The sequence below is a fragment of the Talpa europaea genome (genome assembly GCF_964194135.1).
Source record: "Talpa europaea genome assembly, chromosome: 10".
NCBI classification, from domain to species: domain Eukaryota; kingdom Metazoa; phylum Chordata; class Mammalia; order Eulipotyphla; family Talpidae; genus Talpa; species Talpa europaea.
The window spans coordinates 105,266,801-105,555,158 of NC_140077.1; the positions used below are offsets into that span (position 1 = coordinate 105,266,801).

Here is a 288,358-nt window from a genome sequence, read left to right on the forward strand (position 1 = left end):
CTCCCCATAGAGTGTCTCTGGTTCATAGCTTTTTGTTGATTTTGATTTTCACTTTCTTATAGTTATTCATTTTCCTGGTCCCTTATTTAAGTTTTCTAGATTTCTGCTATGAGTGAGACTATCCGGTATTTTTCTTAGAAAAACCCAAACTTAATCACATACATCTGAGGCATCTACATGAATATATGATCTTAAGGAAATGGGACAAAATGAATGTATTCAATCCTGAGCTGAGGATGGGACAGGGGTCTGGAGCTCCAAGGAACAGGAGGTGGCCTCTCATGATTAGGAGAGACTCATGAAGAAGTCCAGAAGCTCTGTAATCACACATTTACCCTGCTGTAGAGTTAAGTTTCTCTGAAAGAAGGGCAATTTCTGGTAAAAATCCTAATTCTGGGTAATACCTCAAATTTTGATACCTCATGGCAGAAGTTCCTCATGAGCCTGCAGGGCCTTGGCTGACCTCAGCTCGAAATAATCCACCGACTAAAGTGAGAGAGTGAGTTGGGAAGACCTGCTCTGGACATCTTGGGAAGGCCTGTTCTTCAATTACCGTTATGAGCCATTTTAAGATGCTTTTTTTCAGAGATGGAAGGGTGGGAAACCAAAAGGTGAACCTCTCAGTGGAGCCAAGAACCCCTGCACTAGGCAAAGCCCCACTTCTCTATCCTTCTATCTCAAGTACAGAGAGGAGCTGGAATTAAAGGCCAATGCATGGTTGACAGTGAGGGCCTGTCTAGGCAAGGCAGAAGTCAGTGTGTCTGTGTGAAGGAGCCATAACAGATAAGCAAAATCCATCCAAGTGGGGCAGTGGGGCAGGCAGGAGGAGAAAAGAATGCTGGGCAGGGCTGGGACAGAAAAGTTCAAGAAAATGGTAGCGAGAACAGGAGAGAGGTAATAGGAAATTCTCAAGCCCAACTCTGGGAGCAGATGTGAGGTTTGTAGCAGCCCTATAAAGTTGTAGGCCCAATCAGTCATAAAATTATATTATGAAATTATAACGATGTGGCTGCAGAATGCATCAGTGACAATGTGTTGCCTGTGGACAGTTTCCATGTTAATTCAGTGATGATGTGACTGAAATGAGAAGTGTGCCATGGGGCCACAGACAGTGGCCTGGGTGCTTTTCTTAAAGTAAACATAGCAATTTCCTGATTCAAAAGAAATTCAAACATAAGAAGATCGGGGTAGAGGCAAGGGAACATTCACTTGGGTAGATGAGCTCGTAGAACAGGAAATCACAGAGAGGTGGGGAGAAGCCAGGCTACCTCCTGCAAAGAGAGCTCTCAGGATTTAGATACTGGAGTCATCTGACCCAGAAATCTGCCCTTGAGGCGGTGGCCTTTCCTTTTTCTTCTCTCTGACACCCTTCCTCTGTAGCATTTTCAGTGCAACTCGAGCCAAGTCAGTTATTTATAGAGAAGAACAATTTTACCACAGGGTGTGGTGTTTAATTTGAAGCGACGTCAAAGAGTGAGGGGCAGATGGCTAAGCAGGCGGTGCCTCGCAGTGACCTTGAGGGGCCCCGGACCACTGACTCATCCAGCATTCTGCAGATCCAGAAATGTGATCTCATAATTATATCCTGAGTTGATCAAGCTCTAGGGAAGAAAGAATAAATTGATAAGCCAAGTGCCTGCTTATTAATTTCTAGTAGATCGAGGGAGTGAAATGAGACCAGGTCAGATGATCCTTTCTGGAAAGTTGTTCCGTTCAAGAAACTCAATTACATATCACACAACCGGTTGGATTTGAATATCCCAAACAGCAAAGCTTTTTTAAAAATGAAAAAGTAAACAGAAAATAAGGAATTCTCAAGAAACTCTCTGCTTAAGCCTTACTGAAGGACCAGTTGCTTACTTCACTCTTTGTTCCCATAAATTTAATGTAGAACATTCTCCTGTTAACATAGCTTTTCTTTAACTGACTTCTAGGGCTATGTGAGATAATAGGAATATTCATATACACACAGATGTATATGGGTCTCTGCCTGGTTCCTGGCACAAGGTTCCTCGTAATTTCCTGGAGGGTCTTCTGTTCTAATGAGGTGGCTCCGAGTGCCTGGAAGGAGGCCTTTCACTGCAAAGTCCAAGCCATGATTATCACAGAAGCTTGGACTTCACAACCACAGCCCAAATCCTCCAAAGAAGGAAGAGGGCAGAATGCAGTTCATAACTGCTCATGCCTGTGTGAGCAAGCCTCCCCAAAATCCCCGAAGCAGGGTTCAGGAGCTTCCAGGTGGGTGGGAGAGGGATGCACCCCAACTCCATAGGGACAGAAGCTCCTGCATGTGGGACCCTCCCAGATCTCCCCCATGGATCTCTTTATCTGGCTGTTCCTTTGCACTCTCACGCATGTTCTTTAGTAAACCGGTAAACATAAGTGTTTCCCTGAGTTCTGTCAGTCACTCTAGCAAATTAATCGAATCCAAGGAGGAGGCTTGAAACCTCCCATCTACCGCCAGCTGCTCGGAAGCCCAGGCGATAACAGGAATTGTCGCTGTATCTGAAGGGGGAGGGGTAGTCTTGTGGGACTGGGCCCTTCACCTCCAGGTAGATCGTGTCAGGATTGTGTTAAGTTTTAAGACTGCTGACTAGCTAGCGTCAGGGGAAATTGCTTGGTGGATGGAGAAGAGCAGAGACAGAACACACAACCACATGGGATGAAGAGCAGAGCGCCATCTAACTGTTGTGACAAGGTACCACAAACTGGGTGACTTAAAGGCAGAAATTTGTTGTCGCAGTTTTAGAAGCTAGAAATCAGAAAGCAAGGTGCCAGCACGACCACGCTTCCTCTGAAACCTGGAGGCAACGCCTCTCTTGCCTCTTCCTAGCTGCTTCGTGTTGGTTTTCTGGCATGTTCAGCATTCCTTGGCTGGTGTCCTTCCAATCTCTGTCTCTCCTCATGTGGCCTTCTCCCTGTGTGTCTGTCTGTGTCTCCTCTGCTCTTTGAGGACACCAACCATGCTGCATTAGCAGACCCTATCTTAACTAATTACATCTACAATGACCCTAAAGCCAAATAAGGTCACATTCTAAGGCGCTGGGGTTTTAGACTACAATAGACCTTGTGGGAGGACAGAATTGAGTCCCTTACTACATTTGTGTGATTCGATTAAGCACTAAGCACCAAGACAGCAGCTGCTGCTAGCTACTATGAGGCACGTGTTGAGGAAATGGGGGGAGGGAGGCAAGAGGGGAGGTGGTGGCTTTGGCCTGCCCTCAGGATCCCTCAGTCCTCTGGAGAAGACACACAGATGCGGCCCAGCAGGACTAGCAGATTTTAATGGTTCCCAGGTGTGGTAGGTAATTTTACATGCCAACTTGAATGAGCCATGAGGTGTCCCGCTATTTGGTCAAACATTATTCTGGGTGTTTCTGTGAACTTTGGGTCTCATCTAATCAGCTGAAGATCTAACTGGAACAAGAAGACTGCCCTTCCCCCAAAGAAGAGTCTCATACTGGACTGTCTTCCTGCTGGGACATCTTTTTTCCCCCTGCTTCCAAGTGAAATGGAAACATTGGCTCTTCTGGGTCTCCAGCCTGCTGCCCGTCAAATTGAAACTATACTAGCAGTCATCGTGGGGATCCAGCTAGCAGACACTGGGACTTGTCAGCCTCCATCACTGCATGAGCCAGTTCCTTATTATGCGTGTGTATATGTTCTGCTTCTCTGGAAAACCCTGACAAATACACTAGGTTATTCTAATAGGCCAGAAGCAGTAAGAACCACTGACCTCCAATTCCCAGACAAGGGGATGATTGATTCTACCTGGGGAGGAGACTTCACAAAAGCATCACACTTGAGCTGAGCCAGAAAAAATGGAGCAGCATTTGCCAAGCAGATTAGGGCAGAGGAAAGAATGTTAGCAAGGGAAGAAGGGAGGGTGGATAGAAGGAAGGAGATGAAGCTGAAATGGAAGGGCTGGACCCGGATTCTGACCTGCTGCAAAGGCCATAGCTATACTATAGGAGCGACTGAAGGTTCACAGGAGAGAGTAATATGTCATTTTTGCAAATCTGAATGCTGTATAAAGCGGGGGCTGAACATGAGAAAGCCCAATCAGGACATGCGTGTGACCACCTGTGATGGACCAAATGTCTGTATTCTGTCCGTTTTCCCATCTTAAAACCTCACCCTATAAAGAGGTAATATTAGGAGGCAGGGACTTTGAGAGGTAATCAGATTTAGATGAGGGCATGAGGGAGGAGTCCCTCTGATGGGATTGGTGCCCTTATAGAAAGGGACACCAGAGCTTGCTCTCTCCAGCCACAGGCGAACACAGCGAGAAGGCGGAATTCTGCAAGCCAGGAAGGGGCTCTCACCAGGACCCATATCTGCTGACACCTTGATCTTGGACTTCAGCCTGTAGAACTATGAGAAATGATGTCTCTTGTTTAAGCCTCCCAGTCGAAGGCATTTTGCTGTAACAGCCGAAGCTAAGAGAAAGCCTAAGCAAGAGATGGTGTGGTCTGTAGAAGGGGAAAAACAGACACTTTTTCATTTTAGATTTAGAAGCAACAGGACTTTGGTGACTTGGGAAATGAGGAGGAGGCAGCAAATATAACTTCAAAGTTCCTAACTCAGGTGACAGAGCCAACAGGCGTATTAAGATTGGGAGCACAGGAGGACAAACAGGTTTTGTGGGGACAGATGCCATGGGGCTATTCAGTGAATTGATAAAAGCAGATTTCTGACCCTCAAAACAGGGGCTGTGCTCTTTATTGATAACCAAAATGTAATAACAGAATTCATGGAAGGGAATACGATGAAACAGGAAAAATATAAGGAGAACTAAAAACCTAAAATTTAACAGTTTAAGATGAGTGAGGTGGGGAGATTTAGCAAAGGGACTAAGGATGAGCAGTCAGGTAAAAGCAAAACATGTGAGACTGGGGTAGGGAAAGTCTCCTAAGTCTGGACCCAATCAGTGGACAGAAACCACACATTCAATACAAGAAAGGCTCAACATAAAGAAGTATTAAGCAATGATAATAGAGTAACCATAAGGATAGAGAATCGCAAAGCTTACCTTAAAAATGATGGAGAGGGTCCAAGGAGGAATACATTTGCAAGAGGAATTCAGAACCCATTGGAAAAATGGTAGGGAAGAAAATATATTCCTTCCCAGGAAGGTCACAGGGAGCAGCTTAAGGGATGACTGATATGGTACAAAGATGTACTATAATTAGAAGGAGACTAAAGAAGTCTTGGTTATTCCTGGGGTAAGAACTAAATAATCTAAAGCATTATCTTTTGTTTTAAAACAACTGTGAATATATCACAGAGTAGAAGGAAAATGGATCCTAAATTTTAAAGATTAAAAGGAGAATCAAGGAAATGTGTTTGCAGGTTTAACTAGATCTACCAGGAGCCCAGGGGCATGCATTCCTCTCTTCTGCCCATAGGGGCGCTGTGCTGGGAGAGTGAGCAGCCTGGTTCCATGCTCTCCAGAAGAAACAAAATCCATTTAGGATGAGAATGGATACAGAAACTGCAGCTGAGCAAATTCATCCCTTGAGTCTAATTCCAACCTAGGAATTTAGAGTCATCGAGGCAGTCCAGTGACTTCTTTTTTTGAGGAAAAGTAATATCTCGGAGGAAACTTGGTTTTTGGCAAGAATCATGAATCTTACAGCTTCCCAGGATTTCTTTTATTTCTTTAGAGGGAAATGATTCAGTTCCACAAAGTTCCTTTTTTCTATTAAAAGCTGTAATGCAGGGCCTCCCTGGTGGCGCAGCGGTTGAGCGCTGGGTTGCAAAGCTGCCCGCAGCCTCTACAGCACTGGTTCGATCCCCGGCTGCTCCCTGGCCACCAGAGGAGGGTCCCACGTGGCACACAAGACCTCTCCTGCCGCCCGCTGCTCCCCTCAGCAGTGTACTTCGGTCCTTCTGCCTGCTCTGCTCCCTGCTCTGGCTCTGGTGAATTCTCTCGTCCTCCCGCGCTTCTGACTGTACCCAGTGCTTGTATAAATAAATAAATAAATCTTAAAAAAAAAAAAAAAAAAGCTGTAATGCAAAAGAAACATCCTTCCATTAGCTAGCTATGAATTCCCACATGGGAACTAGGCTCTTCTCAGGAAACCATTCCAGTGACTCATCAGTGGAGACTCAGTACATTTGTCTGAAAATGGAACAATCTCATTCTCTGAGGCCTGCTCATTGGAAATGGGCTCCTTTTTTTCTCTACAAGTATGGTTCCGTAACTTTTCACTTCTTTAAGAGAAAGCCAGAACATTCCCACAGCCCTGAGGGATGGCAGTCAGTTTCCTCACTGTTATGGGCTACAGGGTCTCTAAGGTTCTATCTCAAAGAGGCTCAGAGTGTTGAAAAGGATTACTAGAATAACGGCTCTGCCTCACCCATTAGGGCAGTTCACTACCTGGAGGGCCCCACTAAGTCACACCTCTTGATACACACACGCCCCTGGTTGCTCCCTACCAAGTCTGTGACTTGCTTTAACCCAGCACATGTGGCAGCAGTGATACTATGCCTGTTTCAGGAAAAAGCCACAAGAAGGCCTGGCAACTTCTACTTCTGCATTCCTGTGAGCTCCAGAGTACTATGTTGGATACCCCGGCTTCTGTGCTAGAGATATCATTTGGAGGACAGAGAGAGGAGAAGGAGCAAGAGAGACCCAGTTATCCCAGCATCCCAGCAAGCCCAGACCAGAGCTGTCCAGCCAACTAAATGCATCTCATGAGTAACCATTGGTAAGGTCAGCCAAAGAGCCACCCAGTTGAGCTCAGCCCTAATTGTAGAATCATGAGCAAATAAAGTGTTGGCTGTTTAAAACTACTATGTTTGGGGTTAGTTTGTTACACAGATACAGGTAGGAAAAAACAAATACAAGTAAGATTCTCTAAAATGGAGGATGGCAAGATTGTGTGATATACCAAGGGACTAACCCATTCCCTACAGAGGTGATAAAAAGGAGAATCATCAATTTGTCCCAACTTATAACTTATGTCTTTTTATCCTGTATTTTTGATGGCTTGATATTTTGGGGACTTGCAGACCCCAGAGGGACTTCCTCTCCCTGGGATAGCCAATTCTAGCTTTAATAAAGGATTCCACACCTATCATATGCAGATCAACCACCCCAGAGCCTACACCCCCACGCCCCCACACCTCCAAACCCCCACCCAGTTCCCTTACGTTTTCACACTCTAGGGCACTACCCACCTGCCATAATCACCCTAGGCCAGGGGGTGATGACTAGGGACAGTCTCTATGTTCCAGAGCCCACAAAATAATGCAGACTGGCCAATCCTAAATCCACTCGCCCAGCTTCACCCATGCCTTCTCACAGAAACCACAATAAAGGCTCTCGCCCAGGGTTTCTCCTTATTCCCTCTGCCCGGGAATGAACGACCCCAGTGCTTCTTGTGCTCCATCACAGGCACGCCCCTCTTCTTAGGACCTGTGAGTGTTACAACCGCCTTGTCACCGGCTGTCGTCTCCTGAATGTTAGCCTCACTCCACCTAGCCTATCACGAAATAGGGGTTCATGAGCACAAATGAGTGGCCTCTGTGACTCCTCAAGATAAAACTCCAGCACTACGGGCACATCGTCCAGAGGTAAAAATTAAGATTTAGACTAAATAATATGCTGCTAGCAGGTCGCAGGACTAGGGCTGGAACCCAGTGTGGCTGGAATCCAAACCAATTCCCTGTCACCAACAGAACCTCCACAGTCTTTGCTGAGCTTGCCATGGCTGGCCTGACCTCCCCACATGTCCTACGACACCTACAGGGGCTCTCCATGTTGACTTTTTGAACAAATGAATTTAGTAACTTTTTTTTAACTATAAAATGTAGTAACTCATTAAGAATTTGATACATAAAGAAGAAATTTATAATTACTCATACAAGAACTCAAAAAATTACTCCGGTTAACATTTTGCTGTGTCCTCCTATTGTGTGTCTTATATAAAACTTAGATTATTAAACTCATTCTCCTATAACCTATTTTTTACCCAAAATAATATTGTGTGCATTTTGTCCTACCCTTAAATATTTTCCTAAAATAAAATTTTAATAGATGAAACTTTTAGTTTCCTCGTTTATATTCTGGAACCATTTATTAATCCTCCATTGAAATAATTATCGTGAATTATCTCAAATATTTTGCTACTCAAAGTATTCTGATTGATATTTTCATATGTCCTATACATTATTCTTTGTGCATATCTCTGATTCATATCTTAGGATAAGATCCTAGATTTTGAATTGGTGAGTCAAAGAATATGCACATTGGTAAGACTTCTAATACTTACTTATCAAATTTCTCTCCAAAACTATTGAATTGAACTTTACTTATCCCAGAGTCCTTTGTTTTTAACACAAAATGACTTAATACTAGATACTCTTCTGTGGGTGTGTACCTGTGCATGCATGTGTGTGCACACACTTATGTGTAACTAAAACACACACAGGGTCCTTTCCACGCAAAGTACTAGAAAATTTTAGCTTTCAGTTAATATCTATAGTGGATAGAGAAAGTCCCCAGACTTGAAATCCCTTCTCCATAGAGCAACTCCATGTCTGAAAGAGACTCATCAACCTATAATGAATGACTATTGTCTACCTATTTGTATAAATCTCAGGTTTCCGTACATCCCTGAAAATACTCGGATTGTGGAGCATGTGTAGTCAGTGCAGAAGACTAGCAGTGATGTATACTACTTCTATAAAGGAAGGGTGCCTGGAAGAGGGGGGCTTTTATCTGATTCCAGAGAACCAGAGAGATGCAGAGTTCCAGGAAGCAAACACAAGACTCCACCACCCTCTGCACTCACAGGCAAAGGACTAGTGCTTCCATGGTGTGATCTAAAGTGTCCCGCAAACAGACTCATGCTCCCAAATGTCATGCCCCTTCCAGACTTCTGCTGTGTGCCCTAAATTCTAAGTAGTAACACCTTTGGCTTCCAACTGAAAGGTCCCTGTTAAGATGTAAATAGTGGAGCTAGAAGGGCTGACACCTTAAACCATTAGCAGCATTAACAACTTAGCTCAAATGAGCTTATCAAATAGCTGGAGACACCTAAATAGGCCCCCAGATAAGGAGACAGTGGGGTGTAATATTGTACAGAGCCCAAAGTCAAGGTAGGGCCAAAACCTCCACGCGTCCTTAATTATCTGGGGACAGAAGGACAGCCCCAGTGGCAAAAGTTGTTTCTGAGGACCCTGAGATTAAGGGGATTCAGGCCATTAATTGGACTTGATGGACTGACACCCAAGAGTCCATTCCCTGCTGGGTCAGAGCAGAGAACACATCTGTAGCTTGTATTCCCTGTCACCAACAGCAAACAGATCACTCCAGGTAGGCAAACCTCTTCCTGCCCCAGGTGTAAGAATCTGAGGTGGGCCCTGCACCGACCAGGTCACATTCATTAACAAGGTGCTGAATTACATCAGTGGCAACCCTGAGATTTCTCTGTGCTGAAGCAAGGCCCTAACTATAATAGCCCTCTTAAAGGGCACATTGTTATCAGTATTATTATGACTTTCTCTTCATGCCTGTCACTGGATTATGGTAATTTTTTGTCGTCATGGGTTTTAATCAGAGTTGAAGTCTCTGAGTTACTGACAGCTCAGGAGAGCTGTAACTGCTCTGAGATTGACTTCACACTGTCACAAAATCATAACACAAGCAGAAAACTAGAGGCTTTCACATGCCTCCTCCCACCAATTAAAAACAAAGCAACTTTCTAAACAGCAGGCTCCTTTTCCTGGCTTCACACGAGAAGGAGGGACACAGAGGGCACCTACTTCTCCTTCTCCTTCTTCCCCCAGAGTTCAAAGCAAGAAACAATGATCCTGGCAAAGGCAGTACTAGAAGCAGATACTGCAATTTAGCTAATGGTGTCGACAGGAAGCTAGAAATCATCCCTTTGACACACGCGGGTACTTAGGCAGCATCAGGCTTTGCTGGGTCCTCCTGACCTTGCAGTACCTCCCCACAGACCACCTATGATCACTCTCTTGCCTAATCATGGTACCTGGGCATGTGGGTGGGTCACGCTAACTAGCCATGGGAGGTTATGAGCCAAGACTCCTATCTCTGCCTGCACCTTCTGGTCATCATATGTGATGGATGCTCCCTCCAGACCAAACGGTACCCTGGCTGGAAGGCATTAGCAGTCGGCCATGTTTTTGGCAGCAAACACTAAAACCTTTTCTGTCCTCTTGGAGAAGCTATAGGAGATACAGGACCAACCTTAGACAAACCCTAGCTATTTCTCCACTTTACCTTCAGACTACATACTTCCCCCATATGCAGCGCTGTTCCTCTTTCTAACACCATCATCCTCAGGAATCTGTTTGCTGGAATCTAACTGAGGCTTGTTCTTTATGTCCATTCAAACTCTCAGGTCCATTCTCAGATATCACAGAGAGATGACCTGAATCTATCCTGCAGGACTGGCCAAGTTACACTGCCATGAACAACCTGGAAGTCACAATGACCAAAACAAGGGTCTCCCCCTCGTGTTGTGTCACCATCCCAGGTTACCAAGGAGCTCTGCTTCATCGAGTCACTCAGTGACCTAGGCTGCCATCGATGACCAGGCCGCCATCCTAGAAGTTGCCATCATCATCCCAAGAGAAAGGAGGCTGGAGAGTCTTCTCTCCTGGTAATTAAATGCATTCACTCAGAAATTATATTACTTCTACTCTCAAGTCATTGGCCAGAATAAGTCACATTGCCCCAGCCAAAAATGAGGCCAGAAAGCATAATCCTGTTTTGTACATCAGAAGAATAAAAATATTTGGTGAGTGACATAAATGACTAACACACCAATTAATTACTTTACACTAATAAGGAAAATGAAGCTTCACAGAGTATGAAGTTACCCCTCCCAGCGGTATTCGCAAGCACAATGAGGTTTATTATGTTCAATTCTCTACGGGATGAGCAGATAACAGAAACAACAAAAACCTTGCCCCACTTCAGATCCTGTGTTTGCTTTAATTGCTAGCAGTTCTCAAAGTGATTTGCCAGAGTGAATCCAAACTTACATAAATATGTGCTGAAGATGAAAGGGATGTGGTGAGAATGTTTGCCAAAGAAAATGTTAAACAATGTAAGTGGAGGCAGAGGGGAATCTGGGAGAGAATGAATTGGAAACCAAGACAGGAATCTAGAGGGGGCTGTGGGCTGATGAAAATGAAGCTGGACAAGGATAATTCTAGCTGCTAGCTGCTGGCTTTCTGGAAGCAGGAAGACAAAAGAAGCAGTATGAAAAGGATTACAATGTCTGACGTGATGCAGTTAAAACTTGGAGCAGAGTTTGAAGGAAAGAGACACCTGAGGTTCTGGTGAAGGAATAATTGATGCGCCAAGTTGACGGTGCAGGGAAGATGCAGACACTGATTGTTCTTGGATCCTGTGAGCTGCTGAATATTAGCGTGAACTCTTTGCAATGGCAGAAAGAAGTTGAATTTCAGAAAAGAGAAGGGCAGCAGAATAAAGTTCTATGCCCTGGCAAATGCCATATATGTGAACAGAGCAAAAACTGGCAAAGGAAACAGCAGACCCCAAATGTGATCGATGGTGTTGTGTAGGGAACTCAACATCAGAGCCCAAGTAGGAGGGAGGACAAATCTCAAAATCGCTGTGTACCCTGGCAGCAATTCCAGGGAAATGAGCCCATGGGGAGATACGACATCTCATCTGTCAGCAAATTCTGTTGACTTTACCTTCAATGTACAAGCAAAGTAGAGAGGGATATCTCTGCTCAGAGGCTGGCTGAAAGCTTGGCACTGGACCCAGCACTCGGGGGGGACCCTGCCTTCTTTTGGGTGCTGAGATACCTAAGAAAGAGGGTGCCACAAGCAAGGCCAGTGGAAAGGGTAAAAGCCCAGTAAGGAACCAGAGAGACCACATCAGTCCCAAGGCACTGCGGCAGGCGATCCTAGAGGTGGTGTCACCAGAGCCTTCCACAGTAAAACCAGGCTCCGAACCAAATACTGAGACAGATTTGACCGCTGAGCACAAGTGTAGCCTGGGTGGCATCTCCATGGGAAGCAGAGACTAACAGGAGCCCCGTCGTCATCTTCCCAAGGTCACACTTAGAATTCCGGAAGAGGAATGTGGCTTGGGATAGGGTGGTAAATCTCGTGAAAAAGTGGTTGAGCTTCGGCCTCCACAATTCCAGAAGGGACCTTGGAGGAACTGAAAAAGCAAGTTGAAAAAGAATTACAGCAAGAGATAAAAAATACATCCTTGTGAAACTTTTTTATTGCTAAGGATGAAGAGACTGTTTACTAGGAAAATTAAATGCCAAAAGAATATGGGGGAAAATCAACAAAAACAAAGAGAACAATCCAGTCAAAAAATAGGCAGGAGAGCTAAAAAGAAACTTCTCCAAAGAGGAAATACAAATGGCGAAAAGGCATATGAAAAAATGTTCAACATCACTTGCAATCAGGGAAATGCAAGTCAAAACTACCATGAGATACCACCTCACACCAGTGAGAATGGCACATATTAAAAAAACTAGCAACAACAAATGTTGGCGAGGGTGTGGAGAAAAAGGAACTCTTCTGCACTGTTGGTGGGAGTGCAAACTGGTCCAACCACTGTGGAGAGCTGTGTGGAGATTTCTGGACCTACTAAACATAGAGCTTCCATATGATCCAGCAATTCCACTCCTAGGTAGTTACCCAAAGGACACAGAAACATCAATTCCAAAGAACACCTGCACCCCTATGTTTATAGCAGCACTGTTTACAATAGCTAAGCTTTGGAAACAACCCAAATGCCCAAAAATAGATGACTGGATCAAGAAGATGTGGTCCATATACACCATGGAATATTACTCAGCATTCAAAAAAGATAAAAACATGCAGTTTGCAGCAACATGGATGGCACTGGAAGGGATCAAGCTCAGCAAAAAAAGCCAGAAAAAAAAAGAAAAATACTGGATGGTCTCACTCATAGCAGGAATCTAGAAAACCTAAATAAGGGACCAGGAAAAAGAACAACTATAAGAAAGAAAAAATCAAAATCAACAAACAACTATGAACCAGAGACACACTATGGGGGGTGGGGAGAAGGGATTGGGGTCAAAATAAGGAGGTTGCAATTGTATGGGGAATATAAAAATAAAATTAAAAAAAAGAAAGTGGGGAAAATATACATGTTTAAATAAGAAAAGGACTAAAAAAACTAGAAACTTTAAATGCATTAGACATTAAATATAGGTTCCAAAGTTTCTGCCCCCAAACAACTTGGAACACGTTAGTCTGACTTCATGGAATTACAGAGTAAGAAGCCAGAAAGGATATTCAAGATGACCTGATTTCTCCCCCCTTATTCTGTGATGGAGCTTCTCATTTCCAGAGGTTGAGAGACTCACTCAGGGTCACACAGTGCAAGCCAGCGACTAGAACCCTACCCCTGGGCCTCTAGTTTATGCCATTTGTCCTGATTGTACATGAAAATGTTGCTATACCCACACTCCAGGAACTCAGGGACTGCCTCCTCATCTGGTTTACAAGTGACAGAGGAAAACCTGCCACATTGCTTTGTAGCCTTCCTTTATTTTTTAAAATGCTTACCTAAATGCAAAAATATTTTCTGCATCTTTTTGAAACTCTGTTGAGCTTTTCATGAGAAAGTACATAAGAACAATCAATACTTGTCATTTAATGTTCATTTTTGAGAAGTCACTGAATTTTTTTTCTCCCTGGATGGTAACTGCAATTATCAAATATGGTGGGTTTTATGACTCTCCAAAGATCCTTAAAAGAAGAAAGAATACCTGGAAGCTATTTTAGTATTTGTAAAAGCCTACCAGAAATAATATCTATGTTAAAAGCTTCTACAGCTGGTAACAAATACCTTGTTTTTACAATGCAAACTTTGATAAATTGGTACGGTTAATAAATTTGCTGATCAGAAGAGCTGATTTGCAGTTGTGTGCTTTCCCTAAATACATGAAAAATGTACTGAAAGCACAATCCTTAAAAATACAAAATCCACAGGAGGACCAATAATAAAGATTCTTGATGGTAAAATAGCTCCGGGAAAAACAGTAGACTTCATCTTGCCACTTGCACCTGCCACCGTCTGCCAAAGCCCTCTGATCTCTTGCCTGAATCTTTGTAGCAGCCTCCTAGCTGATCTCTTATTTAAAACACTGCCTCTTGATCATGTTTTTTCTATGAAGCAACCAAAATGACCCTCTTGAAATGTTATCATTTCCGGTTCTACTAAGAGGCTCCAGGACCTTTCCTTGACCTAGAAAGCTCCTTTGGTCCTCCGAGTCTCCAGGGACCTCACCCCCCCATCACTCCCTTCCTCACCCACTTGGCTGCAGTAACACTGGCATGGCTGCTCTTTCTGCCAAGCCTTCTATCTTAAGGCCTTGGCACAGACTGTCTGCTCTGCCTGCAAAGCTATTCCTCCAGAGATCTGTATCGGGCTTTGGTCCCATGTCTCCTGCTCAAATACTACAATATTAGTGAGATCTTTTCTATCCTTTCTATTTAAAAGATCACCCCCAGCCTCAGCCCTGAAAGTCCTATTCCCCACCCCAACCCCCAGCTACCTTTTCTTAATCAATTTTGCGTCAAATGGGTTGCCACATGTAACCTTTTATATTTTACTTGTTTATTTGTTGTATAACTAAGTTCCAAGAGGGCAGGAGGTGTTCTGACCTGATTTATTCACTGCTGTCACCCCAACATCTAGAATGACCCCTGTTATAGAGAATGAGCTCAATAAAGCTGTATAAACTGATGAGATTGAAATTTACCCCAAGCTTTCCACACCCATTTAACATCAAAGAGATACTGAAGGGACAAAAACATTTCTTTTGCTTGAAACGCCCTATGCAGATTCAGGGTTTCCTCCTCCTCCACCCGCTCCTCCTCCTACCTGTACCAGCTGCCATGGATACAGGTTTCTTAAAGGGGGTCAAGGATGCGACAGATGCTTTACATTAGCTTTTATGTCCTCCATAAAATTAACAACAAGCAAACCTTGAGTAACGGAGCTATAATTCTGTCTTGCAATTCTGATCCGACACAAACTATGAGAGCTCGGCTCTTGAGGCTAAAAGCTGTTTCCAGAAACCTCAATAGAATTATACCTCTGTAATGCATTTACTGTCATTTATTTTATATATGTTTACAGATAGCACCCCAAAAAATCACACAGCCAGCAAAATCAAAACAGAAAAGATAACCTAGTGGTTTTCATTTTAAAATTACAATCATTATATAAGATACAATGTTTTCCAACACTACAGCACTTCAAGGCTAAATAAGAAATACACTTAACAGCAAGGTAAACATTATAAGATGGCTTTTTTAAAATAATGAGTATTACTTTGCTGTGACTTCAGGGATGTTATTTTCAATAGCACTATCAATTCACAAAGAAATGTCAAGAGAATAATTATGGATTTTTAGCCAATAGGGCTGATACATGTAAACAAGATCAGCAAAAACACTGTTAATATCCTTGAATGGTCTCTAAAGTCATTGTCTCAACCCTACTATTTTCAATTGCATGACCAAAAACTATTCAGTAAGCTTTCATCATTTATGTCCAAGTTTTTAATGAGACAGACCTCATGAAAAATAAACAAGTATACAGATGGGCTTGGAGAGATCTGGCATCAAATCTACCTTTTATATTTCTTTATTTCATTTTAAAACCATTTCGGGTAACCAAAAGTGATTTGTTAGAAAGAGACATTGGGGGAAAATGGCATTTTCCACGCAGCAGACGCAACCTAGAGAAAGATGTTTATGCACCTCCTTTGCCAATGAGCTACAACTTCACTTAAGAAGGAACACAGAGAACCTAGAAGGTTCTCTCAGTGTTAATTTCTGTCCACAGGACATTTGGCTGCCACTTACAACCCACTTCATATGTAGCCTGAATAGCCTCCAGATGGTATGAGTAAGACTTTACAAATGTTTTTCTTGTTCCAATCAGCCATGACCTTTCAAATGTATAAAACTGTACATAAGAAAACTGCCCACATGACTATTAGAAAAATTCAGCAAATTCAGTTCACAACTATTTTTTACCACCTTCTCTGTGTGAGACACCATTCAAGGTACTGAGAATACAGTCAGCTTGAAATCCCTGTCTTCATAAAGCTCCTATTCTAGTGTATGTGGCAGGGAGTGGGGAGTATGTGAGGGACCACAGACAGTAAGCTAAATAAATAAATTGTATGCATTTATGGTGATAACTGCCTGTGCTACAGAGGAAAAACAAGAGGGGAAGTGCCAGCAAGGTAGGGTAACTGTGTAATTCTAAATAGAATCAAGTCACTTTCATTGGAAAGGAGTTATTTAAACAAAGACTTGGTGGATGCCAATATCTAGAAGAACCTTGGAGAGAAACTGTAAGATCCTGAGATGGACATGTGCCTGGCACATGATCAGGGCAGAGTGAATGGGGGAAAAGCAGCAGCTGAGGTCAGGAAAGTAGTGGGGGCCATATTCTACAATGACAGGCTTTCCCCCTACTAGAAAGAAACATGGAGCGGGACAATAACTTGAGATGGCCAATGTTTTCAAAGCATTGTTCTAACTGCCTTGTTGAGAACAACTGTTGTGGGTAGGGGAACGCAAGAGTAAAAGCAGAGAGACCAGTTAGAAAGCTATAGCACTATGCAGGCAGGAGAGGAAGGCTTCCTCCCATGGACCAAAGTAGTAGCCGTGTGGATGATACGACATGGTCAGATTGTGGACATATTCTGAAGATACATAATGTAGGATGGGGACAAGGTTCTTACAGTCACTTTAAGTATGTATAATACTCCCCCAAGTAGGTCCAGGTCAAGTAGTCAAAGTAACATTAGACGAGTAGGAGAAAAAACAAATTTAATTACACACACATGGAGAATCTACATGGAGATCAATTCTAAAGTCAATGGGGGCAAAATGAGGGTGTTTATATTCTGAGCTAAGGACAGGATGGGCCCTGGGGCTTCGGGAGGAGAAGGACTCACATGATGAGGAGAGGATGAGTCAATGACGAAGACCAGATGCTCTGTAGATATCTGCCTTGCCATATAGATAGGTTTCTCCACTAGAGAGGTTATTTCTGGTGAAAGCTCTAATTCTGGGTAATATCCCCAATTTTCATTCTTCTAGGTAGTTAAGAGAGTGATAAAAGTTTCTCAGGACCATGCACGATCTCAACTGACAGCAAACTGAAATAATCTACATGTCTTCGGAAGGTCTGTTTTGGACTGCCTAAGGAGGCCTATCTTCCAAAGGGTAGTTCAGGAATGTGGATTCTCTTAGAGATTAAGAACCTACTCAGGGCCCTCCTTGGTGGCGCGAGGGGTTAAGACATAGCACTATGAAGCTATCCACAGCCTCTGCAGCACGAGTTCTATCCCTGGCCAGGGAGCTGACCCACATGGCACAGCAGACCTCTCCTGTCTCCCCCGCTGCTCCCCTCACCAGTGTATTTCAGTCAATCTGCCTGTTCTGCTCCCCACTCTGTCTCTGGTGAATCCTCTCAACCCTACCCCCACACCTCTGGCCTACACTCTAGCTCTTGTATGCATAAATAAAATAAAATCTTTAAAAAAAAGAACCTACTCAGACTGAAGGGGTTCCTGAGTGAACAGAAAGTGTTATGTCTCTACTGTTGATATGCACAAGTTGGGGGGTGGATGGGGTGTCACTGTCTCTCCTTTAGTCACCAGTCCCATCACCACACTGAGAACCAAGAGCAACAGAACCACCGTTTCCATGTTCAACGATTCCTAACCAGGAAGCATACGAAGATACCTCTTCCTTCTGTTGTTCTTCCTTGCCTCTAGCTCTCTCCTCTCCTTCCCCTTTACCCTCACCTCTCGGGGTCTTCTGGACCCTCAAGGCACCAAGCACCAAAGAGGTGCTGACTCCTGCTTCTGAAACAGTGAACTCCATGGTTACTGTTCTTATTTCTCCCTCTGTTCTTGTCTGCTGTCCACTGCCTGTTAACGCACAAATCCTCCCTCAGGGTTGCTGTGACCCTTTCCTTGACTTTCTTCTTTGCCTTCTTCTAGCTCCTTGTCCCAAACCAAACAGGATCCAGCCCTACAAAGTCCAGGATCAACCTAAGATGATTGACAGTGTGACATTTCATGAGGATTTTCACTTACATGCTCATAGATCTGCTCTAACCAGAGAGCAGGAGGTGCAGTCTTCTTCTCTGAGCAGCTGTGCTCCATCTTCCATGTTACCTGGACCTTTTATAAATGAGCTCTCCCAGCACTGAAGACCCGGAGAAGGTCATGACTGTCTTGGTTCCTGATGCCTTGGCAAATACAGCTAAGTTTTGAATTGGAGTTCATGTGGGTCTAGGAAATCAGAGTTTTACCATCTATTTAGTTTGTAAACCATGTCTTATCAGCATATGCTGTGGCAGATGGCAGGTGATACCATGGTGTGTTTAGTTAGATGGGCTCCTTGCTGAGTTCACTCATCCCACCTGCGTTCTCTAGAGGCCGGGTATTCTGGTACCTGTACTATGAAATCCATCAAAACCAAGAAGTCTTTTTAAATGGCAAGTAACAGTAATGTGTCTGTGCTAATGACAATGCAGAGCTTCCTCAACCAGAGTGGAAAAAAACCAAGCTGCACCCAGTATCAGCGATTTTCCAGCAAGGCTGTCACTGTGATCTGTGATGCGCTATCAAGATGAAATTGGTACCAAGTGTACTTTATTCAGGACATCTGTGAGATAAAAAATATAATGCTCCTTTTCTATCTTTGTGACATTGCTCGCAAAGATGTGATTTGGCTGTTAAAACCACTTGCGCTGTATCTCAAGGCTAAGGCTGACAATTCAAATAAAAGCCTCTCTCTCTCTTTGGTTTGTTATCTGAACCGCAGTTAGCTGTCAAGGCCATTCTATATACTGAGGCACTTGGGGAGGGGACAAGTCATTTGACTGGCCTGCTAGAGCTTTCCATCTGACCGTGCTTCTGATCCCCATTTAATTTCCGGGATTTTGGGAAGGTTATCATTTTTCCTTTTATAATGACCTCAATACAGGTGCAGTGTTATGAGACAAACAATGTTGTTTAACTGTTAATAATTGTATTGTATGCACTTTGTAGAACATGTAGAATACTCACATTAGTACAAAAAAGAAAAAAGATGCCACTATTTAGATGAGCTGTGTGATCATGTCATGTATTTCCTTCAGATCTGTTTTCTTTGTATGTCTGTGTTGTTGTTTGCTAGGTTTTGTTCCCAGAATAAAAGGGGGGAGGGAGGGAAAGACTGGATGAAGAATTTGATGAACTCCTCATTAACAATTTATAACAAACATTATTCCAACAACCTTAATTCTCAACAGATGTGGGCATACTATTTTGGGCCATCATTATTAATCTGCAAAGAACACCACTCCAGACGAATGTCTCTCTGAATTGTCATAAATCACTTTAGAGTCTTCATCAAAAGAAACCACGTGCAATGTCTCTCTACAGAGATGCAATGTTGCAAACACAGAATTGTACCCAAAACACTAAAACTGCTGGCCCTCCTGACTATAGCTCAACCGAGTGCTTTACTCTTGTTTGTTCAACTTCTAATTCCCCAGAACCTCAAGTCTGTCTGGTATGAGGGACCAGCCTGGCCTGCAAATGACCCCCCAAGATGCCCTAACTACTACTCATCTCCCAGGAATGCCTCTTTATCTTTGGCAAAATAAGTCATTCTTATAATTTAAAAGGTTTGTTCCCCATTAGAAGGCCATACCCAGATAAATCTATCCATATATTTCAACTAGAGACATGAGGTTATTGAAATGGCACTGAAAGTCTGTTAAGGGCGTCTGATGCTAAGTAGGGGAGAGATGGGCAGCTTCTACAGCTGAGAAAGGGAGCACTATAAAGTCACCCAGTGGGCTCTAGAGTTCGCTGACATCTATTTGGTCAGCCCCAGCATTAGACATTCACCGGTCTGTGACACTGTCTTACATGGAGACCAGCTCCCAGGAAGGAGCCCTCAGGGAAACCATAGTTGTCTGAGGAGAAGCAGTGCAGGATCCTTGCAAGAAAGGTCACTTTCAGAACAAGAAAATGGTGTGTAATATGAGGAAGTCAGATTCGCTGGATCTTCTCTGCGGTCCTTGCTTCCAAAGATGATGAAGAGAAAGCGGCTAACGATCATGTCGCAAAGGGCCATGGCCACGTGCAGCCCGCTTGCTGCCCCAGCTGCGCCCAGTGCATGCCGGAGGGCAAAGCTGTTCAGAAGTCCATTGTGAAACATCACAGACATTTTGCAACAAGCGTCTTCGAGGTCTGTGTGCTTCCCACGCTGTATGTGCAATTACATGGCTGCATGAGTGGATCCATTCACAGCAAGGTGCTCAGGAACTGTTCTCCTGATGCCAGGAAGGAAGCCGCACCCTGATTTAGACCTGAGGTGCCACCCCACAACCTCCGCCAAAGCCCAAATAAGGGAGTTAAGTCCTTAATTTACAGGCTGAAGAGAAACTGTCCTCTGGGAAAAAGTACATGGAAATTATACTTTTAAAATAAAAGAAAATGGTGAGCAGTGTACTTGCTTATCTTTTGTCCTCTCAGCTAACTGTATGTCAAGTTCAGGCCACCAGGAGTTTGGCCAAGGCTCCCACATGGGAGGTGGGGCTGTGAGAACGGCCAGGAGCTCTCCCGTCCACTGCAGGTGCCCGGGACCAGTGTTGTCAACAGAACTTAAGGTGGAGTTGCTTGGACCTTTCCTTTTCCATAGTCCATGCAGACAGCCATTTGCAATCACAGAAGAACTTTTTTTACATTTTGAGAGGTGGCGGCAAAAGAAATGAAGACACATCGTTGTTTGTTTCTTGTGAGCTGGAATGACAGCCACACAGCACATGCTGCTACACAGTAGATCTGACGCCCTATCCATGTCAGCAGGAGATAAAGAAAATCTGGTGTATTAAATTGTTATTAATTCCCCTTTCCTGGGTTGGGGAAGGCAAAGAAAAGTGTGGGGTGCTCAAACAGCACTGGTACTTTTTTTTGCATAGAAGAAATGGGGTGTAGACCAGAGGTGCAGGGGTTGAGAGGATTCACCAGAGAAAGAGTGGGGAGCAAAACAGGCAGATCCACTGAAATACACTGCTGAGGGGAGCAGCGGGTGAGACTGGAGAGGCAAACTGTGGGTGAGCTCCCTGGCCGGGGATCAAACTCAAGTAGAAGTGGTGACAGTGCTGAAACTTAACCCCTAGGCCACCAGGAGGTCCAGAACTGGCATGTTTAGAAAAATCTGGCAAAGGTGGTGTAAAGGGCAGGAATGGCCACTGAGCAGGTTTTCTAAGATCCAGCAGACCAGGTAAAGGAGGAGTCAGAGTCCTCAGTGGTTTTGCAGGTCTTTTATTGGGGTTCAGCAGGTACGTGCAAGGCAGGGGTGCTGGCTGGAGGGGGCTGGGAGGCTAGCAGGCCTCCCAGCCCCCAGCAAGTCTTCACTCTATCTGGGCTCTCCAGCCTTCTCTGCTTCTCTCTCGGCTTCTGTTCATCCTCGGCTTCTGCTGGTGTCCCCATGACGCCACCCTTAAAAGCCCAGTCTCAGCCCAGGTGAATCCTATCTCCCTCTGCCCATGCCCTACTCCAGGTGCCCACCATCAGGGATGCATTCAGGACCGCAAGGATCCATCATCTGGCCTGACGGCGGGAGGGCAGAAAAGCCTGACATTTTTCCTTACCCTACAGGTGGGCTCAGTGATTCCTTCTGTTGGAAGTTGCATGTATGTTCAAGTCTGTGACCATCTTCTGGTTCAAGGACAAACACGAGCTACCATAGTTTTTCCACCTCCACCCCTGATGAGTTCCCCGTGTCCTCTCACCACTTCATCCTATCTATACGTAACCACTGCTGCCAACCAAAGGGTAGAGTTCAGGCTCTAAACAATAAGAGTTAAAATTTTACATTAGAAAGACAACCTGGAGTAAACTCCTTGATTGCATGGTTAAAAGTCCACAGGCACCAGGGGCAATCTCTTAGCTAAATGATCACACTTTGTTATGCTAGTTTTCATGCTAATATTAACTGAAGATCCAAATAAAAGCTGTCGATATGAGTCAGAAGAGGGGGAAAAAGCTAGAAAACACAGCTTTCCAATATAAAAACATTAGGTTCAAGACCCAGGACCAAAAAATGAGAGAAAATAAAACAAAATTTCATTTTTGCAGAACCGGTAGGGTCAAAAGCACTTCCATTAAAAATAATATTCTATAAATATGGAAATCAGCCAGGTGTTCTCAGGAAATGTTGCAAGACCTGAAAAGAAACTTGCCGGTGTGACATTTTCACTGTGTAGCAAATTCTGACCAGCACAGAAATACATCAAAAATGCCTGTGCCAGAAAGGAAGAAAAGGAGAATATGGAAGGGAAGACCCTTCTCCAGAGAGGTGTAAGAGCAGTTCTTGGAGCCGGAGAAAGGGGGTGTCTGGGAAACTTAGTGGACAAGCAAACAGCAGGGTCAGCGCACCCCTGTCAGTGTGAGGGGGAGACAGAGAGGAGGCCAGGAAGCCTATACAGAGGACAAACAGAAGTCCCGACCGCCGCATGGAATGGGAGTGTGGGAAGAATGATTCACTGAAGCTAATCGCCTGGGACGTCAATGCGGCGCCTCCACCATCACCTGGCATGGGAGGCAGATCTTACACTGCAGGTTGGACCCTTGTTCTCATTTCATAAAGCCAACATCTCTGGAAAATTGGGTTCCATAAATTGAGGGTTTTGGTTACATTAAGCTTTCCTATTAACTTTGCAGTAGTTGTAGAGGGGAAATTTATTCGAACCATGCAAAGCATAGAACAAGCCTGTGAGATAAAAATGAGTCGAAAGTTTGAAAGTTATTTGAATAAGTCAATTTGATTAGCCAGACAACACTGATTTTTTCCAAATATATTGCGTACCTATTAATAAATTTCAAATTAAATTCAGTCAATTTTCAATTATCAATGCTAATTTAGAGAAGGCAGAAAGGAGCAATATAATCCACGGAGAACTCTGAAATCTCGTTTGCATTTCAATCTTTCCCCCGATTTCCATTTCAACATTTTTATTGGACTAATTTGAGATTTTAAAGCCTCTCTGTCTCCTTTGCAGTGATTAAATAAGCATTTATTAATGGCCTCCTCTAGGCTAAGCCTTCGACCTGGCATCCAGGAGAGAGAGGCCCAGGTCACTCGGCTGGCCAGCAGGCTAGTTCCTTTCATCAGTTGCTTCCTTTCATCATCTCAGTAAAATGCATCACATCAATTAGAATGAAAATAAATAAAATCAGAATAAAGTAAAGAGTTAACACAGGGGAGAGAAGTACACAAGAAGCGGTGGAGAGGGATAACCACTGCTATGTTAGAGGGAGAACGAGGGGCCTACATTGGAGGGCAGAAATCAAATACTGTCCAAAACTTAACCACAATGTAAAAAAAAATAAATAAATTTAATTAAAAAAAGAAAAATCAGCTCTTAGTAAATAAGCACATTCTTATCTCAATTCCTCTCTAAAATAGTTTTTCACTAGCTCTCATTCTTAATCCTGATCTATATATGAAAAAAAATTGCAGCTGGGGGGAAATGGAGAAAGAATAGAAAGTAGGTGAAAAGCAAAAGGAAGGTATACAGAAAACTAAGCCACAAAGAGAAAAGCAGACTGTAAAACATTTATGGCCAATATTGGCATTAACCCTAATATTTACTGGTCGATGAAAAGCTATACTTTTATATATGTGGATTTATAAACATAAATGTTATCGTTGACAAGTCAAATGCTAATATAGAAAAGATGTTGGAAAGAGACAGAAATTATGTACATGCCAAGAAGTAGCCAGAAGGAAAAGCCACCTGGAGAAATCAGGAAGCAGGAACATTTGACCCACATTCATGACAAAAGTGACAGGTCAGGAGGTCTAGGCCACAAAGCAGGTCAGGGTCGTTTGAGAGGATCTCCTTCTATACAGCATTTTCTTTTTTATTCATCTCACAAATAATCGAGGTGCACCTAGTATAAACCAGGCAACCAGGGAGCCTATCCAACTGAGTGGTGGGCAATACATGTTTTTTTGAGCCAGTAAATAAAAGAAGAAAATAATGAATGATTAAGCCAAAGCTTCAGGAAGTCGCATGTCATTTCATGCCCACAGCCCGCTACTTTGTCCTTGGCTCCTGATGGGCTCTTTCTCAACTACCCATTCATAAGGAATCTGGAATCCAGATGCCTGACTTCAAACTCTCATGGGGAACACCACCCAAGTGAGCCCCAAGTGAATCTGGTCTATTAATTCTGAGGAATCTGAATAAAGCAGCTATAGGCCTCCAAGAAGTAACAGTAACCATCTCAATCTTAATTCTACCATTCATGGGCAAACTGGAAATGTTAAGCATTATGTTGCCAAATACCACAGAGGTAGCAAATATCTTCCTTAGACAGTTCTAGTTTCTCATAAGGATAAGTAAACCCAACCGGCCCTCGTGCTCAACGTGACACCTTTCTCTATAATGAGATCTGCACGATCCATGATGTGCTCTTGGCACCCATGGCACATGGGTGACATGACAGGTCTAGACATGGCTGTCCCCAGCTGTCTCACAATGTAGCGCGGGCTCAGGCTAACACTGAATATGTGATGCCAGGGGCTGAGGAGAGATGCTGGGGAGAAGCACAGACAGAAGGATGTCACCTGAACACAGGCCAATCACAACGTTGGGAACAGAAGCAGCCTAGGCCCAACTTTATGACAGAAATCCAAAAGAAATTCTTCCAGAATTCAGTACCCGATCAATGCTGTTCCAAAAGCCAGGCTTTAAGTAAAAATAACTTACACACTGACTTGTCAAAGCTTTCCAGATGATTCCGATGAGCACTTGAGGTTGAGAACCACTGCTACAACATCACTAAAGCTTCTAGTTCTTCCTCTCCCTCCTCCAGACTCCATCATGATAATGACAGGCTCTGAAAACATTTTCAAAACATCACTAGATAAGGGTCTCTGAGAGTGTTACAGGATCTGCCCAAGACTGGGTCCTCGGGAACACACTTCTTGATCTGAAGTAAATGAGGCTATTGCAGGTAAAATTAAGTGTCTGAGTGGCCAAGGTGGAGGTGAAATATGGTCTATGTCGTAATGACAGGAGCAAGAAAAAAAAGGGTCTCTTTAGGATCATTTTCCTAAGTTTGTTTTTTTTTTTTTTCAATCCTATAGGGAGAGGGAAAAAATTTCCCTTTATCCATCTTAGGTTTATTAGCTGGGAACCCTGCAAATTAAAATGACAAAAAATAGGTAAACAAGAGATAAATTTGGTGTTCATGAACACATGCATTGCACGTACACATGGAGTACTCAGTGGTCAGTAACTCAAAGGGGTGGTTAGAACTTGGGCTTCTTCTATAGGATCTTTTTTTAAAAAAGATTTATTTATTTATGCATATAAGAACTGGGGTACAGGCCAGAGACGCAAGGAGTGAGAGGATTCATCAGACACTGAGTGGGGAACAGAACAGGCAGATTGACTGAAATACACTGCTGAGGGGAGCAGTGGGTGAGACATGAGAGGTCTGCTGTGCCATGTGTGTTGCTCCCTGGCTGGAGATCAGACTTGTGCTGCAGTGGCTGCGGAGAGCTTCATAGGTTGCATCTTAATCCCTTGCACCACCAGGGAGGCCCTTGTATAGCATCTTAACAAAAGAACAACACATTTTTTAGGGGTGGCAGACACATGGGAAAAACTGATGGGAGTTAAGGGTGTTTCTGACAAGGTTTGTTAGGTAGAGTCATCTGCTGCCCACCCTCCCCGGGCTGATAAGGTTCTTGAGTTGCCTCTGGTGATCGAGTCACCTCACCCATCCTGGTTGAGAGAGGGCGGGAAGAGTTTCCCTTGTGCTGGCTTTTATTTTTTTTTTCAATTGCCTTTAGCTCAAAATGGTCCTGATACAGGGTGGCATATTTGGGGTTGCATATTCTGAACTCCTACACCCTTCAAGGCTGTCCGATGGGCTGCAAAGCTCTCGGAACTCCCCACCATATTACCCTCTCTATCTTATCATCCAGTTGCCTTCCTTGCCATTTGTCACTAAGTAACTTGTAATTAATATATTAGAGTGAAATTCTGAAAATTATGTAATGAGCCTTTGCTGTTTGTTTTTGCACTAGCAGGCCCACGGTGTCCATCTGCCATGGGAGAGATTAGAATTTGTTGTAGAAATTACAAAGAAAAAGGATGAGGGTGGTATTCACTTCTGACATACAAAATAGGATTAGGCAGCAAAACAAGAGCTTTACTAGTTGGGCATTTGTATTGAGGGGATTTTTCTGAAGTCCTCTAATATCCACTTCATTAAGGACCAGCAACGGAGCTCCTCTGTTAGGCTGAGAAGCCAGCCCCTTCCCCCCTGAGGTAGGAAAGCTAAGGAGGCTTATTGCTTATTGGGGGGATGATATCATGCTGGGGGAGTTAAAGAACAACAACAACAGAAATGAAGTCTGGGGAAGACCAGCAGTGAAGGAAAGGGAGAGAATCTGTGTACTTGCTTTGAAGCAGAGAAGCAGAGTTGCTGTAGATAAATGAGGATAGTGAGAGTAACACCAGGGGCAAATGTGGGCTCTTGCTTCTACTGTGTGCTTAGGGCTCTCGAAGAGACCACCCTGCTTAGAAACCGGCTCCTGTAAATTGACCCTGCAGGGACACCGCACAGAGAAGGCTGAGATTTAGCTTTTCTGAGCCACGCTCAGCTCCCATCTAAAATGGACTCTGGGTTAAGAGCAAAGAAACTTGACATTTTGGTTAGCCTGTGCAGCCTTTCTGTGGACACACATACCACTTCTGTCAGGTTTATTGAAATATTGAAACTAGTTTTGCAAAGTGAAACTGCTGTGCTTATACCTACTCCATCAATATTCCAAAGGAGGATGGACTGTAGCCGCCCAAGCAGGGGTGAGGGGCTCTTCTCTCTAATGGACCAACATTTCCCTGACTTGTAGCCCAGTAATTATGAACACACCAGGGCTTTTTCACTAATCAGCCATTACTGATGAGCATGCCAGCAGGTGCTAGAATATATTCAGTTGACACAGAACTGGCCTCAAGGCACTCACAATGTGGTGAGTAAGGTTGACAATATGAACGAAATCTAAAATACTGTTGGGCTTGAACTGTGTCCCCAGAAAGGTGTAATGAAGTTCTAAGAACCAGTACCTCAGAATGTGACCTGTTTTGCAAATAAGATCTGTGCAGCTGTCATGAAGTCAAGGGTCACAGAACATGCTACTCCAAACTATGAGTGTAGGCATCAGGACAGGCCACCTTGAAACAGGCCATTTTTGTACGTTGATGCTTTAACTACAGGCACCTGAAAAACAGCAGGGAGAAATTTACTCTAACTTGCCCCTATCTGCCTAAGGACACCCTCCAAAAGTGTATCAATTGTCATAATCCCCTCTCTGGGGTTTCCTTAACCAGGGGAGATGGACCGTGATCACAGGAGAAGACACTAGAAGTAGATACCACACCCAGACAAACTTTGCCACAAGCTATCATACCTCCCATCTATTCTTCAGGGACTCATTCATCTTCCTTAAAAATCATTTAATCTCCACTAAGAGCTGACATACTCTCTTCTTAATCCCTCTAAAATGGTATTTACTCTTGAATTCCAAGCCACCCCCAGGAGTTAATCACTTCACTCTGGGGCTCTCGCATTCATCTGTGAGCTATACTTGTTACTAAACTTCTGGTTGGGTTTTTTTTGTTTGTTTTTTTTGCTAATCTATCATTTTATTACAGGAGTCTCAGCTAAGGACTCAGAAGGGTAGAGGAAAAATTATTTTTCTGTCATTTACCTCCACCCAAATTAAGAAGATGTCATACTGGAATAGGATGGGTCCAAAGTGACTGGTGTTCTTATAAGAAGAGGAGACACAGGCACACCCTGGGGAGGAGACACCATATGAAGATGTGGACAGAGAGTGAGGTTATGCTGCCATGAGCCAAGGAAAACCAGAAACCACTAGAACCTCTAAGGAACATTGGCACCCGTCCCCCCTCAGAACCCCTGGTAGGAACCAACCTGCCCATACCTGGGACTTCCAGCTTTAAGAACTGTCCATGAAAAAAATGCTGTTATTTTGAACCCCTCCCCACCCCCACTTTGTGGTGATTTTTTACAGCAACCTGAGGAAACTGGCACATGGAGCATATGCGGTGTGCTTCAACAGGGCATTCCCTTCTAACTCAGGAGCACATGGAAGGTACAAAGACTCACCCAGGAAGTGGGGTGCTCCACCCCAGGAGAGTGCTGCAGAAGTGGTCTGAGGCAGCAGCTGCATGGAGGCTGCAAGCTCAACAGAGCAGTGCAGAGACCTAGAAAAAAAGGAAGTGTTTAGTGGGTCTGAGTAAAAAACTAGGCCTCAGTGGACCAAAATGAAATTCAAAGTTTTGGGCAAGAAGTTTTCCAATTGTCCAGAAAAGGAAATGAAGAATCTATGGCTACTCTTGACAGTGGGAGATGGTCCAACAGTTCCAAGTATGTGAGAGTCGCTTTGGGACATTAAATAAAGGAGACCTAGCAAATGAGGCATCAGGGAGTCATGTAAAGCCATAATCCGTAGATGCACTAGAGCTAGCCACTGGTGCTCTGGAAAAAAATGGGAAGAAATGCTGCTGGATCTGTTTCTCAATGAGATATTATCATCTTTATTATTATTACTTTCACCAAGCTGACACTTTATCTACCAGGCTGATATTTAAAGAAAGGCATTCTTAGTTGAAACGGAGTCCTTTTTTTTTTTTCCTACCAGATTCTGAAAATTAATGCATACCCCAAGGAATGTGTATTTAGAATTCCAAGGGGTTTTCTAGGTAAAATCTACTCTGCCATCTTTTAAAACAAATGAGTTCAGTTGCACAAATACATTCATGCCAAATAATTTCTAAAAGAAATATACTTCCAGCCCCATAGATCATATTTGAGTTTTTATTCCAATACTATACGTCATTGTAAATCACAGAAAGAGTAGAGGTGAAAAAGCTTGAGCAATTGTTTCACATTGCAGGAAATGCTGCTTTTTTTTCCACTTCCAGTTTAACCAAAATTATTTACTGTCGTATATATATTTACCTTGCAGGGAAGTGGTTTAAGATACAGGTCAGAGAAACCTTATGTATTTTTTTCAATTTTTCAAGACTATTGAGCAGGACCGTTGGCAAATCTTTCAGAAAAAAAAAAAAACACAATAGTAACCTTCTATTTCACAGAGACTGATTCCCGAGGTCTGTCTCTATCTCCTACTATTGACCGATCAAAGTCAGCAGAGTAGCTGGGTGAGTCAGGAGCTTCCCAGGTACTTCCCAGCCGTTGTTCCTGGTATATTTGCATTTTAGGCTTTACCTCTATTAAATGACATCTCTTTTGGGAGTTATTATTTTTTTTTTGCGGCAGAACCTAAAACCTCAGCACCTAGTAAGCTACATTCTCTTCCTCTTATGGGTAAGGCCAGCTCTGTAACTCCATAAATGATATTAGAAAGAAAGAAGCAAAACAGAAAATTTACATGCAATTAAGGACCTGAAGTCCAAATGGCTGGCTTTGATTAACATGTACCCTTTTCCTAATGCTAATTCATTTGTTCATTTATTGGATTTCAAAATTGCACCCTATGCCCTCCAGCCTCAGCAAACAAAGACATAATTTAAAATACCAAGACACAAATGCGCTATTTATTACTGTGTAAAAGAGCCATTATTACAGTTACTTATTTTTTTCTTCATGAAACTAGCTCTATTCAAGTTATTTACCATGTTGTCAATTATTACCATCGTTAATAATGATAATGATAATCATTGAGAACCAGCAATGTGTTGAGGAATAAATAGAGCACAGAGTAAGGCAGAGTCCCAACTCAGTGAAACAAAGGTGACTTTGTGTCACCCCAGATTTCACAGCGAGTGTAGCAGATATCAGGGAAGTCTTTACCCTTTACTCTTCCTCATCATTTTAGCTTCAAAACTCTCTTTTTGGCAATTCCTTGTGCACATAAAGGGTGTGAATTCACAGTCGCCCTCTCATGCGTGACCTGGCACATGAGTACTCCAAGCTTTGCTGTCCTTCAGGCTGGGACTAATTGCCAGATTCACCCCAGCTGAGAGGGACTGGAAGTTAGTGCTGCTGGATGCACTATTAATGGAATCTGTTATCAAGTCACAAGACAAGATGCCAGTCTGGCACCGCTCTGCAAACTGGAAGTGCATGGGGAGACACAGACACCCTGTCTGACGATGAATAGCTAAGCTGTGAAACCAATTCACTGGGCACCTACTAGAAATCAGCCTGTCAAAATGATTGCACTGTAGGAGATAGAGCATTGTGGAGGGGTGGGGGGTGTCTTTCTGTCTTTCTATCTCTCTGTCCATTTGCATGCATGTGCTTCCTTCCACTTCATAAATGCATGTGTAAGTATATAAGGAAAGCAAATAATAACTGAAATTCTTAGACAGCCTCTTGCTTGGATGAATGTGTTCTGATAACATTCTGAATATAAATCTAAGTGAAACTTTAAGGGCAAGAATAGAAATTGTATAATAGCTCTTTTCTGAGAAGTAATCTCTTTGGAATAATTTAATCTCACTATTTTCATGGATGCCTAGAATGAATTATGTAATTTATTTATATCACATGATAGCATTTGCCTTAACACAAAGTTAAAGGTGCATCCCTCCCCGCAAATGTCAATGCTTTTCACTTCAAGATTCTGAATCAATTTTACACATGAGGAATATAGTTACAGAAGAAGAGTAAGTAGCCTTTTCTCTTTTCCTTCTGCTCCCAACTTGGCTCAGCTGTCTACGGAATTAAGGATTAAGGATCAGGAAGAAAACCCAGCAGCGCTGGTGAGGGAAGCAGCATTAGCATGAACCCTGGTTGGTGACATTCTGTCTCATGGCACTATTTTCCATTTATACCATTTCTTGGCCACCTGCAGATTATTAATTAATCACAAAAATCAGAAGGGGATCTTCACCAAAACACACAAACACTAACACAAACTTTTCTGAAAGCTACAAGTAGATCATTTAACAAGAAGGCAGGTGAGTACTTAAGCTCTTACCTCTGATTTCTACCCCATCATTCAGTTCTCAAATCCTTCTCTTCATTGGCAGTGAAGAGACACAGGAACACTACACACACACACACACACACACACACACTGTACAAACACAAAGACACACAGAACACATGCTTGCATGCTAAAAATCAACTCCTGCTCTTGAAAAATACACATTGTTCTGAGATCCAAACAGTTCTGGCTTTTGTATAATTATCTCAGCGGGAGTTATCTCTGTGTATCAAATGGTGAAATTTGGCCCAGGCTAATTAAGTTTGTTTTCCTTTGATCATGTAGACATGCCGAGTAGTATTTCCAAAACATGTTTATCATGTTTTTAAGATACACTTATAAGTTAGAAGTGCTGTGGGTATCTGGAGAAAGGACCTAGTTGTCAATAGCTGTCCATTTTTTCGTCACTGAGAATTACGGACCTATATCAGATTATTTCTGACAGATGTTTTCTTCCAATTTCTAGAAGAGGGAGAAGGTGAAAGGAATTTTGAGCTTTTTATTTAAATGACCTGAGATTTGTGCCTTTAAACTTCCAATTACAGAGCACAGATTTGCTGCTGAACCTTCTGTAAACCTATCAGTTAAAAGCTTGTGTAGTTTTATGGCATGTCACCTCCAACCTCTGATTAGCAAATTGCAGGCCAAGCTAAAACACTTAAGCAGTGCTGCTGCTTGTCTCATTTTGGAGGACTAGATCATTACAGTTTAGTAATTTAGATAAATCCTTGCAGGCTATACTTTTTTCCCACTGCAAAGATCTGGTGCACAGAGAAGGCACTCAGGGCCAAATTACACACTACATTTTCCTTATTAGAAAATGCCAAGGAAATTTGCATTCATGGGATTTATGAGGGGGTTACTGCTTTCCCTATCTAAAATTACCTTGTTCATTTACTTATTTATGGGTTGTCTCCTCTTCTAAAATGTAAGCTCCATGAGATCACATAACTCATCTGTCTTTTGCACTGCGGTATCTCCAGATCATTGATCAGAGCTAGCAGATATTTGTTGAATGGACAGATTCATTCACTCATTCCTCAAATATTATAGATGGAAAAAAACAAGTTTCCTGCCTTTGAAAGGTTCACAGTCTTTTAGAGAAGCTATAAATACCCTGCCACAAGTAAGTGTGTAAGAGCTTAGGAAGGGGGCAATTTATGATGGAGTGAACTCCAATAAACCCATCACAAGCTGAAAATATCATGAAATTGAAATTCATTTCATACACCTAATCTACCAAACATCATGGCTTAGCCCAACCAGCCTCACTTGTGCTCAGAACAAGCTTACAGTTGGGCAAAATCTTCTAATACAAAGCCTATTTTATAGGCTCCTGTAGGCTTATACAAAGACTTTGTGCAACTTATTAAATACTACACTAAAAGTGAAAAACAATCTGTAGAGAATGGGTCCTTTACCCTTAGGGCAAGTTTAACTGGGAGCTGGGACTACCTCCAATGTCCAGCATCATGAGAGAACATTGTATTGCAAATCACTAGTCTGGGAAAATATTAATATTCAAAATCTAAGCATGATTTCTACTGAATGCATATCACTCTGACACTATCATAAAGTTGAAAATTGTAAGGGGTCATCTGTCTATGTATGATATAAACACAGACATGGTCCCTTTGTTAGCCCCCCCACTGGTTATTAGTTGTCCATGTAAAAAACTCAGTGAATACTTGGTCAGCACTGCCAGCCTTATAACTTGGAACCATACCGGAGCATGAAGGCAGCGGTCCCATGCAGAGGTGACTTAGAGTCAAAGGGAAGCTGGGCTTGGGGCTAGTGAGGGACTTAAGAGGTCTCTTCAGTCATTGGCTGGGGTGGGCAACTAGTATGGGACATTTGAAGCCAGAAAGATGAGGTTCAGTCAGTTCTGTAAGTTCTCACTTTGCCATCATATAAGGAGGCTATCATGTCTGAAACTCTTCAGAGATGCTTACAAAGTCAGAAAGGCTGATTCGAAGAAAATTCATCCTTCTCCCTTTTATTGTTTCCCAGCTTAGGACTTCTACTTTTTAGGACTTGGCCCAGAGCCCTGACTTCAGAATGTCTTCAAATGTTCTCCCTCCAGCCACCCTGATGTGAGGAAGCATGGGACACAGAAATGGCGGCCTGTAGTTAATGAGCCACCTGGTGTCAAGACAAGTCATCTCTATTTATTTATTATGTGCAAATTTATTTTAGCACACAAATTAAATTACATCTGTGACTTTATTTGAACTCTGAATGATGACTCAATGCATGGTTGAAAAGTTGCTTTGTGGTTCGATAGCTAATAAAAATAATAATAGCTAATATTTATTGAGTAATGACTATGTGCCTGGGCTCCATCTAAACTACTCCATTAACGAGCCTATTTAATATTCATAACCATTTTAAAAGGTAGCTACTGTTATTATTCTATCTTAAATATAATGAAATAGGCTCAAGGTGATTGAGGAATTTGCCCCAAATCACATAACTTATAAATGGTAAGGTGAGACAGAACCCAGTCAACCTGGTTCCAGAGCCAGTAAACTAACCACTGATAATTGCTACTATTTACTGACTATACCGGGGTCTTTATATTTATTTTTATTTCTGTCTGTTTCTCAATACTGCAAGGCAGGCATTATCTTACTCCTTTTGTGAAGACATGGATGACCCAATAAGTTCTGAAATCAGGGTATGCACTGTGTCTGCCTATCTATCTGCCTGTCTCAAAGGCCTCTGCTCCATGGGCTGCCCAGAACTTCCTGTGACTTTCCTTTCCACTGACCTTAACTTTTACCTGCTTCTTGCTCTTTTTCTTCTTGCTTTATTCAGTTTGCCTAGTTAAAAACAGCAACAAGTGCTGCGTGTTCATTCAGAGTTCAGTGCTCCTTTCTGAGAGTTAAAATTGTCCACTTTTATATACCACTATGTGTCTTTCCAAAAATGCTCATTTACATTCCCTTGTGGATTACTAAAACAACCCTATGCTATAGACAGTGAATACTCTTGCCTCCCATTTCTGCAATGAATAAACCTTACAAGGGAGGATGAATAACATGCTCAAGGGGCTTGCACCTGGTCCTGCCCTACTTTCACTTACTTGCCCTTGTTTCTGTTTTGGGTAAACATCCTGAAGGGAAGTTTGATAAGTGGGAGAAATCAGATCAACAAAAGGAAATCTGGCTCTCATCTCAGGGAGACCATATGGATTTTAACAACAGCTTTCCTACCTGCAAGAATAAACATCTGGACAGATCAGAGGACTCCAGTTTAAAAAGAGAGAGAGAGAGAACTGGGCATGTGTATTTATTATCACTCCTTCTTAAAATTAGATAAAACTGACAGAAGACACAGAAATAGAGCATAAACCCACCATAACAAAGATATTGAGAGGGCAGAAGATCAATTCAGGAGTCCCCAGATCTGAAGAGCAGGAGACCTGGGAAGAGGGTACACGTAGAAGGGAATTATCTAAAGAGAATTCAAAAGTTTTCCCAGAACTGAAAGGCATAATTTCAGATTGAGATGGTCAATGGAATGCTTGGCTTGATAGATAAAAAAGACCCACATAAAGAGACATTGTTATGAAGTTTCAGAACTTTTTGAATAAAGAGAAGATCCTAAAAGCACCCAAAGAGATAGACAGAATGGGAGACATGAAAGCACTGGGAAGCAGTGCGTCATCACACTTCTCAACCAGAACACTCAAAACTGGAATGGAAGAATGTCTTAAAAAGTCTGGGAGGAAAAGAAAAACAGCCTGGTGGAAATTATTTCCTACCTATAATTTAAAACCGATCCAAATTATCAACCAACGATGAAGTTAGAATAAAAGATGCTGTCAATATACATCTCAAAAATATTTGTTATCACCATGTTCCTTCACAGGAAGCTATTAGGATGTGCCTCATCAAAACAAGGAAATAAACCAAGAAAAAAGCTGTAGGATGAGAACCAGGAGATAGGAGCCCCAATACATTCATGAAGCGCAGGGAACCCCCAGGATGACGACAACAGGATTGCTCAGGACCAGGAGCAAGCAGCCGAGAGGGTCACAAGAAACAAGGCTCCAGAAGCACGTCCCTAAAATCATGATGAAACTGACAGATAAATACATGTTTAGTTGCCCTGAGATGCAATTTGGACTTATAGTAAAAGCTGAGGAGTACATTAAGGATATACTAAGCTAAGCAAAGGAAAAAATAATTCCGTGGAAATTAAAAATCAATAAAGGATATTTAACTAAAATATACCATATAATATGGTTTTGAAAAACATGCATGTGATCATAATCATGTGAACACTGAGTACTGAGTGACCAGATATGACATAATTACTTTGGAAGAATGGGTGAAGAGAAGTGGAGGAGGTATAGGCATCAGCGTACAAGAGAAGTAGATTCATTTTCCTCAGTATAATAGATAATATTTAAGGCAAGAAAATAATTAGTAGCACAGTGTTGCCGTTTTTATCGGATATGCAGTTAAGCGCTTGGGGCAATGGACAAGGATGGAAAATAGTTGCCTCTGGAGTGCAGGAACACAGGTGAGGGGAAGGTGGTCCAGAGGACAGAGTTTCTGAGAAAAATATTGTTGCCTACCATTCTTCCTCTTTCCCTTGAAAACAGAACCCCAATGTTATTCAGGAGAGCAGTGCCACAGATAAAATGTTATGCTTCTCAGTCACTCTCACGGATGACTTTGGCTAATCAGTGTCAACAGAAGTTTTTGGGTAGAACGTGCCTTTTGTCCTTCCCTTTTCTTTCTGCTGTAGGGCATGTGGGTGTGAGTAGCTGGAGTTTATGTGACAAAGGCCAGAGAAGGAGAAGCTAGAAAAAGCCTGTATTTCTGATGACTTCACAAGTGCCAAACAAGCCCAGGACTATCTAGCATGAAACAGATTTTTTTGTGACAGAATAGGTTTTCATATTAACTGTCATTTAAGTTTCTGTTAGATGCAGCTGAAACGACATTCTAACTAATACATACACCTCAAATACCTATATAGCTTATCATGTATGTGCAGTTTGGATAAACATTAAAATTGAAAAAGAGAGTATCAGCAAAGAAAAGAAGCATTACCAAATACTTACTTTGGAACATTTCCTTAGGACTTTGAATGCCCACCTGATGAATGACATCCTTCCTTCACCGATCTCATTGCTACAAGCATGTCTGAGATGAAAGATACACAAGACAGAACTTCTGCAGATGAGACATTGTAGAAAAAGAGGTTGGTGATTTGAAGCTATTGTAAAAGAAGTTATCTACTAATGCACAGAGCAAAAGGAAAATTTTAGTAAGCTATGGGATATTTTTAAAAATCTAATATCTGTGAAATTGGAACCCCTGAGGAAAGCAGGATGAAGTGGGGGATGAATTGTTAAAATTTGAAGAAACAATGACAGGAAATTTTACATATTTGGTGAAATATATATTCCACACATCTAAAAAATTAAACAAATCTCAAGAGCAAGGCACATTGAATAAGATTGTCCAAAGTAAGTGACAAAGAGAAAATCTTAAAATCAGTCAGAGGAAAAAGACTTGTTATCAGACCTATCATAGGAAACTATGGAAGTGAGAACATAGTAGAACAATTTCTTTAAAGAGGGGAAAAGAGCAATTGTCAACCTAAATTTCTGCACTTAGGGAAAAAAATTAATAATGGAGATAAAGACCTTTTGTTTACATACAAATAATATAGCAGCAGAGCTAGGCAAAAAATGTTGAAGGAAGTCCTTTACGCAGAAGGAAAATAATAATGGAAAATGAAAATATATATCTACACAAAGGTTAACAAATACTGGAACTAGTAACTACAGAGATAAATATATAGAGAGATAATTTCCCCTTACGATTAAAAACAAAGTAAGGATGTACACTTACAACTTCTGTTCACCTTATTCTAGCGTTCTAATCAGTGCATTAAACTAAGAAAAAAATGCATCCATATTTAAAATGAGAAAGTAAAACCTATTTTATTTGCAGACAACATGACTGTGTAGAAAATCTAATGGAATGCACCAAAAAGCTAATAGAACAAATGATTTTAGCAAGATTGCAGAATGCAAAATAACTATGCAAAAAATCAGTTGTATTTCTATATACTAGTGATAAGCTATAATCAAACTAAACAATACTATTGATAATGACACCAAGAATATAACATTTTTAGGGATATATCTGACAGCATTGTCCCAGACACATACACTGAAAACTCCACAACACTTTTGAGTGAAAATTTTAAGGCGAAACAAAAAAGGATAAGTTAAACAGGGCTCGACATGGTTAGGATGTCCATTCTCCACAAATTAATCTATAGGTTCAATGCAATCTAATCAAATCCCAGCAAGGTGTTTTATAAAAACTGGCAAACTGACTCTACAAACTATATGTAAAGGCAAAGGACCTACAACAGCCAAACAACTTTGAAAAAGAACAAACTTGGGGAACTACTACTAACCAATTTCAAGATTTATTATAAAGTTACAGTATTAAACACAGTGGCATTCTGATGTAAAGACAGACACATGAATCAGTAAAACAAAAATTGAGACTCTAGAAATAGAGTCTCAGCCGATTTTATTTTTACAAGGATGCACAGACAATTCAACAGAGAAACAATGGTTTTTTCTACAAATGATGCCGAAACAACTGAATAGTCATAAAAAACAGAACTTCATTCATACTTCATATATGCAAAAATTAACTCAAAATGTAATCATAGACCTAAATGTAAAACCTAAAACTATGAAATATCTAAAGGAAAACATATGAGGAAATTGTTGTGATGGGTTCCCAAATTCACAATCTTGGCGTTCCCTTTCTTTAATGCAAAAATCTTTTTTTGCACATGTGGAGTGACATCTGCCTTTCATCACATCATTTTGAAAGGGGACAACTGGGATGTGAGGAACCCATAGCAGTTATAATAACTGCCTCTAATCCATAAAGCTCATGTCTTGTCTCAGAACAAATATATAAATATATTTAAACTTTTTAAATCGTAACTGAACACCCCCTCCCCACCTTATCTTGGGTAACTCTATCAATCCTAAGGTCTGAACAACATTTATTTCCTTAGATATCCCAATATTATATTTCCAGTCTAGAAATCTTGGCTTTCAGACTGGGATTTTCCACTGGTTCTACATACATCCACTTAGCTGTCTCTCTGACATCTCAACCTCTATATGTCCATAGCTGCACTTAGGACCCTCTCCCATACAATGGCTTATTTTTCTAAGGTGGCATCAACTCTCCACCTAGTCACCGATACCACACACCTGGCGATTACCAAACACAGGGAGGCAAAGTAAAATCTCAGTGTTTCTAGCCAGAATGAAGGAGAGTGTTTTATTAAGAGAAAAGCATCCAGGGAAAGAACATGCCATTCGGGAGGGAGGATGTCTGGCTATGGACATGTTGATTTCAAGGCGTTGGCAGGGCATCCAGGTGGAGATTTCCAGCAGTCGGCTGGAAATGCCACTGTACATGACAGATTGCTGATCTTGGTTACAGAAATGAAAGCTCAAGAGCTTTCCTGAAAAGTTTAAGCTGTGGCTTGACAGGACTCATACTGTGAAAACACTCAGAAGCATTCGGCTGTGGAGGACAGACCAGAGAGAAGAACACGGAGAAGGCGGGTGGGTGGCATTCAGAGGTTGCTTTTCTGGTCAGTTAAAGAACAGGCAGAACTAGTCAAAAATGTTATGGTAGGTCCTTTACAAGAGAGTTCTAGTAAAATATGAACTCTAAAATATCTAGATTCTTTTCCTTCTCTGCCTGGAAAGTCTCTTCCACCTATTTCCTGCTCCCTCTCTTACCCTACCTTTCTCTAGTCTGGGTGTGCCTGCACAGGGATGGGAAGCAGTGAAGGACAGGTCCTCCATGTGGGTTTTCACTCCACTGCATTAGGAAGGCAAACAGCAAGGATAAGCTAGCAGGAAAAGTCTTAAGGCTCCGGCTGCCCTTTCTGATTTGTGCATTAAAGCTGCAGAGTTGACAGCCTGCCTGAGAGAGGCTGAAGGGATGTGTGTTCTGCATGTCTGGAATTTATTCCTTTGGCTCTGCAAGATGCGACACTGCATAATGGCCATGAAGAAGTAATTTTGATCCTGTGACTATGTTGGCAAAAGTTCCAGAAAGACATATGGACATAATCTTCTGGACATTTGTAGAGAAGCCTTCCCTTAGGGACTGTCCTTGCAGGCTTGCTCTCACTCCCAGCCCTGTGGCTCTCACCTCCACTTGATTCTGTTTTTACATAAGAGATAAAAAGTGAAATTGTACTCAATTGAAAGAACTAAAAATATTAATGTAAGAGCAAGTCATCATTATGACACATATCAATTTCTCACCTCTGAGGCAGACACAGAAGCAAGGCTCAGGATCTAACCCAGCCACGATGAGGGAAAAAGAGGTCTGGGTGCCTTGGAGCAAGCTGTGGAAACAGGAGTTTCCACCCTGCTGTGGTTCAGCTTCTCTGTCCACCCATTTACAAAGAGGCGGCATAAACAGAAACATCTTCCTAGGAATGACAGCTTGTTTAAATTTCATTCCGCAACAAGCTGCTCTGTATCTAGGAGCCTACATTTCAGCTATATTTGAGGAATTACTCATTTCTCACTGGAACAGATTCCAGTCTATATACATTTTTGTTTTAGAATAGTTGAGATAGTACAGTAAGTCCAGCTAAGTTCCTATGTCTGTTTGGGAAGTAATCACTTGTTCAATGTAAACTTTAAGGCCTTAATTTAATCCTGACCATTGTTTGTTTCCTTGAAGAGCCCAATGGGGTGACAAAAAATGCCCAGAAAGTACCAAAGCCCAGACCCCTGTCCATGGAAAATGATTGTGTGCTACCCCTAAAGTTGCCCTTTAAGCTGGCTCCCTTAAGAATGCCAGTCAAGAGATCTGCCAAGAGCCAATTTTTATTTATTTATTAGTGTTTCTCTGAGAAAAATCTTTGGAGTTGTACTACTGGGAAAAAGAAAGAGACTGAAAGTGGAGACAGAGGTTCCCTGGGGTATGAGGTCTTCCTTGCCTGGACCTCAGTGATTTTTCCCTAAGGAATCACTGGCTAAAAAATTGCCTTGGCTGATGGCCAGCCATAAAGGAGGAGGTTTTTATCACAGTGGTCACTATACTATCAAGGTCTAAGTAAATGACTGTTCTATGCACCTTGGTTGAGAAAAATGACTCATCACAGACTCCTGAATTTCTACACATTAAGATTATAGCTGAAGTCAGTGTTATAGAATCTGATTACAGACTCAGGGAATTATAGATCTTGAAAATGTTCCAGAGGTCTCTGATCCTGCCTCATAAACCTCAAGGATAGAGGGAGCAGGGATACCAGCAGGCTATCAGAATCTTAGTTGGTATTTGGGACATGAACAAAATTCCTGCTCAGGTATGAGATGGAATGGAGGGATGTGTGTTTGGCACATCAATGGCCTTCTACATATGACTGGAAACAAGATTACTGAGAGGTCCTCAGTTTCACCCAACTGGACAAACTTCTCTGCAGAGTTCTGGAAGAAACAAACTAGGAAAGAGTTCTGATTGGTCTCGCTTTTGGTAGGTTTCCCCCCAGGACCAAATAAACCTGCATTTACTGTAGGGCTCGCTTCATGGGTAAGTGCTCTCTGCTTACAAGGGTCCCGTGTTTGGTGTAGGGCTCTGCTGTTGCCATCCAGAAATTCTTAATAATTTTTGAATACAGGATTCTGCATTTTAGTTTTGTACTAGATCCCATAAATTATGTAGCCAGTCTTGGCTTGGACTCCTAGCTCAGCCTGGCAATTTCTAACATAATCATGTGGATAGCTTGGGGGAAGAAGAAATAACTCCCAGGAGCAGTGGTAGATGGTGGCCAGTACAGCTAATGTAGTCCTGAGAAATGACAGGACATGAAACATGAAGATATGGTTCTAGTCCTCAAAAATCTCAGTCTAGTAGGACATAGTCTAAAATGGTCTTTTAGAAATACCTGCATAACCAAATGAATATATTTGAGTACAAATGGCAACATCCAACTGCTTAGGAAAATGGAAGCTTCTCAAGAAATTAAAAAGAGGACTACCTTATGATCCAGCAAGCCCACTTCTGTGTATTTATTCAAAGAAAATGATATACCTGTACCTTCATGATCATTCCATCAATATTCACAATAGGCAAGGTATGGAAACAACCTAAGTATGCATTGATGAATGACTAGATAAAGAAAATGTTTACACACACACACTCACAGAGCAATGATATTCAGTCCTTTTTTGAGGAAATTCTGTCATCTGGGACAAAATGGGTGAATCTGAAATGTATTAGGCTAAGTGAAATAAGCCAGACAGGGCAAGACAAACACTGCACGGTATCGCTTATATGTGAAATTAAAAAAAAAAAAGAGTAGAACTCATAGAAACAAAGAGTAGAGAAGTGGTTGTTGGGTTGGAGCCTAGGGGGCATTAGGAGAGGTTGAGTGCAAACTTTCAGTTATAAGATGAATAAATTCTGAAGATCTAATGTAATAACCTGGTGACCACAGTTGACAATAGTGTCTTGAATAATTGAAATTTACTGAGACAGTAGAGCTTAAATGTGCTCTCCTCCACCCAAAGGTAAGTAAGTGAGGCGATGAATGTGTTCATTAACTGGAAAGTGGAAATCTTTTCACAATGTACACATATATCATGCTGTACTTTAAATACCCATATAATTTGTCAATGTTCCCTCAATAAAGCTAAGTTTTCTTAAAAGAAAATAGGAAATGTCCACTTTTGTTTTCTGCATCACAAAGACTGGTTTTTATAAAGCTATAAACTAGTCTATGATTGCAGATGGAATTAAGATCGTGTATAGGGCCTCCCCGGTGGTGTAGTGGTTGAGCGCTGGGTTGCGAAGCTGCCCACAGCCTCTACAGGACAGGTTCGCTCCCCAGCCGCCAGGCGAGGGTCCCACATGGTGCACAGACCTCTCCTGCCGCCCGCTGCTCCCCTCAGGAGTGTCCTTCGTCACTCTGCTTGTTCTACTCTCCCCTCTGGCTCTGGTGAATTCTCTCACTGTCCCGCACTTCTGACTGTACCCAGTGCTTGTATAAATAAATAAATCTTTGGGGAAAAAAAAAAAAAGATCATGTACAGCAAGAAGACACTCTTCCAGCGCCAGTGACTTATATATCACAGACTGTTAAAAATATTCTTTCTAGCAAGATCCATAAAGGGTCAGACAAAGGAAGTCCTGCCTATAATCTAGAAAGAACTCAATGAACACATGGAACATAAATAGCAGAAGGAAGCTGAGTAAAGAAAAGAGTAAAGGAATGGAAGGAGAACGGTGAGTTGCCATGCTCAGCTTTTCAAGGTAGTCAGGTTGTCCAGGAAGACAGTGGATGAAGCCATAAAAATAAAGAGTAAGCCACATCTACAGCAATAAATTTTATGAAATGTTACTTGGGTTTACTATCAGAATGCTTCCTTTCATTATTATGTTTAATATCAAACACTAAAAAATTAATCAGGAAATTCCATCTGGCCAACCATTTTAATTTATGAAATTCCTTTTGCTTCAGAAGATTAAAAGCAATCCTCTGAGTGAATTGAGCATTCTGAGAGAGCCCCAAACCGCCCTGAACAGAGACTCTGGAGTGTCATTTCCTTTTATATTGTAACATCTTTGAGTCACTTGCAATCTATAAATAATCTTGAATTTTAAGAAATGGCTCCACAAAAAGCAACACCATGCTGGAATCCAATACACAAGACTATTTTTAAAAGTTTTTTTTTTTTTACTTTAAAAATTCATTATAGGTCCTAGATGACACAGGAGTTATAACTTGGCTTACTGTCAGTTTTATGTTGCTTAATAACTCCCTGAAACAATTCTCCTACACCAATACTCTAAGTGCAGGTCAATGTTAATTAGATATTTTGTTGATTATGGCTGCTCTGTTCTATAGTAGGGAAATAGAATCACTAATCATTAATAAGTGTGGTTTATTTTTAAATATATTGATATGTATCTGTTTTCCGATCTCTTAGGTTTCCTTAGGTATAATATAAACGTTACGTAACACCAAAATGAATCTTTAAAACAAGACCTCTTCCCTTAAAAACATAGAAAAGCAAGGGATATTTTATGAGAAATGTTGGCAAAAAGGATGTTCGACTATAAGCCTGTGGAAAAAATGACATGAAATAATTAAAACTTTAGGCTTTCATGTATTTGTGCAATTGAACTTGTTAGTTGGTTTATAGCAAGGGATAATAGAGAAGAATTCCTGACGTACATGAGACTTAATATGAAACCACAAATACATAGGAAACATTACAGCCATAGACAGTGGCTATATCTATCAAAAGGCATAGTAGTATGAAACAGAAATTGTAGTTTGGGAAATTTGAGGCCTCAGAAAGTAAATGTTAACAGCTTTTTTAAGACTATAGGAAAAAAAGCGATTATTTCTGCTTTCATCTTCATTTTACCTAAGATTACGTTTCTAGGTCTTATCTAGTTTTGCTCCAATAAAACTATCTTTGAAGGGTTTTCTCCTAAGAATTCCTTTGGAAAGGAGCAGACATTAGCTATTATAACCAGAGACAGAGTAGGACCTTGGCTACCTGACTCTTATAACAAAAACTAATTGATTTTCTGTAATTTGGCCTGTCTTGCCACCTTAGAGTTTAGACAGTGTAAAAATAATCGCTTATACTTGCTGTTTCTTGGAAATTATCAATGATAACATTTTTGAAAGAAAGAGTAAGCATAACATTTGATTCAGTGGTGCTAAAGAAACCCAACAAAAACTACATACTCAGTTTTATTTTTCAACTCCACAGACAACTATTAACTTACATAGTGAGAAGTACAGTTCATGTGATCAATTGCATAACAGAACCAATGCAAAAGAAGAGTATCACTTTGAAACAAGTGACACCTTAGATCTCTGCTGAGTAAAGAGAACACAAGGGCATAAGGGTAAGTCTAGCTGAAGTTTCTGGAAAGAGATAATAAACAATATAGGCTAACAGCAAAATATTCTTGGTCTTCCTTGGAGAAGTGAGCTACTATTCCAATAAACAATTGCTATAAGGAAGGTTGTTACAGAGCAGTTCACGTCCTCCTTTTGGAGATGCCAAGAGAAAAGCCCCAGGCACCTGAAATAGTTGTTGGTCTGGAGAACTAAGCAAGACAATTATTTTTTCTCCTGAACTCAAGATTCTTCATTTTGACATCTGCTAAACGCCAAGAGACTGAAATGTCAAACTGACTCTCATAAATTGTGATAATATTTCATGAGATTATATGTGTTTCAGTGTGGCAAGTAGAAGATAATGCATTTATTTAATACATCTATGTAAAAAATTTAAAATATGGGCCCTGAATCATTGCAAAATGTTTCCCAAAAAAGACTGTACCCATGTACTATGACAGTCCAAATAAAGATACTAGCTTTAGAGAATGAACACAGATGGAATATTAGATTAAATGGCCCTTGTTATTTGCTAGAGTGGCATTTTATAAATTCCTACTTTCTTTTGCCATTTGAAAAACACACTCTCCAGTTCCATTTTTAACATCATCTCTTTTCATTTTTGCTCTATGTGAGAGGAGTGAAAAAGGCTTTCAGTAGCAAAACTGGTCTAAGTGTGGAATCAACATCAACTTGAAATCACTGGTGGGTCAAGTAATTCTTACTGGTGAATTAGAATCCAAGGAGACAAGAATTATGTCTGTGCTGGTCTTTTGCTCCCTACTTAGCATTCATGAATAGCTGAGATCTTTTCCCCTCTCTGTCTTTGCATTTATCTCAGTAGTTGTATCATTTGATTGCTAATGTGTTTGAATTGAGCTGCTTGATTTTAATTCAATCTGGCACCTCTTCTTGGAGTCCTAAATTTTCTCTCAACAGCTAACATTAAACTGTGTTGAGCTCTGAAGGCCATGCCACCGGCAAGATTTCAGCCTTTATGGCTTTGTGCAGCCCATCCATTCTGGGCTCAAGGGCAGTGTAGATACAGAGATAAGAATTCAGATACTTGCAGGTAATGACACCAATTACCTGACAGGATATGTAAGATAAGCCCTTTTGTTCTCTTCCTTACCACCCAGTGGGCTCTGACATATCTTCCCTTCAATTATCAAATAGTTCATTCTCTAAGGGAAAGGTGTCTTTAAAGTTCATGTGTCTTGGTGGCATAGATCTTTAATATCATATTCCTCAATATCTGTAGCCTTAAAATCAGTCTAAATACACAAACATTACCTGTTTTGCACCTAAAAGCTCTTCATCATTATTTGTGCATAATCGTGAAATAAGATACTGCTTGCAAATGTGTGTGCAGGTGTCAGTGACTATGTACAAGCTCTATAACTTTGAAAGCCAAATACCCAAATCTAAAACAAAAAGGGGAGAGTATCTTAGCACATAGTGGTGACTTATCCACATGTAAACACAGTTTACAGGGACAGAGAGTCTCATGGTTCTACCACCCATCACTTACAGCTCAGAACTATCTTCTAAGTGGTGAGTCAAGGGAATGTGTAGAAAGTGGAGCTTCTTTCTTAAACAATTCCTGTTTGCTATTAGGATTAGTCTAGATTCTAGAAAAGAATAGCAGGGAAAACAGCAAATACTCCCTTAAGACAAGATAGAAGAAGGAAGAACACAGAGAGATTAGTTTATGGTCCAGCAGGCCTAACAGCTGCAGTGAACTGGCCTCATCTTCCCCAGACGGCAGTTCGTCACCACAAAGACATTGAATAGGGTGTTTTTTCCCGTACTGGAAAGGAAGAAAAAGTTATAGATTTTTTTTTTGCCTCAAAACAATCTTCTCAGGAAGCAACTGTTCCCTCCACATTCATACTTTATCAGAATCAAGATGTAATGGTAAAATAAAAGGAAATGAAGCCTGATCTCCACTGCCCCCATGCATGTATTCTTCCTGCCGTCTTCCTCCTCCATAGTGACACGGAACTAGATCATTTTAAAAAATGTGGTTCTTGTAATAGGAATTTCATCTTTTTGAAACATTTTTTCAGAAACAGGACTTCCTCTAGTACCAATGTTCTTGCATGAAAATAAGGCTGTGATATTTGTCACATGTACATCATTTTAAATGATTTATTTTATTTCTTAGTGAATATATACTGACTAAGCTATCCTCCCTCCCTCTGGAAAAGGCATAAAATTCAAAATAGAAGTCTGGGTACTATAGTGATAAAACAGCTTACTGGAGGGACCAAACTCCCCATCACATTGAGATATTCTAAGAACTGTAGCCACATCCAGTTCTGTCAGACTGGAAGGAGCATTGTGCTTATTAGGACACTGAATGTCATGAAGGATTGCCTTGGTTTCCACAAGACAAAGGTGGTTCATTTAAGAACAGGCTGTTAACAAAGTTTTAAGGTTCAAAATTGTATTAGATTTTGAGATACACTGCCATGATACACTATTAAAATAAAGCAGAACTATTTCCTTTTCATTTCAATTGAAATCTTACTGTTTCCATTAAAAATGTTCACTTCATTTAAAAATAAAAATGAAAATTTAGAACCACTTGTATCATTCCTGCACGTTGTGCCCATGTTACTAAAGAAGTTATAAATTCGGGCCTCCCCTGGTGGCGCAGCAGTTGAGCCCTGGGCTACAAAGCTGCCTGCAGCCTCTGCAGCACTGGTTTGATTCAGGGCCACAGGCGAGGGTCCCACATGGCGCGACAGACCTCTCCTGCTGCGCGCCCACTGCTCCCCTCGGCAGTGTATTTGGTCAGTCTGCCTGCTCTGTTCCCCGCTCTGGCTCTGGTGAATTCTCTCACCTTCCCGCACTTCTGATTGTACCCAGTGCTTGTATAAATAAATAAATAAATCTTTAAAAAAAAAAAAGAAGAAGTTATAAATTCTAGCACATCCCATTTTCACACTATTTCCCCCATCCCAAACTAATGAAAAATGAGAGTGTTTATAATGAGACATTACTCAGATTTGCAGGTAAAGATGAGCTCTGTTCAGAAATTACGGTGTTTATATAAATATCTGGGGAGTTTTTTAGTCTTATACACAGAGGTAAGCCTCTATTCACACTCTACCATTCAAAGATTTCTCTGAATAAAAAACAAAACCAAATAGGGTTCTTTAGCCGCTTGTCTTAACTATTGTCATCTATAAGTAACAACTTGAAATTCTGTTCTGGCTTACCTACCTTTTTAAAAGTGTGTTCTAAAAATTTATTTGTACTGTATCAAATATGTAAATAAAAACAAGAGCTAAGAAACTCTCCCTATGATCATGTTTTTGCCAGAAACCCTGTCCTGCTACCTCCTGAGTGCCTTGAAAATGAAAATCTCTGTGTCTTTCAGATGACAGCCACCTTTCTACAGAACCAAAATAGCTCTTCCAGCTAGAGAGCTGTCTGTCAGGGAGAGTTCTGACAGGTAGCACACTTGGCATGCAGCAGGAAGGTGAGAAATGGTTCCAGGGTAGGCTCAGTGAGGGCACCTGACTAAGGAGAAGCACACTTGGAAACAGTGTGCTTCTAGACACCAGGCCAAGCGCAAAAGCAACAGGAATTTCTGAAAATGACATCATCCTGGGGGAAACGGAGCCTGTTAGTGCTTGTAGGATTCTGAAGGACTATATAAGATCCATTGAACTATGTTTCCCATGTGTGAAAGGAATCAAATACACATACAAGCGTGGGATTTTTTCTCCCTCTAGTGGTGGGGTAGGAGCCTATGATGTGATAGCCTATCACTGCAAAATACTGCTTCAAAAACAAAGTTGAGTTTCCATTTTAGTCCATTTTGCCCATAAAATTGTAATTCTCATTAGGACTGCTACTGTTGCTTCTGGTAGTTTTCAAAACATCCCATTACCCTTCCAGTTAGGAGTGAATTCCTCCTAAGTAAGATAATTACCAGTGGTAAGGGAGCAGGATCTTCCTCTCCTTTTGCTAGAAGATGTCCATGCTTACTTCCCCGACACAGGACTGCTCTTCTTTGTAGTCCTATCAAAGGTGGAGCCATGCTGTGATAAGAGGCAACTCCCCTGACCCCGAGTCTGGGGAAAAAAAAAAAAAACCTGAGGAGAGAAATGAGAAAGAGAAAGCAAGCTTACCTATAGGAAACGTGAGAAATACGATTTTTGTTTCAAAGATTGATTTCAGTATCAGATAACTTCTTATACTACACCCAGGGAAACTAAAGAGATACTTACAAAGGATCTAAAGAGTGCTCTAAATCTTATTTTTAAATAAAAGGGGAAACAACTAGAGATATATTTTGGATTATGTCTCCAAGTCTACTTTGCAGTCTCTGTCATTTCTCTTCATTTTTGGTTATGTAACAATACTTTTGCTGTAGCAATTTCAGTCAGTGATAGCACATGAAAACACAGAAAAGACAGAGACTAAGTAAATAATGACAATTTTAAGGATGAGTAACTAAAATTGCATAATATAACTGTACGAAAGTATTACTGGAAATATATCGTAAGTGACAGATGTGTAGTCAACAGGTTACTGATCAATAACTGAAAATCTACCCATGTGAAGCATGCAGTCTGTAGCTTTTCCCCTGCCCCAGACTCAGAATTAGGCATCCATGATGCCTACTTAATTTCTCCTCTTGTATTTCTCCAAGGCAACCAAGTTCATAAAGAAACATGCAAAGCTGTTTCTTTTCCAGATTCCTTATCTCAGTGAATAATTCTATTAGCCATCAGCTATACAAAACAGAAATCCAGGAGGTACTTGTCCTCCCCCTATCCATCTTCCACCATCATATCCAATCCATCACCAAGTCCTTCAATCTTACCTCCTAAATCGAGGTCACATAAGTCAATTTCTCTTTGCCTCCACCGCCACACTATTTCATTATTCCTCTCCTAAACAACTACAACTCTAAAAGACATCCACTTCACCCATTGTCAAATGCATTCTCCACACTGCCCTACTTCATTCAATAAATATTTTTGAGGAGTTTTGTACTCTGGTAATAAGACAGATAAATTTCCCATTCTCAAGAGGCTTGTGGAGACAGAAGATAAACATTAGAGTGTAGAGAATTAAAATAGGATGAAAGATTAGCTGAATTGCTACTCTAGATTGTATGTTCAAATACAGGTTTCCCTCACTGCCGAAAAGCAGAGTATTCCTATGAAACAGCACTTTTAAGCACACGAAAATATCCTAGCTTTGTTACCTTTTCTGTGTGCTTCCTATGTAAGCAAAGTCAGCAAAGGAGCCTGTTTTTGCTCATTGCTGTCTTCCCACTGCCTACAAATTGTGCCTGGCCTCTACATAACAGGCTTCCAAGTATCTGTTGTATTCATGCATGTATTGCTGTGTTGAGTGGAAAAGGCAATAGAGAAAAATAACTGAGTGGATGGCAGGAAGGGGGAGTTTAAGAAGTCTTCTGGGAGTTGTCAAAGTCATTTACTTCGGCTGGAAAGAGTAACCAAGGTATAAAACCCCTGCCAAATTTTTCTGCGTTGGATCTTAGTCACTAACAGCTCTCAGTCAAATTCAGACACACACACACACACACACACACACACACACACTTGCTGCCACTGACCTCTCCAACTCTCCGCTAGGAGGAGACACGCCTTCCAACCCGGAAGCCCTGCCACCTCGGCTTTTTTTTTTCTCCTTCCCTCCCCTCCGGGCCCGGGTGCCGCAGTCCTCCAGTCGAGGTGCTCACCGGGAATAGTAGTCTTCCTGTCCCGGCCTGTAGAGCTTTTATACATTTCCAGAACTACGCTTCCCAGGGAGCCCCGCGGCAGGCAGCGTCGCATCACGTGATCAGGACTCTGGCGAAGCAATGGCGGCGCCCATGCTGCGCCGGTGCTGTCTTGGAAGGCGTTGGGCGTTAGCCCGCCTTGACAGCGGTTCTCGCCAGGGAAGAGGGTCTCCGACAGGGTCCACGCCCAACGGGAAAAGGGGACGGTGCTCAGTAGCTCATCAGCCCCTCATCACGGCCCAGAAGCCGAGGAAAGGGTATATTATTTCATGCCATTACCGTCCCATTAAGTGTGAGGTGCAACTGGGGAGCTGGGGAGACGATGACCACTACAGTCCGACTTTATTTGTACACGTTTTGTTGGGTGGCAGGATGTTGGGCTGAAACCTAAATGAGATCATAAAACAGGCCCCCTGCATATAAACCACATGTTCAGATAGATAGGCAAATTTGGGGGACTCGCGAATGTAAATTGCAAATATATATTTTATTAATTAAATTGAAGGCTCCACAAAGAGTGAACGTGGTTACCTTACTAGTCTGTGACACTAAAAGCAGGATGTTAAGCTGACAATTATTTAGCGCAACTGTACGCCAGTAGTGTTGTAAAGGTAGAAAAGGAATCTTTACCTACAGACTGGATAGTGATGACTAATGTCATTAGTTCAGAAAATACCACCTGTCTGTGAAGGATGGAAGCAGTACAAGTTATCTTCCCTCTGGTTATGTAGAGAGTTTTGCTTATTTTGCTAAATTTTCTTTTAACAGCTGTTTATACTTCACTTTATAAGACTTAAGTGGTTTATTTTTAAAAACAGAAACATAAGGCATGTGTCTAATATTCTGTTTATCCTTTGAGATTGTTAGGTTGGCATTATTTTTGCTTTTCAGTTGGAGGAACAGAGGGAAATTGTCCAGAATCATTCCGTTTTTATTCTTTCCACAAATTAGATCAACTATGAATGGAAAGTGTATTTTTCTCTCATGTAATGAAACTGCAAAAATGCTTTGAGTAATGTTTTAGTGAATGTGGAATTTCTAATGAGTTCTTCATTTAATTCTTTTCAATTACAGGCTGTGCTTCCAAGTTTAAAAAAGAAAATACCTTGCAATATTATAGATCCCATATAGAACTTCATGTGTTGAAATAACTAAAACAAAACCCAAAATGTATAAACATTATAGTACAGAAAATTGCTTAGAAGACCAGGGTAAGAACAGACAAAAATACAGAAACAATATGTGTGAATAGGTCAGCTGTAGTGTGTCCAGCATATATGGGTTTTAGATGAAATTAGCATACTTACAAGATCTTGGCGAGAACTATATATATAATGTATATACAGACCCAACAAAATAAGAGTAGCCAAATAAGAGGGATTATTTATAGCATTTAATTCTGAATTTGATTCCAATCAAGCATGAACAATAAGCAAAAGAATCTGAAGTTAGATCTCTGGAATTGCAAGTGCTTTGGAGAACAAAAAAAAAAAAAAATACCCCATCTGATGGTTTAATGTTTTCCTTTGCATGAAATTCCAGGAAAAATATCACTTATGGTGATCTGTTATGTCTCTATCACTCTGGTCATTGTATTTTCAAGCTGGTGTTACTAAATGCATTAAAAACTGATAATTTCCTTTTTTAATGAGATATGCAACTATTTATTTACAATTATTTCTCTACTAGCCAAATCCTGATGTTTATGTTAATTCTAAATAATGTTCACAAGATCAGCTTTCTTCATTTACTGAAAAGTTAATTCAATAAACTCTGCTTTTCACTGAAGTCAGCCAGTCGCCACATAATACCCAGTTCAGTTATTTTGAGATGCCAGTGAAATTTATTTTGCTATTCTTGTAGGTGTGCTTTATGAATTAGTTTTGATTTTGTCATCACTACAATATGACACTTTTTTTAGTGTAAGGATGTAAAATTTTAGTAAGTTAAAAAACACAAGTATGAAATTAACATTTGTGGTTTAGGCTTATAGAAATTCATGCATGGTGGCAGGTCAAACTACATCTTAACAGTTCTATCTTTCTTCTTAGTGAACAGAGATGGGCAGCTGTGGTAGGTTTGGAAATTCATGCTCAGATTTCCTCCAACTCTAAACTCTTCTCTGGATCTCAAGTCTACTTCTCAGCACCTCCAAATTCTTTGGTGTCTTTCTTTGATGCATCCCTGCCTGGAACTTTGCCGGTAAGTTTGTTCGTTGTTTTTTTTTTTTTATCTTACTTTCATAAGAAAATGTTAATATTTTATTTAACCTAGATAATGATTTCCTTGTTTTAATATCTTGGTGTAACTCTTAGGAAATTCTTATTTAGGGAATCTTGGGCAAAATGGAATGGACTAAATAAAATATTTTATAAAGAACTATTTATAAGGCTCTAAGTTTCAAGTCATCTGTTTATTCATGCATTTATCCATTTATTTCGCAAATGTTTTAGAATGTATACTAAATACCAGACACTGTGCTGTGAACTAGAACATTAAGATGAACAATGATCCTTGCCTTGGAGGAGTTTAAAGAGTAGTTGGAGAAATGTGTTTTATAAACAAATAATGTACTATGTGATTAGTCTGGTGAAGGTAATATGCAGAGGATGGTTTTGGAATCAGAGGAGGAACACCTAATTCAGTAAAAGGAGTACTGTGAGAAATTGGGTTGGAGGTTTGGCTCAGAGTTGTTAAGGAAGGGTTGTTAGAAGAGGTAGTGTCAAGCCATCTGAGAAGCCAGGTTGGAGCCAAGCAAATAAATAAATCAAGAGTCTGATAAAAGGAAGCAGCATATGTCACATGCTGTTACAATGTAAGGTCGATGATGATTATGGTTATTAAAAGCTAAGAAATGATCAATAATGGAGAAAATTGTCAACCACAATGTGCATTGATTTAACTACACATTTCCACTTAAACTCAAGGAATGACTGGGTCCAGTGTACCCATCAGCAAAATTTTTAGCATGTGTTTTCATGTAGTTGGCTGAATTTTGAAGAAAAAGATGAAAGGAACACTGAATATTTGGGCTTAAAAAACAGCTAATAATGTATCCAGGAATACAGTGTCATCAGGGTTTCCTGCCATCCTTGTAGGGAATGTTATATATGACAGTAGGGAGGGGGTGAATTCCATACTCTCTGACATTTAAATACAGTGGAGGTTGGTTGAACTGAGCACTGGCAGACTTGCAGGGGCAGAAACAGGCATTGCCTCCCATGTGCCTGCCATATCTGGGGCCTTGGTAGTATTGGGGTAGTATTTCTATCTTGGAACATTGTCCTTTTTTGTGGTTTTTGTCATAGAGGTCTCCCGTCTCTGCAAATGATTCTAAGGTCACCTTTGATTTGCTGTTGGGTCTCTCTTCCTTCCCACTCTCCCTGCTGTGGCTTTGAGTATCTGTCTATGGAAAGATTTTTTTTATTTGTTTGAAAAGAACCAGTTTTTCAGTTATAAATGTTTAAGTTCTTAATTGGGCAGAGATTCATAGTAGAAATAATGTCTTATTCAGACAAGTGAAATGCAAAGTATTTATCAAAACCCTTCTCTTTTTTCTTCCTCGAGACCAAAACCTTTTTTTTTTTTTTTGCCAAACATGGTAGTTCATTTCCAACAGACTAGCCATAACCTCTGTGTTCTTTCTAGGTTTTTCCTAGTATCTAGCTATTCATTATTTCACATTTAGAAACATTCTATTAGCAGAAAGGTATGTTATCTCTAAATAGGCTCTTTGGTTATGGCTGAATGTGTTCAAATATTAGAGACAATTCAGAATAACCAAAATGCTAACATGCTTTGTACCACTTCCTGTCATGTGCCTGAGAAGGTACTTAGTGATAACATATCAGTAAAACAGTGAAGGCGTTTGGAACATTGGAGCATTGAGAGGACAGTACATTAATTAAATGACAGTCAAAGGCTAAGTTGGGATTTCTTTTTTCCTCTTCAGAGCATGTAACGCTTGTGGTTTGAATAACCCAATGGATTATTCTCTCAACAGAGCTAATCGCCTTCTTTTTATAGAAATATTTGTTGTAAGCTGACCACAGATCTCAGGCATACAGTAGGGGAGAAAGGAGGTGGATAGGGGAGGGAGAGGGGCCAAAACAGGGGAGGGAAGAGCATAAGAGACAGGGGACTGGATCACTGGTGCTGTGGTGGTGGGAGAACCACGGGGACTACACCTCAGGGGAGAAGTTACTGTCCCAAAATTAGCAATGTAATAAATCAATTCATTTAAAAAAGCTTTGTATTTATAAGACCTGTTTTTAGTATGTGAGCAAAATTATACCAAAAGAAGTCAATGAAGAGGCAGGCAGTTAAAGAGACATTCGATTAATATGGCAAGCTGAATATACACGTTTAACCTGTCTGCCACTCCACCCCCAAAACACCCCTAAAGGATGATGAAAGAATTAAAAAGATAAAAAGGAGACTTAGGGAGGAGGCCAGAGTGCACCAGAGATGGCTGGCAGAGGAGGGTCTGACCTGCAGAGCGGAGTTGACTCTAACCTAGCAAGAGACAACCCACAGCAAGGGGAGCTCGCGAGAAAGCAGCCCCAGGGAGGGCCAGGCTGTTGGAGTATTGCCGAAGACTCCATGGGGTGGACATAGCGGATTTAACTCTGAATCTGAGCAGAGAGCAGCTAAACATTAGACCTGAGGTCTTCTCCCTGATCCTCCACAGCTGCCTACCCCACAACAGTCTCTCATCTTGGGAGAAATTCAGCAAGTGACACACTTCCTGGGGGACTGCAGCCGAGCAGAAGCTAAGGTGTCAATGTTTGCTCTCTGAACTCCAGGGCCGCCCCGCCTCTCCTCTGTCCTGTTTGAGGAACTGAAGTGACCTGGTATGGCCCTCTCCTCTGCCTCTACCCCCAAACAGGAATCTGCAGGAACTTGTTTGGAGATTATTTGTTCCTGAAGGAAAGAACTTCAGATATCAACATTTGGGGATCTCTCAGGAAAAAAGCTACCTCCCACCTGACTGTCCTGGACTGAGGATGTTTACACGGACCTGCAGTCAGCATCTTAATCCTCACTTTAAAATATAAATTGACAGCCAAAAATCACCAAACATTTGAGGAAATTCTCCAGCTTTATAGAGCCAAAAATAAAAAGAAAACTAAAACAAGAGGTAACAGATATTGCACAGGGTTAATACTTTTAAAAATGAATAGTTTTTATAAATATCCTTAGACGGTAGCTGCATCTTTGAAACGAGAACATGATATTACCTTTTAAAAATGATCACAAAAAATAAATAAATAAAAATGATCACAACAAAAATGAATATTCAGAAATTAAAACCAATAAACAAGAAAAAAATCCAGAAGAATTAGAGGATAAAGTCAAGAATATCTTCCAGAAAGTACAACACATACAGTGAATTGGACAGTTGAGGGAAAATAAGAGAATCCAAGACGTCTAACTCTGAGTTATAGGCGCTTGACAAGAGGAACTTACCGGCAGATACAACAGGTGAATTTCCCAGAAGTGAAGACGTGAGTCTCCCAATGAGAAGGGCCTGCCAGTACCCAGCACAAGGAATAAAAATAGTCTCCCAGGCAGGCATGTCATCATGAAGGGTGGGAAGCCAGGGCTGCAGAGACGATATGAGAACTCACAGGGAAGAAAAGAAAGGTCACAAGTAAAAGCATTGGATTTCTTAAAAGCAGCATGTACAGCTAGAGGAGAAGGAAACAGCGCCTTAGAAATCTTGGGGGGAACATCATTTTAACCTGGAGTGCTGTACCCAGCTCTGTAAATCAAGTGTGGCAGTAGAATAATTATGTTTTCAGACAGGCACGTTCTGGAAAATTCACCTTCTGTCATCACAGGAAGCTACTAGATTCCTGACTATGAACACTGTCACAGGCTCAGAGGATCTGATGGGAGAGGAGGTTGATGACTCCAGAACAGAGGTTTCCAGAAAAAAGGAGGTGGGTGGGAATAAGATATGGGTGTGGGTATGGGGGGGTGTGTGTGTACATGTGCACACACATGCTTGCACAAAAGAGATTATTCGTATAAACTGGAGTTTTTAGAATAATAAGCAATAAGTCATAAAAAAATGAAGCAAGGGACAAAAGGGAGACCTATCAACTCCAGGAAAAACAAACCATGTAAGTAATCATAGTATACTTAACAGCTCAGCAGAGAAAAATATTTACATAACAAGAACAATAATAAACAGAAGTATCAACTACTAAATACCAACTACTTAACCAAAACAGTGATATAACTGGGATATTGGGAAGAAAATGAACTAAATTCTTATCTTCCAACATTGAAAATCCTGTTCTAATTGACAAAACAAGGAAAAGTAAGAATATGCTTTGAGAGGGTCTCTTTTTCAGGGCCTAAGTTAGCTGATTGGTTATAGATTCTGTTTGTTTTATTTTTAAAGTAAAACAATGAAAGTATTAGAACTCTGGAGACAGATGATTATCTAAAAGAGTTTTTCAATAGTTTTTAAAATGTGTATATAAAAATAACATTAAATACACATTACCACTACTGACTTCTCGGCTTTTTATTGGTGATATATTTTTTTTTTTTTTTTTTTTGCAAAGTCCAAAAGTGACAGAGTAGTCCCAACACCCCCTCCGGCCTGTCACTCCCATCCACTGTTCTTAGAAATAAGTGTACCCACATTCTAGAGTCGTCCACACTCAAGCTCCAGCATGATGAGTTCCCTGCTTCCTCTGCGGGTGGGGAACTGACCTCCGCACCTGTTTTCCACTTGACTTTTTGCCCTTTAATGCTCCTGAGTTTATCATGGGGTTGCACTTGGGCCTATATTACTTTTGAATAGACAGAAAAATAGTGAGCGTGGGTCAGTTCTTCTGAGATAGAGTATGATAGAAAAAATATGGCAGAACATCTCACCTTGTTACTTACATAAATTATCTCTTGGGAATGAACTGGGCCACTTCTGTAGCTCCATGTCCTAAAAGTAAGAACACTGTGTCGCTGGGACAGTCTGGCAGGTCTGCCTGTTTCCCAGGTTAGGGGAGGATTGTCACCTGGCAAATAGCCTAGTGCCTTGGCCAGCAGGTGATGGATTTTCCAGAGGTCCCCTGGCACAGCACATTATTTTAAATTAGGAAGATATAAATCCAACAAGACAGCTCAGCGATCTGAAGGTGGTTGTTGCCAGGGAACAGGACTGGCGTGGGGGAGGGTAGCAAGGACAACCACTTCTCCATCAGTCATTTCCAAATACCTGCCTATAATACATTGTTAACAATTAAAAGTTAGGCTTCAAGGAGTGCACCAGAGAGGAGAGGAAATGATTGATAGACCAAGTGCCCAAGACCAAAGGAGGTGTCCCCAGAGCACAGGGGGAAGTGCCACTCAGCAACTGTCATCTTAAGAAGGTGGACCCCTCCCCCAGGTTCAGGCAGCATCTTAGGCAGAAACTGAAGATGCTTCCGCCTGCAAACACTTTTCTTCTATCTCACTCACCTCTGTGCTGGTCCTTGCTGCCTATGTCTTATCGCTGCTTTCTGGGACTGTGGGTGATGCACACTTAGTTTTTCTGTGCCTCCAACCATTTCTGTTTCTCCTTAGGTCTTGAAAGATGGCATAGAATGCTAGGTTGACAGTTCTTTCCCCTGAGCATTCAGAAGACATGATTCCATTGTCCCAGGTTTCAGTTACTGCTGACGAGATGGCTGCCTCCTATGTAGGGACTCTGGTTTTTCCTCCGCTGGCTTCGGCCAGGGTATGGCCACGTGTTGACTTGTTTTTGTTTATCCTGCTTGGTGTTCAGTGTGGTTTTTCCACCTGAGGACTCAACCCTTGTTATGGAGGATCTCTGATGGATGCCGTCCTGGCGGCCTCTGCCAGTGCCTGCCGGCTTTATGGAACCAACAGTTTCTACGTTAGTTTCTCTCACAGCTTGGATAGTGCCAGCATCCAAGCCCCATTCCTACACCGGTTCAAGGCCAAGGGCTCTGATTTCTCCAGACTCCTCTCAGCCTTGAACTGTGGTGGGTAGTCTCCAGCTCAGCTTCTCCAGTTGGAGGCTGAAGATCGTCTGACAGGACCAGCAGCTTTTGGCTCTGAGCTCCCCACCCCAGAGGGCCCACAGCCTTGACTTCTATTCCTGAAGTGTTTTAAATTGCCAACATCTGGTCTCTTCAGCCCAGTTAACAGTGATAGTGAAGCAACTAACACAGAGCACTTGGCAGGCCCTGTCCTAGGTGCTGTGTGTTAGCTTGTTTCCACTTCATAACTCAATACAGCAGTTGCTCTCAGTGTCACCACTGGAAAGTAGATGGAGAAACCAAGGTTCAAATCCAGCAGTCAGGCTTCCAAGTCCATACACTTAACTGCTTGACCATTCCACCTCTTGCAGTTACCCCTGGGTGCTACATAGTTTTAAACTCCCTCTGCTGTGGGGCCCCAGGAGATTCCCTGTCTTGCTTTTAAGCTTAGCTCTCTGTATATGTTTATAAATTTATTTGTGTTTGTATGAATTTCTACGGGTATAGATATTATATTCATTCTTCCCCATCTTCACCTCCCTGGCCTTTCCCGTCCCACCGTGATCACACACTCACCAACCTCATCACTTGGGCAGCAGGGGTCACAATCCACCACCCTGTTCTGATTAGGGACCTTCTGTATGAATTTTTCTTAGGACCACAGGCATTTCATCTGCTTATTTTACCTGTTGTTTTCAAGTTATACGGAATCCTATCGTAAATCTTCAGACTGAAAAGGTCACTCGGTCTATTTTCCTGCTTATAGGCAGGATTACAGCTAAACTAAGGGCAACATTCTTTATTTTTATTAGCAGGGATTGAGCTCCACTCATTACTTTGACCAAGTAAAACTTGTTACCCAGTACAGAATCTTCCTTGATGTGTTAAATAATTATTTGTCAGCAGAATTAGAGAGAATCCTGGATTATTTGCTTCAAGTTATTTTCTATTTATCAATATCATTCCAATTTCCCTACTGGTAATAATTTATATATGGATGTGAAATGGGAAGAAAAAAAGGAAAGACAATATATTTGTTTGATAAAATGTCAGGGGGTTTACAAGTCTCTCTGTTTTGTAATTTACTAATGTTTCCAGTAATAGTAAAACTAAGCATGTTCTAAATTTGCAATGTATGTATGTTCAAATCCTTTAGCTCACGAATGTACAGAGTGGGTGCTCATGTGCGTGCGCGCACGCACACACACACACACACACACTCTTTGTTATTTGAAATGCTCACCCCTCCCACAACCCACCTCTACAAAAGAGAGCAACAGGAATGTTGTTGCTTGTGCTCAGCTGTGGCTGGGAGATGACGTCTCCTGATAATCAGACTGTGCCACAATTAGATTAATTAGAAACCACTGACTCTGCTCTCGCTTTGCTTGTTTGAAAGCTCTTATCTCCACATAGTGCAGACACCCCCCCTCACCACCCCCGTCGTCGTGAATGCCTCATCTCTTGTTTTCAGGACTTTAGGCGGAAGGGCTGTAAAAGCTGCTTTCCACACATGTATGCAAGATTAACTCCTCTCTTCTCAGGAATGGCCTGTTTAAAACAGTGTGTGGTGCTCCCCAGATCAAAGCCCTGGCAGCTATGGGATGAAAAGTGGAACATTGTCTATAACGTTTGACAAAACTTCCTCTTATTCACAAGAGTGGACACATGCACCTTGAACAGTTAACTGTCCATGGGCACCGGCCTCCGAGCAGTTGAAAATCCTCCTGGAACCCCACTGTCTGCACTGACTGGAAGCTCCCTTAAGTCATCTGTCAACTCCTCGAGTGGGTGTGTATCTGCCTAGAGGTGGACCCATGCTGTTCAAGGGGAGCTGTGTATCTCTCAGGAAAATGAGGGGAGACGTAGGATGGGAGCAAATCTGATGTGATGCCTGCTCTTGGAATTAACAAGCAGTGCAGATAGCGTGCTTCTGCTGGATGCCTTCAACATGTGTGTGCAGGTGGCAGCGGAGGGAACGTGATCCTCAAAGAGATGATAATGTGAATACCTTTGTAAAGGACTATGATTAATTTATTATTAATTTATTCTGTCACTCTTGTGACATCTATGTACGAGGTAATCTACAGTATACTGGTTCTCTGAACAGAGCAGATGTTAGTGATAACTTTTAATTTGAAGAACCTAACAGGTTAGAAATACTTGACTAATTCTAGAGAACAGCAGGTTAAAATGTTTTCCTGACCCTTTATTTTAAGTGTTTTAAAAGAAAGTTGTTTTTAACTCTCATTTTCTGAACGAAATAGAAATTCGGGAAAATGGCATTAGTGTAAAGTGTTTCAATGCATAGATTTATAATCAGATCTATATTTACCTCTGTCCATTCAGTTGGATGATGTTTAGTTATTTGACTAAGAAGACAAAATGTGACAGTGTTCTATTAATTTTTTTCCATTTCAATGACTTACTTTAATGTAATCTGTAAAACTTATAATTACATTGTGTTCTCAGACTTTATAATCTTTCCACTCACTGTCCAAGTCCTATTTATATGCTGTCGTGTTCCTTGATTCCATTGTAGCGTGGGGTGCTCTAAGGAACACTTTGCCCCCTAACCCCGGGGAGCATGTATGTTAATACATTTAATAAATACTTCCCTGTGTAATTACATGCATTCAACGTATATGTACATAGGGAGTCTATGTGAAAGCATTTTCTGGGTGTGTTTTGATATTATTTAACATCTTTATGGAAATCTTTCTAAAATGCTTTTCCTGCTTTTATACAGGGTATGTTGAAAAGAAGCTAACCTTTTGTTGATTACTCAAGGTTATGAGCAAAGTCAGTTATTGCTCAGCGTTGTAATATATTAGTGCCTTCAAGGGCTATTGAGCTGTGGACAACTATCTGAACCTACCATAAACTGCTAAAGATAGCCATTCTTTTTAAGTTTTATATTGTAATCTTTTTCCTGATATTATAGTTACTTACCTCTTGCTTCCTTTTATAATATACTATCAGTCTGTTTGACTTTAGGGTCCCCTTCTTGCTCATTTTCCACTTTTCAGTTATTATTTCTGATCTGCTCTAGTCCAGAAAGCACGGTTATCGCATTTGTTATTGTAAATAAAAACAAGGCTCAAGGTAGAGGCCTGGCCTACAAAGTAAAATACATGCATTGCATGAAAGCTGGCTAGCTTCTTCAGGTTATAAGCCACCTAAGGGTAGAGTGCGAAGAGATCCTGGATATCCCTGCCTTCAGTTCACAGGTGAAAAACTGCTGTTGTCACTTCCCACAGTCATGCATTTCAACCGTGTCCCACTCACATTGGGACTCTGTTTTCTCAGTCCCAGTTTAGTGCCCAGGTCCCAACTCAGTCTTCACTGTAGTTGGACTTGCTGGAATTTATGTACATGCAGTCACTTTGCAGGTATGTGCATGTATATATGTCTCAAACACGAAGGCACTACAAATGTGTATTAATGTGATTATAGATGTACGCCCTCGCACTTGTACACACAGACCTTGACTCTGCAGCACTGATGAGCAGCGCTCACTGTTACAGAGTCCACCCTGAGAGATCTCAACCTGGGAGAGAGACTAGAGAAAAGAGTGCAGGTGATTCAGAAAAAGAAAGGAGAAAAAAAAATTCTAATCAGCCACCAGTTCAGTGCCCCTGGGACCTAGGTTTCTCCAGACCCACCTTTAAGAGAGTGGGCCTGCCCTGTGGGCTGCTCAGTGTACTGACACCGTGCAAATAGTCATCTTCATGGAAAATTCTTTTAGGATCTTGTTTGCTTCATTCTGGGAAATTTTCTCTCCACATTTCTTCCAGCTCGCCAATTCTCTCTTCATTGTATCTACTCTGTTTTTTAACATAGCCAAAATTTATTTCCCTGAGAATACCTTTTATTTATAGAAATTTATTTATAGAAATTTTATTTATAGAAATTTATTTATAGAAATTTATTTATAGAAATAATTTATAGAAATTATTTATTTATAAATACCTTTTATTTATAGAAATTATAGAAATTTGACTCTTTTAACTCTCCCCTGTCTTTTAAAATATATATTGTTCTTTTTTATGTATTCAAATTCTTTAATAATTATAAATCTATTTTATAGTCTGGTCATCAGCTGTACTATCTGAAGTTCTCAGGTGATCTTGTTCTGCTTTTTGTATGTCTGCTGATTCTGACTTACTTGTGGAGTTTGTAATTTTGGATTATGAGGTCATTTTTGCCAGGGTTTTGTTAGTAAGAATCTTGTGGCAAGGTTAATAGCCAGTCTCTCCAAAGCGCTTTGCAGACATTTACCAGAACCTCCGAGTCTAAGCAGTGCCGTTTTTCATGTTTACCTCTTTGTTTGAGGTTCCTGGGCCACAGAGTTAGTACATTTGAATCCCAAGCCCGCCTGAGAGCAGATGTGTGACAATTCTGAGGACAGGCTTTTTAGTTTTGTTTTAATCTGAAGTCTGAACTGAGACTTTCCTGAAGCTGAAGCTGTGCAGGAAGGAACAGAGGGCCATGTAGCTGGGGCTTCAGCCAACGCTGTGAGCAGTGACTCAGCAGTGGAGGCAGGGCAGAGAGGCATCAACCCTCTGGCTTCCTTCCTCTGCCGCAGACCCTGCCTTCAGGTGTTTGTGTGCATTGCAGTGTTCACTCTGGTGAGGTCGAGCTCTCTGTACAGCTCCCAACTCATCTTACCTGTGCTCCTGTCACAGACACAGAGCTGGTGTTTGACCCTTCCTCCCCTGGTTTTGCAAGCACCTGCACTCTCACCCATTGCCTTTAAAGGTTATCACTCTCTCAAAAAATTTCATCTTTCTTGTTATTAACCTCAGTATACGTAACCTCACCCACCACCAAAGTTCTAATGCCATTTCCACTCCCAAACTACCCCTTCTTCCCTTTTCTCCCACCCCCTCCCTTCTCCTTCCCCTCTGGTAAGCACCATGTATTTTACCCAAAAATTTCAGCCTTAGCAAATCAATCCCTTCACCTGTATGTGGAAAGGATGCCATCTTGTTCTCTCCAAGGAACAACAAAAAGCAATACAATAGAATTAGAGCCACTGACTCTGGTGGGAAGTTGAAGAGGAAGTGGAGCGTCTGGTTTCCCCTCCCTCCCAGCCTTGGAGAACCTGAGGGACCCCATCCGCTATCTCCTGGTGTGACTGTCCTGGGCCTCTGAGCATCTCTGGCCCGGAGGAGAATGGAGAGAATGTCTCCAGGTAGCACATTCATCTCCTTGGGGATTCGTCCCTTCACTATTGTGTTTGAAACAAACTTCTCTCCCTTTCCCACATCCCCTTCTGCTGATTTGTTTGCCCCTCAAAATCTGCCCTTGGATGAGTGATTGAAGACAGTAACAGGAAGATGCATTAAAGGAGATTGTGCTATACTTAGAACTCGTAACTGTGTAAAATGAGTTTGCACAACACTACTACACAAAAAAAGTCTGTAATACTAGAAAATGAGGTGGGAATGTGTGGAAAGTAAAATATAAACCCATTACCAAAGATGCCCAGGAGTATGAGAGCTTAGGGGTCTTTGTTGATATAAATATGTATTAGTTTTAAAAATTACCTAACAGTATTCTGTGACAGTATTTTTGTCTCTGACATTCAGGCAGCTCATACAAGCTTTGTTCTGGTGATTTATACTGGAAGCCTATAATAAAAATGCAACCTGAAATCATACAGCTGGGCACCATTCATTTTTCTTACATGGACAGTTCCAGAACTTAAAAAATGGCAGCAGACCTGAAAAAAGCTCTTTCCTCACAGGAAACGCATGCCTGGCTACAGCAGCTGACCCTCTCAGATTTTTTTTTGTTGTTGTTTTATGGAATATTGGTGATGCTATGTGGGCTTATAGATTTTGTTTTATGTGTAGTAGAAAAGTGTTTCCAGAAAGATATTGTGCGGTTTTAGGGAGTCAATAAAAATAATAACCCCTTCTCTTCTTGAATCAGAACCAATTGAGGATCAGCATAGAAATCAGGCAGATGAAGATGAACATACTACTTTCTTGCCAATAATAGCTTGACTGGAAAGTGCAACTTGATATATATCCTATATATATATGGCTTCTAGTACTTTCTGCCTAAGTTGAACTCACCTCCCTAAAACATTTCGCCTTCCACAGGCAGAAAACTTATGTGGTCAGATTAGACCAGAGCATGGCGTCTCTGTGGGCATGCCACTCAGAAAGAGTTCATCCTGGCTCTGTTGTGAATTTTTTGTACAAGAAGCCATGCTCAGCCAGAAGGGACCAGCCCACATGAACCATTTTCCCATTTCTCCAAGCCATTGGTCAGGAAAGTCAGTCCTCTTTTGGGGGATGAATGTATGAAGTAGATAGCAAAATTCTGCCGCTTGGCAACATGGGGCCAGGAAACACGGAAGGTGCCCAGTTCTGCCCTTGAAAGCTTCGGCCAGTTTTACTTTCAGGAATAAGAGTGAGGTGTTCCTTGGGCAGATTCTGTGGAAATTTCTCTCCACCCCACAAGTGTATACACGTGTCATCTGAGGCCACTATTACTTGGTCATTTTAGTATGTACTTTCTGCTTCACATTAAGTGTAGGGAGGAATTGGCTATTCTCTACTCTGCAGCATCTTGGGGAAGTTTTTCTTTAGCTCTTATTAAAATCTTGGCAAATTTCGGAAGTCATTTTGCCATTGGCATCCCAGACTTGACAGGCGTAGGCTTGGTGATATTGGCATAGTTAGTGTAGTCAGGCTGGGCGCCTCCAAAGAACATTCTGCTCCTCATGGCAGAGTTTCGCTCATGAGCCATTGTGTTCCCTGACCTTCCACCTCTGGTTGTAGTCTTAGAATAAGAACTACAGCCAAGGCAGGGAGAATAAGAGAGACACCAAAATTATTAGTGTGCCTAGTTTTCCAAATTTTGATGCGTGATGCATTTTCACAATATAAAAGCAAGAAGTGTAATCAATCAAGGGTCTTTGTCATGCCCTACAGCTTTCTTAGGAGATGCAGGCTGGCAGTAATATATGATTGTCAATTGTGCCTTGAATTTGCAGTGATATTTGCCAACTCGTAGGCCACCCCAGTAAGCAGGGTCAGGGGCTTTAACCCCAATTGATAGAAAGACCTGAGAGCCTTATTTGGCTTGCCCAAGGACACAGGGAGGTCAGGAACCTAGTTAAAAATAGAAGTGAGGGGGGCCTCCCCAGTGGCGCAGCGGTTGAGCGCTGGGTTGCGAAGCTGCCTGCAGCCTCTGCAGCCGGTTCGATCCCCGGCTGCTCCCCGGCCACCGGAGGAGGGTCCCACATGGCGAGCAGACCTCTCCTGCCGCCCGCTGCTCCCCTCAGCAGTGTACTTCGGTCCTTCTGCCTGCTCTGCTCCCCGCTCTGGCTCTGGTGAATTCTCTCACCCTCCCGCGCTTCTGACTGTACCCAGTGCATGTATAAACCAAACAAACAAACAAATAATAAATAAATAAATAAATAAGACATGCCTCTAGAAAATTAAAAAATAAATAAATAAATAAATAAATAAATAAATAAATAAATAAATAAATAAATAAATAGAAGTGAGAATTGCCTGGTTCCCATTCTTAGCCTCAAGCACCAAAGTGTTCCTGTCTACATTATCTGCTAATTGTTCTTTCCCAACAAAACATAACAGAATTTTTCCTTATAGCTGGTTATAAACATTTAAGATGCCTACAGTCTCTCATAACCTTTACTTAACACAACTAGCTGGTTAGCTAGCTTATTTCTTGTTCTCTTCCATTTTTATATCTATGTAGAAAACTTAACGTGTAAGAAAGCACTTCATAAACTTTCAAGTGGCATGTAAATGTTATTTGGTATTATTATGGTACTCATTCTTTTAACTTTGCACCTTTAAAATACAGATATTTCTATTTCCTATTAGCCAGTGGGGGGTGGGAGGTGGAAAGCTCTGTAACAGTCATCTGAAATAACCGAAGCCGCCGCATATGCCCACAGCGTGAGTGCCTATTGTTCTGATGTTATAGATGTCTTTCAGAGAAGCACAGATTGAGAAATTGCAGATGTATTTACACAGTCCAGGTAATAGAATGGAAGCTTCAAAAGAAAATTAGGTAGACATGCAACTTTGGGGGAAGCAAAGAGCATTTTCAACTAGAAAATATATAATTGGTGAAAATTATTTTCCTATTAGGTGAAAGAACAAATCTTCTTTCATATTCTTGATTACATATATGTTGTCTGTACGTGGGACTAACATGCTTTATGTGTTGACAGCGCCGAATTCCTGTGAACAGATTTTGCACATGCTGCTAAGAAAGTTGTACCTAACTTCGTTACCTATGCAGAGGCCTTAATAGATCCCATCACTAAATGATGGCATAGGAAAGCTTCAGACAGATACGGTATCTGGAATGTTTTCTACAGCAGATTTTTAGCAACAGTGAATGGAAGCTTAATTAGCCCAGGTTTAAATAACTCCTGCCTCCTCCAGGCTCCCCAGGTAACATCTCACCATCCTCTCCGGTAGAATGAGCTACAGTCTTGCATTGCTTAGCTGTGGGGGGGTGTGCCAAGGCAGGTGATTTCTTTGTTGTGCGCATGTCAGAGAGTGTGATTACACAGAGCTGGCGGGGAACAGCCCTTCACCATGCTACACACCCCGACTCCAGGTACAGCCAGTGGGAACCACTGTCACTGTGTACTCAGTCTGTTGACCGAGGCATCATTAAGTGACACGTGACTGTACTTCTTTCTCCACCCCACCCCCCAACTTTTTATTAAAAACAACTTCAGACCTGTAGCGAGGTAGAAGGACTATTACAGTGAACATCCATGCTGCGCCGGTGTTGTTTTTTTTCCCTTTAGATTAAGCCTCTGAGAGTAAGTTGAACACATTGTGGCACTTCATCTCTAAATAGTTCAGCATCTAGCTCCTGAGAACAACACATGTTCTTGTCTGATCACTATATATAATTCTCACTCCCAACAGAACGAGCTTTAGTATGTTATCATCATCGAAGACACAGTGCATACGCACATTTCACGGTTGTCTGGTATCATCCTTTATTTTCTTTTCCCCAATCCAGGATCTGATTAAAGATCACTTGCTGCATTTAGTTATCATTTCTTGTTTTCTTTCCTTTTCTTTTCTTCCCCACTTTCCCTGCTACACACCAGTTCAGTCCAGCTATATTATCTACTTTTAAAGCAAACATAATGAAGGAAATAGAGATTTTGCCCCTTGAAAGTTTGGCCTTCTTTCTCCTTTTAGCCTCCATGATTTCACAACTTGCCATGAAACCCCAACAACATGTTGTATCCCAACTGAAGGAATAAAATTAAAGATAGTTTTCTCTACCCCGAAGTCCATGACTTGGTAGATTCTTGTAAAGGCTTACTGCTCAGGACTTTCCTGGGACGGATGCTTGTGACAGGAACACTTGATCGAATGGCACATGTCTCTGTGAATTTGCTTTTGATATTCTCAGGCTTTGTTCCAGCAGTTCTATGTCCATGTCAATAGTGAATGCTTACCTGGCATTTCTTAGGGTTCTCTTCATTCAAACCAGTTGTTTTGTTTCTCAAAACAACTCAAATCACTCAACTTAATCCTTTATGTAAATATGGAAGTAGATCTCATCCTGGATCATTAGAGCTTCTCACTCATGAAAATAATGTTTCTTGTCTCTATCATTGATTACTCTTGAGATTTCAGTGATATGAAATAGTTTGTCATACCACTGAATCTCTGCAGGTGTAGAGTCTCGTGAGTGCATTTGAGGAACAGATAGAAAAGACTTGGCAGTTTCCGTCAGAGGGCAATCTGAAATGAACGGATTGGTATGTTTCCACATTTTTACTACTCATGTTAATTAATTCTCAAAATTTATAAACAAGAAAAACTCATATTCAGAACTAAAGTATGGGAAATCATTCTCCATTAAAGAACTTTGTCCCATCCCAAAGTTTCATTTTAAAAGAATAGTCATTTATTTTTTTACGTGATTACTGTCTACTTCAGGACTTCTATTCTTTGTAGACATTCTTTGAATTTCAAAAGTAACTACTATCTTAGCAGATAGGAAATTACAGATAAGTTGTGGGCAACAACAAAATAGGGGTGAAAATTGGCTCAGCTAGCTGGGTTATAATTTCAACTTGATAGCAAGAAGTTTCTTTCACTTGAGAGTGGGAGCTTTCTCCAGCCAAAGGCAAGCATCCAGTGTAATCCAGGAAAAATTTGCCTTACTATAAAACAGAGAAAGTGAGGTAATATAAATGTCCTAAGACATCAAGAAATATGATCTCTGCTCCACTGGAGATAAAACAGTAATTATCACAAAAGGTGTTGATTATCATTGAAGGGAGAAATATGATGTTGACATAATGCATAATCCCAGCATCTGTTGTGTCTTACTTTGGAAGTAAATTCAGACTAATGGATCTGTGGAGCTGTCTAAACCTGTTCTCATTAGATTCCCTTGCCTTCTAGAAAAGCTTATAGATGAAAGATTAAATCAAGTTGGGCATTTTGCCCTTAATAACATTGCCATTCTGAAGCTAGTATGTACTGAAATGTCTGCCATTTGTCGAGTTATTTTATTTTAATTCACAGAAGAGTCCTACAAAATAACTATTCTTCCCCTAACACATCAAGAAGCAGAAACTGAGAGAGGTTAGATAATTTGCATAAGGTCACACAACTTATCAGTACTAGGGGTGAGATTTGGACTCAGGTCTTTCTGACTCAGTCATGCCCCAGTTTGTCCATTGGTACAAGTCTTCTCCACATCAGGTTAATGGCCAATGAGTAATGCCAGATGAGTACTGTGGGGAAAGATGAGTAGAAACCAGCTAACCTGCACACTCAGTATTGGTTTTGACTGGCTTCCAACCACTCTCAAACCTTCCCATCTATCTTGGTTAACTGGCTGAGTATGAGGCTCCGCAAACAGACATGCTAGTAGTTGGACCGTTGACCTTCAAACCCAACACGAAATCCATGCAATCCGGGCTGTCGTGTGGGAGCTCTTTTCACCTGACATAGAGCCAGGCCCAGAGCTGCCAAGGCCAAGGGCTTTTCCTTCTTTTCCCTACAAGCCCAGAAGTGAGTGTCAGATCTTGGTATTCCAGTGGCCCAGAGAAAAGCAAGAGGTATTACTCTAGGGCCAAAGCCTAAGATAGTTGGGCTGCTCTCTCCAGCCCTGTCTGGTGGTGACAATGCCACCTGCTTTAGCCATCTGATCTTTCATGTCAGCAAAAGCGTAAGGAGAATGGGCCTTCTGACACTTTGAACCAGTGAAATGTCCTAGCCCGTCCTGGGGAGTGGAATCAGAGCAAGTGGGCAGCGAATAGAGAAAAGCCTCAGTGTGAAAGGCACTTGAAACTGACAAGCCACACCCCTCTTCTTTGAACAAGAGTTGTTTCCTGTCAAGGAGGTATTTGATTTTGTGGAAGAGGAATGTAAACAGAAGGCAAAAGGTAGCATTTACTCTCCCCTTTTCCCTTGGCAATGCCCATGTTTAGGCATAAAGAACACATGTATTTATATGGGTATATCTATGTAAATATTTAATATCTGCATCAGGCTGGTAACTTTTGATGGTAAATTCCACTTCAAAAAATATCTTAACTAACTGACCAGATTTAGCAAACTTCATCATCATAGCTTAAGAGTTTTTGCATTTATTTCAGGTGATAATAAAAGAAGTCAATGATGAGAAGGAATGTGGGGGTCAGAAAATGGGGGAGCAATTTTCTCTTCCATAATGAAAATTTATCTGTGTGCTAACTTTTGCCTTGAATATGAATCAGAGGGAGTTCACACTTTGAGACAAATTTATGGTTAGTAGTAAGATAAAGGCCCATTTTATTGCTTCATTTTTACTTAATAAATCTTAATTACTTTCTCTCCATAAATTACAGCATTTACCTTACTATTTCTTAATCATCTGATTTGTCATATGTGGCATTAGTTTCACAGAATAATTGCCATTTGGGCTTTTTGGAAAACATCACCTCAGAGTTTTTGTCTTAGTGTTCCAGAGGATTTGCTAACTAGACTTTTAGTGACTACACTAGTCTTGTCATTTTTCCTTAAAGTTTTAAGGCGATGCTGATACCCCTCAGATTGATTGTTGAGGTTCTCACCAGCTGAGGATGCAGTAAGTCAGGGAGAAAAATGGTATAAATTATAGACTTTTTTGAAAGACAATACAGCCTTATTCCTTTTTTTTTTTTTTTTTTGAGTACAACTTTTTTTTTTTTAAAGTAGATCACAATATTTCATTGTGTAGGTCCTCAAACCGACTCTAGTGAGTATTGTAATTAGCAGAATTTCACATACACATGTTAAAATCCTAGGAAGTATTCTATTGACTAAAGTAAGGTATGCAACCTTCTTCATTCTGTTAATTTGCTTAGCAAATCCTTTCCTAATAGTTCATGTAGACTTAGAGTTCAGTGGGGTTACCGCACAGTTTGTCTCCCAGTATATGAAGAGTCCATAGAACTTTCAATTTTATGTTGATTGGACAAACTTGAGATGGCGTCAACTCACTGATGAACTGTTCATCAAAAGAATGAGTCACATGGGCCTCCCCGGTGGCGCAGCAGTTGAGCGCTGGGTTGCGAAGCTGCCCGCGGCCTCTGCAGCGCCGGTTCGATCCCCGGCTGCTCCCAGGCCACCAGAGGAGGGTCCCACATGGCACGCAGACCTCTCCTGCCGCCCGCTGCTCCCCTCAGCAGTGTACTTCGGTCCTTCTGCCTGCTCTGCTCCCCGCTTTCGCTCTGGTGAATTCTCCCACCCTCCCGCGCTTCTGACTGTACCCAGTGCTTGTATAAATAAATAAATAAATCTTAAAAAAAAGAAAGAATGAGTCACAGGAATAAATATAAAAATATATGTATCTTCTGTGCTCACAGTCTTTGCTTATCATACCTTACTTATGTCCTTCTTAGGTAAAAGAATTAATCTCTCATTTGATAATTCATTTTATAGGTACTTGTGTATCAGGGTTTCAGAAATCTAGTGATAAAACATCCCTTGCTAATCAAAAATACCCACGGGGTCACTCATTTTCAAACCCACTACATGCCAGAGACTGTGTGTGCACTGAGTATTTTACAATATTGAAAGAGCACCGCGCTTGCCGTCTAGAAGCTCAACATCTGAAAACGAACCTGTAGAGACGGAAAGTGACAAGAAGATGTTAGAAACAATAACTGCTTTAAATTATCTGCAGTAGGATTTGGTTGAGTAGCTTCTCCTGAGTTATGGGCAGGTGTTAGTTTTGAGAGCTAACTCGAAGGCCCTTTATTCTTAGAAGATTTAAGATAGAATGTAGCAGTTGAGAGCCCAGCTCCTCAGGGCTTGACTTTCTGTCTCTGCCACTTACTCTCTGTGTCACTCTAGCCAAATTGCTTCATCTTTCTGGTTGCCTTCGTTATCCATCAAGTGAGGATCATTACAGCATCTGCTCCAGCATCACTGAGAGGGTTAAATGGCAAATGCACGTTAAATGGCGCCCCTCCTGCCATGTGCAATGAGCATTAAGCACTGGCTGTTACCCTTCCTAAACCCAACCTACAGCCTCCTGACTCAGTTGGGAAAGGGTGCTGCTTGAGTTCCGAGGAGCATTGTTTTCTTTCCACATGAAAGCTGTTGTTGTCAGCCCTGAGATCTTTGTAGTCACTTTATGTTAATTGTAAAGAAAATTTTGGAATTTTCTTTCTTCAGGATAAGTTCATCTTCTGAGTTTTCATGTTTCCTCTTTGATCACATCATACATGATTGGCTGTTGCTTCAGGGCAAAAAGAAATTGGAGGCCAGCAGGTGGACATAACACCTTATAGCAAAGAGTCCCAGCTCCTCCCTGAAGCCTTCCCTAGACATCCATCACCTCCCTCCTTGTTTGGGTTCAACACACATTAATCGAGCATCACTATTTTTCACTTCTATAGTGGGCTGCAGGGATACAAGAATGAACAAACATTCCCAGCCTTATAAAAGTCTAATGGAAATAGATGTCAACAAATCCAGTCTGCTATGACACAAGCACAAGTGGCAGTGTGTGCAAGGTCAGAGGTCAATAGGAAGCATGTGAGGAAGGCTACAAAGGTGGTGACATCTTGGTAGATTTTGAGTGGAATCAAATAGGGAGAGTCAGCAGGTCAGCATGGTTTGAGCAAGAGAACAGGGGGGAGGTGGCAGGAGAGGAAATAAAGATGTAGATGGCAGCTGGGTCGTGTCAGAGCTTTGTCTTAATCATATGGACGTTGGGGCCCATTAAGGGATTTGGGGTGATAGAATGATGCAAGATTTGCATTTTTAGTAGGATCACTCTTGTCTTGAATATGCGCTTGAAAAGAATATTGGACGCAGTTCCATTCAGTGCTATCCCCAGAAGCCTAGTCCTTTATAGACATTGAAGAAATTCTTGGAATGAAGACAGCCCAAGTTAAAGTTTCCGATTCGGCATTCTTTCTTCAGCACACGCTGACCTGGACCTCCATCTGTCACCAGCAGCTTGCTAAGATCATCATCAGCTCTCTTTTCTTGGCAACCTTTTAACTGGCACTCTGTTTACCAGCCCCTCTGGGCAACCATGGTGTGGGGATGATGGATGCTTATAATTCTGACCCTGAAGTACGTCAAGCCCACTAAATCATTTAAAAAAAGATTAAAGTATATTCAATATCACTGTAATGTTTGTGTGTGTTACTGCATTCTTAGTCTTTGAAAATTGATGACTTATCAAATGCTGTGTACTCGTGTGCACGCAGGTACAGTGAGAGTCTGTGATCATTCACAACCCTTCACTCCCCGCCAGCGCCTGGCACAGGCACACTCAGCACTGTACACCCAGGAATAAGCAAGCAAACAGATTGTCTTTATGTCAAGGAGGAGGAAACAGGTGGGCTTCAAAGGCGCAGCTTGGACAGGGAAGGAGAGGGGGTGTTCAGGAAGACAGTGGGAGTGATAAAGCGAGAACTAGCGAGACCAGTGTGTCAGGCAGTTTAAAAGTGAACCCATGCCGTGGTCCTGCAAGGTTGGGGCCCCGGGCTGTGTGCCTTGACCTGAGGCATTGACTTGGACCTGGCATCAGCACTCTCCCTCAGCTCTATTTGTCTTGTAGTAACAACTGTTCAGTAAAATGCCAAACACTAGCAAGAGAAATCAACAATAATTAGAGTACCCTTCCCCCACACACACATCTTCTCATGAAAACCATTATTATATAGAGCTGACAATATTTCTCAGCCCAGAATGAAGAATTTCCAATAGAAGCTGTGAGATGGTCCCGTCCTGTTAACTGGACTTCCAAAAAAAGGCATGCTGTGCTGGTCCTCTGGGTTTTCCTGAGGGATTGTAGATTGCAGATTGTAGATTACATTGTCTTGTACAGATACGTCCTTAAAATCAACAAGTTTTCACACCTGTCACACATGCTCATGTCGGGGATGTGCCCCTATCATTGCAGCCCAGAGAGCCAGGACTCAGATTTCTCTTTGCCACCCTCTGGGTGGTTCTTGCTAGCGTATGATTTGGGCAAGTATCTTAGTGTCTCGGGTCTTAGTTTTTTCTTTTTCTGACATTGAAATAATACAAATTCCTTCTGTGCAGCATGGCTGTAAGGCTGAAATAAAATGGTGGGTGTGAAAAATGCTTAAAGAATGGAAAGCTCTGTGTAACTAATAGTGTACTAAAAATGACAAAGAACATCATCAATATCTTAATCAAAAATAGAAATTTGTTTCATCAACAGGCAAAACATCCTCGGAAATCTCCCCAAGGTAGAATAAGGAAAATGAGCAATTGATTCACTTCCTCCTCTAGAGTGGGGATTCTGCCTGCTACTTTATCTGCTCCGCAAGGCAGATATTAAATCCCCATTTCAGAGATGAGGAAACTGGGGCACAGAGCTGGAGTGGGATTTGGGCCTTGTAACTCCACAACCTACTGCCCGTTCTCCTTTCAGGTTCTCTGATTCCAGATCCTTCAAAGTTGTTAAGAGCTGTTCACACCCTTTGGACTAGGAAATGGGGCAGGATGGGATCCAAAAGGTGCTCTGGGAGCCCCCAGAGAAACCAGCAGATCCGAGACAGTCTTGGGGCAGGCAGGTTCAAGCTCCTCTTTTACCGAGTAGCCTCACCTGAACAGAAGCTACAGGCAGGCCTACCTCACAGCCCCAAGGCCGTGGCCAGCGCCCTGTACATCCAGAGGTCCGCCCTTCTGTCAAGGTGAAGTGGCCCCCACCAGCCTTTTGGGTCCTGCCTGTGACTTGCATTGCCCACCTCAGGAATCAGCGCTCCTACCCCAATCCTCACCCCTGTGTGCTAAATGGCTCTTGTTCTGCTTGCAGAGAAAGACTAAATTTATTCCATATAGAAGCCACTTTACTGAGCTTTTCTGGGACCCTCCCTGTTCACTTTGATGTCAGATGTTGGGGGGTAGAGAGTCCCTGATGGGGCAGTTCATTAAATGCCAGTGGGATACCTTCTTTATAGAAACTGTCCAGACAAACAGTCAGCTTGTGAACTGGGGCTGCCCATGCAGAGAACCAGAGATAAGGACCAAATTGAATATTCAAGGAGGATGTCAGTGCGTGGGAGAAGCATTTGTTGAGCCTGTGGATCTAAGAGGAGCTGTGTGTGGTGTTTCCATAGGTTCTCAACAGGAGGTGCGTGGAAGCTGCGGTGATGACAGGCCTGGCTCTGAACTGCCGCATAAACAAGAAGTCCTTGTTTGACAGGAAGCACTACTTCTATGCAGACCTCCCCGTAAGTGTGCTTTATGATCTGCCTCTGGACGTTCTCAGAGCTGCGGGGTTTGGTGCAAGGGGATGGGGGTGCCACTCATGTTGGAGTCCTAGTTCAGTCCAGCTTAGCCGATGTTCTGCCCAACACTGATGAAGGCAGATCCCCACCCCAACCTACCCCCACCCCCAACCCCGTGTGATTACCCTGATTGCCAACTCCTTGCTCAGCTTCCTGCTTCTGGAGGCTTGCACGTAATTGAATGGGAGGTAGAAGCGGTGTTCACAGACCTGGCCCAGCCATGGTATCTGGTGCTAATTGTCTGTTAGGACAAAAGCTGACGCTGCAGCTGGCCTCATAGTAAATGCAGGCAGGGGCTCTGCAGACGCAGGGAGAGCTTGCCTCTTAAGTTCCCAGTAATAGGACTGTCTCCTTTGGAGACATTTCTGTCATCTCATAAGGACCAAGTCCACAGACAACATCAGCAGAAACATGGCCCAGAAACCCGGACTAATCACAAACATTGTGCAATAAACCTATGCTAACCAGCTTTTGCCTTAAAATTAGAAACTTTTTCTTTAAAAGAAGCCAGTGTGAGCCAGAGCCAGTTTTTCCTAATGCTGAACTCAACCAAAACTGAAATGTTTAGTGGATTTCCCAAAATAATATTTCCTTTGATCTGAGCCTCTGATAGTAAGTACATTGAGTCCTCTCAGCATCATCAGAGGTTCCTGGAACCTTCGACTTGAAGTGAAATGACCTTTAATGAAACGAGGTTGGAAATAACATCTTTTTCTTATTGCTTTTTGTTATGTGTCTGGGATTTCTCTCTTCTTGTGAATGTTACAATGAAATGACATTGAATGAGACAACATTATCCAAGGGCCTGCTCTACGGCCCTCCTTCAGATCTAGAAAACAGCCATGATGAAGCTGCTTCACACTATTCTCCTTGAGATAAAGATTGGGGTGAGCTATTTTCTAGTGGATGAGGTAGAGGATAGTATTAAATAAAAAGGACAGCCAGAGCCAGAATTCTCCAATTGCTGATTCTTTCCCCCTCTAGATGCCAGCCTTCTAGAAAATTCTACCATGTGGTAGGGTGCAGAGGGATAAACTGCATTTTTTAATCCTTTGGGGGTGACAACCAGTTTAGTTAAAGTGGGAGACTTAGCAGTATATGACTAAAGTCAGATGCTTTGTCTGTCTGTGGCTTTTGTTCTTTCTGGCCCAGGTAGCTCAGATAATCCAGAGTTAGTGTTGCCAAATATGACACGGGGCACAGTTACACTAGAAGGATATTCATTGTGTATCTAAATTAACAATTTATTCAAATTGTTCAAATTCATATTTAACTGAGCCTCTCCTCTTCTATTTGGGCACTCTACCCAGAATGTAATTTTTATGAATTCTGACATCCTGTTTCAGCACAGAGAATGAGTTGGCCCAGTGCATCAGTTCTCCAAGTGTATTCCCAGGTCACTGGCTTCAGCATCTCCTGGGAACTTGTTAGAAATACAAGTATCTCAGATGACTGCCCAGACCTGCACAGTCAGAAACCCTTGCAGGGAGGGGGCGGGGAGTGCATGGAAAATGTCTTGCATGACGATTCCGATGCAGCTAAAGGATGAAAACCTCTGGCCTGGCCAGGCAGCTAAGAGCACAGACACTGGATCCAGACCCTCGAGTCCACATCCTGACATTGCTACAAACTCACCCCCTGCGCCCTGTACCTAAGGTACTGAGAAAAGACACTGGGACCCGCAAGCATTGCAGACACTTGAGCTCTGTATTCTCCACGCCTCAATATTGACCTGTGTCTCCTTAGCGTGTGCTGATGCGCGGGTGCATTTGAAAGTAATTCCTCCTCTCCACACAGAAGGAGGTGAGGGAGCCCTCAGAGCACCCATCAGTGTTTCAGCACTCTTTGCTTCCCGTTAGCCGAATGTGAGCATCACCGCACGTTCTGGCTTTCGGAGCAAGGAAGTGGGGTCAGGGAAAGCAGCTGGCATGGGGACGAAACAGACACAAAACAGGCTCAGACACACTAGCAACTGTGGTCGCTGTGCTGAGAGCCCACGGCCAAATGCTCAGCCAGCACTTCCCAATAAGGAGGGTCTGTCAGGAGCCCTGTAATCAGATGCAGGGTTTAGGCTAATGAGCTAAGGGAAAACAACAAATTCTTTTCTTGGGGACCTCTGACTATCAGATCATTATTCCCCAAATGGTTCTTCAGTAGGGAGGATGGGATTCGTGTTGGGGGTGAGGCAGAGGTAAGGGGGGAGGGGACAGGACAAGCCACAAGAGTCCAAGCTACATTATGACTGCAGTGTTGACTCTGATTTTTCTCCTTTCTTTTTCTGTTTGTGTTTTGTTGTATGTATTTTTAAGAAAGCTGATCGTTTTATGACAATGAGAAGATTGGTAAACTGGACCGCAGCTTTTGTGAGTGGACAAGTGACCTTATAACATGTTTGTGTGCAGGCCGGCTACCAGATTACCCAGCAGAGGGTTCCAATCGCTGTGGATGGGAGCTTGGCCTACAGCGTCTGTGTGGGGGCTAAGCAGAATGAGGTGATCACCAAGACAGTGAAGATCAAGCAGATCCAGCTGGAGCAAGACAGTGGCAAAAGCCTCCATGATGACCTGCGGGCTCAGACGCTCATTGATTTGAACAGAGCAGGTAGGCTCAGAGATTTTTCATTACTTTTCTTCCAGCCACCTGTCTTCCTCTCTAGAACTTTCGAAAACTAACTGAGGAAGCAGGTCCGAGAGCCTGACACATGGAACTCAGATTATCAGCTCTGGCACTGGCATCGCTGATTAGAACTCAAGGCTTGCCTGGGATGACTGTTGTGTTTGCTAACCTACCACTAAAATGAGACCAGTGGAGCTACCTAGTTGTGGACCCAACAGTCTAATAGCTTCCGTTGCCACTAAAAGAAAAGAACCAAAGTTAAACATCCAAAAGTGGGAGGAAAGGAAGAAACGAGTCAGGCCCGAACCCACCTTGAGAATCTTTGGGTGATTCAGGGTTTTCCTAAGACTTCAGCCTCATGTGTCTGATGATCAAATTGGGTAGCTCAGTCAGACTGCCTCTGCCTCTCTCTGGCAGGAGTCGGCCTTCTGGAAGTGGTCCTGGAGCCCGACATGTCCTGTGGAGAAGAGGCGGCTGCCGCAGTCCGGGAGCTACAGCTGATACTTCAAGCCCTGGGGACCAGCCAGGCAAATATGGCAGGTGAATCAGCCCAGAAGCTGTCTCTCCTTTCCTGTCTCTCTTTCCACTTCCTAGGTCTCTTCTCACTTGAGTTCTGCATCAGCTACTTTGGAGCTGTTTACATCCTTTTTTTCCCGCCTTCTGTATCTCTAGGGGTTTTTTCCCTTAGAATTTTCTCTGGATTCTTTTCTGAACCCCCAACCAAAAATAAGCATTAGACAACAACAGAGCAGAAGCCCTGAGCCCAGGAATGGGAATTCAAGGACTCTATGCTTTCTCCTGGGTTCTTGCATCAAGTCATTGTGAGCATCAGAAGAATGTCTTTCCACACTTTCCCCTTTCTCACCTAAGAGACACGGTATTTATCCAGAACTCTGTGAACTTTGTGTAGGTGGCACCTAGTTGCCAGTTTTAGCTATTCCTCTTTAGTGTTTCCTTCTTTCCCTTCTTTTGGAGACCATTTGTCATGTACAGCTGAAGCTATACACCTAACCAGCCATCTGGGCACCCAGTAGCCAGTCATGTTTACACATCTTACAAGCAACAAATTGTAACATCAGGGCTCTGGTACAAGTTGAACCTGAAGACAGAACTTACCAATGAATTATATTTTGCAGCTACAGGCTGGAAAAACACAGCCCCTGAGTTTGAATGGAGTAAAGGTTAGCTGCCTAAAAGTTTGCTTGATGGACATGAGGCTCTATCTCAGAATAAGAGAGAGTTTTCCATTTTCGATTTGTCTCATGCTGTGTTTCTACCCACGGAACATAAATATGGGCAGATTGGATGGCTCTCCATTTTTGCACTAAGTGTTGCTTCTCTGTTGCTTTAAAAAAGTTTTTATTTTTCTGTCCTTCCTCAAAATCACTGTGATTCTTACCAAACCTATGGAATAATAAACAGGCCACCTGTTAACTGAGAAATAGCCCCATCTGGGTCCTTGCCAAGAGATAAACTGTAACGGCCGGAACTTATCCACAAGTAACAGCTGAGAGAGTTCATTAAATCTCATTTGTTGTGACATTTTCTGTTGCTTTTAAATACAAATCCAATAGCTTTGTGCCTCGCCCAGTGCGACAGCAGTGGTTTGAAGTACTTTGGGAGCAGAGGTCTGCCTGGTGTCTTTAGGGTCCTGGCTCCTGTGTCCTTACCATGTCATCAGGCCAGACCCCTCTGCTCGCTCATTCTCTGTCCCACACCAACAGGACCACTGTGCAGAGCCTGGAGTCTGCAGCCTGGGGACTGAGGGTACCCTGGGGAGAGCAAGTGGACCCCCAGGTGCTTTTGGAATGAAGCTTAAATTACTATGGCTGTAATTCAGTGAGTTCCTGGTCACTTTGTTAATGACCGACCTGCTCAGCTGAGTTCCAAATGTCATTTCCTTCTCAGTGGACATTCACTGACGTTGAGATCCTCAAAGCTGGCTATTGAGCTGAACAGCCACTGCAATAGATGTCCTGAACATGTCAGTGCTAGTCCTGTCTGCCAGCTTGGACACTTAGCAGGTGTTCTTTGGTTCATTAAGCATTTTTTAAATTAATCTATCTCATTTAAACTTGACATTCCTGAGAGCATCCTGTGGTACAGGTGAGGAAACAGGCTTAGAGAGGTTGAGTGACTTGCCCAAGGCTCAGAGAGCCCAGTGTCTGACTCTGAGCCATCGCTCTAAGCTCTGCTCCATGCTGCTTCCAGGGCAGCCATGGCGTGTCGTGACTGTCACAGACAGACAGCTTAGTGGGCCCTCTGCACACGTGGCTTCCGCACCCTCCAACTCAACAGGCACGCATTGAAAATCCATACTACATCGTTAGGCCAGTGATGGTGCCTCTCCACTGAACACGCACAGCTTTCTTCTCACCCTTATCCCCTGAACAATAGTGTATAGTGACTATTTATGCAGCATTTATATTGTATTAGGTATCATAAGTAGTTTAGAAATAATTTCAGTCCACAGGAAGATATGCAGATTATATGCAGGTACTCAGCCATTTTGTATAAGGAGCTAACACATCCTTGGATTTTGGTATCCAAGGGGTCCAGAATCAGTCCCCATGGATACCGAGGGATGAGCAGTGTAGGAGAGTGTGGGTGCTGAGGGCCCAGACCTGGGTTGGAATCCTGTTCTCCTGTTTCTGGGTACAACAGCTGGGCAAGGTGTGTGACTTCTCTAAGCTTTCCACACTTTTTAAATGAGCCCCCAAATGTTGTGTACAGAAGGGAAGAAAGACGCAGAAGAAGAGAGGGAGTCATCCAAGTCTCACATAGAGCTGGGGTGGCTGGGCGCTGTCACTGGACTCCGACAGGGAAGACTAGCAGAGGAGCAGCTTTGTGGGAGAGAATCTGAAGTCCCTTTTGGATATGTTAAGTCTGAAATGCCTGAAGGTCATCTACATGGTTTTGTCATTAAAGCTATATTACAGGGAACGCACGTCATGGTGCACATAAAACGTGTCACAGGTCCTGACAAATAGCCTCTGCTCAGCAAACGGCGCGTGCTTTTGTTAACAATAAGTCATTTTAAATGTGGTCAATAAAATTTTGTCTCTTTTTTCCCCATCAGCCTTGTTATTTAAGTTCTGGAGAGTATTCAGTGATCAGAATAAGATAGCTCAACAGACTTTCTCATTAAATCTGCAGGCCTCTGCTGTTTACAGAAAGCTTTTGGTCCTAATGTTATATTTCTGGTGTGAATGCTTTATATTTATATATATATATATATATATATATATATATATATATATATGAGTGCTGCACTGCATCACTGTGCTCGGTGGTGCTGGTTTTTAGTGAGGCTGTTATAAATCTACTTCTAGAAGGTAGAAATTGAGCTTGAAAACATTCTCGTGATATGTGAGTGAAGGCCTCCCTCAGTGTTGCAGAATGCACTGAAGTAAACCTGACTGGTAAGGCTTTTGTGTACCTGAGGCAATTTAACTTAATTTGTTTAAAAGGTATTTTGTCTTCACTGGATAGAATGTCTTTTGTTCATGTTTGATACTATATTTGAATCCAGGCTAGTGAACACTCTTTTAACACCACGGGATACTAAATGATTCTCGCAGACATTTATGAAGTATGGTCTTCTCTGGGAGAGACTGAAATACATGCTTTTATTCCTTCTTCAAATTTGTGTTCTAAATTATGAAAGATGGTTTTGTTTTGAAAAGCAGGTGAGGTCCAGTTCACAGTTCCCTGAGTTCAATAGAAAGTTGTCTCTCAAGTATTGAGATTTGGCCCAGCCATATTTTAGAAGTTTTCCTTTGACCAGAGTGCACCTTCCAGATGACTCCAGCAAGATTTGTCCCTTTCAAATACAATGTTAGCCTTCATCAGGAACTCATTGTGAGACAGTAACCAGTTTGCTTACTCATTGCTCAGAAAACACCAGATTTTTGGCTCATTCAACAAGGTATTGATTTATTGAGCAATTACTGTGTGCCAGACCCAGCTCTGCATTGTGAATGGAGCAATGAAAAAGACATTCCTCCTGTGGTAGCTCATATTCATGAGGGAGATAAATGCATAAAAACAAAAACAGTTGCAGTGGAAAACTAGGGTGCTGTGTTAGCGGAGACCGCTAGAAGGTGAAGGCCTCTCAGAGTGGGCCAGATTTATTTGAGAATGAAGAATGACTTCAGGTCGCAGCCAGCAGGGCAGGATTGGCAGTGATCCTTCCAGGGAGCAGCTGAGGCAAAATCCCTGATCTGAGAAGAAGGTTCAAATATACTCAGGTCACATAGGTAACAAGAAGCATGTAGGAAAAATGGAATGTGGCATCAGATAAGCCTGGAAAGGTCGGTGAGGGCTCGATCACTGAGAATGGGGAGAGCGCAGTGGGAGGTCATTGAAGGCCTTTTAGAGAAAGGAATGATACAGTTAGGTTAATATTTTAGAAAACTCCTCTGGCCACTCTTTGGAAAATGGATTTCAGAGAGTAAGGTGAGATCCTGAAGACAATATGTGCAACAAACAAACAAAACTTGAGAGGATTTGCTTTAAAAAGAAGCAGAGAAACAATGGCTGAATAGCTGATGGAGAGAGTGTTGGGGTTTTGGTTTTTTAATGAAAAAACAGCCTCACTAAAGGCTGTAGTGGGGAAGTATCGGGGTATAGGTCAGGGGCTCAGGAGTGAAAGAATTCACCAGAGACAAGAGGAGAACAGAAAGGGGGGAGTTATTGAAATACACCCCTGAGAGGAGCAGTGGGCAAGCCAGGAAAGGTCTTCTGAGCTGAGAGAGGACCCAAGGCGCTGTGTATACTCCAGGCATCACAGATTGGCTGGGATAGCTAGCCTTGGGCGTGTCCTGACTCGTGATCTGAATTAATGGCTTCGTTCCCTAGGCAGTGCCATGCACTCCCCTTATCCATTTGAACCTTCCAAACTTGTCTGCTGGCCAAGGAGCGCAGGCTTCATTTTTAACCTTAGTAATGATACCCAAATACTACTGTGTCTGTACCTATCAAAGGGAATGCTGAGAGAGAGAGAGAGAGATCAATGACTTTGGTAGGAAAGAAAAGATAACTGGAAGAGCAACATCCCTAGAGTAGGGCCTCCCTGTTTGTCTTGGGATTATGCTTCTCTTTCCTCCGCCAGAGCCTCTGCATCTGCTCCTCTGACACCTTCTGCCTTGCAAGCTGCAGCTTCCAGTCTGCGGGGGCTCTTAGGGTCAGTGCAGGTCTTCCCAGGATGGGACAGCTCCCTCAAAGCCCCACCACGACTCTCCCCTTCGTGTCAGCTCCACCGCTGCAGCAAATCCTTACATCAGTCAGGAGGGTTCAGCATCATGTTTGTGGAAGGAAAAGATTATCACAGAACCTGGAGGAGGGAGGAGGGAAAATGCCCACATTTCTGGCTCTTGCCCTTGAGCTGTAAATTCTCAAGGACTCTCTTATAAATCTCTTAGAATCACTGTGGGAAATCCACATCCCATTGGAGAGCAGTGTAGGGTTATCAGATAATCATTTCCGAGACCTTCCCCAACTCAGCGCTGACACTGAAAAAAAACTTCAGCATGAAACTGCAGAGTAAATCTCCATTTTAACAATGTTGTTTTTCTTATTTGGCACAAAAGAAGTTAGTTTTCCGCAGCTGGCATATGCAGAATGTCTCCTCTCTTCAGCATGTGCACAAGCGCACACAGCAGCTCTATACACCCACATACATACACACACCTCGGTTGCCTCAGGACCATGATTCTCTTCAGTGGGAGGAAGTACCAGCCATGTGCTTCAGGACCTACTGTGCCTGCTCTGAGTTAGGTTGCTGGAGCTACATTGCAAGGCGTGTATGCTCTCGCGCCTTCCATGTTGCCTCAAAGAGTGTCTATGGAGTCATCGTTTTTCTCTCCTTCCAGAGGGCCAGTTGAGAGTGGACGCCAATATATCTGTGCATCACCCTGGGGAGCCTTTGGGTGTTCGAACTGAAGTGAAGAATCTCAACAGCGCCAAGTTCTTGGCCAAAGCTATAGGTGAATGTCAGCTGTTACTCCTCGTGTACTTCTTTCTATCAGTTGCCTCTTGCTGTGTAACAAGCCACCCCAAATCTTGGTGGCTACATAATAACCATTTGAGTTTTCATGGTTCTGAATCCATAAATGGGTGGGTCACAAATAACCCTTATAACCCAAATTGGTGAGGGGACGCTTAGCATGAAGAACAACAAATACCTTCTAGATAATTTTTTTGACTTAAAGATTGAAAAAGATTTCTAATTATTGCCTGATTGTATAAAAGAAATCAAAACATAATGCTCAGTTACTATGTTGGGGTTTTTTTTTTGTTTGTTTAGATTATGAGATCCAAAGGCAAATCAATGAACTTATGAATGGAGGTGAAATTCTGAATGAAACTCGATCCTTTGATTACAAACTGGGGTGAGTTTGCTTTGACAAATACCCTGAATGCAGTGGGATGGGCTTTACTGGCCTCAGCCACAGACCAGCTGTGTGACCTAAAAGAAGGTCCTTAGGTTCTCTGCACTTCAGTTTCCTCATTGGTAAAGTCAGGAACACACCACACTCTCCATTGATCCTATACAATCTGTAGAGCTGGTACGAGGGCGAATTTACCCACATGTGCACCTCAACACTTAGGTGTACCTCAACACTTAGGTCCCAGCCCTTCCCTGGCTTCTACCTCCCCCTGCTCTGCAACCAGAATTTTCACTTCCTGAAATTCTACCAGATTAAGCTTTACCAGCTTAAGGTAGAGGTCAAAGAAAGCTTAGAGCTGGTTGTAGAGACGCCTTTTTATGTTGTTAAGATAACTAATTTTCCAACTCTGAAATTTGAGGAGTTTATGCTTTTAGTGGAAAAAAAGCTTAAAAGTCAAAGCTGGTAAAAGCTGGAAACATTAAAGCAATTTCTTTTTTTTTTTTTTAAATTACCATTCCAAACATTTCTCCTTCAGTATTTTTTAAATATTCATAAAAGTATTCCCCAAGGAGAGCTTGAATTTGCCTATGTCCTTTGGTGGCAACATATAGGATATAGTATGTAGCATGTCACCCACATTTGCTAGTTGTTTGCAGTATTTGCTTTATGTTTTCTCTCTGTCACAGGTGTACCGTGTCGATGAGAGACAAAGAAGGAAAGCAAGACTACAGGTGGTTACTCCTCTTGTCAAAATACTTTTACATATTTTGGTGTTGGGGCAGCTTTCAAATCCCCTTTCAGATCAACATAATGAGCCTGGGTAGTTTTTATGAACTACTTTTAATTATTGTTGTTCTCACATGGTAGGAAATCTGGGCTTCCTATTTTATCTATGTCGAAAGGAAGAATAGTTTCTTTCAAATCTCACGTGATGCTATGTAATTAATAAACAAGTGGGACTTCCTGGGAGACCCATAAATAAACCAAGTAATAAGAATTGGCTTAATATAAACTGAGCCTGTCCTATTTTCCCCATTATGTTTAGCAGATCGCAAAGATGAGGCATTGACATACAAAGCTGGTGAGCGTAGCCCACCCTGCCTTTGTGAAGTCAGGAAGGTGTCAGTGTAGCTGTTGCTGTCCATCCCACTGTGGCATCAGCCTTTTTCACTCATCACTGGTTCACAAGCAGGGAGAGTAGCAGGCTTGGTGGCTTGCACCTGAAATTTACACTTGTCATGACCAGTTCCTGGGAAATGGGGGGGGGGGGGGGCGATTGACATGACAGGACATCAGAAAATATTTGCTAGTAACCTGGCCTTGAAACACAGAAACTTGCATATTGGTGATAGGTTGTTTTGGGGTTTTTTCCTATTAAACTAAATGCTTCAGAATCTGGCCCCATGTCCTCTCTTTACCAGGTTTATGCCCGAACCCAACCTGCCCCCACTGCAGTTGTACGACTCTGCATCCCTGCCCGCCGGTGCCGACCCGCAGCAGGTGATCAACATCGACCAGATTCGGGAGCAGCTCCCTGAGCTCCCCAGAGTGACCCGAGAGAAGCTCGTTCAGCAGTACGGGATGCTGCCGGAACACAGCTTCGCCTTACTGGTAGGATGGATCGGAGGCTAAAGAGACTGCTGGGCAGTCTGGGCACCACCCCACAGGGTTTTGGGTAGGGCGGGCAGATTTCCTCCATGGAAGCACAGACACTTCTGTGATGACCTTTGCTTGTCATCCTTTGTGGTCACACCCAAGTTCGGCGGCATCTCGTGTCAGTCATTTCTTCTATAGAAATGAGCTTCTGCTCAGAGCAGTCGTAGAGACCTGAAAGAGTCTAAATGTCACGAATGGCGTTTTCCATGTGTCTGCAGGACAAAGGGAAATCAATCTAAGGGTTTCTAGATGACTGGTAATATTGAACCATGATGGGTCTGGCAGGAAGTTAGGTTCTCAGAAGCCAATGGTGGTTCTACGAGTTGTTAGGAAAACTTGTATTCCACATGAACGCTGAAAACTCTAACAGGTGGGGCCTCTGAGGCTTGGGGATGCGACTAAAATGCCGTTAGAGAATCTGACACCACTGAGATCTACTTAGGGATTTTCCGTCTTTCTCAGAGCTGCCAGGAGCTATGCAATTTCCTGTATCATGGCAACATCCAAGGGCCAGGGCTTCAGAAAAGTGTTTGTTACAGTTTTCTTTTACTTGTCTGTTGGGGAGAAAATGGAGGTTTTGCTACTGCATCTTTCAAGGACTAGATATTTGGCACACTCACCTTTTGGGGCAGCAGGACCTATGGAAACTCTGGACTTCTGCATTTTAATTGACCGATAATAAATATATAGGGCTGTTAGAATGTACGTGTTTCTGTGTTGATTTATAGCAACGGCAACGCAGCCAGTACTGGCACAGGGTAGGCAGTAGAATATTTTAGATGTCATCTGTAAATCAGCTAATTTGAGAACTATCCAGAGAGCCTCATGTGAAAACTCCCGCTCCTACCAGTAATGATTGGGGACCATCAGCTAGTTTCTTTCTCATACTTGGGCTGAGCTGCTCCCTGCCTCCCTTTGAGCTGCCGTCTCTCTCGCCCTTGCTCTGCAGCAGTTCGCTCTGTATTTTACGTATTGGTGTATCTTGTTCAGCGCCTCGAAGACGAGGGCTGTTTCACCCTCTTACTCTCCGTGACTCAGCACAGACGACCTCATCAACAGTGCTTGATGCCAAATCGCTGTGTGAATCAGTCAGTCAGCATCTCATACAGGATGCCCTTGAACTTGAAACTGAAACCTCTTCACAGCTCATGTCTTTCCTAGGTTGATGTAACAAAACTGAGTTTTAGTGTTATGTAGCTTCCCTACCATTTTGATCACTTGCGTTTCCAATCCACTTTGAAATAAATTTCAGACTAAATAGTGAATGCTAAATTTTAGTCCCCGATACTGTAACATATATGCCAATTTACATAGGGGACGGAAGGACAGGGGCCAAGGCCGTCAGCCTCAAAGACGCGCACTGCCTCTCTCCATTTGGTCTTCAATAGCTACGCAAAGACCACCCTTGGAGGTAACGATGAACATCAGTTTAAGGCCATTTCTTTGCTCAAAACAGTGATTTCAGAGAATAATTCACTAAATATAACGTTAAAAATTCTTTGGTCTGTCAACATTCCTCATAGAGAGGTGCAGGCACTTTCCAGAGTTGCCTCTCAAACAGACGGTCCTTCCTCATCAAGGCGAGCATGGAAACTCGCTCTCTCCGGAGCTTCCCGGTGCGCCTGTGGTGGCGCGTGTGCCCCCTCCCTGAGCACACGTTCTCTGGGGACGGGGCATTTTGCACTCATGTTTGTTTCCCAGGCTCCACCTGCATGTCCTCCCTGTTGCCAAAACCGGGGTGCCTGGGACAAATGTTTGCTGACACATGCCCAAGACTGAACACACAGGTTAGGGCCTTTGATCTACTCAGTTCCACATTTTATTAGCACCTTGGATGGAGCAGTTACTGAGACAGGGACAAAGATTTTTTTAAAAGATGTTTCTCTATTTTCCAGAACATAGCACCACAATTAACCAGCCCCCAGCACAGATCACGACAGACAGATGAGTAATGTAGGGTGGAGCCCAGAAAAGGCAGGGAGTGCCTGAATTGGAATCAGAGGGGGAAACTTCAAGCAGGAGGTGATTTTTGAACCAGTTTTTGAGGGAACTTAATTGTTGAGGTCTTAAAAATATGTTTATTTTTCAAAAAGATTTATTTATTTATGCAGGCTGGAGATGCGGGGGCTGAGAGGATTCACCAGAGACAGAGTGGGGAACAGAACAGGCAGACTGACTGAAATACACTGCTGAGGGGAGCAGCGGGCGAGATAGGAGAGGTCTGCTGCACCACGTGGGTTGCTCCCTGGATGGCAAGGGATTGAACTCATGCTGCAGAGGCTGCGGATTGCTTTATAGTGCTGTGCTTAACCCCTTGCACCAACAGGGAGGCCCAAAATATGCTTATTTTTGTACCTTACAGATAATATATTAGGTGATTTGTTGTTGTTGTTGTTGTTTAAGCATTGGTGCTTGAAATTTCCAAGATGAGTGAGAAGAGAACTCAATAGGAATGGGAAAAGAATGATTTAGACAAATTGTTTTCCTGAAATTAGGCATCCTGAGCTCTTTATGACTTGGTAATCATTGGAAGCTGAGTTACTCATAACATACCGGAAAATGATATGTTCATGTTTTTTCTGCCTTCATCAGAAACACAACAGATTGCTGAGAAGGGCAGATGCACAAATCTAATGAACCATCTTTCAATTTAAAGAGTGCCCAGGAGTATTCATTAAATAAATAGCAGTGGTGGAGGTGTGCCTTGCAGAGCTTCAACTCCATGCTCTGTGCCTTTGGATTGCTTATTAAATTAAACATTAAGCACATACCCACCCCCACACACATGCCCGTACCCACAATAACAAAAACTTCAGAATTTAACTCTAGTCCTTAATCTATTGTGTCATCTTACTGGGCAGTAAGCACTGAATTATGTATTGTTAATTTCTCTTTGACATTTAGAGTTCTAACGTACCGTATTCTCTGTTGCAATGTCTGGCACATAGTAGGCACTCAGTGCATTTTTGTTCAGTGAATGGCTGAGCACATGGGATACTGTGACAATATTCGTGGAAGTCCTGGGAGAAGTGGTGTTTCTGACGAAAGTGTCTGTTTCTGAAGGTCAGATACATAAATCACTCTTTTGACAACCCAGCAAATCAGAAGGTGATATACATGTCCTTGAACTCTAAGGGAGCAGACCTGGATACCTGCTTCAACCATGCCCTGTACCACGACCAGATGCAAGTCACTTGGTCTCCCTGACTCTTGGATTCCCTACTGGTCTCATTAGACATTAAAGAAAATCTACCTTCTCATTTTCTCTCTGAAATCCTCTGGATAATCCCCTCCCAAAAGAAAGCCTGTTTCCTTATTTTTTTCCTCTGGCCACATGAAAGGCACCTTGCCCAGCTGAAACTTCAACCTATGTAGCTAACTTCACTTCCCAATCTTGTGTCTGGTTCCCAATCTTGTGTCCGGTTGATTTCTAACTTCATATGTGGAGATTAAGAACTAGAAATGTGGAAGCTAAGATCAGATATTAGGATTCTGATAAGTGACAGTGTAGCAGCAGAGCAAGTCTTCAGAGTCAGTACATCCAAGAGTTATTATTAGCACAATCAGGATGACAGGCAAGTGCATTTCCTCAGCTCAGAATCACAGCGCAATGCCCGTGGGGTCCTCCCCTGGGTGGAGAAACTCTAGAGAACTCGTGGTGGATTCTGTTCTCCCCATTTTAGCAGGTGAGAAACAATCACTAGTTGAGTAGCAGATGCAAGGAACTTCCCCAAACCTATAGGGGAGCCAGCTTCAGTCCTAGGATAATGTTTCAAGTTCCTTGCCTTTCGGGCTCACTAACAAAATAGAATTTTTATTTTTTTAATATTAATGCTTTATACAGTCCCACTAGTACTTCATGAAGCACCATCATAGAACATCCGTACATTTAAAACTCTTGACCACCCCCTCTTGGTTTTTAAGATGCCAGACTGTCCTATAAATAAACATCAGGTGCTGTCTACCAAATTTAGTGAAAATCAGTCAACTCCAATGAAAAGCAGAAATTATGTTCATTTTCCAAGTAGAAATGTAAGTCAGAAAAGAAATTTTGCTTCCCTTTGCAGCTGTCTTTGGTTGTCCCCCTTCAACTTTCTGTGTTGATCTCACGCCTCCTTCTGACTGAATGGTCGAGGAGAGTCTTTGCACAGGGCGAGCGTGCAGTGCCTGGTGTCAAGCAGCCTGGCACACGCGTCACTCGGTAAAGAACAGAGATGAGCTCACTGGGCAGCAGCTGCGCATGAAGTCAGGAGATGCAGAGATGTCAGTCTGGGGAGAGCTGTGGAGGAAAGGCGCAGCATCCCCTTCAGCGCTTCCTGACGGCTGTGGAGCCCACCACATGCCCTGTGCAGCTTTCAAGTGGAAGAGCTTCATCTTCTCCATGTTGCATGAACTCTCCTGCGTGGCCCGAGTGGGCAGCGGGTTAAAACACTAAGAGATAGACAGTCCCGAATCCAGATCTCAGCCTTGGCCCTTAGGAGCTGTTACCCTTCCACTGAAGGGGAAGGAGGATGGTTCTCTTACTCCAGAGACGATAGACACAGCAGAAGCTTCGCTGAATCTAAAAAAAAAAATCTAAATACAGCCAAGCAGACTCCCAAGAATACTCAGCCAGGGAAGGAGCACGGGCGCCCACAGCTGCTCGCACCTCGAGGGCCACGTGAGGGAGAATTTCCAGAAGAGCCTCACTCGGCCCCAGTGAGAGGTCGGCGACCCCCCTGGGCATGGCTGGGGCTGCCACATGTGTCTGTTTTTCTTCGTGTTTAGTTAGCCTCAAGATGTGCAGTCTTGAACAACTTCATCTTCCCTGGCTGGTTATACCCCACCTGAGCTTGTAATCCTTTGTTTTCTGACATCATGGAAAGGGTTAGGGTGTCTCCAAGGAACAAAGAAGCAGAAAAGACACCATGACTGAGGAGGGTGGTCAAGTACATTATTTTCCAGGAGTTTTGCGTTGAGTTTCTAATAAGCAGAAAATGGCCTTCTTTTCTTTCTGGATGAGTGGCCGATAAAATAATTTCCCATGATAAATAGCTGTGTGTCCCCTAGGCAGCACTGCTTTAAGGCTGATAGCTGGAGAAAGCACTGAGGCCACAATGACTGGCTTTCGACTGCCCAGACTTACTGAGGAGCAAAGCACTCACCTCCTAACTACTGCTGCAGGAAAATTCATTTGGTCAACATCATTGCTCACCATATTTCGGCTCCATGCAATTTTCGAAATTGATTTTATTCTTCGTTTTATAAAATTGCACCCAGTGCTTGCCAGCTTAAAGGTGTTTTCAGTTACTCTATGCACTGAAAAAATAACCAATATTTTGTTCTGGTAAAGTTAAATCAAAAGATACAGCTTCTCATTCTATCCCTGCAAAACCAACAGTTCATTTATTTCATATGCAAGCAACAAGGAGCTTTTGGAGGTGCGGCATCTCTGGGCTTACCCCTCAGGGGCCCACCTGAGCAAAAGCGCAGAAGCGGTCACGTCCTGAGTGTCCAGCCCTGGCTTCTGTCCCTATCCCACCCTCAAGCCTGAACCTCCTGTTTGTGGAATGATTCCTTCATGGGACAATGAGAACATATTCGGTTTCAGTCTGATGTTGGAGATGAACAACACGGCCTTTTTGTGACTGTGAGCTCCAGCCAGAAGCCTGCTCTGCGTAAATCAGTTTCCTCCACGTTGAGCCTACTGGACAACAGAGACTGTGGACACACTGAAGTGGGGCTGTAATCAGAATTTCTGGACAACATGCTTCTTGCATCCCATTCTTGCAGATGGAATCTTCTAATGATGCCTGTCTGCTGTCAACTTTTATTACCTGAATTATTTGAATTTTGATTATCTAAGGGAAAGTCTTATTCCCAAATTGGTTTCCCTCAACATCTCTCCTAGAGTTACTGCATCTCGGAGAATATAAGCTCATTTTCACTCTAGTCTAAACCCCCATTGGTGAGAACAATCCCTGAATTGAACCCGTACCCTGAGTTGAACTCAGATCTGTGTACTTCCTGCCTCTGCCAGGAACGATGTCGTACTTAGGTAGTAGCACAAGTGAAATTGTTGCAACAGGATTTCTGTTCAGATTCTAGCAGCTCCCAAACCCTGCTGGGAAGAACATGACCCAGCTGAGGAAATCGTGGGTCCCAAAATAGGACTGCAGACCTCTGGCGCTGTGTATCCCTTGAGACCGGCTAGAGCACATTCCCTGTTGTTTCTGCGCTTCTGCAGGTCCCCGCGTTCTTGAAAGTGGGCGTTGTTGGGTCAGGATTCTGCCTTCCCCACTGAAGATGAGTTAACACGTGTGCGTGTGTGCGTGCGTGCGTGCGTGTGTGTGTCCACGTTACTGCTGCCCTCTGGGGCCTCCTGACTGAATTTCTACCTCCATCCCAGCACTAGCACATCCTGTTATTTCCAGGGCCATTTTTCACGAAGTTTTGATTATTCTTTCTGTCTCACTTAGTGAGAAGGACCAGACTCACAGGAACAGTGAGGGAACAACACAGCCACCATCGACAAGCAGATGTGGCCTCCTCCTATGTCTGCAGAAATACTCAGTGGCTGCTAGGCCTAGACACTCTGGCTAATGGCTGCCGACCCCATTTGCACCTCCATCAAGTGCCTTATAACTGGGGAGCCTCACCCCACACACCTCCGTTGAAGCAGCTGTCGTCAAGTCTACTGGCACAGAGTCTTCTGTCCAGTCAGCCACTCCCACCATGTGCCTGTCCTGCCCAGTTTGGTCTAAACCCCCACATGAGTTCCCCATATTAAAGAAGTTAAAATGCACTGCCACCTTGTATGCTCAATATCAAAGCTGTGAGTGATTTGGGATTTATCTGTAATGTCAGAAGCTACTGCTGATAGTATTGGGCGGTGTCTTGGTCTGCACATGCTCAGTGTAACTTCTCTGCGGAGAGGGCAGGAAGGAGATGCTGCAGAGCAGCAACAGCCCCGCCTTCCCAGCCCCGGAAGCCCTGTCAGCATAGGGCAGTGTGTGCCCCTGTCCTCTGATCTGCAAACAGGTGTGTGGCCTGCCACAATGGAGGGTGGCACGTGGTCTAGGCATACCTTGGCAAAGGCAGAAAGTGAACTTGCCATTTTTCTCCTAATTTCCAAGCTAATTGCTGAGGGCCTTTGCAACATTTTTTAATATGTTAAGAACTTTGAACAGCTGGCAGCTATCAAATAAAATAATGGCAGTGGTGGGGAAGTGCAGTCTTTGGATGAGCTAGTTGTTTCATGCCATGCCTGGCACCAGTAGCTGCTCAGCTTCAGTCCCCAAGAAGCAGGTATAGAGATTTCCTTCATCCAAGGCAGCAAGGCCCGGTGGTAAAGAGCGTACTGCAGAGGTTCAAGTCCCAGCCCTGCTTTTCTTGCTGTGTGACCTCAAGCAAGCTTGTGCATCAGTGTCTTCTGTAGAAGAAAGGTCTGCTTGATGGAGAGAAAGTCCTTAGACCAGTGCCTGGTACCTTCCGTTGTTGCTGAAAACCTATCATCATCATCATTATTATTAGCAGCAGCAGCCACATGTGGCTCCGCCAGGGCTGGCTGCTGGTCTCCATGTCCAGCAGGCACCCTAAATAGTCTCGAGAGCCTTTACCAACCCCAGGTTGCTGAGCCAAGGTCCCTGCAGCTGCTAGCGCATGCCCCGCACATACAGTTGCTCCTCGGCTTGCGCTTTGTGGGCCTTTTCTGAGTCTGCCACCAGCTGTCTCTCTCGGGTTTCATTCTGCTGCTAAAGATAGTCCTGCCACATTTCTGCCCTATCATCAGGTTCCCAGGATGTGTGGCTTAGAAAAAGAATGGCAGTTGAGAAAGCAGTTTTCATCCTCTTCCAACTGCATAGTGTTCCGACCTTTTACCTGCTCTGAAGGTAGAAAGCAGGAGACCACTTTGGGGCAAGCATCGGGGTTTCTTTCCAGAGCAGGTGGTGGAGACAAGGTGACCCCTCTGATTCATCTCACACCTGCATTGACCAACTGACAAACCCTTTAGCAGTGGTGCTTCCTGTCTGTGCCTAAGACGTTACCTGGCATCGGCCCTGGGTGTATTTGAATGCTTTGGGAAATCTGATTAGAATGTGAAAACAGTGCTTCCTGGCCAAAGAGCTGTAAAGACTGTCTGCTGTTAACACGAAAGACAGAACCTGTTGGCCCCCCTGTTTTAGCTGTCTCTGAAGGCACGCTCAGAGCCACAGTCGGCCAGGGCACCTGCCGCACCGGGCGGCTGAAGTTTCAGTGGTCTGATGTCGGGGACGTGGGTACTGAGGCCAGCATTTGCTTATTGCCTGTGACAAGGATGTGAAGGGTCCCTTCATGCGTGACCTTTCTGTGTGGCTCTTAATAGGGGTTGTTTTTATTTAAGGGAATTACTGTTCCACTGTTTCCCTGAGAAATCAGATGACTGCACTGCTGCGTTCACCAGGGACTTGTGGGCCTTACGCCAGGCGCATGAGCCTGTGCCAATCTCGCAGGAAAACTAAAACGACCTTCCCCTGAATGCTGTGTGGGTTTGCTCCTGAAAGAGGGCTCCTGATCTGAAGAGCCAGCACAGGCCGTCCCTGAGTGACTTTTCATTGATTCATCATCGTCAGCTTCCCGCAGCCCCCGCTCCTCATCGCTCACCCCCTCACCGGCGCCGACCATCACATCCACTTCCCATTACGTCCTGAAGCCCGGCTCCCCAGTGAAGTACAGTCCCAGCCCAGGAGGCTCCATCACAGCGCTGACACGAGAAGACAAACAGAAATCTGACTGGCCGTGTTATCCATCCAATAAAAAAACCACCCAAGGGTAGAGGAGTGGATATTCATCACATCGCGGCCACTCAGCCAAGCCTGCGAGTTCAAGTGCAATATTTCTAGGTGGAGTGAGAAAAACCTTTTCCTTGGCAAAGCAGAGAGTTCTGACAGCTCTTTTCGCCAGCCGGCCAGCTTGTCTAGGGTAGAACAAAGGGAATTCTGCCCGTCTGATTTGGGCCAGATAGTGGCTTTCTGCCTCCCCAGTGGTTCGTGTGTTGTCGCCAAAGTTTGCATACTTTTCCATAAGTTAGGCAGAACCGCCTCTGCCTGCGTCTGGATTTGCCTTTATCTGCAGTCAAGCTTGGGCTGCCAAGGTGGCCTTTGCCCTGGTTTAGCATGAGCAGAATAATAGCAGGGGCTTGAAAAGAGATTCGGGAGATGATTGTGGGATTATTCAGTAGGCTTGTCACCAGAGAATTTAGCTGTTACAAAGGGCATGCAGATTTTGTTATTATGGAATTTCTACGTTAGCACCGCTGTGCCTGTGTGTCTACGGTACAGCTAAACTCTCAGAGCATGTTTGTTAGTATGTCTCACATCTTTCCAGTATCTTACTTTTTCCAGAAAGTTCTTTTAGGTTAGTGAACGCTTTCTGCAAGGAAGCAAGGGTGAGAGCCTTGCCTGCAGTAAGAACTTATAAAGGAATATTTCAAGGAAGATGGTTTGAATTTCGACAGGCAGAGGAAATCTACTACTTAAAATATTTTCTCCCGGTGTTTGGAAATTTGAGGCCCCTATGTGAGCAGAACATGTTTTTCTATTTTTACCAAAAAAACAAGGGCAGACTTGGCTAAAGTTCTTGGTTCTGCCATACCGACCTGAACTGGCAGGTAGCTATGGTGTGTGATGCGACGGTGCCTTGAGGTGACTCTTGTGCTGCCGGCAGATCTCATTCTTAAGGGGGAACATGGCAATGATGGGAATGAGTGCTCGTATGTGATTTTTAAGACACAGGTGGGGAGAGCCGTGGAATCCCCCACTGACAGCCACCAGGCTGCCGCCACTGGTGCCCATGACTTAGCTCTGGTGGTAAAAAGACAAGGTGGCCCGTGACACCCAGAGCTGACTGTCCAGTGGGGGGAATCAGTTGTCTTCTTCAAAGTCTCCTGGATGAGCCACCCACGGGTTGTTATCACAGGACTGGGTGAGAGACAGGGTCAGGTGTGCCTGGCTGGGCTGCAGAGGCCAGGAAAGCTGCTGTGACTCCCCCAGTCATATGAAGTAAGTGGGTCACTGTGCCTGTCCATGTCCATCTTCATTCTGAAAACCATTTCTGTCACCTCTCAGGGTGATGCAAAGGTGAACACAGTGATGATCCATTGTTGGTTTTCCAGAGTACTCTGTTCCTTCTTGATTGGCTGCTTTTCTTGCTGCCTTATTCTCGCCATCGCTAGCCCCCCAGCAGAGGACAGGCCCAGAAAGAGTAAGGCCAGTTAAACCCAGCCCACATCACGAGCCCCAGCAGGAAGCTGAGGCAGCCAGTTTGGGGGACGGTGAATTTGCCCCCCTGGGGCCCACACAGTCAGTGCTCTCTGCACTCAGTTCATTCCTTTAAGCAAATGCTCTGGAAACACACAGTGATAGTGGTAGATGTGGGATACTTGCCACAGGCCGAGAGCAATCTGAGTTTTCCGGTGTCATGTCTGCATTTAGGAAAGAGTAAGTCAGTGTCTCAGAGGAGGCAGGGGCGACAGTTTCAGATCTGCCTGCAGAATGCTGATCTTCCATTTTAGGGAAGGCTTTATACTGTTTCTTTTCTTTACAGAATGAAGTTGGCCTACTGGAGTTCTTCCAAAATGTGATAAAAGAAACTAGGGCAGAGCCCAAAACGGTGACCAGTTGGGTCCTCAACACTTTCCTGGGTTCTTTAAAGCAACGGAACCTTGCTGTTAGTGAGAGGTGAGTGGGGTCTGAGCTGTCTTTCCTCCTTTATGATGAATGTTTTGCCCAGAGTGGATGAAATAGGACAGGGCTCATTTTCTATTTCCCCTGTGCCCCCTTAGGCTGTTCTGGTGAGACACAAGCAACCCTTGTGAATTCCTGATTCTAAGGCTGTCCTCCATCATGTCTGGTGAAGAACTGGAGGGTTTTAGCTCAGGGAGGAGCACAGCTGGTAGGAGCAGAGGGTGGACAGAGCAGAAAAATGCACTGACTATGTGAGTGGAGCTGGAAAGTGGAGGGTGAACAGGAGAGCTCTAGGGGTGAACAAGCCTGTCCTCAGAGGTCCTCTGTCTCCTGGGGAGGACTCTATTTGTGTATCAGTGTATTCATGCGCCATCTTTATTGGTAAAACTAAGAATCCAGGCAGAAGCAAGTGACTGCAAAATTGGTTGAAGGTTTTTGGACTGCGGGAGACCTGAGTGTTCGTGAAGGTGTGATGTTAATGCCACAGGAGGCGGGAGGTAGATCTGAGTGGGATCCCAGGAGTGGAAAGTGATGGGATTAAGAGTGAGGCACCATAGAAAATTCTGAATCTTGCACCAGCTGATGTCCTGATGAAGTAGGAGGTGCAGGTGTGAGCTGAGAAGGGGCATGGACAGTAGCTTGGGGGTGGGTAGGAGTGCTAAGAAATTATTGAGATAAGCAAAATGTTTATTGAGCAGCAAGAGCCGCCAGGAAGTCCGAGTCCTTGTGTCTTCCTCCAGGAATTTCTGGTGTCCCATTTTAACAAAAGCAGTGAAAGTGGGCTTTGGGCCCCTGATGACCTTGGGGGTTAAGATAGGCAGCATTTTTCACAGAGGGGGGCAGGGACATGGTTGCAGATGTCAGGGTATCTGCTCCTGGAATCCAAGCCAGAGCTGGGGCTATAATCTTGAAAGACAATAAAAGCCCAAATGAAATTCAGAGAATAAGTGACCCATCCCCCTCCTGTAAGCTTAGAGACACACATAAAAGTTACACCGTGGGTGTCAGATTCTTCTTTAGTAGAGACACAGTCACTGTCCATAAGCCAGTGTTACCTGGTAGCAAAAAAATTAGTGGCTTGTGCTTCTGCTGTCATTCTATTTCCCAATCCTATGGTTTATTTAACTGATGAGTGGGGCCTTCCGGGGTCATTGTGACAGATACTGATCTCGATGACCATCTTCTTGGAGGTCAGCACTGGCCTATCCGGAAGCAGTGTAGACACTATACCAGATAGCCCTCCTTGGTGGTGGGAGGAATTCTGTAATGCAATTATTGGCCTCCTGTGCGTCAAACGTTGTGGCTACGAGCAAGATTGAGAAATCCCAAATGCTAGTAGGTCAGTGGAGATCATTTATAGTATATATTTATGACCTGACTAACAAATTAAGGTCAATTAGGTGAAAAAGTCTTTTTAGTTATGTGTTTCTGTCTCCTGTGTCCTCACGTCCCTCCTGTCACCCACTGTATGGGAGCAGGGCTCCCCTCTTTTGCTCTAGAAATGTAGTTCAACTTCAGTATAATGGGTCTTACACACAGTCCACACTCTAGTTGGCCTGGTGCTTTCTAGAGTTGCAGAGCAGCCACAAAACCTGCAATTTTAAGAAATCCACTTCCTTTTGATTTGTCAGTCTGGGTGGGAAGTTGGGAAAAGGTTACCTCTTTTATTTCCCAGCCCTCTGCCCCTTTCCTGTTGCAATGTCGTCAGGGTGGTTCCCAGGTACTCTGGATGGGACCTTAATAGCACAGATATTCTCCAAACCTAATTCGCACTCAGAACTGCCTGTCTCTATACTTTGGAATAAACAAACACCCTGGACCATGGGCCGCCTCGGTGTGTCACCTGTTTTGAATTAATAGCCCTAATGAGGTTTCACTGTACTTGAATCTGAGTGCAGTAACTCAGGCCTGGTAAACTTACACTCTCTGTTGGTTTGGAATTCATGGAAATTGGCATAGGGACTAAATGGTAGTTTCTTTTTTATTATCTAAGAGCTTGCAAGGAAATTAATAGTGAATGATCAGCACTGAGATTTAAACAGAAGGTGTTTTCCAGTGGCATTAAACATTTCAAAAGCTTTCATTTACAGACACACTAACGTGCTATTTTTAAGTCATTCCTATCTATTTAAAACTAGTCCCCCAGTGACCTCAGACAGACAGCGTTTCATTAGCCTCGTTGCTGTATGTCTTTAAGAGCAGCAAAACCACCTATTTTAAAAGAGAGAGTCTGTAATTCAGTCTTGACTTTCCACTAATCTAGTTGCTCCCCCCACAGTCCCTGCCCCTGAGTGTGAATTAATGACTCTTCATGTGTCTGGTTGCACCTTGGCATTTACTATCATGGGATCTTGGCAAATGAGTCACATCCTAGAAGTTGAGATGTAATGCATCCTGGGCTCCTGTGTGTCCAGAAAGGACTCGTGAGCCTGCAGGAATGAACAGTGTGGAGATGCCCACGAGCACGCTGAAGACGTGGCTGATAGTCATTAAAGACAAGCTTGAACAATTGAAAAGAGTTTATATTTGCACAGAAGCACTCAGAAAAGTGACTTTGTTAGCAATTTTGCTTGGAGTGATTTCAGGCTGATCTTTCCGTGGGAAGTATTTAATTACTGGCTTGGTTTTTCCCCTTTTTTCCCATCATGGCTCATGAATTTTGCAGCTACCTCCTTTTTTTTTTTTTTGACTAATTAAACTGAGCAGTTGTGTGTTGCTACAACTTCTGCCAAACACCTGCTCTTGTTGGGTGGTAAAATAAAGAAAAACAACAGTAGTCACAAAAACGTGAGAACCTAAAAACAAAATACATAAATCGAGCCCAGTTGGCCTATTACCTTCACTTGTGGGTATGGGTTTAAGTTTGTAAATCCACGACTCAAGTGCTCTGAATGACCATCGAGGATCTGCTGACAGTATGAAACGTGATTTCTTTTCTCTCCCTCTCGGGGCTGCTAGTCCCATCATGCCTTCCACACTGGCCGAGCTGCTCGACCTGCTGGACAGGAAAGCCATCTCTTCAGCCGCCGCCAGACAGGTATGTCTACGCTTCCTGAAGCTTCTGACTGCTCCACTCTCAGCCCAGAGCTTCTGTGTGACACAAGTGCCATCCCTCAGTGGATCTCATAATTGAAGTATTAAATGCTTGTAAGTGCCACTTTTATTCTGAAAGGTAGGAACATTTCATTTAGCAAATGAAATAAAGCCAGTAGGTGCAGTGCAGGTATCTGCTTCTCATCTCGGCTAGCCAGGGGGAATGCTTTCTGTTTGGCTTTTGTCAGAAATGTTTCCCGAGCATTTGTTTATGTAAAAGACAGGGGCACTGCAGCCCATGGGGGCTTCGGTCTCCTTGTGCTTCCCTACCCTCTGGCGCCTCTCTCCGCAGCCCCAGCCAGTGCCAGGCGCCTGTTTGTCCTTGTGGAGTGCTGGCAAGGAGGGTGAGGCAGCTTAGCAGATGACATTTCACACACGTGCCCAGTGAAAACTCAGAAAAGTAGGGTCATCATCAGAGGTGGCCTCTGCCTCAGCTCCACCTCCACCTCCCAATCTTAGGGGACTGAAAGATTCCTGGAACTCGGTAAACTCTTACAAACCAGTTTCCAGAAAGATGAGGAACGCCAAGGCACCACCTGATCTCAGCTTCAGCTACTGGGGCTGTCAAGGCTTCAGCCAGAAACTTAATGTTATTTTAATGGTGCCTTTTGCATTTAATATTTATACACATCGACAGCAGTGGCAGGTTACAAAGTGAGGCTTTGGAAAAGCGAGTGCTGGTGGCTAATTATGAGACAACATGGAGCAAACGCTGCTCTGTGCAGTGAGACTGGAGACAGGAAGTAATAAGGGCTCTGTTTACCCGCCACCAAGTGAGGCTGTCACCTACAGGGATCACGCCACATTTAGGAAAGGATTTTGGTTGCCTGCATGTCAGAAGAATACAAATGTTTATGACAATGCTCAGCAATAGCAGAAAGATTGGCTGGCCTGAGGGCAGGAAAAACTATATGTGTACATAAAAGCAGATGAACTGTAGCAGTTGAAATGAAAGGGAAAAAAATCTTCCTCCTTCCTACTCATCCTGCCCCACCAGAAAGAGGAAAAAAAAAATCCTAATGCAGTGAATATGAAAGTTTCAGTGGCAGGAAGGGATGAAAACTGCTGGGGGCTGCTGGCAGCTGGTTCAGATACAGATGGAGACACCTTTGGATTCTATCACCTGCCGGGTGCATCCCAGCTTCTGGGGGGCCACCCAACTAACATAACAGTCTGATTAGAAAGGAGACGAAGGTCCGTAGCTACATAAGGGAACCTTGGTTCCGCCACTGCTGGGGGGCGCCTGCCTCTCTATTTTTCTACTTTTTTTAAGAAAATCACTTACTGATTTTCTGGTTAAAAAAAATTACATTTGTTCATTATAAAGAATTTAAGCAGTACAGAAAAATATAGAGATTTCTGAATTCCACCACCTTGACAAAACCACCATTCATATTGGATGAAAATTCCAGGCATGTCATATGTTTATGCCACTAGAAAGATGATTTGATGGGACGATGTGACGACAGAGAAATACTTCCGTTAGAGTGTCCTTTTGTTTTTGACCAAATGTACAGTTCATTGGTTTTTAATATATTTACAGTGTTGTACGGCCATCATCACTATCTAATTGCAGAACATTTTCAGCACCCCAAAAAACAAACTCCCCACCCATTAGCAGTCACTCCCCATTAACTCTGTGCCCTAGGCAACCACAATTCTACTCTCTCTGGATTTGCCCGCTCTGGACATTTCACCTAAATGGACTCATACAGCTTTGTGGCCTTTGCGTCTGCCTAAGGTTTTCAAAGTCTCAGCATAAGGTTTTCAAAGTCCATCCCTGATGGGACACGTGTTGGTATTCCATTGCTTTTAATGGCTGAAGAATATTCCATTGTATGGATACACACCACCTTTTGTCTATCCATTCATCAATAAATGGACATCTGAGATGTTTCCAAATTTGGGCTATTAGGAATAATGCTGCTTTGCACATTTGTGCACAAGTTTTTGAGTGAGCGTATGTTTTCAAATTTCCTGGATGTAAAAATGGAGCTACTGGATCATATGGTAATTTTAATTTAATATTTCGAGGAACCGCCAGACGGCACCATTTTACAATCCCTGAGTGACAAATGAGGGTTCCACCCCCCCACACACCCTCACAGCACTTGTCTTGTTCATGTTTTTTATTGTCAGCGTCTTTGTAGGTATAAAGTGATATCTCACTGTGGATTTTATTTGCATTTTCCTAATGACTAATTACATCGAGCATCTGCGTCTTAATTTTTATAGTGTATTTTTTTCAAGAAAAAATGTGTTACAATTCATCACTACTGAATTTAACAGAAGTATCCAGTACTGCTGTTACTTCTGCTACTTCAGTAGCCCTTGGGTTTAGACCCCCTGCAAGCGAGAGTGGCCCAGGCAGAACAGAGACTCCAGGGCACTGATGCTTCCTCTGACAGAAGCATCACCACAGTGATGGAGGACCAAGGGGTGGGGAGGAAAGTCAGCCAGTAACTGTCCCTCAGGGTAACAGGTACGCAGAAAGAATCGTCCTGTCCTGAGAACATTCAGAATTCCAAAGACTCTCCCACTTTATTCTAATTCGTCCTTGATCCATCTCCACCGTGTCGCCCTCACATCATCACCTATGATGTTCATTCATTATGCATCTCCCTGCACCTTCCTCCCAGGTGTCCCCAAGGCTTCTGAGAGGGACAGCCTCCTCCCTTTAACACCCCTGGGTCTGGGCCTCCCTGGTGGCGCAGGCGGTTGAGCGCAGCACTGCGAAGCTGTCCGCAGCCTCTGCAGCACGGGTTCAATCCCTGCCAGCCGCAGAGCAACCCACATGGCGCAGCAGACCTCTCCTGTCTCGCCCGCTGTTCCCCTCAGCAGTGTACTTCGGTCAGTCTGCCTGTTCTGCTCCCCACTCTGTCTCTGGTGAATCCGCTCACCCTCCCGCATGTCTGGCCTGTACCCCGGTTCTTGTATAAACAAACAAAATCTTTAAAAAAAAACAAAAAACCCTGGGTCCAGAAGAATGAAGAGGTGGCTGCCATGAAGCAGCGCTGTTTTTCAGAAACACGAAAAGAAATTCAAAGATTCTGTGTTATTAGGACAACAGGAGACAGAGCATCAGCGTTGCTCGCACAAGGCCAGTTCTGTTTGTGGAAGCAGAGGTGGCAGCCTGCCTCCTCCCCTCCCCAAGGACCAGCAGACTCCCAGCGTCAAGGGCACAGCTCCCCGGTAGCTAACATCCTGGGAGCCCCTGTGACTGAGGGGAAAACCGTGCAGGGCGTGAGTGGTTCCCCTTGTGCGGAGATGGTGGGCAGACCCGCTCTTCAGGGATTGTCTGGTGAGTGTTTTCCTTTGGAACGGGGCCAGATTGGGGCTCCGGAAAGATGGAAATCACATTTCCACATGCAATGTGCCATCTAACCAATTTCCTCTTGTCGACTTTGGAGTCTGCTTCAAACAGAAATCACCCAAAACCATTTAATGTGGAAAACATTCTATGTCGTACAGTAAAACTGTGTCGCGAATGATACTTGATGCCTTTTACTCCATTCTACTGCTTCTGCTCCTCGCACATTTACCGTGCCCTGTTTTGTGTGTCCATGTTTTGTGCTTTCTAGAATGATCTCACACAGTAATTTGCCTTTGACCAGAGGGGGCGCCCCTCTCTGAAACTGCCACAGCTCCCGCCTGCCATCTCCTGTGAACTGGTCTTTCCTCCACACTCTCCCCCTGAACATGCCAGCTCAGGCAGCGACAGGGTAGGGACCTGCCTGCTCTTCTCCCTCCCCGTCACCCTTCTTTCCAGATGTTTTAAAAATAGCTTTAGCTAGAGAAAGGTTGGGTAGCAGTGGAAGGGGCCCGTGACTTGGGTCCCCTGTGTCAGAACTGGCAGTCGGGGTGGTTGGGGGTTCCCATCATACCGTATGAGTGGCTCTGAGGAACTCGGAGGACCAGCCCGGCACAGAATCCCGCTACGTGTGCGTGTGGGATGGGGGACAGCAGGGCCTAGCAGCATCACCCCGCCCAGCCAGGAATAGTCGCACCAGGATAGCACTTGCTAGGGTGGCAGGTAAACACAGAGAAAAGCCGAGAATTTGTACCGCAAGGAGACTGCCGCCACAGAGGCCACGATGTTTGCAGTGAGAGGGCCACAGGAACCCCCGGAGCCCGCCTGGAGTTGGCTCTCCCCCCTCAGCAGCAGCCACCCTGCTGGCATGGAGCTGAGAGGCACCGTCTGTGTCCTAAATAGTGGGGGGCGGAGGGCTGGACAGCTGGAGCCCAGTGCTGCCCCGGTTGCTGGGTCTGGGCTAATGGCTTCTAACTCGGAGAACAGAGAACCCTGCAGCCACCGGCTTCCCGTCTGTTGCTTGAGGCCGCAGGAATGTTTCTCTGACCTTGCAGCTGTGCACCCCTAATGCTCTGCCCCACTTTCTCAGGGAGCATCCAGCCTCCTCTCCCTCCGCATTTCAAAGCATCCCCCCTAGCTCTGTGTTGAGTCTCTTGAGCAATGTGGTTTGGCGGGAATCCCCGCCTGCCCGACATGGCCAACGTTCAGGCATCTGGACAAACGAAGGCGAACCCAGCCAGCCTTGTGCCTGCGGGTTCCAGCTGCCGGGGGCCAGGGACAGACCACCCAGGTGTGCCCTGTGCTTGCAGCCCAGCCCCGGCCGTGCGCCCCGTAGTTCCTGTGGAGAGTTACTATGTGGATGCTTTATGAACAAGACCTTTCTGTTCTGAGCCAGAGATCGGATTTCTTGAGAGCTCCACTCTGGTCCCGAATGTTCGACATGTTCAGCCAGCACTTCTGCAGACGACGCCGACCAGCAAACACTGGTCAAAGTCAAAATACCTACCAGTGAGGGAAGCTGAATTAAATTCCTATTAATATAGCTGATGGGTATTAGGGGTAATTCCTGTAAGAAGCTGCCTGTGCAGTAAGTGGAACAAAAGCCGGAACAAATCATTTCTAGGTCATGATCGCAAATGTTACAAAACAAGAAGATGGAAAATGACTCACCCTGGTTGTCTTGAGATGGGCCTACGGGTGCCTTCTTTTTATCTTGTCTGTAGTTCCTTATTTGCTCAGTGAGCAAAGTTTTGTAAAATTTTCAGCGTAAATTCAGAGAAACATCAGCCTCGCTCTGGCAGCCCCCCAAGTTCCATGCGCATTGCAGATGGGTCTGTCCTACAGTTTCTGCGCAGCTGACACCCCACTGATGTTTGTTGCGGGCAGGAAAGTTCTTACCTGCCTCTGTGCCCCTCCCGTGAGGCCTTACTCACTGTCAGGCAGAATAAGGATTTGAGTTGCTGAGGTGGAGGCATGTGGGTTCAGTCTTTTTCTAAGAGCAGAGGGACAGGTTTTCCCCAAGCAGCCAGGGGCTGTGCGGTGGCAGCCAGGGGGCTCCCCCACAGGGGAATCAACGGAAGCTCCTGCCAAATCCGCCTGCGTCCCGTCGAGGCATGGTCTGGTGGTGATCACGGGGTGGAGCTGAAGGCACACTGCCGCTGGGGGCCACGACACCTGCTTGGTGGATCCAGACTAGGAAAGACTGCCCTGCGCAAGCTCCCGGCAGCCGCCCCTTCCTTAGCTTTGCTGTGTGCTCGCCATTGCCCGGCTGTTTCTCCCAGAGGAGTGGCGCCTGGCCGGCCCTCAGGGGGTGGCCATCGCGAGAGTTCAGGGCCCAGGCCCAGGCAGACTGAGCTGAGGAGGGGTCCAGGGGGCTGAGTGATGGAAGCCCCTCCTAACTTATGCTAGAATGATGGGGAGCAGGAACAACCCCCAGGAAACACCTTCTTTGAAAATGTTTTCTTTTTTCCAAGTTTGTTAAGTTTGGCGCATTGTTATCATTTTTTAAGTAGAAACACACCATTAACTGTTAGTTATCCCAACCGGGCGCAGGTCCAGCTTCCTACCCAGCTGTAGGGGATACAGGTGGTGGCCAGGGACCCTGGGGATTGGGATTTGCATTTTTAAGTGTTTTCCTTTTGGTATTTTCACCACAGTCACTTTCTTGCCTCCCTGAAGCCATGTTCCCCTGCAGGACCCGTTTTCTGGACTTCAGCTAAGAGCAGTGGCCACCTCCTGCGGGCTGTGTGGCCCTGTCCTTCACCAAAATGTCACCTCACTTCATGAATTCACCAGCTCCCAGATAGAGCCCTGCCTGGCCATGACTCCCCTCAGCAGGGGCCTGTGAGGTTCCAGCCTCCCCAGTGCCCCGGGCCTTGCAGAGTTTGGGTGAGCAGGGAGGCCCCTCCATCTTACAAGACAAGAGTTATGCTGTGAGGGAGCAGCTCAGCATGGGGAGACTCTGGGTGTGTCCGGAACCCTCCGGAACAGCTTATTCTGAATGCTTCCAGAGAGGTGGGGCTCTGGGCAGGCCCACCCAGCTAGGAGCTCATTTGCTGTTCTCACAGGAGCACGTGGAGCTGGCTGAAGAGCCCACCGCTGGCTTCTCTCTCCCTCTCCCCCTCTGACTGCAGGTGTTTGAGGAACTGTGGCAGAGTGAAGGGAAGACGCCGGCGCAGATTGTTTCAGAGAAGCAGCTTGAGCTGATGCAGGATCGAGAGGCCCTGGAGCAGCTCTGCCGTGCCACGCTGGAGAGCCATCCTCAAATGGTGACTGTCACAGGCCAGTGGTAGGCGAGCATGCCCGGGGCAGGATCACTGTCGATCGGGCAGAGAGAGTCCAGGCGCCCTCAGTAGATTTTTCAGGCTTTCATGCTCTCAGGGAACCAGGCACACCAGGCAGGGAAGCTGGCGTGCAAGGAGGCAGGCACGGGTTGGGCAGGGGTGCTGGGAGGCAGGCAGGCAGCTGAGCATCCCAGCCCTCCACGAGTCGGTACGCTTTCTCTAGGCGCCCTGTTGTTCTCTCATAGTCTCGCCTCTTGTACTCACACTTCCTCTCGTAGCGGTCCTCTGCCTCTGTGATGCCGCCCTTATATCCCGCTGGCCTCTAGGCTCAGGTGTGCACCCTTACGCATGCCCCCACCATACTTCAGGTGGCCACAATCAGCTCACGTGCCCGGTGCCACACTCCCAAGTGCCTTCTGCGTTAGCACAGTCAAGGCCGAAGGCGACAGCCACAGAGGCTAGTGGCGCCACAGCCTGATGAATCACTTACCCTACAGCCGGGGACGAGGGACTTCAGGGCAGCCAGAGTCAGGGGCTGCCTGCAGGCCGGCCGAGGACCTCCCGGAGCCGCCGCTATTCCCCGCTCACCTCGGAGGCCCTTTCTAATAATGGCTGGCCCCCTTTTATCAGCAATATCCTAATTATTTCTGTCAGTTTTCAGGTAAGGTTGGGAAGGAAACTGGTGAATGTTGACAAGTACAGCTTTCCCCAGAACCCTGCCCTGGCGCTGCCATCATGAGGGCCATCCTCAAGGCCCCCCGCATCCGGGTTCCGACCCCAGGCAGGGCCCCTCTCCCGGGGCCAGCGTGTTCTGCCTTGGGGGGAGCCCTACTCTGTAAGGAGGATCTTGGTAAAAAGCCAACAGGCGTGACTGCATCGGGGGAAAAGGGAAGCAGACACTTTAGCTTCGTGTCTTTAGAGGTGAGAAGAAAAGCAGAAAGGAAAATTATTTGTAAATTACGGAGAAACTCCTTGACAGCACAGCTGAAAACCACTGGCATTCTGTGCTCCGAACATGGAGCAAAACAGAAAAGCTGAAGTCAGTCTCCCCCCAAGTCTCATCATACTGTCTAGAGAGATTTTTCAGCGGGGGAAAAAACGGCTGGCATCTCTTTCAGAGGAACACCCACCCACCCCGCAGCTCGCCGGGGCACTCACAGCTGTGACGCGCTCCCGATGAGGAGAGCGAGGGGCAATGCGGTCGTGCAGGCGCCGTACGCGGCTTCACCCGTGTGCCTGACCAGGACACGCTTAGCTCCGACTTTTCTGTGCTCCTGAGCACGGCCCCTCATGGCGGTTACTGCGATCACAACACTGCAGCGGCTGTTTGCAGGGCACCCCCCGCCGCCTGCCTCTGCAGTCCCCACCCAGCACGGGCAGCTCGGGCCCCGCACGCCCGCCCACGTGCTCGGAGTCGCCGTCCTGCTGACTGGTTTTCTAGTAAAGGGCTCTTCTGGGCAGGAGTGGGGCAGGAAGTCACCGGGATTCAGGCCTGCTGAGCACCCCTTCGCTGAGCACAGGCCTGACTAGTCCTGGGAGGGAGGAGGCGCCCCTCATTCGAGGCCGGGGAAGCGCCGTGTCCTCCTGTCACTGTCACTGTGGTGCCAGCTTCGCTGCAGCGCTCAGGCCTGACGTAGCACCAGCATCAGCGCCCCTTGTCCATTTTAATCAGGTGGCAGAGCAGACACAGCTCCTCCGACAGGAGCCTCGAAACCTCCTCCGAAGCCCACCGCTTCCCCTTTTTTTCTTTTCTCACTTTATTTCTAATAGAAAAAAAAATGTTAAGTCCATGTAAACCCTCATTTAGGATCTTGAGGTTTGACTCTCTTTGTTTTCTCCTCTAAAACATCGTTAAAGGTAATGGATGTGAAGAAGGGAAACCCTCGAGCTATAAACAAACTGATCGGGTTGGCCCGAAAAGCCACTCTCAACCGAGCAGACCCGCGGGCCATCAAGGAGATCTTGGAGCAGCAGCTGTTGTCAGGAGACGCGCCGGGTCCTCGCAGGACAGCGCAGCAGCACGGGAGTGGAGCCGGAGCCCCTACCCCGAGCCCTCGGCCGCACTGAACCCTTGCATCTGATTCCCCTTCCACCCCCTGCCGTCCACATGGCTCCTCGATGAGGGCAGGAGATGGCTGTGGCCGGTGGCTAGGAGACGGCACCTTTGGGGCTTAGTGGCTCTGAACAGACCACCGGGCATACCCTTCCCCTGCCTACGCAAGCTCTGCAGCCCGGCTTCCTTCCACAAATAATGTGAGCACGTCCAAGGAACCGGCTTTGTTCTAGATGCTGGGGCTGAGCCGTGATGAAGAGACAGCAGTGCCTTAGACCCGAACACAGGTTCATCCGGATCTGATGAAAGAGCGAGGAGAGCGCGTGAGCACGCTCGTTAGGGGTCTCGTGAGGGTGGGAGGGGCTGATATTTGCCCACCCCTGTGAGGAGGCCCTTCAGCGCCCTTGGGATCCCACAGCAGACGTCTGATAATTTTGTGTGTGTGAAAAAAGATGACAAAGTTTTCAAATAAATTTAATGAATAAAATATATACTGAATATCACATAAAAAATTAACTTACACTTCAAAGATTGTGCAGTTGACAACTCCCCCGCCCCATCCTGGGGTCAAAAAAAGATAAAAAGAGAAAAAGCTGTAACATTAAATTGATTTGTTTTGCCCGGAAAAAAATGAGATGATAAACTAGTAAATCAAAGTGTTGACCTTTAACAGTAGTTGTGGTGCCGTCAACAGTCTCCGTGATGGCTGGGTGGCCGTCACCCCGTTCTCATGACAGTAATACTGCTCCTCTGTCACACGGGTGCCCTTGCTGCTCACACCCTTTGTGACCTCTGACTCCCAATGCTTAAGGACCGATTTTACAGAGATAGTTTTTTAAAAAAAGCACATCTCGAATAAATGGTGCATAAGCAAGGAAACCAAGTCATTGGCGGCCCTGATTTTACACTGAATCCTCCAGACAAAGTGGAGGCAGCTCCATCATGAATGGTGTTCCCTGGCAGCTGGGAAACATGAGGAAATGGGGCTCCCCCGTCGCCCGTCCAGCAACCGCTGAGTCCCGGGCTGTAGGCAATTGCTGGGAACGTCCTTAAGACAGTAACAGAAGTGTTCCCTGTCCCCGCCAGAACCAGAAAAGAAGCCAGTTGGGTGAGAAGTAAGGCTTAAAGAAAGATGAATTTTGCGAAATTAGTGACTGAATTCTAAGAGAATAAGTTACATCACCCAGGAAAGCATGTGCCCTGGAATCCGCTGCAATACTAAAAACGACTGGGCCTAAAATTAAAATATTTCCATTTTTTCTCTCCTCACTCTGAAAGTCTGTGAATTACATACAGGCAAAGGCCGTCTCAGATTGGAACCTGGGGGGGAACATTATTTTGTAAGAAATAATAATGTTTAATTTTACAAAGCCCATTTTCACCAAAGATCTGGCTTCTTACTCATTCAACTTTACAGAAAGCATGCAAGGACCTTACTAGAGCATTTCAAATCAAGGATATACCTAAAATGGGGGTAGGGGAAGACCAGGGGGACAGCCAGATAAAGAGTCAATAAGACTATTATGTCAAGTGTAAACTGTACTATGGAGTGAGCATTTTGGGAGGAAAATGCCGTTGTCGAAAGACTTGATCTCTACAATGCTGATGTCCAGCTACACCAATTGCCTGTTGTCTTGAAGGCCCATTTCCAAAATCACAAAAATCAGACAGTTAGGTTGTTAAAACTGCTAACAGGACCAAAAAGTAAAAAAACAAACCACAGATAAGGTACTTTACTTGGAACCTGACTAGATTTTTTGGAAAAATGTTTACATAACACCCTAGGAAATTCACAAAGTAGGGCTCTGCTTGGTGAAATACAATTTTAAATACATCTTTGCATGCATGTGGACTTAGCCTGGTTCTTTGCCATTCGGGGGAAATCTCATTAAAAGACCACACCATAGGTGAGGCGACTGCGGTGGGGAGTGTGAGGGTGGGATTTGCTGGAAAGCTGGCTCCCCCCAGGTCAGCCTGAACCCACTCTGCTCTGTTGCTAAGGGTGTCGGCTGGTTCTGGCTGCAGAGCAGGACATCCCCCTCAGCAAGCCACCTGGTACAGCGTGAGTATTCAGTAAAAGTTAAATTTCTAAAGCAAAATTAAGGGCAGCCTTTTGCTTGCATGTGAGGCTGGTGTTGCCAGGTTCTGGGTGTCTGGGTCTCGGAAGGAGCTTCTTAGGCTTACACATCAAGGCAAACTTGCGTGCCTACATTTCAAGGTGTAGCTGGCCCAGGAAAAAGAACATGGACCATTATTCATACCAAATTACAGATATTTTAGCTGAGCTCCCTCCCTTTTTTTGTGCTTACTGCTAATCTGGAAGAAGGCTATAGAATTTTGAATATGGACACACTCCTAGAACTTGGAATTGGCTAATTCAATTATATAGTTCATGGCTATGACCCACAATTTACATTTTTTCATTTCAGTTGAATTTAGCTGCACCGTTTCCAGGATTCTACATAATGAGTATTACCAACAGCAGCGTGCAAGGGCTGCTGGCCTTCTTCAGCAGATTTTAGACAAATGCACTTTCAGATTATTTGTGAACAGAGCTGGCCCTACACTGTGATCATTTAAGTAAAATCATCACCAAGTTCCTTCTTTTAAAATACCTCCAGGGCGAAAAAAGGGCCTTGTTATAGAGGGTAGGCTGTTTGTACACTTTGCCCAATAAAAAGCCAGCAGATGAGCTGAAAAGCAGAGATGTCTGCAGTTGCAGCTCCATGAAATTTATATCAAGCCTAGGAGCTTCCAACTCCCCCGTCAGGTGCTGAAATGACATGGTAATTTGAAGCTCCCCAAAAGATGCCTGGAATTCCTATCAATTTCATGCTGACAGTCTTGTTATTCATGTGGGTGACAGTGAGTCAGGTTTACTCATAAGATAGGGAACAAAACTCACAGTGACCTGTGGGACAGAAAGGGTCAGTTCTAGCAAAACCACCCTCCTCTTGAGCACAAAAGGCAAAGAACAGCAGGCTCCCCTGACCTGGCTGCTGACCTCCTTTCCCCTAGAAAATGCCCCTCCCCCCAAATCTTTCACTGTCTCTCCAGTTCATCAGCCACCAGGATGATCTGTCCTCCAAAAGAAGTAATGGCTAGTAAACGCCTGAACGTAGAGGGTTTTCAGAGGCAAAATTATCCTAAAAACAATTCTTAATCTCTCAAGAGCTCTTTGTAAAGCATTAGGTTTATGATGGTCATTCAGAAAACGAGGAGGGTGAGGAAGCCAACTCCTCAAGGATAGGATTTCAGTAATGAAGTTAAACTGGCTTGACGGCGTTCAGTTTTAAGCTGTTCCTTGATGGAAAATTAGTGTCCTGTGATTTACACTCTGCCAGTGGAGGCAAGAAGGGACCCGAAACTGTCTTCTTAATGGCTTAGAGCGGGTGGGGCCTCAGCTCCCAGAGGACCCCGTTTCCAGGAAGAGTAGACTGCAGAGCTGGCCAGGAGTCACACCAAGTCACAAATCACAGCAGCCTGGGTCCGCGACGGAGCAGCACATGCACTAGCAGCCGCCCTACCAGAGAGGGCTCCATAACAATGGCCAGAGGACAGCCATGCCGTAAACAGGGGGCGGGTAATTAGCAGCTAAACTGAACTGCCCTGGAACGAGAACCAGAGTGAATGCTGCCCAATGTAACTTCACCCCCACCCCCAGCCCCACCCCCGAGAGAGCAGCACGTCCCCACAAAAGCCACTAGGGCACACTGATCCGGGGTCAGCGGGGCAGCCCCTCCACAACCCCAATACTCTAAAGGGGTCTGGTAATCGACTGTCAAGCTGGTCCGGGACATCTTCCAACCCTGAGAAACGGGAGGCCCAAATGGAACAGGCAACCCAAATATTAACGTCTCCCCTTCTTGTCCCAAGAGGATGCTTTCCCGGACAACACCCTGGCCTCGTGATGTCTTCTTGGGCTGAAAATCACTACATCTGACCTAAATAAAAGCCACCTGCTAAGGATCCATTCTTCAGGACCCATAAAGAACTGAAGGCATCCTCCCGACGCGTGATGGAGATGCCAGTTCCAACCTGGTGCTCCGCGGTGTTTCCCGGAGAATTCCAAGTAAAGTGGGGCATGTGCCATGAGTCCTGTAAACCCCGGGAGGAGAGTACCTGTTGCTAAAATCACATTTCTACTTAACTGCGCCACCATCCCCGTGTCATGGCAGGAAAATTGTTCATTTACCCCCATGAAATGTATTTGAGGCTAAACTCAACCTAAAATTTCTTTAACATTTTAAAAACATTTACTTAGCCATTTCCAAAAGCCAGTATTAACTATCCCGGGGCTGTGAGCCACAAACTCAGTCTTATGAATGGAGGTTGATGCTGTGACATTCCAGGAGCCCCTGACTCGCCTTCCTGCCCGGACCATCAGTCAAGCCACGGCAGTGCCACCCTCAGGGACAGAGCCAAAGGGCTATGCCCACTGTTGTCCAGCAAGCCTGGACTTGTCCCCTGAACTCTTCCACACGTATCTACAAGCAGGCCAGCTAGTTTTAATCGTCCTCCCCAACACACTGCAACAAATGGTATTTATAAGGGCCTCGCCTGTTACCTTCTGGCCGGAATATTCTACTTCATTACCAGGATCTGTTTTCCCACTGAGGAGCTCCTGTGTCAGTCACCTGCTGTACGGCCCCTTCCTATCTGCCTAGATCAGTGCCCCCCCAGCCCCTCAAGGCCTGTCTTCTCCTCCTGGAGCCTCAGATCTCTGCTGACGTACCGCTGGCATGTCCACCCCCTGCCCTGAGCCACCCTCACCTAACCCACCTGCCGATTATTCAGCCACGAGGGTTTTCTGATTCTCTGTAATGTATTTCCAGGTCAGTTTTCTGATTTCATATTGAAAAACCCTGGACCTGAGGCTCAGTAGGAGGCAGCTGAGATGGATTCAGAACATGAGCCATTTCCACTTCCTAACAGGACATTAGGGAAGGCGATGAGTCATGTGGGATTGTTCCCAGCACCCCACCCTGGGAGTGAAACTTCCCTGCCTCTCACCCCGAACCTTGGACATCTCGGTCTCCTGTAAAGTCAGTCTACCTCCGCACCTATTTCAAAAACACTTAAGTGTCTTCCTCAAATCAATCTCTTTCCCCGGGTACCTTCCACAGAGGACCGTGGCGCTCTGTCATAAAGCAACACGGACTCAGGAAGACTCGACACCGTCACCAGACCATGGAGAGAAGAGCAAATCACACCGCAAAGCTAAAGAATACCTTTTCCAGATGGGACTTCAGCATTTTACATTCTTGGTTAAGTCAAAACTGGAAGACAAATACTTGTGCAAAACAACGCTAGGGATAATAAATTACAGCCTACCTCCCAGCTCTCTGCTCCCCTTTCTCTCTTTTTACCTGAAGCCACCTGCTTGTCTAACGGAGACTGGCGGGTGGTGCCAATCCAGGTGAAGCCAGGCCTGCTGCTGCAACGCAGCTGGGCAAACCGGTTTTCTAGAACCCACGAATGTGAAGCGAGAAGTGTGGAAAGAATCAGTATCTTTGGCTTCTTGCTTAGACTCAGGCACCATGAGGCTGGCTCCTGAGAGTCACGCAGCCCAGGCACGTCTCCGGGGGTCTTCACGCCACGGCCGGCTGTTTCTCTCCACGCACAGCTGCTCCAAGATCCCTGGGACACAAAGGGTCAGCCTCTGCCCTGCAGGGTCTCCCAGATGCAGACCCTTCTGCCACGCCCCACCTGTGCTGGGAACACGACTGTGGCCACCCCGGTCAGCGCTCCAGAGGCACAGCTGCACCCGCGGACGCAGCTAGGCTCTGCGGGATGCCCCCCCACAGAATAGCTGGCTGGGGCTTCCAACTTCCCTCCAAGTAAAGAGGCCCCTGCTTTCCACCTGCCCCCAGGGAAAAGAACTGAAAATCCTCCGCTGTCAGTTGTCTGGGGCCTCCCTCTTCACCCGCAGTGATGCTGGGTGCTCCCCGTCTGGGTGGCGGACTGAGATCACCACTTTCGGCGTGACTGCATCTCTCGGAGAAGGCTGAAAAGCAGCCGAGAGGGGCTAACACATCATATGGGGCCTTCTCATGAACCCCATTACTCAGAAGGTAGGGTTTCTGTGCGCAGTGAGTCACCAGCAGGCGCTGGGCTGTGCAGGGCCCGCTCCCCGTGGCCTGTCTGCACCCACCCCAGCGCCCAGAGGGACGGACACCTCCTGTTTCTCTACAAAGTGCAACAGATTAGACGAAGCAAACACAAGTTAAAGTAATTACCAGTGTTTTTACAGGTTGCATTTAGTTTGCTTTCATCCTGTCCCCCCACACTCCATACTTACCCCCCCCCAAAAAACCCACTATGAAATAGCTTCACAAATTAATGTGTTTGTTTTCCATAAAACAAAAAATAATGATGGCTGTCTTCTTCCACAAGTTACACGACACCACACTCTCTTCATCTGATCAAATTAAAAATACCGAAGTAACTGTGTGCATAGGTGTATTTCAGGTGCGGGCAAGTCTTACTAAAATAAGGCAATGTGCAGCGTGTAGGCAGTGATACACTGATTAAAGAAAGCTCTCAGGCAACCAGAAAAACTCCCCGCGTTCCAGATTCTGTCGGGCTCTATGGGACTTACAGGCGGCAGCTGGGACCGATGGACTTGCCTGCGCAGAAGGCCGCAGAACGCAAGTCTGCAGGAGACAACCCAAAGGAACGTACGACTTGGGCCCCACGCGCGTCGCCACGCTCCCCTCTGTGCAGGGAAGCCAACATGCAGAAGGCAGCAGGAGCAGACACGTGTCCTTCACGTGCTGCTGAAGAGCCAGCCTCTGAGGGGGACACTCCCAGGAGCCGCTAAAGCCCAATATTCACATGGTGTGATCTAAGCTGCAAGGGCGAGTGACTCAGGCGGGGGAGTAACAACCAGAAAACAGGAGGAGGGGAAACTGAGCAAAGGAGCCACCAGCTTATGAGACTTACATTCTGTACAACGTACGGTGGAAAGACCCGGCCAGAGAAGAGAGAGGAGGGAGGCAGAGAAGTCCCTCTCCACAAATCAAGTATTTTCAGGAAATATCAAAGTAGAAATTGTCATAAGCAGCTTTGCATTAACATTCAGTCAAGATACTAAAACCTTAAAAAACAGGACCCTCTATTAAAAAAAAAAAAAAAACCAACAGCTAGCAACAATCCTCCAAGTCTCCCAGGATCTTGCAGCACAGAATGGAGTGCTCCTGGGCCAGGGCGGCCAGCTCCTTCAGGAACTCCGGGAAGAGGGCAGCGGCCAGCATGGTGTTCCTCACAGGCAGGGGCAGGCTGGGGGGTGCCCCGATCACTTTGGCTCTGTTTGTCAGGAAGGGCTGGAGCACTCTTGGGGGACCATCCAGAAGGTTCTTGCTGCTTCCAGTCCTGGAAGCCTCCTGAGTGGAATCTGGAACCAGAACGAAGACCGTCATGTGACCCCTCCAGGGCCGTGAAATTCACCCCACCTCTTGGGCGAAGTGCTGCTGGTGACACATTGGGTCAGGGGTTCAGGCCCTGTAAAGCCTGGTCTCAGGCACAGCCCTGAGCACACAGATCTGCCCGGCAGACACCCTCCAGCGTAGGACGGGGTTTCATCTGAAAGCCTGTGTAAGGCTGTTTGTGCAGAAGTTGTGGCGAGAATCTAGGGTTATGAGACTCTTCCAGGCTCTGCTCCCTCCCTAGTTACTTAGGGATGTGTCCACTGTCTCAGCCTCCAGGGTTGGGGTGACAGTGACACCATGCTCACACCGTGAGCTCCTGCTCCAGCCTCTGGGGCTCCCTGGTGACTGAATCGGCTAGCCAGGACCTCCCACTCTTTGCAGGAAACTGAGTGGGAGAAGACTTTGAAAGGTTGGGGAGAATGAGAGGAAGTCACCACACTGGGCCTCCCCACAACTGTGGGCCTCTAGAGTCAGCACCAGGCATCTCGAGTCCTTCCATAATTCAAGGAAGGATTCCTGGGGGTTCAATGTCAGCTTCAGTGACATCGGTCTATGAGCCCAAAATTTAACACATTCAAGAGATTTGCATGTTCATATCAAATCAGCTTTATTAATTTAAAGGTGCGACGTCCCTATTTAACTCTTGGACATCTCTAACCTTCATGTATTTATAAGAATTATGCATGCCTGCTATCCCCTACTCAAACTGCCTCATTACTCCTTATAAATCATTCTATTCAAGCCCTTCGTTATTTTGGCTGCTTTTTAGAATTCAATCCCATTTTTCAACGCTCTTCTCAGAGTGTTGCTTAACTACGGTACTAAAAATTCTTGACATTTATAGTACTTTCCACATCTCACTACTATAGTCTTCAGTGTTAAAAAAAAATCCTCCACTTTACTGCTTTAAATATCCTAGATGAAAGCTTATCACAGCTCGTGCCATAAAGAACTAGAAAAGTTGGGACTCTAACTGTTGCTACCTTTCAGAGGAAATTCACACATGTGACGACAGGGTGTGGACCACAGAACTGACATCGCTGAGCCTATGCCAACTTGGAGCCCATCCCTCGCACCCCACCCGAACTCTGCAGCCCTGCCGCTCACAAAGGAAGCTGGCCTGGATGCCAGTGGGGACCGGGCACAAATCCCAGACCAAGTGCCACGCTGTTCCCGCTGTTCCCGCTGCTCCCTCACTGGGGTGCCTTGGCCCATCTCTGCACACCGGGCCTTATTAGGCCTAAGAGGCACCGGGGTGAAGAGCCCAGACTCTGCCACTCATTGGCTGGTGAGATGGGGCACGTCACTGTACCTCTCTGGACTGTTATGTCCTCGTCTGTCAAAAGCTCTGAGAGCTCTTGTAAGGATTAAATGCTTCAGTAGGTGTAATGCACACAGGGACCGTTTGATAAGTGTGAGCCACCACAGCTTATCAATTCAGCCTGCTGCACGGAGCACTTCCTGCTTCCTGCCTCTAGAAGTAACCCCTAGTCCAGCCTTCCACCCCACTTTAATTACCAACTAAGGCCTGCTCTGCCCTTTAGCCTTGCTATTTATGCTTTTTCCCTCCTACTAGCTTTGAGGTTTCTAAGAGCTGGGCCTTCCAACTACCCCCCTCTTACCCCCCCAACAACATACTCCCCGTAGTCACAGAACATAATCAACATTTGCTGAATGAAGGCAGGAAGGCAGGAACTGGCCAACATCAGGTCTTGCCTCCACCAGAGCTCCCTGGAGCCACTTCAGTTCCTTCTTTCCATCTTTCTCTTTCAAATTCACTCCTCTGTCCCCCCTCAAAGGGCTTTTGTGCCTCATTTATCTAGCTCGATCCATGAATTTAAAGTGTCATTGCTGAGGCTCATTTACCCAGCTGGAATCCAACAATCAAAGCTGTTTTCACTAATAAAGGCAGGACCGCACTGAGGGAGGGAGACAAGGCCTGCTGGAGCATCCTTCAGTGTCTACTCTGCCCAGGGCTGGCCTGTTGGGTCACAAAGCACCACTGTGCTCCCAACTCCAAAGTGAGGAGACCAAGCGGTGGTCCTCACTGGCAGCCAGCTAACAATGCCTCAGTTTCCTTTTCTGTAAGTGTCCTCCCTACTAGAGAGCAGTGAAAGGAAGGACTCTGAAAATAAATATAAAGAAATGCAATCTTTGGTTTAAAAAGTATTCCAGGGGAAAATGAAAAGCTTGGTAAGTGGCTGAGCCTCAGAGACCAATAGCCACAAGGATTTGAAGATGGCGGCTGGCAAGAAGCCCACTGCTCGGCACAGCAGCCACCGAGACTTCTGCTTCTGTCTGAAGCCTTAGAGGGGAGACTCGTTTTTCAGCGGGGCTGCCAGGAGCCCAGGGAACACAGGTACCTGCATGACTGAGCAGGTGGCTCTGGTGCCTGAGTTTGGGGTCCTGTAAAAGGGCTCAGCAAGTGCACAGAAGTGCTGGAGAGGACAGCAGGCAGTATGCGGGGCGGGGGAGATAAACGTCCCACTCAGGAGCGGCTCTCTCAAAAGCTGCCACTGAAGCTTTTCAAGACTAGCGCTGGGAAGATTTCAGAAGGTAGCAGAGAAATCCACGGCCCACTGATCACCTTGTCAGACTGTGAACCAAAGTGAGCAAAGTGAATGGCACACAGAAAATGGAGGCCCCAATATTTGGCCAAGCACCCGGGTTCCTATTTCCAAATCGCCACGTCCAGGGGAGAGCAACTCATGATGGGCTACCACGTTGCACGTGTGGCTTCTCAGCGCTTGCATGGCACGAACCCTTCTCACTCAGCGAGTTTAGAGCTGCTTGAAGTAGAGGGAGGGTGTCATTTTGCTACCCAAGGAGAAGTCAGAACCTCAATCTGAAAAACGCTGTTAAAAGAAAGTCTTGTGGGCCTCCCCGGTGGCGCAGCAGTTGAGCGCTGGGTTGCGAAGATGCCTGTGGCCTCTAAACCGCCGGTTCGATCCCCGGCTGCTCCCCGGCCACCGGTGGAGGGTCCCACATGGCGCGCAGACCTCTCCTGCCGCCCGCTGCTCCCCTCAGCAGTGTACTTCGGTCCTTCTGCCTGCTCTGCTCCCCGCTCTGGCTCTGGTGAATTCTCTCACCCTCCCGCACTTCTGACTGTACCCAGTGCTTGTATAAACAAAACAAACAAATAAATAAATAAAACATGCCTCTGTTAAAAAATAAATAAATAAATAAAGACAACTGTTGAAAAAAAAAGAAAGTCTTGTATCCTGAGACACTTCCTACAAGTCAGCGTCCCCTGAGTGCCACAGACGTCTGAAAGCACCAACCACAGCTGAGTAACTGGACCAACTTGCACAGTGGGAACCAAGTCCCCACGGCACATACCTGGCAGCCAGGACACAGCACAAGGCCAGAGGGGCCCCCGCACCTCTACTCCACCACTCTCACCCCTGTGGGTTAAGGGGCCCCTCGTCAAGGAGAGCATCAGAAGCCGGTCGGGGTGAGTGCACTTGTCCCGCGAGCGAGTCAGGGAAGGCTCTTGAGCTCCGTGATCCTGGCTGACTCAAGCCTCTAATTCCTTACATGAAAATGAAGTTGACGGTGCCTACTGTGCCCACTTCACTGCTTGAAAATAAAACCTGGCTGCCTGGGAGAGCACTTTGCAAACTATGAAATATAAACAAAGACAGATTCACAGTGCCACCCTGGGAGGCTGAAGTCACCTCTGGAGGACTGCAGAAATGGCCATTGCTCTTTGCAAGAGGGAGGCTTGCTCCGTTGCAGACTTCTCTAACCAGTGACCGTCTCTGGCCAATGGATGCGGCAGAATTGGCTTTCCAAGCTGGAGCCTCAACAGAAGACTGTGGATGCTCCTGCTGTCACATATGCAAGCCTGCAGCTGTGATGTTGAAGGCCAAGGCTGAGACACACAAACCCCTTCATCCCCACTAACACGAGGAGGGCACCCCAGACATCCAACCACTGGCTGACGGCAACTCACTCACGAGTCCAGCCAAGACCAGTTGGCCTAGCCCAGCTCAGCAAACACCAGACAGCACACGACTCCCGAGCTCTCCTAAATGGCTTCCAGTGATGGAGTTTTGCACTGGCTGGTTCTGCTAACTGACACCCTCCCTTACAGCACACTCCTGGTCAGGAGGAGCCCGCCACAGCCCACATGCCTGCGGTGGCAGCCCTGTGGGCCCACAGTCCACCTTCTTCCACAAAAGGTTTTGACTGCACTTTCCAAGGGCCAGGCTTAAACCCCGCCCCTCATTTGCCAGCAAAGCAGGCGCACCTGTGTTTTCAAAAGCTGCCTTGCAGTGGTAAGGGCTCTTCACACCCACAGTCCTATGGCTAGAAAGGACTGAGAGATGAAAAACAAAGCCTTCATTTAAGAGTTGGGGAACATGAGGCCCAGTGAGGCCTCGTGACCAAGATCAAGTAGCCACACAGCGGCAAGGGCAGGCCTTGGCGGTTCTGGGGTCTTTGCAGCTTCCTTTAAAGGTTTAAAAATTGCCCTGAGTCATATTTCTGCCTCTGGCTGTCAGTCCTGTCTCTGATCACAGGCCTTTATTAGCTGAGGACTCAGAGCCCCACTCTCCACACTGCTTACCTGTCACAAAGAAGCCTCATTGTCAGTGAGGAGATAAGGAAAAGCCAGAGTAGCACCGGCATTTCCTAAGTTGGCACCCACCAAAGACAAAGTCACAGCTCAGAAGACAGCTGGTCCTCAAGTTCACCCAACCTGAGCTTAAAGCAGGCAAGGCAGGCCCACTCAGCTTCCTGCTCAGCACCCACCTGCCACCTGCCACCCCCCACCCCCCAGACCCCCAGCCTAACGCCTCCAGAGCTGATAAAAAGGCAGCCTCAGGAATCTACAGCTAAGCATAAAGCTTACTTCTTCCAGTCTCAATGAGTAATTTTTCCTTCTGAAGTACTAAAACACACTCATTATTGGCCCGAGAGTCTCTGAAAACATAATAAAGAGAACGGATGCTTTCCTCGAGGTAGGGCAGGCCGAAAATTGGCTCAAGGTGTGCACACAAAGCTCCTTCTGCTTCCATGTCGCAGGTACCTAGGCAGCCCTGGCACGGACCTCACCTCGCTCCTTACTGAGCTGCTCTCAGCGAGGCAAAGAAATGCCCCTAAAACCTTCAAACCGGGGCCAGGTCAGGCGTGAGTGGGGCAGTCTCTCTTTAGGTTTAAGGACACTTAAGAAGTTCGTCTCTGTTGGGTCGAAATGAAACTATATTTAGATGTTTTTAGGGCCCAGGAGCCAGTGCAGCATCTGTGAAGCCAAATAAGTAGGCTGGGGAAATGCAGGTGCTGCCGAGGAGACACGGGGGGGACTTGGCTGACCTTTGGTGAGTGACTCAGGGGTCATGTCGGACATGTCCACACGAAAGAGCAGGTACTGCTGGGCTTGTATGAGGAGTCCTGGGAAGTCTCTCTCCACAGACGCAAACTGTTCTATCTTGTTTTTCACAGATGCAAGGACCTGTCAAAAACCACATTAATGAAGTTAATGCTTCACAACAGAATCCCACCCTCGGTTTTCAATGTCTCTCAGGTGCGGCCCTCGTTGCAGGAACTTCTATGATACCAGGCATGTGCTCATTTTTAACTGCCTGGGCGTTCTTGGTAGGGCACCCTCGAAACATCAAACTAAATGAAGCTTTGCATTTTCTCTAGAATAATCGAAACAACCAGCGCCATAGGACAGGGCAGGGAAGCAAATGAATTAGAACAGAGAGATTTGTTAAAAAGAACAAAACAAAAAGGGGAAGGAGAAAAGGGGCCAAGAGGTGTGGCCGTGGGCTGGGTGCACATACCTGATAGAGCGAGCGGACGCTCGGTTGGAAGACCATGTTGGTGTTGAGCAGAAAGGAACGCAGGAGGGGCTGGGGGTAGCTGGCCAGCTGGGTAATGATGCCAATAAGCAGCAAGTTAACATGCAGAGAGTTCTCCAGCATGTTCTCCAGCTTGGACAGAACCACGCTGATGAAGGGGCCTGCAGGAAGAACACAAGGCTTCAGAGCTGGCGGGGCACAAGAGCCTGACTTCCTTGACTAAGGGGACCCTGGAGTCACAGCCCCCAAACCAGGACAGGCCTGCCAGGGGCAAGACGCACACAGACATGGCTTCAAAACCAGAACAGAACATGAACGGGTACCATAACCAGCAGAAAAATGTGTATGAGAGCTAATACTTTGACTCCATGGGCAGTTTCAATACTTTGTAGATGATCACAGGCCTTGAAAAGAACAATCAGATGACAAATTAATTTTTTAAATAAAGATATATTTTTCCATAGTTGCTGTATTTCTTGGGGCTGCCGAGGTTGAAAGCATGACACTTGTCATCTCCTGAAACAGGGTTTTGTACAAATGTTTCAAGCCACAAAAACTTTTGGTAGCTATCCAGGGCTATCAAACACAAACCAACCATGTTTATCGAATAGCAACAGTATGAAAAAGGCCTGTTTACCCCTAAGAAACAAATGACAATGATTCTGTCTTGCCAAATGGCACAGCAAATAGAAGTGAGAGAGATGAGACAGGATGAGGCCAGGGCAACTCGGTGACCACACCGAGATGAGAGACAATTTACAGATGAGAGACAAAGAGGAAAAAGGAAGTCTAGTTTCGGAGATATAATTTGCTGTGTCACAGGTCCCTCTAAAGAGAAAAGCCATATGAGGACAACAGCAGGGCATCTTAGGCTAAAAGGAGCTTTGACTAATCTGGGTCACTAGAAAGTTATTATCTTTATGTTTGAGTTCATTAAAGTGGAGGGAAAGCAAGAACATAAATCTGGCATTAATAAAATTACTTGAAGATGTTTTCCATTTTTACGATAAAAGCAGTCCATTAAGCAAAACCGATGAGAATTTTGTATTTCCCCCAGTAGAGCTATTGGTGGTGCCACTAAGCCACAGCGTGTTTGCAACAATAGCTCCTGGCTCTGGATGACTAAACATGGCTTGTGAAGATTTCACCGCAACTAATGAGTTTGACAAAACATACTTCATCACAAGATGCTTCATTGAGAAGCTGCAGTCATGTGAGAGCGTGAAGCCCTTTGCAAGAAAACAAGTCATCTGTGAGAAATGGGGAAACCAGCCTAAATCTTTTACCCACAGGCAAGTAACAGGGTGATGGCAGCGTTCCTGTCCCTGGGAACACAGAAGATTCCCAAGGAACACCCTCCAAGGGGTCTCTGCGCACAGAAAAGGCACCATGCCCTCACTCTCCACCTGTGGGTCACTTTCCGGGACCCTGGAGGTCAAGGAAATCTTCAAATGCAGAACTGTGGAGAGTCCTTGCTTACAAAACACAACTGAAGAGCTATCCTGAGACATTGAGAAACTGGACCGAAACCCCATTTGGAAAGCAGCTTTATGGCAGAAATGTCACAAGTCACTTTTAAGGCATCACGACACAATTCTAGCTTTCTAGGAGAAGGCTGCTGTCCTCACCGCCCCAGCCAGTCCTTCCTAGCCCTCTCCCCTGCAGTCCCTGGTTGGGCATCTACGTCCTCCCAGAGGGAGCACACGCAGGTGAATCAGCTCATATTTAGGAGGGTCAAGACTCCTGTGAAACATGTGTCCTTAACGTGTTCCTGTGAGCCAACAACTGCCTTCATTGCTTGGATCCAGGCTGGACTTGGCTTCATCCACCATCCTGTAACCACGAAAGTTACTGACCAGGCAGAGGCCAGGGCGGCACTGGCAGTCTATTACTACAAAGGAGGGAAAAACAGCGTGAACCCTACATCCTGCGGAGAGCAAGTATCATCACCTCACTTGAGTAGCAAAATATTAGATCAAGGCCAGTAGACCGTCATTATAATCCACTACTGACTTTCATTATAACTTGTTAGGCATAGGCAATAAAAAATATATATATTAAACCTTAAACCTTTTCAAATTCTTGTTGCCTAGCACTTAAAAAAAAAAAAAAACTGCTTAGCAAAATGCAGTTGCTAGGGAAACTGGTAAACAGCTGAAAATCAGAAAACTCAGCTGCAATCCGAAAGCCACAGGTGCAGAGAGGGCTGGAGGGGTATTTTTTTTCCCTTCTTCTAGGAAGATAAATTCCCCACCCATAAAATAATTAATTGTCAGCATGATGAAGACTATCTCCACGGCCTCCCCGTCACTTCCATCCGCTCAAGGGCTCTCCTCCAGCCTGGCTCTCCCCTCCCCTCCTGCTCCGGGACTCCAGCTTCAGTTCAGCCACTTTCACCTTGGAAATACCCTGAGTGTGACCTTCACCTCACCTGCCCTCCCCTGCCCTCCCCCGCCAGCACTCCTGAAGTCAGACTCGTCATCATTCCCTTGTCAGAAATCCAGTTAGTTTTTTCTATTTTAATAGAGAATAAAATGATTTGAACATTTCTCCCCTCCAAACAGTACAGCACTATCTCCTATAGGAGTATGAAATACAGAAGTGGCCTCCCGCTGCAGGCGGGCCCTATTGGCAGATGCTAGAGTATTCTTCCAGAAATGTTTTATGTGTATAATAAAATATAATTGAATTGTTATTAAAAACACTCATTAATCACTTACAATGTATCAAGAAGGGTTCTAAGCACATTTTCCACCCATGCATTGACTTACTTAAATTCTCAAAACCACCTTATGAAGCATGTTTATTATTTATGCCCAGTTAAAGATGAGGCAAAATGCTAGGTACACATAGATAGTCAATGAGAGTCACAATTTTAATACAGACCATCTTTTCCCAGGACCTCTGTGCTTAACCAACATAATGTCTTGCTTTCCAGGTCAGTGTGTGCGCGTGTGTGTGTGTGTGTGTGAGAGAGAGAGAGAGAGAGAGAGAGAGAGAGAGAGAGAGAGAGAGAGAGAGAGAGAGAGAGAGAGAGAGAGAGAGAGTAGGGTAAAGAAAATATCGGGCTTTTCTGCCCTTCCACCATCAGGATAGATGACGGATCCTTGTCCTGAATGCATGCCTGATGGCGGGCACCTGGAACAGGGTGTGGGCATAGGTAGGTGGGATTCAGCTGAGCTAAGACTGTGCTTTTAAGGGCGGTGTCACGGGGACGCCAGCAGCAGCAGCAGTAGAAGCCGAAGCCGAAAGAGAAGCCGAGAAGCAGCAGAACGAACTCCAGAGAGCTCAGACAAGAGTGACGGCTTGCCTGCCAGCCTCCCAGCCCCCCACCCAGCACCCCTGCCTGCCATATGCCTGGTGAACCCCAATAAAAGACCTGCAAAAAACCCACTAAGGACTCTGACTCCTCCTTTACCCGGTCTGCATGGGATCAGAAAACCTGCACTGTGGCCAGTCCTGCCTTTACAGAGAGGTTTCCTTAAAAAAAAAAAAGATGACATACTCTACCTTGCTTTTCCACTTAATAATATACAGTCATGTGTCACTAAACTTTAGGGCTACATTCTGCGAAAAGCAGCATGAGGTGATTTTGCCTTTGTGAGAACTTGGCACAGCACAGTTCCCCGCTGGCAGAGACCCCTGCACAGGTGGGCTCTGCAGAAGGACCACCCCGTGGCATTGTCTGCCCGTGGCTGGAAGTTCATCAGGCAGAGCATGACTATATGCTGCAGATGGCCCCACACGAACGCACAGAGAACTCTCTCCTTCATATCAGGGCTGCACAAGACTCCGTCGCCATGGATGTTGTATGAAACAGTCTCTCGATGCAGATGCTTGGCTTGTTTAGTCTATTATAAACAATGCCGCGATGGACATCTTTGCATACACCTCTTCGTGTGAGTACAGCTGTGAAAACACCCCTAGGAACAGAAGGCGCTGACTCTCTGCCTCAAGCAAGGTGCTGTGGGCTGGGTTACTGCTGTCCTGGTCCCTCTGCACCTCCTTCAGTCCCCAGGATCCTCCTGATCCCCCTCCACCCCTTGCTTCATCAACTAGGAAGAGCAAGATTATCTAATCTTTTTACTTGTGATTGACTGATTGGATTTTAATTAAAGCCAATTCACACTGAAATGTTATCGCAGCTAGAACCTCAACTCTTAATTGTGGGATTAAAAGTTTTCTCCCTCTTTAAATAAATGTTTGGGCATCAGCAAGTAAATGAAAAAAATAGTGGAGGAGGGTAGGAGAGCGCCCCGAAATCTCATTAAGTCTACCTGGCTGGATGGAACGCTAAAACATCTTCTGCTTCGGTGACCCAAGCAGGTGGCAGCGTGGTTTTTCCTCACCACGCTGCTTCCTGCTTGCGAGGGAAGGACAGGCCTCCCTGGGTTGCTGGGAGCTCCCTGAAATCATTAATAACAAGCCCCAGCCCCACCCTCAGTGTCTCATCCATCCTCAGAGGGACAAAAGGAAGGTCAGGAAGGCCAAGGTCACATGACTGGAAGTAGCAGAGCCAGGGTTTCCCCACTGGCCTGACTTCAAGGCCACCATCTGACCCTCTGCGGAACCAGCTTCTTGCCACCCCTTCCCTGAGCTTGCCAAATCCTCTGTGCCACTTCCCTCTGCACCAGAATTTGCAGATTGAGATTGCAGATGGGTAATATTTAATAGAGTTTTCTATCACGATTCTTACCCAACCCATTTGTCTGATAATGCTGCCCTAGCCCATCCTTTGCCACCCTCATGATTTCTACCTGGCCCAGGGGGTATCGCTGGAACACACCCACTCTTCAGTGGAGTCTGAAGTTCATGTGTGTCTACTCTACTGACATTTGGGTGAAGATACTGTGATTATCTGAAATGAGCTTCCAGGCAAAGGCACAACTCGCCCCAGTAGCCTCTGATGTATGAGCACAACTCTATTTACTCAGAGAGTATTCTGAGCACCTGCTTGATCGGGGGTCAGGGGCCGGGGAGAGAGCAGAGAACAAGCCAACATCTGTGCCCTCGTACAGCATCCATTCAGGGTGGGAGGGGGGACTAATCTGCTCTCAAAATATATCAAAATAAAATGCTAAGGAGAAAGATCAATCAGACTAAAGAAACTGAGGCTTTTAAATTAAATGAGATTGGATTTAGTCTGTCCTCTTATTTTATCAAAGACATACCAAGTTACTAAACAGTAAAATTTAACTTCTAATCTGCCGGGGAGGAAAACTGACGCCATTGGGAAAGTCAGCAGTGCCCCTTACCCTCACCTACCTGACTTCCTCTTGCACAAGGTACAAGCGCTTTCACAAGCAGAAATCACAAAGCAACTTAAGAGGGTCACCTGTGAAGGGGGTGCTCTGAGTCCTCACGGGCTGGTGACTGGCAAAGGCAGTCTCGTCTCGCACCCCAAAGGGGGACAGCATGGTCTCCACAGCAGGAGTCTCCACTAAGAAAGAGTCAAAGTCGTCCTCGTCCTCCTCTGGCTCCGCCTGCTCCTCGCCTTGGCTCTCTTCAACCTCCCCCTCCGGCTCCTCTGCGAAAAGCAAGGGATCGGCAGAAGAGAAATTCTGTTCTGTCAAGCCCTCCGTGCCAGAATCCAGCTCCCTAATGATCTGGTCATACTGAGCAATGAAATCTTCTCCCTCCGGGTCCGTGACCGTGGGGTCTGGCCTGTGCTCTGCCTCGGCGGCGGGGGCGGCCACCTCTGAGGTCCACTCTGGGCCTGCTTCGGGCTCGTCCTCTTGTGTCGGCTCCTCGGACACCTCTGCGAGCAGGTCAGACGTGCCCCTACCGGCTCCCTCCCCTGGATCTGTGTCTGGCGGAGGGCCGGGCAGGGGCCCGTTGTTGGTGGGGGGATGCTCAGGCCCAGTCTGGGCCGGGGAGGCGGGCCTGGCGGCCTCCTCTGGCGGCTTCGGCGTGTCCTCGGCATCCTTCTCGGCACACAGCCTGTACACCATCACGTCGTCCTGAAAGTCAGACTCTTCGATGTAGGAGCCTTTGAAGAGCAGGATGGCGTTCTTCTTCATCTCCTGGATGTGTTTTGGGGGGTCGATGGGCGCGGGCGGGCCGGAGCGCTCCAGGTCATCGTCAGGCCCGGGGGAGCCCACATCCGCCTCCGAGGAGATGCCCGTGTCGTAGCTGTCATCCCACTCCAGCTCGGTCGGGCCCTTCTCCTTCCTGGGAGCCGGCGGAGGCCCTGTCTTCCCAGGTTGCTGCTGCGGGAGCCTGAACACAGGGTGGGGGGCAGGGGGTGCACTCTCCTCTGTCAGGCTCTGGAGAAATGTCTCGGGGTCGGGGGCTTCTCCGTCATACAGGGCGGACCAGACGCGGCAGTCCTGCATGCAGCGCAGGATGTTGGTGTGCGCCTCCCAGAGGTACTGCAGGTAGCTGATGTCCAGGGCCCTCCCGTACTCCACGATGCAGGCCGAGGGAGAGAAGGCCTCGGGGAGCAGCTCCTCCGCAGCCCCTGCCACAGGAGAGACACGTCAGCAGAAGGAAGGTATGGGGGCAAATGGAGGAGAGGGATGGGACTCACCTGCGTCCCGAAGACTCTGGTTAGAGCCAGCTACTTTGGCTCTAATTATATTATTAATTTAATGTAATTATAATATGTTTTTAATTATTTTTAAAAATTATATAGAATTTATTAATAATATAATGTGAGCCTATAAATTATACATAATAATAAATTATTTGTGGGTGCCTGTTATAAATATGAATGTAAATATTAATATTAATGAATTATTTCTGAATAATTTTTTGAATGGGTAGATTTTAAGAAGGAAAGATTAGAACAGAAGTCTACCCTCACAGAAGATACAGAGCCAGGCCCAGCTAGAGTCGACAGAAACAGTCATTAGAGAAAGAAGGCGTAATAAAAGTAGCCTCTCAAGTTGCTGAGAGGATTAAATCAGGGAAAGTAACTAGCATAGTACCTGCCACACAGTTGGTAATAATTATAAAATTTTCTATGAACACTAAAGAAAAAGGTGTGTGACCCATGAATTGGGGAGCGAAATTTTCTCGAGAAAACTCTGGAATTTTAGAAAAGCCTGTTAGCTCATTCTGTCTTATATAAAGATCACAGTCACCACCAAAATGATCTTTTGAACCAAAGAATGCTCCCCTAGGGTACCAGGAGCCGGCCTCTGACATTAGCGGTTGTTGCAACCATGTAACTGAAGTAGCTGTGAAAACACCTGCACGGAAGTTTACATTTTCTTTCAGGAAGAGAAAAATAACCTAGACTAGGAAAAATAGCTGTCTATCACCTCTTGGGCATCTGCTAAGTAGCAGTCGAGATCTAATTTGAACACAGCATGGCAGGTATTTTTTCTCCATCTACAGGAGAAGAAATCAGAGCTAGAAGGTAGGCGACCCACGCGGCTCCTGCCGACCCCGCCCTTAGTGCCACACCATCTCGACTTTCTGGTCTCGTCACGAAGTCTCTACCAGACGGGGCCAGAATTGAACCTTTAAGAATACACATTTTCAGGTCCTACGAACAAACATAATCCATTTTTTATTTCCACTACGAAAAGGTTAGTCTTCTTATCCACTTTAAATAAAAAGACATCCAAACTACTACTAGCGATATTTATTTACCTCTTATTACATGCCAAGCTGTCTTAAGAGCTTTGTTTGTTTTAACTCATCCTTGGAACAAGCCTTTGTGGTAGGTACTGTTTTACAGACTAGGGGCAAATGTTTAGAAAGGTTACAAAATTTGCCTAAGAAAGTAACAAACTCCAGATTCTGAATCCAAGCTCATAACCACTGCACAATAAGTGCATTATCTGCCCACCTACCTACCTTCACAGTAATTGTTTACACATTAGGATTCATCAACTGTAAGCCAACTTCAGAGGCTCAGAACATGGATCAGAGGCTCTACATGCTACATAACCTTGAACACGTCAATCCCTCTCTTACAGTCTGTTTCTTTAACTGTAAGATGGGAATACTGCCTTCTTAAAAGGATTGAATGTGACAGCACAGGGAAAGAACATGGCAATTTATAGACATTCAACAATGGCATTTTTTAGCTTGACTTTTGAATTCTGTGGCAAGATCAGCCACAGAATCATTCTTGAAACAACTTTGAGTTTTTTTTAAAGATTTATTTATTCATGCATACAAGAACCAGGGTACAGAGGATTCACCAGAGACAGAGCGGGGAACAGAACAGGCAGACTGACAAAATACACTGCTGAGGGGAGCAGCGGGCGAGACAGGAGAGGTCTGCCTCGCCATGTGGGATTCTCGCCGGCCAGCAGGGATCGAACCCACGCTACAGAGGCTGCGGACAGCTTCACAGCACTGTGCTCAACCGCCTGCACCACCAGGGGAGGCTCCCAAATTTTATAATAAATAAAAAAGACAAACTTTCAAATGTTTAAGAAAAAAAACAGTATACCTAACTGGAAAATATATTTAAAACACAGCTTGCTATAAAAAAAAAAATGTGGCACACAAATTATTAATTTCCAAAACCAAGAATCAGTAAGGCAACTTTCATTTCTGAAAATTACACTTACACCAAATGTGCTATATTTCTTAATCTAGTACCCTGGCTCTTAAATATACTTTATCTAAGAGGACCATAGCTGGGTGGACAGAATGACGATGTAGGGGTCTAGGGGGCTAGCAGGTGACAGATTGGACATGCCTGTGTTGGCACCAGGTCTGGCCACTTCCTAGTGCTCCCAGGGCAGCAGAAGTTCTTAAACTGAAATAGCTTCTGACCATCAATAACACACAAATGCCCCCGGTGTCGGCTGCCTGCAGAGGGCCAAGGTTGACACAGGGGGTTGTTTAAATTCTACTTGTACCTGGCAGACTGCAGCTGGCAAACAGCACATATGTTTTAAAATGCTGTGAATACACAATACATGAAAACTCCCTCATTGGCTCAATCAAATGTATCGAATACTATTGTCTTATCACCAGTTTTAAGGGTTTATTTTTTTTGGATTTATTTAATCAAGAACTGGGGTACAGTCAGAGGCGCGGAAGAGTGAGAGAATTCACCAGAGACTGAGCAGGGAGCAGAACAGGCAGACGGATCAAAATACACAGCTGACGGTAGCAGCAGGAGAGGTCTGCCACACCATGTGGGAATCTCCCTGGCCGGCCGGGAATTGAACCCACGCTGCAGAAGCAGCGGACAGCTTCATAGTGTCGTGCTCAACCCGCTGCACCTCCGGGGAGGCCTGCCAATTTTAAGTTTTATAATGACATCTTACTCACAGGCCAGCATCTACACCTGGGCCATTGAAGATTAAAATAAAGGCCAATTCTATCTCAGCTACAGGCATTGCCACACCCGACAGGAGACATGCTGGTGTGGAGGCCACTAGAGAGACTAGTTAAAGGTCTGGTGGAGCTTCAATGATCACTGATCACAAGTGCCCCTAACTCCTTACCAAACAGGAAAGGATCCCCAACTAGTCATTCACCTAAGAAACAGGCCTCAGTACATTCTTCCCTGTCTTCCTGCAGGGACACAAGCCCCAAGGAGAGACGGGGTTTGGCAGCCCTTGGTTTCAAGGTCACTCCTAGCGAGCTCCTACCTGAACCATCATGCTCACACTTGGACCAGAGGATATAATCCCTCTCTTGGTTCCCGAGCGTCAGAGTGATCCCGCTGGAGCAGCAGACAGGGGTCAGGGCGAGCAGCTTGGCTGCGGAAACAGAGTAACAGTCTCTCTCCTTCACAGCCCACCTCTGACTCAGCATCATGTGATTACAGGGGATCAGGTACCTGGAAGGATGAAAAGAGCCGGCATTCAGTCTCCGCAATGGCCGTCCCCACCCGCCACCCCCCTAAGCCTAATCAGGACCAGTTGTGGCCAGCAGTGGACACATCCTTTTTGGCCAAGGGCTTCTTTCTTCTGACAGCACAAGCCCTCTGCAAAGCATTTACAGATGCTCACAATTTAATCTCCTTCTGCACCTCACTCTCAAACCACCCATCCCACCAAATTCCTTTCTTTTGACCCTATTTAGTTATAGTCCTCTACTTATGCCCATTTATTAGAAAACATGTGTTCCTGTGACGATGCTGGTAGAATTGAATATGAACAGTGTCTGTTATTGAAACAAGTCAACCTTGTCAGCAAAAGTTTTCACTATTGTTCTGAAATAAACTTAAGCATCTTTTAAGCACCTGCAACTGCCCTCTCTGCCTCTGTGCCTTTGCACATACTGTAACCTTCACCAGGAATGTGCTTTCCCCTGTCCCTTCCTGACGGTGTCTTGTCATCCTACAGAGTCCACTTCAGTGTCACCTTCTCTGGACAGCTTCCCGCCATTTCACCCCCACTCTGCTTTCCAGGAAAGCTCCGTTTCCTGGAATCACAAGCAATCAGTGTTGGTCTCCTCCATATAATGTGCTCCCAGAGCAAGAACTTCCTACAGTAGTTTTGTCTCACTGTCCCGTCAGTAGGTACGAAATGCTGGCAGTTGTGCAAAAGGGCAAAGAACCATTCAGTCCACAGTGCAGACCGTCTCTGGTGTTCTCATGGGTCACCATGAGGAAATATGGCAGCCAGGGACTCAGGGAGGAGCTACCAGGCCCCATTTCACATGAAACACTGGCTGATGATCAAAAGCATCTTAGTATCATCTTGAGCCTGGAGACAAGAAACTGGCCCACCTTTTCTGACACACTGAGGCACATTCGTGGGCTCCACTGAGAGAATACAGTCTTTCCATGGTTTACTTTCTGTATGGAAAGACTAAGCTGAGTATCCAAACAAAGATGTGACAAAAGCAATGGAGGTGTCATCGCCAGAGTCAAGTGTCACCTGTGGGTACAGAAGCCATTTCCAAAAGAGCCAGAGAGCCCATAGGTGAGCAACCACAGAATGTTTTTGTTCTATATTTGACTTTTGGGAAAGAGGCAAGCAGAGGAAAACAGCTATGATTAAGGATTCAGTGAAAAAGATAAAAGCACAATTTTCAGGATATGTCTTAAGGTCTATAAGGTCGTGTTGATCCAAATGAGGAAAATCTGTGATTCTATTCACACCTGATCTGTAGCAAGAGCCAAGTCAGGGAAGAAAAAAGATTTAATTCTCTTCATGGTACTTCACACTAAGGTCTTCATAACTTTCAAGGTATGAAATGACAACCTTGCACTTAACTTCCTGTACTCAAAAAAAAATTAAACCATTCTTCAAGCGGACTAAGTATCTGGGAAGGAGGTCCTGGTCTCCTCCCACCACCCCCCTCCCCAAATCATAGGCCAGCACATACTCGAAGCCCAAGCTGCTGTTACTCAGATAGGGCACAGCACGCATATCTAGTGGTGGTGTCTATTTTCATAATTTGAGTTGCATGAAAGCCAAAGGTCACAAAAACAAAAAGGAAGGGATGGTGGGGGAAGCAGAAGAGAGGGGCATGTCTGTTCTAATTCTTGGTCCAGGGTGGGAGGCTGTATTGGACTGGAGTAGACACGGATGCTATAGGCAGAAAATGAAAGGGCCCATTCATGACTGTCTCTGTGGGCAGAGATACTTTGGTGACTAAGAATGATGCAGGGGAGAGGCTTTCTCCTCCTGACAGAACACAAAGAAAAGGAGTGGTACTCCAGCACCTCAGTACCCCTGCATTCTCAGGAGGGTTGGGGCCCAGCAGGGAGAGAGAGAGGGTTGGGGCCCAGCAGGGAGAGAGAGAGAGACCGGGCAGCACCAACCAAGGGGTTCAGCAGGCAAGGAGGCTCTGTGGAGTCTGCTGCGGCAGATGTACTGGGGGACTAGCTGTACTAGTTGCTGTTTACGAGCTGTACTATAGCAACTAGCAGTACTAGTTGCTAATGAACACATGTAAGACCCCTCCTGTTGGGCATCCCAGATATAATAGCTGATGCTTTGTAGGGGTCAAGGTCTTGGGTTTGCTGGGTGGAGGGAGGAAGCTAGCAAACCTATCCTATGGCTGTTGATGGGAACCCTTCTGTCCTCGAAGGCTAGGGATTGAGATTACACAAAATTTATTGTATCTTTATTTTGACCACAAGTTTTAAAAATACTTTAAATGCTTCCATGCTTTTATATACATGGGAACTCTACGACTACTTACAGCTCAAACCACGCATATTTCGTGGTTTAAGTTGGTATACACATTTTTCTACTGTTTGAAGTGTTAAAAAAAAAAAAAACAATGGGACATGCTTTCAGTAGAACTAAGAATTTTCTTCTGAGAAAAACAAATAAAGGGAGATCCCCTACAGGTTGTGGAGCGGGTCTATGAATTGAAAATGGAGGAGTCAGTTCTCATAAATAACCCCCCTTGTATTCAAAGCAGCACTTCTACTGTGCCTTGAAAATGAAGGATGACCCCAGAGGGAAGAACAGGAAAACCACACAGTGACCCTCAGTCATTCCATCATTTACAGGGAAAGATTAGGATCAGCAGGAATGTCAGAAGCTTTCCAGATGTCAAATATCAAAAGGAAAGGCTGTCAATAGTAGAAAATCACTTAGGAATTTAGTATAGGTATTTGTCATCAAACTATCTTTTAATTTATATTATGTTTATCCTGTTCAAGAATTTTATTTAAATTATGGAAGCACTACAAATAGAGACCAATAAATATCTGATTTAGGAATCCAGATTGCTTAAAGCCATCCCACAACAGAGCAGGAAAAAAATATATCACCTGTATCATCCTCCCTTTTTTCATTATTTCCCCAACCCTCTGAAAATCTGGGTCTATTTTCTATCTTCCTGGATACCACTCATTAAAATAAATCATCTTCACTTCTAAAACAATCCAGTGACAACCAATCGATAACAAAGCAAATATATGGCTGACTGTTACACTGACAATAAAAACAAGCAGAAAACAAAACAGGAAAGCACAGTGGAGTAGGCAAAGTGCCTCCTGTGAGATGCTGAGAACCTCAATGGTCACCATGGGCAAAACCCTACAAATAACATCAGTAAATTTCAAAAAGCTCATTTGCTTCTCAAAGAACTTCTGGCCATATTTCTCCTGTTCATTCTATCCTGGATTTGCTGGGTTTTTTGTTTGTTTTTGCTCTCCTCCTGACACCTAACCCCCACTCAAGATGGAAATAAATGTTCCTGAAGTGTACTTTTGGAGTAAAACCACCTGACTCTGAGCACAACAGGCAGTTCATTAACCTGACAATGGACCAGCACTTCTGGAAAAAACAAAGAACAATAACAACAACAACAAAAAAAAAAACAGCCTAACCAGAATTTTCAGAAGTGGCATTCAGGGTATTAAAATTTGCCTAAACTGGGAAGTGCCAGCAACAAGAGGGTGATTTGTCACTGCTCATCAGCATGTCAAGCCAGCCTTTGGCCTATCTGGTATGTGACATCCCTAGAAGTGAAGAATTTCTCCTTGGTTTTCTGCTCACCAAAATAGCTCCCTGTGGGGTCTACCCTATGTCAGCTACTCTTCTGATATTTTGCTAAATAAACATATCAGATACAAATGGATTATGACTTAGAAATGTCGAAGTTTAAAGAGTATTTGGGTTGCAATAAAAATTGACGTAATTATTTATTTATCACATAACAAATAACTTCATTAAAAGGGCTCACATAATCCTCATTGCTCTATTGCCTCTGAGATTTACAAGTTGATCATGTACATCTGAATGATTATAGTGGCAACAACTAAAAGGATGGACAATAAATTACATTTACGTCCTTTAAAATAAAGCTTAAATGACTAGAAGAGTAAGAATTTTTCACTGTCCTTGCCTTGGGTACAAATTCTAAGTCAGAGAAGACATTGTTTTCAGTTGTTTAAAATATATTCTCCTTCTTTCCATTGGTGTAATGTAATATTTTACAGTGTTTCAAAACATGTTCACAACTATCATCACAGCTAATCCTCCCCCAAACCCTATGAGGTAACAAATTCCAAAACCAGAACATGTCAAGTGAAATCCGTGGTCCACTCTCCACTGGGGCTCTCACAGAACATGTTCCCTTGTTGTTCTAGCATCACTGTTCATGGCCTTGTTTTCACAATTGCTATCCCCTTCTCTCTCTCTGCTGCAAATTTAGTAACTTCTTCAGTCTATCTTCGAGTTCATTCATCCTATCTTCATCTGTGTCTTCAACACTATCTACCCCCTACTCATAGTTTTTCATTCTAACAATCACCTATTTTTATTTCTAAGAGCTCTAGTTGGTTCTTTTTCAAGCCTGCCTCCCATTTTTGCTTGATTATTAAATTACCCATTTTGTTAACACAAAATAAGTTATTGGTGAGGATGTAGAGAAATGAGTGCTCTTGGGCACTGTCACTTGGCATGTAAATGGTGTAGCTGTTACAAAAAAAAACAATTTAAACATAAAATAGAATTACCATATGATCCAGTGATTGCACTTCTGGGTAGACACCAAAAGAACTGAAAGCAGAATCTTAGAGAGGTATTTGTACACCCTTGTTCACAGCAGCCCTATTCACAGTAGCCAAAAAGTGGAGTCAGCCCAAAAGGCCCATGGATAGACAAACACAGCAGGGTATAAGCAATGGGAAATTATTCAGTGTTGAAAAGAAAGGAGACTCTGACACACGCTACAACACGGAGAAACCCTGAAGACACTGCTAAGTGAAATAAACTAGGCACAAAAAGGTAAACACTGTCTGATTCCACTTACATGGGGTCACTAGAGCAGTTAAGATTCATAGAGACAGAAAGTAGAAGGGCAGCTGTCAGGAGCTGGAGGAAGAAGAAACGTGGTTTCTGTTGTGTGGGTTCAGGGGGTGGGCTCAGGGCGTTAGTGATAAACGGTGAAACTGTTCTGGAGATGAAAGGCTACATGACGGTGTGGATGTATTTAACACCACTGAAGGGTCGATGTAGCAAATTTATGCCAATTTTAAAAATACTTTCAAAAGCTGGGAAAGAAAGTCAGTACAGGACAGAGACCAGAAAGTGCTGTCACCTGCACGGCTTCCTGAGCGTCTACCACCTGTCCGACTTCTGCATGAGTTTTCTTCTTTGCTATCGATCTGGCTTAACCCAGGCATTTCAGTGGAATTAGAAACTAAGAATTCAGTAAAGGGCAACTATTCTTATTCCAGTTTCACTGTCACTCATTAAAGAAACTTGGGCTCAGAGAGCCTGGGGCCAGGTGGTCAGGTGGCATTCCCATCGCTCAGCTCAGCACCCGTGACAGCATGTGCTTCAGGCCTTTCCTATGGAAATTACTAGCGCCCACCCCCCACCCTGGAAGTGACCAGCTCCAACTTGTGCATGTAAGTATTTCAATCATAAGCTAGTTTCTTCACCTTCATAAGGTCACAAAGAGGCCTTAACTAACACCATCTCTGAGACCGGTTTTCCACAGATTAAAGATTAAAAGCAACAAGCGCTCACCTGGTAAAGGTCACTGACCAGCCAGCTCCCCTACCTGGGCTAAAGGGCCCTGGTTCCCCAGGGATGGGACGCTCTGTCCCTCCTGAGCTGGGCCACTGAGCAAGGTGGCTGCTTTTCATGCCATCCCAGAAGCAGTGTTCAAGAATTTAAATATAATCAGGTTTTACCCTTGGTGGAGGAAAAGGCTGGCGTTTGGCAATAAAAAAAGCTTTACCAAGTTGTTCTGAGGGATTTCACTCAGGCCTGGCTAACACATTCTGTCATATCAGTAGAGACACAGGGAGCTGAAGTAATCCTTTTAGGACAGATAACTAATGCTCTACCCCTGCTACCCAGGGTATTTCTTTATGATCGGATTTGTTCTTTGCTAATGCCTGAAGATTAGTTACTGATGACCTGATCTAAACCCTTAAAAAGTTCAAACACTTTTTAAACTTAAAAATTAATAGGTGATACTCTATAAGATGGTAACTCTGTGAGACCTCCACCTTTATGCCACCAACAGCTTTTTCAGTCTGGTTTTCTTTTTAATCACTTCTTTCTGCAGGATGCTGCACTATTCCTAAAGCCAGTGGTTCTCAAATTCAGCTATGCATGTCTGCAACGTGCAGTCTACATCAGCAGAACCCGAGAGTCTGTTAAGACACAAATGCTGCCCATCTTCCCCAAGTCTCTGATCATCACACCTGGGAAAAGCCGAGAATTTGCATTTCTAGCCCATTCCTGGTTGCTGCTGCTGTTCCCAGGTCCCTCGTTTGCCATCCCCTTCCTAGACCACAGCTACCACTCCAGAAATGCCATCTCCACAGCAACTCTGCTCAGGTCATGTTAAGACCCCCATGTGGACTGGGGGCATCCCAAATCTCTGCCCTCTCCCCAGCTCGCTGCTTCTTCCACCCTGTTCCCAAGGACAAGTCCAAGAAAGGGTCAGAAAGCCCACGAGGAGAGCAGGAGGGGGCATGTGAGCCGGAAGACCCCTCGTATTTTTCCTTCTTGTTTCCATGATACCAGAGAGGAGTGTCGGAGCACAAACCCTGGCCAATTCCCACCTCTTTCTTTATAGAAGTTGAGTCTTCCTTGAGGGACCCCTCCAGAAGGAGACTCAGAGCAGGGCCAAGGCAGGACTAGACACTCCTGAGTCCCCTTCCAAGTCACCAAATTAACGTCTTAAGAGTAGTTCACCTCCACTCCCAACACCTGTCTTCAAACTCCAGCCACGCTGAACTTTTCCCAGCTTCCGCTGGACATACATGTGTGCCCTGTCTGTAAATCCTTTCAATTCACCCGCTCTATCCCATACTCCCTTCTGAACTGTAGACACAAAGTACTCATTAAATATTTACTGAGCTTAATTGAAACCTACTCAGGGCAGAGAGTGCACACGGCATGTGCACCGTCACCACAGCAAGGGCCTCGACACTAACCATCAACGGCATTTTATATTTGGAGCAGCTGTTTTCAATAACATAGACCTGTGTTGCTGCAAAAATGTGCTTCAGGAGAAAAACATTCAGCCGTGGACGCAAAGAGCTTTCATAATACTGCTCAAGATTTCTCTATCTATTGCTTCCAGGAGTATATTTATAATGCATCTGGCTTCTAAAAAACCTGTAATAGTACAACTAAAATTAACCTTGGGAAATAATGCAGAAATTAAATTGATTTTCCTGATGATTTTCTTTAGAAGCATGACCCCTACTTAGCTTATATTACCAAAGAAAAGCTACAACAGCAATAGCAGAGAGAGTTTTTCTTTAATGGGAATGAGAGATAGCAACTTACCTTAGAATCAGCTGTAACATCACATCTTCACAGTGTAAACCGATGAGAGTTCTAAATAATGCCAGGGACACCACGCAAAGCTGGGAAGCAATAAACACATTCGATTTCAGATTTTGGAAGGATAGCTCTGTTCCCTACAGATGGTCAATAAATCAGAATTACAAAGTAAAATGCCTCTTTTTTTTTTAAACGGTTTTGATAAAAATATGCCACTTTCAGAGAGAATGCACACCCAGGCTCCTGGTTTCCCTGCAGGGTTCCATTAAAAGGCTATGCCTGGAATTATGCCATTACATGGAATTAGCCCCCCACAAGTCTCCCAAGCTCCCATTTACAACTTTTAAAGATGCAGATAAACATCTCTTACAACTTTCCAGTAGACACACACACACACACACACACACACACAATCTCCTACTATTGTCACTTATTTTCCTATTTTCAAATAAGACAGGGCTAACAGAACACCACAGAAACTCTACCCAGTTCTCCCTCTAGGGTTCTTAGTCCCAGGCTTTGGAGCAAGTTTGGCTTTGCTTCCATTTCCCAGAGTGCTGAGAGTGTGATAATATACTTTACTGAGAAGCTCATTAAAAAACAAGAATTCCTTCCATCTCTGATGGGAAAGATAAGCAGTCAAACAGGGAAGATTCCCAACAGTGTGTTATATAATAATGGTGCCCTTTTAGGAGCAGGCTTTTATCATTCTCTCAAGTCACATAAGTCATTTAGGTCTCATTCTTTGTACGGAATGGGCTTAAAATCCAGTCAATGAAATCCTTAACAGGTCTTAAGAAATAGCTTTCCTTGACCTGCCCCAAACACAGCTTGTGCTCAGGTCACCCAGCTGTTAGCCATCACTTCCATTGCACTGCACATGCTGTTCCTTGCCTGGGAGGGCATACCCTGCCTCCTCCACAGGCTCACCCCCACAGCCTCGAACCCCAACCAGGGCCCTCACGTCCCCTTTGCTCCCAGTGTTACCACTCAACACCTCCTTCTTCCAGTTTCAGGAGTCCTTGTGATAGTCTATCTACTTGTTCTACTCATTATGGAAAGTAAGGTATTAAATGCCCATTCAGTTACTGCTGACATTTCTTTTTCTCCCGTAAATGCCAGAAATTTCTAATTCATGTGTTTTGCTCTGATTTGAAATGCATGTATACTTACAGTTGCTGTATCTTCCTGAGGGGTTGACCCTGTCATTATAGACTGCCCCCATCTTCTGTCTAGTAACATTTCTTATTGTATTTTTTATGCACACAGAAGAAGTGGGGTGTAGGCCAGAGATGTGGGGGGTGAGAGGATTCAACAGAGACAGAGTGGGGAGGAGAACAGGCAGATTGACTGAAATACACTGCTGAGGGGAGCAGCGAGCGAGATAGGAGAGGTCTGCTGCGCCATGTGGGTCGGCTCCATGGTTGGGGATCGAACTCAGGCCTGAGACTTAGCCCCTAGCCCACATTACTTATTTTAAAGTCTCCTTTAAAGTCTGTCCCACCTGTGATTTGGTTACTATTCCCATGAAATCGCTTCCCATTCTTTAACATCCTATTGGTATCTCTGCATCTTGTTTTTCTATTCAGTCAGACAATCTCTGCCTTTTGATTGAAGTTATTAATCTATTCATATTTAATATCATTATTGACTTATCCTGCCATTTTACTTTTTGTTTTCTGTGTATCCTGCATGGTTTTTTTGCTCCCTACTCCTCCTTAACTGTCTTCTTTTGCATGAGCATAACACTGATTCCTTTAATGATTTTTTTCACTATATTTCTTAAGCTCTAGGCCTTACTATGTACATCTTAAATAATCAAACTCTACTTCAGATTTACACTAAACTAGTGCCAGTGAAATAGAGAAACAGTACTCCTGCATGGCTTTATTCCTTCTTACCCCATCTGTGCTATTATTATTACACATAGTACATCTGCATGTACTACAAACTCAACGATGTATTATTAAACTGTTATTCTCTTGCTTTCAAATAATGATTGCAATCAGATATGGCCTTTGGGGAGGAGGTTGGAAAGGGTGGCACTCCGTGTTTAAGAGAATTTTCAAAGTTAATCAGTTCCAAACTAAAGAACAAATGACCACCCAAATTCACAACTTCCCGGATTTCCATTTCAAAACAACTGCAGATGGAAACAGAATCTCTAATACCAGATTTGCTGTACCCTGGTTCCCTAGCTTTACTTGCACTTAAGCCCATATATTCCACTGCATTCAGCCTCCTCGGAAACACATTCTGCTGGTCTAAGAAGAAAGTGCCAACCCAGATAAATTGAGAAAAATGTCCTGTAAAAGGCAGTAAGTGCCACATCCCTGGCAGAAGAGCTCCTGAAACCAAAACACATTAGCTAGTTCCCTTCATCCAAAACAGAAAAAGTAATGGCTGTAAGGGGGGAAAAAAGGGAAAGAGAAGAAAAAAATATATTCATAATTTATTCCCAAAACAAACTCTTGAAATTGGTGCTGAGTTACAAGTTCCTTTTTTCTTGGGGTGCTCCTTACCCGAAATGGGGTGTTGATTCGGCTCGTGAGAGTATCTAGGATGTGGACATTCTCATGTTGGTGCAGCAGGATAAAACGGAGGAAGATCTCAAGCAGAGCTGGCTCGGAGATGCTGCGCAGGAAGAGATCTAGGTAGGCAGTGGTGGTCATGACCTCCTCCACAGTCACCTGGGCCAACGACAGAGCAAGCACAGGTGAGCATCCTCCGGTGCTGTGAGACATGCCTCCCCAGTGACCCCTGGCCTCACCGCTGTAACCCCATCAAGGTAAGAACACACCCGCCACGAGGACACACTTCAGAGCTTGCAGTGAAGCCTCTAACCTCTCCACACTCCATGTACCTCATGCTGCTTCCGCCCTTTAATTCAGTAAGGGAAAGCAAAGGCAGAAAGAAGCAATGCAAGTATTCCGATGCCTCTAATCATCAAATGCAGTTCAAATATCATCAAGATTTTAATGTGCAATCGCAAAGGGGGAAAAAAAAGATAATGGCAAGTATTTACACGGTCAATAAAAGATTAATTAGAAAGCACAGTGCAACTTGTTTCATTTAACAAATATTTACTGGGACCTGCTATGTATAAGGAGCTGAAATGTAAGAACATATTTCTTGTTCAGGAAGATGGCGTGTATATATATATATGATCTCACAAATAAAATAATAATATAATAAATGGAAAATGAGAGGTAAAGACACAAAGTACTGTGATGTTCAAATGTTTCTACAAGGTTGCAAGTCAAATTTATACACCACAATAAAATACATTAAGTGTTATTTATTTTTTTATTTATTTATTTTTAATAGAGGCATGTTTTATTTTATTTATTTGTTTGTTTGTTTGTTTTGTTTATACAAGCACTGGGTACAGTCAGAAGCGTGGGAGGGTGAGAGAATTCACCAGAGCCAGAGCGGGGAGCAGAGCAGGCAGAAGGACCGAAGTACACTGCTGAGGGGAGCAGCGGGCGGCAGGAGAGGTCTGCGCACCATGTGGGACCCTCCTCCAGTGGCTGGGGAGCAGCCGGGGATTGAACCGGCGCTGCAGAAGCTGCGGGCAGCTTCGCAACCCAGCGCTCAACCGCTGCGCCACCGGGGAGGCCCGGATTTATTTATTTTTATGCAAGAACCAGGGTACAGGTCAGATGTGCAGGAGGGTGAGAAGATTCACCAGAGACAGAGCAGGGAACAGAAGAGGCAGACTGACGAAATACACTGCTGAGGGGAGCTGCAGGCGAGAGAGGAGAGGGTCTGCTGCGCCATGTGGGACCCTCGCCGGCCGGCTGGGATCGAACCCACGCTGCAGAGGCTGCCCACAGCTTCTCAGTGTGGCGCTCAACTGCCTGTGCCACCAGGGAGGCCCAAGTGTTATTTATAAAGTACTATAACAGGTTATGGTTTATAAAGTAAGTGTGACTTTTTTTAATAATCCAAATTAATATATTCTATGTGGAATGATTTGCCATGCAGTAAAATGTCTTTCAGGGAACAAAAAACTCTGAAAAGTCTCGTTGTTCACAGGGCTGAAGATTTGATGCTTACAGATTCAGAACTTCAGTGTTAAACCTTTTGATTGGGAATATTTTAAGAACTAGCATAAATGTTTTTGTCTGAAAGCACGATGTAATGTCACGTGATGAACAGGCTTATTGTCTGTAGTATAGAAATACTCAAACCACATGCACGAAAATCATCAGGGAAACAGCTTGAAATTTCAGATTCCAACATTAGATCCCAGAAATCTTAGAAATCTCCCCTGCCACTAGTCTAATGCACTTGATGTAAAAGAAACAGAGGGTGATACTTTTTGAGTAATCACATCTCCTTTCCAGTTTTTCTTTCCTTTCTTCTTCCTTTTAAAAGTGCTGTCTCTTCACCATACTATACTGGGTCATTCCTTTTCTAATACGTCCCATCCCCCTTATAATTTTCTGCTTCCAAATTCCACAAACCAGATGCGAAACCAGCTCTAGATCTGCTGTGCAAGGGTAGACAGGACTTGTGTGGATGCATCTGTGCATAAAGACTGAAATTACTTTTATAAATGTCTTGGTTCTCAGCCATGTTCTAGATAGATGAGTCCAGGTGGCTATTAAAAAAATCAGTTTTGTTTTCTTTATTTTAAACAAGGTGTGCACAGTGTCAGACCTGTCACCTCCAACTCAGAGACAGAGCCGTGAGCACTCAGACACACGGCACACCCTGTGCCACCTGAGAACTTCAGAGAGCTTGTGTGGCCCATGAACAGCAAAGGGGGAAAATGAGCATCAACCATTCGGCAAATAAAAAACATTGAGATGAGCACCACTCCCCAGCTGCCCTGTGTCTGAAACTGCTGCTCTCCTTGTGTTTGCTGGTATTCTCTGGTCCCAAGGTCATGGCAATCTCAATGCTGTCCTGGGATACACACACACACACACACACACACACATACACTCTTTTCTTTACCACTTTCAGTGCAGTGCACAGAGTCTGGCCCACAGAAGACCCTTGATAAACATGTTCTGAATCAATCACAGCCCTCAAGGACCTCGTCACTTACATTTGCACAGTTGAGCTTAATTTTTAATTTTTCCCTCTTCTCTGCATGTGTTTTGGAAGACCCCAGAGAGCCGGGACAATTTTTCTAAAGGCCTACAAAATAACCGTTGTTGTCTACAGCAGAACTAAGGGGGAAACGATTCCCAACACCCCCAAACAAATGGTTGAACAAGCTCAAACCCATCCCACAACTGCAATCTCAGGGCCCTTCAGCAGAAACTTAATCCAAAAGCATTTAGGTAATGCTCTGACTCCCTAACAGTCTTGATCATTAATAAAAAAATAGTAGCACAAATCACTCCAAATGGGCGATGCGTGCAGTTTCTGCAGTAACGTACTTCCAACCCGCCTACTGAGCACACCGAGCAGGTGTGTCGTAGAGAATCCCAGGAGCCACCTCTGCACCAAGAATGCAGCATCAGCTCCTCCCGCCTTCAGTTACACATGAACTCAATAAGCTCAAAAGCACAGCAATAAACTCTTTCGAATGTAACTCTCAGTCTTCAGGGGGCTGACATGAAAGGAGGGCATTAAGTATCTATTGTTTACTACTCACAGGCTGGATAAATGAAAGGATTTTTTTAAAAAAAAATCAAAGCTGTCATTTATAAGCTAAGCGGATTTAAAAAAGCACTTGGAGGGGCAGCATTTATATAACATGCTATAAATATTAAAAACCCTATTCTATTAAGCATCCAGTTGCAAACTCTATAAATCGAGGTCACATTCCCCTTAAAATAGTACCCAAGCCAGGAACATCTGGTTCCTTTCTCTTACCCTCTCATGCTGCCACCATATCCTCACAGCCTTTAGAAGCCTTTTATCCCAGAAAATCTTTTCCTGCCTCATTATCTTACCTTTTAGAACCTTCTTCTAATCCCCCAAATAGGCACCCTCCTTAAGGAGGATGAGACTAGGGCCTAAGTGTGATCACTTGAAAGCTAAGGATGAACCTCAAGGGGAGGCCACTCTGCTGTGCGGAATGTAAAAATAAAGCTTCCGCTAATGCCCCGAAGAAGAGGAGGGATTAACCGAACAGGAAAGCAGCCTCCTTTTCATGCTCCAATTACCACGGACAATCAGTTGTTGATGCAAATAATAACTCAGCCTTATAGATGATTGTCAATATTTATTTGCCATGTTTGATTAAAGAATTGCAGATAAGGACAAAATTACACAGACATTCCAGTTGGAATAGCAAATGTGATTCTACCTTACTACCTATAATACACAATAATAATAAAGTTTAAGGTTACTAAAGCTTGAGAAGGTTATTTCACAGTAAAAGTAGCTCAACATGACAGCAATCACTTAAGGAAAACTCAGTTCCCACAAATATCCTTGACAAGGTAAGTCAGCTGTGAATCCAAACAATGTGTCTGCTTAGGCACCCTATGTGCTTACTTTTCAGTAAGTTCTGCAAGTTCAGTCAGTTCTAGAATGGAGGCCTGACTCTGGTACTTAATCACACAGCTCTTAAGTCCCATTTAGTCTACCCTTTGAAATCCCTTTCCCCACATTCTACACCCTCCACTTGCAATTACCTGAGCCCTCCTTTATGCCAAGCGTCCTTTACCAACCTCTTAAACTGATGTTTTCAAATTATAGTTTGAAACCCCAAAGTGGACAGTGAGATCAATGCATTGATTTGATAACAGTTTAGGCCAGATTTAAAACTGAAAATATTATTGTGCAGTGTATGAAGTAGGGTTAATAAGTACTGCGTCATGGGGCCTCCCCTGGTGGCGCAGTGGTTGAGCGCTGGGCTGTGAAGCTGCCCGCAGCCTCTGCAGCGCTGGTTCAATCCCTGGCTGATCCCCGGCCGATCTCCGGCCGCCGGGCGAGGGTCCCACAGGGTGCGCAGACCCCTCCTGCCGCCCGCTGCTCCCCTCAGCAGTGTATTTCATCTGCCTGTTCTGTTTCCCACTCTGGCTCTGGTGAATTTTCTCTCCCTCCCGCGCTTCTGACTGTACCCAGTGCATGTATAAATAAATAAATAAATCTTTAAAAAAAAATAAATAAGTCCTACGTCATGAAATTTTTGTATCGATATTTTGTTCAAACTCAATGTAATACAACTTATATATAATTGCTTTGCCAACTATCCAGTAAGATGTATACAGGTTTGAACAACACAGGCCCACATGCAGGCGGGTTTTTCTTTTCTATCTGCAGTTTTGGGTTCATGGTTTCAACCAACTGGAACGTCAGTCAGATAAGGACGCAGAGCCCTAGTCCACATACAGAGGACCGACTTGGAAGTTACAGGCAGATCTTTCACTGCCTGGGGGTGAGCACCCCTACCCCCAAGTTGTTCAAGGGTCTACTGTACATATAGGCACGTGTCACTTACCGACAGAGATGCTTCCTGAGAAATGTGTCACAGGTCGTTCATTGTTGGGCAAAGGCAACATTAGCATTGGATTTTGTATACTCAGTGGCAGGAGGATCAAATCAACAGATTTAACCAAGCATGGAGGAACCTGATGCTGTCTAGAGCTGGGGTAAACCAGACATGCTCAACGTACCCCACCCAGCTGACAGTGCTCCCTGCCAGTCCCTGCCCACCAGCACCCACACCCCGGGCTGCAGCCCAGTGAGGGCAGCTCTGGAAGAAGTGGGCACTAGCTGTCACCAGCTCCCTGAACAGGCTGGCAACTGACTTTACAGTCAATCGACTGCTTTTTATCTTCACTGAGAGCTCCCATGGTTCATTTTTTTAATTATTAAAATGTCAAGCTTCTCTGAAATGGACAAAATAGTTTAAGATGAGGGTGAATGGAAGGAAGGAGCTGACCCCATGTGTCACGTCCTACTTCTCTAAAGTCAAAACTGTCCAAAGTGAAGACCAGGGTCAAGTCCAGCTCCCACACCCACACAGCAGAAGCCCCTGACCTCACAACAGAAAGTAGGAGTGAAAATGGGCGGACAGACACGTCCCGACCTTTCTGTAATCAGCTCGAGCGGGGCAGTTCCATCTGCATCTAAATGAGCACCACGATCCTCCTGTAGTGGCAAGTTTATGAGCGTCCTGAAAAATAAATTTCCCACCTGCTAATTGTTTTTTCTTGTGATCCAGTCACACTGGAAGAAACAGATGGGTCCTGCCTTCTGTCACTCAGGCGGGTGCCAGGCAGCGGGGTCAGGTGACTGTGCACCCTCTCCAAGTTAGAAGCCACCCTTCCTTGACTTTCCCGTTGGCACACAGGAGAAAACCAGCTACCTAAGCACTGGTTCTCGGAGGTCACCTGGGAGCCCTCGGGTGCCAGCAGTTCCAACAATTCAGGGAACCAGGAAGCCAGGTGAGGCCTGCCCGCTGGAAGCAGCTGCAGGGACAGGACGATGAGGCTGGATGGCAGGAAACAGGAATGAAAGGGTCTGGACCGACAAGGAACACCGGCTAAGAGCTGCTTGTGGCTGCGGGGAGAGACGGGCAGGTGGCGGCCCGCCCGAGCGCAGCCTGGATGGACTCCTCACTGCCCTCGTCTTCCCTGGAAGGACACAAGGCTCAAGAAAGAACATTCTCCTACAGAAGGGAAGACAAGACACCCTGTACGCCGCGAAACGTCCCACTGTTTCAGCCAGAAATTCAGGACAGAAAACGTTCAGTTATTCTATGTGTGTGAGCCTGCAGTGAAAGGTTCAGGCCCCCTCCCTCCCAGCCCTTCAATCCAGGGGCACTGGCTTCATCACATCACGGCTGGGCAGGCTGGAGGCACAAATGGAGGGGACACCCAAATTCAGCACGTTTGGTTCTTTCTTTCTGAAATATCTGAGGTAGGAAGAAATCAAAACGATGTCGACAATGAGGAATTCAGAGACATATTTTGAGGAAAAGACAATAAAGAGAAGGCAGGCTCTCTGTCCTTTTGCCAGATATATTTCCTCACTGCCTGTAGCACACTAAATATAATAATTAATATAATAAACTTCCTCTTGCCTAGCATAACCCTCTCCTTGGAGGAGTCAGCAGTGATTATTTCTGAAGCCTCCGTTCTCGTGCTGTGTGTGTCTAATTCCTGCCCTACTGCTTCTTTATAATATAACTTAGGGTGTAACTCAATACGTGATCCATTATATTTGATTGTCTCTAATAGATTGTAGTTATTGAAATACTCCAAATGTCACACAAGAAAGGTATTTCCTCTGTGGCTCTGTGGTCAGAATTAACAGGGAAATGCTGTGATGTTTCAGCTCAGAAGCAAAGATCTGAAGAGTACTCCCAAGACCACTTGATCCACCACTTCCCCGTGTATTAATTGTTCCAGATTCTTCCCAGTCACAAGACGAAGGCCCATACCCACAGCAACAATATCATTGCTCAGTTTTGGGGCACATACTGTGTAATGACGGGCTGCTGGCAGCAAATTGTTTCATGTTTCAGTTCTCTGAGTCCACCTAATCTTAGACTTAACCTAAGCAGAAAAGGCACTTAGCGAAAGGAACTGGAGTAAGCTCCCAAGTCACCAGAAGACGGAATGAGCAGGCTTAGGAAGGAAGGGAAGGCTGATGCTGGGCAGCTGGCACACAACCCCCCCAACACGACTCAGCAGACCTCTCTGAGCAGAAAACATAAAGGAGGATTCCACTGACTGGAATTCAAAGTGTGCCTCACGCTAAGAAGTGGTGATGGAGAAATATGTGGTCTGAAACTGACTTTCTTTCCTGCTCTGGAATTCTTTTTTTTTTTTAAAGGTTTATTTATTTTTATACAAGAACCGGGGTACAGGCCAGATGCGCGGGAGGGTGAGAGGATTTACTGGAGACAGAGCAGGGAACAGAACAGGCAGACTGACTGAAATACGCTGCTGAGGGGAGCAGCAGGCAAGACAGGTGAGGTCTGCCGCACCATGTGGGATTCTCACCGGCCACCAGGATCGAACCCACACTGCAGAGGCCATGGACAGTTTCACAGTGCAGCACTCAACTGCCTGCACCACCAGGAAGGCCCTGCTCTGGAATTCTTGATAAAGTCCTCAGCTTCCTCTTTTCTAGGCTGAATCCATTCCTTTTCTCCGTTTTCTTAGTGCATCTATCCATCCTCTAAGATCGCAAATATACTTGTGTAGTTATTGAAATACTCCTGTGTCTGACCTACGCTGTGAATTCTCTAGCACCTGGTGCACCGGTGGGTACTCGGAGGTAATCAATACGTGTGTCAAGGTGGAAGTCAGCAGCCCTGCTACTAAGGAAAAACACTCGGTTTTCACAGCCCACTTTGGGGTTGCCTTCATTAGCAAGGCCATTCGATTAATTTGACAGTACGTGAACCGCAGAGAAAATTTTCCTTTTACATGAGTAACGTTTCATTGTGAACAAAGAGCCTAACTCACACCGTAACCTTGAATTACAGCAACCTAGAGGAGTGATCCACTGGGGCAAAAGAAGTGCTTCCTCAGGCTTCCCCCTAATTTCTCTTCTTGATTAAGAAGACAACACTATTGAATTCTGATGAGACTGAATTTAAACCCAACAGTGGAGGAGAAATGATTGCCAGTCTCAACCCACAGCTTTTGAGAATAAGGAGCCTAAGAACAATATAAGAAGGTGGTATCTGTTGCCACCCCTCACCCCCTCCGCCTGTTCCATCTACCTTCTGGGTTATATGCACAATTTGGGGGGTGGGATTTTATACACAGACCCACGGTCCTAGAATCCTCCCCAAAACTGCAACCATGGCAATCTCTGATGAGAGAAGACAGATTTCACTCCTGGCTTATTTTCCACAAAAGACAGAAAGACCCCAACACACTGGAAGTCTAAGAAAACACACAGGGGTCTGCCCGAACAAATCCCCTGATTCTAGTCTTTCTGGCCATGTCGTCATCCCACACGCCTGCTCAGTGTCTGGCAGTGCATGGTCACAGGTAAGGCACGCAGTGGAGCATCCTGTCCGGGTTTTCTCTATCTTGCCTGAAATGCAAGTCAGACATAACAGTGAGGGGAGAGCAGGGCCTTCAGAAAAAAAAATCATGCTGCAAAGGTGAAAGGAACAGACCACAGACTTCTCATTTTCCTTGATTGGAGGGTTTCTTCCAACTACTTGAAGAAAAACTTGCAGGGCATTTGTTGCTGATTAATTTTAATGTTTCTCAGAAGCGTGCAGGGCAAGAGAAAAAGATTCTCACCAACTTTCAGACTGGATTCTTTCTCCTCTCGCCACAGTTGCTCCTGAGACAATTAGCACCTGGCTGCCACAGATAGGGTGGGGTTTTGTGTGAGTTGTTTGTTACATTTTTAATTTCTCTGTGCAGGAAGGGTGGGATCCTTCCTATTTTTTCATAATTCAAAATCTTTTTTTTTTTAAGATTTATTTATTTATACAAGCGCTGGGTACAGTCAGAAGCGCGGGAGGGTGAGAGAATTCACCAGAGCCAGAGCGGGGAACAGAGCAGGCAGAAGGACCGAAGTACACTGCTGAGGGGAGCAGCGGGCGGCAGGAGAGGTCTGCGCGCCATGTGGGACCCTCCTCCGGTGGCTGGGGAGCAGCCGGGGATCGAACCGGCGCTGCAGAGGCTGCGGGCAGCTTCGCCACCCAGCGCTCAACTGCTGCGCCACCAGGGAGGCCCAACATAATTCAAAATCTTAAGAACGGAATCCTTTGGTACAGTATTATCTTCCTCTTGCACTTGTTGAAATTAGAAAAAAAGGAACCTAATTTTCCATTTCAAATCAAAAGTAAAAGTAAGTCTAATTTCCAGGCCCAATTCTCTCCTATGACAGGAGAGAGTGACCTGGGTTACTACAGAGTCAGAGAGAGGTGGCTTCACAGGACCTTGGGCTGGTTCACACTCTAAAACTTACAGTGCGTGAGGGGGTGTGTGAGGGGGTGTGTATGTGTGTGTGTTAACACAATGAATATAGTTTGGTTTCCTGACTAGGAAGGTGGGAAAACTAGGTGCAGCTAGAAGGGGCAGAACCAGGAATGTGTAGGGTCAAATGCTTACAGCCATAGCTAGGCTACCTGGGACTCAGCCTGGATTCAAAACCATCCCAGATGGGCATTTTTGCATATTAGTAAAAGAGTCCCCCTGGGTGGAGTAGCCTCCCCTGGGCCCAAATTTTGATAAGCAGATGGCTTGGCTAGAGCAGAAGGTGCCCTGTGCCGATGTCCACCCTTCCTAAGGGCGGACACAGTCCCGCTCAGGGCACACGGGTCTGGCAAGCAGAATGTAAACTTCGTCTCTCCCATTTGCCCGCTCTGCAGGGCACTCCTGTGCAGTGGACAACCTGTTCTGCCCAATGTCTGTCCAGCCTGGACTTTCCTAGCACACAGAACAACAGAAACTTCCAGCTTCCCATCAAAACAAAATTTCATTAATATCTAAGAAGCTCTGAGGTATATGGTCGACACTACTAGTCTCCCCAATATTCATTCTCTCTCTCTTCTCTGGGAAGAAACTAACTTTAAAACTTGTCATTTCCTGTCTTCCTCTGCATCCAAGTGAAGCTATATTTGTCCCAGCTGTGGAGCAGGAAAGGACCTCTAAAGGGAGTTCGCTATCATCTGCAGCGAAAGCCTATTCAACCTGATACAGTGACTTCTCTCAAGATGAGATGATGCACTCTTTAAATAACTTGCTTTATAGATCTCATTCCCCACATTTACAACAGTGACTGTCATTACAATGGATGAGCAAAAGGTATCTGGTAAGTGAATGAATTCATAAATGAATTCAAAAGAAAACTAACATTTCAACCCATGATTAAGCAGAAATGTAGTGTCAAAATTAATCTCATAACCTGTCCTTCCAAATAGTCTTCTAAAGTATGCGAGTAGTGTTTTTTCAAACTTTTCAAAACCATGACCCATCACAAAAATCACATTCCATGATAATGTATATTTACCATTACAACACACTGATTTTCTCCATTGTGTGATGTTTTTATGTGCTTACTGCAACTTACCAAATGGACTTTGAGACTCATTAATGTGACAAAACTCAGTGTTTGAAAACTTTTAAAAAATGGACTTACTCATCTGTTAACTAATAAACAAACTAGGAGCCAATGCTCAAGTTAAATTTTTTTAATTAAAAGCCTGAAGTATTTAACATTCAATGGAAAGAAATAACCAAAACACTGTGTTTATTTGCTATTTTGGTCCAAGAGTTAAATGTGATCACTGATGTCTCAGGCTTCTCCACAACCTAAGACCAATATGGACGCTGCACCAGGAGACCTGCCTGGAACCAGGAGGAGCTGAGCACCAATGCCCTGCTGCCATATCCACTGCTGCCTCTGGCTCAGGGCGGGCCGCACCTCTGCCCCAGCCCTCGTCAAGCCAGGCTGTCTCATCTCCAAGCTTCACGCCTCGCTTTTTCCCCTGGTGCTTATGCAGTTAGGCTAACTGTTCTCTTTGTTGATAAGGGGTATTGCAAATATGCTTTCCTTCTAAACTGGAATTCCTAGAGTGTACAGACTATAATTTAAGGAAGAAAAAAGTATCACAGAGTCGTAGGAAATGGCCTGCAGTGGGGATACAAAATGCTTGCACATTATTTTAATCCTTACTATCTGGTGACCTTGGGTGACTCTGCACATCTTCTGCTGCCTCCACGGCTGTGGCTGTAAGAGGAGGGGGTGCCTCTGACCGGCACCCACCCTAGCTCAGTAAGTTCAATGTCAATGAAGGCTAATGATGAGATTTGGTGAAAGCATCGGTGAAAGTGCCTTCCGCCACAGAATGTGGTGAGAGGATAAAGGAGCGAGGCTCTGCGAGATAATAGAAAAGCAGTTGAGAACACTTAGAGGACTCCCGAATGCAAATAGAAAGCGCAAATAGAAAGCCGCCACATAAACCTTCTGGGGACAGTCTAATGTTAAGGAATTGAAAAACCCATCTATTTCACATCTTCTGTTTCGCTCACAAATATTAAGCTCACAGAATGAATATTTCTTTTCAAGTCAGGAGTCTAGTGTTCTCAGCTGTAACACGATGGTGCTGAACTAGCTGATCCATCCTCTCAGTTCCAAAAATACAAGATTCTTTGATCCTGTGTCAGTGACATGAAATAAGAGCTAATTTCAGCTCTTTGCCTTGGTAATTTTATCTTCCAGCAGAAGTAACACAGAGCTCTATTCTAATGCAGCGCTAAGAGTGCTGGCCACTTCCTTCTGATGCACTTACTCAACCGATCGCATATTTATCGAGTGCTTTTTTCATGTGTACAATATACTAGCAGCTGATGATACAGAGAAGTATGAGAACACCCTGTCCCTCTGGGCAATCAGCTGTTTGAGTCACATGATGAGACAAGGGCAGGACTGCAGGGCCCCAGTGAAAGCTCAGGGGCAGTTTCAAGATGAGAGAAATCATGGGCACTCAAGTGCAAGGCTTTAGCCAAAAGAGGGGACTGTAGTGGGACTTCACAGATGACTATATTTTGCATAAACGGGAAGTTGAAAGAATAATCCAACAGGAACGTGAACATGACAACAAGGGGACAGGACGATGAGGACACTGCTCTCACTTCAGGTTTGCACTTGAAATTCATGGGTAAAGCAGGTTAATAGGCAGGATGGATCCAGCTTAGGAGGGATTTTTACAAACAAGTGAAGAGGTCTGCATTACCTCAGAGACCCACCTGACACTCCTGAGCATGGAAATGATATTAAACCACCACCTCTATTTTTTAATATGAATTACTACTTGCAAATTTGCTAAAATTTAAGAAGGCTAGCTAACTGAAGACCTGATGGAGATATCCCAATGCTGGCTGGTTCCCACACGCAGGTTCTCCTAGCAGAGGGTTCCTGGCCTCTCCCTGCCTCCCTCCATCACTCTTCCCAAGGGAGGAGGAGGAACCTGTCACTTAGGGAAGCCTGGCCCCTCCTCTCTCTTGAGGCCAGGCTGCCAGCAGGAGGCACACCTTCTTCTCTGCTCCTCCCATCACAGCTTCCGTACTGGGTCCAGGTGAGTCTGTTCAATTCTGGGTTTCAATATTGGGCAACCTTGCCCACAGGTGCAAACCCATACTCCAGTTATTTCTTCCATCTGCCTCACTCTTTGTTCATAATTCCCAACATTGTCAGAACTCAGATGGGGAAGGGACCCTCCATCTGAAAGTTGTTGCATTTTCTGAAAGTGCATTACAGGTGCCTCAGCCGTGCAGTTTCGTTTACACTGACTCATAGACATGCTCTAGACTCTAGGCCCAGCACTTCAATAAATAGGTATTATACTCCAGACCCGGCCAATGGATGGCAAAGGACAAAGATGACACCAAGACAACTTTATGGCAACCCATAGGCAGTCCTCAAAAGGAACTCTGCAGAGCAATTCAAAACCAAGGGCATTTGTGGGGAGCCTCACCACCTTCCAGTCTCCCACCCCATCTTCTCCTCTTCTCAGCTTCAATGATCCAACCCCTCTGGATGTGCACAGCCCATACCACCCCATGGCACCATGGATGACTTATACCAAAGTAATCCCCCCAAATGCTTATCCCTTATTCCCCACTAATCCACTTTTGACACTGTTTAAATAAAAATCTGTATTCTATACCCTTAGGAAAACTCAAGATGAATGATCGATGAAATCAGCTCTTCCAAGGATCAGTTACATATTAAAGGATTAGTATGATATGTGATAAGCCCAGAGTAAAACATGTTGATTATGTGAGGATGGAAATTCCTAGTACCAATTTTCATGCTGGGATCTCTGCCAATGCCCATTCCCTTTGCCATGCCCATACTTCACCCATCAGATGGGCAACTGGACATGTAGGCCATGAAGCCATCCTGCATCTTAGGCACCATTTCCAAAGGAAGAAAATCATTGTTTAAGATTCCTGTTAAGGCATATGAAAAAATGTTCAACATCACTTGTAATCAGGGAAATGCAAATCAAAACTACCATGAGATACCATCTTACACCAGTGAGAATGGCACATATTAAAAAAACTAGCAACAACAAATGTTGGCGAGGGTGTGGAGAAAAAGGAACTCTCCTGCACTACTGGTGGGAGTGCAAACTGGTCCAACCACTGTGGAGAGCTGTGTGGAGATTTCTGGACCTACTAAACATAGAGCTTCCATATGATCCAGCAATTCCACTCCTAGGTATTTACCCAAAGGACACAGAAACATCAATTCCAAAGAGCACCTGCACCCCTATGTTTATAGCAGCACTATTTACAATAGCTAAGCTTTGGAAACAACCCAAATGCCCAAAAATAGATGACTGGATCAAGAAGATGTGGTACATACATACCATGGAACATTACTCAGCATTCAAAAAAGATAAACACATGCAATTTGCAGCAACATGGATGGCGCTGGAAGGGATCATGCTCAGCGAAATAAGCCAGAAAGAAAAAGAAAAATACCGGATGGTCTCACTCATAGCAGGAATCTAGAAAACTTAAATAAGGGACCAGGAAAATGAATAACTGTAAGAAAGTGAAAATCAAAATCAACAAAAAACTATGAACCAGAGACAGTTTTTGGGGAGTGGGGGGCAGGAGGGGAGGGATTGGGGTTGCAATTGTATGGGGAATATAAAAATAAAATTTATAAAAAAAAAAGAAAAAAAAAGATTCCTGTTAATCATTACCACTATTTGAAGTATTTCCAGAAACAGCTAGCCTGTACGGAGTTACAGCTCTGTGCCAAGCATTGTCAGGTGCTCCTTACACATGACACGAATTAAATTATCTTGGCCATGTAAGGCCAGCATCAGACCTTTCATCTTTCAGAGGCTCAAAAAAACTTACTGCAGGAGTACACAAGAAGTGGCAGAGACAAGATGCACCAGAGACCATGTCTGCCTGATACCAAATTTCATGGTTCTTACACTGTTTTGAGGAAAAGCCAAGACATGAATGCTAACAATTCCTTGATACTCGTCCCCTACTCCCTGAGTAGAAATACTTTGAAATTGAACAGTTGTATCATCCATGCTGACTGATGAAGGTCAAAGATGTAGTCTCCCATTACAAGAGTTCAGGGATGGCATTTTGGAGGACTCACACCCACCCCTCCTCCACCAGCACAGCTACATTGAACAGAAGTAAGCTGCTCCCAGCAACAGATCAGGACGGACTCCTGCAAATATTTCCTCCGAACAACTCCCTGAGCATCTTACACCTAGAAACCACAAAAGCAGGTGAAATTCATCAGAGTCGATACAAGAGAGCAGTGGTTCTCAACTCTGGCTCCACGTCAGAATCACCTGGGGAACTGTTAAAAAAAAATGCACAAGGCCCACCCAGCTCCAGGTAAATCAGAATTTCCAGGAGTGGGGCCAAACTTCCCTCTGATTCTGACCTGCACCATGGGGGAACCACAAAGACAAGCGCACTACACAGGTTCTGAGCTGCCATTTAAGTTAGATCAGCCGATGGAGTAACAAGGGTAAAAAAGTAAAATAAAACAAACACCGCTGGGTTTTAATGAGTAGTACTTTGTAAATGTAAAGGTGGACCAATAGCTTTCTTTCAAAGAAGCAGGCAGGGAGGTGAGCAAGCATCACGGGTCATGGCATAGTCGGCAGGATCCCAGCCCTGTGCCACTCCTGTCAATCAAGTCACCCTGTGGGACAGACACCAGCTCCTGCCACACAGGAAAAGTCTCCTTTAGAGCTTGTGAAAAGATTTTAAACCTCTATTGAAGGAAAACAAAAGTGATCTGGAAGCTTCCAAAAATTCATTTATCCTCAGGGAGGAAGACTATTCACTGCTAAGTAAGGTAACTGCCCAGATGAGTACGAGAGGACATCTCAGGAGTGGTGGGTGGACTGGACTCATTCCCAACCATGATGGAAAGGCCAGGAGAGAAGAGTTAATGAGTGAGAGAATTAACCACTAAGAGAACCAAGCGCTGGTGGAAAAAAATAAGGTTGAGGTACCTACTTCATTACCTTCCTTCTACCGTTAGAATGAAAGAGATTGGTTAGTAGGAGCCTTGTTCACCCCGTGAGGTATGAAATGACCCTCCCGTCATCCTGGGCTGCTAACTCACCCTCATGACAGGAACAAAGGAGTCCACGTGAGAGTCTACTGAGTAGTTAAGCCAAAATAGGGTCCCTTTCTTCTTTTTAGAGTAGGGCTACCAAAAAATTAACCTGAAAGCCTCTTCGTAGATCCACTAGATGGTGCAAGCTCTCCTTTTCGAGCAGACTTACAAGGAGGAGAAACTCAAGGACATCAAAAAATGATTATGGGTGCACCCAAAGTGCCCCTGCACCCACAGGAGCCTTAAAAGGAAGGAGGTTTGCACTCTAATTAAAGTCTTTCTATTGTGCAATTAACAAAAGCAGGGGGAAATTTTGTCTAATTCTAACTGGAAGATCAGGAGTTAATTTAGGCATGGAAGGAAGCATGCAACGAAGATTTTCTTCAGAGGAGGGAAGTAGAAAGAGGATATTGAAGCCTCAAGACATGGAGATCGGGCTTTGATGCAGTCTCAACCCATAATTAGCTGTGTGAGCTTTAGCTAGTCACTTAACCTCTCTGGTCTTCATTGTCTTTACCTGGAGTGAAGAGCTGGGACCGGATAAGCTCTGGAATAATGTCTAATGCTAAAATTCTTTGCATATATATTCTATGTATAATGTACTATGCTTCTCACTCTAATTTAGTCTATTTATTTATATCTGGCAAAAATGTTAAACACAAAGTATATGTTCCCATGAAATCCATCTAGTCTATGAGGCTTCTGAAAACTGCTGAAATTTATTAATTTGCTGAAAATCATTGGTAAAGTTGTAAACAAAAAAGAAAAACGTGGAGGATTGGGAACTAGCTGAACGTTACTGGGACTCCTGGGACACCCTGTACCCTTCATCCATGCAATTAACTTTGTCAATAATGCAGAGTATTCTACAATCCCTGTGGAGAGTGTTTGTGGAAGCTTCCAAATTACTCCTTTCTTCTCCGGCAACAGAGATTTAAATTTTTTTCATAAGCTCTGCAAAACATACAGTCCCTATTTTGGGGGGGTTCCAGGCACTGGTGAACACTGTGCATGGAAATAAGGATATGAAGACCAATGAGAGAGTCCGTCACCTTTGCTCCACACATAGCTACTCTATGAAATTGAAATTTAATGGATTTCAAAGTTTGAGACGCCTAAATTTTTGCAGACAGAATGTTATCTTCAAAGAAAGAAATTGGACAGCTAAATCCAGTTTTACTTGTTACAAATATAAATATCACACATGCTTATCCAGAGAGTTTGATGTCATGATAAACAACCAGGCTAGTGATATACTGCCAATTATTTTTAACTTGATATGTCATAGGCAACTCATACCAAACACAGTCAAGTTTGCCTACTTGGTAATTTCATTTCTACAAGTAGAGAGCACCTTTCAAACATGAATCTTAGAGCCATCACTGATTCTTGAGTAGTTTTGTTTTTGTTGTTCATTGTCCTTTATTTCTTTCTACAAAATATTTACATTTTCCTTTATATACAGACAGCAATGTCTGTCTCAAACATGATCTTTTCCCTTTTGGACTTCTACAACAATTAGGAGTCGTCCATCTTTCAGCAACAACCATCTCTAGTCAATCCCACACACCTCCGCTCAAGTGACTCACTTCTCTCCCACCCCCCTGCCACCCCAGAGGGCCAGCATCAGCCAAACCTCCATTTATCAACCTGACCTGATCCACTGCAACTCTATTAAATCTCCCCTTAGCTTTGCCTCTCACTCCCTCACATTCACTACACACACACACACACACACACACACACACACACACACACACCACTACCTAGTCCCTGTATCCCTAGTCACACATCCACTTATTTATTCAGGAAACATCAAAATATCTATTATGTACAAGGCAATGTGCTAGATATGCTGGGACAGTAGTTGATCAACGAATGAAATAAAAACACCCGGCGTCTCTTCTTCTGGTGTTTACTTCCTGGTCCTCTCTGACTAAATCCAGATGTACTAAATCCCTAATGACCAGACAAGGTAGCCTCTCAGGGCCACATGCGCGACACCAGCCAAAGTCTAGAAAGAACATGAGTGTCCAGGCCTGACTTGATCAAGACTTCCAGAAGGAGGTGGCATGTGGCTGGACATTGGAGGATGAAAAAAGTTTGGATGAGTACAGTCAGAGGGGAAAGGCATGAGCACGGGCCTTCCACCGGATGGCCAATTCACACGGGGGTGAAGGCAAGGGTCTGGCTGGGGGAAGGGCCCTCCAGAGGCAGGAGTAGGAAGCAGCTGGTAACAGTGGAGGGAAGTACCAAACAGCTGGGCTCTCCCAAGTCTATGTCTCTGAATTATTGCTCCTAGTCCCTTGATGTCTACCATTTTCTACCTATTTCCTCCTGGCAATGTGCCAAATTTTATAATTTACCCATAAATGGAAATGCTTGCTCAATCATCTAAAGCTATGATTTTCCAACAAGCATATAACGAGAACATAAGCAATAATAATAGAGTGGACATCATGGCACTGACTCTGTACCAGGCACCATTTTTTGAAACACCCGGTTCACTTAATGCTTACAAATCCAACTAAATGCAAAGTCCACACACTGTGAAATCCTTTATAAAGCATTTATTCACCAGATGCCACTCTATCTAGGTCTATGTCACTGAATTTGCCTCCCTCTTTGCTCTCAATTTTTGTTCATTAGGCCAGCAGTTTTGTTTTGTCTTGGCACCACATTACAGTGTTAGAAGTATCCCCAAGACACCACGAAGCTGGCTTTGGGCCAAAGTGGGATCATGGATCCTTTCAGTTCACTGTTTGTTCCACAAATAACCAAAATGAAAGGAAGAGTTGGGTTTCCATTCACATACAATGTGCCCAGGCCTCAGCTGGAAGCCAGAGGCTTTTCCTAAGGCCTCCATACCAACGGGAGCATGAAAGACTGGGTTTGAGAGGCTGGAACAACACAGGTCCTTAGATATTAATGACAAGATGACTTCCTTTAGGAAAAAAAAGTGAATGTTCCCATAACTTCTATTATAAACTATTTCTACATCCCCAGAGTCTTTCCACAATAAATACTAGTTATTTCATTATGTTCCAGAGTTGCCATCCTCAGTGAAACTCTAGGCTACATAATGGACTCGCTTAGACTTTTCTATATACTGATTCATTTGTATATGAATCTAAATGCCCACATGCATCTTCTCTTCCACTTCAGCTAGAATAGAGGAAGTGGAAGAAATAAAACAATGGTTAGAGTCAACTGAAGAAAATCTCCCAAACTTCACAGCGGAACCTCCAGTTACAGAGAACACTTCTTCCCCCTCTGCCCACAGCATGGAGGCACCTGGGAGGACCTGTCGGTGGTGGACAGAGATTCCTTACAACATTCTGGGATACACATGACCTCAGAGAGTGGCCAAGCTGGTAACGTTTCCATTTGGAAGGAGTTTTATGTACCGACATCACCATCCACGTGTCTGAACAGCATCACGCACAGGACAGAAGAGCTGATTTCACAGCAATAAACAATGACACTCATTCAGCATCCTGAGCCATGGCGGATAGTTCTTCAAACATTAGACTCACATCAGGGGCAGAGACACATTCTCGAACTGACTTAAGACCCCTACAACCTCCTTTCACTACTCATCTACTAAGTGAATTTACAAAGTATTTTGACCTGTGTTATCTGCTTTCATGGCCAAAACTGTCCCAGAAGGAGACAGGGCAGATCTTATCCCTATTTTAACACCTTGTTCATTTGAAAAGACCACCTCTTTCCAAAGGGTTGTTATCTCCCATCCTCATCTGATGTCACCACAGCCTGGGAGGCTGAGAGGGTGGGGATTATGCAGATCCTCAATTAAGATCCTTGAGATCACACATAAAACTAGAAGCCAGGTCTTCTGAACGCTAGGCCAGTGAGGGAACACCAACAGCCAGTGGCCAGCACGCGCCCTGAGCTCACACGTCCTCCATGCGTGTCCATGAATCCCCTGGGTGCTGTCTGCAAGTGCTGATTCCCATTGCTCAGGCCTATATTACATCTGGTCCTGGGAGTTTGCATGTAAGAAGGTCCTGGGTCACTGTCTCTGAGTTTGAGAGCCTCTGGCATGGAGACCGAGAATAAACAGGAAAATAACTCTAGGAACACATGAGCTGCCATCACATTCTGGAAGAAATAAGGAAAGCGTAAATCCAAACTCATGCTATGGATGAGATCATATAAAAATGTGTTAAGGGACAATAAGCATATTATCTAAAATCAAAACATCAGAGTGATGAAAAATGGCATCTATTACTATCCAGTAATATACAGTGTCATGTGAAGGAAGTCTTGTTGTAAACATTCAGCTGGCTAAGTTAATAGGTCACATGTACTTAGAACTAAGTACCAGATACAATAAGCACTTTAGGTGTAGTTTCTCATTTATTCTTCACAAGAACCCAACATGGTAGGTATTATTATCCAGCATAATAGAGTACGCGGATGAAGGTCCTTCTTGCCACAGTCACATTGCTAAATAAATAGCAAAGAGCCAGAATTCCAGCCAAGTTCTGTCCAACCTCAAAAACCCATTTTTTCAAATGTTCAGCTAGACTGCTTCCCAAGATTGTATTAAGCAAATATAATGGCATTAATTGAATGTATTAGATGGCACATACTAACTTTCGGTTTTCAATTAACAGTTAAGTTACTTCCTAGTCAAAGCCTCTTATAACTGTCACTAAAATCGTCGAGGTCTATTTAATAACTGGCTCTCTCATTGGGTAGAGCAACTGTTAATTTAGGCTGTCTAGAGCTGGCCTGTTTAATATGATTTCTTCAATCTGAGTTTAATAGTGCTAAGGCTGATCCATGTTACAGAGCTGCAGGCCCGAGACAGAACTGGACCTTCTCATTACCGGATCCAGCTGCCTTTACTGATGAGCTACAGTGATCGTTGCATCTGGCCACTCTGCCTCCATAGTCATCTTCTGCTTAAGTCCAGGGTAACCGAGGAGACAGAATGACTATCTGGGTCCTCCCACTGCCATCCCAGCTCCTTGGTCACAACTGCATTTCCAGCAGTGGACAAGGGTCACAGCCGAAAACAGGCTTGAAGGGGTGCTGGGTACACCAAGCTTTCCTACTGAGCTCAAGCCCCAGCAGCCAGATGGCCCTCATGGAACACCTCCCTACCCAGGCTGTGGACCCAGGTGGGCGCACAGGTATGCTTCAGCTCACAGCCTGAATCACCTCTGATTCAGTGCAGGGGAGGGCAGAGTTACTTTACATGACTAGCTTATTGCTCCAGGCATGGAAAGAAACAAAGTTCATCTGAGCAACTACCACTCAACATCAACACAAGAGAAAGAGTAAGGAGGGCCTCCCCAGTGGCGCAGCGGTAGAGCGCTGGGTTGCGAAGCTGCCCGCGGCCTCTGCGGCGCCGGTTTGATCCCCGGCTGCTCCCCGGCCACCGGAGGAGGGTCCCACATGGCGTGCAGACCTCTCCTGCAGCCCGCTGCTCCTCTCAGCAGTGTACTTCGGTCCTTCTGCCTGCTCTGCTCCCTGCTCTGGCTCTGGTGAATTCTCTCACCCTCCCGCGCTTCTGACTGTACCCAGTGCATGTATAAAAACAAAAAACAAACAAACAAATAAATAAATAAATAAACCTGCCTCTAAAAAAAAAAAAAAAAAAAGAAAGAGTAAGGAGCTAGCAAGAAAGGCAGGGGGCTCTAGTGACTGGACTTTGAGTCAATAACGTAGAAACTGTGTTGTAAAAAAACAAATGACTGAAATGTATAACCAGAACTACGAAATGGAGAAACCAAAATATTATCCCACTACAGTTTTTAGTAATGGCTCACTCCAGAGTGGGAGTTTAGTTTGAAACCCCATAACTAAAGGGAAGTGAGAAAAATTTAGCGAAGAACACCAAATTTGAAAATTAAAATTTTAAAATTCCAGGGCCAAGATGGCATCTCAATCAAGCTTTTGACTCCTTCTTTCTTGCAGTTTCCCACTGCAAGGAACCCCCTGACCAATGACATTTTGCAGCACTAGAGGAAACAAGAGATGAAACTTGCAGGTGTTTTTCATCAGGAAGTGAAGCAGATGACAGCAGAGTGACACTGAGCATCCAGAAAGGCAGTGGGAAGTCAACCAGTAGGGCAAGGCAGGGGCTCACTGCTACCCTTTTGCCCCCCTCCCCAAAGCCCCTCCACCATCTCCCAGACTTGAGCCTCATGAGGGAGGATGGACAGGAGACACTGAGCTGAGGGATGGTTAAGAGACCTGTTGTGTCCACTCCCCACTGGAGACTAAAACCAGCAGGACATGAGGGGCCAGTGTATTTATTCCTCCCGTAAACACAGAGCCCAATTACAGCTCATTAACATTTATTAATGGTGATCATTTGAGATGCTATTAACTGCTTTTAAAATCTTTAGTCACTAGTTTCACAAGGCATAAAAGTCAGAAACATCCCTGGCTGGTGAAAGCCCAGCTGAGCCCCAGAGGGTCTCAGTACCTCCCACTAACGGGGTCAAAGCGTGGCTGCTCTGAGCAGCTCAGAACAGCCATTCTTCTCTCCGCCCCCAAAACATCCATCCATCAGCCTAAGTCAATAAGCCATGAATTATTGAGCACCTAGGCTGCAGATCATGAATATGTATGTGCGTGCTCAGAAGACAAGATTGTAAAACAAATGGGCTCCACAGTGGCTTATAGGAACCCCACACACGGCTCCAAGGAAATGGCCAGAATTATTCTACTGGGGTGTATGGTTCAAGCGAGATTTTACCACACAAGAGGTGGTGGAAAATTGGTTTTTCTGGAGGATATTTTACTTCTGTTTTCCCAAGCACATTCATATGGAATAACGTGCGGAATGAAACACAGCTGGCTTCTCTGCAGAAGCCAAAGGACAGGCTTCTCTGAGGCCACAGTTATGGCTGTTAATGCCTGAGAGCTGTGTGCAGAGAAGGACGGTATGTTATTATTTTTCCTTCCATCCCTCCCTTTGGTGCACTCCCCTCAAGGTCGCCAACTCCAACAAACATTCCCAAACTTCTTGGCCCTGTTTTTAAACAGTCTCCAAATAAAGGGGCCCAAATAACCCCCAAAACAGAAGCTTCTGATTTCCAGCCCACTTGACAAAATTCCTACACCTGAGCCCAGGTGTGTTCAGGTCACCTGCCTTCCCAGTCCAGGCACCCTGCCCGGCCTGTGTCTGGCCTGCCGGGGCTGGGGCAGCACCGAGCCAGTGTCAGTGCCACCACCAGCTGTCAGTTGGCACGCTAAACATCACACCCAACAAGCTAATGGCAAAGCTCACAGCCCGAATCACCTCTGGTTAGGGTGCCTCAGTCTGATCACAGCATTCAAAAAATAGTGCCTAGCAACCCTTTTACCAGACCATGAGCTCTACCTGGGGACTTTGCTCCAGTAGCATCATCATCTTCAGATATGTAATGAGTCCCCAAAATATACAGGAATGTGTCAAGCAACAGAAATCAGGGCTAACTGGCTGACCCACACACTGACAGGTACACATTCTAGAAGAAAGAAATCCAGGACCCTCACACCAACTCCCTGAGTCAGGGATGGTCGCAGGAGGGAGCGGGTCCTTGAAGACAGAGACAGAGTAAGACCTGACAAGAGAAGAGCCCAGAAGGGGGCGTTCCAAGCAAAGGACAAGGACCAAGTGCAGGGACACCCTAAGCCAGACTGAGGCCGGCCTGCAGGGGGCCTGGGCCAAGCAGTAAGACCCAGCCGAGGTTTTCAAGAAGGGGTTATGTGTTTAAACATCTGTCTAGAAAACTCACTCCACCAGTTACAGGTCAGCGGACCTGAAGAAGGAAGAGGCAGCAACGAGAACCTTTAGCAAAACTAACCTGAGTGGAGGTATGTGGAGATGATGACCAGACGTGACACTGTTGGGGTTAGAAATAAGAAGGCTCAGACTCAAGAATCGCATGAAAAAAGCCGGGCACCATGTGAGGGGAGAGCACAGAGAGCCAACTCTGTGGGGGAGCAGTCAGGCCCAGTGGATTTTCAGGCCACCTGTGCAGGGTCTAACTAACTTCTAAATCACCTCTTTTAACATGGCACCATTTTTTAATATGACTTTAATTTATATTCAAAATGTATCCTTTCCTAAGTGTGCCAAATAGGTTTCCAATCTCCTCTCCCAAATCCTAGAGAGCAAGAGTATTCTGGAATTCAAACCTTTTTGTATTTAGGAAAGCAATATGAACAGTCACACATCTGCCATAGCAACAAAGCAGGACCGGGGCAGCATCCTAAAGCCAAACATAGACAAATACTAACACAAGCAGGATTCAAACAAATAGCCTCAAGACAGTTCAGGCAGGGGTTCATCATCAGATGAGTTCAGCAAAGGTTAGAGCATACTGTCATATGAATTATTTTTTTAAAAAAGTGTTTTTAGGGTTTTTTGAATTGTTGAAACAAAGACAAGGGATTGTGAACCTGTATATTCACACCACAGAAAACTATGCAGTCCTTGAAAAGAAATCAGCTGTGCCTTTGTACTAACACAGAAGAGTAAGAGGCTGCCCACGGCGTTGCATGAAGAAAGCACAGGGCAGAGCAACTCGACTCGCAGGGTAGGATTATCACACACACCTGTGCGGAGGTACAGTGGAGACAATCCTCACCTGTCCCCAGCCACCACGGAGTACCCATAGCTCTTGGTTATGACTTCACCTCTGATTAAGAAATGCTGTGGGAATATTGTTTGCGTGTGTTGGTTGTAACGTGGGAAAATGCTTAAGTATGAATTTATTTAAATTATTTGTGAGCCAGAGAAGAGCAAGGTCACTCTTGCACACTGGGTGGCCAGTGACTGCATTGTTATGCAAGAACTGGGGGCTGAGATGGTAACAAAGGAAATGGCCTTGGGGTACTAACTAAGGCTCCTCTGTCAAAGCAAGGACACAGAAGGTGAAAAAGAGCTAGTAGCCCCTGAAGTAGACCAGAGACTGCAGGGATCCCTCCCCAAATCAAAGGAGGGGAGGGATACAAACTGTAGGATGTGACTGTTCCCTCCAGAAACACCCAATTCTCAGCTTCTTTCCTCCATCCCGCCACCCACGAAAGCTCTTCTTTAATCAGCCAAGAGCCATAAGAGAAGTTGTTCACTCTCCCCACCCCCTGTCTCTGCTTCCTTCCCAGACCTCTTCATTCTAAAAGATAAAAACACAAACAAAAGAAGATAGAGAGAAGGGAGAAAAGTAAATTAGGGGGGGAAATATTTTCCCTAGTCACTAAATAGCCCTGGGAGAAACTCTCTGCCCTGGATAAAAGTTAAGGAATTTTAATTCAGGACCAGAAATTCAAATCTTATATAGTAACGTTCATTTTGCATTTTACATTTTCAGGAGGGGCTCTATCTTTTTTTTTTTTTTCAGAACAAGTTGTATTAATAATGTCATGATTTTTTAAATATAGTGTTTTAATTTGGATATAACTCAGAACATTAGTTAATATATGTAAGATGCTACTGCATAGTCTATGAACTACTGTCTGGGGCTGTGCTAAGTGCCAGAATCCTGCTTGGTACTGTAACAAACACCCTTCCTTCCATGTCTGTTTGTTCAACCTCCTACATCTATGGTACTGGGCAAGGCACTGGGGATACCAGAGTGAATTAAACAGGAATGAGCCTTATTCCCATGAAGCATAGCATCACGGAGACAGACATAAACAAGTGACACACATTTCATGATTCAGTTCCACGGTGGTGAATGCTAGAAAGGAGGAGTATAGAGACCCTTGCCGAGAGCTCTCCGAGGTGGCTCGCACCCTCAGTTATGGCTAAAGCGTTATCACTGATATTTGAAACAATTGGCATATAACATAAAATATTCTGAACAAACAATAATTACAGTTATCATTATTATAATAATGACTTGGGAAATTATTTTATATCAACCCATCAATGAGGGCAAGCATGAGGAGGGAAGTGGACGCAGACAAGAGCCTGTATGGATAACCACGACCTTGGGGTCTGTATCCTACATGAGGAAAACCCCTCTGTCCAGAGGCCTGGAGACCTTCAATATAAACACCTGCCCCATCTCCTCAACAGTTAAGATACTAAAGAAGGGCAACCTGTCTGTATTTTCCAAAAATATGCTCCACATTTTTCAGGACAGATTTAATTTCAAAGACTTGGTGCCTTTGAGCCCATAACCACCAAAGTAACCTGGAAACCTTAATGTTTTAATATTTGAACCATATCCAAGATTACTTCTGGAAACGAGAAGTAACACAAAAATCCTAGCCAGCCAAGTATCTTGTTCACCTTGGAAATATTGCCACTATGCTCAAAAGGCACTGGATGATAAGAGATAAACATCTTCCCCAAGACCAGCTGCTCTAAACTAGAGACGCCATCAGCATCTTCTTTGGGGCTTCACAGTTGCCCATGGAGATGCAACTTCTGGATGTAGGAAGCGGGTGTTCATCAGAACAACACATGAAAAGCTCTTCTTTGTTTCTCTTCCCACCAGGGCTGGCAATTCCAATAACTTGACAAAGATTCTCTGAAAGCAACCCTGTGCCTCTTAACTTAGTGAAGAAAAAAACAAACTCCTTAAAATTAGAATTCAAGGTCCCTGGGTGTCTCCTGACAGCTCACAATAAGGTGTTATCAGTTGATCTATTACATGAAACAACAGCATCACAAGGAATTCAGTGAGGTACTAATGAGAGAGCAAGTCTCTGATGGGACCTTAACTTGACTTCCCTTTAACCTCTGTTGTCATAAAACTTAAATTGTTATAATAAAAAATTATGTTCTATTACAAAGATGGCAAATCCATGGCATTTGGCTACCACTGTCTTCATTTTCATGGTCAACCTCACCATCTCCTGGCAGACATGGCTCAGTGGACAGCTTCACAGACAGTTCCCAGTAGCCACTAGCATGCACAAGAATCAGCCTGTCAGCCAGCCCTCGTTTAGACCACCTGACTGGACATTCACAATGAAATATTCCGTGGCAACAAATGGGTTCCATCAGACTTCAAGTGTTAGAGTTAAGACCTGTGTTTGAGGTTGTTAAGAGAATATGGATGGAATGAGAAGAAAAATAAAGCTAAGGTCACAGCTGAATGGACCACATGTTTACCCTCCTCAATTGTACTACAGATGAAGATCACACTAGCCCATCACTGACCTTATGGAGAGCAGGAGCCAGGACTGGTACCAAGAATCCATTGTAGATGTAATTGACAAGCTGATTGCGAATCAAGGGGTGAGCCACCTAAGAGAGTAAAAAAAAAAAAGTACGATGATTTCACTCTTTGGCTCTTCTTAAAATCAAACATTTCTGTGTATTTGGCCATTTATTCCAGGGATAAAAGACAATTCAGACTTCACTGCTATGTAATTTTTTCAGGTGTCTTACTCCAATATAAACAGCTTGGGCTTTCAAATAAAGAAAAAGTGGGTAATTTTAAGCCTCTATTTGGAAAAAAAAAACAAACAAACAATAAACAGATTGGATATGTGCAAGGACTCCTAAGTGAAAATTAACAAATTGGAAAGTATAATTTTTGCCCCATAACTTTGTCTATGTCACATTCTCATCTTGCAGCTGACTTTTTACAAAAGAATATAACTGTCAAAATAGACTACTCATTTTGCTAGCAGAAAGAATTTTCTCATTTTGAAGATTCATGTTCTATAATAATCACTTTTATTGGGGAGGAAGGCATTTACAAAATTTTTTGTTAAAAAAACAGATACCATAAAAAAAAAAAACAGAAGACATTATTAGAGGCAGAACACTTCTCACACTTTATTTTTAAAATATATTTATACTGTGGATAACCCTTTACTAATATCTTTTGTAAGTAATTTTTCTAGTGCTATCTCCAAACAAAAAATCTTAAAAGTATATGGCCTCAATTTCAAGAGAGTATGAAATATATCATTTCTCTGTCCTTAACATGCAGTTGGCGCTACTTCTCTTTCTTTAAAAAAAATAAATAAATAAAATCAGACAATAAAGTAAAAAGCAATTTCTAGGGAAGTGAGGCAAGATCTTTAAATTACTGATAATCTCTCTCTGTGTGTACATTTGGGGAGGAACTAATAGTTTCATCTTTTTTATTTCCACACACTTCTGCAAGAAAATGTTGATAGGCCATAATATTAAAGGAAAAAAAATAACTTAAGATGTAATTCATTCATCTTATATATAAATAAAACTTCCTCTGATTTAGCAATAAAAATGAGATGAGAACTAAAGTAATTTACTTGCATTTTCTTCCAGAAGCTGTTTCTTTATTTGGTAGATAAACAAATTATAACTAACATTTTTCACCTTACAATCACCATAAAGAAAATTTGATTTCTTAATAAATCCAATATTAAGGCAATTTTATGCTATAAGAAATAAAACATTTTTGATGAAAACCCACTACACCCTTAAATATATATAAAATCTGATTTTTATTGAAAACGGTAACGAGAAATCTGAAGGTAAAAATCTAATCAAGAAGCAAATATACTAGAGTTCAGTGCCTGTTTTTTCCTGAAGCAGGCCAATTTCAAAGCAAATTTAATTTGTGTTGCTAAGAAGATGCTTAACTTCCTCCAAATTCAATTGGGATAACAATATTCTTTATGTTGTATGCACCATTAAGCAAAATAAAGTGTTTTCCTTTGTAGACTTCCAAGAAGACCTTGAAGTAAAAGTGGTATAATCTGAAGTACTTAGAAGCCTAAAAATATCTATTTAATGAGTCAGGCATTGAACTTATTTTTGATGGTTAAGTGGATAATCAAAACAAAATTAACACTTTTTATAAGGAAGATAAAATCTACTAATTTTTTTCTCAATCGAAACTTCCAGAAACCTATAAACTAACCATTTTATTCATGCAAGGACATTCAGTATATTTAAAGCATCAACGTTCCATAAATGCTGATCAAAACTAAAAGAAGGACTGTTTGGACGAAACCCTGCCCCATGGTTGCACTCAGCGGGGACCATTACAAAGGGCTCCTTTATCGTGCTCGGGTACCTGGATCACCGCATTGCAAAACTCCAGGGAGTTCATGAACTGGACGAGGGCAGGGAGGAGCAGCCAGTCGTCTTTCAGAAGGCAGTGCCATTCCTCACCTTTCTCTTCCAGCTTTGTAGGCAGGGAAGAGTAGAGACCGCTGAGCCCAGTGGCGAGTACCTGCAACGAGAAATAAAAACGTCATGAACTATCTTGTGAAGTTCTTCACCTGGTGAAGGCCGGTGCCGCTGTTCCGAGGCCTGCGCTTTGGGCAGTCAGGGGTTAAAGGCACTGCACAACGCAGCTGGAGGCAGATGGGAGGGCAACTCAAGCAGAGGGCAAGAGGGCTCCAGAGGTATTTGGTTGACACGTGTATATTTGACAGGGCTTGCTTGGGGCTCCGTGTCAGGCCTCCGCTGGGCTGGGGGTGTAGGGAGCAAGGGAGACACGTGCAAAGATGAAAGAAACATGATTTCTATCCCCAGAACGTTCAGGAGAGGAGGAAGCTCCCATACTATGTCGAGTACCAGCGCTGAGAAGGCACAAACCCACCGTCCTTCTCAGGAAGTCCTGGACGGAGGGCGCCAGGACAGAGGGTCTCACAGGCAGGAACCACAAGGAGCTTTATGAGAAAAGTTGAAGGTCATGACTGACAAGTTCAAGTTTACCATTTAGAAAGCACTTTCTTGGATATTCTCTCAACTGCTCTTCACAAATGACAGCAAGGAGAAAGAACTGGGGGTCATGGGTCAAGCGGAGGTGATAACAATTCAAACAGCTCTACCCCAAAGTATCAGTAGTAGGAAGAGGTGGGAATAAATTGGGGTATAACCCCCAGGGTGGCACCTATGACTCCAGCATGACGCCGAAGCTCCTGGGTTGGACTTGCTCCCTCAGACCAATGTTCCTGCAATGAAACTGACAGCTCCTAGGTTCTGAAGGTAAAGAACTCAAACCGTCCAGCTACCCAGCTTAGGTCATTAAGAAAGGGGCGATATTTTAATAGAGGCAGAAATGTTGAAGAACACATTTTGCTGAGTGCCTGTTGATTTTTAACTTGCAGATAGATATAAGACAAAGGAAAGCGGATTTCACAGCACACCCAACTGGGAAGTGGGGCTGGCCGGGGGCACCCCTGAGCTGGGAGGTGGCAGGTGTAGGAGGCGTGGAACACAGTAGAAACAGGGAAGTTATCTGTAAAGGCGTCGCTCTGGCGTGAATCCTGAGCTGTTGAGGTTACTCAGACATGAGGTAAACATTCAAGAAAACATTCGATTCTGAGTTAGGTCCAGAAAACAAATGGCAAAGTTTTACTGATTTCACCATCGAATAAGAGACAAAGAGGCAATTATAACAGTGTTATAAATGCTCAGAATCCATCATGGGAAACACAGGCTGTAATGAATGTACAAAAGGACTTTAACGCATGCTTGGCAGACCGGGAGAAGGGATGTTCTCAAAAGAACTAATGTCAAAGGTGCCAAAGAATAAAGAGCAGGTGGCCAGGAAGAATCCTGAAAGGAGGCGCGTTCCAAGCAGAGGAAACAGCATGTATGAAAGCTAGGAGGACTGAGAAAAGATGGCATCTTCTTGGAACTATGAGAAACACAGTGACCCAGAGTGCCGAGTCAGAGGTGGAGAGAGCCTAGGCAGGTTCCAGCAGGAGGCAGGTCCTGCCAGGCAGTGGAGGCCAGGATAGAGAGCTGGGGTGCCTCCAAGCAGAGAGCCAGGAGATGGATCTGTGTGAGGGGTCTGATGCTTAGGGGAGGATCTGGGCAAGAGAAAGACACGTGGACCCATTCATATGAAGTTGGCACCTCAAGCCATACAGAACAGAGATCTAGAGATGAGATATGACAAATTAACCCATAGAGCCAAACATCGGAAACCAAGGCAGGAACGACACTGAACAAAAAAAATAATCTCCAGGCTCACATCCTTCCCCTTGACCTGTTCCCACAGCACCTGCTGTTTCCCTCAGTGGCAATCAACTTTCTCACACAGAGAACTCTAGGGCCAATCTTCTCCATCTGCCTGGTGTGACCGACTCACTCCAGCCCTCACTGGGGGTGTGGATGACTTGTCGAGTCAGGTATGCTGAGTTTCGGGTGCTAGCAGCTACGCCCACGAGCAGCACACCCAACACCACGACAGAGCCCAGGCTGGAGGGTGAACCGTGAGCTCTGAGTACAGAGAAAGCCGAGGGAGCCAAGCGGGAGTGGGGTTGTTAATACGGTAGGAATCCGCCGTGGGGTGTGATGGCAGGGAGACAAACGGAGGAGCTGTTTCAGTGCTGGAGAAATCAAAAGACTACATTTCTCTGTTCTGGTTCCTAGTGGTCTTTATTCACCCACTCATTCAGTTAAAACACACAGACACACACACACACACACACACACACACACACACAATTACTGGGCACCTAGGTACTACGGTAAGCCCAGGAAATACAAGAGTAGACAAGACTGTGCATTCACCTCTTTTTCAAAATCAGGGTATTTGTGGTCCCAAAGGAGAATGTCCCCTATTGAAAGCCTTTAACAACTTGTCAGCATACCCCAAACAAATCATTTTAATTCCAGCTTTGAATATGACCCGAGCGAGTTGCCTGTTATAAATTAGAAACCTCTGGCAAGAGAGAACAGAGACCAAAAGTTCTCCTTGAAGGGAAATCTAATCTTGATGCCACATTTTTAAAATCAATTATATTTGCTAACTCATGCTAAATTAACCACAGAACAAAAGCTTTAATTCTGCACACTCTCAATTCCTTAACCACTCGGAGGCTTTGAAGATGAATTCATAAAGACAGGCTTAATTTGTCTGACTAAAAAGCTGGGAATAAGTATTCAGTATATCAATATAATTACAGCAACATTAATTTTCAAATTACATACATCAGTGACAGTAATTAAAAATAACACATACCTAATATTCAGTTTTTTAAGAGCATTGTGAGAAAGGGGTGGCTGAGACGGGAACAGGGCCTGCCTTACAGGGCCCCGCAGCCCGCAGCCCACAGCCGGGCGGAGCCCAAGCCTGTGCGGCCACTAGACAGTAGCGCTGGGGGATGTCTCCAGAATTCAGAACAGGAGAGCGATGGGGGGGAACAAGGAACATGACACCATCTTAAGAACAAGATTCCAATGCTTTATTGCTTAATATTTAGATGCCCCCTTCCATGGCTTCCCCTCAGAGCTCAGATTCATTCACCGAGGCCACATCTATGTCTAGGACAGACTAGCCAGGCACTATGTAAGGCTGGTACAGAAGCAAGCACAGCAACAAGTCAGGCCAGGGGGATTGGAGGAGACAGCAAAGAAACTGCCACAGCTGACCCTCGAGCAACACAGGGTGAGCTGTGGGAGATACTCACATTCAGGTTTATTCCTACCTGCAGTCCCTGTATTTACCGATTGAACTAACCACAGTTGTAGGTGGCTGAATCCGTGGGTGTGGAGCCCACAGGTCCAGCCAACTATAAAGGGATTTTCAACTGCGCGCATGGTCTCCCTCATCGTACCAGGGTCAACTACAAAAGTAGGGAAGGCGACTGTAACACTAAGGGGGCCAGAGGGTGATGTTAGAACAGGACGGGTGAAAAGCAGAGGCAACAACAGGTTAGTAGAAAACTTTTCCAGGTTCAAGATTTGAATGGCACGATATATTAGCTTCAAAATTTCTTTAATTTAAAAATTTAGAAACCAGATAGACATAAAACCGCTGATTCAAAATGAAATGAAGGCCTCCCTGGTGGCGCAAGGGGTTAAGCACCGCACTATGAAGCAATCTGCTGCCTCTGCAGCACAAGTTCGATTCCTGGCCAGCCAGGGAGCAACCCACATCGTGCAGCAGACCTCTGCTGACTCGCCCGCTGCTCCCCTCAGCAGTGTACTTTGGTCAATCTGCCTGTTCTGTTTCCCACTGTCTCTGGTGAATCCTCTCACTCCCCACAAGCCTGTGTACCCCAGCTCTTGTATGCATAAATAAATAAATCTTTAAAAAAAATGAAATTCAGGTCCATGATTTTAGTTTTCACTGATTATGACACCAAAAAAATCATAAAACACTATATTTTTCCCAAGTATTAACCCAATATTTTTGATTTATCTTCCCATAAGAATGTCCTTAAGTGTATATAGATATTATGTTTCCTACCTGAAACTAAAAGAGTGCTGTATGTCAATTATATCAAAATTTAAAAAAAAAGTATTCTTAAAAGAAACTTAATCACCATATGAAGCTGTAAGGACAACAGACAACTTAATAAGCAAACGCCTTGCCTGACAGCAGCATGGCATGGTCAGTGCTGACACTATGACTTGAGTAACAGATACACGTGATTTTGAACCAGACTCTGCCATTCATATGTTGTAATGACAGGAGCAGAGTACTGAACAAATCAGGGAAGGTCCATCTTTAGCTTTAAACATCTAATGGTACCAGTTAATTTGAGCAAAAACAAAAGGAATTTTAGCAGATGGCTTTAGTCTGAAGCTAGCAGCAAAACACCTGGTGGGGACCATTTGCTACAACCTGCCAAAATAAAAAGCCTCATAAATTTTGGACATGGGATAAATAACTCTCTACTTGCGGCTGTGTACCTAAAGGTTGCTGTAATTCGATTTGCATTTTTGGATTTATGTATAAGCTGTGTTCTACTTTGCTAATAGGTGACATGCAACAAGGAGTTGATCATCAGCATTGGGTTAAAAAAAAGCATCAAAAGAACAACGGGCCATATAACCACAACCATTTTTTGGCACTGAACTGTTCCCCAGGGAGGCCTCATTCTCCTCCTTTTCTTGGGAAGAAACATCTTGAGATAACAGGCAGTGGAACCAGCAAGCTCTTCCTTAACTACAACAAAAGTTCCCCAAAGTGGTCCAGTTGCTGAAGCAGCCATTACTCTTCCAAAAGCCTGATGCTAACATACTCTGACAATCACACTAATTAGAGAAAGCTTTTTGTCAATCGTGGTCCTTAGCCGGATGGTTAATAGAGTATGCTTTTATCTTCAACGTAAAAAAGGCCTTTTTTTTTTAATTATGTTGTCAGATGTAATTATAGAAAACTGGGTACAAATGAGATTATGAGATCTATCCTGAGGGGCAACTTAACACAAGGAAGGTCTGTGTTCCATTCTAGCAAATAAGGTCAGCTGGAGACGTTGCTTTTCCTCTCATTTTAATGAACTCTGTAGTGTTTTAAAGCATGTTTAGTAAAAGGAACAATTACTCAGTGAAATCTGCTTATAACATAATAATTGGAAATCTAAACAATAAAAATATGCTCGTCTTGTCCTAATATACTTAGCTTTAAGTAGGAAATGTTACAAACATATAAAATGGTATAGAAAGCCATTCCCCCCAGTTTAAAAGATTTTAATATTTGGTCTTAATCTCGTCAGACTGCTCTTCAGTTTTTCAAAAACTGAAACTTTACAAACAGAGCTAAACCCTATTCCAATTCCAGGACCTTACTTCATGTTGTTTCTGTGCTTGTTTTTATCCTTTTACTGCGTACACGTGTATCCCAAAAACAGCATGCACAAAGATTCTGTGTTTAAAAACTTTATGTAAATTTCAAATTTTATGCAAATACTTACATAGTGTATGTAACCTTGTGTTACTTTTTTATACAGACATTTAGATTTATTGGTGCTCACACAGGTGGATGTAATTACTTGCTAACACATGGAATTTATTCCATTTTGAATGCTGAGTAGTATTCCATCCATGTGCAAATAAAACTTTTATTTTTCTTTCCTTAAAAATTTTTCTCTTCCTCAACTCACTGTTCTATTGAACACCTTTGTGCTGTGTATTCTTGTAAACACGTGCCAGACTCCTAAAGGCAGATATCTAGAAGTGAAGTTGCAGGCTCTCATAGTATGCAAATACTCAATGTTTAAATGTTTCTAGACTGTTTTTCTGAATTACAATACCAATTTATACTCTCAAGAGTTCCTGTTTCTCCACACGTGTGACAATATTGATGTTATCAAATATCTAAATGGTGGTCATGCTGATGAGTATAACATAGTATCTCACCGTGAGTTCCATTTGCATTTCCCTGATGCTAGCAAGATATTTTATGTTTATTGGCCTTGGAGGTCTGCTGGGAACTGTCCCATTCATATCCTTGCTATTTTGTTTCTTCACTGTTTTCTTAATAATTTGTAGCACTACATGTTTTTGTATTTGGAGTCCCAATCATTTATGGTTTTGTGTGTTGCAAATATCTTCTCTCAATCTGTGTTTTTGTTCTTAATTCCAGTCTCTTCTTTATGGCTGGTGCTTAAAAGGAAGTCCGGATATATTATTAGTGCTGGTCAGTGAGTAGTTAAGCACATGAGTCCCTGCATGAGACTGTCCAGGTTCAAATCCTGACTCTCTTACTAGTCACATGGTCTTGTACACATTTACTTGCTGTCAATATGCCTCCATTTCTTCATCTCTAAAATGGGAATGATACTGACACTGACAGTGGTGAGAACTAGATGAATTAAAACATGGAAAGCACTAAGAACAGTGCCTGGCATGTAGTAAGCACTCAAAAAATACATTACTATTCCTATTATTAACAATTATCTCAGCTCTTTCTGGTCTTTCACACACTTTTTTTTTTGAAGGTTGCATTTTATTTTATTTAAGGTTTTGACATTTTTTTTTTTAGATTTATTTATTTATTATTTATACAAGCACTAGGTACAGTCAGAAGCGCGGGAGGGTGAGAGAATTCACCAGAGCCAGAGCAGGGAGCAGAGCAGGCAGAAGGACCGAAGTACACTGCTGAGGGGAGCAGCGGGCGGCAGGAGAGGTCTGCGCACCATGTGGGACCCTCCTCCGGTGGCCGGGGAGCAGCCGGGGATCGAACCGGCACTGAAGAGGCTTCGGGCAGCTTCGCAGCCCAGCGCTCAACCACTGCGCCACCGGGGAGGCCCTTTCACACACTTTTATGTGCAAGGGATAGGGGCAAGTCAAAGACACAAGGAACACTCCCAGAATGTGGGGTGTTCAACAAAACAATGCTCATCTCCTAAAAAGTCAATCTCATGGGGAAAAGCTGCAGGTTGTTACAGTTCATTAATAGAGACTAAAGAGGTGTACCTTACTGGACTCTGGCTGGGAAAAAAATCTATAAAAGTCATTTTGGAAACAACTGGAGAAGTGGATATAAGATTATAGAGTGTAGTTACTATATAATTTTTCTAGGTAATAATGGTATTGTGATTATGTAGAAGAGTGCCCTTAGTCATAGGAAGAATATACTAAAGTATTTGGTATCTATAGCTTAGTGTCAAATGGTATAGCTAAAACAAAAAGCATAGATGATAAACATTCCAAATCGTGGCAAAATATTAACAATTTTAAATTTGCTTGGCTCATGGTGTTCATTTCAGTTTTCTTTCAAGTTTCCTGTATTTTACTACTTATATAACAAAAAATAGTGAAATATAGTTACATTAACTTTATGGACTGATTTGTGGAAACATGTCATTTACATAATATCTAAAAACTGCAGAGCTTGTCATTTATTAAAATCTTCCTTTATGACCTTCAATAAAGTTTTATAATTTTCTCTGTAAAGGTCTTTCACAATTTGTTAGATTCCTTCACCATGTCTGAGGATTGTGCTGCTTTTGTAAATGGTGTCTCTTTTTAGTTGTCTTTTTACATAACCCTTGCACACTAAATACCAGTGGGCCTCCCTCCCTGGCCACCTGTCAAGCCAAACACACCCCACATCATTTCTAAATGCCCTCCAAATGCCCTTGCCCCAGATCAAGAACTAACAAGGTAGTGTTAACTAACAGTGGATCTGAACCTACTAATGGCAACTTGCCTGGCCTTTCCCCAAAAAAACTCTCTAGTGAAGATCAAGAACTAACAAGGTAGTGTTAACTAACAGTGGATCTGAACCTACTAATGGCAACTTGCCTGGCCTTTCCCCAAAAAAACTCTCTAGTGAAGACCTACACACTCTTCCAGCAGAATCAGGCATATTTAAGACAATAAAGTTTATAAAGAAACAGGTGACTAAAGAGAAGAGGCAATGGAAACAAACTGGAAATGTTCACTGAATTGGGCAAATACAAATAGCTGTTGCCCAAGCTGCCTAATAAGCCAGAAGATATAAACCTATAAAAATTGTCATTTAAATACCCTTTCCAAAGACGCTACTACCACCAAGAAATAATCAGAGCCCTAAGGCATTTTTGGAGACCCTGCACACTCCCTATTCTTCCCTGGAGCTGCATCTGGGTCTGGGCTGCTCATCTGCAAAGGACCTTCCACTGTATGTCTCATGATACCAATAATTAAGAAATTGACAGAGTAGAAGATTTCTTGCTTCCTCAAATTGTAAATATGTATTTTCTAAATAAAATCACTGCTTTTGATCTACAATTATGGTCATTATCTTGCTGAGAAACAAATTAATTTGTGAAGCCAGCTGTGAGGGGTCTTCCCACATGCCAAGATTCACTGGCACAAAACCCACCTGAAGAGCTAAAGAACATGAAAGTGCAGGTTTTACCAATCACTCAGGATATGCTTTTAGAAAAAACTAAAAAAGTCCCTAAACCAACAGAAATGTAGCAAGAATTAGCAGCACATACAGTTTCCCATGCTGGCTGATTCTGAGTTGACACTGTTCAGCCAAATAGCACCTCGACTGAGATTTCTCTGCTCCCTTCCAAAAGGTTTGCACTAAACATCTTTCCATAAAAGGTACCAACTACAGTTTGCTGAAAAGAAAGGCATAAACAAGTGTTTAGCCTAAGTTTAGGAGCAGAAAGAAGAAGCAGATGAAAACATGCCAATGGGAGCGACTTACTGGACAAAAGTAGGTGTTCTCCACGATGTGATGGGCCACCACGCTGTTCTCAGCAGAGAGAGACATGATGAAGAGCAAAGCATCCCGGGCTTGCTGGCCAACAGTCCCCTCTCGGTGAATGAAGGGAATGAGAAGGGAGAAGATGAGGAAGTTGGCAGCCCCTTGGTCCTCACTAGTGTGAAAGAAGAGTTCCAAAATGGATGGATCTTTGGCAAGGATGGAACAGAGCTGATTGAGCAGGACAACCAGCTTCCCCTCCACAGTGGGGGTGGTTGTTCCGGAACAAGAGCTCAGCAACATCATCAGGGGCTTCAGGATGGGCTTGTGGTGCAGCAGAGGCTGGTGGGACTGGGTGACCAACATTTCATACATCTTTAGCTGCTCGATTTTAGTCTCATCAGTAAATTCCCGCCTTAGGCTCCAAAGGAAGAGTTTCTCCATGATGTTCTCACAGACCACAAATTCCAGAATAGGTCCCATCGCAGCATCTTTGGCTTGCTCTTCAATCAGCAAGAAGAGCATGTGTTCTACGTAATTCTGCACCGCACTGGCCTCATCTGGAGGGATGGCTCCATATTTCGCCTGGGTGTTCTTCAAGGGGTCATGCTTCTCTAAGATTTTCACAACCTGTAACCAAGTTAAACATCTGTCATCCATTGGATGTTAATCATATTACAAAAACACACCACTGCTGATTGTACCACATCTTTGCAGAAAATGCGGGGGTCATGACTCATAAGAAGATATATCTCTCACGAGAATAAAATGAAGGGTTAAACTACAGAAAGAAGATGTTTGAAAACATTCCTTATAGTACTCATATGAGTTTTCACAACTTAAATGTCAAAGAAAGTAGTATGGTTGTGTAAATTATGCTACATGCATTCATGGGTCTATTGTAATGAGACTACTGAACAAAATGACAGAAAAAATTAATACATCCCTACAAACAAACGCAATACAACTTAAACACCAACCCCTTGATTCTTACAACAAAATAGTGGTTACCAGAGGGAAGGCATAGGAAGATGGAAGGAATAGGAAGAGAGGGTCAGTTTGATAGTGACGATTAATACAAGTATTTTGGTGATAGGTAAGGTAGGCTACATACATCTATCAAGGTGTGAAGCTGTACACCTGAAACTTACAGAGTAGTGTAAAAACAATGGTCCATCAATCCCTAATTAGGTCATATGAGAGCTCTGACATGTCTCTCTCTTACCTTGCTGGCATGTGAATGCTTCCTACCTCTTTCTACCTCTCTCTGCCCATAAACGCTTACTTTCACTTTGGAGCCTGGAAATTAAAACCATTTTATATCTCAACCTTCATTTAACTGTATGACTCGGAATGTCTATAATACTATTCATTCAACTGACTTCCTTTGTTCCTTGTTGCCTTTGTTCATCTTTGTTCCTTGTTGCCTTCCTGAGCTGCATGATATATGGTATATGTTTGTCTTGTGCAGTAAGTACACGCTTAGACCAGTTTACAATATGCTGTTACATGTTCTGGATTTAGATTATACAATTTTGCAAGTCACTGGGGAAGCTGGCAAAGGTATAATGCTATGTCAGCATACATGAGCAATGAGGGAAATTTATTTCTCAGAGAAAGGCCTAAGTTTTTCCCCCTGTCAGAAGTAGGGCAAAAGAACCTTTATAGATTAGGCAAGTAAATTCTTATACAATGAACAGATTTCTACAGAATCTATAATTTCAATCAACTTCCATTACAAAATTCATAATGCTGTCATGGGCGGGGGGGAGGGGAATCACCCCAACACCCTTGAGATGGTATTTTCAATGAGGAAGGCCTTCAGTTAGCAGCTGCTCACGAGGTGAAAGGTTCAGTAACGGGTGGCCCCAGTGAACCCTTTCCTTCCCTGCATGCTGGAATCCAGAGTGCACCTTACCCTCCCCCCAACCTCCAAGAAACCCTCCAAAAATTCCTCGCCTAGCTGCAGACCATTCGGACAGAAATGGATGAAAATGTGGGGACCCTTCCCCTTTGCTCTGGCCTTGACACCTCACAGAACGGCAGCACAGCACCACACTTCTCCAAAAGGGGGCTCCACCTCAACACAGCATGTTTTCCGTCCCAAAGTCCTAACTTTCAGCTCTACATTCTAAAGAACAAATTAGCTACAGACTTTATCAGTTCCATAATTTCAAAGTCCACATATTGAGTTTACTTATGAGAGCTATCTTTATAGCTAGGCTTCGGGGTAGAAATGTAATTATACTTCTCATGTGTGCTCAGACTCTAAAACTGGGACTGTGCCTTATACATTGATAGTCGTAAAGCAAATTAGTTCAATCTTTCTAGAAAACAACTGGCAATATGTAACAGAAGCTATAAAGAGGTTCCTGCCCTTTGACTTGTTAATCTCACTTTAGGGAAAATGCTCCAAAGAAACAACCCAAAACAATTTGTTAAAAAATTTTCACACCACAGTATTTTCAATAATTAAAAATAAAAATATCATATCATTGACCCAGAAAGTCACAAATTAGAGAATTACAATCAAAATATGGTACATCACCATATAATGTTACTAAGAATAAATGCCAAGTAGATTATATCACTAATGTAAGTGTACACATGAAATAATTTAAGTTAAATAGCAAACATATTGACAAAGAGATGCACGATTAGAAGTGAGTCTAATGAAATATGAGATTTTTAAGGTTAGTTCTTTGCCGTAATTGATCTAATTTCATAATACAAATTAAAAGTAGACAAAGTAATTTTATACTCATGTCTAAATAAGAAACCAAAGCTCCAAGTTAAAAACAATAATTGGAAATCTCATTCTCAGAAATTTCTAAGCCATATAAACTTACATATTTGCATATATATTTATAGTACATACATGCATAAAATATTACATATCTAGATTTATTGTTTACTTAATTAAACAAGCAGGTCATTAGACTCAGGTGGCTCTAATGCATAAGTAAACCCAAATCACAATCTATAAATCCTCAAGGTTACAAAATCGAAAGCTAGGACGACCAATCACAAACCAGCAAAAGCCAATCAATCATTTTCTTGCTTTACTTCAGTCTTTGTAAAATCTCTCCAAGCTCCTGTAGGTGAAAAATCCCTAACCACGTCCAGTTTGGCACTGCCTGATTTGAATAGAATTTTTTGCTCAAATAAACTCTTAGAATTTTCTGTATGCCTGTTTGAACAGTGCATAGGCAATATACAGCAAAACTCTATGACCACAGTTACATTTTTCTCATGAACTAACCGTCATTTATATTATTTGCGCCAATACATCCCTTTACAAACAAAATACTTTCTTTTCACTATGAAAAAAATCAGAAAAAGAGTTGCCATGTTTATACAGAATACAAACTATTTAGCAGCTTTTCCATTTAAGCATCTCCACCGCCTTTCAGTAGTTCCTTTACATGCCTCTGGGCTAAGGGACAGAGCAACATGACAACAGAGCTCTGACCCCACAGAGACACAGGCTGTTGATCCTCTGAGATGGAGCAGAATTAGCGCGCTTTCCTCACTGTGGGCAGGTAGATGGGTGTGCTGCAGCCAAGGCCTGTGAGTCACACAACGCGCTGCTCGGAAAAGTGCTGACTACGCCTGTGTTGCCACATGCCTTAACCTCGCTCTTCAGGTGTCAGGACACTCCCAGGTCACCTCCCTTTCCCTTCTGGCAGACACACCCATGACCTGCTTTTTTGCAAGTGGACACTGGGAGCCCACACCCTGGTCCCTCCTGACAGGGAAAGCCTATGAAGCTTCTTGGCCAGAGCACAGCATGCGTTGAAATGCCAAAGAATTTCCATTCTGATGTCCTAAGTTTGCTGCCCAGACGGTGTCATAGTTCTTTCGGTTTCCACAAACTGGTTCCTGGTATGACCTGGACTTTTCCTTGTCTCCCTGTTGGGCCCTTTTCTCACATTTCTCCAAACTCCAATACTCCCACATTCCTGCTTCTGCTCCCTGCCCATTCTCACCTTCTACCAGCTCTGACCTTCCTGTCCTATGGATCCCTGACCCACAGTGCTCACAGTGGCTTCCCCAGGCCTGAGAACACCTCTGTCTTAGTCTCTCAACCTTGCCTCAGTTTTCTACCCCCTGCTTCTTCTCAGTTATACACTCTCTGTCTCAGGAGTGCAGTTCAGGAAAACACACACACACACACACACTCACTCACTCACTCACAACAAAGGAAGATTAGAGAGGTCCAAGTAGGGAAAAGACTAAAAGCAAGAAAAATATACTTTGCAAATATTTCCTCTACTAAACAAGTTCACTTTGTTAGGCAAAAAATATCATTTACTGATCTAATCCATCCTGATAAAGCCCACACTAAGTAAACCAGTTGAAATCAGAAACAACACTGTGAATGTTTGGCTGACCTCAGCATTTGGTGACCTACAAACTTTAATAAATACAGGTGTGTGTGTGTGAGAGAGAGAGAGAATCCTGAGCCCAGAGCACATATAGATCCACATGTAAATTATCAGAATTCTAAAAAGAAACAAATACATTAAAAATCAATAGTACGAAAGCCGTATACAAATTAGTATGTTATCAATACAGCTAAATTTTAACCTAACTTCCAAGTCACATGACCTAAAAACATGAGGATAATAGGGGACAAATCAATGAACCAACAGTATGTGTCTCTCACTAAGACACTATCCTTAGGGACCCTGTCCTTCCATGAACTATGGTGACCATCAGCCAGTGATAATTGGCCTGCAATTCAAACATACACAAATGCTAAAGAAGCATAATGCTTTCAGAAGGAAAAATTCTACATAAATCACATAATCACAACTCAAGGTAACAAATAACTCTTCATGGTAAGCACAAGTATTTCTCCGTCAGGAGACTAGCTTCAACTCCACCTTAAAAAAAAAAAAATTCTATGTCTTAAGTACATGTGTGCAACAATAGATGATCATTTGTGCTCCCTTGGCGAGAGCCTAGTTACTTTAAGAGTCACATGAGTTCATCCATAATTCCAAATACCTTAGAATACTAATTTAAAGTGGCCTCGTGGAGAAAAAAAAAAAAAAGTAACTAAGCAACGGTTTTCCATCACACAGAAAAAGGAGAGGATTTAGCAATCTTCAGCCAAATTCCACTTAATGTACAAAAAAACTACAGCAAGAGTCTCCATGCAATGCTTGCTCATTACCTAACAGGCCTATGTCTTTCAACTTGGGATGTCCTTGCACACCATTCCTAAGGGAGACTTAGTTACTGAGTCCTGTCTTCTTACATTAAGATAACAGCCTAGGGGGCCTCACTGGTGGTGCAGGGGGTTAAAACACAACCTATGAAGCTGTCCGCAGCCTCTGCAGCACGAGTTCAATCCCTGGCTGGCCAGGGAGCAACCCACATGGCGCAGCAGACCTCTCCTGACTAGTCCGCTGCTCCCCTCAGCAGTGTACTTCAGTCGATCTGCCTGTTCTGTGTTCCCCACTCTGTCTCTGGTGAATCCTCTCACCCCCCACACTGCTGATCTGTACCCCAGTTCTTGTATGCATAAATAAATAAATCTTTAAAAAAAAAAGATAACAGCCTAATCATATATGTGCACTTGCACAAGTGGGTTGATGCCAGCCCTAGTTCTGAACTCCAGAGACTTATCTAAGTCTGGGATAAAACAAGATAAAGTAGGAGCTGTGTCTACATGCCACACTTCCTTGGGACCAAAGAGTCTGGTAATTACTGCAAAACAGAAATGTGGTAGAACATCAGTCTGGAAAATAACCTAATAAACTAACCCTTAAACTAGATTAATTATTTTTAATCTAGGAATATATGGAAAGGATTTAGGAATAATGATTATGTAATAATGCTCCAGAGGACAGAACAATTTCGTCCACAGCAAAAACAAACTTATCACCAAGCACATGGCTGGAGAGCTGCTGACACTTCAGCATGTTCAACCACTTTGGACTCGAAGAGCAGCATCATTAGACTAACGCAGCAGAGCTTTCTTTCTGCTTTATTTTCTACCATCAAGGGCTACTTAAAAAGCTGAAAAGACAAAAAAATTCTAATGTTAACAAACATCACGTTACTAAGATATTAAGAAGATTAATTGGAGTTCTCCAATACTTGCCAAGTTTTCCTCTCAAAGGCTTTTCTTAATTTTTCTCATCATTGAGTCTTTGACTTAAGCCCAGACCAAAAGAGTAAAGATGAACAGAGCAAGAGATTGGGTTGCCAGGGAGCTTGAAGGTATGTTCAAGTCTCTCTGTGTATCACAGTCCGGCCAGTGGAGGCTGCACAAGACACTGCACTGAAAATATCTACTTATCATTATCGTGGGAAGACATTTGACGTAATTAACTAACCTGGATGATTCAGTTTTTTTCATCCTACCTCCTCCAAGAAGAAAAAGGTTACTAAACCCGCTAGCTTTTCCTCATCCACTATTACTGTGTGAGCTCTGAAATTTTCTTGTATTTGAAGATTGAGAGAGAGAGAGAGAGAGAGAGAGAGAGAGAATCCTGAGCCCAGCTTATTTTTGGGAGGCTGAGGGTGGTAAGGAGAAGCTCTGGGCTACTACTTAACTGAAAAAGGACAGAAATGTGCGTTTCCAATTGATTGTTATTTTAACCTACCACCTCTGGTTTCCTGGCTGTAAGAGCAGATGTCTCCTAGTATATAACTAATCCTGACTCAATGCTTAAAAGGACAGAGAAAGAATACAGCAAGGTCCATGAAACTTCACGCATGCCTAAGGCAGGGAATCGTGAATCAGCATGATGGACGCTGGCCGGGTGGGGGTGCCATTAAGAACAACTGGTGGGGGGGAGGGGGAGAGATTTATATGGCAATTTAGTTGAATAGTTTATTATCTGGGGGACCAGAAAGAAGCACTTGCTTCCATTCAGAAAAAGTAAAGGCAGGAGATATAAACAGTCTACTAAATTATACACTGTTCTTATAGACTGCTATAAAAATTAAACACACACATTTCTCCAAATCATTAATCATTAACATCAAAAAATATTACTAGTAGCAAATTATAGAATGCTTTAAAGTTAGTGTCTCTTCAAAGATGTTCTAAGTTGCCAGCTCTGGTTAGGTTGCACTTCATACCTCCTGTCTCTCAGTTCAGCAATTTATTGAACATCTACAATATGCCCACAACACACCAGGTCCTGGAAATACAGGTAAATTACCTATCAGAGACAAATGCGCTCTGATCATGAGATGCTTGTAATAAGATTGGGAAGAAGACACTGTACATGTCATTTTAATATAAGGGGTTGGAGTTAAGGTGGTAACAGGACACACAAGGTGCTGTTGGAGCAGAATGAGGGAACATGAATGAGTTCAGGGAAGGTTTCCAAGAGGAAATGATGCCCCAAATGAGCCCTAAAGGAGAAGAGGTATTTTACCAGGGAAGGGACATTCCAGAAGGAAGAGGAAGTACCTAAAGTGGAGAAGCATGAAACATCAGAATGGACGCTGCCCATGGTGGAGGTGGCTGGTAGTCTTGCATTTCTGGAGACTAAGTGAGAGATGGGAGTGACAGAAGCCAGGACACAAAGAACTCCCATGTACCATCCTGGTCTGTAGCTGGCCAGATGCTACTGAAATGTCCTACTTAGAGGAATGACCCAGTCAGACCTGGGTTGCAGATTCACTGCTCTGGTAACTTAAGGAGCAAGATGGAATCTCAGAAGGTGAGAGAAGAAGGGGCGGGTGACTTCTCACAACCTGGGTACTCCAGAGTCACTATCAGGAAGCAGCTACATGTGGATGTCCTGGAGAGAACACGGGAATGCCATGGAATCACTGTGTCTAAGGAATAGCTTGGAAACTCAGTGCCCCACTCAAGGTCTCTGCCTGGCGGCCTGCCGGGATCACATGCTGCCTCGTGTGAGCAGCTGCTTGCATAACCAGCTGTCCCTGGCAGGGTGCAAGGTGGAGCTGGGCAGGTGGATCTCCTCCTCCATCAAAGTTTGTTTTTGACTCGAGGTCTGGCATGGAGGCTACTAGTAAACAGGAGAACCGAGCCTGTCAACTCTGTTCATTATAGCTACGCTGACGTCTCCTTGCAAAGAGAACAACTCTGGACACCCAGCTTCTCCTTTCCTTTCCTCTCTCTAAGTTAATGTGTGAAAAGGCATTGTGCTTGCCAGCTCATGGAACACTCTAGTAAGTAAATGTTGTCACCTACTCCTGTAGACCCCATATTTCTTACCAGCCCTACAGGACTGCTTGGGAGAACCCGGGGCTACCATCACACGAGTCACAGCAGTGACTACCACTGCTGTGGGGCTACCATCACACATCACACAGAGATCTCAGCTCATGTCCTATCCTCTGCAACTGCTCTGCCTCCACCCGAGCCTAAACAACTCGCAGCAAAGTGCTAACCTCAGAAAACCTAAGAAATGAATAAATTGCATTCATTCCTATCAACTGAAGGTGTCATTCCTTGCCTCACCTTTAGTCCCACATCTCTGACTTCCTCATCTTTTCTTAAACCATCCAAAAAAGTCAAAGCCGAATGTTTGTTCCCAATACTCTTGCTCTAAAGTATCCTTTTCTTCTGTGACCAAAACTTTCTTTTCCCACAATCATGCAAAATCTCACTCCCTGCCTTTCCCAGACCATCTCTATCCATATAATTGCCTCTTCTCTTGACATAACTCCTGTAGTCATCATTAATCATTGTGTAACCGTGCATCTCTCCTGGTCATTCAAATGAGTTTATCCATTCTCTAAAAGCCCAGACCAAAGCCTATACATACTGTTTTCCTCACAGGACTGTGATATATTTGAAGTTTGGGCTCAGTAAATCTGCATTTTACAACAATTACACTGACATCCATTTGAATTTTTTCAACTAGTATTTTTATTCATAAAGGGAACAAAGGTCCTCATGAATCTCTGAAAGTAGACAGCGTTTAGTTAGAAGTAAAAGTCAAGACTAAAGATGTAGAAACACACCCAAAGTTTAAGGCATGATTGAATCCACAGTAAGATCCAGAGTGTCTCCACCTTACAAAAGGACATTTTAAAGATAAACACCATTCCCTTGGAGAAAGTCATCCTCAAACTCAAATTTTTCTACACTAAACCAAGGGTGCTATGTTTGAACCAGCACTTTAGGAGGTGCTGTGTTTCCCAAAGCCCAAAAGGTCTGCTAATACAGAAGTCACTCCAGCTGGCTATGGAAATGGATAACATGAATGATTCTGGAACCAATATTTATTCCCTCACCAACGTGAAAGAGTAGTTCCACATTCCTGAATTAGAACACCCCACCACCTATGGAGAAAGCTGGCAGGGGACAGAATTTGACAGAATTTATGAAGATGACCCATCTACATCAAACCAAGAGGCTGAAACAGAACATTAAATGGGCCACATCAGTTACCCCAGCAGCAATGATTACAATCTAAGGCATTTACACAAAAAAATAAACAAAATGGGGCCTGGAGCAAAGACTTCATATTAGAGTGATGGACTTCTACTGCCGCATGTGATGAGTGAAGCTGAAAATAATCTCAGTACAAAATGCCTTATTGTGTATTCCTACCAGCTGCAATACTGAGCACAAATAATTAAATACGTTAATATAATACATGTGCTAATCTGCTAATATTTTATACACATAAGCACAAACTAGAAATTTGTAAGAGATCAAGATGGGAATAGGCATTCTAAAACATCTTTCCCACATGCAATGGACTCTTAGGCACAACACTAAGGATTCACCAGCTCACACTGGATCTACTGCTACAAAATACTTATAAAAGTGCAGAGTGAAAGGTAATTACTGTAATTATCTGGAAAACTCCTGAATTACTTTTTTCCCTTTGCTAACGCACATGTGTCCTTAATACAGGCTACAGCAAACCCATTAAGATTCTAATAGTAAAAAGTCAGAGAATGGGAAATGGATAAAATATCTTAGAAGCTTCGCCCTGAAGAGTGACAAGAAGCTACAAGGTGTAAATGACCCAGAGCAGAATTGGTTTTGCTTTTGATCTAAACCATGTTCCCTATAATTGTGATTTACAGGCTCTGTGCTTTAACTCCCGCTCCGTTTCCGGCCACAGGAAGGAACCGCGTAGTCATTAAAACACTGTCACATAAATAGCCACTTACCAGCTCACCTGGGAAGCGCGATGTTGGGTGAGTAGTAAAGAATACCAATTTTATTTTTCTTACTTCTTGTAAATTCCTGAGGAAAGGGATAAATGTTCTGAACATTCACCCTTTAATTATCCACACAAGCAGATCAGAGAAGAGTTGTAGAGAAGTCCAATGACTAATTAAAAAACTTTTATATCAGCCTTGTGGTGAGTTCATAAACCCATAGGCATCTACAATACAGAGGGCAGCAGCCAGAAAAATGGTGGAGCACAGAAGTCAAGAACATGGGCCCAAAGTGAAGGGAGTGAGCTCTAAGCACTGGCTTGGATGGAAACTGACTAGTTGAATGACTTTCAGCAAGTTATTTAACCTCAAAATGTCCCATCCCCTCATCTGAGAAATGAAGAAAAAGGAAGCTAGACTAAGTAGCGAGGTGGAAAGGATTACATGACACAGGGCATTTGAAGGACTCCACAGAGTGCTTGGTAAATACTTAATAAATGCATATGACGGTATTGTTAGACTTGCAGGACTGGATAGAAATCAGCGAAGAAGAGAGAAAGAAGATGTAATTGTAGTCAAGGAAATTGCAAAGTAACGAAAGTCACTTTTAGGTTGCTTTGTGAACACCATGATTTTAAACCAGATGCCTATTCTAGGAAATCAAGAGAAAGCTGCTTTCCTTCCTACCTGAAGGAATTTTTCCTCCCTCTGTTTATTGGAGCCTAGTTACCTGTCATGGAGATAAGGAAACCTAGTGCGATGGAGGTGAACAGGGCTACCTGGAGCAGCTGAGAAGCTGGAACTCATACGTTACCTGTGCCCAGTGGTTTTTAAATACGATCATGCATGTTTCTGGATCAACTCCCTGCAGGCTCACAGCCTGCTGGAGTTTGCTTTCTGTCGCAACCGTTGACATCATAAACCTTCATAGATCAAGGCTTCTAAGTCATATTTCACATTCACAAAAATTTGGCAAGCAGTCACTAACATTCAAGTTTCACATTAGAGATGTAACTTCCTTGCATTTCATTGTCACCTTCCAGAACCTGCAATGACAGTAACAAAGAATGTGTCTCATTAGGTTCAGATATTAAACGGGACACGACATTAAAATCAAAATATAGATAGACTCAAAGTCCAACACAGAAGAACATACATACAAAATAGATGTTTCATCTCAATCTAAAGGCTTTCCTGTTTTCTCTCACCATGCTACTAAATATTTAAAATAATAATGCTACCAACGTTACGGTCACAAATTAAACAATTACTGGGCTTATTCTCTATTCTATTGCTGACCACAAACTCCCTAGACTAAATTATAAATCATTCCAATCTATTTTCTATAGACACGCAAGAAACTGATGCCAATGTCTGTGAAATGTAAAAACATAGAAAAACCTTACTTAATAGTGACAGAATTAAATGTCTTGATGCAACTTGGGATAGTTATGAAACAAACACCCAGGCTCCTGGGTCCAGTATTATTGGATTTTTTTTTTTTAATCAATGACTGTCATAATGGAATTGAAAGCATTCTCAGTCATTTTGTGGCTACAAACTAAGTTAAGCTTTCTAGCTTTTCTGAAAAATAATAGAATTCCAAGTAACCTTGACAAATCAGAGATAGAAATGATCCATCAAAAACAAGATAGCACTTACTAGGTGTGAGTACAGGCAGCACACTTACAAATGAAAAATGAATTATGTGGATAATATATGAAGAAAGCCTGGCTGCAACAGAGGCAGTTGGGAGAAAAGAGCTATTGAGGTCGCAGCCACACAGTGAATGTCGCCCAGTGGCACGGTGCCAGCTCTGGGCTGATGCTGTGAGATTGTGGCATTATCTTATCAGCATGATCAACCCAAAAAAAGGACTGGGTACAGTTCCAAATAGTATGTTTTAGTGTTAGATTGGAGAGAGTTCAGAGAAAAGCTATACATTATAATTATCAGCAGACCGAAAAATAAAACCCATGATAAAAGTTAAGGAAAAAGAATAGCAGTTTCCAACTGTGATGTTAAGGGCATTAAAGGGGGACACCGGGTAGCTGTTTCTCCCAAAAACAATAAAGGGGGAGCTCGGGGGCTGAGGTGATGACTCACATTAGATTTATGCATCTATTCTTTGTGGGGAGAGGAATTAAACCCTGCAAAAAGGCTAAGGAATATTCGAAAAAGTACTCCTGTGAGGCCAACCATGAAACATTAAAGGATCTTTAAAAAAATAAAACCTAACACATAAGAACAAAAAACTTGCAAGAAATAGTCATTCTGAGGAGAGAAACATTTTTTAAGGTGAACAAAGGTGGGTGTGCATGTGGCGGTTGAGTATGGAGAGTGCACAGAAAGAGGAAGGTCTGTCAGGGCTGCACAAAGACATGCCTGTGGGAAATAGCTTGGAAGTACTTCCTCTATTGTATTATTTAAAAGGGTGGGTTACCCAATATATAATCCCCATCAGGAAGGAAAGGCCCCCCCTGCCCCCACAGCCTCCACCACACCATGTCACCCTCCTGCCAGCCTCGTCATCTCATTTTGGTCACCAGGCTGGCCCTTGGGGACAGTTCATTGTGCGGCCCTGTTTTGAGTGATAAGAGATAAATTAAGTTCTCGTTGCCCTAAACTTTCTCTGGAAATGACGTGGCCTATTATCTAGATGCTAAAATGATAATGAGGAGGAAAAGAGGAAAACCAAAGTGCTTTTGCTTTACCCTAGAGGTTGAAAAGTCACAGACTCCGTGAGATTCCTCCCCATTCCGAGATTGTCAGGTTCTTCTTCCAAGGCACCAGAAAACATATATTATGCCAATTCCTTCTCCCTCAAAACTAGAAACATGCTGTCTGAGACCTAGTTAGTTAGTTCTCATGGGAACTATACATTCAATCTTAGACAGTGAGAATGCACTGCAGACAGGAGAGATTCCTCAGCCGAGGTCAAAAACTTACAAGTTAGTTTTTATGGAAACAGAAAGTAAATCTCTTGATTCCCAGGCCAGTGTTCTTTCCAGAAGACTTTGTTCTCCTTTCTCCTGGCTACAATCCCTGGCCCTATTCCCTTCAAGAGTCTGTATCCTTCCCAAGAAAACAGCACCTCACTTGGTAGACACTTCTCCAGTCTTACTTCTGTGGCACTCGCCTGAAGAATCTCAATTTGCCACCAACACAGAAACGACCACAGCAAGAAAACTTGGGAGAGGAAGGAGTGTCAGACAAGTCAAGCCAGCCAGGTCTGAGGAGGGAAAGGCTATGGCAGAAGATCCTATAAGTGAAAACACCACCCAACACACCCGAGACCAAAATGCTGCCTATGCCACCCCCTCTTAATCTCACGCTAGAGTCCCCAAGCACTGGCACACCCAGGGCCACGTGACACTTTCAATTTCAGATTTGCTCCAGATTTGTGAGAGGCGTAAAGGGATGTAGTTTCTCAAGCAACAGGTTTTCCACATACTTCTGCATTCTCCTGTGAGCAGTCTTTACTTTTTCCCTATTTTAGGCTTCTGAGAGATCTAATATCAGGTCACAGCCAGAAGTACCAGGTGAAGAGCAGAGAAGGACAACGCTAGCCAGCGGCAGTGAGCAGTGCGCTGCTGCTCTTCCCCTCTGCTGCCCTCTGCTCTCTTCGGCCCCAGGAGTCTGAGGCTGGGGTGCAGGGAGCAAGCCACTCATGCCACATCTTCACCGGCTCTTCCCGTAAAGAAGCACATGCCCAGCAACTGGAATGTCAAGCCCCATAGAAAGTTCCCTAAATGGTTCAGACCTTAATGAGAATGTGTTTTCCTTCTCCAAACAAACCCCTGCCAACAAAATATTCCCAACAGATTCTTCTTCCAAAAGTAGTTGCATGTGGTATTGTGGTGTGGCTGTTGAGATTTTGGGGGAATATGTGGCTAGCATGCTGGTGCTTTTGCACAGATTCTATACTACAAAGATAGAACTCACTGTATTATTTCCAAAAACATTACTCAGCAATGGAATTTCTGTAGCACATTAATACTGACTATAACGTGTTTTTCATCAAGAAGGAAAAAAAACTCAATTAATATTGTTGGAGACTGATAACTGAACTAAGAATTATCTGGTTTGTTTTAGAATTAAATGCATTTTATTTGCTTTTGAAAGTGTATTTTTTATTTGACCAAGAAAAAATTATAAGCATATGCCTGCATATCACACAACTATACAATAATTATGTAATCATAAAAATTAGATTCTCTAATCCTCTCACACCTCTTCCCAATGTGAAAACTCTTTCAATTTCATTCCCAAATTGATAGTAGTCTTACCTAATTTCAGACTCTTTTGAAAGCTATAATACTTATAAATGTGTCAAAATCACATTCTTTTCATGAACTATCAATGACTTACATCTTTATCGATATACTTTAATATATCCATCTTTCACTATCCAACTGAACTTACATTGTAAACATTCTGGCATTTAGCTGCATTTTATCTGATACCACCCTTTAACTCTTCTGTCTATTTAAACATAATCATCTCTAACAATGGATTATAAAAAAAATTCCTGAAGGGAAAGAAATGGATGGTCACTTTAAGGGGATACGGAGCCAAAGGAATATTTTTATTAAGGAAAATGTGATCATATGGGCAGACCTAATGAACAGGGAAAATCTGAAGAGTCAAAAAAAAAAAGAACTTGGATGCAGCAACAGGAGCAGAAGAAAGGTAAGACCAGGAATACAGGTAGCGGGTCCTGGAGGTAAGGGAAGCAAAGCTGAATCTTTTCATGGTGAAACACCAAATCAGAAGTAACATCGTCAACTTGATGGGAAGCAGGCTCGCCCTCCCCCCTGGCCTCCTGCTAGTTCTCTGGTTGGTTGGTCATCATAGTTACAGATTTAGGTGGATTAAAGTGGGGAACACAGGATAAGGGCTAAGAATTTTTAAATGAGTTCTCCACCCTGGATATTGGGAAACTGAAAGTCCTGACTTGGGACTTGGGGGCGGGGTCTCCGACCTGGGAGTTAAAGCCCCGGGACTCCTGCTCCAGCTTGGAGCAGCTGGGAGACCTGGAGTAATACACGGGGCTCTTGGTTTGGAAACTTACTTAGAGAGTTAGGAGTAAATGACTATTTCTTAAGTTGCTCCAGTTCCAAAGTCATTATTTTATGTACTTCCTTGCAACTGTTACCCTCAGCAGGAAAGGCAATCATACTCAGAAAGAAGGGCAACAGCCAGTGCACAGAAGTCTTTGTGGGACTCCAGTTGCAAAATGGGATTCTCCAGCCTCCCTGGTGGCGCAAGGGGTTAAGCACCACACTATGAAGCAATCCGCAGCCTCTGCAGCACGAGTTCAATCCCTGGCCAGCCGGGGAGCAACCCACATGGCGCAGCAGACCTCTCCTGTCTCGCCCGCTGCTCCCCTCAGCAGTGTATTTCAGTCAATCTGCCTGCTCTGTTCCCTGCTCTGTCTCTGTCTCTCTCTCACCCTCTGTCCTGTACCCCAGCTCTTGTTTGCATAAATAAACCTAAAAAAAGAGAAAAGAAAAATGGGATTCTCTCTCTAATTTGCCTTACAATTAGAACACATTCCACTTAAGGAACCAAGGCACAGGAACCAACCATCTGAAATCTAACCCATGGCTGAGTTGCTGCTGTTGTTTTTCCTGAACAGCTGCCAGTAGAAAACCTCTGCGTTTTAGAATGCACTTTGGAATGCCCAGAACTGGCTACTACTAAATACATTAAAGTCTACTACTGTAAATGTGCTTATCAGGCAAAATTCCATCTAAGGGTGAGACTCTTCAAATTCTGAGAACACCTGAAGAGAGGAGAACCTTGTGCCCTCAATTATAACTAACAGCGCTGGGGAGGAGAAAGAGAGGTTCATTTTGGGTAACACTACCTCAGACAACCTCTACTTAGAACCTAATAAATCCTATTAAACCTAAATCCTCCCTGGGCTTTAATCCTCTGGCCCAGTTCCTTTTCTCTCTCCTGTCCTATCACATGGCAACGCTGGGCTGTGAAAAGCAAAGCCAGCAGCGAATAGCTGACTCCCCTGGACCTTGTCCTAAGCCTCGCTCAGCCGGTCATGGCTGGACTCAAGCTCCTTCATGATTCACTTCCCCTCAGTTCAGTCCGACAGCATCTTGCTGTCCCCACCAGGATGTAGGTCTCCAGTTAGCACAGAGAGTGCACAAAGAAAATTCTCCCCATACATACATTCCAGTTGGGTCCAGGCTTTGAGAGATGCATGCATCCAAGCAGTGACAAGACTGCAGAAAACTGCTAATAAAGCCATGAAATAATTCCACCATGTTTTACATCTTCATTTCATTGAAACAGGCTGCCAACTAGGTCATACCCATGTGTTATGCAACTGACTGATAAGCAGAATAAATGAAGGAAATTTAAATTAAAAATCAAATTCACGGCTGATATTTGTTAGGGGACTTCATTTTTCAGGCTAACCCCCTACTGGCAAGTATTTGGAATGTAAAAATTAAAGCTTTTGAAAATTATAATAAATGTTGAAACATGAGTTTGCTGGTGACTAAACAGAACAGTTTCCTACAAAGGGGGTGATGTGGCAGCAAGAAAACTGGATCATCCGGGAAAAGGTCTCCCCACCCACCCAACCAATAGCTGCCATCTTGTAGTATGCACCGTCGCTATTTTGTTGAAAATTTAAAGGACAACTCAGTTAGGATTTCTACCACAAAACCTTAAAATTTTGCTAAGGTAAGTGCAGAAATAAGATTATCTGAAAAATCCTATGGGATAGTATTTTAAACCAGAGATTTGATATAAATGTTCCGATCTTCATTTTGGACCAATGAAGTTCTTCTCCAGAAATGGTTCTGGAAAAAAAAAAAAGTATACATTTTTAACCAACATGCCTTAGTCACACTCTTCTAGGAAAGTGATGCTGTTCAGTCAGTCTGCACAGCTGTTATCAACAGGATTTAGTTCCCCTACCAGAGTCTTTCCAATGTCTTCATATGAAAATTTTCAGATACACAACCTGTGTAATCAAGACAATATGATGATTATCTTTGGGAATAACAACATGAAAAGCCTCCTTTTTGAAAATATCCTTCATGTACACACAACACTAAGCTGTACTAAGTCCAATTAATCAAGTAACCAAAAAAATCCATATAAATTATGCATAGATTTCTCTAGAGAGAGGTGGCTCTAGTTTTTAGCCCATTCAAAAAGGGTCCATAAACTGCCCCCTTCAAAAAAGTTTACAAATCATTAAAAGATGCATGGATGGCAAAACCAGGAAGAGTTCTAAAACAGAGAGGTTAACAACCAGGTCAAATTCTCAAGGTACAGCTGGAACTTTCGCGCCATCTATGATAACGAAAAGTTTTCTATCTGCAGCTGGGGGGTTGTTCCAGCCTATGAGTAACCATGCTCTTGAATAACAATCAGCTCAAACTCAGTGCCTTGGAATTTCATGGCTGGCTAAGCATGTCTACTCCTACCCAAAACAGTGTAAGGTGAGGAGTCAGAAGTGCAAAGATATTGACACTAAGTATGATGTTAGCAACAGGCTCTGGCATCAACAATCTGCTGGGCTCCTAGAAAAAGGCCCTATATCGTTGAGATCAGAGAGCACCTTTCTGCACTGGGGATGAACTGGGTCCCCAAGAGCTGGGTGCCCTTTGAGTGCTATAAATGGTGTGGACCTCTAGTGCTAGAACCACAGATACTGGCATCTTGCCTTCAGCCAGGGGGAACATGAGAAGCTCTGCCGTGGTAACCTAAGACCTTGAAGTTCTCATTTCACATTATTTTTTATGAACATAAAAATAATATCAGATTTCCTTACACGTAAACTTAATAATCCCTCTAACAAATGGTACCATGGGGGCATCAAGTTTTAAAAGACGATGCTTTTCCATCCATGAGTAAGTAAAAGAGCCTAGAAATACGTAATAAAAACCAACTGGTTTAAAGCACTTTTCTACTTATATACATTACTACCATAGTCAGCTTGTCATTAAGATCAGATGTCATACTGATAAAAATAAAAATAAAAAGCAGTATCTTCTAGAAGCACTGGAAAGGTTCAGGGAGAAGACAATTTTCACTTGAAATCTCTCCCTCTTGAGCAACAACTTCACACTTCATGGCCTTCAGTGGCATAAGGTCAAGGTCCAGACCTCCACGTATCGAGAGCTGACTTACAAGAAGTAAATGGGTGCATCTTACGTGCCTCAAGTGAGAGCGCAAACGGGTTCTCTACCTCCAGAAGGCAGTTTGGCGAGTCTTCCACGTAAAATGTGGTCAGTCACCCCCCCCAACACCCCCGCATCAATGTGCACTTATGCTCTGAACACCCTCTCACCTTACAAAAGGGGGCGATGAATAGCAGCAAGAGTTGACACCAAGCACTGACCTGTGCCAGGTACTATTCTAAATACATCACACCACAGAGTCATAAATCTTCTCAACAATCCTGTGGCCTGTATTCTCCTATTCCACAGATAAGGAAAGAGAGGTAAAGGAACTGGTCTAATCAAGGTCACAGATTTCATGGGGTCTGATTCAGACTGTCTCTTCACCATCAGCACCTCCATCCCCATGATGTCCTTCAGAGCACGGCTTAGAGAGCAACGTCAGATTCTAAATATCCATCAGCAATAATCTGGTTATCTAAATCATGATATTTCTATGTAATGGGGTGCTCTATCACAGGAATAGAGGTGCAGTTCTGAAAGTACTGATCCGAACGGTTGCCAGGACGTGTACAGGACAGTAGATGTACATGGTGTACATGACACCATTCACATGAGAAGGAAGGGGACGTGTTACTGGGTGTGTGTACACCCGCCACTGGCCCCAGTGACACGTGCAGTAACTGTGGCAGCTGCCCCAGGAGGAGGCCCCTGGGACAGGTGGCGGCGAGACTAGCTTTCTGCTTCATACTTTTCTTCATTTCATGAATTCAGCACTCTACCTTGCTTATGTGCTGCTTAGAGAGGACATTTTTTAGTGTAACAAAATGAAAGCAAAAGAATATCCTAAATGAAAGGAAAGTGCCCAAGCCCAGCTTAAGTGCAGCAAGGCTCCGCTTTGTCTCCATGTGAAAGGAGCGTGCTCCTGCGTACTGCCTCATGGGGTGGGGGGGAAGGGACTAAGACAGTGTCTTAATGTGCCTCTGAATCAATTATAATGATAAAGACATGTCCACACCCAGAGGAAAACCAACTACACCTGTAGCTGTAAGAGTCAGTAACTTCCAATGGAATGAATATGAGTGAAAAAGACGTGAGAAGAGTGTAAAGAATTCACAAGGGGTGGTTTTAAGTGTCACCTTTTAATGCTTATTTTAATATTATTATGCAATAAGACTTACTGAATTTTATTTGTGCAGTTTGTTTTCAGCTTATGGGGTTCACTGCTCTAGGAATTTAGAAAGGTAACATTTCCCCCCCAAAATTTTGTCAGTCTCAATCAGTTTCTCCAACTTGGGGAACCCTGGGGTTCCTTAAGACCCTTTCCAGAGGTCCCCAACGTTCCCAATATTTTTAAGGAATCTTTTTAAGAAAAAGATAAAATCAAAGTAAATGTAACTTACTGTGAAAATGTTCTCATATCCAAAAGAAGCTTCCAGCATTGCAATTTCCTGTAGTTGTGCAGTTTCACCACTATTTACTACTTCTTAAATGGTTTGGCTTTTATATGAGGTTTTTTTCCTACTCATACAAAAGTCTCTACCCTTTCAGACTAATATTTACCTAAAAACCAAAGGTCGTTATGCACCTATAAATAAGTTTCTCAAACTTTCTCTTAAGTCTACTGCACTCACTAATAGCAGCCCTCACTGCTCTTGTCTTCATTCTGTCAAAGCATCATTCAGGGGAATTCTGAAAAAGAACTTGGTGGTAAATTGGTTACTTCTGAAGGGAACAGCACTCTACCTCAATAAGAGGATATTCTCTCTTCTTCTTCCGTGTGCATGGAGACACACAGGCATGCACACGCATGCACACACAAACACACAAGTCTAGCTCTGTACACAGTGCAAAAAAACTAATCATCAGTGCCACCATTTCAGAAACTCTACAACAGAAAAGCCACATGTAATGTGCAATTAACAAAGGGTAATGGAAACTCTAATTTCTGCTTAGGGGTCCAGAATTTAGGCTTATGGGGAGGCCTTTCCAAGAAATAAGTCAAGGCACAGAAGACTTGTATTAGGCCACAAGGATAGCTCATTAACTGGCTGGCTGCCAGCCCCCCAGGTAGATGTGCAAAGAGGGTGTCCTCATGGAGAGTAAGGTATTCATTTACCTATAAGCCTCCAGAAGCAACAGAGTAGGTCACAACTCTCCTACTCTGACTCAATTCATTTACACTCACCTCCAGAGTGACTGGCACAGACTTAACTGGTTCCAGGTTATACACTTCTTTAATTCAAACTCTTCTCCACTAGATTAACACGTGTATCAAAGGAATTGGGGGGGGGGTGTTTTGTTTGTTTTTTCACAGAGAGGGGGAGAAAGAGAAAGCAAAAAAAGAAAAATCAAAGATAGCATTCTGATTCAAGTTTTGCTTCAGATAAATGTGGCATTTGGCACTAATCCTAGAGGGGGTGCATCAGGTAGAAAATGGCGAACAAGAAAGGTAAACAAGGGTTCCTACTTTTCTCTCAAAAACATCCTTCACTTCAGAGCTAATTCTAAAAATCAAAGGAATTGTGAAAAGAGTATAAAAGCAAAAGAACCTGGCCAGTCTCCCTTTTTGCAAGAGTAATTTTATATAATACCAACATACATATTCATAACTGTCCACTTCCATACCATTCCTTGAGGGATTACCAAAAACTGTAGCTAGGCCTCAATTTCATTCGAACGGAACTGCAACTCTTCTGGAGATTAGGTTCTAGAAAGTCAGTGCACAAGGCAAGGCAGGCAAATACTCAAAATTACTACCCAACACCCTTAGCAAGGCACGTGTTGGAAAGCAACACACTTTTTTGTCATTAAGTTGGAGAAACAGCACAGTATCTATCAAAGCATTTAAGATCAGGTTAATCAAAAAATAATGTGTATCTTCAAATGCAAGAATTATTTTCAGTACTTTGAAATACACTTAGAGAAGCAAGTAGAAACAGAACTAAGTAAGGAAACAGAAGATATACCTCTGTAATTCCCCAAGAATAAACTCAAAACTGTCTGAACCTTTTTTCCATTTTTTTTAATCAAGGACATAAATATAATGAATGAAGTTACTACACAACATTGGAGTTGTGTAGTTCAGAATAACTAACTACCCTGGAGAAGCTTCACAAGCATTAATTAGCAAATCTGCACTAAGTTCTAATTAAATTATATTTTCTGTTTTCACAGAAAAGGAATCTAATATAGGTAAACCACCAGGCGACACTTCAAATAAAATTGAAGACAGATTTTTCTATTAAGTAAACATCTCTGTTTTAAAAATATTTTACATTTACATCCACAAAAACAGCAAACAAACATCACCAATTAGAAATTCCAGTCATAAATATCATACTCTGCAGAAATATGTATGAAACGGATCAGAGATACTGACAACCAAACAAATATAAGCATTTGAATTTTAGGTAGACCTAACATGCCAATATGTGCTGACATCATTAACTGGTAGGGAAATTAGTAGCAAAAACTCTGACTTTGGGCCTCCCCGGTGGCGCAGCGGTTGAGCGCTGGGTTGCGAAGCTGCCCGCGGCCTCTGCAGCGCCGGTTCGATCCCCGGCTGCTCCCCGGCCACTGGGCGAGGGTCCCACATGGCGCGCAGATCTCTCCTGCCGCCCGCTGCTCCCCTCAGCGGTGTACTTCGGTCCTTCTGCCTGCTCTGCTCCCCGCTCTGGCTCTGGTGAATTCTCTCACCCTCCCGCGCTTCTGACTGTACCCAGTGCTTGTATAAATAAATAAATAAATCTTTAAAAAAAAAAAACTCTGACTTTGCCAGACAAGTTATTTGATTCTAGGTAATTTCTGAGAAATCTTAACAGAATTTTGAGCTTTAACTCTGACCATCTTTAGTTCTGAGGGCTTCAAACTAAACTACGTTTAAAATACAAGTATTTACCTTAGCACCAGAGAATCTTTTCGCAGGCTTCAATTTTAATTATTGAAAGAATAAAATGATTCTCTCCAAAAAGTTGCCACAACCTTTTTCCATTGTGTATTCTGAAAATTTAAGCCTCAAAGAAAGGGAAAGCTGCTGTCGTGCCAGAATTAAATATTTTATATGATTAGATCACAATAATATCTTCTTTAGTCTAACATAATTAGTATTCTATATTTGTTGCCTGCACAAAACTATAATTACTCGTTGATTTGATCAAAATTACTAGTTGACTTAAGCAATTCAGTCTGTCAGCCAGCCTTTAGGGTAATTAGTCAAATCAACATTATATCAAAATGGCTAATATGTTTCTGAATCATGAATTCACTATCCACAACATCAAGGCAATGCTTGATTCAGTTCCAAAACTGTGCTCAGCTTGTTTGACTCCGTGGACAATTGTCCTCATAATTTAATTTACTCTGCGCAGTTGTGAGTGGTTCCTCCCCTTCAAAGGAAAAAAGGAAAACAGGATAAAAAAAAAAAAAGCCAACATATAAAATTCAACGAAATCAAACACTCTTGTTTCAAAAAGTAAGAGGAGGAGGAGAGTTGTTTCCTTATTGAGTGGAGGGGATGTAGTCAAGGAGAAAGAAACAAAAATGGATTCTTACCAATCAAACTACTTCTCAGGCCTTCAAATTCCATTAAAGGTCACAATGCTGTTGATGTGATGCCAAATGCCTCTAAAATGTTCCTACCCAAGAAAAGTGTGTTTTTTGAAAAAACAAGGAAAGCAATGCATTTAAAGGCTGGAGAAATTTTCTCCCATATACTTGGGTCAGTGAAACATCCATCATCAGAGACACAAACACCTTACAGAATAAAAGATCAGAGGAGCTACACTCTGCAAGATCAAAGAGCCAGAGCCACCAGGGGAATCAAACAAGTAGCTGAGCAGAACCCCCTGTGATTCTGCTCCCAAATCTAGTTTATATGACGGGGGAGAACCATAAAGCAGCACACGCTAGCCCACAAAATGTGATTAAAAAATAATTAATTCTAGTTTGGCCCTCTCTCTCTCTGGAGAAAGAATATTTTCAGAGTCATTAAATAGAATAACTACATAATGAAAGTTTTAAAAAGCAAAAATGTTCAAATTATCTCCACACACCAACTACAACCAGGCGTGTAAAATTGGTATATGCTCCGTGTAACAGCACATCCAGCACAAAGGATGATTGATATTGTCAGTAAACGGCTGCAAAAGTGTCAAATGGACCTGGATATATTCAACAGATACTTGAGCTGAAAACAGGGCTCTGTCCCTCCCTGTCACAAGTACAGTTCCAAAGCAAGTTGTCATTAAAAGTTGAGGGCATAATAGAAAACCCAAATAAGGGACCAGGAAAAAGACTAATTATAATAAAGAAAAAAATCAAAATCAATGAACAACTATAAAACAGAGACGCAAAAATATGTGCCAAACCTCCCCGGTGGCGCAGTGGTTGAGCGCTGGGTTGTGAAGCTGCCCGAAGCCTCCACGACGCGGGTTCGATCCCCGGCTGCTCCCCAGCCACTGGAGGAGGATCCCGCATGGCGCACAGACCTCTCCTGCCGCCCGCTGCTCCCCTCAGCAGTGTACTTCGGTCCTTCTGCCTGCTCTGCTCCCCGCTCTGGCTCTGGTGAATTCTCTCACCCTCCCGAGCTTCTGACTGTACCCAGTGCTTGTATAAATAAATAAATAAATCTTTAAAAAAAAATGTGTGCCAAAATAAGGGGGTGCAATTGTATGGAGAATATAACCAAAATGAAAATGCATACATTGTGCAAAAATGAAAAATGATATAAGAATTATATAAAATAAAATATATTAAACATAAAAAAAAGTTGAGGCCATAGAATTCAGTGTAGAGATATAACGTGTCCAGAATAATTTAGCAAAACATTTTCAGCATCCCCAAATCTTTGATTGCCAGAATCAAAAATATTATGCTGAACACCTACTAAGTGTCTGCTTTAGGTCTGTCCTGTTAACACCTCTCTTCTCCAGTCCTCTTAAATTGCATCTCCCTATGGTGATAGTTTCTTGCCTCATAAGTATTTCAGAGCCTGGTCTCCTGGGGGTGAGGGATCGCATCTTACATTGTTCATGAGTGACTCAAGAAGCATTTACCCACTGCCCAGGATGCGTGCTGTTGCATCCTCCAGACCTCAGGGAATAAGCAATAGGAGATGTCTGCTGGGCAAGTGATAGGAGCAGCCGCTACTGGGAAGGGCTGGCCTTTTACTGGGCACTTACTCTGTGCCCCACACCACATTTAGCTGTCTGTTTAATTCTCACAGCCACCCTGTGAGGTAGGGACTGCCACGGCCACTTAGAACAGCAGCTGGCCACGGGCAAAGCAGCAGCAGAGCAAGGAGGACTGGGTGGGAGGAAGCCTAGATGCGAAGCTGGGGGAGGGTGTGGGAGGTGCTGAAGATGCCTCATCAGGGTGGGGCTCCCTCATGCAGACCAGGTTTGTCTAGGAACATGTCTCAGGGTGACACTGGGAAGCAACTCATCTAAGTAAATGAGGCATATTAACAGAAACACGACGGGCTCCCCTGCTGCTTCCTGTCCCCAGTACAGCAGCTTTGTTTGCTTGTGTGATTGTTTTACCATAAGGTCAGCAGAACACTGTGGTGGAACTTGTACCAAGCACACATCCAACTTTCAGAAAGATGAAAAACTGAGAAACAGGCAAAATAATGGTTTCAAGAGACTATAACCACTAGTCAACCAGACACTGCTACCCCCATAATGTAGCACTCCAACAGCCTAGAAAACTCGGGGTGTCAGTCACTGGAGATGCAGCTAGAAGAGGTCTAGCTACCGAATGAAGTGCTACCCAGCTAAGGAAGTCAGTCATTTCAAAACATTCTAGAAAGATGAACAAAACTCATCACCCTGACAGAGAAAAGGGGAAAAAAAACATTTCTTATAGTCTGATTTGTCACTTAAATTCTAAGGGGTTTGAGATATGCATAACAAAAAGGCTGATTCAAAATGGCTTTGTGTCTCCCATTTCATATTACATATCCTGATCAGCAGTTCAAGAAGCAGTCCATAAATTCAGCATATATCTACTGTATTTTTTGTAGACAATTTAAATTAGCAAATTGAGATGTAACGGTATGTGTTTTTCTATAATTGTTAGTGAAATACAAAACCAGATAATATTATAAGGAAAACTTCAGGTCATAATCCTAGTTAAATTCCCCCTGGAATCTGAGGGAGGGTGGGACCTCCTCAGCCAACTAGGGGCAGTTCCAGAGTGCTTGGTCTGTGCCGGTTTCTGCTTCCTTCTCTCCCCCCAGGTGTGGATTCAAAGAGCACATCCTAATAAACTCCTGTCCCCACAATCCCTCTACCTCAGAGTCTACTGTCAGTCAACTACAAGAAACTACATCTCTGAGGTTGCTTGAGACACTCAGAGAGAAGAAGAATGTGTTTTTAAAGAAGAATTATTTTAAATGTTACAAGGCTTCAGAGGAAGAACATGACCTTTGCTAGGTAAACTAACACAAGGCTACTTCGATAAGCTCAATCAATGTTGTCCAAAATTCAGTCTTTTATAGTTTTAATGATTCCCAAACCAGCCTTAAGAATTCACAGAAAAGGTGGCTTATACTCTACGTTCATACATTACCTTTTAAAAGAATTTATCCTTTATGTTAGGTAGGTTATTTAGCAAATTTTAAATAAACACATAATAGGTACATCCATACATACCAATAGCCTAGAGAACAAAATAAAAATATTATCCCAGCTACTAAGATTTTTCTTTTAAAACTAAACTCTTTTCAAATATTTTTTGGGGTTTTCTGATTTCAAAGAGGAGAGAGTAAGGGAAAGAGGTTTTTCTCCTCTACTTTCACAAGGCCCAACCCCCTTTCAAAAAAAGCTATCCTGAAGCCATGTGAAAAGGATATGCAGGGCCTCCCCTAGTGGCACAGCAGTTGCGTGCTGGGCTGCAAAGGTGCCTGCAGCCTCTGCAGCGCAGGTTCGATCCCCGAACCCTGCGAGGGTCCCACACAGCACGCAGACCTCTCCTGCCACTCGCTGCTCCCCTCAGCAGTGTCCTTCGGTCCTTCTGCCTGCTCTGCTCCCCACTCTGGCTCTGGTGAATTCTCTCACCCTCCCACGCTTCTGACTGTACATAGTGCTTGTATAAATAAATAAATAAATCTTTAAAAAAAAAAAAAAAAGAAGGATCTGTATCCTACACTACATTTTGTTAAAGAACTGTGTTTCCAGAAAACCGGTGCACCTATGAAATATCACTGTATTTCCAAAGCATTTATCACCATAGTACAGCACAACGAGCATCAGACCAGGGGTCAGAGTTCCTGAGTCTCTGTCCTGGTACTTGGCCCTAAGCACAAAGATGACCTCAGAAGGTCATGACAACATCTTGTGGCATCTAGTGCTGAGATTCCACTGGATCTGGTTAGTCGGGGAGACCCAGGCTCAAGTCCAACAGTGCTGACTAGTCATGTGACCTTGGGCAGGACACTGAACCTCCTTAGCTAACGCCTCGTCTGTAAAACGGTGATGGTTAAATGGAGCCTTCCCACAGGGCTGCTGGGGAGGTGATCCCGTGAACGGGTGTCCACACAGCGTCCTCTCCTCGCAAGCACGAATAAAAGTGAGCGATCACAATTAGCCATTTTCACCCTGTGCCTGCCAGAACCCAAGAGCTTTAGGGAGACACACACCTTCATGCATTTAAAATATACTGAACATTAATATTAAAAGCCTCAGAGGTGTCAATTCATTGCTTTTATCAGATTTATATTCTAGATTATCATAGAAGACTTTGTTTGGGGGGAGAGTGTCCTGCAAAAGCTCACGGGACACTGAGTACATGATCTGGGAGCTGTAGAATTTTCCCTTGGAGCCGCCATGTACCCTCAAGTGGAGAAGCATGTGGACTGGCTCGGAGCCCGTCTTTCTCATGTATCACCTGCACTTTAGCTGCAGGTGCTCCTGCCACTTAACAAAGGAGGGCTCTGCAAGGTCTGCAGGCCTTTCTGATAGCTCTTGAGGGGAAAAGACAGCCCATCAGCGGCACCACCACACACATGTCACAACTATTTTCTTCAAGTTTCTGAGTAGAAACACTCCACTCTCATCAGAATTGCCAGCCCACAGAAGGAATCACCGGGCAGCGAAACTAAGCTAAGGGAACAAGTGGGAAGGCACAGAACAGCAGAAGCTGTTGGAGCTAGTGGGACGGGGGCCAGAGCAGCCTTTGAGAGTGTTGAGACTCTGAGTCTTCTAACAAGGCCCTGCCACCTGGAGAGATGAAGTTTAGGCTCTAAGATGACAGCAAATGGTTTTGGAGATGGAGACTGTTATTAAAGCTGGGTGTCTTCACGCCTCTCCTTGGCATCCTACTTTGCCAGGGCATTTCCAGATTTGCTCCTGTTAAGCTTGTTGTTTATTCCTGCTTAACTAAAGTTTCTTCTCATTCCGCAGGTCTCCACTCAGATGTGTCCACGACTAGGGAGTCTTCCCAGAAAATTTGTCTTTTTACCCCACAAGACTATAAACTCCACATACTGCTCACCTCTGTGTTCCCAATACCTTACACAATGGTTTTCCCAGAGTGGGCCCTTAAGAAATGTTTGCTGAGTGAGTTGATGAATGATTACACAAAATTAGTTAAGTCAAAGGAAGGGGAAGAGGACTGTTGTGCCTAAAATTCAGGCCCAGTTTTACCATCATTTCCATGATATTTAAACAGCCATAATATATTCCTGAGATATAAATGGGACATAGTCATTTTTTCTAAGTTCCTTTTCCAAGCTTCTCAGTCAAAAGCATATTAAATAGTATTACAGCATTCACCTTTCCCCAAAGGTGAGGGCCTTTTCTCAAAGCAGGTTTCTCTTTTTTGATTGCTTATTTTTTTACAAATCATCCAGAAATTTTAAATTCACCAAGATAATTCTTGTAATGAATTGATAGCATCCTTAGTTCTTTGTTAAAGGCAGGAGGGGTGGTAAAGGTAGTTACTCTAATACTAAGAAGAGTAAGGAAACATTCAACATTTACCCTGGTAATTTTAGTCAATCTTATTGGCAATAAAGGTGAGATATGAATTTAACATGTGTTTTCCATCTGGAAGCGGCTAACCTTTTTATAGCTTAATCATCACAATATGAAAAAATGATTTGAACTGCAAGAATTTATTGCATTTACTTTTCATCCTACAATATTGATATACAGGAATATTAACCAGGTTACTCAGACCTTCCTGGGAAACCAAGTTCTCCCAAGGGCAATGCAAAGACAGCGAAAGCAGCGCGGATATCTATCTTGAATCCTGCAGAGCACAGCTGCACTGAAATGACAAAGAACCAGTTCTGGGCAGGTTTGGTGCAATTGAGCCAGTTTCCATGGCTTAGCTCCACCCCATGGCTCTTCTCAGCACCCAGGTAGAAGAAAGGAGTCACCCAACCAGACATTGCAACTGTCACCAAATCCATAACCCCAATGGAAATCTATTTCCAAGCACCAATCAACCTCACAGAACCTAAGACCTCTGACTGTCAGGCATAGGCCATATTTCTGGTTCCCATCCTCAAACTCCTTCCACTTTATCTGAGTCAACGTTGAGAAGCTCTGAGTAGGACCAGAAGGCATAAAATGGTGACAAAGCTTGACTGTTGGATAGGTTGATCAGAATTCCTTTACCTGAACCCAAAAGAGCCAAGAACACTGATTATTTTGTTCTATGGTCATAAGTGTTACCTCCAAATTTGGTCTGCTATGTCTGGAAAGCCAGATGGAGGTATGTGGATGAATAAATAAGGTAAATGAGAAACAGCATGACACAGTGAAAGATCAATGACTCTGAAACCAGAACTCCTTAATACTCTTTCTGCTCCCAACTGGCTGTGTGGACTCTCAGTGTCTCACTTCTTTGTCCTCAAAACACAGGGGCTTTATTACATGATCTGGATAGTCACATCCAGTTGTTGAATCTTAGAATTCTACAAAGCCCATCACATCTCTATGGAAAATCAAGCAGAAAAGCACCCATGGAGCAGCATGTGCTTATTACTGTATGTGTCTGGGTTCAGTGCAATTTGAGTCAGAACCCTTGCACTAGATCATCTGTCACATTAGCAATGACTAGTCAAAAGGTTCTTGGTCAACTAGAGCAATGAAGAAGTTATCGACCAGATGGTGAAGCACCTGGAATCTCCCACCACAGTGGAAGTAATAAATTGGTACAATCTTTGAAAGGAGATTTTGCATACACACTGGAAGTCCTTTTTAAAGCCACAACCTATAACCTCTTTAACTGTAGTAATGTTTGTTAGTCATTTCCAATCAGTAGCAAACAATATGTCTTACAAACAAACAATTAAATTGTTTGCACTCATTATAATGGCAACTTAGAATAATATTTAATGACACAGACAAATGCACACACTAATGTTAAGCAAGAAAAACAAGATACAAAATTATAAGCATGGCATGACCATAATTACATATAATGTGTATACATGCCCTATATTGTCAGGCATCTCCGTGTAATATTTGTACATAAGACTAGGAAGACAGGGAACATGTGAGTAGCAGTTATCTCCAGATGTATTTTACTTTCTTCTTTGGTGTTCCATATTCCAAATTCTCTAAGTTAGCACACAACTTCATAATCAAAAGAAATTTCAGTATCTATCAAGGAATGAAAGATATAAAACAATGAGGACTGAGGTACTCACTAACTTATTCTGCCTACTGAGGCATTAGGATTTCTGACAAAGAGATTACTGTGGGCTGGGGAGCCAAGAAGATTCCAGGAGGGGACTCACACGTAGAATTTAATTTACAGACCAGTGCTTAAGAGCATCGACTTGAGAGCCGGATTTCCTAGGGTCAAGTTCTAGCCCAGCCACTCACCCACTGTGTGAGTTCAGGGAAGCCACACAAGCTCACTGAGCCTCGGTTTTCTCATCTATAAAATGATATTGTTACCAGATCTTTCCTCATACAGTCCTTGAGAGGATGAAAGGAATTCACAGAGTAAGGGTTTTAGGACAGTACCTGACACACAGTGAGCATTATACAAGTATTATTGTAATTGCTAGAAGGACGCGTTAGGCTACGTCAGCATAAGCCGTGACCAGTGCACCCTTCTGCTGCTCACACGGCACATCTCAGGGAAGGAAGGACACCCGTTATGACCACCCTGTAGATAAGAGTAAGATACAGAGACGGTTACTGCCCACAGTAAGTGGCTGAAGCAGCACCTGACCCCAACGCCCATGGTCTGCACCAAGGCACCCTCCGTAGGAGCAATAAACAAGCTGACCCTGGGCAGACACCTCACCTAGAAGAGCACAGGAGGGGCCTCCCCGGTGGCGCAGCGGTTGAGCCCTGGGTTGTGAAACTGCCCGCAGCCTCTGCAGTGCAGGTTCGATCCCCGGCTGCTCCCCGGCCACCGGAGGAGGGTCCCACATGGCGCGCAGACCTCTCCTGCCGCCCGCTGCTCCCCTCAGCAGTGTACTTCGGTCCTTCTGCCTGCTCTGCTCCCCGCTCTGGCTCTGGTGAATTCTCTCACCCTCCCGCGCTTCTGACTCTACCCAGTGCTTGTGTAAATAAATAAATAAATAAATAAAAATAAATCTTTAAAAAAAAAAAAAAAGTTGCATGAAAACTGAATGACTTGTTTTTTAAAAAAAAAAAAAAAAAGAGCACAGGAACTACCACTGTCAGTGAGTGATGATCAGATAAAGAGCCAGGCAAAGTTTCTAGTTCATCAGGTATTGGATAGATCAGGATTTCTGAGCAAAGCAGTCCCAGAACAAAGGAGGAAAGTAGCCTGCAGATGAATGTGGGGTTCTTCAGAATGAGGTAAAAGGAACATGTGCATATGCAGAGAGGAGGTTGGGGGGGGGACTACAAACTAGGCAGAGCAGTGATAAGGGACTTAGGGCAGCACAAAGAGAACAGAAATTTTTAAAAGCACTTTGAAGGGAAAATTCAGAGAACTCAGAAACATTGAATACAAGGAGCAAAGGAGGGGAATATAAGTCACAACCCACTGAGGGCTGGAAAAGAAACGTTTCTTTTTCTATTTCTATGAATTTATTTTGATTTTCCAAAAGTTTTCTATAAATGTTTACCCAGTTACTTATTTAAAAGCATTTGAAAGTGGGCCTCCCCGGTGGCGCAGCGGTTGAGCGCTGGGTTGCGAAGCTGCCCGCGGCCTCTGCAGCGCCAGTTCGATCCCCGGCTGCTCCCCGGCCACCAGAGGAGGGTCCCACATGGCGCGCAGACCTCTCCTGCCGCCCGCTGCTCCCCTCAGCAGTGTACTTCGGTCCTTCTGCCTGCTCTGCTCCCCGCTCTGGCTCTGGTGAATTCTCTCACCCTCCCCCGCTTCTGTCTGTAACCAGTGCTTGTATAAACAAACAAACAAACAAATAAATAAAACATGCCTCAATAAATAAATAAATAAATAAATAAATAAATAAATAAATAAATAAAAGCATTTGAAAGAAAAAAAAAAAAAAAAACCTAAGCAATTGCGGAAAGCAAAGAATCACAGGACCCCTTCTGTAAAGTGGTGTTTAGAGACTGAAAATGTGTATACTGCAGTAAGTGACAAAGTGATTAGCAAGGAATCACAGAATGCAAACATCTATTGTGTAAAGGAAGTGGCTATTTACAAAATCAAGATAAAGGACCCAGTAGTGGCTAATACTGACAAAGAAGCCAGGTCTGATAACATCTTTTAGCACAAAGACAAGCTGATTTACCCCTTGTTTCCAAAAGCAGCCAGAGAGTGCTTGCCAACAAAAATATGTGATTGATCTAATTAGCTTACTGAATTGAGGAAAACGGGGTGCCAAAATCGTGTGTACTCACAGATTACTCCTTCCAGGACAAAGCGTGTCACATAAAAGCCTATCTTTCAACTTAAACGTTCACGCTCATTAAAAGGGACAAAACCAGGCAGCACTCAGCATGTAGGAGCTTAATGAATATTATTGGATGGTGATGACACTGACAGGAGTGTCAAAAGAATGAGCTCTCGTCGTGGAAAGAGGAAGAAACATAAAGGACAGCAAAACTGTATGTGCGGTGGCTGAAGTCCAATTACCAGTTCAGGCCAGGCAATTTTACTACATTATGCCTGCATTAACATTCCCCTTCTCAGCTTAATGCTTTATTAACCTAACCGATAATGCCTGTCTTCACTCAGGGTTATTAGCAAATACAAGTGATGTCTGTTGAGACTGGCAAAGTAATTCATTCATTCAACAAATATTCTTGGGCACTTATCGAGTGCAGGTAATAAGTGATTCTCTCAATTTATTTTGCTTCTAAGGCAAGAGGGGGTCTAAAAAGCACTTTGGTATGCTAAAAATAAATAAATAAATAAAAGTCTGAATGGGAAGAGTTGAACAACCTGGAGAAAAGCACAGTGACAATGCTAGCTTCACCTAATAGCTGCAGATGCCAAAGGGCAGCTGACTCAGTGGGTACCATCAGGGGGAGTCTTCTTTAGGGAGACTCCTATTCAACGGTGTCTCTCTCACGGACTGGGGCAAAGATAACAGAAGGAAAAAGTCATGGAGTGGCTTCCCCAAACTCTCCTGCCTATTCTGCCTTCAACCTCTTTGCCTAGAAGGAAACTTGGCTCAGAAAATCAGAGAAATACACCTTCCTGGAGCCCTGGGCTGGCTGGGATGACCTGAGCAGGGTAGCATGCCTCACCTGAGAATGCAAGAGACACACCCAGGGATAAGGTGGGAGTAGAACAGGGAGAGGGCCATAAGCAAACTGTCAATATTTTTCTAATTTTCTAAACTTATTTTTACCACTAATATCTTATGTAAAATAATTTATAGTTCATGTCTGAAGATAATTTACTATGCCCAATTTTAAATGCTACAGAGTATTCTGAATACCCCTGAATTTGTAAAATGAATAATTTTCTGTCACCTTGCATTGAATAATGAGCCTCACTCTATGAGAAAAATTTCACAGGAAAACAAAATATTGCTCTTACCAAATATATAATTACTAATATTGAGGCATTTGAAGAAATTAAAACTAGCTAGACTATGATATAAAAGAGTCAAACTTCAAAATTCAGTAACAAATTTTTAAAAGGTATTTATATAAACTTCGCTTTTAGAACACTTTTCTCTAAAAAGAAAAACTCCTCCAAACTTGGCAGCAGATTCATCTTCATCATCTGCTCAGTTTTGTTATCAAATAGCTCTGTGGGATGGAACTATTACAGAAGTCCTATTGTAGTTGGGATGATGGTTAGTAGATTAACAAAAAATGTCTTTTAAGACATGGAATCATTAAAAATGATATCATACATTTTTAAATACCTTATTTCATGAACCATAAAAAGAAAACAAATTCATTTGCCAATGTTTTCATTTGCCAACATTTTAGCCACAGAAACCAGTTATTTCTTCAAGTACAAGTCTACTGATTGAAGTTCAAGGTTGTCTTTCTTACAGAAAGTCATACTCATAATATATAATACATAATTTCCAGTTTGGCTACTTAAAGTTGAGAAAAATCTCAAGTGTGAATAAATCTAAATGTAGTATCATTCCATATGTTAACCATCTCTCCAATCTTTTAGAGTTATCTCTCATGCCTATAATTTGTGTTTTGTTGGGTTTTTTTTTTTTTTTGGTGTTTTTTTTTCCCTTTGGCATAAAAGAACTGGGGTATAGGCCAGAGGTGCAGGGAGTAAAAGGATTCACCAGACACAGAATGGAGAGAAAAACTGGCAGATTTACTGAAATACACTGCTAAGTGGAGCAGAGGACAAGACAGAACAGGTCTGCTGTACCATATGTGGGTCAACTCCCTGGCTGGGGATTGAACTCAGGCCAAAAAGGGTACAGCGCTGAGACTTAACCCCTAAGCCACCAGGGAGGTGCCACTTATGCATATAATTTGAGAGCAATATCCTATTAGCAACTTGCTTTTACTTAGCCTTTCTAAGGAATTCACTTCATGGACACGCATAATTTTCTATTTATACACATATTTCCTGAGTTTCATGTTATTTGATGAAAATACATAATTCCTGCAACAATGCACATCATTCAGCAGTGGGAGGAGAAATTTAGATGAAAGAGCCAACCAGACAGCACTCAGCAGACAGCGTGTATAAATCCACGTGCTTTCCAGAGAGAACATAAAGCACTAGCATTGCAGGAAATCACTTAGGTTGGTTAAGAGAACTTCCATTGTACTATAAAAAGAAGCCAGTTGTGTTTCCAAGAGGCTGCCTCTAGCTTAAAAGGCTATCTCCAGGCAAAGTTATGTCTTATTTAAAAGAAATGTCAGTTAAGTCTCTCAGGAGGGAAACTTGTATGACTTTCTGCAACATCCAATGTGGGAAGAGTCCTACAGAGTCATTCTTTTTGGGAAAGGAAATCTCCACTGCTATCTATGTAGCCTAAGGTTATCCCCGGAGTTTAATTTCCAATATTTACACTGGGTAATAATCCCTAATACACAAACTGGTAGAAAAATTACTAGCCTTGAGCAGCCCACTTACATGAAAAATGACACATGTATTTGCAGATAGAGTTCCTGACACCACCCACCCCCACAAAGCACTGGTCCACACATACTGCACAAGACCATTAAAACTGGCACCAGAATACTGAATCCAACCCATACATTTATTCTATTATCTCTGTTTGGAGATCTGCATAAATGGCATCCATACTCCAGCCTGCCAGAGACTCTACCAGGCCCAGAGATCTCATACCTCCCTCACCCAAGTAAGTCTGTCACTAAGTCAGCTGGACATACGGTTTCAACATAACTTGACTCTGTACAGAAACTTTGGTTAGCTCTGGCGGCACTAAGAGTGCTCTCAGACAGAAGGCACTTGCCTTGGCAGAAGCATCCAAGCACACCACTGACAAAAGATCAAGGAGTTTATTACAGGATCCCCTGGACCTAGACCTTGCCTGCCCCCAGCAAGCCCCCAGGCTAAAAGGAATTCCACAAAAACCCAGCCAGCTAATTACCAATGACAAAACAACTCTTCACCCTGCAGAGGCTTTCCTGCAATGGCTCCAAAACCAGCTGAATCCTAATGGCTACAGAGACTCAGATGGCAGAAGGTTGACCTAGAGCGACTGGGTACTCATTAGCATGCTAAAATGCACACCCCTGGGTGGAGACTTACGGTGCTAATGAGACCTTGACATGAAGCAGCATGTAACTCACCTGCACATGCCCCACCGTAGACCAGCCTGAAACAAGAAGACACTGCACCTTGCTACCCGGCCCTGGTAACCATCCCCATAAAACCAGGACCCCATAGCACTCAGGTCAAGAGCATGGCACAGGCACTTCATCCCTCCCCAGTTGTGTGATCCACAATAAATGTTCCTTGCTTGAAGCATTGATTCTTTCAGATCAACTGATGAAAGCCAGACAAAGACGCTTGGGAATCACTAATAAAATTCACTTTCCACGGAAAAACAGAAATGACGACAGCCTGGCTTTTCTAACAACCGTGTGGGAACCGTGATGAAATTCATGTTCCTGGAGCTCTAACTCTTCAGATACTAATTCAGCAGGTCTAGTAGAAGAGACCTCAGGATCTGCCAAGTACCCAAAGTGGGTACAATAATAAAAATATTATAAACTATGATTTCACTCATGTATGCACATAAAAAAAATAAGCTAAATAAAGCAAAAACAAACCTTTACACTATAAACCAAATTGGGGATTACCAGAGGGAAGGGAGAAGGGAGATGGGTAATTGGGTAGAGAGGCCAGTTGTATGCTAAAGGATGCAATTCGAGTTTAAGTGGTGAATAATGTAGATGTTGATTTATAATGACGTACACTTGAAACGTGTACAAAGTCATAAACCAAGACTACTGTAATAAAAATTTTTTAATATATTAACAACAACCATAGGTATTGTTATGCCAAGCCCTGCATATAATTACCATGACTGGTAGTAAGCAACTGATCTATGAAGTGTTAATTTAATCCAGAGAAATGAAATGTATGTTCACAAAACCTGTACACCAATGTTTACAAAACTTTATTTGCAATAGTAAAATACTGCAACCAGTCAGATTTCCTTCAACAAGTGAACGATTAAACAAATTATGGTATGTCCATGCTGCGAAGTACTACTCAGCAATGAAAAGTAATGAACTGCTAATACCAACAATAACTTGATAGAATCCCCAGGAAACTGTGCTGAGTGAAGAAAACCAATTGCAAATGGTTGCATACTGTATGCTTCCTTTCATACAACATTTTTGAAATGAGAAAATTGTATAAATTGAATACAGATTGGTGGTGGCCAGGAGTGGGGAACAGGTGTGGGAAGATGGGAGTTGGATGAGCAGGAAGGAGCTGGTATGATTATAAAAGGTCCATAGAGGGATCCTGTTAGTGCTGGAACTATGCAGCATCTTGACTGTGGTGGTGGACACAGATCCTCCCAGGAGGTAAACTTGAATAGAACTTAACACAATAATGAGGAACACACAAATGAGCACAAGAAACACTGGGGAGGATCTAAGGACTCTATCAATGTCAATATCCCAGTTATGATGTTGTACTATTGTTTGCAAAGTGTTTCCATTGGGAAAACTGGCCAAAAGAAATAAGGGATTTCTCTGTATTATTTCTTAAAACTTCCCATGATCTATAATTATCTCAGTAAAAATTACAATCAAAAAAGGTCTGTGTTCCCAAGTGTGCAGATGAAATCCGGCTCTGCTTTCTTTCACCCAGCATGTAAAATGGTACACCCCTTCTGAAGGACATTTGGCAACATTATCAAAAGTGAGAAACTCATAGGCAGCCTCTGAGCCAACAATTGCATTTTAGGGTATTAACTGTAATGAATAATTTATGGTGTGTCAAACATTTAGTTACAAGAGAGTTTATTTCAACACTGCTTTTTTATGCTTAATGACTATAAACGACTAAATATACGTCTACACTAAGATCCTATGTAGTGATCAAAACAATCTTTGAGAATAAAACAGTTGACCTGGAAAGATAATCAAGACACATGCATCTGTTCCAGGAGTATTTATTTAGTCCCTCCCATGTGCCAGACACTGATGTTGTCCTGGGAACTTTCGACAGGGCCACAGGTTTGTGGCCCGGACTCTTTACACAGTTCTGGGGACTGTCCTCCATGGCGAGTAAAGAAACAAGAGAGCAGGCACTTCACACATAGCTCTGGGAATGATAACAAAGACACATAGACACACATGCAAGCACATATAAGCGTATATAATAAATTCCGGAGCCATGTAACCCAAAAAATGAACAGTATTTCATCTTATTTTGCTTTATCCTTCTGTATAATCTAAATTTCTATAATTAACAAGTTTTGCCGCTATTAATTTTAACTATTGGAAGGGAAATAACTAGTATCAGAGAGTGGGTTTGTCTGTTTTGCTTTTAGTTGGTTTTGATTTCTAGCTGAGTACAAGCAGTGTGAAATCTTTCTAAATCCTGATTCAAAGAATTCAAAACCTCTTCAATTATCAGTGTGAATAAAGGCAAGTTGGCAAAGCAGAATTATTTCAGGACACAATCTGTGCACATTCTTAACAGCTACATTTCCTCACAAATTCAGGTTTATAAGCAATTTTTAACCCTTAAATTGAGCTGGGATTTCTATTTCAGGAGGTATGTATTATTTGCTTCTGCTAATTTTTTTATCATAAAATAACGCAGATTTAGTACACCAAAAATCTTAAATGCATACATGCAAAAAACCTGAAATATCACTGAATCAGACAAAAATAAATATTTTAAGCACCAAATACATACTTAAACTAATATCTGTGTGTGCATCTTTGCTAGTTCACATGCTTACACTAAATGGGCACACCAAAAAAGCACAAACTGCATTTTAAATTGTGTATATATTTTTCCTAACACTGCATGCCATTTTAATGACATATTTTAACATGAACTATGTTTAACCAATGTCTAATCGTTGGCTAGTTTGCTTCCAGGTTTCAGTGCCATACACAGTGGACAGTGACCATTCTTTTAACTAAACATTTGAGCATATCCTTGATTTCTCTTTCAGTTAAGGTCCCTGAGGTGGAAATGGGCAGACACACTTGAAGGCCTCTGATGTAAACTGTACCAATTTACACCCAACAATAGGTAAGGGAATGAAAGGGGCTCACTTTCTACCTGCTCACCAGCGTTGCACACCAACAAGGAAGATCAACTTGTTCTTGGAGTCCCAGAATTTCACTTATGAAAAAGCAAAAAAATAATTTTAACAGCAGATCAAAATTATTTGATTCTCAGTTAAATTAGAAAATTTTTTTGTCAATTAAAATTGCAGAATTCTGTCAACAGAAGATCATTTCCATAGGTCTCGTTATTCGACCCAGAAGAAGTCTGTGATCTTTATTTAGAAAATTATCACGGATTCAGAGCTGACATCTCCAAATCTTTAGTTTACACAGATCACCCTCTCCACCAAGAACTCCTAGGCTAGGACAGAGGTGGGCTTTTCCAGTAACTACCTCGTGGGGAACAGGCTCCATGGGTCTGCCCTCCACGGCACAGAGCAAACGGTCCCAAAACATTGTTATTATCAGTACTCTAAGTAATATAACTTTAACATGACGTAATGAGGACATATATAACAGCTACTTCCATCCTCTTCTATTTTTACAGAAGAGGAAACTGGCATTTCCCAAGTTAGACCTAGAACTCAGGTCTCCCCAATGCCAGTCTGAGACTCTTCCTCTAGCGCTATTTTGTCTGTTGATCGTGTTCTCCGTATAGAGTGAAGGCTACAGACACCTTAATTCACACAATTACACTTAATCAGAGCAATCTGCAATTTGAGATTTAAGTCTACATGCTCAAAATATACTCGGTTTACAGATATCTGCCTGGTTAAATAATAATTCTCCAAAGCAGATATTTTAAGTTGCAGGCTGAAAGTAAATGGCTTTATATCCACCTCAGAAGATGATGAATGATTGATTATAAATCTCTACTCTGATAGAGGGTTTCTGATTGCATTAGACAGAGGGCACGAAGACTAATTAAAAATGCTCATACATTCATCACCGTTGATTGTGCATAATCCACTGCTCAAAGTACAAGTGCAGCACCATCTCTAAAATGACAGAGGAAACAGATGAATTTCCACTCAGAACTCCCAGAGGCTATCTGTCTTGATTTCAGGGTAAATGGGCTTTCCCTAATAACCTAAATCACAAACAGAATGACAGTTCAGAAACCCTAGACCAACTTTGACTATTCTATCTGAGCAGGGGCTGGCCAGGTCTGGTCACATGGTATGTGATCGATAAATAATTACAAACAGATTGGTAAGCAGGTCTATGGGCGTACTGCAGGGATTTTTTCCGAACTTATTTTTCTAGGCACTCTCACAATTGAAAGTCATGATATGTGTTTCAGTGAGCTAAAGGAAATACACCCTAAAAGCCACCAAAAACAGTCCTTCAACTGGCTCCCTCAATGTGCACTCCAGGCCGACAACGTGGGGTTTGCACTGCTCTTTCCTCCCCACTTTGGGGCTATAATTGGTATCTGACAGTCAACAGGGTTGTGTTCACCCCAGAAACATGCTTTGCTTTCTAACAAGAAAAGATAGGTGGTCTTCTCCCTGTCCTCTAAGGAAGCCTGTACTCACCACTCACACAGTCACCTGAGCTGAAATGAGAAGGATGGAGGGAAGTAGCTGGTGTATCTGTGCCCGTCTATTCCTTGGGAAATGTCTGCTTCCCTCTGCCCCTATCCCAATAGCCACCACCACTAGGACCCTCTCTGACCTGAGTCAGGAGTCAGAATCCTTACCTAGTTTCAACAGGTGGAGGCAGGAAACCCATCCATTATGCTGCCAGTGCCTAAGGAGCATTTACCCACCCTCCTCCAGGAGTCTGGGAGCCCTCCAGCTGCCTGCAGTAGGTGCAGGCGGGGGCATGGGGAAAGGAACCACATCTCATCCATGGAAGCTGCACAGCAGTGGCATTCGGGGAAATTTGGCTTAAAACTCAAAATCCTGTTGAACGAAGATATTTGTTGTGTTACTTTTTGACCCACTTGATAGCCAAGAATTTGAAAATGAAAATGGATTAGAAATTAAATAATCTGCATTACTAGCAAGGAAACAAAATTTGAAAGTAATGGTAATTCAACATAGCAGCTATAAACCTTAGGTGAAAAGGGGGAAAATAATGAGATTCTCAGTTTTAAAAATCATCCTAGTTTAAGCAATAAGAGGACAAAATCAAGAAAAGATGCAGACCAAGCAATAACAAAATTGTTCTGCAACTATGGAACCTCTACTTTTTGAAAAACAAACAGCAACACTGAATTATGCAAATGCCAAACATCCACTACATCCCTTCCACATGAATCGCCAGCAGGTGAAATTTACATTTTCTATATTATAACTTTCTTAGACGCTGATATATCCTTGTCCACTTATTTTTAATTCTAACCTCCTTTATCTCGTCCCCTCTTCACCTAGCTCTCCCTGAGTCATATACATTCAGATTCTGGGCCAGGCTCTGTCCCTATAAATACCAATGTCACTTACTTAAGCATTTTGGGCCTCTATTTTCTCACTAATTTATTCAATAAATTTTGCTCTGCACCAGATTCAGCGCTAAGTACATGGGGTCTATAGCAGGAAGGAATCTACCGTGGCCCCTGTTCTCATGAGAGCTCAGAGTCTATAAAAATGAGGATTAGGTGTGAAATCAGCAAGCCTTTAAGTTCTCAAGTTTTTTACTTTACTCTTCTACTTTTTTGATTCTCATGGGTCTAATGTCCCCTTTCTCATTTCCATTGGTAATCACCTTTAACACCCCAGAACAGTCAGTGCCATATGAAGATTTTATTCTCCAGTACAGGGATTTAATCAGATTGGTTCACAAGGCAAGAAGGAGGAAAATGCAGTCCAAGGATTCTAAGAAAATGCAAGGCCTGAGGAAAAGTACAGCAGTGCTGTTTTAGATGAACACCAAATGGAGGAGGCAGTGGGCGTCAAGGTCAGGAAGAAAGTAAGACTGCTCTCCTCCTCCAGAATTCAAACTGGATCCCCTGAATGTCTGCTCACTGAGTCACTCAATCCTCATTGCTTAATGAAAGTATACAAATCAACAAATACTAGGTCTGAGCATTCCAAAAGTCCCTAATTATGACCAAGTAGATGAAAGCTTTTAAAAAAATCATACTTCAACCTACTGAAAGGTCTGCTGGCACATCACTAATTAAAACACCTCGGCTCCCAACTACATTAGAAACATGATAATTATCTTCATATGAAATTTGCTTTATAACACTTGAAATGCTTCAAACCCTAGGATGACAACAGAATATAAACAAAAGACCAAGCACTAGCTCCAGTCCATTACTATGTTGCTGCAGCTTAAAGTTAAGAGCTCCCCCCTTTGGGAATAACAGGCATTATCAGTCCTGACAAGAAAATGTAATAATTATCAAGACTATTGTTGTAATAGTATCAGCAGCCCCAACTTTTCTTGAGTCATTACCATGTGTCACGCACTGTCCTAAGTGCTTGTTCTCCGACCCCAAACTCAGAGAGGCAGAATAACTTGCCAAAGGTCACCCAGACAGGACAGGTCAGAGTGGGGGACTGAACCCAGGTCTGACTCCCAAATTTATGCTGTTAATCACAATACTACACTGAAAAGGTGCTATCAAAGGAGGGGAGGGAAGCAGGAGAGAGAATGGGTTGTTGTAATTGCAAATTTTTGTTCTCCGAAGCACAGGTTACAAGACTAAAAGCCATACGGAAAATCTCAGAACCACAGATTCAACCAAACTGAACGCTGAACCACCAGAGAAACCCAGACAGAATGTCAAGGAATTCCCCAAGGTATCAAAAAGGTGCCTTCTTTCCCAAAACTGGTAAAATTTTAAAAGAAATGGTGAGGCTGTAGCATGAGGAAAAAAAGTGACTCCTCAAGACGGTGCATATCTGAGGACAGGTAGCAGAGCCACACGTTAATAGCCAACATGTGCTGCACATCTCCTATGTGCCAGTGCCAAGCTACTGCCTTCATGCACTGGAAAGAAATCACAATGCCCAAATGAGGAAGAGAACCCATATGCAGACCTGTGGAGAAGAAGTGAGCAGGACTAACAGAATCTACTCCACGAATGCTGGTTTTCCCCTTCCTCAGCGCAGTCTAAGCACAGTCTTCCCTCTCTCCGGTGAGAAAAGTATGGACATCAAATCTCTGAGTTTTAATGATTTCTTTTCAATAACTGAAAACTCTTGCTTAGAAGATCTTTTCCTCAAGATGGACAAAGGATCAAGCACTAGGAGAAACTCACAGCCGGGAACAAGAAAGGGCCAATGTTACCATCAAGTTTCACCATAGTCTCGCTTCAACTCTCAAGAACTCAAAGGAAAAAAAAAGAAAGAAAAAGTTATGACCTAGTGAATAAATAAATCTAGCTTCCAACCCCAGCTCTGGCCCCTAGTAAGTCTATAAGTTTAAGTAAAGTACTTAACTTCTTTTGACCACAGTTTCATCAGTTTCAAAACAGAGATAATAATCTCCGCCTTACTGGCCTCTTGTGGGCACTGCAGGAGAGTGTGCCTTTCAGCTCACTGAGGTATGTGTGGCAGGTCCAGGGCGCCTTCTAAAAGGACATTGGGTGATAATCCCAAGCAATGCTTGAGGGAAACCTTAGGCAATGATTTTCTGTATTCTCTCTTTCTCTCTCTCTCTCTCTCTGTCTCTCCCTCACACACACATACACACACACGTGCACACACACTCATCATCACCAACATGCCCGTCACTGGAACAGAAACAATGGGGCCAGGAATGGGAGTCTGATGTAAAACAAGGAACGCCCAAGCTGCCCATCAACCTGGGTGTACTTCAACCTCAGAGATGACATTCATTAGCTCAGCCATTCAAATTATCTAGGAGATCTGAACTAGGAGGTCAAGTCAGCTGGTAGTTGCGGTGAAGCAGTTAGAGGAAATGTACAGTGGCAGACTCACAACTTGGAGAGTAGCCGGGTTTCAGCTCCCAAGCAGACAAGATACCACTCTTCATGCAGTCAAGGTTCCCAGGTCTTGTGGGATCCAAACAGCCTTCTGATTCCAGGTCCCCTCATCCTTTGCCCTTCTGACACCTGGCTTTTCCCACTTCCAGCAGTCTAATAGTAAAACTAATACTACTTGAGGTCACAGGAGTGTGTATCTGTTCTTTGCAACCTTGACAAGGCAAGTAATGAGCTGACACAACATCTGTGAAACAGGCGTGAAGGGTAGAGAATCAGTCACAGGTTGATTTGTAGAACCTCACAGAACAGACTGCAAGGAAGAAAGGACATAATTCATCTACAAAGAAAGGCTCAAGATGCCTTTCACAGATCCCCATTACCAAAGGTATCCACCAGGGGTAGGAGAAACCCTGTTAAGACAAGTATATGAAATCCATTAGCAAGTTCCATGAAGTCAAGTATTGAATAAAGCCCCAACATCTGCCACTACTGACAGCCTCCCTTGGGAGGGGAGAATAAGACTCTATCACTTCTTGAGATGGAAATAAAGACAAATGTTGCCAGTTTTCTCCTTGAGAAAAGTTTTCATTAAGGAATGAAAAACCCAAGCAGACTATCTAAATGTCCCTCAAAACAAAGAAACAGAACAACAACCCCAACAGCCTTAAAGCAAAGCCTCTCTCTCTCCCCATCCAAATACATAATTTGGAAAATGACAGTCAAAATAACTGGCTGCATCAATCATGCAGAAGCCGTCACAGAAGCCTCCCCAACTCCCACCTCCTCCCAGCCTGGCCTCCAATCCCATTCCAGCTTTTCTAGAGCACCTCTGGCCTCCCTTTCCATTTATCATTTATTTTATTATCTGGTTTGCAACCCAATTTGTTCCACTTCATGTTTCCGTTTTAAATATGTGAGTTCTATATTTCAACAGAGAGGACAAGGGTTTTCTGCAGACACCCTTGATGTACATTTCACAGCTACCTGCGTCAGTGCCTCCCTCAAATCTGCATATAACATAGGAAACTTGTTTGCTGTATGTTTGAAAGAGGCAGCGGGCAAGCACTTCTGCATAAATCAAGCCTGGGGAGAGAGTCAGGGGTACTTGAACAGGCCAAGGCATAATTTATCTAGATTTACTTTTTGTCAGACCACTACTCAGCGAGCTTGAAAACTGCTTTGGTGTTCGCTTTTCCTTCAGCCACCAAAAGAACTCAGCTCCAAGCAGCTGCTGTTTTGGCAAAGGATTCACTTCTCATGGGGGGTGGGAGGTGGGGGTGAGCAGAAAAACTCAGACCTAAAGCCACTGGCCTGCATCCATTCAATATGCTCTGAGAAACAGCTGAGATAACAACACTTAGGCTTCTGTTTTGAGCTACACGGTTTTTGTTCTGTACAAGATTCAGTGCCTTCCTCACACTGAGTGCCAATAGCTCCAGGTGATAAGCAGTGAATCACAGCAAACTTCACTGAGTGTTTTCTTGCAGCCTATAAATAAAATAAGAATCTTTGAAGCTGGTAAACCTTCTGAGGTCTGAACATCCCAAGGTTATTCAGTCTGAACCCTCTCTGGGAAGGTTATAAACACAATCAAAAGAAATGTGGTTTACAATAAAAAAAAATCTTAATGCATGAAAATTCGTATTTTAATTGTCAGGATGTTATACTAAAGCGGTGAGACCTTTGACATCTCACCGAAGGAAACAAAAGCTCACTTTCCAATAGGGTTTGAACAGTGCAGAGGTGAACAGCCAAACACCGGCTTTAAGGAAAAGCTGGGGTTCTGAAATTATTTTTATATAATGAAATTGAGTAAATGGACCGAATCTATTTCATTCCTCATTATGCTACAAGAAATTTCAAAGCATTTATGCCACAAATGGCAAATAACTTTTTAGGAATTTGGGTAACTTTAAGTGGGGATTTTCAGTTTGCTGGGTATATCTGCCCAGGCCCTTTTCTCTGCCCCTCAAAACCCCCAACTCGAGGGTGGGACCTGGCAGTCATTCATGAGTCTAGCGGCCTGTCTCCCACCATTGCTGACTGGACTGCAAAAACAGGCTGACCAATCAAATCTCTCTCCTAGGAATTTAAATCAGAATTGGAAAATGCTAAATGAGTTTCTCGAATTGCTTCAATAACTGGGATATAAACTCAGAAACTATAAAGCAACCCGATTTAGCCATGTGGAATGAAAGTCAGTTTAGTGAGAGAAAGAAAGAAAATAGAATCAAGTGCTGAGCTAGGCTTCTGATTCCTGGACTGAATCTGCCCTGAGACCCAGGCAAACCCGATACCAGAATCCTTTTCTGTTTTTATTTTATCTAGTAGGTTTCTTTTATTTTATTTTTTTTTTAATAGAGGCATGTTTTTATTTTATTTATTTATTTGTTTGTTTGTTTTTGTTTTGTTTATACATGCACTGGGTACAGTCAGAAGCGCGGGAGGGTGAGAGAATTCACCAGAGCCAGAGCGGGGAGCAGAGCAGGCAGAAGGACCGAAGTACACTGCTGAGGGGAGCAGCGGGCGGCAGGAGAGGTCTGCGCGCCATGTGGGACCCTCTGCCGGTGGCCGGGGAGCAGCCAGGGATCGAACCTGCACTGCAGAGGCTGCGGGCAGCTTCGCAACCCAGCGCTCAACCGCTGCGCCACCGGGGAGGCCCCTAGTAGGTTTCTTTTAATTAGAACCTATTTCAATCAGGGCTCAGGCTAGAGCAACATAAGCAGGGGATGAGGGTTAAGTAATACTAGAATGATCCTCAAAATTCTAGTATTTTGCAGCAAAGGTCAGCAAAGATCATCAAAATTCAGAGGCAGAAAACCCTTTGATCAAAAGAGATGGAGCTGGCATGCCATTTGAGGATTTAATCCCTATTTCTGACATGTATTTATTATAGCATCTTAGTTCAAAATCAAAGATCCTCAAGTTTCTACGTGTCAAGCGGGTAAAATTTCCCTTTCAAGGTCATTTTTCACTGTCCTCCCCAGTCCCAAACATCCAGCAGGAAGCACCTCTGCATCGTCCCAAGAGTGTTCACTGGCTCTTGTTAAGCTTCTTCTCAGGCCCACTACGGCTTCCAACTGCTTGATGTGTAGAATTAAAAGACCCCAATAAAATATTGCACCCATTAGTTCTGCATTCTCTAGCTGCTGTCATCGCCCATCACATCTAAGCACACAGTCAGGCCTAGAGTTGGCTCTCACCCCTCTCCACGCTGAGAGCACGGCGCTGGTGGTGCTTCCCCTCAGAAACAAGCAAAGGGATAAGAAAATCCCAGAGTCTAGACACTCGGACACCAGTCATGACTCTTTCAACTAACTGGCTTTTAATGTTTACAGGTCCAGCTCCTTCTAAATGAAGATATTGGGGCTTGGCCATTGCCTTTGAACTTTTTTTTTTTTAACTCCTAAACTTTTTTTTTCATTTTTTTAACCTTATTTTTTAAAGATTTATTTATTTATTTATTTATTTATTTATTTATTTATTTATTTATTTATTTATTTATTTATACAAGATCTGGGGTTCAGACCAGAGGTGCGGGAGGGTGAGGGAATTCACCAGAGACAGATAGGGGAGCAGAACAGGCAGATGGACCAAACGAAGTACACTGCTGAGGGGAGCAGCGGGCGAGACAGGAGAGGTCTGCTGCACCATGTGGGATTCTCCCTGGATGGCCGGGAATCGAACCCATACTGCAGAGGCTGTGACAGCTTCACAGTGCTGCGCTCAACCCACTGCGCCACCAGGAGGCCCAAACTTTGAACTTTTTTCTGTCCCACCACATCTAAGAGCTATGGCAAGAAGAAAATAAGTCACAGTATCAGAAAACATGACAAAATATGCCATATTAGCTGCACAGAATTTCCAGAAAGAGAACATGATTGCTTGGCTGGCATCAGGACAGAGGCAAAACTTGAGTGAAGCGTTGAAGGACATGTGCTTATGTCACTGAAGCTTTCACTTACTTTTGTACTGGCTGTTGACAAATGGAATAAATAAACCAGCGGGAAGAAAAACATGAGATTACCCAGGGAAACTATCCTACAAATTTGTAATTTATTGCACATGGAGACTGTTTTCTATGAAGCGAAGGATAGTGCTAAGGCAGGAATCCAATAACAAATGAGCACAGTGCATGCCACTAGAATCTAACCTTTGAAAGAACACATAAGGACTCATGTGGGCTTTTTTGTTTTGTTTTGTTTTTTTGTAAAATGGAGAATAAGAGAGACTAGTTGTCCTTTCACTTCAGGATCCCTAATAAATATGGCATCAATTCCACTTAAAGGGAGCCCTCCCAGGGATAATGGACAGAAGAATGAGAACATCACGCGGTAACCACTTTATACAATAAATGACCAAATTCCACCCTGTTAGCAAGTAAACAAATTTGTTACTTGGTTCATTCTCTGTACTGACGCATTAGCTAAGAATGGGTCTTTTAATAGAAAGAAAATAAGTCACTTCACAATGGTAAGCCCAAGAACTCTCTGAAATATATATATTCATTTGCTTCAAAATGCCACCTCTTCTTAAGTTGATTTTCCCCTCCAACTGCCTCAACCACAGGCAATTATGTCACATGTGCCAGATCCGCGCCGTCCAAATGACAAACAGTCCCCTTAAACCAAATGTATCACCATAGCAACAAAGAGACTGCATTTGCCTTTTCTACCTGCCATGGCCTGATCAATTATTTAACATGCCTATACTACAGTGACACTGTATAAATGATCATGTTCATTAGCAGCAAGAGTCAGCGCTGAGAAAACCACAAACACCACACAGCTAAATTCATCACAAACCAAGCACACATACCTTGAGAGTGATGTTATGTTAAAGATCACAGTGCAAAGGGAAGAAGGAAGAACAAAATGTTCTTAGTTTTAAGCGTCCACTTTAGAATGATATGAGCATACAAATCTCCCAGTGCTTATTCAAAAAAAGAAAAAGGAAAACAGATGAATTGATTTTACACATATAACACATTCTCGAAAGGTGATGAAAACAGGATGATTAGATTGAGATTAGACAGCTCAACGGAAATTCATCTTAAACTTGTTTTATGGTTTTGGTTTTGGTTCCGTCCCATTTTCTGGCTTACTTCTCATTGGGAGAATAGGCAGGGGGCTGGAAAATTGAATACTGAAGGCAATGTGCAGCAGCCGGCAGCCAGCTATGACCATCCTCTCACTCAACCTGGTTAAGTCTCCACTGGCCTCCCAGGGGGGAGACTCCCAGATAGAGAACACTGAGGACATCCATCTGGTTCCATGAGAAAGGAGAGTCCTGAGTTCCATCCAGGACTCCCAAGATTCACTCTGGGACACACCTCAAAACATTAAGGCAGATACAATACTAACAATTCTATCTCAAACCACCCACTGAGTTGAACGGAGGTAGGGGCTGGGGTAGAGTGGCCCCAAGGCCTCGTGTCCACAAGGTCTAGTGACAGCATCAGCACTGAAGGCATCAGCATTGGGGCAGGAGACAAGGCTAAGTGGCTTGGACTCACTTTGTTGGGTTCTTTGTTACCTCTCAGAAAGAGGAGCAGGGCCTCCCCAGTGGTGCAGCGGTTGAGCTCTGGGTTGCGAAGCTGCCTGCAGCCTCTACAGCATCGGTTTGATCCCTGGCTGCTCCCCGGCCACCAGAGGAGGGTCCCACATGTCGCGCAGACCTCTCCTGCCACACCCACTGCTCCCCTCAGCAGTGTACCTCGGTCCTTCTGCCTGTTCTGCTCCCCACTCTGGCTCTGGTGAATTCTCTCACCCTCCCGTGCTTCTGACTGTACCCAGTGCTTGTATAAATAAATAAATAAATAAATAAATAAATAAATAAATAAATAAATAAATAGATAAATCCTTAAAAAAAAAAAAGAGAGGACACCTCCCCAACTTTTTAAAAAAAAAATTAAATTAAAATTAAAATTAAAAAAAGAAAGAGGAGCAAAGGAGAGTGGCCCTCTGTAAGAATGTCATTTACTTATTAAAGATCAGTAATGAAAGTTTCACAGACAAGAGCTTATATTTGGTTAAAAATAACTGACATGGCCCAGAAAAGGAACCTCTAATTTACTGAGCAATTAAAAGACATATATAAAGATTTGAAGAACCCATTCTTATACAGAATTTCTATGATACTGTTCTATATAGCCCTCTGTCTTTCGGCTGTGTCAAAATCTAGCTTGTCACATGTGGCAGCTATCAAATCTTGATTACAAACTGCACAGATGACTTAGGAATTTATGAAAACTGTAGTTTTCCAGTACAGTAGTCTCTCCATCACAAATATTTTCATTATGGTAAATGCAGGAAAACCTCTTAAAAGACTATGAATTGCAATTACTTCACTATCCATATGGGGAAAAAAAAAAAACACAGTTTTGAGAACATGAAAAAAATGTTAAATACATCAAAAGGCTGATTTTCCCTTAAAATATATCTTCCCCAAGAAAAACATCACAAAAACTTAAAATGATATTTAGGGTGGTCTATACACTGCAAACTGCTTCTAGAAGTGGATAAATTATCAAGTAAAGAACCTAAGCATCTACAAACACTTCACTGAGTGGTGTAATTTTATTTATATATCCATATAAAATAAAAACATGCACTCTGGAGATCATTTACACAACTGAGTGTTGTGCTGATTACCATAGAAAAAAGCTTAGGACAGATAACCTCTACATCTGACAGTACACAGGACATGAGCTATGACTGCTGTTCGGTTTCCATAATTGAGTGAATGCCTTCAGACAACAGGTCAAATATCTACCTCTCACTTTCAATCACTTGACTTACATGCAAATTCATGTTGACATAGATCATAAGACCCACGCAGAACCATAAGTTCTAAGGACGTTGCTTTCAAGTTACACTTCTCTAATCACTTCGTTTGACACTGTCATAGAAACAATCCATAAATGACATTTATGTGTAAAGTGAAGTTTCTTTCTCCAGCTGCGAGGTCTTCATGGCTGCATGTCATAGAACTCTCTACCTTCTGGCCAACGGCAGGCATGCTCACCCGTCACAAGAACTGAAAATCAGAATACGCTGTGGAAAGCTAAACAATACTATTACTATTACTTGTACGTATTTGAATTTTGTTTATAAATTATTTCTACCACTTATAACTTCAATAATCAAAGGCTAAACATCAGAAGCAATATGCATCATGATATTGCTTTCAATATAAAAATATTTTTTTTTAGTTTGTTGTTTTTTGGTTTTTTTTAAGATAGATTTATTTATTTATACAAGCACTGGGTACAGTCAGAAATGCGGGAGGGTGAGAGAATTCACCAGAGCCAGAGCGGGGAGCAGAGCAGGCAGAAGGACCGAAGCACACTGCTGAGGGGAGCAGCGGGTGGCAGGAGAGGTCTGCGCGCCGTGCAGGACCCTCCTCTGGTGGCCGGGGAGCAGCCGGGGATCGAACCGGCGCTGCAGAGGCTGCAGGCAGCTTCTCAACCCAGCGCTCAACCACTGCGCCACCGGGGAGGCCCTATAAAAATATTTAATACTTCAAAATGCCCAACAATGGCAGTGATTCCTATATGAAAATGAAAGTCCATGCAATACACAACTACTAGAAATGATGCAAGACAAGAGTAATCACTCTTGATTCACAGAAGACAACACAGAGCCCTAGAAGTAGACCCCTTCAGACAGTCATGATTTTTAACAAATGCACAAAGTAACACAAAAGGTGAAGAAAACTCTTCAACAAACGGTGCTAGAAAAACAGGACATCTATATTTTAAAAATTAACCTTGACCTCTACCTTATATCATTCACACAAAATGACTTGAACTATAAAATACATATAAAAGCTAAAACCACAGCTCCGTGGGACAGAAAGGTGGGGTGAACACAGAAATACCCCTAGGCACAGCCTAACTAACTGCCAGCCTTCTGTCGTTCACCCTTGTTCGTTGCCCCCAACCACTATTTACTTGTTTTCCAGCTGAGAATGACAACAGAGGTAAATTTCACACAAGAATAAGCTCACAAATGGTACCCTCATTCTCCAAGGGCAGAAGTCACATCTGCTAATGTATTTTGTACCATCGCTGGCTCAGTGCCCCATGAAGGTAAAGAGCTTAACAAATGTGTCCAGTGATGCCAGTGGCTGGAAGTTTGCTTCCCATCTCATTTACTCTCTCCAAGCAATATTTATTAAGCATTCGTTTGTACAAGGGTAGCCTCATGCCAGGGGTTATTTATATTCCTCCTAAAGAATGCCAAACACCCAACCAGAGAGAGGAAATTTCATCCGAATCCAAAAGGAGGAAAGACTGTTATTTAAAGGTTTCCCGGGTTTATCTTGGGGCAGAAGTTTTAGGAGAAATGTCCCTTCAAATTTATGAGCAGTTTTTAGGGAAGGCTGGCTGGGGAGGAGGCTGGCTGGGAAGCAACTGAGCTTTTCCAACCATGGAGCTGCCTGTTTGTTCTGCACTCTCTCTGCCAGGGTGAAGACAATCCCCAGAGACTGTTCTTAGCTACTTCCAGGACTCCGTGGGCTCCAATTCCAAATTACCTCCTTTTATTTAACCCATAATTCTGAGCTTGGCCAGAGTAACAAAGTCAAACCATGGTACTGAGAGCCTTTCTGTGCAAGGACACAGCTAAATTCCTAGTTCAGCCAATGGTGACGGGTCAGTGCGTCCCTGGAGGGCAGGTAGACAAAGCCTCTCTTTCTCGCCCTCCCTTCACCCCTAACTCCAGCCTGGGGCCACACGGCATTTTCTTAGTGCCTAGAGCTCTGATGAGGAACCTCTGGATAGGCCATATCCCACCCCAAGGCAGAAATTAGCGATTTCAGCAACTTCAGTAACCTAAGGAGACACCCTGATTCCAGTGCTTGCTTCAGGTCTTAAGTCCCCAAGAGGTTCTTTTTCAGTTGCAAATGTTCCCCGTCTGAGATATTCTAAATTGACTAAAAACTGAGTCGCTCAGGTAAAAAAAAGTAGTAACAGTACAAAACCCAATAAAGCAAAAACAGACAATTATAAACCAGAGACATCCTGCAGGGGAGGAGGCGGGAGAGGGATCAGAGGGAGGGAGGGAGGAGCCCAGGGGACTGAGGTGATGGTGCACAGGTGCCTTGGGGAAGGAAACTATGGGGACTACACCTGAGGGGGTAGGGGGAAGCAAATATTGTTTAAAAATGAACAATGATTTTCAAAAAATTAATTTAAAAAAAAAAACCTAAGTCACTCAGGGCCTTCCTGGTGGTGCAGAGGTTAAAGACTGTGCGATCAAGCTATCCCAGCCACTGCAGCACGATTTCGATTCCCCGGCCGGCCAGGGAGCTACCCACATGGTGCAGCAGATCTCTCCTGTCTCGCCCACTAGTCCCCTCAGCAGTGTATTTCAGTTAATCTGCCTGTTCTGCTCTCCAGTATAAGCCACACCTCTGGCTTATACCCCAGTTCTTGTATGCATAAATAAATAAATCTTTTTTAAAAAAAGAAACACCTATACCAGACAATGTGTTAGATTATTTAAAAAACAAAACAAAACTGAGTATCACTCAACAGCACAGAGCCACAAAAAGCATGAAGTCCTGTCATGCCACTCTACTCCCTCTTCCCTGCTCCCATCTCACTCCTCTTCCAGACCTTCTGGTAAACCTGCCTGTAAGGCTCGCCTGACTACCTGGCCTCCTTCCCTCTAGTCTCTGCATCTGGAAATGGCCCTGTGGTTTTGTTATAGGGCAGCAGACCTAGTGAGCTTTATGGTGACCAACGCAAGAAAAATTACTTTGGGCTGGTCAACCACGGGCGAAGCTTGGAAACTACGTTGGGCGCCAGCTGTTATAGGGCAGCCCCGATATTGAACGGGGTGCCTGGCTGTGGGTCCTCACCTGCGCGCTTAAAAGGGACTTATGAATACTCCACTACAGGCACACACAAAAGGTTAATAAAAGGTTTATTTACAAGGGAAAAGGAAATAAGGAAAATGTACAACTCAGGGAGAAAATAGGGAAATAAAGTCTTTAATAAGTCCTACCTGATCCGCCGACCTGGAAACCCAAAGGCACTCTCCGAGCTGGCCGGATGCTGCGAGCTGGTGGAAAGCCAAAATGGGGGAACCCCTCCAAAGCCCGCATGTCTGGCTTTATACCAACCTGGCTGCTTAACCCCATCCTCAGGTCCCAGCCACCTTCCCTTTGGTGGTGATGGGATTTGGAGTTCCCAGTGTCTTTGGCTTTGGCCTGGGGTGGGGGTGGAGTCCACAAAGCCTGTATGGAATTAGCTTTAGGACTTCCTTTAACCCCCTAACAGTTTTATTCGATATGCTCTGTCGTCTTCTGAATCTTTTAGCCTTGAAATGCTCCCAGACAGAGACTCTAGTTGCGGTGCTACAGATAACATATACCGATAATGAGCTCCCTGGTAAGCCTGGGCCTCTACCAGCCTTCTCAGCTCCTAATGGCCTCTGAGTGTATCTCTCTCTAGGGTCAAAATTGGCATTCCAAGTATTTAAATTAGTGGGGGTTGGAGAAGGGGTGGGGAGAGCAGGAAGTGTGGAGAGAGCAGAGGAGACTTATATACGTCACTATAATTTTGAAAATAAATAATAAAAAGATTACAAACACCACTTGTGCAATTAATAGTCCAAGAAAGCATTCTCTACAAAATATGAACATGGATTTAAGATCATTTGCCACACCATTTAAACATGTTTAATGATATGAAAATTAAAATACATTACATAATTCCAGAGTTATCGAAAGCTAATAAATTTTATATGTCAAATGGAGGGCCGTATCATGGAGAATTGGAGTTAAAAGAAAATATTACAGGTTTTTAATTTTTTTCTTATTTTCTTATTTCTACTTCACTCTTTATAGTCTTCCTTTTAAAAAGCAGAGCTCTCACAAAATAAATATAGAGGTAGAAGTCACAGAATTAAACAGTGCTACTTTGGGGAGGAAATCTCAGCTAGAAACAAGTAACTCGGAAAGTTTACATTAGTCTTGTTTTGCCTTCAATGCTAATGGAATGTCACATTTCTCATTCATAGAAATGGGAAGATTTTGCCCTCTGTCCTAAGTAATAGTTGGTTTGTAAATAGATTTAGGAAATAGTTGCCATTGTTCTAAATCTCTTCCCATATTATAAAATTGGTTTCATATTCCTATGTTCTGAAATTCAGCACTCTTTTAAGGTATTTTTTTAACATGGAAATATTTCCCTGGCAAAGGTTAGAGAAAACTCAGAGTCTTAGAGTCACAGTAAATACTTTATTAACTTTTCTGTCCAAAAACCACCCCTCTCTACATACTGACCACCCAGGTCAATTCTGTTTCCCCATTTCTTATACCCCATTCAAATTCTACCCCCAAAATAAAGGTTGTAACTGCCTTTGTTCAAGACCATGATTTTTTAATGCAAATGTGCTAGAATCTGAGACCTGATCTTTAGCTTTCTGAGAAAACCATATGGCAAAATACCTTCGAATAAAAGTCACTGACCAAGTCTTGGCAGGCTCTCAGTCTCTTGAGTATAGCATAGTCTGTCCTACTTTATTAAAAAAGCTTTTTCAAATCTAACTACGGATTCTCTTGATAGCTAACTCTAGGCAAATGAAATTGGTTTACAGATGGTCCAGAGATAGAAAGATCACTTTGTTTTCAATTTTTAGAAACCTCAAATTATTTAGTGCTAGGTAGCCATTAAATACAGAACAAGATTTTTGTTTGTGGTCACTGAGTTTATCATTACTGGCCTTGAACTCAACACACAATGCATGTTCTGCCAGGGGGTGAGCCACATTTCCAGTGCAATGTCAGAGTCTGCATGACCGCTGCTCCACAACATTTGTTTTACTGCACTAATTTCATATTCCTGTTCTAAAATTGGGCTGTACACATTCTGTTTCTCTGCTCTTGTCTCTTGTCTTTGAGGAAACCACTCAAAGTTATGCCACTGCTACAATCCTACAGATTGGGGTGGGAAAAAGCTAAATTCTTCTGGCATACTTATTATTCCTTCTAGGCTCCATTTTAGTTCAGAGTGTCTCCCCGCATGCACCCAGACACTAAATTCCAAGGGCCCAATAGTTTTATCTGTGACAACACCAAATTTCTCACAACATGGTCTACCTTTGGGCAGATCCTAACCTTTTTCCTCAGATGTCCAATCAATTCAGTTCCCGCCCACTAACTTTACCAGTTAGAGTGCCACTCTGGTTTGCTTTAAATGCAAAAGATTAGAATTTCTGGGTGCATGAATCCCAGCTACCAAGAATCGAAAGTCTATTCTCCGCAACAGTTAAACAGTTATGTTTTAACTTTTACTATAAACAGCCATGAGAGATAACTTCTGATATCAAATTAGCCTTATCAAAAGTAGCTCAAGATCAACTATTCTAAAGCTATTCTGTTTAATTCAAATATTTTAAGTATTTATCACCCACATTTAATTGGAATATCGCTTAGGGAAAATTTCTGCAACTCACTTATTCTAAAATATTCACAGGGAATAAGCTACTGTACTTAAGACTGGTCAGTGATGGTGTCAAGATGAGATTTTTTTTTTTTCCTATATGGTCAAGATTGGCGATCAGTAATCACACCTTTGGGAAAATTCTGTGTTAGCTTTAACATGAGCATGCCCTATAACATGGAACACTGGGGTTTTGTGGGTCAGTAAACCAGGTATTGAAGAGAACACTCTAAGGGAAGACAAGACTCTCCTCAGACACTTCCTCAAACGGCTGATTAATGAGGATGCTTGAAGTTACAGGGACAGAAACCCAGCTCAATTCTGCCTAAGTAAAGCAGAAAATGTATTAGCTGGGAAGAACTTGGAACAGCACACAGAACAAAAGAAAAAGGGATGGAGGACGCGATCCTGCTGGAACCTCGCCTGCCCTCGCCCACCACCCTTCTTACCCAGTCTCTGCTGGTCTCTGCATCTCTTTGCTAATGACCCCCTCACCTTCCTCCATGTGTGTCCTCTATGTGGCCTCAGTTCCTCTATGTGGTCCAGGATATCATTCACCTTGCACTTCCATTCTGAAGACATGAAAGTCCTATACACCAGCAGCATCACAAAATTCCTGGGGCAGATTCTTATTTGCTGACTTGATCATATTCCCTGAACATCACTGTAGCCTGTCAGAGGCCTCTGTCATGTAGCTCTTTGTGTGACTAGGCATTGGAGGTGGGGATGGAGAGGTTAGAGGTCGACGTAGGTATCCCTATCAAAGTCACATGAAATGGGAAAGAAATCTCCAAATGGAAGAAGCTGTTACCATCAAAAATGTGATGAGAGGAAAACATTCGGGGAAGCCCTAGTCATCAGCTCATAGAGTCTGCCACTGATTTCATCCTTGAACAGTCTTCTTATAAATTTTCAGACAGGAGTTTTCCACCCACCCAGCTGACCACTGAGAAGCAGTGTGAATATAGTCTTGAGCAACAAGACAATTTTGAACAACTTTTTGTGAGGCTACTCACAAAAAGAGAACCACCTTGAATTCTCTGTTGCTTGGTTTTTATCAAAAGCTGAATTTTAGGAAATAACATTCCAGGAAGCTTGCATGAAGGATGTGTTGTCCCTCCGTAACTACTAATTAACTTTCCAACAACCATGTTCCCCCTCTTTGTTTTGTTGGCAGAACCTGACTTTGTTAGGGGATCCGCATGACTCAGGGTTAGCTCCTCCTTCAGTGCAGAAGTCTGAGGAGTAAGTATCTGCTTACCTACTATATAGTATTGAAACATTCAAATGAAAAAAATGTGCAAAAGCACAAATTACATTGCTTTCCCAAATTAGGAAGCACTAATTTAATGAACAGCCACAATGATATCCTGGTTGACTATGATAAAGAGTAGGAGTTACTGAGATCAGCACCACAGGTTTTGTCTTGTAATGGCTTTACATCACACTGGCAAGAGACTCCAGCTCCAAGCCTAAGCAGCCACTATAAAAATGCACAGGCATCACCCAGGTCAGATACAAACTCCTGGGAAAATGACTTAAAGATTCAGATCCTGCAGACGGTGGCGGGATAGCACATCTCTCAGGCAGCACCTAAGGACTTGACAACACTGCCATCCTATGCTTCTGCAGAAGCTGCATTTATTTTCTGCTAAGTGGTTTGGCAGACTGCTTTACCGGAACCCACTACACGGCCACCAATTTGTTAGAAAAAGGGAGAAAACAGAAACACAAAAAAAAAATTCATTACCCATGGGATATGTCACAGTTAATGGTAATTAATCAAACTTTTTTCCCTTTGTGTAGAAAACCAGCCACATAAATAACCATATCAAGGATCAATGGAGCATCTGTTTCATCCTTAAAAAACAAATCAACTGGCAGAATGCCACTCAGATTTCCTGGTGTGCTCAAAGAAAACCAATTTCAGAGAAAGGAGCTGTCTTTTGTATTTGTAAAGAGAAATCCATACTCTCTTAAATTTGTTTTCTATACCATGATGACATTCTTTTATATGTCTACACACATTAATATCAGTACACTTGATTATAAGCACACATATTTAAAATGTAAGTTAGTATGATAAAATATGAAGATAAAGCTTCAGGAATTTCCTTTGGTAATTTAGGAAAGCAAATTTCAGTGGAAATTTTTCTTTACATCTAAATAGCATAACTATGCATATAAAATGTCTAATCTCCTGAACGCCATATTCGCTAAACAAAATGAAGGAAAATCACCCCCTCCATGAATGCCCAATTTATTTCTATCAACTGACTTAAATTTGTGTGTTTATATTGCCTTTATCACCTACTGTTATCACTGAGATTCAAATTCCATATAATTTGGTATCCTTGCTCCAAAACTCAACCCCATAAGGAGTTCATTCCTATGCTCTTCAGCAAATCGATATTTATACAATAAAATTTACTTAATCAAGTATCATTTGAGCCACCATCCCTGCTGGTGCCCAGGTGGCAGTAGTGGCAGTCTTTCTTCAGTGTCTCCCCAACTCTGTCAGCTAGAAGTACTTTAGATAAAGGTATATACTAGTGGTTGGATGGTGAGTAATCTATTTGAAAAATACATAATTTAACACCACCACCAATTTACATGTACATTTCTCTTATTTAAGATATTCCAAAGAATCATGCTTAGAAATTCTATTTCTGGTAATGTCTGACCATAATTCCGTGGATCTCCCCAAAATGTATGTATACTAATAAAAAGAGGTAGGGCTTTGATAGTAGTTCAATGTGCTCTGCACTGTCTTGAGTACTTTAAACTAACAGTTCTGGCAACAATTCTATGAGGTAGGTTTGTATGAGATTGTATGCTACATTTTCCCTGGGGTATAGCTGAGGTAGAGAGAGGTTAAGTGACTTACCCATATAAAATGGGCAGAGATAGGATTCAAACCCAGGAATTTGGTTTCCAAAGTCTATATTCTGCCTAGATATACAGCTTCATCGGGTAGATTAGCAGGCTTAATTTTGTTTTTAATGGAAGGATTTAATTTTAACAGAATGGCTGATCTCAATACAATCCAGAGTAAAAAGGAGATTTTCCTAGGTCTACTAAATAATAAATAGTAAATTAGTAGGTTCTACCTAGTTATTTAACTGATAGTTGCCTTCTTTTATTGAGTTGCTAGCAATTAAAATGGACCTTCTGGGGCCTAGAGAAACAAAACGGCCACAAATCCCTTTTTCTTAAAAAGTAAAAATCTCTATGTGCTTCTCTCCTTTCTCTGCACAAGTTTTTTAATTTCCCTAAATCCTTCAGAACATCTTCTATGTTGGCAATTCAAATGATTAAACATCTCTACCGATGTCCCCAAAACGGCCAGTCTCTGTGCAAAGATTCCACCTGGCAAAAGTCACAGGATCTGCTCTATGATTTCCAATCATCACAATGAACGATTTCCAAAAAAAAATACTGAAAAAAAAATTAAAATGTATTTGGAGAATGATGTCTTTGTGAAGTGATAAGCTCTAACTGGCATGTACAAACACTGTGGCCACTTTATAACAATGCTTACTTTACAAAGTCATATTTCAGAACCCAGTGAGGAATAATATGTTCAAGAGATACAGTCAACATGTTAGAGAAATTTTAGAGATACAAGTTGATTTGAGCCATCAACTGGAGTGGCTCAGTTAACTAGGCTAGACTTGCTGTGCAGACCTGATTTCATGTAAAACAGAGAGAAGTTAGACCAGCACGTAAGCCACAGAATCCAGAGGTTTCTCCCAGAGAAGGAAGGTTGGGTTAATAGAAGCCACATGAGAACAGACACCAGGGCTCCAGTTCTTAGGAAACAAACAGGCAAAAGAAAAAAGGGAGGGCCTCCCTGGTGGCGCAAGGGGTTAAGTAGCAGCATTATGAAGCTATCCGCAGCCACTGCAGCAGGAGTTCCATCCCCAGCCTGCCAGGGAGCTACCCACATGGCGCACTAGACCTCTCCTGTCTTGCCCGCTGCTCCCCTCAGCCATGTGTTCCAGTCCATTTGCCTGATCTGCTCCCCATTCTCTATGGTGAATCCTCTCACCCGCCCCTGCACTTCAGGCCTGTCCCCCAGTTCTTGCATGCTTAAATAAATAAATCTTTAAACAAAAAAAGAAAAAAGGGATCTCAGACTCAGGTGTACGAGAAGGGCAGGGCCGCTTAGAGCTTTGAACTTGTTTCTTTGTCACCAGCTTTCCCTTGCCTCTCACTCACTAAGGATGCTTAACTTCTACCCCTAAGTACAGAAGCACATTTTCACACCCTACGTGCACTCTTGTTCTCGTCAACCGTGCTTTTAAATGAGAACCAGGAAAGATGCAGTAAATCACTTCTATTTATTGCTTAATACCTATCTAAATTTGTCTTAACTAGTTCATACATAAGCCTTTTAGAATTTCACTTTGTTGGGATTTTTTTCTTTTGCATTTTACTTTTGAAATTAAAGATTGCAAGGTTTCATCTTTTAATGAAGGGTCCAACAGGCAGAAAAATATTGAGGGGGGGTGTTAAAAATGAGATTTCCCTAGACATAGTCAACCTCTTTTTTATTAAGGATACCCAGAGAATCGAGCCTGGGCCAAACGGCATGATCCCCCCCAACCCATGCTGACCTCCCCTACCCTGCAGATGGTGTTGAAGTGAAATATCTTGACAAGTGGCCTCTTCCAAGTGCTGGAGGCAACTGCTTTCCAGTGTGGGTTTGTTCTGGCTGGTCCTTCCTCTTTACACAGCAATGGAACCCCACAAGAGGTTCCATTTGAGGAAATGGTCCCTGAATTCACACATGTACCACATATTACCTTAGCCAGGATTTCTCAACCTAAACACTACTGGCATTGTTGAAGAAAAAAATATTCTGTTATTCGTTGAACAAGGAAAATTTACTCAGGAATTTACAATGGGGAGAGAGAGAGCAGCTTAACTCAAATACAGCAAAGACAGCTGGGAATTGATACCGACAAGCAGAGAGGGTGGAGGCTAGTGGGTGAAAAATTACAAAGACACATTAAGGGCAGAGGCATTTTTCCAAACTGATCTAACCAGACTCTTAGTGAATGTAGGCTGGGGTGCTCCAAAAACAATAGTGGGGGATAAGGAATTTGATCAGATATAAAGAGTGATGATAAGACGGAGGAGATTCTCAGCAACTTGGGGAACTATTGCTAAACTAGCTTAGACCAAAGGGAGCCAGGTCAATGCTGAATGGAGACTATAGTTCAGGGGGGCCTAACTCAAGTTTGGGCATCTTGGGTTGTCTCTGTCAGTATCGTACGAGGGTCACGTAATTCTTTGTTGTTAAGGAGCGCTTACAGAATGTCTGTCAGCATGTCTCGCCTCTACCCACCGACTTTCCCCCTCCCTCCCCCAACTGTGACAATAAAAAATGTCTTGAGACATTATCAATGTCTCTGGAGGGGGGATGGGGGGATGAGGGGGGGCAAATTTGCTTCTGGCTGAAAATCACTGCTTTAGACCAAAGATTGGCCATTTTTTCTATGAAGGGCCAGTCAATAAATATTTTAAGGTTTTGAAGGAGAGATATATACTTCCATAATAGTCTTTGTATTTTTTCAACCATTTTGTTTTTTTTTTTTTAGATTTTTTTTTTAAAGATTTATTTATTTATCTATTTAATTTGTTTATACATGCACTGGGTATAGTCAGAAGCGCGGGAGGGTGAGAGAATTCACCAGAGCCAGAGCGGGGAGCAGAGCAGGCAGAAGGACCGAAGTACACTGCTGAGGGGAGCAGCGGGCGGCAGGAGAGGTCTGCGCGCCATGTGGGACCCTCCTCCAGTGGCTGGGGAGCAGCCGGGGATCGAACCAGCGCTGCAGAGGCCGTGGGCAGCTTCGCAACCCAACGCTCAACCGCTGCGCCACCGGGGAGGCCCTTTTCAACCATTTTGAAATGTATATGAAAAATTAATATAAGAAAGTGTAAACTATCTCAGCTAGTAGGTTATTTAAAAAAAAAAAAAAGGAAAGAAGAGAGGGAGAGAGGGAGGTGGGAGGGGACAGACCAAATCTGATCCATGGGCCATTGCTGGCCAAACTCTACTTTTGACTGAATACCACGTTTCAAGTGGATATAAACAACATACAGGATATAGGATTATATTTAACAAAATACAGATTTATTTAAAACTAGGACAAGTCTTAGTAACTTTCTGTCATTATTTTCTCAATTGGCAAGAACAGAATTAGAGGCAGAATCCTGTAGCAGTCCACAGTATTTTTTTTTTTTACATTAGAAAAGTATGTACATTCCCAAATAGCCTGGGGAAAATGACTCAAAAATATCTCCACAAATCTGCCTTTTCTCCCTAAACACAACCCAAATATTGCATTCCGATCTGTATGTCCCAAAATCCCCAACTATATATATTGTTGATTTAGGGGTTTGTTGTTGTTGTTGCTGTTTTACAGAAACTATTTTGGTTTCTATTTAACACAATTTTCTACTCTCTAACTTTCTGGAATGCAACTTTAAGATTCTTCCTGGCTCCAGAGTCTATGGCTATGAAATTAGTCACTAGGACACCTTATCTTCCTTAATGGTCAGTTACATGGACCCATTTGGTCCACAGTCTTTCAGCTTTTGCTTCTAGAAACAAATATATACTCACATATTAACAGGATTACCCTAGAAACAATGACATGCTAATGGCGTCCCTAGGACTACAAAAAGGTTATACCACAATCCAGCTACTGATTGTAATTTAAATTTCTGCGGTGCTTCTGTTTCTAACAGCCATAACAAATGCCACTGGGGGAAGGAATAAAACAAGACCCAGCAGCAACTTCGACTTATTTCAATTTACTGGATTCCATTAGGAAAGATTTAAATTACAAGGAAAATGGTAAAAATATCTTTTTAAAAATGCAAGAAAACTCATCTAATATGTAAATGATAACCCCTATCAGATATAGCTGCCATGGGCTTACTCTACTTTGATTAAACACCAACATTAAATTTTCAGCTTTGGTGCTGAGATCCTAAATAACAAAGCAGCAGTTGATTATCAAAATAGAGGCTTATTTTTTTATTTTCCACTGAATTTATTTTGAAATCATGAAATCAATGAATAATTATTGCCAAAAAAAAATACACTGGCAATATAAAGCTAATAAAAATCACCTGAAGAGCAAGAGATATACTGTTTTTTAAAGGTTTAATATCTTTTTTTCCTGGCCTTTTTCCAATACAGTCTAAAAATTCATAAATTTTAAGAAATCAGAAGCATAATATGTGTGTGATACTCATTTGGCAAGAGATGTGGCAATGGATATCAACAGATTAAGGATCCACAGTTTTAATCTCCTCTGATACGGTGGGACCATCTGATCATTGAGCATAAGAGGAAACCTTGGAAGGCCCTTCAGGAGAGCTCCAAAGGGAAGGCAGAGGGCAGGAGGCAGACTGCCGGCAAGCTCCCTCTTGCTTTTTGGCCTGTCCCCTCTTTCCTAAAATGAGGATCTACAGATGGCCAGACTTCTGGCAGCCATGATGAGATGAGAAAGGCACAAGGACCACCTCCACGACAGTGGAGCAGGAAGACAGAAGGAACCGGGGCCCATGAGAATCAAGGACTCACTCCACTAAGCCTGGGTAGCCTAGTTCCAGGCTTATTTTATGTGGAAGAGAAATAACCCCCTAATTTGTTTAAGCCATTAATTTTGGTAGTTACTTATGGGCGAATTTAACCCTAATTGATATATGACCCGCAAGAGTTATTTTACAAAGGTAAGAAGCAGGAGAAATTGGCAGAAATCAATCAGCTCATTTAAATACTCATTTACTCTCCCATACAATCAATATCTACTAAAGATCTGCATTGGAATGGAAATGTGGAAATAAGATGGTGCTTACTGTCTAAAGGAAGCCAATGAATAGAGAGTGAAAGCAAAGTTGATGAGTCATATGGTAGGGAGAGAATGACATGCATATTTTTAAAAAAAGCATTTAATACAAACTGTTAAAAGGTAAGTGGGATCAAAGAAGGTTTCCTAGGTGATAGGAAACTTAAGTTAAAGCCTGAAAATGGAGATGGCAGTGTTAGTCTGGAACCTGGGGCAGTGCAGGGAGGGTATGTGCAAAAGCCAAGAGGAAGGAGAGAGAATGTGACACAGCACAGGGAGTGTGAGGGTTTGCTATGGCTAGAACCAAGAGTTGGAGCAGAAGGGAGGTCACTCTTCAAAATTGCACATGCAGTCCCATTCTGAGCCAGATGAGACTCTGCTGTTGCTTTATTACAATAACTAGACATTAAGGACAAAAAAAAGCAATGACTAATCAAAAGACAACATTTCTCATTTATTTTCTAACCCTCGAAATCTCAGGCACCACACGCAGGTATTACCTTACGGTGAGATTCAACTCTCGGAATGAGTGGGGCTTAGAGGATAACTTGGGATAACTGTAAAGGCGCTAGGTTGGTGACTGCAGAGCAGTGTCACAATCAGATTTATCACGAGGAAGAATATTGCCCTGGCATGAAGAGAAAGAAAAGCATGGAAAGAGGACACCAGTTGTAACAGTTCGGGCAAGAGATGATAGAAGCCTGGACTAGAACTCACAATGGAATACAGAGATGTGGAAGGGTGGTTGGAAAAGCAATTTAGTAGATGAACTGACCAGATAGGTAGGGGAGAGAGGAAAAGGTGAACTGAGATTTCTTGCTCGGCCACTGAGAAAGGAATCAGTGAAGTATAATAATTAAGATTTACACATTCTGGAATTCCATCTTCACCAATTAATAGTTTTGTGACCTTTGGAAAGTCTCTTACACCAGGAAGCAAGAGGAAGACTCCTCAAAAATAATTCTCAGAAGGTTGTACCATAAAAGTTAAAGAAAGTTTGCAAAAATGTGAATGAAAATGAGCTAGGGGAAACATAGTGTCATGCACAGGGAACAAGCTTAGAGACTGGAAATATAGGGAAGGGACAAAATGGTATCTCAATCAAAATTGATCTCCAGGAACCCTTGTTTATAGTATGTTAGTTAATACCTTTTATAAATCTCCAAAAGGACTCCATAATGAAAGCTCCAATGCTGTAAGAGTCATAAGACTACTCCTAGTAAGTGAACTGGCTTGCTAATGAGGACAGACTCAGAAAAATCTCATGTAGTAATCTAAGTAGGCAAGAAAGAATCATACTTTTCAAGGAAAGAAATGAGAACATAATGGTTTCAATGACAGAGTCCAAACTGCATTTTGCAAATAAACTTCTGGCCCCAAGCTTTCAGTTACTGAACCCAACAAAGCCATTTTAAACCACATCACTTTGGGGCTGGCAGGAAATTCGGAGACATCCCTTGGTCCAGATCACAGATATAAGAATGTCTTGAAGCACTTGCTGAAATGCAGAAAACCAAGTCACCCAAGACCTACTGAATCAGAATTTCATGACAGGAGGTCAGGAAATACTCACTGCTTTTTGGAAGTGTTTGAACATGCTCACCAGATGATTCGAGCACATCCCAGTATGTGAGAATCCCTGATCTATCTGAGCAGAAAGCGGAGGGCTGGAGGACAGCTGCGTGGGTGTCAAGCTTTGTGAGCATCAGATCATACAGTAGTCTCACGTTAACATGAATCTCTGTTTCGCAGCTCTACCTTCAGAGTTTCTGATCCAGTCTAAGAATCTACATTTCTAACATGGTCCATCAGTGGCTAGGACTGTCCCTCTGAAACCCTTCAGAACCTCAGTCTGGACAAGCTGTAAGACTTTTCTCTGAATACTTCACTTTAAGGTGGCCCTGCTCCTAGAAAGGTCAACCAAAGACAGGGCACTTCAACAACAAAGTTGAAAATGACGTGGGAACCATGGCCAAACGCAGAGCATATCCATTTATTCTGAGCCATTCTGGTCATCTGGAAGAGACCTACAGAGTTGGAAGGGATCTAAAATAAGCCACAACAGGGCCTCCCCTGGTGGTGCAGTGGTTGAGCGCTGGGCTGCGAGGCTGCCATCAGCCTCTGCAGCGCTGGTTCGATCCCTGGCCACCAGCGAGGGTCCCACATGGTGCGACAGACCTCTCCTGCTGCGCCCACTGCTCCCCTCAGCAGTGTATTTCGTTGATCTGCCTGTTCTGTTCCCCGCTCTGGCTCTGGTGAATTCTCTCACCCTCCTGAACTTCTGACTGTACCCAGTGCTTGTATAAATAAATAAAATAAATCTTAAAAAAAATAAAATAAAATAAGCCACAACAAATTATGCAGGTCATGGAATAGGGGAATACACAAAAATGACTGAATAAGTCTTTTTTTGACTAAGGAAGGTAGGGACAGATGATTATTTTAAAATGTATAAAATTATGAAAAGTTAAGTGCAGAATAAACAGGTTTCAGAGTGATGGCATTTCACAGCTGGTTTGATTCGTTGTAAGAAGTCATTTTCAGGCAACTTCTGAGTGGAGGCTACATGTGTATTCAAAACCACTTTTGAAAATAGCTTCCTGCTACTTCCAAAAAAAGCCAGGGCAGCCACAGAGAAACAGCCCTTCCTCCTCACCACCCCACTTCTGCAGGACCCAGACATTCCCGGCTCTGCATCAGAAAGGACAGCACCCTAACGCTGCTTAAGTGCCTCTCTTTGCTCATGCAGAGAGCTCTTAACCCCGAAATACTATATTCAAATATAATTCTCATGGCAGCTCAGAATATCCATAATCACCTCTGTCTACCTGCTATTTGTCTCACTGTTCTGAGAACACATCCAAAATCCGTAACAGACAAATTCCACAGACAGCATCCACTCGGGACCTTCATACACATTTTACATCATACTGCTTCAACCCTTTCAAGCCCATTTTCCACTTGTGGTTCTTGCTGTGACACCTTTACTATCTGTTACCATCTCCTCTGAAGAGGATATTAGATCCCTTCATTATCCAGGTTACTTCTATGCCCATCTAAGCTGCTCCCTCTCCCCTTCCAAGTATCCTTGTCCAGGCCCTCTTCTTAGTCACATATTTTTCTTTCTGTATTCTCCCCACCCCACAGCCAACACCTCCCCAAAACAACTCACTTCAAAGGACACAATACTTTGTTTTGACCTTTTCAAAACCAGTGTAAATATTCTGTCAACAAACATGCTGCTTCTTAGAGGCAAAAGGAGGTTTCAAGTAACTTCTGCTACAGACAGATGAATGGTTCCCAGCTTTTGTTACTGGCTATTTTATACCATGAGAATGTGCATTTTGCTTATGGCCTTAAAACCAAAGCTCCCTAAAACATCACAGGATCTCCCATTGGTTGGCATTTGCTGGGGAAAGGCCTGCAACACGACACAGGCACACACACGCAGGCACACACAAAAACACCCTGCCTGGGATCAAAAGTCAAACTCAGAGTTCACCATAACCAAAGTTCAAACATAAGAAGTCACTGCCCACCAAAGAGCTAACATACAACTTAAACAGACCCTCTGTGCCTACCTACAATGATTAAATCTTAGGTTAAGATGAGCTTCAACTCTGTGTAATACCTTTTGTTTCCTAAGTTTCTTCTTAATTAGAAACAGGACTTTATGAGTATTCCTACAGAGATATAGCAGTCATTTATGATTATCTTCTTTTCTTTTTCTCATCCTAAACTTTGATCTTTAAAAGTAGAAACTTCTCTTCAGTAAATAGTGTTGGAAACACTGAATATCCACATGCAAAGGATAAAGTTGGAGCCTTTCTCTACACCTTATACAAAAATTAACTCAAGATGGATTTAAGACCTAAGCTTAAGAGTTAAAAGTATGAAATTCTTGGGCCTCCCCGGTGGCGCAGCGGTTGAGCGCTAGGTTGCGAAACTGCGCGCGGCCTCTGCGGCGCCGGTTCGATCCCCGGCTGCTCCCCGGCCACCAGAGGAGGGTCCCACATGGCGCGCAGACCTCTCCTGCCGCCCGCTGCTCCCCTCAGCAGTGTACTTCGGTCCTTCTGCCTGCTCTGCTCCCCGCTCTGGCTCTGGTGAATTCTCTCACCCTCCCGCGCTTCTGACTGTACCCAGTGCATGTATAAACAAAACAAACAAATAAACCAGCGAACAAATAAATAAAGCATGCCTCTATAAAAAAAAAAAATAAATAAAAATAAAAGTATGAAATTCTTAAGAGGAAAACATAGAAGAAGTTTCATGACACTGAATTCAACAATGATGTCTTGTCACCCAAATCACAGGCAACAAAAATGAAAACAAATTGAGGGCCTCCCCGGTGGCGCAGCGGTTGAGCGCTGGGTTGCGAAGCTGCCCGCGGCCTCTGCGGCGCCGGTTCGATCCCCGGCTGCTCCCCGGCCACCGGCGGAGGGTCCCGCATGGCGCGCAGACCTCTCCTGCCGCCCGCTGCTCCCCTCAGCAGTGTACTTCGGTCCTTCTGCCTGCTCTGCTCCCCGCTCTGGCTCTGGTGAATTCTCTCACCCTCCCGCGCTTCTGACTGTACCCAGTGCATGTATAAACAAAACAAACAAACAAACCAGCAAACAAATAAATAAAGCATGCCTCTATTAAAAAAAAAAAAAAAACAAATTGAACTACATCAAAATTAAACTCTTTTGTACATCAAAGGACATAATCAACAAAGTGAAAGGGCAAACTAAAAACAGGACAAAATATTTGCAAATTACATATCTATTAAAGGATTGATATCCAGAATATATAAATAACTCCTACAAATTCAACATCCAAAAGACAAATGACTTGATTTAAAAATGGGCAAAGGACTTGACTAGATATTTCTTCAAAGATGATATACAAATGGCCAAAAAGCCCATGAAAAGATGTTTAACATCACTAATCATGAGAAAATGCAAATCAAAACCACACTGAGACATCACCTTACCTCCTTCGGGATGGTGCTACCAGAAAAAAAAAGAAAAAAAAAATCCAGTGCTGGCTAGGATGTGGGGAAACTGAACTCCTTGACTACTGATGGGAATGTACAATGGCATAATTGCTATGAGAAACAATTGGGCAGATCTTCAAAATAAAATTACCATATTTTCCAGCAATTCAACTCTTAGACATAAACCCAGCAAATGAAAGCAGGAATTCAAACAGGTATTTGTACATCCATGTACACAGCAGCATTATACACAATAGTCAAAACATAATTGCGGCCTAAATACTCACCAATGAATGAATGAATAAACAAAATGCTGAATGTCTATATCCAGAAAGACAGACTGATAGATATGACAGATATGTACATATAGTTATGTCTTTATCTGAAACAGATATTTCATAAAATTGGGTATTTAGCACCTAGATGTCAAACACAGGTTCACTCAGTTGCATCCAAGGAAAAAAATTAAATTTTGAATTTAATATAAATAGATGTAAATTCAAATTATAGTTTTATTCAATTACATTCGCAATTTGATCTAAAAATAAGCTACTTACAAACATATCCCTGTGTCCAAACAGTACACTAAAAATATCTGCATTGTTTATTCAAAGCAAAAATCAGGGAAACAACTAACTTTTAATCAAGCCATACAAAAATGAGGCAAAGTTATGATTTTATTGCCTTAGGCACATCGATCTTTGGTGATACTAACTTGTATAATGCGGACTCCCAACCCAGCCCCCTATATTCTGATACTGATTCTGATCTGGACACATCAGATTGGAACTGAGTAATTTGAATTTTTAACAAGGATTCGTACATTTTGAGAAACAATATAAAACAATATAAAATATAAAACAATATACACAGTACGATGTGTATTACAAAGTCTTACAGGTATAACTCCTAAGGAAATTTAGAGCTCATCTTATTTAACCAGATTAGGACATGAATCCTTTCTGTAATACTGACAAGGTTGACTGATAGGTTGGTTTTAAAAGAAAGAATACCCACATTTACAGCTAAAAAAAATAGTATATACTTCTCTAAGCTATGAAGCCTAATCATTTATTTTAACAATATTACTACCATTAATTGAAATTTAGAGTCATCTCTTACAATTAATTTTCAACACTGTATGAATCTGCAAGAAATTCATTCACAAGGAAAAACTGGTTTCATTATGTTATTGATCCTTGGGTTTCTGATCAAAACAAGAGTTCCCCATATTCATCACCCTAGATGACTTTAGAAACCTCCCAAACTTACTCTCACAGGGCCAAGATGTGGTTTCCCTCCAAAATAAAATGTTTTAAATCTTTTAAGTAAAGGATAGAACATAACTGTTTTGAACGAGATAATGTTCCTTGGCTGTAATTCCAAGTATGTTCTTTTTTAAAGTATATTACTGAACACGTACTGATATTAATAAGAAAAGATCCCATTACCTCTGACGACGTGCTTCAGCAGCCTACCGCTGGGTTGTGTTTGCTATTTTCACTCTGTCAGAGGAGCAGGAAAGATTTCTCCAACACTTGGCACGGCTGGAACTCCCAAAGACTTTCAAAATCTATAAAAGAAATTCAAAATGTCCCACAATCATTAATAAGCTGCAAAAAGCCAATCAAAGTTTCTCTAGCTTTTCTACCCCCTCCTGCACCTCTGGCCACCATTTGCTGTGCAGTGGGAGGGTTCTCCTCAGACTGCACTTACCATTTAAAAAATTGTAAGTAAACAGTAAATCTTTCTTTAGAAATAGGAAGGCTAGTCCAAAATGAGACTCCCACCAGGTAGCAGGAAGTAGAGAAAGATTCTTTGCTCTTTTAAGAAATGGAAACTGAATAAATTGACATCCATGAAGCAGCAGCGTCCTTTTAAGGATAACAAAATACCCAACAGCAAAGAGTAGACCACAAATAACCTTTATAAACAACTTTTTTAAAACGGGTAATACTGGGGCCTCCCAGGTGGCACAAGCTTCACAGCAGCACTGTGAAGCTATCCGCAGCCATTGCAGCGTGACTTCCATGCCCAGCCAGGGAGGTGGCCCACATGGGACAGCAGACCTCTCCTGTCTCACCCGCCGCTCCCCTCAGCAGTATATTTCAGTGGATCTGCCTGTTCTGCTCCCAATTCTGTCTCTGGTGAATCCTCTCACCCCCGCATTTCTGGCCTGCACCCCAGCTTTTGTATGCATAAATAAATAAATCTTTTTAAAAGAAAAAAATATTCCAATACTCCCAAAATATTCCCTTGTACTTTCTGATCTATCTGCACATCTGCAAGGGCAGTTGTTTGCATTGATGAGCAAAGTTTACTTTGGCCCTAGATGCACAACTTTATATCACCAGGCCTGTGTGGGGAGCCAAGTTTCATGACACAGATGCATAGCTGAATCGCTACTGTACAACCAGAACAGATGAGTTTGAAGAAGGGTGGGAAATTATCCTACCTGATGGAAATACAGAGAACACCTAAAGGGGTCCAGAAGGACAATGCAAAGAGATTAACGCCAAACACTTGGAGGTTCAAAAGGCAGGAGCTAATGCAAATGCTAAACAAAGCCACTGTTCAGGACAAAAATTGGTGGAAGCTAAAGAAAATTTCTAAGAAAGAGCATTTTTTTAGAAGACAATAAATACTATACTTAAATTAAAAGCATGGAAACCATTTAGATGCCCATTAACAAGGAAAGCGTTAAGTAAATTTGACACAACCGCGTAACTTATTTAACCACAATTTTGCAGGCCAGCGCAGAATTTTACCAGTTTTCATAAAATGGGAAAATGCCACCTATAATATAAAGAGGATACAAGATTACAATTACTTATGATCACAACTACTTATGTAAAAGCAAGAAACAAGATGCAATTTGTTCTGATATACTTAAGGTGAAATATTTCCCCATCTTAAATGGATTACGGTGACCAATTCAACTCAGTATAGTACAACAATCGTCTTTTCAAATTTCCTATATAACAAGGGTTTCTCAAATCCCAAGGAACGAGTCCTCATATTTTTCCAAGCAGTCTAATATTTTAAAAGATGGTTTCCTTGAATTCACTGTAAGAGGCTTTGTGTGTGTTTGACACAGAGAAGTCTCAAAGGCTTAGAATGTAATACCTGTATCGAGAAATGTTTCGAGCGAGGGAAAAAAATGAGAGCAGGGCTCCATGTGACTTAAATCTTCAAAACTGGCACAGCAGCTGCAGTGACAGCACATGTAGGGTGAGCATGGCCAGGAAAAGTAATGTTGTGCATGCAAATAAACACATTCTTCGCATTAAAATTCCTTCAGATTTGCCTTCTTCACACTAATCAATCATTTATTAAGCACCTGGGACTTCTGCAGTAAAATTCATAATCAAATCTCTGGGCATCTAATCGCAAGAGGTTTTACAAGTAACAGAATTCTGCCTTCTCCCCATAATCCCACATGAACAGGTTTATCATTATGTATGGGAGAGATACAGGCTCTTCTACTGCCTCTTAAGAATTACAGATTGCTTCCAGATGCTTTTCAGGTGATTTCAAGCCTTTCCTCATTCTGTGACTCTTGAATTATGAAAGGGCATCTCTAATTCATGAGAAATACTTCTCCCAGCTTAGTGTCCATTATCATATATCTCCTCTCACAGTTACATTTTTAGGCACTCACACATCTATGCTTTTACTTAGGTAATAAGGCATTGCTGTGTACCAGGAAGGGCTTTACTGCACATCTCCCCTATATTTTACCATCATGATCCAGCCAGCAGCAACGCTTCAAGACTTCAAAGGAGCGGAGTCCTTTGACAGCAATGCAGAGAATGACATCGAACACAAGGTTAAGTAGGACTCAAGGAAATGGAAAGGACTCTCTTAAAATTCACTGGGTCTTGATAATTCTCTTGGTTGTCATCTCATTTAAAAACAAAATATGTGTCCTGCTAAAAAGGGAAGAAGTTGGCAGTTAACAATTCAGTCACACTCAAACCTCTCCCCAGGCAAGTGCTTTCTTTCTAACAAAAACATTCTGCTGCCACACAATAAAATCAAATTCAAGCTCACAATCTTTCTGTGTAATAGCTATGTCACATCCCTATTTTCAACTGAGGAACAAAATTTAAAGCTCATTTCCAGATGGCATAAATTCAATGAATTTAGACCTCTATGGTGCTGAATTCAGAGATCTACTAATAGGGAGGGAGTGCACAAAAAGCTCAGCAAAGCCACCAAACCAACACTGGGGGGAGATGGGATAATTAATATCACATCATGGATTCCTCCCTGCACCAGTGAAACAAATGCCGGGGGGGGGGGGCGCGTTTATACAGGAGGTGTGGATTTATTTATGTATTATAATCAAATGCTTTCCCAGAGGGTAATTAACCAATCAATCAGTGAAGACAGAAGTCTCAAACAATTCAACAAATTTTCAAATACATGGAGTTGACTAAGAGCTAATTATTGAATAATTTCTTTCTCCAAAAAAGCTGAATGGAGACAGGTTATATTCACATGTGGAAATTTGCAGAGTAACAAAATAGTCTGCATAGGTGCCCCGTCTCGGCTGATTTCGCTAAGCACATTTATGACACTTGCAGTCTTTAAAAGAATGGACCTAAATCGAATCCCTGAATTTTACAGGTGATAAAATGGAAGAACAGGGAAGCTAAGTGACCTGTTCAATATTAAGCAAATGGTGAGTGGTGAAGACAAAGGTAGATCCCTTGCCTGCTAATTCCAGAGCACACCTTCTTCTCCACAGTAAGCTCACAATTTCTCACCTACTACCTATGAAGTTGATTTCCTCCCTTCCCCTCAACACCAAATTTCTTAAGTGTTGGGAAAAGGTATATCAGATGAAACTTTAATTTTCAGTTTCCCAGAGATTCTACATTAATTATACAGAATGTTCTTAATGATTTGGGAAGGGTCTCAAGCATGAAACAAGGGAATGGGTTACATCACATCACAGAGGAAGAAAAGCAGGTGGAGAGAGAAATTAGGGTATCTTAGAAATGAATCAATACTGACTTGCTGAAATGAATTCTGAAAGTGAACAAAACCAAAATCCAAGCATTAAAGCAATATTTCCAATGTGACCACTACTTACATTTCTTAAAGGAAAAAAAATAGCTGTCCTGGTGTTGTATTCAAAACAAATTCGGAAAAGGCTACATCCTAAATATCTTGAATATTCACAAAGCATATTATGTGTGTCAGGGTGCTAAGAAAGCCCAGAGGAAAGAGGCCTTCTTGGTTTTGTTTAAGGCAATGTTTCCCAGTCTTGTTGTCATCTTTGCTTTACAGAGCTGGTCCTGACACCCTCCAAAAAATAGAATTCAGGGTGCACATGGAGCATTTGTAATGAATAACGTGAATGTGCTGTCCCTTGAAGCAGCTTTCAGAGTGAGAGGGGCTTGCTCTTCTGACCCAAATATTAAATATTATCTCCTGAGATAAAGGAAGCCTGTGAATCCAGTAAAATTAACAACCACCCCAACATGCAGTGAGTGCCAAGTGCAAGGCACTGTGAGGGTCCACAAAATGTTTTTTGGAGAAGGGAGTGGAGCATTCTCAAATGTGGATTACACTCCCAGAGTCTATATCTAGTCATAAAAAAGCAAAAGATATTGAATGTATTTTTAGTAAAAGACATATTAATCCACTGTTCTGTACCTTGCCTTTTCAACACACAACATATATTGGCAATGTTTCCAAATTGATGCATGAGGAGATTCACTGGTATCTTTTATGACGGAATGGTTTTTTTAATGTATTGCTATAATATAATGTATTTATCATTCTCCCATGAATGAACATCTGGGTTGTTTCAGATCTTAAGCCATTATAAAGACCTCTACAGTGAACATCCTTGTTCATAAGTTATTTGCCGGCGCATCTAAAATGTATGTATACACAAGATACATTTCCAGTGCACATGCATGTATTTTTATATAGAATAAATTTCTAGAACTAAAGCGCCTAGTTAAAGAACAAATAAATAAACAAATAAATATTTTGCCCAATTTCCCATCAACGAGACTATTGTTTTGCACACATACAATCTACAAAGTAGGTTACAAACTGTTTAATCTCCACCCATCTACGACTGACAAATGGTACCGTGGTGTAGCTGTAATGTACATTTCTCTCATAATGGAGTTAAGCGTCTTCTCATATACCTTTTTTTAAAAACTATTATTTCCCTTTCTGTATACTGTATCTTTTGTCCATTTTTCGACTGGGTTTGGGACTTTTTCTTATAGATTTCCAGGAGTTCTTTATGAAGTAAGTTAGTTCCTTTGTGATAAGACAAGCAAAAAATTTTCCTGTTCTTTGCCTTATGCAAGTTTTTCTTCAGTTCATTTTTGAGTCTTTTCTTTTCTTTCCTTTTTTTTTTTTTTTTTTGTGGGACCCTCGCTAGCAGCGGGGGAACAAACTGGCGCTGCAGAGGCTGCGGGCAGCCTCACAGCCCAACGCTCAACTGCTGCGCCACCAGGGTCTTTTCCTTTTTAATACATCAAGTTTATCAGTCAATATAATGGCTTCTCAGTTTTCTGACTTTCTTAGAAAGGCCATATGTATTCCAAGATTATAAACTCTTCCGTGGTTTCATCCATAGCTTTCTTTATCTTTAAAATTTCTGTTTAAGGGCCTCCCCAGTGGTGCAGCGGTTGAGCACTGGGTTGCGAAGCTGCCTGCAGCCTCTGCAGCGCCGGTTCGATCCCCGGCTGCTCCCCGGCCACTTGAGGAGGGTCCCACATGGCACGCAGACCTCTCCTGCCGCCCGCTGCTCCCCTCAGCAGTGTACTTCGGTCCTTCTGCCTGCTCTGCTCCCCACTCTGGCTCTGGTGAATTCTCTCACCCTCCCGCGCTTCTGACTGTACCCAGTGCTTGTATGAATAAATAAATAAATATTTTAAAATAAATAAATAAATCTTTAAAAACAAACAAACAAACAAACAAAAAAAAAAAAAACCAAAATTTCTGTTTAATATAGGGCCTCCCCTGGCGGTGCAGGCAGCTGAGCGCAGCACTGTGAAGCTGTCCGCAGCCTCTGCAGCGCCAGTTCAATCCCGACCAGCAGGTGAGGGTCCCACATGGCACAGCAGACCTCTCCTGTCTCACCCACTGCTCCCCTCAGCAGTGTATTTCGTCAGTCTGCCTGTTCTGTTCCCCGCTCTGTCTCTGGTGAATCCTCTCACCCTCCCGCGCATCTGGCCTGTACCCCGGTTCTTGCATAAATAAATAAATAAATAAATAAATAAATAAATAAATATCTTTACATAAAAAAATTTCTGTATAATATACATCAATTTTGGCTTTACATCTCAGGTATTGCTTGAAGTTGCTTCCCCCCCTCCCCCATGGCTACCTGTTTTTCTATTTCACTACTATTATTGAACTGAGCATCTTTCTCCAATTAATTTGAAATGCCCTCTTTATCATAGCTTAAATATGGTATTTGACAATACCAATATTTCAATTATTATAGTCTAATATGATTTAATACCTTTAATTAATTAATTTCTATTCCATGTTCCCCAATAGTGTGGAAGTTCCTTGAGAACAGGGTTTTTGCTGCTTTGCTCATTGTTCAATTTCCACCAGCAAAAATATGCCTGGCACATAGAAATTGCTTTGTATTTGTTGAATGAATGAACAAATCAATCAAACAAATCCTTTTACAGACAAGAGGACTGAATCTTAAAAGACATTAAGTAACTAAAATGACAAAGTGGCAGAGCTAGAACCAAAATCTAAGTCTGACTTTCAATTCCCTGGCCTTAACCATTAAAACAAATAGCAGGTGATGTCAGATCACAGGGAAAAAACGTGCATAATATTATCAACCTTATCTAAAGCACAAGTTAGTGACTCCACTGACAGTCAAAGTACGTACAAGGTCGCTGCACAGGGTAAGCAAGACTCAGAAGAAAGCCTGCCAAGGAATTACGGGCATGATATTAAAGCAGCCTTCTCTCAACACCCCCAGGACTCACAGCAAGCATCATGAAGTTCAGATTTCATCCACACGTTCTTGGGTATCCATAAGATAAACTGGATGCTCCAGGGTCGAATGGTCATTTAGAATGTGTTCACCACTGGCCCCGAGAGACACAAGTACTAGAAAGGCGGCCATATTTGGACTAGTACAAACACTGTGGAACAACTGTTTGCTCTTTCAAAGTCTGAATTTTATTTTTTATCTCCACAGACAATTAAGTATTAAGTATTAGTATTAAGTATGCTTCATGTTCTTTCCCCCTTCTGTCAATAGGATATTTTCACACACCAACTTTAGGCTAAAAACAAAACTTTATAAATCTCAATTTCTGACATTAAGCAGTATCTTTAATCGCTCTTTTTGGAATTCAATCAAACCCTGTATTTTAGAATCGCGGGGTTGTTCCAAGATTGCAATGTGTCACATTTAATTCCATCAATATAAAGCATAATGAGCAAAGATTGAGCTAGTGAGGCATAACTAAATGTTTTGAACCTATGAATTTAAAAGGCAAGGCTCATTTGTGTTATTTATAAATAGTAAATAAAATCATTTTCTAACATCTCACTATCGAATTATAGTCATTTTCTCAACAGCACACACTTGAGGAATGCCACAAAAGGACTTTTCTAACAGTTCGTTCTATTGTTGCTCATAACCTTCTAAATATTTCTCTCACTGGCTTCTATTCAAAGGTAATGGAAGGCAGTAAAATTTATGGAAAATGTATTCTACTGCTTAAAATACATCAACCAAAAGAAAAGAGGTTTTAGAGCTAGATTGTGAGTTGTGAAATTATATCTCCCTCGGTTAGCCTCCAGCTTCAATGCTAGGTAACAAAACTGACACCCTGGTCAAGTTCTGAATCACCTCCCAGACAGGGCTCAAGGCTCCCGTCTCAGATTCCCACCGCAGTCAAGGCCAGAGTGAACACCTGTCCTTCACATTTTTACACAACGTCACTTTGTGTGCCACAAGTACAAGCTTTCACACCGGGGAGGAAGCAATTCCAGTACACTGGACAGATTTCCACTCCCTCAAGCCAGTCTGTTGATTGTTCCCTTGACTTTCTCGGCTGTCAAGATAGTGAAAGGAGGAAAGGACCTTTCTGTAAAACCCATAAAGTGTAACCAGATAAGTTTGCCCTTTGAGCAATTCACACAGAGAAAGGCAGAAAGAAACTCGTGGTTCAGGATGAAGATCTAGCTATGAAAATTATATTCTAGCACTTGACCAACATGTTGCAAGATTTTAATAAAATAGAGTCAGCTGAAGTCAATATTTATATTTCATGTGCCATAAACAAGACTTTTAAGGGGAAAAAATAAGTGACATTTAAAAGATGCCATACTTTAAAATGAAGGGGAAAAAATGACAATTGTATCAATTCAGAAATGCCTTAGAAGAGGGAAGTGAGAGAATCTAAAGTGTTCACTCTATAAAAAGGAGATTAGAGTCTTAAAATAAAACAGGTTAGCTTTGAGAAAAATTCATCTTAATAAACCTCAGTTGAGTACAAGAAAATAATGTATTCATCCTACATAATATTTCATTATTTACTTTTTCTAAGAATTACAGAGATCTTTATCAAAGTTGCCTACTTAATTCATTTACTACAATAGAGTGAAAATACTGCTATTATCATTTGCAAACACACAAGATATTTTAGTAGCAAAAAAAAAAGAAGGGAACTTCAAATCAAAGAAGACAGGATGTACGCTTTTTTTGATTTAGGGTTTGGGGAAGGGAAGGGTGTGAAACTTAAATAAAAACAGAAATGTAATATATATACACCACAGAACTGGCTTCAGAACTGGAGTTTATGGGCCAAGGGTCTTGTCACGGACTTGCAGGAAAAATAAGCTCAGCAGAATCCCAGTTTACACACCAACATTCAAAAAAATACCTTTTTTATAGCAAGGTTCTGAAAGTGCATGTTTCACAATACTAACAAATAGACTAACAGAGGGCATCACTGCTTTCATTTCTGTCTTTGAATTTTAGAAGCAAGAAATGTTCCAAAGCATGAGGCAGCTGACAAAAGTGAATCTTTCGTAGGAAATTCCTAACAGAAAACAGCAAGACAATGAAATGAGACCAGTTGCTACAAAAAAAACAGAGCAAGAGAAAAAGAACCTACCATTTTTAGAGACTGCCTCCGAGTACAGTCAACATCCCTTGCAGTGACAGGCACCTTGTTACACATTTCTATTAATGTTTGTTTAGGTTATATGCCCCTAAAGGTTGCGATCTTGAAGGCAAGTACTGGCTTTAGATCATCCAACCTACCAGCTATTAAATTCTAACAAATGAACCCAGTGTTGAGTCCATTAACGTTCTTAAATTCCCATGACAAAATAAAAAAAAAAAAAACATGATGCTTGTGTTATGCACATTTTATCTCAAAAAAGAAAAAAAAATCATGACTTGAAACACACATTTGAAAAGTCAAATGGCAGGAAAAGGGCATTTGTTTTAATTATTGAAGCAAAGCTATTTTACAGTCAGATCACAAGTCACTGGACTCTGACATAAAGGTAATATGTTTGACAATAAACAATACGCCTTGTAATCACACATGTATGTCCCAACCCCACATATGGCCACAGTCCTCAACTTTCCAGACAAGTGAACACATCCCCTCAAAACACTCATCAAGTTATGTGGTTTCTGAGTCAGCTGACTGGTATGCCTTTAAACCTCATTAACCTTCTTTATTTAGGTGCAAACAGAGTCTATAATGCTAGGTTCCATTGTCGGAAGCATAGATTCTTAGTGTTGTTTTCTTTCTTTATAGGAAAAAAAATACACAAAAGTAAAAAAATAAAAAAGATGCTAGGAAAGATTCACAGGTCAAAAGGAACTTCAAGTAAATCCTGAGACCTGCTTTGCTTCGGGCTCTCTTAGCCTCAAGCATTTCAATCTATTCTGCTTCCTCCGAGGAAGGCAGAGACCACAGCCACAGGTTAGGGGTGGACTGACCCGTGGCCCTGGAGCTCCTGTGCTAAGCTCCTGCCTGTCATGTCCCTTCATCTCCTTTGCAGCTACACTCATTGATGCCCCGGAGCTCAAAACATCAAAGAGTTCTCACTCAAGGGAAAATGGGATCTTTGACACTGTGCTCTGATTTTGAAAGGTCAAGTCCACACCAGCCACATTTGAGACAATTAGCTAACATCAAGCCCCCATTCTGTGTCCAATAAATTAAAATACTAAAGTAAAAAAAAAAAATGCACTGTGGGCCACAGGCCAAAGAAAATAAATGAAAACTTGAGTAAAGGAAACAAAGGGCAGAGATACTACCAACGACCCTTGGAAAGCCTGACAGGTCACTGATTACTGGGAGACCGTCAACCACTGGGGGAACACGGAGCTCCCACAAGACCCATCATTCTCACCAGACTGGAAGGAAGCAGAGCCGGGCTGCTCTTTATTCTCATCCCTGTTCACCAAATCACAGATGTAAAATCTCTAAAATTAGCACGGACAGTTTGTATTCCCCCCAAAAATGTCTAAATGACAATTAATATGCATATTCCTATATTCCTGCTGAAAACACAGAACTGCTTGCTCAAAATCAATGGTCATAATCAAGCTTCTGACACAGTGACAGAAAAATCCAGTACCCCACAAAGTCTTTTCCTACCCACCCAATGCCAGGAAACTAAAACAAAGGACTTACATCTTGGTGCCCTTTTTCGGTGACCACTCCTACCCACCCCCCCAAGGGAAAGTATCATTCAAATCCAAACAAGAATCTTAGTAAGAACTTTTCCAAGCACAGTTATTCCTTTAGGATATGTTCCGGCCCCAAGCCCTCTCAGCACAGACGCCTTTTAGATGCCAGTCTGCCTTCATGCACAGAATCTCATTATTGACAGAATCAGTAACTTACGAAATAAAAGTGAATTAAATATCCACATTTACAGCTTTCTTCTCTGCACTATTAGACAAAAAGTACAAGTGGAATAAGTAAGGCACTGACCTCTAGCTCAAACACAAGTGTCTGAACCCTTCCACACATTATTTAAAAATGCAAAGCACAATCTCAAGTTAATTTGTCACTTGGAAAAATCGCTGTGCTTTTATCATGAGAATTCATTTATGAGAAGCTCTTAGCACAGTTTTCCCCTTAACCTTCTCAATTTATCTTACATTTGCTACTCTTTCACAGCAAATTTTTATGTGCAATTTTAAGGCTATGTAATGTGAGTTACAAGGGCAATAGTCTTTGAAACCCAAAGAACAATCTAATGAAAATGAGGGGATGTTACCAGCTGCCAGTGACTTGCTCTCTCCTGACCCAACACGCTGAAAAATATGAACGGGTAGGATTTCCTACGATCTTTGTGGAGGAGAAAAGAAGAGGGGCCTGGGGCGAGCTTTTATTTGACTTGGAAGTGGGGAAATTTTATCCATATAAACTTTTGTTTAAAAAACCTCTCAAATAAGGAACAACAAAAAAGAAGTCTAATTTTTAACATGACCCATTTTCTTCGGAGAGCGTAACGATTTGAGGTGCCAGTTAAACACTTTGTCTGTTATCCACAATGCCCTTCAGAGGCTTCTCCCGGCATCATCCAAGCGTTTACTCAGAAGGAGCCAAAACCCCAGCCCGATGGGAGCGCCCAGTGCTTCAGAAGACAGGTAAACCCGGGGATATTGTTTCACGCTTTCCTCTGAGCCTCAGTGGCATCAACTGTAAATAAGGAAACTATCCCTTCATCTGTTCTATATACCCCACAGGACCAGATTCTTTACAGGAATTGTCCCTGAAGTTATGGGACATGTGGACCGTCCCCACCAGCAGAACCAGCCAAGTCTAAACTCTACACAGTGCACACGGTAAGGTTAAACTATAACTGCCAATTCTCTTGAAAGCTCTTCTACTTCAAATGGCCACAAATCATGTCAAGATTTCTTTTTTTTTTTTTAAACATTTTATTTATTTATTTATTTTTAAGATTTATTTATTTATTTATACAAGCACTGGGTACAGTCAGAAGCACGGGAGGGTGAGAGAATTCACCAGAGCCAGAGTGGGGAGCAGAGCAGGCAGACTGAAGTACACTGCTGAGGGGAGCAGCGGGCGGCAGGAGAGGTCTGCGCGCCATGTGGGACCCTCCTCCGGTGGCCGGGGAGCAGCCGGGGATTGAACTGGCGCTGCAGAGGCTGCGGGCAGCTTCACAACCCGGCGCTCAACCGCTGCGCCACCGGGAGGCCCAAGATTTCTTAAAACTATTATCCAAAAGCAGCTGTAACAACAATTAATGTGCTTGGGGCGGGGGGCAGGGGGAGGTGGTGGTGGCCCATAGATCCTTTCCAGGATCTGATGAAAACTTTGGACCCCATCCCCACAAAAGGCACATCCACACACACAAGCAAAGCTCCTTTTTCTATCCAAGCTGGTTCCAGCATGGGGTTAGGAATTCCCAGTTGCAGGCCGTGGAATGATCATCTGGTTAATCAGTAAATCACAACAGAAGAGGAACTGACTTCTAGTGCCAAAGCGGAGAAGATGGCCGTGGTCACTTACACAAGAACTGCACTTAGGAAATCCTCCCTCAGACCCCACTGGAGACAGGAAGCTGAGAGGTCTGTGGTTCAGAGTTCCCTCAGCAGTATTCAGACAAATGAGACCCCGAGTGTCAAGGAGAAAATTATCTCCATTCACAAACAACCAGACTTCCAAGTTACACTAGAAAGTAGAGCTCATACACACCCAGTGGCACTTCAGAATTTCCTCCAAAGAGGGACCAACGGGAGGTAGGTATCTAATTAGAAGCCAGGAGCTAGGGTGTGTTTTGATGATAAAGTTGCTTAGGCTTTACACAAGATTGAGAAAGCCTCAAATTTCCATAGCAAAACCAGAAGTGTGCTATAGGAAGTAGAAGTAAGAGGGGAGCAGTGTTAAGACAGCCCCAAGCCAATACCAGTGGTCCTCAAACTTAAACCTGCAACAGAATCACCCAGAAGGTTTTATTAAATACAAATAACTGTGTTCCACCCTCACAGCTCTAGATTCAGTGGGCATAGAACAAGTTCGAGGGGATGCAACCCCATGTAGGACACCCCAACATCTTAAAATCATTGCTCTCATCCACGTGCCATGCTCCTGAATAGCACCCGCCACCGCTCAGGTCTGCTTCTTACCTGTGGCACAGTGGTTGAGATGAACCTCACGATACACAATTTCTCGAAGACTGGGGATGTCTGCAGGTCATTCACACTACAGATCAATGCAGACGAAGCACCTGAAGCAGTTCCATTTTCAAATCTACCCACAGGAAAAGTTAAGCAGCAAATCTGTGCTAGGAAAATTTACTTAAGACTTATTTAGCAAAACAGCCATTGCTCCAGCGTTATGGTTTTCAAATCTATTGCCTCGGAGCTCAAGTTATACCAGATACCTCAAGGGTTGGTGTGCAAAGGCAGTAAAGGAAGTCATAGAGGTGTTTGGCTGCCCATTTGCCTTGCTCTCTGAACTGGAAGTTCAGCTTTTCCCTGAGTTACATTTAGGCACATTTGTGAGGGGTTTTACTGTACCCTTGAGTGGATGAAAAGTTTAGAGAGGACTAGATTTGATTAACTCTAAGAGTTCTTGCCTGTCATTCTAACACAACAATCAAAGGTTAAGTGGCAATTACAAAAATAAAAATATCTCACCAGCCTAGGAGGCTGACAAAAGGCTACAAATAGCATCGGAATGAGTAGTTAGCAGTCATATGACAATTGTGTCTGGTATGAAGGTCTGGATATCCTACGAAGGAGCTTCCAAACTCTCTGAGGGCAGCAACTGAACCTCTGTAAATAGAAAAAAAGGACATGCCCCAGTGGTAATTATCTTTATTAAGCAGACACCCTGCAAAAAACAAGACTTTTTGGTGAGTGCTGTGAGATACAGAGAAAAATGCCACAAGTTCAAGATTGTTATTGACAAGGGTACCTTGTCAATAAACTTATAAAACTTTTCTTCCTGACATGCATGTGGAGGCTACCAGGAAATCTGTGCATAAAGTGCCTCATCCCACAAGTGGAACACAGCTGGAATTAAAAATGAAGTGGAAAGGTAGGGTGACGGTTGGAAGGAGGTGGACAATGGATCTTTTATTATTCTTTAATTTATAAGTCACTTATAATTCCAGTGTTCCAAACTATCTTCACAGAGCAAATGAGGAAATGGAACCTTCTGTGTGGGGGCCATTCACTCATGGTATGTCAAAATCATCTGTAATATCTAGGATGCCCTGTTATGGAACGGAGTATACTGGTTCAGTATAAAAAAGAAAGGATGGCAACAACACCTCCAAATTCACCAGGATCTCATACACATACTGCCCCCCTATTCTCAACCACCCCCAGTGCTGCCTTCCTTGGCTAGGGCAGCATCTAAAGATACGGAATGACGACATCACGGTAAGTCAGTAACAAGCAATCCAGTTCCAACAAGTGACCTAATGTCACTCGGCAGAACCCAGCTCTGCTAAACCAAAACAGGGGAGTGTCCCTATTCATATCTGTTCTGGGGCCATGCGGAGTGGAGAAGGCATCAGGAAGAGGTGTTAGGGAGTCTTTATTTCATTCAACAAAGATGTTTTCTAAGCGTTTCTGGCAATGAGGAGTATCCCAGTCCCAAAGCTCAAGGAGCTCACGGGGGCTCTGGAAGACCTAGGCACCTCACCTTCACCAGCCGACACCGTGAAGTCATACCCAATCACAAAGGGAGCCAGGGTGAGTCCAAAATCAAATTCAAGGCAGCAATTACAGTCAAAACTACCCTTGAAAAAATTCCTAGAAATTCCCCATAAAGTATAAGACTATGCTTCCATTCACTAAGTGCAAGACAGCCAGCTTTTCCTGCCCTTTAGGGAAGACTGTTATCTCTCCAGGTAAACATCAGATGAAGTATTTGGCTTGATTTTATGGGCCAGGCTGTTAAACCCAAATGCTCATGCTCTGAGAGGAAATGAAATCTCCACACAAACGTCAGGCTCACATCTCCACCTCATGTTCACTCAGGGACTGTGCTCATCCTACTTCAGTTGTCATTTTTGATTCCCCCTTTTTTTTTTCCTTTTGGTCAACTGCAGTAGTTTCAGTCCTGCGGGTAAAATATGCATAGGTGGCATATGTAAATGCTAAAATACACAACAGAAAAGTGTATCGTCAAACATCATAGGCATTTTCCTACAACTGCACAATTTAAGGCCTGTTTCACTTGGATACTTGGAACTGGATACAAATGCTCCTGCCATCCTCCACTCAACAGACAGCTTTAAAATCATTCATCTCTGCATCTCCCTTCTTCCTGAATCTGCTCAGAACTTTCGCTTGACCTTAGTCCACACTTATCACCATCTTAAATTCTTAAGCTGATGTTGGAAATGAAAAAATTTAAGCAGGCAATTAAAAAAGACTAGTAAACCTGTTCTTGACAGGATGAGACTTAGTTCCAATAAGAGAAAATGACAAGTGCAGGGCTTGCTGCCAAGGTATGGTGAAGTTTAAGAATTAGATTCAAAATAACTGATAGAATCTGAAAGACAGAGTGACCTTCATTCTACATTTTATCTTTCGCTTGGTTTGCACTGTGTGCAAGATATGAAACTCAAAATATTAAGATCATTTTACGAAGAGACTTTCAATTCAAGATTTATGAAGAGGTGTGGGGGAAGGTTACTACAGCAGAACACTTACTAACTAGATGTACTATTTTTATCTGTAGCAAATATGAAATATATAGTAAGAGATTTTCCTAAATGGTTTACTCTGAAACACTCCATTAATATTTTTCTGTCTTGCAGAATAAAATCATCTATTTGCTAAAATGCCTACCAGGCTGACACAAATATTTAAACCTAATAATTACAAGAATGTGACAGAAGACCTAAAAAACTATTTAATTTAAATTTAAAACATAATAAAATTTTAGCCATGATTGAAGAGAGCAGTATGTCAGTTCACATTTTCAGAATAACGGATCCTCAAACATCAAAAAGACATATCACTTTTCACTAGATAGCCATGATTTTAATAAGAAATGTTTTCTTACATTCAGAAGGGAAGTAAAACTCTTAAAACATGAAAAAGCCATAAGCATTCAAAAGAGCTGACTTTATTTCATTTATCCATAAAATTAAGAGTATCTGTCCTGTAACAGGAAAAGCATAAGCAGCTGAATTTTAAGTTCAGCAACACTCCTGTCTTGCTCCCCCCTCCCTTACCCACCCCCCCCCACCACCACTATAAGAAACAGTTATGGTTCTGGTAGCTCTGCAAGAGTATTAACCCTCTAAGCCAACCTAGCTTCAACCACTGCTGTGGGGTCTCGCTTCAGAAACCTCTGTTGCAAACTGGACACTGCAGATAAATAATGAGATTAATGCAGTATTACCTTGAACAAGAAATTGAAAGAGGCTGAAAAGCAGCAACTAACCCCCAAACCATTGGCTCTTTCACAATGGGAAGCTGAAGATAATCTTGTTTACTAAACATAAATCACTTGCGATCTGGCCAAATTCTTAAACGATACTCCAGATGGAAAGAAACTGCTTACACAAGTATTTTCTTCCAACTCTGAAAACAAACTGGACCAGTTTTCCTTGTGGCTTCGAGGAAAGCAATCATTTTAAACCAGTGAGACGATCCAACAGAAGGGTTTCCCTAGACCCACTCACACTCTATTTCTGATCCCACCCCTACTCGCCCCCCTTTTTCTGGAAGTATTAGGTTTCTTGTAACTAAGTTTGCTTCCACCTCCTTCCACATCTATGTAAAAATCTTTAGGCTGTAGAAAACAACCTCCATTAATCAATCTTACCTTCTCATTTTCAGGAAAAAACATGAAGTCCTTTGACATTTTTGTGTGTGGGTATGGCGTGTGTGCACATACACCTTTTTTTTTTTATTCTCTGCAAGGCTCCGTAGGGTTGTGCAAATAGCTGCTCACAGAGGCTGCTTGTTTCCCCAGCTTGTGTTCACATGCACCAGGTAGGAATAGTTTACTTTACTTCTCATTTCCTTGAGTTAAAGCCACTTAAACAGAAGAGGCTTTCAGATGGACAAAGTGCACCCAGACAGTGACTTGCTTGTTTAAAGGTGCTTCGTTAACGGCCCAGTATTTCAGTTGTACTGGCCACTCATTCAACACCATGAGTTTCAGAGGCCGCTTTTTTTTCAGAGGCCACTTTCTTTACTAAATATCCTACTAAATATCCCTTCCCACTAAATATCCTACTAAACGCCAGTGATGGTGACAGAGGTCCCCATGCAGAGGAGAGAAGCAAGGCAAGTGCGGGGTTGGCTAAGACAACCAGACAAGGCAGTGGAGAGAAGCTGATCCCTTCCACCCAAAGAAAACCTCATTTCGTTTCAAAGTGCATCATACCAGGAAGGCTTGGGTTAAATCTCACTCATACATTTCAGTTCTTAATTCTACAACTCTGAGATATCCTGCAATTCTAGCTATTCCCTCATACACAGTTAAACCAAAGGTGGAAAGTATTCCAGCAGATGTAACATCTGCCAAGACCTACATTACAAGTTCCTGTTAAACTTCCATTTAGTCTGATTTTCCACTCCCATATGCGGCACACGACCCAACCCCACCTTCTGCGACTCCAGGACCTACAACTCTCTGTATCCCCCACCAGGGTAGTCACCCCCCAAAGCACCTGGTGAAGACTTCTAGAGCCTGTCCACACTGCAGGAGACTGATCCTGCAGTTTCTTCTCCCTGCAGTACCAACAGCACTGCCCTTTCTCCCAAGCCTGGCTACCTCCTCCAAGGCCACAAGGCAGGCCAGTGCCAACATGCCGAGTGGCTTAAACACTGACTGTTTTCTTCCTACCACTGCAACTCCAAACTGTGTGGCTGAAAATCCAGAGTCAGGCAGCCCTGGCTTTGACTCTGCTACTTACTATCTCTGTGACATGGACAAAACAACCTCGCCAAGCTTCAGTTTTATCTCTAAAAGATGGGAATAAAAATAGGATGTACCTTTATTGGGAGGACAGAATGAGAAAAGACATGTGTCTCGCACAGAGCAAGCCCTCAAAAAATGCTACCCATTTTTATTATTTTTATGTCACTACCCTGATACTTTACAGTGTTATCTCTATAGGGATAACTGGCAAAAAAAAAAAAAAAAAGGGTAAGTTTCAAGCCAAGTTTGGACTTTCTGATTGGCAGTCACAATATATCTTTGTTTTTTATTAGTTTTGGAGAGATAAGTATTGTCCAGTTTGCCTCCTACCTTACCACTCTGCCTGAGAATCTTTCTCTTCTCATTATACTACCTGTCTGGCCCCGGAGTTTATGACACTTTTCTCTTCCCTCCCCCAAAACAAAAGCTCTCAGGGCTACATGGGATTTCTTTTTTAAAAACATTATAGAACTAGGGCAGTCAGATACTATACTAAAAACAAAGCCTTTTAAAAACTGTCACAAAGAGCCACCAATTCCCAAAAAGGTTAAGACTACTCAATCGGTCAAAAGGCATGGGTGTGACAGGTGGGAAAAAAAGGAATAAACTTTACTTTGTACTTTGATGGTCAGCAACAACTTCCAAAACAGCGGAAATTTATGAGGTTCTTCAAAAACATGGAATCCCACTGTTCCCTTTCCTGGCCTGATACAAAATGGGCAGAGCAAATGGCCAGCCTCTTCCCTAAGGTCATAAGGCCTCTAACCATGGAATGCCTTGTTCCAAATGCACCTGTTAGTGCGAAAGGCCTCAAATTCACTTATAGCTTTGCAAATATCAAATAATTAAGTTGTCTGACATTAATTATTTTTTTCTTTTTTTTTTTAAGATTTATTTATTCATTTTACACAAGAACCGGGGTACAGGCCAGATGCGTGGGAGGGTGAGAGAATTCACCAGAGACAGAGCAGGGAACAGAACAGGCAGACTGATGAAATACACCGCTGAGGGGAGCAGCGGGCGCAACAGGAGAGGTCAGCCGTACCATGTGGGACCCCTGCCAGCCGGCTGGGATCAAACCAGCACTGCAGAGGCTGCAGGCAGCTTCACAGCACGGCGCTCAACTGCCTGTGCCACCAGGGGAGGCCCTATTTTTCTTTTCTTATTAACTTAGCCCACATAGATTTTTCCATTAATGATAAAAAGATATAACTGTTAATTAAGAAACACACAATTTAGTAATGTACATCATTTGTAGAAAAAATATACTGCAAAAAGTACCCCCAAACTAAATACTCTAAGATCATAAAGATATTTACCAATTACAGAATTTATTTATATCATAAAATTAAACAACCATAATTCTTTTTACTCTATCAGAAAATCTTCATCTGCTATCCTAATTACCAAACATTCTCTTTAAAATAAGGTCATTTGCTTTCAAATACCCTAAAATGAGAACTGTTTTTCAAAGTTTACCAAAAAATTCAAAATAACAGTAAAATACAAGGAAGGCAAGGTCAAAATTTTCATCACAATAGCCAATACAAAATCTTGTATGACTCCAAATCATAATCTGAACAAGCTTTGGTCTAAGAATCCAAAAGAAATATAATTAGTTCTTTACATAGAAAAGGGGGGGGGGGCATATTCACAGCCTTAACAGTCATTATTGCTGGATGGCTGGATTACCGATGATTTATTTTCCTTTTGTGTGTATAAAACAGTACAAAGACAATGCCAAGGTGAGCAAGAGGTTACTGTCTGTGGGTTCTCACTCATGCGCTCAATTGTAAGACACCACCTAGGCTCAAGGTCCAACAACAATGGGGTTTCTAAAGCCACAAGTCTGTCTCACCCCATACAATGTCCCAGTGTCAAGTAGACCCATTTACCATCCTGTTTCTTTGGTGCCAGTTAAGCAATAATCAAACTTGCTCCATATTCAATCCACATATTAACTCAAAGTTTGAATGACAGCTGAGGGGCTCAAACCCAAATGGTCCTCTTATGATCCTGGAGCCAGACTCAGAAGGCAAAAAGCCCAGCCCCTGCCTAGACTGGCCTGGGGCTGAAGGGCTCTGAGGAACCATAGCCAGAGCCAGCCTAAGTGAGTCCAGCAGCATACTGCACCTGACAACCCCAGTGGGACAGAGTTTGACAATTAGGGGACCACTGAGCAGTGCTGGAACATGGACCCCAGTGACTGCAGTGAGGGCAGCCACAAGGATCTGGTTTCATGTCTATGTGTGTGTTCCAAGTCTTCTGCTCTACAAAACATTACTACTTTCATTACCAGCTAAGAATGCTTACTTATGTATATATTTAACAGGATTCTCAAGGGCCAAGTCTCTTAAGAAGTTGGAATTCAGTGTGCAGGAAAGTACTTCTCTGCCTGACATTCCAAATTTGTTTTGTCTTCATTTCCTCTTCATAGAGGTTTAATGACCCACTGTCCACAGCACTGCAGCACCCTGCCACACCATCAGCCCTTTCTGCTGCCAGCTGGATGTGCTCTGCTGTGCTCAATGCTTCCATCTTATACTCCAGGCACTTTCAACAGGAGCTGTGTTTTATATTTGTTTTATACATCTTTACAGAACTGAGCACATCTCCCTCAACACCCAGCAGACTTCCTCTATTTGTTAAACATAAATGAAACCACTTGTCAATCAATTACTTAATAGTAAAGTCAACCCAATTTTCTGCTTTTTTGCCTTTAGAGGCAATGCTACATTATTCTTTTTTTTTTTAAATAATAAATTTTATTTTTATATTCCCCATACAATTGCAGCCCCCCCATTCTGACCCCAATCCCTCCCCTCCCGCCCCCGCCCCCCTAAAAGTGTCTCTGGTTCATAGTTTTTTGTTGATTTTGATTTTCACTTTCTTATAGTTATTCATTTTCCTGGTCCCTTATTTAAGTTTTCTAGATTCCTGCTATGAGTGAGACCATCCAATGCTACATTATTCTTAATAACAAAGACCGCTATGTGATCCTTTGACAGAGATCAAGACCACTGATGGGCTTTCAGAAAATACCCAAAGCACTGAAAGAAGAAGTGGTTTCTCCCTGAGTCAGCTCTGAACTTCCAAAGTCAAGTCAACAGATGAACCTGGAGGAGTGCCAGAGCCCAAGAAAGCCATGAAATCGACTCCTGCTCTTGTATGGTTCCTATGGAAAGGCATGTGACGTTAGCTGTGGGCTCCTAATCCAGTTTCACTATTCCAAAGAGAATTAAATCAGCAAACAGGATGAGGCAGGAGTAGCTGATCCCTGCTGCAGGGTGACTGCTCCCCTTTAATGACAGCAGTGGTTATCTCAGTTTACAAAGTGTATGAAGTGCTGGCAGAGTTTTCAGAGTTCTTAGACAAAGAGCTATTATTACGGTGCCACTGAGGACTGGCTAATGATAGAGGGAACATCCTTATATTCTTTGGCTTCAATAGCTTTAATTATATTTACTGTGAATTTTCAAACCATAGGTGCACAAATTTCACAAAGAAAAATATAAGTTGTGTGTTTAAAATTAATTCTTCTGAGCACTGTGATGCTACTGTTAATCCCTAACTCTGTGACCTTGTGACTGTTAAACTGAGCAGCTTCCAAGTCAAATTATCATCTACACAAACTGGAATTTAGAATGCAAGATGGGGGTAGAGATGACTGGGTTTGACCTCCCAGTGAGATGGGGAGGTTCTGTCTGTCCTACCCACAGTAAAGGATTTTTGTTTTGCCACTATAAGCCACCAAAATTGCTGCTGGAGTGAAGAGAAATTCACACAAGTGGGCAAGGAAAGAAAAACAAGCCCACATAAAATTTTCCATTTCCACACACAACTGAAGTTAAGAGATGTACTTACAAATACTCTAAATCAACCTCTTTGACTCTGAGCTTTCAGGCAGTTGTAATGCCACATTTACAGTCAAGCCTACAGCTTTTTCATGGTTTCAAAAATGCCCTTCAGGAAGCACCTGTGCTTCTCTCAGGCTTCTTGGGTTTTACTACATCCTTGGCTTCTGATTTCCGAGGGCTAATTTGCCTAACTTGTTCCGTTTACTTCACTGGACTGTAATTGTCTGGTACATGAGTGTTTTAAACAAACACAGTTGTAAATGCTTAGGAAAATGAAAATCTCCCTGGGGGGGGCGGGGAGGGGGCAGGAATAACAAATTTACTGGCCTCTTGGGTTCTGCAGAAGAGCTTTTCACAGAGTCTTTGTCGGGAAAAATGCCCACTTTGACACAGCTGGGTCACACAAGCACAAAGGTAGCTGCCGGCCCAGATAAGCAAGAAAACGGCTGCCGTATCTCACACCAATAACTCCCAGGTTTCCTGGGGGAGCCCCCAGGTGAAACAGCCCTGTATCAAAAGCATCTGAACTCCACATACAATCATAGTCCTTTAACAATCAACACTCTTTGACTTAACCCAGAGATAATTAAAGAGCCAACTTCTATCTCCACCTTCCCACAATAAAAGCAAAGGGCACAGCATAATGTGCCAAATTTACTTCTCAATTTTGGCAAAGGTTAACCACAACAGAGAGAACGCCACAATCAGATTTGCAGAAAATTAACTACTGAACATGACCATTGCCTTTATCTCCCGGTGTATTGGGTCCTGCTCAGAAAATAAGTTCCATCACGTGTAATAGATACACTTACGCTTATATGTCCCAGAATATATAAGGACCATCTGCCAGTCAATGAGAGAAAACTAACTGGAAAAACAAGGCCAACTTTCAGACAAGGGAAAGCACGAAAAGTTGGTAGCTGTATAAAAATGTCTCTAACCTCACTAATAATCTGGAAAATAAAAATTACCATGATGCAGTAAATTATACTCTGCATATGTTACATCTAGATTTTAAAAACATGAAATAAGGTATGATCTCACATCCACCAAGCAGGGAAATCGAAAAATCTGATCACATCAAGTGTTGCTGAGCTACAGGCACTTCCATACTGACAGAGCACAGAGTACATGCTGGCACAACTACGAGGCAGGTGGTTGTCTTCATCTGGTAAAACGAAACAGGTACACACTCTAGGACATGGCAACGCCACGCCTAGATGTTAGAGAAAGATGTTAGAGATGTTAGAGAAACTTAGATGCATTAGATGTTAGAGAAACTCCAGCCTATGCACAACAGAATTGTGTTTCTCACCACTGCAAAAATGTATGTCAACAACACACATGTCCATCAGAATCAGAAAAGATAACCGTGGTATTCTTACAATGCGATGCGATACAGCAGTAAAAACAAATAAAATAGAGCCTCATGAATAAACATGAATCTCAAAACATAATCTCAGATCCCAAAAACATAATCATGAGTAAAACAGCAAGGTACAGAATAATGCATGTTATATGATTCCATTATATGCAACAGCAGCTAAAATTAACATATTATCTAGAGATAAATACACAGCAGGGAAAATCCATTTTTTAAGCAAGTGAGTGACTAAAAAATGAAGATGTACCACAGGTGGCAGGAAAGACAAAGAGAATATGGTGAAAGAAGGACAAATGGGGGGTTCTGAGGTACTGATAATACAATAATAGTCCATGTTTCAAGCTATATAACTTTTTTCCTTAAGTTATACATTTTCCTTCAAGCTATGGTACACTGGTGTAATACTCTTTATGTATGTATACGTAGATTATATTTTTCATTTTAATAAGTAAAATAAAAGTCAAAGACCAAATGCTATTGTTTAAAAAAAACGGATGAGGCTTCAATTTCAAGATGGCTGATGACCTGCATGTGCCTCCTGAACCCCTAATGAAGTGGACATTTTAAGTAATAAAAGGAAGAATTCTGTAAAACTGAAAAAAAAAAAAAGGTGTTGGAAGAGAATTCTAAATGCACAAGAGATTTCAACAATTTTCTGGAAAACAGAACAGAGAAGGGAAATGTGAAACAGTAAGGAGAAAGCTGCTTCAACAGAATCCCGGGGGGGGGTCGCTGGACTCAGCCTCAATAGGTCACAGAGTGGGGAGGGTAGGTGGGGGCAGGAAAAGGGGGGGGTGAAGTAATGACTCCCCCACATTCGAACAGCCTTTAGGCAGCCTGACCAAGCGTACTGATGGATGAAACATTATCAAGGGTTCCTGTTTAAAGGAACTGAACCTTTGGGAATTGTGGCAATAGGGAGCAGGGATGGCTCGTGGGGGCTTCAAATGTGAATTCTGGCACCTCACTAGGGCATTTTTGGGTGCAGCAAAGCCATCCAATAGCCAACCCAGTACCTCACACACTCAGCAGAAACATGTTAATTCAGGAAACAGAAGAGCACTTTAGAAAGGAATACACTAATACAACTCAAAGAGATTGAAGAGATACTGAGACCACTAAACAAGAACTAGACACAATGAGATAAAACTGTAGAATAAAGAAGTTTTAAAGTATTTCTGAACACAGGATTACCAAAATAAAAATTCAGTGAAAGTACTGGAAGAAAACAGTGAGGACAGCACTCAAGAAGTGTAATGAAAAGACAAAAGGAGAGGAGATAAGAAAGCAGAGATTAGAAGCAAAGCACCAGTGATAGAAGCACAATAACTAAAAGCTGCCCGATTTATACCATATTAAGGCCTGACCCCCCTCAAGCCCAAAAGACCTTTGAACCTGGGGTGGCTGCCCAGCCCAGGCAATGGACCGTTGAGCTGAATTAAGGCATCGATTTGTCTCTTTCAAGAATCTGATCTATAAAAAATATACGCTCTAACAGGAGCCTGAAACCAAAAGGTCATGTCAGTGCTGCCAGGTGGCCCACGGGACAGAGAAGAGAATCAGGGGAAAAGCAAGGAAGGAGGTAATAGAACCTTCCCCAACAGGGCCACTGGTATCACCAAGGCTGGCTGTTAAATCCTACATTTTTAAGTGGATTTTTATTTTAAGTCAATTTGAGTGGGCTTCTGCCAATTTGAGTGGGCTTCTACCAATAAACTGACTAAAACAGCAGGTATTATTGTCTGGAACTGCACAGTAACCAAGAGAAACCACATTATGTCTGCTCCGACGCGGGAACACCCTGCCTCTCCCTTCACCACTTGGCTGTGCAGAAGACAATGCAGGTTCCCACTGCCTGTCATGCTGTCAGCATCCCCACAAATGCGAGCTGTGTGGTACTGCTGAGCATTATTAAGATTATATGTGATCAAATTCTCCTAATAATTAAAATGTCAAAATCCAAAAGTAAACACAGTGTTTTCAATGAAAACCTGAAATTGCAGAACAATTGGAAAAAGGGTGAGAATGTTAACTTGCCTGATAATATGGAACAAGGGAACAAATGCTTCGAGATTTGGAGAGAAAATGAACAAATTAATGTCTTTTGTGTCTTTACTGAGTCTTTCAATCAGCCTGAAAAATTAGAAAGCCATGCGAAATTTCTCTTTTGATGACATGAATAAAGCTGATTCGCCTAGAAAGGGCATGGAATGCCATTGTCATTGTCTAGATTAATCTGCACTGAATAAGAAAACATTCTTTGAAGAAATGGAAGGAAACTCTTGCTTCTTTGGAAGGTAACTTTCACGCATTCCCAGCCTGGATGCCTAGTCAAGCCACAGCATGAGAATCTTAAGCCAGTGTATCTGGAGACCCTGAAAAATGAACATTGCACCAGCGAGCAGTGAGGAGAATGGCCACCAGGGGAAAAGTAAAGGGAAGGAGTAGACAGGCTCCCATGATTAGCAGCCACCAGAGTGTGTTTTTCCCAGACTTTCTGATTTCACAAATCTGTAAAATTACATATATACACATACAAATTCAAATGCCAATTTTCTATTTTCCCAAACAAAGATAATTATTTGAAGCCATTACTATTACTAGATGTTCTCTCCATCATTTAATTTTTTAAACATTTTTATTTTATTGCTTTTTTATTATTATTTTTATTTTTTTAAAGATTTTCTTTATTTATATAAGCACTGGGTACAGTCAGAAGCGCGGGAGGGTGAGAGAATTCACCAGAGCCAGAGCAGGGAACAGAACAGGCAGAGAGATGAAATACACTGCTGAGGGGAGCAGCAGGCGTGGCAGGAGAGGTCGCACCATGTGGGACCCTCCCTGGCAGCTGGGGATCGAACAGGCACTGCAGAGGCTGCGGTTAGCCTCGCAGCCCAGCGCTCAACCGCTGCGCCACTGGGGAGGCCCTCCATCATTTAATTTTAAAGGACATTTTGATGCCCCCAAAAAGTAAGAAAGACTTGACCTTAGCATATTCTAAATCCCTTGAAGACTTCCCAACAAGCTAAAAAACACATTTATAGTAAGTCAACTGTGTACTAAAATTTAGCAGGCTTTGCTTTAGGTATGACTTGTGATTCATTCCCTGATCCCCAAATTCATTACAGGTCCCTTCCCTCTAAAAGTTTATCATAAAGTAAGGAAAGCAATAAATATTCAAGTGGAGAAGTTAAGACTAATGTAGCATTCAGGAGCTACATGATACGGATGGCTTCATGTAGGTGATGGTGGAAGCACTTCCCTGGTCCAGTAGGAAAAACAAATTTGGATGGTGAAGGAGAACCACCTACCATCTGGTGAAGGAAGCACAATGTGACTAGAGGTCCAGTGAAGCAGAAGTGAGAACACTTAAAGAGACTCTAGAGCAGAGGCTTCAGCTGGAAAGTTCTACAGGTTTCACTGGATGTCAGGGTTGAGTCTTTGTTTAGAAGCAACGAGAAATATCTGATGAAACCAGCATGACAAAGAAAGCACAGAAGGAAGGTTAGCCCAGCAGCCACTATGATTTCAGCCATAAGTTTAAGTAACTGCTGGTAGTTAGGCAGTTACCTACCTCCCCTTCTGGCTGATGAGGTTTCATCTGAAAGATTCAGGTGCACCTATCTGTACTGTCACTGATTCTGCACTTACAGGCTCGGTGATAAAGACTGTCTAAATCCCCTTGAAATCATCTCATTTGCTCTCCTCAGGTGTGGCTGCCAATTCCTCTGGGAGCCTGCCCTTGGCAACATGAAAGCGGTGCCATTGTGGAAATAAGAAAACCGTGAAAGGGAGCTGTTTTGCAAGAGACTCGGAGTCATCCCTTAATAGAACTGGAGATTCGCCCCTTTATTTATCAATATCTACTGAGCCCCAAACGGCACCTACTGTGTGCTAAGCTCTTGATCAAAAAAAAAGATAGAGATCTCTGCCCTTGGGGAGCTGACATTCAGACAGGGAGAGAGACAGACATAATAAACAGTGTGCAAAAAGTACTTTGAAATAAAAGATTAAAGATTAAAAAAAAAAAAACCTAAAGACCGATGCTAATCTAAAAACAATCAGACTAACAAAACACTAACTGAAGAGCAGGGGTGAGCTGGCCAGAGAGTGGACTGTTGGGTTCGAGTCTCACTTTCTACACAAATAGCCTCAACCTTCGTGTTTAAACAGAAGGACCGATCAAAGAATCACAGAACTGTAGTGGCTTGAAGAGAGATCACAACCTGTCCCCGTGCAGATGCCGCCTTACAGGTGAGGAAGTGGAGTCTCAGGGGTGTAAGGAACCTTATCTTCGGGTGGGAGAGGACTGGAGCTACAAGATCCCTTTGGTGTGAGTCTGCACAGCAGAAGCCCTCCCAAGTGGGTGCAGAGGAGCCTCAGCCCCTGTGGGCAGCCATGAAAATCATGTGTTTTAACTACATAAACAAATGGCTTACACCATATAATAGCAATAATAAAAACAGCAAACAGATAGCATTACTGTGGTCCTCCCTCTTCTCAATCCTTCTCAGGAATAATAAACCATTTACTCCTCACCACCAGTCAGACTCCAGAGTCAGTGCTTTTCACACCAAGCCACCCCTTCTAATTAGTTATGCAAAGCTTCATAACCCTTACCATTAATTAGGAAACTAAGGCCTACGGTTTTCATTTGGGCTTAACAGAATTAGAATAAATTTGTATGTTGAAAACTATTTAAGCTTCATTTAAAGAAAACATGCTTTAGAGGTAAAGAAAATTTGAAGCCATCTAATATCATCAGTATTATGCTGAATATCTGGTATTTTATTAAATAAATGGTCATTCAAAGTAACTTTCAAGTACACACCACTTCAAAGACACCCTTTCAAGACTCTAGGCAAAGTCTTAAAAAAGTGAAATTCTGGTAAGGCAGGTTTTTTTGGTTTTGGTTTTAATTGAATAAACTTTATGCTTTGGTTTTCAGAGGAGGGCATTTGAGAGAAAAATAATGAAAAAAAAGTTCATTCTCTGGTTAGTATTTTTCTAAGCATCTAATCTTTAAAGTTTTACTCTGAGAATCATAACACCAATTAACCTATGATAACATCTGATAACTGATAAAATAAAACAATTTATTAATTTTTTTAAAAAAACAATGGTTCTCCTTAACACACCAAATAATTTGTTAATTTAATTATGAAACAGGGTGTTACTACTAGGTGTCTGAAGTTGACAATCTTTTGCCTTCAGTTTACTGGGTTCATTTTCATTTCTATGGACTTTCCCATTAAAGAGTTTTGACTATGTGTCACATACCATTACAGTTCACTCCTAGGTCTGTCCAGATTCTTTAGTTGCACTGGAATTTAATCAAATAGAACAATAGTTGAAAACACAGATCACTGGCTACGGCTCACAGCCATCTTATTACAATCATTTCAGAGGTGATGTAACCTGCACTACATAGTAGGTGTGACCTACACCATTTGTATGTATAGACCTCAAGGCAATTTCTACACCCTCACTGATGACATCTTTCCTCTCCTACTAACCCCTTATCTTATTTCTATGAGAGGAGAGAACTGGTCTTACTTACTTGAGCAAAGGTGGAGATTTTCTCCCCACTTCAGATACAAAACACAGAGAAAAATAACATACTTTGGTCTCTGTATCCAACATTCTTTTCTCATCCTTAGAAGCATCCTATTTCACTGTACCATATCTTCAAACATGCGATCCCTCCACCCTCCATATATTTCAAACCTTCACCTGCCTACTACATATTTCTTTTTCATCCTTATCACCACTGAGGGCCCGACTATTTTTGAATGGCCTACCCATAATCATTTAGCCATTATTCAAGTGTCAAATATGTGTGAGGTGCTGTGATAACACTATAAAGAATATAAGGAAAAGGAGTAGTAAGTAGCCTTGCCTTCAAACAGTTTTCAAGGTAGGAGGATGAGATAAGTGTACCAATCACTGCAGCCACAAGGGACAATGAGTGCCAGAGAGAGGTGTTGTACAAGTTTCTCCGGGAGGAGGAGGGAAAAGGTGGGGGCAGAGACGCTCAGCTTTGCTGCAACCAACACACAGAAAGAAACATGATCTGTTATAACAGTGTCCACGGGGTAAAAATAAACCAGTTGCTCAGAGAAAGAACAACTATTTTTGATACTGAGATCAGAAGGAAATTCAACCTATGGTTCCTGATAGAAGATCCTGTTAAATGTAATAAAAATCCAAGGAAATGTTTTTACTATAAACAATGATAAGGTTGAGTAGGGCGGAGAAGCTCTAATGAAAAGCAAGACATTTAACCTGGATACGAGGCAGAAGTGCAGGCTATATAACATGACAGGGAACTCAGAGTACAGCATTAGAGCCTCATTCTGAGTAACTGCCTTTGTTTTTGTAGAAAGCAATGAGGTCTAAATAAGTAAATGCCACTGTATTATTTAACTGGATTTATTTTTTCCTTGTATAACTGAAGCACAAAAAATTCTGATGTCAGCATTTGACAGTTCATGTTAACAGAAGTCATTGGTCTGAAACAAACAAAAGTAACATATCTTGGAAGTGCTATTTTTAAAACAAAATTTCTAAAGATACCTCATTTGATTCTACAGCATTTTTGTACCATTTACTTTATACAAGCACACACGTGTAGTCTCTTCCCATTTTCTAAGAACTGACAGGGTAGTTTGAGGTCAGGATGACACTTTGTCAAGCTTAAAATTGGGGGAAATTTCTTACTGGAGGCTTGGTAGGGTGAATCCATAACCACAGATATGCCTTTAATTATTTGGCTATTTTAATTTAAAAGATTTCATTATGAAGGATTTTAGTGCCTCATCCAGTCCCAGAAAACAAAAGTTTCCTTCTATAGAAGAAAAAAGAAAATATCTATCTCTAGACAACAGAATCTAGGAATGACTGACAGGAGAGAGTCATTCCTTTTTACCTAGCCAGTGAGCTATTCATTATTCAATAGTGAATAACCCACAGATGCTACAAAGTGCTTGCATATGTTGATTAGAAATAAAAGCATTATCAGATGCATTAGTTCCAATTCCAGTGATTAGTCCCGGCCATTAATAGCATTGCTTCTGAACTTCCAAATGGACCAATTATAATTTTTTTTTCAAACACTGACCGAAAAATTCCAATTCTTTTTGCAAAGATACATACCTGGGAAGGAGTAACTACTCAGTGCACAGAGTGGACTGGGTCCTTGTGCAAATGTTTACTCAAGAACTTGTCTCTCACTGTCGCCAACTCATTTTTTATTGAATTTTACAGTGTGGTTATATACTCCATTTGCCTAAAAACTATCAATAAAGACAAAGTTCACAGAGAACAAAGAATATATAATTTTAAAAGATGATGAGCCCTTGTATATAAGTATTTATAACACTCTAAGTATATCCCATTCATATAGTAAACAACATAGTGGCATTCTTTATTTAGTCATCATCCCATTCTACAAAGAATTTGAGGAGGCTTATGAAAAACACATGTATTTAGCAGTAAACTAAAAATCATGACTTAAAACTATCAATTAGAGAAGAAAATGAAGACTGTAGCTGGGAAACAAGATGCCGAAATAGAACTCAAAGTGGGAGATCATAGGTCCTACCTACACAATTACTACAGCTGAGCAGAGAATTTCTTGGCAGCCGAGGTGAAAAAGCAAATGTGATTAGTTCTATGATTTTCTATGAGAAACAAACACTTGCACTCCTCCAGGGAAGCAAAGCTGTTTGCTATCACTTACCATGAAAAAGCTGATCTAGGAGACACTGAAAGATGTGATAGAAAATTTTCCCAAAAGCATCCCAAACAGCAAATGAGGTCAGAGCTTTTTTTTAGGTTGCTCCTGAATAAAACTGAATGCTACCATGGAGTTCAAATTATATGGCCTGGGTGCACAATTTTTCTAGCAACATAGTGGACTGAGCTGGGTGTGAAGAGCTGGAAGTCCAGCAGTATAGTTTGATTAAGAGATTATCAGTTACAAGAACAAAAGTGAAAACATACAGCCAAAATTATGTTTCTCAATTCCATCGTCACTTCCCTCTGTCTGGGATCAAGTGAGTCCCCGGTCAACATCACCTACCCCACAGCTGAAGTTGCTTAATTATCTACATCTGTAATCAATATTATCTAACCTAGAGCTAAAACCTCACTTCCACTGACCTCAAGGTTCCACCAGCATCATTAATTCCGTAGGTCCCAAGCTAATGTTAAGTAATCTCTCTTCTCAAATACATTTTTCCTTCACCATCCCTAGCTTGTCAAAGAGATCCTATCTTCACAGTTAACTGAGTTGACATTCTTCAAATCAATTTTTCTCCTCCCTGTCCCTAACTCCCCACACCTGATCGTCAGTTCGCCTCACTATTTCTACCTGCAGCACACCAGCCCCGCAATCTCTAACCCAGCCAAGGGCACCGTCCCAGATCCGATCCCCATTCTCTCAGGGTCATCACAACACCCTGCAAGTTATCTTTCAGCTACCTTATCCCCCAACTCCAATGCAGCTTGTACGCTATTGTAAGAATAATACTCCTAGGGCTGCAATTGTGTCAGGCAACTAAAACACCTTCGATGGGCTCCTCTGCTGGCCTGAGACACCCCAGAGTGTCAGGCCTGACCCTCCATTGCTTTCTCTCACACACACTCTGCTCCAGACAATGCCACAATGAGCTGACCCTTGCCAGTTTTGTTCATGGGATTATCACCATGAGAGACCCTCCCTTCAGATCTGCATAAGTTTAACAACCAAGTTCAAAAGTCACTTCACTCGGAAAGGCTTCCCTAATTCTCTCAGAGAGAAGTAAGGCTTCTCCCCCCTCCTCCCCGCTAGGGCTGCAATTCAAGAGAGTAAATATCACATCCTATCTTCAGTCTCTCCCCTCTCCAGACTCTAATTGCTCCACAGGTACCGTCCTACATATCCATCTGGTCCTGCCAGCACACTGCTTACAGTCATCCTGGGGCCTCTCAGGAGGGGATGCAAGGCCCCTTGGTCGGCTTCACCCACAGCATTTTGCTCCCTCGTCGCACATCTGAATCATACAGCGGTTAGCTGCTGACACATCTGCCTTCTCCAGGGCAAAGATCAAGTCTTCCTTATCTTCCTTATCTTTGCAACCTAATGCAGACACCCAGTCCCTCTCTGCACACCATCCAGTTTTATTTCTCCCCCAGAGCTGGTCTTTCCTTGCTTATTTAGGGCCTGTCTCCTTCCTACTAGAAAGTGTACTCAGTACGGGCCTCACCTGCTGTGTTCCCAGCTCTAGTCCCAGCATGTACACACCGCCTGGCACACAGAGGCAATGTGGAGTCACAGAGGAATTGATGGATAGATGTTTGATTCTCAGTGTCTAGCACAGTCCTGACACACCACCGATGCCAAATAAATGTCTGCTGAGTGAATGAACTCCGTCTTGTATAAAAGCTATTTTTATACCCATTTTGCAAAATCTGACAGTTGGTGATCTTGCTCTGCTCCAGCACTGAGCACAGTACTTGACACATACCAGGTTCTTGATGAATATCTATTAAATTGAATTGCTGCTTCAACAAAAGCTCAAGTAATTTATTAATTTATCGTCTAAATCTGCATTTATCTCATCTTGTCACTTAAGAGGAGTCTGTATTATTTCTGATGCCACAGGATGCTGTCCTCCCAGGAGGAAGGAGGCTCTCCGAGGGGCTAAGACCACCAGCTCTGCTGTCAGAGCTGTTTGGATTCAGATCCCAGCTCTGTCACTGATTACAACATGGCTGAGCACACTATTTAACCTCTCTTCATTTCCACTTCCTCCTTAAAAGAAGATTAGGAAACCTGTCATGCAAAGCAGCCTATTTACCTCACAGCTAAATGAATAGGCAGTCCTAAATCCTTTATTACCCCTTCTTTCCCAGTTCTAAATTGTCCAATTCATGTTAGAATATTTTAATATATGTTGCCTGAACTTGAGCAGGTCATTATTTAAAATAGCAGGGGATTATGTTTACAAGGTATTAATTCTCCATTAACTTTCACGACCTCACAGCATTGCCATGCTCATCCAGGAGCGCATTACTGCCATCATTCCTAAGACTTCCTGGAGCCACAGCAAAATGATGTCCCCAGACGGCACTACCTCGTGGAGAAGAGAAATTCTCCTTCCCCTACCACCCCACACAGCAAACAGCATCGAGTGAGCTCGCTCACCATCAAGTGAGCGATTACCCATTAAATACATCACCTAAAAACATGACCCCGCTTAAAATTCAGTGACATTAAAATAATGACGAAAGGTTTACTGCTAATGTAACTGCATCTCAGTCAAAATGCATTCCACAGTACTGCACCCCAGGGGTGCAATTCATTTGGAGGCTGGAGCAGGTGGCCAGGGTGCACACAGATAAACAGTTAGGAGTCAGGCACAGGCAGCAGTCACTGAGATTCATCCAGGGAGACAGAAAATGCCATGAAACCTCTGCCCGAACACAAAAAAGGGCCTTTTCTAAGGGCTTATTTAACAAAAGGCCAAGTGACCTGCCCAAGGAGATATGTAGCATTGCACCACTCTTTAATAAATCGAATGCAAAAGACTGTCCTCTCGCAAATCTCCATATTATTGCTTGGCACAGAAGATGTATTTGCATAAGGAGGCACACAAAATATATCTGCTTAAGTAAATACTGTCAACACCGAAGCAGTCTGAAAATGTCTTTATTGGAAAGTAGCAAACCAAACAAAAAGTAAATGAAAGCCAAACCTCCACTGTTCAGGTGCAAACAAGAACATCTGACATTAAAAGGTGAACAAAACTTTTGTAGTAACACAAGTAAGCACATAACTAAAGCTTCCCACAAAAACATTAACTTATCATACAAAGCTGCCTACTATCCTGAAAGCATCTCTGTAGAGTTGAGTGCGGGTTTCCAAAGGTGAGCAAATGAAAAGTTTGGGGCTGACAGTGACCAGAAAGAGCTATAACAAATGTCCTGCTTGAAGAGCTTATTAATGGCTGTAATTAGCAGTTCAGTAGATCCGAAGGGATCCCAAGAGTAAAAGGCACAGATGTGGATGTTATTTTAAAGTCAATACTTTTGCTTAAGATCAAGGCTAATTCAAGCTACTGGAGAAAGGGGGTACACACAGCAACTTTCTTCCAAGATGTGAGGGGGCAGCATGTGGCACAGATGAGCAGAATCAGTGAACACACTCAATAAATAATCTTGAATGAGTGAACTTGGAACTCCCCGATACTTTTCAATGGAAGACCACTTCTGTGATCTTTCACGCTAGAGGGTACTTCTGCTCAGCAGAATGCATCACCTGAGGCATTGAAAGCACTTTAAAAGAGCACTCAATCCCTGTTCCATTCCTTTCTGGTTAAAAATAAATAAATAAATAAAAACAAATTTTGCAAGTCTTATTTTGCCTGTGGAGGATGAAAAGCACAAAGATGAAGGGAATGACTTAAGAAAGTAAAATGCGTCTCTCCATCTCACAGCCAGTAGCAAGAGTGAAACATCCTCAGAGCATGAAGAGTGACTTCGTAGAAGATTCTAAGACAAACAGCAGCACCCACACAACACAGAAGAAATAACTCCTTCAAATACTACACGCTCACTACAAAAATGTTTGCCAATATTCGGGACGTTTTAGGAACAACTCTTAAGGCTGCCTTTGCATAAAAAACATCCTTTTGAAATTTCCAACTGTGGAAAATTTGGTTCTTTGAAAGTGGAATTTGATATCCACTGGAAGTAGGCTGGAAGGACATTTAGAAAATAAAGTGAATCATCAAGCTGAATATCACTTTTAATCAAAAGGTAAGAGCTTTTCGCGTGTGGCTTGTAAACTACTTCTAAAGACAATCCTTTAAAATTGTTCCAAAATTCCTTTCTAACCACTGCAGCTACAGAATAGCTGGGCATTCTCCCTGGACAACCTCTTTGAAGGGTGGATTTCGCTTTTTACAACGTGTTAGGTATTGGCATTAAATGTGCACTTAGTTAGGTGTCAGCTATACCTGATGCCATTTTTCCATGTTATTCATCCAATAAATATTTGGAGTACACCTACTATGTGCTCAGTACTGTCCTATAGGTACATGTGGAGCTGACAGGAAGACAGTAGTGCTAAGGTAATGAAAGCCAGGGAGAGAATTATGTGAGATGAAGCTAGCAAGGAAGCAAGTGAACACACCGAATAAATAATCTTGAATGGCTGAACTTGGAGATCCCCCATACTTTTCAATAGAAGAATGGGGGCCCACTTCTGGGATCTTTCACGCTAGCAGGTACTTTTGCTCAGCAGAATTCATCATCTGAGGCATTGAAAGCACTTTAAAAGAGCACACAATCCCTGATGAAGCTGGGCTAAGTTTAAGAATCTTTACCTTAAGAGGAATGCAAAACCCCAGATGGATTTTTTTTTGTTTGTTTATTTATTTGTTTGTTTGTTTATACAAGCACTGAGTACCCTCAGAAGCAGGGAAGGCGAGAGAATTCACCAGAGCCAGAGCGGGGAGCAGAGCAGGCAGAAGGACCGAAGTACACAGCTGAGGGGAGCAGCGGGCGGCAGGAGAGGTCTGCGTGCCATGTGGGACCCGCCTGCGGTGGCCGGGGAGCAGCTGGGGATCGAACCGGCACCGCAGAGACTGCGGGCAGCTTCGCAACCCAGCGCTCAACCGCTGCGCCACCGGGGAGGCCCAACCCCAGATGGATTTTAACATGGGAGGCAGGGTGAGGAAAGAAAATGACACCCTGAAATCTACCTTACTTAAGCATCACTAAGTGGAGAAATAACTGGAAAGTGGGCAGGGCAGAAGAAGCAAGACCAGTTAAGAAGCTACTACAACAATCCAGAAGAATGGGTGGAGTTGATAAAGGTGAGAGAAGCGACTGAATTTGAGAGATACTAGAGATGTGAAATCAGTAAAGGGTTGGAAACTATTCTATTTTCATTATTTACTAAAAGATGATTTGCTTTTGCCTAAGAGTTCCTCATTTGTTAATTTTTGCAAACCAAACACATCATGCAAATGCTAAGTGTTCTTCAATAAGATTTCTGCAACGTACTTTATTTTCTTTTAGACAAAGAAAAAAGAAGCAAAGAAAAAATAAAATTTAAGAAGTCCCTCATTGTGATACCCACCTCACTCCAGGGATAACAGCAGTATATTAAAAAAAAAAAAAAAACCCACAGAAACAATAAATGTTGACAACGGTGCGGAGAAAAAGCCGGGATGGTGGAATGTAAACTGGTCCAGCCCTTATGGAAAGCAATATGGAGGTTCCTCAAAATAATAAAAAGAGATCTACCATATGACCCAGCAATTCCACTCCTAGGCATTTATCCAATGAATTCAAAAGGAATATACGCACTCTGACGTTCACTGCTGCACTATTTACAACAGCTAAGTTACAGGGTCAACCTAGGTGTCCAAGGACAGAGGGAAAGATTAAGAAGAGCCTCCCCGGTGGCACAGCAGATTGAGCGCAGCACTGTGAAGCTGTCTGCAGCCTTTGCAGTGCCGGTTCGATTCCCGGACTGCCAGGGAGATTCCCACATGGTGCGGCAGACCCCTCCTGTCTCTCCCGCTGCTCCCCTCATAAGTGTATTTCAGTCAGTCTGCCTGTTCTGCTCCCCGCTCTGTCTTTGGTGAATCCTCTCACCCTTCCATGTCTCTGGCCTGTGCCCCAGCTCTTGTATAAAAAAAATTTTTTTTAAAAGATTAAGAAGATATGGTACATATACACATAATAGGATGCTGCTCAACTACAAAAATAGAAAAAGAATTCTTGTCACTTGCGACAACATGGATGGAACCAGAGATTATGCTAAGTGAAATAAGTCAGAAGGTGAAAGACAAGTAAAGGATGACTCCACTCATAGGTGGAATATGGAGAAACAAAACAAAGGAACTGACAACACTAAACCAAAGTAAACCCCAGAAATAGGACGTAGAGACCCAGTGGTCTAGGGTACAGGACCATGGTTGCGTTAGTGGTGGGTGTGGTGTGGTGACACACATCTGAGGAGATATGAACCTGTGTCCCTACACCACACACAGTGTTATAAACCAATGTTACCTCAATTTAAAAAATAAAGCAAGGGCCTTCCTGGTGGTGCAAGGGGTTGGGCATCAGCATTATTCAGCACTATGAAGCAATGTGCAACAACTGCAGCACAGGTTCGATCCCAGGCCAGAGAAGTGACCCACGTGGAGCAGCAGACCTCTCCTTTCTCGCCTGCTGCTCCCCTCAGCAGTGTATTTCAGTGGATCCGCCTGTTCTGTTCCCCCCTCTGTCTCTGGTGAATCCTCTCACACACACCCCCACACCTCTGGCCTATAACCAGTTCTTGTATGTATAAATAAAAACCAATCTTTGAAAAAATAAATAAATAGGGGGCCTCCCTTGTGGCACAAGGTGTTAAGCACCGCACTATGAAGCAATCCGAAGTCTCTGCAGCACGAGTTCGATCCCGGGCCGGCCAGGGAGCTACCCACATGGTGCAGCAGACCTCTCCTGTCTCACCCGCTGCTCCCCTCAGCAGTGTATTTTGGTCAGTTTGCCTGTTCTGTTCCTCACTCTGTGTCTGGTGGATCCTCTAACCCCCCGCATCTCTGGCCTGTACCCCAGCGCTTGTATGCATAAATAAATAAATCTTTAAATAAATAATAAAGCAGCATCTCATTTTATGTAAAAATGTGTGTTCCTGAAAAATTGTGCTACACCTGGATAATGAAAGAACCTATATCTTAAAAAATATTACTAAGTAAATATTTCTTCCATACACAAAAGCATACACTAAAAAATGCAGAACAGATAATCATGATACTATATCAAGTGAAATGTAAACCACTACCTTTATTATTTCTATACATCATTTCTCCTTTATTACAGGATACATAAGTCAAGTGATTTTACAACTCTAAAAGGTTGACATGGCTGAGGAATTTAATAACCATGACCAAGTTTTAGAATAAACTAATAAGCAACTAAACTCTCCACAAGGCTTGGAGTATTTAAATGTATTCTTCCACCAATGGCTTTACCCTCATGGAAAAGTTAGTTTTATATCTATATTACTACAATATACCATCTTAAGTGCACATTCTCAAAAAAATGAAAAATACAGCTTTCCCATAAAGTGGATTACAGTGTCAGAGTAATGTAATAAGTTCAAAATGTCATCATGATTACATGAACACATATACACAAAAAGTCTACTTTGTCACATGTTTTTGTGTGTGATGTATACAGACCAATGTGTAACACAGCTCAGAACAAACATAAAAGAGGGAGCTGGAGTTTAGCAGTCTCACATATCAACAACAAATGTACTAGCTAAATTCTACTTCATGAGCTAAAAAAAGATAGTCTAATTTTGAGATTTAGCAACTAGAGTTTCTAACACCCCTAGGAAAAGTAGCTTCTAAGTTGGAAGGAAACAAATTCAATATGAAAATCAGTGAGGAAAGAATATAAAAACCACAGTCTGTCAATAAACTGACTTTTAAAAGCTAAATAAATGTAATTTTAAACATGCTGTTTTGGGCAATTTAAATCACAACCCAGGCATTATTTGATTGGAAAGTCTACATATGAATTTTTGGTTTTCTCCCTTAAAAAAATTCTTAAGTGGGCCTCCCCGGTGGCGCAGGGGTTGAGCACTGGGTTGTGAAGCTGCCCGCAGCCTCTGCAGCGCCGGTTCGATCCCCGGCTGCTCCCCGGCCACCAGAGGAGGGTCCCACATGGCGCGCAGACCTCTCCTGCCGCCCGCTGCTCCCCTCAGCAGTGTACTTCGGTCCTTCTGCCTGCTCTGCTCCCTGCTCTGGCTCTGGTGAATTCTCTCACCTTCCTGCACTTCTGACTGTACCCAATGCTTGTATAAATAAATAAATAAATCTTTTTAAAAAGAAAAAAAAGTTTAAAAAAAAAATTCTTAAAGTACCAGAGTGTGTGTGTGTATAAAGTGACTTAAGGAGTTTATAAGACAGTGTCTTGATAGCCATTATCACTTATTATACTATGCCTAAGCCTAAATTCAGCATATAGTGTTATTTTAAGAAAAAAATATACTTCTAATATGCCACAATAGCTCTTTGAGAAATGTTGTGCTGGCCTCCTGTGGTTATTTTTATTTTTTTTTTTAATAGAGGCATGTTTTTTATTTATTTGTTTGTTTGTTTGTTTGTTTGTTTTTGTTTATACATGCACTGGGTACAGTCAGAAGCGCGGGAGGGTGAGAGAATTCACCAGAGCCAGAGCGGGGAGCAGAGCAGGCAGAAGGACCGAAGTACACTGCTGAGGGAAGCAGCGGGCGGCAGGAGAGGTCTGCGCGCCATGCGGGACCCTCCTCCGGTGGCCGGGGAGCAGCCGGGGATCGAACCAGCGCCGCGGAGGCTGCGGGCAGCATCGCAACCCAGCGCTCAACCGCTGCGCCACCGGGGAGGCCCTCCTGTGGTTATTTTTAAATGTATACCTTGGAATCTTTACAACACAGGGTTGGGGGAGGGAAAAAATGAAAAAAAAAAATCTCATTTTTTCATTTTTAAGGAAAAAGAGAATAGATAGATTTTTAGAAGCTAAAATCTCAAGCCTTTCAACACTTACAGAGGAATTTGTGGGAAAATATTCATTGCTACTGATCTATGCCAGGGAGTGGCAAGAGGCCAGTCTACCAGCACCTTTTACAATGACATTGGGACACCGCTGAGGGGGGAGTCCGATGATAGACATGTTGACCTTCCATCATTTCCTCTGCTTGACTAAGATGTCCTCATGCTAAGTCACGGTGCACTTGAGTCTCCAATGTTAATCATGTATGTCTCTATCACACACTAGTATTTCATATTTTAGAAAGGAGAAGAAAAAGAAGTTATCTACATCTTGGGTCATCCTACATCTAACAATATCTCAATTTCAAGGGAATTGGAATCCAGAAAAGTAAAAATTCCTGGAGAAGCCCCCAAAGTATGCTAAACTATATGGTGAAAGCTTGAAGGATTAGCCAGGACATAAAAAGACTCACATGTAATTTTTATGAGCAGAAAAAAACTGAGGTCTATACTGATCAGGAGTTAATAGGGTATTTTTTCCAGATTGTGAGAAGAACTGATTACTAAGGAATCTTGTTGTGGAACTTTCCCTTTTGTGGTTTTTTGTTTTGTTTTTACTTTTTATTATTTTATTTTCAACACATACAATGCAGAGAGAATGGTACAATGAGCTACCATGACTCTGGGTAAAAACAAACTAACCAGTCATAACTGAGCAATTACAATCTCTCATTTCCTCTCCTTGATGCCTCTGCCAAATCATTTAAAGCAAATCTCACATATCCTATCTGAGGGGAGCAGAAAAAAAATGCCCCCCCAAACACCTGCCTCTCTCCTACAATGAGCTAAAGTTCTCTTCTCCCAGGTGTGAGTAAACACCCCCCTTATCCTGTCTAGGATTCCCTCTTTCTTCTGAAAATGGCACAATTCTTCTTTTCAGAAACTGTTCCTCTTCCCCACCCCTACTATGTACTTCTAGATGAGACTGCCAGTTACCAGACAATCTTTGACCCTGGCTACACAACAGGGATATCACCTAAGTAAGGCCAACCAGAGCTATTCCGGGATTTTGAAATATGAGCTAAGGGAAGAAAGCCTGACCCTCTTTCTGTGTGATCTTGGTTCCCTGGCAGCCATGCCAGCAAGTGACACAGAGGCAGTAAATGGC

The 288,358-nt window shown here is 43.0% G+C and overlaps 2 protein-coding genes across 2 annotated transcripts; one reads left to right on the top strand and one right to left on the bottom strand.

Moving 5' to 3' along the window:
• Window positions 1-49,909: 49,909 nt before the first annotated feature.
• GATB (glutamyl-tRNA amidotransferase subunit B) lies at window positions 49,910-107,735 on the top strand (the record flags this gene model as incomplete). Its single annotated transcript, XM_084245592.1, has 13 exons — window positions 49,910-50,085; window positions 51,880-52,030; window positions 74,444-74,557; window positions 77,017-77,215; window positions 77,648-77,770; window positions 83,104-83,217; window positions 83,538-83,622; window positions 84,309-84,353; window positions 85,044-85,233; window positions 95,842-95,975; window positions 98,940-99,018; window positions 105,519-105,653; window positions 107,526-107,735. The coding sequence occupies 13 exons, from the start codon at window positions 49,910-49,912 to the stop codon at window positions 107,733-107,735; spliced, it is 1,755 nt and encodes a 584-aa protein (XP_084101718.1).
• Window positions 107,736-114,608: 6,873 nt separating this feature from the next.
• FHIP1A (FHF complex subunit HOOK interacting protein 1A) lies at window positions 114,609-188,967 on the bottom strand (the record flags this gene model as incomplete). Its single annotated transcript, XM_084245233.1, has 11 exons — window positions 114,609-115,117; window positions 120,468-120,606; window positions 120,941-121,119; window positions 126,294-127,418; window positions 130,525-130,715; window positions 138,106-138,185; window positions 140,625-140,792; window positions 167,258-167,344; window positions 169,113-169,271; window positions 177,933-178,559; window positions 188,863-188,967. 11 exons carry the CDS (start codon window positions 188,965-188,967, stop codon window positions 114,867-114,869), a joined length of 3,111 nt encoding a protein of 1,036 aa, XP_084101359.1. The 3' UTR covers window positions 114,609-114,866.
• Between the last annotated feature and the right edge of the window lie 99,391 nt (window positions 188,968-288,358).